The sequence below is a fragment of the Brienomyrus brachyistius genome, chromosome 5 (genome assembly GCF_023856365.1).
Source record: "Brienomyrus brachyistius isolate T26 chromosome 5, BBRACH_0.4, whole genome shotgun sequence".
NCBI lineage: Eukaryota > Metazoa > Chordata > Actinopteri > Osteoglossiformes > Mormyridae > Brienomyrus > Brienomyrus brachyistius.
In genome coordinates this window covers 24,327,434-24,564,270 of record NC_064537.1, presented here as the reverse complement: position 1 = coordinate 24,564,270, position 236,837 = coordinate 24,327,434, and the positions used below count along the sequence as shown (strand labels likewise).

At 43.0% G+C, this 236,837-nt stretch overlaps 8 protein-coding genes and 1 long non-coding RNA gene across 12 annotated transcripts; 6 read left to right on the top strand and 3 right to left on the bottom strand.

Annotated features, from left to right (window-relative positions):
* Positions 1 to 62,949: 62,949 nt before the first annotated feature.
* Positions 62,950 to 89,309, bottom strand: sbk1 (SH3 domain binding kinase 1). The gene is made up of 4 exons (XM_049015752.1): positions 88,155 to 89,309; positions 68,627 to 68,841; positions 67,618 to 67,820; positions 62,950 to 66,529 (listed from the first exon to the last, which is right to left on the bottom strand). The coding sequence occupies exons 1-4, from the start codon at positions 88,190 to 88,192 to the stop codon at positions 65,720 to 65,722; spliced, it is 1,266 nt and encodes a 421-aa protein (XP_048871709.1). The 5' UTR covers positions 88,193 to 89,309; the 3' UTR covers positions 62,950 to 65,719.
* A 21,952-nt stretch (positions 89,310 to 111,261) lies between these two features.
* Positions 111,262 to 116,755, top strand: LOC125742501 (nucleoside diphosphate kinase B-like). The gene is made up of 5 exons (XM_049014569.1): positions 111,262 to 111,729; positions 113,898 to 114,028; positions 114,224 to 114,325; positions 114,750 to 114,862; positions 115,968 to 116,755. Exons 1-5 carry the CDS (start codon positions 111,567 to 111,569, stop codon positions 116,086 to 116,088), a joined length of 630 nt encoding a protein of 209 aa, XP_048870526.1. The 5' UTR covers positions 111,262 to 111,566; the 3' UTR covers positions 116,089 to 116,755.
* A 417-nt stretch (positions 116,756 to 117,172) lies between these two features.
* On the top strand, positions 117,173 to 122,514 carry decr2 (2,4-dienoyl CoA reductase 2, peroxisomal). 2 transcript variants are annotated; one of them, XM_049014567.1, is made up of 10 exons: positions 117,173 to 117,287; positions 117,709 to 117,866; positions 118,168 to 118,236; positions 118,326 to 118,377; positions 118,845 to 118,980; positions 119,896 to 120,020; positions 120,117 to 120,210; positions 120,339 to 120,443; positions 120,894 to 121,082; positions 121,454 to 122,514. In XM_049014567.1, exons 2-10 carry the CDS (start codon positions 117,769 to 117,771, stop codon positions 121,486 to 121,488), a joined length of 903 nt encoding a protein of 300 aa, XP_048870524.1. In that variant the 5' UTR covers positions 117,173 to 117,287; positions 117,709 to 117,768; the 3' UTR covers positions 121,489 to 122,514. The 2 variants fall into 2 exon arrangements, with proteins under 2 accessions (XP_048870524.1, XP_048870525.1); XM_049014568.1 differs by having other exon boundaries at positions 120,894 to 121,131.
* A 2,287-nt stretch (positions 122,515 to 124,801) lies between these two features.
* rab11fip3 (RAB11 family interacting protein 3 (class II)) lies at positions 124,802 to 174,957 on the top strand. Of its 2 annotated transcripts, XM_049014472.1 has the most exons (14): positions 124,802 to 128,235; positions 151,620 to 151,719; positions 155,324 to 155,415; positions 157,694 to 157,866; positions 163,417 to 163,602; positions 166,070 to 166,204; positions 167,220 to 167,255; positions 167,493 to 167,586; positions 167,818 to 168,062; positions 168,596 to 168,677; positions 169,840 to 169,977; positions 170,084 to 170,239; positions 170,319 to 170,459; positions 170,926 to 174,957. In XM_049014472.1, the coding sequence occupies exons 1-14, from the start codon at positions 126,586 to 126,588 to the stop codon at positions 171,037 to 171,039; spliced, it is 3,342 nt and encodes a 1,113-aa protein (XP_048870429.1). In that variant the 5' UTR covers positions 124,802 to 126,585; the 3' UTR covers positions 171,040 to 174,957. The 2 variants fall into 2 exon arrangements, with proteins under 2 accessions (XP_048870429.1, XP_048870430.1); XM_049014473.1 differs by lacking the exon at positions 166,070 to 166,204 and having other exon boundaries at positions 124,808 to 128,235.
* A 1,697-nt stretch (positions 174,958 to 176,654) lies between these two features.
* On the top strand, positions 176,655 to 184,775 carry telo2 (TEL2, telomere maintenance 2, homolog (S. cerevisiae)). 2 transcript variants are annotated; one of them, XM_049015069.1, is made up of 21 exons: positions 176,655 to 176,819; positions 177,516 to 177,868; positions 177,963 to 178,240; positions 178,435 to 178,503; positions 178,632 to 178,779; positions 178,873 to 178,976; positions 179,386 to 179,459; positions 179,728 to 179,869; positions 180,015 to 180,151; positions 180,295 to 180,392; positions 180,490 to 180,615; positions 180,691 to 180,779; positions 180,879 to 180,970; positions 181,078 to 181,194; positions 181,670 to 181,741; positions 181,833 to 182,006; positions 182,342 to 182,433; positions 182,583 to 182,682; positions 182,779 to 182,843; positions 182,956 to 183,071; positions 184,206 to 184,775. In XM_049015069.1, exons 2-21 carry the CDS (start codon positions 177,528 to 177,530, stop codon positions 184,322 to 184,324), a joined length of 2,553 nt encoding a protein of 850 aa, XP_048871026.1. In that variant the 5' UTR covers positions 176,655 to 176,819; positions 177,516 to 177,527; the 3' UTR covers positions 184,325 to 184,775. The 2 variants fall into 2 exon arrangements, with proteins under 2 accessions (XP_048871026.1, XP_048871027.1); XM_049015070.1 differs by having other exon boundaries at positions 176,656 to 176,819; positions 178,873 to 178,975; positions 179,391 to 179,459.
* Positions 184,776 to 193,530: 8,755 nt separating this feature from the next.
* Positions 193,531 to 200,916, bottom strand: tmem204 (transmembrane protein 204). The gene is made up of 3 exons (XM_049015301.1): positions 200,021 to 200,916; positions 199,251 to 199,406; positions 193,531 to 195,234 (listed from the first exon to the last, which is right to left on the bottom strand). Exons 1-3 carry the CDS (start codon positions 200,295 to 200,297, stop codon positions 194,990 to 194,992), a joined length of 678 nt encoding a protein of 225 aa, XP_048871258.1. The 5' UTR covers positions 200,298 to 200,916; the 3' UTR covers positions 193,531 to 194,989.
* Positions 200,917 to 204,611: 3,695 nt separating this feature from the next.
* On the top strand, positions 204,612 to 206,422 carry LOC125742353 (histone-lysine N-methyltransferase SETD1B-like). Its single transcript, XM_049014271.1, has 4 exons — positions 204,612 to 205,185; positions 205,321 to 205,924; positions 206,022 to 206,180; positions 206,284 to 206,422. The coding sequence occupies exons 1-4, from the start codon at positions 204,876 to 204,878 to the stop codon at positions 206,420 to 206,422; spliced, it is 1,212 nt and encodes a 403-aa protein (XP_048870228.1). The 5' UTR covers positions 204,612 to 204,875.
* A 6,014-nt stretch (positions 206,423 to 212,436) lies between these two features.
* LOC125742754 (uncharacterized) lies at positions 212,437 to 213,626 on the bottom strand. The gene is made up of 3 exons (XR_007398198.1): positions 213,440 to 213,626; positions 212,627 to 212,691; positions 212,437 to 212,540 (listed from the first exon to the last, which is right to left on the bottom strand). It is a non-coding gene; the product is annotated as an uncharacterized LOC125742754 (long non-coding RNA).
* A 1,689-nt stretch (positions 213,627 to 215,315) lies between these two features.
* LOC125742352 (E3 ubiquitin-protein ligase TRIM56-like) lies at positions 215,316 to 218,139 on the top strand. The gene is made up of 2 exons (XM_049014270.1): positions 215,316 to 215,324; positions 215,848 to 218,139. The coding sequence occupies exons 1-2, from the start codon at positions 215,316 to 215,318 to the stop codon at positions 217,921 to 217,923; spliced, it is 2,085 nt and encodes a 694-aa protein (XP_048870227.1). The 3' UTR covers positions 217,924 to 218,139.
* The last annotated feature ends 18,698 nt before the right edge of the window (positions 218,140 to 236,837 follow it).

The window sequence follows — 236,837 nt, the reverse complement described above, 5'->3', positions numbered from 1 at the left end:
TAAAATATCCCTGTTAGTTAAGACTTCATTTAGGGGAGGGGGTGAATGCTCTATAGGGGAGATACTGTAGAGGTGCTGTATTCTTTTATAGCAGTGTTTCCTAATCCGGTTCTTGGGGACCGATAGACAGTCCACGTTTTTGCTCCCTTCCAGCTCCCTACCGGAGCAAAAACATGGACTACCTGCAGGTCCCCAAGCACTGGGTTGGAAGACACTGTTGTATTGTGATCCATAGAAAATGTATAAGAACTTGGCACTGTGTTGCTAATCCGTGGGCTTCCCCCTGTGAGAGTTACGAATAAACTCTGACAGACAGCGGGAAGCATCAGTAATGTCTGCCTTTGTCCATGAGTGCTTGGTGAAGTGATCAAGACTTATAAAGCTTCCATGAACACACACATGGCATTTCCATTGCTATTAAACAAATGCATAGATCAGTACAAATACAGTACAAGATCAGTACAACGGTTGTGGGACAACTTTCACCACCAGAGTCTTCATTTATATATAGTAAGTTTATACAAGTATAAAATAGGTTAAGAAGATGTATTGAAGATGTTCTTCTTTAGGGGGTTTGCATGTTTCTCTTTGCAGATTAGTTGTATCCAGTTTTCCTGCTTATTATGCATTGACTGGAAATCCTCACCTGAGGCCAGGATGGTCATTGTGTGAACTACGTGTGAATATGACCATCATCACCTCGCAATGTCCTCACCGTGACTCATGCAGAGCTGTACAGAAGACTTAGCGGCTAGCAGGGGAGCACCTGACATGTCCACGGGAGGTGTGGACTGAGCGGTCTGTAACTGTTCCCCGCTGTCCCCTGGAGGATGGGTGCCAATAAGCCGATATATTACCTAGAAAGTCCAGACTCTGTTTGTATTGACTTGGGCCCCATGAGCAGCAAACGTATACAGCTCTCAGGCTGCCTGCCGTCAAACAATAAACTCATCTAATTAAGAAGCCAAAACCTCCCTGGAATCCTGGCTTGGGGAAGATATTGGTCTGCCTCATATGGTGAGCTGTACCTGTGCCCTTCGATGCAGCAAAATAATTCATCCTCCATTTTTTATGAGTCAATTTATGTGTAGAACTCAATAGATGAACTTGAGGTGAGTTCTAACCTATTGGTACTTCCTGTGAAAGGCCGGCTGGCTGAAATGCAGTCGGGTGTTCGGAAATGTTCATGAAAATGCCCATGAACATCTCTTGATATTACGTCTCGATATTATTTAGTTATGTATTTTTAATTCATAGATTCAAATTCATTCACTTTAATTCATTAAGCTAAATGGCACTCCTGGAATTTGACCTTCGGACAGGATCCTGGTAATCTTTGCTACCAGCATGAAATAAGCTTATGTAGCTCTTTCTTATCAGTAAATTACTTAAATTTTAATAAGGAATCACACCTCGCCTTTTGCCTTAGCTTGAAACAAAACACACAGAATCTACCTTCAAAGTAAATGTGATCTAATGATACCTCTCTGCAGTACAGAAAGAAACAGAGAAGATGCCAACTTTGATTTAACCATTAGAGATATGAAAATATACAGTGGCTTTATTGGCTGAAAAAGCAACATGAGCAAATACTTTAGGAAAAGCGCTATAAGCTTAAAAAAGACCAGAGGGGATCACTAGACATCACCGACCTCGTGACACAAGCTCTCATAAGGATGCTGACTCTTTCAGCACTGAATGTTTCACTTTTTCTGCAGTATTTCTGCAACAATTCGTTTCAGCATTCTGGTGAAAACAGAAACATACGTGTCAGTACAATAAATACCAGGGAAAATGTTGCTATTGAGCTCCAGACACATGTTTCTGTCACCCTGTCAGAGCTGTGCTCATTGACCTTTGTTCTATAGTCATGACAAACGCTTGAAGTGCATCATCAACATTGGGGAAAAAGAAGCAATGTGATTGGATGCTGTGCAGCTGCCTTTGTGCTGTTGGATAGGAAAACCCTGCAGGCATTTCTCTGTTGATTTTGTTAAAAAATAAATTAATAAATAAAGCACAGCACATAGTGCTTGTTTTTTTCACTGAGGTCCACATATAGCTCTTAGTGCCTGGAAACATGTCTGCTTTGAGCAAGAATATTACAGTTTTTTTTTTTTAAAGGAGTGGAGAATTCGGTGGTCAATTGTGTGTACAGACGCTGTGTATATTCCTAGAAGGTCACTATTTCTCAAGTGTGAAGGGTAGAAAAAGTCCGCAGTAGCACCACCGAACACTGCAGGTGCTCTAGTGGTCCCAACAGCGTGACCCCGGGCAGAGCCGGACACGGGGAAGACGGGAAGCTGCTCTGCCTTTGATAGCAGCCTGACACAGATGCCAACGCGGGCCTGAAGCGAAGATAACCCAGCGGCTACACGGACTCGCCGAGATGTGAAGGATGCGCGTCAGGTGACAGCGCTCGCGGTAAAGCGGCAGCTGCCCCGCTCTGAGGCTCGGCCTCAGTCCCGATCCCTGCCATGTTACCCCCTTAGGTGAGGATGCTCAGGATGCAGATGGATTCTGAGAGCAGGATCCTGGAGAACGCCTTCAGCAATGTGACAGCCGTAATGCAGTCCCCTGGGGATGCTTTGAAAGTAAATCCCACCCCTCCAACACTCCCCTCCCCCAACTTATTTGAGGAGGTCAACACAGAGATGTGTGCGTAAGTCCCCCCTCCCTATTACACAATGTTTCCATAGGAAGGGCAGACGCAATGTGGTCACATGACAGTGACAAATGGGGATTCTGCAAAGAGAGAAACTGGGCTTCCTGAAACGTAAGCAGTCCCTGTGAACCGGAGTGACACTGAGTCTGCTGAACCTCATCTGCAGCTAGCAAACATTTTCTGTGTGGCTGTACATTTATGCCATCAGTCTCATGATACGCCTTGAATTTCACTATAGCCTAATAAGGATTTTTAAGTAATATTAAACACATTGGTCTTCTGTTTGAAGCACACCAACATACTGAGGTATTGTATATTTTAGTAGTACTAACCAGATATGTAGCGATTACATAAAATACAATCCTAAGATTATTGCATTTTCTGGAAACAATATGGTATTGAATTTTGATTATGATCAACATTAGTCTCAATCGATCCACCTCATTGCAAAATATGAGCACTCTGAAAGGTGCCTCACTGCATAAGTTCACTTATTGTTTTCCGTAGCTCATCTGACTGCATACATTTTCACTGACAGCATTTTTTCCAAAGCGATTTGTAGGTTAAAAGCGTACCTCAAGACCCTGTAACCTTGTATTATGATACAAAAACAGGGCTAAATTTAGGACCTTATTTGATGTTGCCTTGCACCTCAGAGGGCTGTTCTCAATGAGGGTGACTATAACAATGGCACACTGGAGATTCTCTGCGATCAGACCCCTTTCAGACATTGTCTCCATTTGGCACAACAATTGCTTATAGCACAGTTAGAATTTACTATTTGGCTGCCTCTCTTTATAAAGGCACAAAGCCACATGATGGAAACAATCGACATGTGATAAACAAGTCAAAGAGTCAGAAAGTTTTAAAACTCTGGAAGGCTATTAAAGACTCAGAAAGTGCACCATACCTACTGACATCTAATCATCTTCTAGAAAAATATTTACTTCTTCCATAGGGATTGCTGTGACCCAAATAAAACAATAATGCTTTATGGTGAGGGTTGTGGTGGCAGCATGCTGAGCAGGTCAGAGAGGACCTTCTTTTCCATGGCCACAAACTCCAGATCATTAAGGGACACAGAAATTCCCCAGCAAGCTGAGATATTCCCTCCAGCATCTTCTGAGTCTTTCCTGGGACCTCCTCTTTTGGGGGACGTGCCAGGAACAGCTCCCTTGGGTGCTGTCCAGATGCCCGAACCACCTCAGCTGCCTCCTCGTCATCTGAAGGAGCAGATGTCTCCGAACTACACGGTAACAGTTGTGCCCACATTCCAGGCTGTAAAATAAAGCAGTTTGGGTCTTGGCCTCTGAGAAGGGTGAGTGCTGTCATGTTGTCTCCACTCCAGTCTGTGATCTTCATGGACAGGATATCAAGGCACAGCTGTCACTGGTAGGGCATCTGCTACGGGGGGCAGAAGTGACATCTCTGCTATTTCCAGATGATGTAGTGCTCCTGGCCTATTTGGGTCAACAGTTCGGAGATGTTTTTTTTACCTACTTGGTACTTTTCTTAGGTTTTGCTGGGTCATAGTTTGTCTGGCCTCTTCTTCGAAACCTGTTCACCAAGGAGGCCCCACCAGGATCTCAGGCTCTAAACAATATACCTCTGTTGATCGTTAAGGCCCACATACTCCTCCCAACGCTAAAGTTATGATGGCTTAATAACACAATAAAAGCATAACTCGCTGACTAATATTGATCAATATAACGAAGTTCTGTAAAGTCAACATGACCAGCTCGGAGGCAGGCAGGGGTTAAGTACACTTACAGAGCTATAATGATGTTGAGCTTTGGGGAGAGCTATGCTGTTTGGCTGGTATGGACTGGCAGACAACTTTGATTAACCGTTCCTATGGCAACCAGGAACCTTCTGCAGCTGACCTATATATGTGGCGGGTAGATTTCTATACCAGAATGCACACAGGCAGCATCTGTTATCAAGCGCATCTCTGTATCTGGGGAGCCTGGAAACCAGATTTTTTTTATACCTTTAGGAATAGGTCCAAAATAGGGGAAAATCTATTCCAGGTATCACAGTCTTTTGTTGAAACATGCTGATAGAGTGACAGACATCTTTTTATTTGTGCATTATTCCACTCACTTAAAACAGCAGTCATTCCTGCAATCAGAAAAACTCACGCCTGCTCTATCAACAGTATATGTACTGTAAAGATTTTCGGATATGTAAAGACTTTCTAGGTTTTGAAATGAAATTCTACAAAATGTCATACTGTCCTTCAACAAGTTTTTCTTAAATCACATTACACTGGCAATTCATGACTTTTCATTAGTATATATTTCTCCATCGCAATGCCAGAGACTAATATCCTCTTAGCAGCGTTTGATTGCAGTTGTTTCTGCTAAAGGTGGCACAACCAAGCATTAAGTTTAGTGGGTCAGGTGTTGGTGAATTATTCTCCCTCAGTGAATGAAATGATCATCTAAAAGCTGTGTGTCCTTTGCATTATACTAAATTTCTTTGGAGATCAGAAACGATTATATGTTATGAATAAGCAAAATGAGTGGGAGAGACTTTGTCACGGCACTGTACTGTATATGTATCATTTTGGAAATTGTGTCCCAAATGGCTCTTTTTATAACGGAGGTGGTTGTGACTGCTGTTTGAATTCATACATTTACCGATTTTCTCAGTCACTTTGGTACATTTCTCTGATCAGCAATGACATTCTCATAACTACTTGTACAGTACATCCTCCACACCGAGGCACTTGTGCACATCATAAATGCAAAGTCTCATTCCTTTAGTCAATTTGCAAATGCGTTGGCACAGTCATGCAAGTGATTATGTACAACCATCCACTGATTCCTATATTATCAATTATTTAAGTCATGTTGGTCAAAATGTATTATACCGGTTCTCTGTTGAATAGTCTTACCCTCCAAAACATCTAGGCATTAGTTCATAGTATAAGTCATTACATGCAAAATGGTTGAACAAGTTGTCATAATCTGTCAATCCTCTATACCAGGGGTCACCAACCTTTTTGAAACTGAGAGCTACTTCACGGGTACTGAGCCATACGAAGGGCTAACCAGTTTGATACAATCTTCTTAAATAACAAATGTGTTCAGTTTAAAACACGTTTTAAATGCTTTTTTTTTTAGAAATTGTCATTTTCAAATCTGTACAAATACAAATGTGATTAAAGAAGAATAGCAACAGGATAAAATTAAATTTTAGACGCTGCTCACTGGTCCGTGGGCGACTCATGTGGTCCTTGGGGGCATCCTGGGGGCATACTGTGCCCGCGGGCACCATGTTGGTGACCCTTGCTCTATACATTTCTATTATAGTTTTTTTTTTATTTATAAATGCGTCCTGAAGTGATGAATTTCTCTCAGTTGAATCTAGACTTTACCCGACAGAAGGGAATGTTTGAAGTGTTAGATTGACCAATGATCAACCAGTTCTCTAAAATAGCTCAGAGGTGCATCTCATGAACCTTCAGCTGGCAAGCATGTAGTGACAGAGCACAACACAGTGTTACAATTTTGGCAATGGAAGAACAACAAGGAAATGAACAAGACCAACAGCCGGTAAGAAGAGGAGGAGTGAGGCTGCATGGTGGAAGGGTAGGGGAGTCAAAACAGAGGAAGAGGTAGAAGAGGCCAAGAAGAGATGCACTATGCAGAATCTTCTCACCGGTGTTACAATACATAAATTAATTATATCATAAACATCTGGTGTGAATCATGAATCTCATGGGAAATGCTAAGTAACTACTTTAACTGGACATGCCAAACTCAACTTCATAGTAGTGAAGGCCAAAACGACATTTCATGAACCATTTGCTGTATTTTCCAGTAGGTGGTGGTTTTGGTTTACTTTGGGATATACTTTGAGTCCTTTTTTGAACAGAGGACACCATCTAGTGGGGTCAGAAAATACAGCAAATGGTTCACAAAGTGCCGTTTTGGCCATCGGGAGTCGGGAGTAGTCTGCCACAGTCACCGTGCCTCCGGGCAAGCACACAGCACAAATATGGATTACAGTATGCTGAGGTGCACTAAAGGCAACATGGCTACAGACAGGGTATGGAAAGCAAAAGTAAGAAAATCAAGAAATGTTGCTGTTTTTATATAATAATTTGTCAAATATTTGACCTGTGCACTACCTGGATGCACGAAACATTTGATTCGTTTAGATTTGAAAACTGGTCTGACCGATTCATTGAAAAGACCCGGTTGAAAAGAACAATGCATTCTCGAATCGGGCATTGATACCGTTCACTTGGATACCTGTTTTTGCATGGAAGTAGTTTATCTGGCTAAGACCATATCGCGATGTAGTTTACGTAGTGCTTTTCTCTCCAACTGAAAATCGTACAAATGCAAATGGGATTCTCCATTGTATTAGACTTTGGCACTAAGATTTGAAATGTACATTAGAACAGACTTGTGGTGTGATATCACACGGTATAGCAGAACTGACTGGTTTGTACCCTGGTGTGAGATCATCCCCGACACTATAACCCTATGATATCATGGAGAGAGGGAAACCTTGTTTCATTGAGTGCATCATCATATTTTGGATGTAAGTGTATAGCCCTCCCTTCTTAGTCTACCATTACTGAGAGTCCTAGGGCACCCCCATTATTACAGTCCCTACAGGCAATTCCTCGAACTGTTCAGTAAAACCAAAGCCACTACTCTAGTTGCACACCATCCTTGATACAGTGCTATCAACCTGCTTTCCAGTACTGCATTTATCTACTGTCTATCCCTAAGTCAGAATCTGTGGACCAGTATGTAGATCAGGCTCCTTGTCAGGGATATATTCACCTGGCTATGTCTGCTGTTCCATCCAGTATTTTCGTTGTGGAGTAGAAGGACAGGGGTCTGCATTCCTGTACAGATTATCAAGCCCTGAATGAAATCACTGTCATCATGTGTTATCCACTCCTGCTGATCCCAAACACTCCAGAATAGTCTTGCATAGTGACAGTTTTCAGTAAGCTTATTAGATGCAGTGTTTATTGTCTTATCAAGATTAATTAGGCCGATGGGTTAAAGACAGCCTTCATTACTGCCAGGGGCACTGTCAATATATGGTTATGCCTTATGGGCTGGGATATATGGCTTCCGTTTTATGAGTCATTTGTGAACAAGTTCTGTTCCTCACCTATCTTGAAACAACCAGAACCTTCTAGTTTTCTTTTGCAGTGGAAGTAGATACTGCCTAAGTAGGTCTAGGAGTGATTCTTTCCCAGTGGCATGTAATGCCTACTAAATGCTTCCAAATTGCCTTTCCCCCACACAGTTTCACAAATTGAGAGAAACTATGACATCAGTAACTGGGAATTTCTATCCGTCAAGCTAAAACGAAGACGGTTCACCCATTTGTGGTCTTTACAGACTATTGAAACCTGGACTGCATCCATGAAGCTTAATAGCTCAACCCTAAGCAGGCCAGAGGAGGCATTGTTTTTTTTTTTATATAGATTTTGATTCACTGTCACATATTGTCACAATGAAAGCTGACTCTCTGTCTGAACAGTTTCAGTTGCTTAGTCCTGCTTCTATTCCTGACACCCTTCTACCCTCCCCCTGTATGGTAGCACTAGTCAAATGGGAACCAATGCATGCCATTCAAGAAGCACTCCCTACCAACCTTATCCCAGTCAGATGCATAGCCCTGGAGGTTGGCGTACACCCTGGGCAGGATGCCAGGCCATTGCAGGGCACACATCATGGGATTTAATGGGAAAATTTAATGGGAATTTAGAGTCTCCTGTTAGCTTAATAACATGTCTTTGGATTGCAGGAGGAAACACATGATGCACACTGAGTAGAGGCGGAATTCTATCCCCCACCCATGGCAAAAAAGCCACCCACTATGCCACCCATTTCTGCTTTCCCCATTTTAATTATTACTGCTTGATAATTATTATCTAAATACATACAGTAAAGCGATAAACATCATTGCTGTTTAAAAAGACTTGCCTCTATAAGGTCTAACAGTATCACTTTCAATGAAAAGACTCTGCCTTAGAAAGGTCAAGCAAGAGGTGTAAAAAGACAAGAAAGGCATTAAGTATCGCTTGGAGCCCAGTAATTTTGAGAGTACCCATAATCCTCTTTTCCCCAAAGCTATTTTCCCAAGCTGAGAAGTTAGGTAAGAAGACTGCTGATTTGAAGAGTCACCAACTCAAACACACTGAGACAGACTTGCGGAGATCTCTGTGCTAATTGTTCAGACAGTCTGTCAATCCACCCTGTACTGAGAAGTAGAAATTGGCACATTTTTTTGAGAGAAAAAAAAACTACAAGTAGTATCACAAAGACAATCTCTGGAATAACATGAGAGAAAATAGTCTAGTGCATGGAATTAAAAAAGGAACTATTTATCATAAATGCAAAGTGTTATAAATGCTGTAAACCCACCAGACATCACCCAGGTAACGCCATCCTTTCTCAGAAGTGTGATGATGGCACCATCCTTGTGAGAGACTGCCGGTTGCCATCTTTTTTATGAGCATACACTAGTAGTTAGCTTTATTGATTTTTTTTTGTTTTTAATTCCATAGCCCCGCACATAAATTCAGAAAAGCACAAGGTGTCTCCCAGACTCCCCGTTTTCAGCTTGTCTTTCAGCTGCTTTATCACAGCCTCATATTTCACATGCTTTTCATCGGCTAAGAGATCAAGAAACTTGCTAGCCTGCAAGTCTGAAGGTACAAAATATGGAGGAAAGCCTACATCGGTGTGAAAATGTCCTAAAGCTGAGGCAGAAACACACCTTTCGGCAGGATGAACATGATGGCTGCACCAATGTAGACTGAGAAAAAGTAAGCAAATCAACGAGGCTCAATCACAGCTTGGCCTCATATCCAACTGACGATCTTCAGAGAGACCCTGCCAGCTGCCAATGCTCTTCCTGCATCTTGAACAGCTTTCACTAGAAAATTAAAGCAGTAAAACCCAAATATACAAAGTCCACACCTCTGTTTGCTTTAAATGATTATTTTATAGCAGTTTTGAATAGAATAAAAATGATTTTAAGGCAGCCAGCTGGATCACAGGGCCTTGCACCTCCAGAGCTTGAGGTTGTTGTCCTTGTGTTATGCGACTCTCCTCTCAGTTCTCTGGCTTCCTTCAGGAGTCCAGTGTCACTCTTTTAGATAGCAGAGTAGCTAGATGTTCGGGGCCCCCTGACAAAATGTCACCTTGGGGCCCTCCTTCCCGCTTACACTATATAATTTTATAATTTTACATATTCAAGACTGATCCCCCTGAATCTGTCAGGGTATCCATTCCCCTTCAATGCCCCTGCTCTTAGGGGAATTGGCATCTCTGCACTGGCAATAGTGTGTGTATGAGTATAAATGTGGGTATGTCCTGCGTTGGACTGGATGATAGACGGGCAAATTGGTCATTTCAAAACCTTTTGAATACTGGGGGCCAGGATCCTAACACGGAGGCTGTGGGAGCAACGCAAGGAATTAGCTAAGGCAGGGAGCAAACTCATCTGCAAGTGCATGCACACCATTCCTACCTATGGGCATAGAATCCACCACTACGGAATAAAAATCCAGAGTGAGGAATTCCACTTCCTGCATGACCCACTACAGAGAAGCGATGTCAAAGCCAAACTGTTTACCAGATCCCATCACAAAGAACAACATCCTCAGTGAGCTGACATGCGCCGCCCTTTCCCCACACCTCCTTGCTTGAAGAGTACCCATTCCTCCCCTTTCATCTTGCGCTGTGTCGACCTTCCCATTCTCGTTTTCTGAATTCACAGCAAGAGTGGGGCTGACAGGCTGTGGCCTGCAGAATGCTGGGTAATAAATTGAGGTCCTGTCCCCACGCAGAGTCTCCTGGGAAAACTCACTGTAGCTGGCCCACTTCTGCTTGGCTCAAAATAGCCACAGCTGAATGAAAGTAGGACGTATAGACAGGGAGTTGATTACTCTGACGCTATCTTACCTATCATCAACCAGAGTGGGAACATTTGATGCATGTTTCAGAGCACATCATGATTTTTTGTGTGTTTTGGGGTTGGACAGGAATTAGGTTCTTTTCTGAGAGTGAGTTTACCTCGATTCTAGCACTATTAAAAAGCAGATCTTGCTAAAACTCTTCACCTCCCTTTTGACTAAAGCATCATCTAAACTTCCACACGACACCATGCTACTTCTGACTGTAGAATCATGCTATACAGTGGTATCTTGGTATACGTCCGCTTTGGAATAAGTCCAACTTGGTATACGACCTGTTTGGAATTGAAACATTTTGCTTGGTATATGGCCTTTGTTTTGAATATGACTTGCATGCTACAACTTGTATGGGTCAAAATGAGTCAGGACACCGTGCGATACCCCTGTTTACCTCCCAGGAGACAAATCCACGAGCGTCAGTATGCCAGTTGGTACAATTCAGCAAACAACCTGCACTATACAACTCTCATTGTATGTAACTCTCATTTTATTTATTTCATCTAATTGCTTTTGTATTTATGTATTTTAGTATTAAGCAGTGTTTAAATTATTTTATACAATCCCATAAATGTATAATATGTCAATAACAATAGGATTTTTTTCATGGGAACGGATTAATCATTTTCTCCTTATTTCTTATGGGAAAAATTTATTTAGTATACAGTACATCTTGTTTGGTATACAGTACGTCCTGTTTGGTATACGTCCAAATATCTGGAACGGATTAAGGATGTATACCGCGGTACCACTGTATTTCTTATACAGTAGTCTTTCATGTGTTCAGCTTAAAACTTGACAACGCATGTAAAATACATACTGTATTTGGATCAAGTAAACTCAAAACCTATTCTAAGGTCCACTTAATATTTTAGCATTGTGTTCGGGAATTTAAATACTGGAATTTTGATTTACGGAATGATTTCCTCACGATATAATTTTTCAGGCAAAGAATAAGAAAAAAACTACAAGCAGTGATTTTTCTGAGATTACGGTTTAAGCCAAACAATTTATATGAAAAACAACATATTTCACACATTTTTCGTCAGCACAATAACTGAATACAGTAAAGCTTCATTATATTAAAATATGAATCATTTGTCTAAAATTGCTATTCGTTACTTATTTAACCTTTCTTCCATTGTTCTAGTGATATTTGACAAAATTGTTTTGTTTTGTTTTGCTAGGCTGGAAATGCATTATAATTTCTTCCATTTATAATGATGGAAGCTGGTTTTCAATTTACCTTTTTTCAATTAATGTTTTTTTTTATTTCAAAAACATACTGTAATAGCAACATAAACCGAGAGCAGGCTGTGTTATTAATGCCCAATCATGCGCATCCTCAGCCATAGCGAGCAGCTCGAAGTGCAGCAAACACTGCAGTGAAGCTTCTCCTCCACCGGGCCCTTTAGCTGTGCTCTAGCTTGTTCACACTTCAGCAGAAAGGTCGACTCGGCCTCTTACCCGTGAGCCCTGTGCTCTCTGGGCAGACATGCCTTCCAGCGCTGGCCTGTTCCCGTGGAGAGGCTCCGATCACTATATTTGGTCACAGTCTACTTCCGCTTCATATCTCTGACAGAGAAGGCACACGAGAGGGTAGATTCTGATCTTTTTAGCGCCAGATAGACCAGTCCAGTTTATTTTACATTTTAGATGAGATTTCATTTTCCCCTTAAGGCTTTTTATTTGCATGAGTTACAATTTAGTTTTCTTAACAGTTATTTCTGTGAGCTTCAGGATGAAGTTCCAGGCTTTGAAGGATTTTGCAACGAATCCACTGTCTGAAACTGGCCTGCAGGTGGATGCCGAATTTTAAAGCTCTGATTTTGATTCCTGGTTCCAGTCATTCTTGATGATCTCTTTTGAATATGCAGGATGTTTTTCAAAAATTCTGCTCCAAGAGATTAGCTAAATAATTGTCCCAGATTGTGGGCTGACTATGTAGATGCTTCAGTTATATATATAGCAATTTGGGCGGCTGTTTTTATTAGTGTAGACGGCTCTTCTGTCACGTAACGTACCAAAGTCACCCTCTTGCAAGTTTACCCGTCACTTCACTTCCCATTGTATGCCATGTCTCGCTTTGTTTACTGTACATCATGTCTTAGTTTCTGCATTGTGTGTCATGTCCCAAACTATGTATGATATGTCAGCCCCAAGAGCACCATGCAACATCATTCAAGGCTTCAATGTGAATTATAAATGACTCAGAAAATACATCATGCTTTTTTCTCCCAACAGCCACTGACAGAAGTTCAAGGACTATGTGAATAAACTGTTGAGTATGTGTGTGTGGTTTTAATAAATGTGAGTGGGGGGATTGGGGGAGTGGGGAGACCTTGTAGCTCACGTAGCTCCTCCACATTCCTCCGTCTCCCCACAATGAAGGGTTACACCGGAGCTCCTCACCTGGAAAACCAGTCATATCTTATATCTTATCTATGACTCATTTACTGCTTCACATCTACAGAGTGGAAAACAACGGATTTTTCAAATTGAGCTCTTGCTTTGAACCTGACATCCTCTTATTCATGAGTGCCTCCTCCGACTCGAAGAAAATATGGGTTACTAATTCAGACGTGTACGAAATGATGCTTGACAATGTAGATCATCGGTTTAAACATTAGGGCACACAGCAAGTTACCAAATCCCAAGCATAATTTTTTGTTCCTTGTTAATACTAATGCCTTAAATTGGCTTATTAAACTTCATCACTAGGCTATTGCAGCATCTTGAAACAAATGTAACTATTTTGTCCATTAACAAGGTAGTCTATGTTATTAGGCAGCTTTATTTTTTGCTTTATCTAGCTTAATTGTTAATGAATGGGGCATTGTCAGAAAGTCACCCTCCCCTACAAGGTGCATTCATCATCAGTCGGCAATGAGTAATGTCATCCGGAGAGCAAATGAGGAAAGAGGTGAAAATTTCATTCACAAGTCTTTAGTGCAGCCTGAAAGTATCTATTTTTGCTGGTGGTGGTTGGGAACAGGAGACACGGGAAAAATAAATAACCATTCGAATCACACAGCAGTCTACCCATCCGTGCAGATTCCCATTACATAAATAATGAAATACCGGCTTGCTGAGAATGAATAGCTGGCCTGTTTGAGCATTTAAAACCAGAATGACTAATGTCTTTGGCAGAGAATGTACTTGCCTGGGGAAGTTTGTTAGTCCTCCTAGTCCAAGAAGATGTCGAAGGTGGACCCGGGGTGCATGCAAAGGCAGGCCACTTGTTAAGTGAAAAATGAACATATGAAAGCAGAAAAGCAGCCACTATTCTCTGCATAAAGTTGCATTACACATGCTAGTTAGATGACATTAAGGAGTAGCTCGGCCTGGCCTTCAATCAGTCAACAAACATGAAATGAGCACGATTTTAAAAATAAAGCAATGGGCTAAATTGAAAGTCTTTCATTTTACGGAGTGCTGCCTTCAAGTCGACACATCGAAGTGACAAGTGGTTCAACTAATTTGCAGCATGCCTGCACCCAGCCAATCACGTGGCCTGATTTGTCTTAGAACTGTTTTTTTTTTTCTTTTTTTCGAAACATACAAATGTCAAAGAGCAGCAGCGATGATGGAATGTCTGTGGAAGACAAAGCACCGACGCCGCAGACTTGGATAAATGAAGCAGGAGCCAAAAGAGGGGGCTTCAGCACCACAGGCATGTTTCATCACTCCTTCGTGGAGTCGTGTTCATTATAGTTCTTCAAACTAGCATGTGTCAGTCAAGGTGATAATGTCAGAAGTAGGTAAATGGCTATATTTAGCAGCAGTGGGGCAATTCTGCTAATCAGCTCTGTGTGCCCTGTAGCCTCTGATGTACCTGTGGAATGAGTCCGCAGCCGCCTCGACCCAGTCGTCAATAACGCCCGAGTTTGCCAGTGCTGAGCCCACTTTCATAAGTGACAATTAAGCATGGGCTTCTTGGCAGTTCTGGGTGTCTCTTACTGACCTCATGTCTCCTCTGCTCTCAAGCCCTGTGACAGCAGAGATAGCCTGAATTCCAGGATTTCTGCTGTCCTGGTTTCCTGTTGCTGCCCTGGAGAAAACTCTCTGCAGATCAATTTTCCACCTGCTGTGGCCAAGGGGCAAGAAGCGACTCCCGGGATCAAACCAAGGTGGAGGAACTATGATTACACCCACGTCCTTAAGTTTAACTTTTTAAGCCAATGCATATAAATTACTACACATAAAACAAAACAAGGAAGTGTTTTAAACAAACCGGCATGCCAAAAAAGTCTACAGGTATGTCATTCCACAAAAAGAAAATTTCATATGCTGTTTATTTCATATGCTGATGTAAAATAGAGACTTAATATTATATAAATAAGTAAAAACAACCAACTGTGTAATATGTATTGTCATTCCAAACTAGCTGAGCTGAAATTCTTCCTAAATGGCCCATTTCTTAGAAGCTATTGGACACTGTGATGTGGGAGCCTCTGTAGCGGACGAGATTACAGTGCACAGTGTCCTCACTACAGGAGTGCTAAGGAACACGTATCTGAGCAAATGGTGTGACTGAGCACCTTCATATTTCATATACGTAAACACTACTAAAACAAGCTGAGGCAGTTTATTGACCCAACCTGTTATGCCTCTGTATTCACACTAATGCAGACATATTATGGTAATAACTTCTCAGAAGAAGCGTTGGTGTTTATTCTGTGTGACCATACTGTGATAAACCATATTCGGGTCAACATCTCAGCATGTGACTTTAGTGGGCAATGCTTGGGAATATCTTTTATCAACTACTATTTAAAAGTACCCCAAAACAGAGATTAGGCTACTGCCCTCATAGGGCATTCCCGAGAAAATGACTCAGTTTTACATGGAAGCTGATGGATATGAGCAAGTTTTTCCAAGTCTCGGTCTCACCTTTGAATTGAGCTGATGCAAATGTATTGGTGTATTTTATAATAGTTACTATAATAATGTTTTAATGTACCAGATACAAGCAGTACAGATTTGTCTTTATAATAATACAGCTGGTACCTGTTTAAAAGGAAATTACAGCTAATGATGATGGTGGTCAGTTTGCCTTCTGTACTTTGGGCATCATCAGACTGTTTTCAGTGTATTCAAAAGGAATTGTGCTACCTAGTGTCTACCTTGAAAATACTTAGGGCCACATTTATAAAGTTTTTACTGAAACACGTTTTTTTTTTTTTCTCACACTTGAAAAAACAGACGTTTTATATTAAAATGCTCGCTGGGAATTGTGTCGGACAATCACGGATCCACATGCCACCATGCTTACATGTTTCACAGCTCGGTAAACCGTGCCGCTCTAATTCCTAGCATTATAATCACATGGGATGAATTCTTAAGCATTTAGGATGCCAGACCATCTACTTTCATCTACGTATATCTGCCTCATGGGGCCCACCGAAAATGATGCTGATCTGCATTGTCACTCCTTAAATCCTCATGGGATCTCAACAAGGTGCAATAAATGGATTCTACCCACAATTCTAAATTGACGCTTTACAAAGTAACAGCCTGAAGTACCCCAAGGAAATTATTAAACACACAGGCACATTTATACAGCCGCAGCAGCAGGTAGTGATTAAGGGTGTGAATTTGGAGTGCTGGTTCTTTGAGTCCCAGCAGAGGACCTACCATTGTGCCCTTGAGAGATTTGCACGAGTGCAACATCCATCCCTGTAAATACATAAGACTTGTAAGTAGCATTAAATAACTTCAGTTATTCTGTTAAATTTAGTTGAGATTTATGTAACAAACATGCTTCATCATCGTAAAGTTACATATGCAATACAAACACTGTTCAACTGCTTCCAAGAGACCACTTTGCAGGCTCATTTGAATAATTTCCAAGTATTCTAGAGACTGAGGTCCTTGCCAAATTCTATATACGCTGCAGCGATTAATAATGCAAAGCACTGCCGACCAATCACTGCTGCTTCAGGCAGTCAAATGCAAGTAAGAGCAGTGCTTTTTAAATATCACGTTCTTAATGATGAATTTCAACTTTGAGAGTCTTTTTCAGGTGTTTCAAATTTCGTAACTATCTTAGCATCTTTTTTGTCATACTTGAATCCAATCTTCTGTAGTTTATTGAATTAATCTTTCAATTCACGATGATGCTCTTTTTTAAAAGACTACCAACGTGAACTGTCAATGTGGAATATTTTATCTAGAATTTAACCCACAACAAAATGGCCAAATCTGTAAATGTGAGGCTTATGACTTTCACTGTGCATGAAGATCCCTTTTGAGTACTCATATGATTAAAACATGAAACTCACTGTTGAACAAGAAGAATGCAATTACCAGCTCAGATGTAATATATACACACAGACACAAGACTATATTTAAACCCTGTAGACTATATTTAAACCCTTCACTCTGTTCACGTGACTGGATTTACTGCCATGTTAAGGGCATTTCAGCTCTTCCTCTCCCCTCAATATCTCTCTTATGTCGCTTGAGTCCCAGAGTCCATCTTAATTTGGGAAGCTCGTTATCAACGCTACTAAGCAAACATGCTTGCACCCATTTCCAATGACTGATTATTTCAACAGGATCATCATGCTTAGAATAATGGACCTTTTGGGTCTACCTAATGTACCTTCAAGCTGAAATGGAGATGTACAGTGTATGTTCTATTTAACAGATTTAACTATGCCTTGAAAATATAAAGAGAAGAAAAGATGGGCTTTGCAGAAGGACATCATGTAAGAAAGTATTCTTCCATGCCTACTGAAGTGACTCAGAGTACTCTGACCTTTAAAAATAAAAAAACAAACAAACAAAAAGCTCATTTCAAACCCTATTGAGAGAGATTAAGGTCGTTTCAAAGAAATTATTACCTGTACCCATAAGTAGTCCCTCTGTCTCAAGGATGAAAGAATTTCATATCTTGCAGTCTGTCAGGGGAATTAAATGACACCTAAAACATGGGGAAGCACATACTACATTTTAAGGCAGTTGGGGTGGCAATTTTCCACATGCTGTGGAAGAATGGTATAGAGAAAACACTGAATATTTTTTTGACTTGCACTTGTGAATGAATGAATTATGTGTGAATGAATTATGTGCCCGAACGAGCTGTTATACACTTGCTTTGCGTTCGCTAACCAGACCCCTCAGGTAATAGTAACGCTGTCTCCGTTCACAAAGTAAATAGGACTTATAGCGGAGTCGACATCTGCAATGCAGCTGGACCGGATGTAATTTCAGGTCGAATTTTAAAAAGCTGCAGCACTCAGTTGGCAGCAGTTTTCACTGACATTTTAAACCCAAGACACTCATCTGTCCCCACTTGCTTTAAAAACACGCCGGGAAGAACAAAATGAACCAACCTCATGATTACTGCCCAGTGGCACTCGCTCCCATTGTGATGAAGTGCTTAATTCCTGACACCTTGGACCCTCTGCTGTTTTCCTGCTGCCACAACAGGTCAGCTGAGGATGCCATTTCCTTCACACTTCACTCCACTGGAAAACAACAATTGCTATGCTAGGCTGCTCTTCCCGCATTCCAGCTCGGTATCCAGCACGGCCATCACCTCCTGACTCACTACCAAGCTCCTTGACCTAACATTCAGTGGCTCCACCTTCAACTGGATCATGGATTTCTGCACCAGCAGACCACAGAATCAGAGAACCTTTTCCACCAAGTGGACCTTTTCCACCCTGACCCTCAACCTCAGGGCTCCTTAAGGCAATGTGCTGAACCCTTTGATGTACGCCCTCTATACCAATGACTGCATGCCTGGCCAGATACAGTCCCAGCTTCATTTTGAAGTTTGCTGACGATGACACCATCGTACCACCATCGCCTGATCAGCAACCGCCACAGTAGGAGGTGCAGCTCCTGATACAATGGTGTAAAGACAATAACCTCCCCCTGAATGTCAGCCAAACCACGGAGCTGCGGTGAAGAGGCTCAGTAACCTTATTTCCTTGCTGTCACCCTCACAGACGATCTGAAATTGACAGAACAAGCATTAACTGCTGTAACGATGGCCCAGCGACCCAGATGTCATCTGCAGCTCTCAGCATCTTCTGCATATCATCCTGTAAAGCAGCCGCACAGCCCAAGACTGCAGGCGGTGTTGGGGGTCATCCCGATTTTGCCACGTTTGATGTGTCCATGGGTCAACAAGCGAGGGGTTTGCATTTTACTTCCAGTCATTGTATCACATCAACACATTGATGCTTTTTTTTCTCATTTCCAAATGTAAGGCTTTCATCCATCCAGTCACCAGGCCTGGGACAGTGTGTCTCGGGGAAAGCTAAGCCTCTGTGCCTGTGATTGCAAGGGTGCTGGTTCAGGTTTTTGTTGTTGTTGTTATTGTTGTTTTGTTGTTGTGAATTTCATTTATCATGTATTACATTACATATATGGAGAAGAATCAAATTAAATCAACCTAATTTCAAATTCAAAGGCATTTAATACATCGACAGTTAACATTAAACCACACAATAATTCAAAGTGCATCAATAACTTTCATTCAACTCTACGTAAAACAACACAACTAAAGACACACAGAGCATGTTGTTAGATTAATTGCATACTCTGCAGCCACATTAAATATTTAATCATGCAGCCTCTGAATATGGGCACAGCTAATGAGACAAGTACACCCAACTGCAGCCTGAGGAATGGGGCAGGGCTATACATGGGGCGGGGCTTTACATGGGGCAGGGCTACACATGGTTGCAGCTGTGTATGGGGCGGGGCCAGATCAAATTAGGGAAAGGCCAATTATGGCACTTTTAAAAGTCGCCATTTTCACCCATCCATACTGAAAGTCTAAAACAAGGTTTTCAGAAGTATATGGCTCTGAGTGCGTTGTCAAAAGTTTCCATTTTTGGGGGAAGTAAACTCCAGGGTAGTGTGAACGAAAGGCAAATTTAAAAATACATTACTGCAAGATATTTCTCCTCCATCCCCTCCTACCTTACAGGTCCATTAAGACCCGGACTTCAAGACTCAGGGACAGTAATAAGAATTTTAAATACAGGTGGGTAACTCACAATATAATTCCAGTCTCCACTGTCATTTATTAATCACTGGCACTTTGACCTTAGCACCTTGTTGTTGTTGTATACTCACTGGCCACTTTATTAGGTACACCTTGCTAGTACTGTGTTGGACCCCATTTTGCATGCAGAATTCTTGAAGAGTTCTTTATTCATAATCGTATCATGCCTTGGCTACAGATTTGTCAGCTGCACCTTCATGTTGCAAATCTCCCGTTCCACCACATCCCATAGACACTCTATTGGATTGAGATCTGGTGACTGTTGAGGCTGTTTGAGTACAGTGAACTCAGTGTCATGTTCAAGAAACCACTCTAAGATTATATGAGCTTTGTGACACAGTGTGTTATCCTGCTGGAAGTAACCATTAGAAGCTGGGTACTCTGTGGTCATGAAGGGATGGTCAACAGCAATTCTCAGGTAGGCTGTGACATTTAAACAATGCTCAATTGGTACTAAGGGGTTCAAAATATACCAAGAAAACATCCCCCACACCCTTACACCACCACCACCATTCTGAATTGCTAATATAAGGCAGGATGGATTGATGCTTTCATGTTGTTTATGCAAGATTCTGATCCTATCATCTCAATGCTGCAACATAATTCAAGACTCATCTGACCAGGCAACATGTTTCCAATCTTCCATTGTCCAGTGTTGGTGAGCCCATGCCCACTGTAGCCTTAGTGTCCTGTTCTTAGCTAACACCTGGCACCAGGTGTGGTCTTCTGCTGCTGTGGTCCATCTGCTTCAAGGTTTGACATGTTGTGCACTCAGAGATGCTCTTCTGCATACCATGATTGTGGTTATTTGAGTTACTGTCGCCTTTCTATCAGCTTGAACCAGGGTGGCCATTCGTCTCTGTCCTCTGTCACCAACAAGGAATTTTCACCCAGAGAATCACTGCTCACTGGATGATTTATCTTTTTTGGCCCATTCTCTGTAAATCTTAGAGATGATTGTACATGAGAGTCCTAGTAGATCAGAAGTTTCTGAAATACTCATACCAGCCTGTCTGGCATCAGCAGCCAGGCCACGTTCAAAGTTACTTAAATCACCTTTCATCTCCATTCAGCTGTTTGATGTGAACATTATCTGAAGCTCCTAACTACTATCTGCATATTTGTATGCACTGCGGTGATGACATATTATTGGCTGATTAGATATTTGCTTTGATAGTTTCACAGGTGTACATAATAAAGTCACTTTCTGCTACTTGCTATTTATTTTCCTTTTCTTTATATGTTAACTCTGCAGAGAGGTATGCAAGTCAATATTTCATTGTACTTGAACAAATTACAATAAAGCTTTTGAATCCATGAAACCTTGTTCTGACTTGTCAGTTATTTTGTTGAACTTTTAGAGCGCAAAACAGATGCAGAGTCATTATCTTCAATTACCTCCAAAGGTATTTGTAGCACTTGGACAAATCAAGAGATCTAAAAGACAAACGTTCAGCAAATTGTCTTTGAGCAGCTCGTTAAGTCTACAGTATCTCCGACGAACAAGGTGTGCTTGACTGATTGCATTTCCTTGTGTTTCCAATTAATCTCTGGATTTTTCCTTCTCCGTCTTGCTGTCTTGCCCGGTTACTTTTTTTTCCTGTGCTCCTTGTTTTTCGAAAAATGCTTTTTTTTCTGGTTAGAAATCATAAACTAGTTACTTTCACCAGCTAAAATCAACTCTTACCAAATTATTTCTGTAGTGTTTTAGTCATCTGGCTCAGCATATCAGAAAAGACACTTGCAGGGCTGGAAAACATCACAATTTTCTTCTACTTTGCAGTATTTTAATGCATTAAATAAATACTCAAATCGCCCCCATTAATTAAGCTGCACCCTTAGCGTCTCTAAATACATGTCCTGTACCTGCTTTCCAGCCTTGCACATATCGCTGTACAAATAATCGGTCCTTCATTTTTCCTTTTTTTTATAAACATAAATTATATTCATTTAAAATAAAAATTCAGCATTTTACATTGCTCTCTTGTTGCTCTGCTTCTCACTGACCTCTGTGTCAAGAGCGATTGTATGGGTCTCCCACAGAACATTCTTCCTGGTGCCATGCATTTTCTCACTTTCCACCTCGTTACCTGAACATGAATAAGCTATTTCAGGAATGTGCCACTTTGTCAATCCCCCATACACATTGCCTGGCAAGATTCACGTCTCCAAATGAAAATATTACATCTTTCTCAATTTCCTTGGCATTCCCATCTCCTCTGCCAGCATCCTAGTCAAAAATGATGGGTCTCTCCTATTCATACTCCACAATGTGAGAAGCACCATCACCCCGTTTTAGGCGGGGAGGTGGAGAAGCCCGGTAGATCGGTAATGTGTGGTTCGCAGGATAACAGCAGGGTGTTTGACAGCTATTTCTTTTTAACCTGTTTCCTTGGATGCTCATTTTTTTCCCACAGTAAGTTTACTTGGCCTAATCGGAAATGATGCATTCTTAATTAAAGGGCAAACCTTCTTCAGAGGAAGAGCAGGTATATTTACAAATAAATCCCTTCCAACAGTTGGTCCATGTTGCCTTCCCATACTGGACTAGCTGTTGGTATGCCTGGGTAAATACTGTATTTCATAAAAATTCCCCCTTGGTAAATTTAAAAAAGACAGAATGTAATGTGTGCTGAGTGTATCCTACTGATCCGGCTTTAAATGGGTTAATCGTCACCATAGTTACCAGGCTGGTAACACTGCCAGTGCGCTCTGGTGAATCATCCACAACAGGTATTTCACTAACTCTCCCTTTTCACTTCCTTATCCTTGATTAACCCCCCACCCTCACCCCCTGCCTTATTCAGAACAATCAGCGAATCTCTGCCACAGAATCCAATGTTAAAATTAACCTGTGGCCAGTGTAGTTTAATCTTCTTCAACTATTTTACATTCTGGCAATGAGAGCTCACATATGCTCCTGCACAGAGAAATAACTGTCAGATGTCTTTCATCAGACTTAAGCTGCTTCTCTTTTTGCACTTTTTACAGGTTTCCTCCTATGCCGGTAGCTTCCGGGATGGGCTCCGGACCCCCTGCGACCCTGAATAGGATGCGCGGTCTCAGAAAATGGATGGATGGATGGACAGATTCCCTTTAAGCACTTTTTAAGAATTGAATTTCTTGGCTATGCCCATATGAATGTACATTTTTACCATGATTTCAGCAGCTCTTTCTGCTACATGTGGCACTCTGCACACAGTCTTTGCATCCTTCCAAGATCGTTATGAATACACACTTATGAGTCATTTATGGGCCACGATATACTCAACATCAACTCAACTGTAAGCATTTCGCTCAATCTATGACTGCAACGGCATTTGAATGTAGTAATTTCTCGAGAATCAAAATCAAAAATAAAATAACAGTACACATATAGCATTGTGTCTGCTAACGAATAAGCTAAATAATGAGGCTTTCTCTTTATGATAAAACTAGGTTATGAGTGAGTCTTGGTTCCGGATGGTCAGCAGAAAGATTTGGCAGGGGTTTAGAGGTAGACAAGCAAGTTTATTAGAGGTGATTATGAGAAGGTCTTCAAGGAGATGAATGGATCCATAGCACACAGGAATTATTTCAGAAGATGGATCAGGATGATCTTATTAGCATCCTTGAGATATGAAGAGTAGATGGACTGAGCAACATATACAACAAGCATTTTGGTCTGGATCTTGAATGAGCAAACCGTAAGATGATGAAGCTCGAGGTGTCTTTGAAGCCCTACTTTATACTTGCTTACTTCCTACTTTTAATACATCTAGTTACAGATGAATAGAGAGGCTTGTCCCCCGATGTCATCCCTCCTCCTTTCACAAAGTTGTTTACTGGAGTAATGAGAATCATGGTGTATGGGAACAAACAAAGGCATAAATAAAGGTGCTGTTTCAGCATCAACAAAAAAAACCCCAATGCAGTCATGTAAGGAAATGATAAAGGGCATTCTTACAGGGACCTTTCTGCTAAGGAGCTGAGCGTTATTAGACCATATGCTCTTGACTTGGCAGTCAATGTGTGTAATATATGCTCTGTGGACTGGCTTTGCATCCCCGTGCTGTTTGTATTACTTTAACTTTCCATCCATCCATCCATCCATCCAACCATCCAACCACTTATCTAGAGCAAGATCAGGGGACTGAAGCCCATCCCGAGAGGAACAGGGCACAAGGCTGGAGTACACCCTGATTGAGATGCCAACTCCATTGCAGTGCACAGGATTTATACAATATGGCCAATTAGTCTGACTGCTTGTGTATCAATAGTGGAAGGACACCAGAGTACCCAGGGGAAATTTGCGCAAATCACAGAGAAAATGCAAACTTCACACACATAGAACTAAGATGCTGTTACCTTTCAGGAGTGCTTATTTTCACCATACTTGACAGAAGTATGTGGTAATATCAACCATGGACTCCTGTTCTAGATGTCTTGGACTTAACATCATAAACAGACTTACTTGTCAAACATTTGACAATGTTTGAATTCTAGGATAGAAATGGCCTTTTGTATTGATAGTAGCTTTTGTGTATTTAGACCACACATTTTTACATATTGTGTTTTTTTATAGTCAGGCTGTCATGGCGGGGTAGCGGAAAATAAGGAGGATGCTGTAGCGGATCAGTCCAGTAAACAGATTTTAATATCTTCTTCGTATAAACGGGAAGAGGGCAAAGGGGCAGAAGCGTAAATCCAAAATCGTGGTCGAGGAAACGGGAAGCAGTTGGGCGATCAGCGTCGGGATCCAGGGGAACAGGCGGGGCTCAGAATCCGGGGACAAGCAGGTGGTCAGGCCATCTTCGTAGGCAGTGAGAGGGCTGGGCTGTAATCGATGTCAGAAGAAGCAGAACAGAGGGCAGGGGAACAGGCAGGCAGAGGCGCAGATGGGTAGGGGGATAACGAGACAGAATGCTCAAACTTCGCAAAGAATGGCTGAAGATCTGAGTGATGGCGCCAGCCAGACGTGAATAAGAAGGTTCTCTAAGACCCCAATGGGCATCTGCCGGTTCCCGGGACTAGTGTGGTGGAAGTGCTCCGGCCTTTGCTCGATTCCCTCCTAGGGAAACTCCGGGGTCAGGGAGGTCATAGGGGCTTCCCCGGGGGCGATTCATGACCCATGCATTTTTTAATGTCACCTTTTCTAAAAAAATATGACAAAACTATAAAAACTGGCAACTCAGTGATTGACGTAAAAAATGTGAACCCTTGAACTTCAAACAGTGATCTTGTTTGTCAAGCCGACGCAGATGTTCTGTGTGCATTCTCCGAGACACAACAAAGTGCAATAACAAGAACAGAAGTCAGTCAGGTCAGTCGTTAAAGGGCAGCCAGGCAAAAGATTTTACATCAGGGGACTATAAGAGTAATAAAACAAAAATTGAAGTCATGTCAGTCTGCCCTTTTTAAAGGTTTTATGATGATGGAATGTGAATATACACAACCCTATCAGCCTGAAGATAGTGATTTCCCTCCAATATTAACCTCTGAAGATACAATATATATAAAAGGAACAATGAATATCAGCTGAATAGACCCTAATCATTATTCTGAGCATTCATGCTGTCAAAACTACAATGCCCTTGCTGTGAAATTACAAATGCAAGAGTCTTTTCTCTTGTCTGTTGATCAGAATGGAATCAATGAGAGGACAGTCAAAACTGAGGTTGTACCTCTCTCTAGGGTGACCAGATAATCCATGTCAGGAAGGACACTTTGAGCTACTTCAGGTTTTACAAGCTACAGCTATTTCACATTAATATTAGTGACGCATGCGTGATTATAGGAGACCGAATCAACACTCAGCAAGGACTCAGTGCTTAAGTTAAGTCCAGGTCTGTCTAACTGAAATGGTAATTTAGAAATCTTAGCTCAAAGTATCTTTCATGTTATGCATTATCTGGTCACCCTACTCCTACTCCTGTGAAATGTGAGACTAACGCAGGCAAGGTATGCAATAGTTACATTTTTTATGATGAGAGATGAACAACAACGTGTAATATGCAGAAATTCTGCAACAGAACATAAATCAGTATTCCCCCTGCCCAGGAATAGGGTAGAGCACACCACCCCCAAAGCGTGAGCTGCCTCCCCCCTCCCCATGGACTGCAGGATTTATTGAGCGAGGTACCACGCTTGAAGGAGAGCTCCGCTCGATCGATTCTACCCACAGCCTAGTGGGCATCCGGGTGACATTAGGCATCGCTGCAGAGCCGAGAGAGGCACCGGGACCCAGCCGCTAAGTGTCCTCAGGGGATGCCAGTCTCACTTCCGTACAGAAGGCTAATGTGGAAGAGCAAACATCAAGCTCAACTTTGCACTGTAGGTCTGAAAACCAATTTCTGAAAATTGAATGCAATGAGAAGAATAGAAATTTGGAAATTTGTCTTGTATTTTATTAATGGGGCATGAGAAACTGATTATATATCCTGTAATGTCAGGCTGTGGACACAAGCTACAGATGCATCTGAAAAGGAAGGAATCTCCCAAGATGCTATTGTTTGGCTTATACTTTACAATGACTGCATATATGAAGGTCATAAAGACCTACTGCTCTTTGGGATGCCAATAAGATCATTTTTACTGGCCCCGCCAGCTTGTTTGTGGTGTGCTGCTATGCAATGCAGCTTATTTTAACTCTGATTCAGCCTGTTGCCTCCATTGCTTTAGCACAGAGCATGAGGCCGATTGCCCGTTGAAGCTGCTTAGATGTGCATCATAACAGCACAATCCATTAATGCCAGTGTCGGTCATGTGCATCTCGAGGGACATCATGCCGCTAGCAAAGATAGCAGAATTGCCTGACCTCTGGTCAGCTACTTGCAGAGAGACAGCAGACAAACAGGTGAGATACAACCAGCTAGATACACTGTTCTTTCACCCACCAGCTCCTAATTGATAATTTGTATAATTACACTGTGGAAATAGCTGTTGGAGATTGCACTGTCCCCAAAGCACTGGTTTTCTGAAATGATACAATTTAATTAACCAAGGGCTGTAGGGCAGCGTCTTTCCACCGCTCTTTAATTGCTGTTGCTTTTGTTTTTTCCGATGTGTTTGTGCATGCATTAAGTGTCTTCTTAGGTCATGAGCTATTGTTTGCTTTGCATTAAGAGACAGTCTCTTCAGCACATGAGCTGTGAGGACTAGTTCTTGGGAAAAAAAGCCTTTGCAATGTCAGGCATCCGCCTCTGTTCCGCTACCCTATTCTCCTTCTAAAGCATTTCATAATGAAGTCATGCAGAATGTTTTTGTTCTTTCATAGAGATTATTTTCATTTATCCTTTGATCAGCTTCACTGCAGTTCCAGGAATGCATTTCACCCACCTACATTGCCCTGTGAATGTCTGAGTTTTATTCAGAAATCCATGACACACACCTATATTACTCTTTGAAGGTTTGATTATTAACCAGACATAGATGATATTCACCTACATTGCTCTGTGAAAGACCGAGTATTACCCAGAAATGCATGATACTTACCTACATTGCCCTGTGAAGGATTAGAGTATTACCTAAGAATATACCACACTCACCTACATTGCCTTGTGTAGGTCAGGGGGTTACCAAGGAATGCATGACACTCAGCTACATTGCCCTGTGAAGGATTCGAGTATTAACTAAGAATGCATGACACTCACCTACATTGATCTGTGAGGGTTTATTAACCAGAAAGAAATGACACTCACGAGGATTGCATTTTGCACACATGCATTTCCTTGTGATTTTATTTAAGATTGTTTCCCTGCATTATAGCCTTTGTTACCCCCTTTAATTCTCATTTAGTACTGTGAGTTCTCATGTAGACATTCCAAAAATGTCCGGCATCCCTCAGGTACACAACAGGAATATCCAAACTCAGTTATTTTTGTGTGCGACACAAGGACGCTCCAGCTTTCTCTCCCATGTCTCCTACTGCTGTCGGTTACACCAGGAAGGACTTAAGGTGTCACGTATGTGACCGTGGCTGCAGACACGGGGCCGGTATTCTGTTGTGAATCAGCAGTCGTGTGGCCTATCTCTCACTGCACACTCTCTTCTCCTGTCTCCTGCCCTACTTTTGTAGATCACCCCGTTTCAAAGCATTATCCGAAACAGTCCGTGCATTCGTATGAAGGTTACTGTATCAGTTATGACCTTTTTTTTCTGTGTTAATTATTCATCCACTGTATTATACCAAGGAGATACAGCAAAGAACCAAAACATTATGACCCCCACCCCCATGTGAAGTAAATAACATGTCAAGGTCCGGGATATATTAGACGGTAAGCTGGTAGTCGACATGTTGAATGCAGATAAAATAGGCAGGGCTGAAGATATGAGTGACCCTGACAATGGCCAAATCATTATGGTCAGAAGCATCTGACAATAGTCAGATGTAGACCAGAGCATCTCGGAAACAAAAAGGATGGTGGGGTGATCATGGTCAGCCATGGTGAGGACCTACTGACTGCAGTCTGAGGAGGAAAAAGCCATGAACAGCCAACAGGGGACTGGACAGCCAGGACTTGTGAATGTGGGATGTGAATGAAGGCTATCCTGTCTGATACACAGCAACAGAAGGGCTACTGTGACACAAATGGTAGGTAATTTTGTTGGTAATCATGGGAGCAATGTGTCACTCAGATCTTTATCCCTGCCCAGTTTCTTCTGCATTCAACTCCAAGTCGACTACGAGTACCACATGTTAGCTTACAGTGTAATATATCCGTCACCTTGATATGCATTGCTTTTACGAGACAGTCAACGTTACTCACATCATGTGGGCCATAATGTTTTGGATCATCTATGTATATAGTATTTTGCCTTCTCCTTCTGGTGTAAAATTTTAGTGCTAAACCTCCTCGTACGTATGTTAGTGAATGGCCTTCTGCATCAATTTGTTATGACGCTATACCTCAGAATGTGGAGAATAAAGTGAAGTTCACTTCTGCAGAAGCAAAGGCCCCTGGGGAGGGTTCTGCCGACTGTGGCTTGAGGCAATACAAACGGGCCGAGCAGACTGTCAGGGCACACGGGTCGGGCCGGGTTCTGAGGGAGAAGCAGACCCTCGGCACCTTTGTAGAAGCAGCCAGGTCAGCCACTGGGGATGTCTTCCACAGCCGGTACTAACCTGCCGCGACAGACCGGTGCTCGGCAGCCCAGGAAATTGGGTCAGGCAGTGAAGCACGGGGAGAACGCTGAACAAGCAGAGGGTGTTATTGTCAAGCAGCAAAGACATTTCCTCTCCTGCAAGTAACTTGTATTTTATAGATTTTGATGCTCTGCTGTTGATATATTGCAGTTGGACAGATTAAAAAAAAATTATAATAAAAAAAAAGGTTACCTTTTTGGGGAAAACATGGTGAAATGTTAAAATCCAAACAAAACAACAAAAGAGACTAAACATTCCTTTCATAGAAATGAATTAAAATAGTTTTTGCATAAATATATTACGAATATTTAATTTCATAATATTTCTGGGGAAAAAACCTGCCAAGTGGAATATCACTGCATGGTATTGTTGCGTGACGGTGGAAAGTTTTTAAGAAAGTTTGTAAAAGGATTTGAGGTACAACTTATCGGCATCATTCATCAAGCAATGACGTTACAGATCTATCTAATTTTCTAAAGATATTTGCTTCACCTTAATGAAATGTAATGAATGTTACATGAAGATTTATATAATAATTTTACAAACATTTTGAAGAACTAATATTACATTTAGCAGACACTTTTCTCAAGAGGAATACTGTATACAAGTGAGGAGAGCCTGGAGTAGTGTTGGTGAAAGTCCTTACACAAGGGCTACGGTGACGCCACAGGATTCAAACCCAGAATCTTCTGGATATTGGCAAATATCCCGAACTTATTCAGTTATGCACATACTATATGGCTATATCAATATTATAGATTTTCAACTGGAAATACAGTTACCTGTTTACAGTGAGTATGCAAATGTGGCACAAATTATGAAAGGTCTATTTTAATAATAAAAGGAAATATCAGTAACATTTTCTATGAGTGCTATGTCTATAAGAATCTATGAACACATTCAAAACACATTATAATGCATTCATAAGACATTACAAACATGGCAATAAGAAATTAGTCTTATGGGTGTAATTCTACCAGTGCGACTTAAGACTCATTTCGTGGTGATGGGTCACATTTGAGGGCAAATGTGGCCCATTATAGCCACGTTTCTTATGCTTTATGAATGCCTTACGAAGCTCCCATCTATAATGCACTATACAGCACCCTCCACAATTATTAGCACCCCTTGTAAAGATTTGTAGAAAGGATTAGAAAAAATCCACCTTTTGCTGAAGCAGCTTCATGTCACACTGAAAAATTGAGAAAAATCCAAACTTTCATTAACATAAATTTATTCCAAGAAAAAAATCCTTCATCAAGAAGTAATTATCTTAACAAAAAATAAATAATTAACAAAACACACGTGCCACGATTATTGGCCTCCCTTTGCCAGTATAACAGCACTGAGTCTCATTTTATAAGGTTGGAGAATACAGAGCAGGGCACCTGAGTCCAATCCTCTTTACAGAATCTCTCCAGATCACCCAGGGTCCTCGGCCCTCTCTTGTGCACTCTGCTCTTCAGCTCAGCCCACAGGTTTTCAGTGGGGTTCAGGTCAGGGGACTGAGATGGCCATGGCAGAAGCTTGATCCTGCGGTCAGATAACCATTTCTATGTTGATTTGGACATGTGCTTAGGATCATTGTTCGGCTAGAAGATCCAATGAGGCCCAGTTTTTGTTTCCTGGCAGCAGCAGCCAAATTCTGAATTAAAATGCCCTGGTATTTCATGGACCCACCTTAAGCTTATTGCCAAAAAGCTCCATTTTTGTTTCTTCAGACGACTGAATTTCGTTCCAGTCAAACTTCAGGTGCTTAATTTTGTGGTTAACTGACAAAAAAAAAGCTTTTTCTGGCAAACCTTCCTAATAATCTGTTAGCATGAAGGGGGCAGTGGAGACGTGGTAACCCCAAGATATAACTTGGTCTTGTAATTCACCAACAGTCACCCTTAGAGATTTTTTTCCTCTCTTATAATCCTCCTCACTGTACATGGGGGAAAAATAAACGTGGGTCCTCTTCCAGGCAGGTCTGTAGCAGTTCCAGTTGTTGCCCACTTTTTTATTATTGCCAAAACAGTTGAAATGATCATTTTCAGGTGAGTAGCTGTTTTTTTAATACTCATTCCCTGACTTATAAGGTCAACACACTTCTCCCTCATTTGGTTTGTATGTTCTCTCATCTTTCTCATGTCGATGGATTACTAAGAGAATTTGGGATCTGTGTCTCCTCATGTCCATATCCCTGTTAACCATGTTCATTGAATAAGGCTGTTATTTGTGCACTTTTTGGCTTCAGCACTAACGCATGCTGCGAGGTTTCTGTAGAACCTGACCTGCTTGAAACTGAATCTCTTTGAGTTAGTGACAACTGCCAGATCAAAACATCTGTAGATGGTTCTGGAAATGGGACATTTTATTTTGCACCATGATTATTAAATTTTGGCCAAGTTTTTAAAACCACCGGAGATGTTTGGTTCTCATATAATGAAGCATGAATTAAGCAGCACCGGCTGGTTAATCTTCTTGGTTCGTCACATTTCACTAATCGTCCTTCATTGGTTGACTGCTTTTTTTGATCATTTGAAAATAATGAAAATTCATGTTTGGCTTTTTCCTGAAGCACGAAAGGCAAATGAGCAGTTAAGAGTAGCATGAAAGCCATCTACGGGCAGAATATTCAGACACCCTCAAATATTTTTGCGAGAAAACATGGAGGAAGACAGAGGTTAGAATTTAAATATTCTGGTATGTATTTATACATGGGCACCTGCAATTTTAGCAATCTTAATGGAATGGCTACAGTATTTAAAAATATATAATTTCTAGTGGAACAGCAATCAAGTTTGAAACATCTGTTTCTTAGTCATCCCCCATAAGTGAAAGTACTTTGTACAGATATTTAATGGCTGCCTAAGACTTTTTCACAGTGCTGTATATGTATTGACTAGTAGTTTTTCTATACACACGCTCCTCTACTTACAAACTTTCAACTTACGAACTTTCAGACATACGAACGAAGAGGACTGTAAGTCCAGATTGTGTTCCTAAATACTGTATACTGTATATACAGGGGGTAGTTCAGATCATGGATGTTGTTAGGTTCGATCACACAGGGCTGTAACCCTGAATATTTTAAGCCAAGACCCAATTTTAGCCCTGATGTCAGTCTTATTTCAAAAAGAAAGCAACTCAAGCCCCAGGTAAACTTAACTTAGCCCCTGATTTTTTTCAATAGCTAGAAACTGCCCTGGTTTACGTCCAGAAAGTAAAAATCCAGACCAAGATTTTGTTTCCAGTTAAATACTTTGTGACTGTCACTCTTCATACTCAGCTGGTTGGTTCAAACAAAATCTTGGTCTGGATTTTTACTTTCTGTACCTGAACTATCCATGTCTGCACATATACGTATGTGTACAGAGGCTACAATGGGATCTTGATTTAATTAGCGACCGATAGCTCCCAGATGAAATTTAACGCAGATAAATGTAAGGTAATCCATGGAAGGAACGGAAATATAAAGTACAGATATTTTATGGGTGTCACTGAAATAAAGGTAGCTGATTATGAGAAAGACCTTGGTGTGCATGTTGATGCTTCCATGTCCCACTCTCCCCAGTGTGCAGAAACAATTTAAAAGGTCCAATAGGATGTTGGGTTACATCTCTAGGTGTGTGGAGTTTAAGTCATGGGAGGTGATGCTACGATTATACAATACATTTCCTTGGTGAGACCCCACCTACAATATTATGTGCAGATTTGGTCACCATACCTGAAAAAGAACATTGCTGCCTTGAAAAGGATTCAACTTAGGGCTACAAGAATGATTCCTGGTCTTAGAGGAATGACTTATGAGGAGAGGTTAGCTGAGTTGAATCTGTTCAGCTTCAAGCAAAGGAGATTAAGGGGGGACATGATCCAGGTATATAAGATTCTAACAGGTCAGGATGCTGTTCAGCCAAATGGCTACGTTAATATTAGTTTAAATAGTAGAACTCATGGCCATAAGTGGAAATTAGCGAAAGAACATTTTAAATGAATTTGAGGAAGCACTTCTTTACACAGCATGTAGTTAGACTATGGAATAGTCTTCCTGCTAGTGTAGCGCAAACTAAAACCCTGGGTTCCTTTAAATCAGACCTAGATAAGATTTTAACAACTCTGTGCTATTAGTTAAGTTCTCCGCAAATGAGTTTGATGGGCCTAATGGCCTCTTCTCGTTTGTAAATTTCTTATGTTCTTATATGTAGGTATCTGCGTGACAGTGGTTAAGTACAGTATTACAATTTCATTGGTTGGTTTTTTTTTCTGTACTTCGGTATTTACTGTTTATTGGCAGTGGCCAGATGAAACGTGTTACAAAGCTAAAGGATAATGTCCTCATGAAACAGCGGATTACAAACGCATGCCATCGGAGTGACATTTAAAAATGGCCTTTTATCGTTATGTGCCTCTCAGTCTGGTTCTGTTTTCAGGACTGATTAGCATTTGTGATAAAGTGAGTTTTGTTTTTATTTCTTGGCAGAAAATGATATTATTTATCACAGAAGGCCATCAGTTTTGACATTTTTTATATAAATGCAGTGGTAATAGAAATTGCTGCGATCCTCACCAAGATAAGTGGTTGGAAGATGAATGGATGGTAATAGCAGCTGGCTAAGTAACAGAAAGAGGTCCATCAATCTTCCAGCCATTACTACTGGACAGGGTCATGGGGGCGGAAACCTGGAGCCTATCCCAAGTTTATATGGGACATATGGCAGGGGGTCACTCCAGATGGGATGCCAGTTACTCTTATATTAGATATTAAAATTAACACAGTACTCAAAATGTCATGGTTTCATGGACTAAATTGAAAAATATAAAATAATATACAATATGGTGTCATAATATGCAGCATTATAAATGCATTACCGCCGAATTTTTTAACGATACAATATGTTTGAAGGTATGATAGAGTGAGTGTTACAGTTATATAGCTCATCCCAATGTGCTTTACAGAACCAATGGGGAGCCACTTCACCCACCCCTGTGTAGCCCCCACCTGGATGAGGCGACAGCAGCCATTCTGCACCAGTACAATCACCACACAGTAGCTATGGTGGTGAAGGGGCAGGAGAGGATTCGCCAGTTAGATATAGGGGATGATTTGGAGGCCGGATTTGAAAGGGCCACGGTGGGGAGATTCAGCCAGGAGATCAGGGTACCACCCCTACTCTCTCAAAGGAGGCCCAGGGGTCTTTTATGACCTCAGAGAGGCAGGACCTCGGTTTTACATCTCATCCAGGTTTACAGCACAGTGTCCCTGTCACTGCACTGGGATACTGGGATCCACACAGACCACAAGATGGGGTAACCTGTTGGCCACAGCAACACCTCTTCCAGCAGCAACACAGCTCTCCTATTTGATGTCCCATCCAAGTACTGGCCAGGCCCAAATCAGCTTATCTTCAAATGCATTACGCTGTCTGAACTACAGGTGGTATGGCTGCTGACATTAAACTATAACACAATGCACTAAAAATAATCTTAAACAAGGGACCCGGGAATCCAGTGTATTATAGCCACCATGTTACATTTCCACCAGAACTTATAGAGCTGCCGTCTGAAGTCAGCTTTGATTGGACGTCGCTCAGCTGCCTTGGTTCTCTGCTGCACAGCTGGCGATGTATTGCTAAAGTGGCAGATTCTCACACTATTGAAGAAGCAGTTGACAACAGCCCCGACTGTGGGGAATAAAAGCTGGCAGTGGAGAGGACCTAAGCTCAGGTTCATTGGCTGCCATCGTCTTCCTCTTTTCATCCTATTTCTCTTTAGGAACAGAGGATGTTCATAAAGGAAAGACCTTTACCAAACATAGGTTACACCTGCATTTAGGATCCCACGTCCAATCACAAAATAATTCTGCTGGCCTGCATTTTTCCATTTATGCATTTTTTTTATCATTGTTTCTTCACATACACAAATGAAGTAAAAAGCATTATGTTACTTTAAACATGCATTACTTTCTTTAGTCCTGCAATCAAAGTTCTCTAACATAGATTTACATAAATTTACTGGTTGTACCTTGTCAGACAGGAAAATAGAGGGTTTCACCTTCTTAAAATTCATTGTCGTATGATTTACAATTAGGCAAAATGTGTTTGCATTTAAATTTTCCTGACCCAACCTTGTCTTAATGAAAAATGCACATTTGGCATAAATTTTGCATGCATTATTTATATATTATGTAATTTCAAGTAGCAGCTATGCAATTTAGTAACTAAATTGTTAGCTGGAACTTTTAAATTAAATCTTTTTCTAAAGAAAGTTCTTGTGTTTTATCTAGGAAGTCCCCGAAAGATTTTGATTTCACTATATTTTTCTGATGTTAGGTTCCAACAATGTTTTGTGTAGCTCTGGCTTCAGTTTTTTGCTTAAAAACAGGAAAGACAGCAAATGTTTGGCAACCACTGGAAAATTTAATTCTTAGATACTTTGTTTTTGAGTACAGAGTTTCTGAAAATATATTTGAAATATAATTATATTTTTTTCTTTTAAATGTGGAATATACCCGCAATTAAAGACCCACAAACACGTCTTTAGCTAGATTAATTTACTAATATTAAAACAGCTGTATAATTATTATAACTGTGATGATTTGAAGTGTAACAAGGATTATAATAGAAAATATTCTTGTTTTTCTAAAAAACTTAATTTTCTATTATGACACTTAACACCTAAATGAAAATTTATATTTAAGTTAAGGGTGGCATGGTGGTGCAGTGGTTAGCACTGTTGCCTCACACCTCTGGGACCCGGGTTCGAGTCTCCGCCTGGGTCACATGTGTGTAGAGTTTGCATGTTCTCCCCATGTCGTCGTGGGGTTTCCTTTGGTTTCCCCCCACAGTCCAAGTGCTGAGGCTGATTTTAGTTGCTAAATTGCCCGTAGGAGTGCATGTGTGAGTGAATGGTGTGTGAGTGTGCCCTGCGATGGGCTGGCCCCCCATCCTGGGTTGTTCCCTGCCTCGTGCCCATTGCTTCTGGGATAGGCTCCGGACCCCCCGCGACCCAGTAGGATAAGCGGTTTGGAAAATGGATGGATGGATATTTAAGTTAAGTTAAATTTAAGTTCATGATTCAAATTTAAAACTAGAAAATAAATGACTTAATTTATGAAAAATACGTCACAAGACGCAGAACACACCTGTCAGCATTAAAGAGAGAGAGAGATAATACAGAGGCATCATATTAGCTCTGATACTGCTGGGATGAACACACACATTCACACTCAAAAGTCCCATATGTTTGTATTTTATTTATAGACACTGAGTGGAGCTGCCGTTAAAAATAACTGCTGCTTGAGCTGAGAATGAGGTGCCAAGGATGAGTGGACCAGATGGCTGTTTCTCCATAAGCCTCGCTTTCATCACAGAAAGCAGTATTCCAGGAAGAGAGAGGGAATGAGAGAGAAAGAGAGGGAGAGAGAGAGAGAGAGAGAGCGCCATCCAGTTTTCTTCATCCGTATCGCTTTCCCCCAAGATACTCTGGTCTTTCTCCTACCCCAGAGCAAGGCGGATGGTGTCATTTTTAAATGGGGGGGTTGTGTTTCAGCCTACATTATAGCAAATCTCAAGAGTCATTACATAATTCCAGAGGAGTGCCAAAAAAACACGACATCATTCTCCCCTTAAAGATTTCAGCATCATTGCAACTGTAAGTCGAGCAGCTAAATCTTAAAACAATGACCTGGACCTAGTACAAAAAATGTCCTTACAGCCTTTATACAAGCAAATGAGCAATTAAAATGTTTTCCAAATTAAGGAATGGAAGAGAATCCTCAGGTTGGGACTGCGAATAGAACAGAGCTATAGACGGATAGGAGAGGGATATGAGATGTGGTTTGAGGGGCTAGTAAAACAGAAAAAAGCTGCTTTTGCATGACTCAGATGAAATAACCCTAGAAATAACGTGAGTGCTGCACCGCATTAGCAGGCTGAACTGAATGTGTACAGTCCTCTGGTAAGCTGACTTTCAGACTGATACCTGCAAACTGGCAGTTGTTTTGGTTTGTATGACCTGGTTAAAACCTGGCTGTCAGACACCATAGTGTCAGAATGCAGGCCTAGAGGCAGTCACGCACTGCACCGAAGGGGAGGCTTGCTCCTTCCCCGCTTCCTGTGGACAGATGCATGTTCAGGCTGCAGACACATTTCGCAGGAACTGACACACATTTCCGAGGCACGCTCCCACTCGTGCCCCCCATCATTCATCCCTTCTGGATGAGCTCATTGGCTCCCTCTCCACCTCTAGCCCTTCTCTCCTACGCGCTCCCCTTCTGCCAAACAGTTGGGGACAGACCAAGGACACTCCCACATCGCCCAGGCTCGGAGTGACGTGGCGCCGTGGACACGGTGACGCCAGTGTAAATGAACGAAGGAGACCCCGGCTTGTAAGCACTCCCTCCTTCCTGTGCTGCCTGCTCTACCATCCCTGCCCGGCTGAAGGGGGGACGACTTTGTTACAATGCACCTGTGCTCCCCCAAAGATTAAAAAGGGCGGTATAAAGGCTCTTCAGGGTGTCGAGGTCGGCGTTTGATGCACATAGAAAGAAACAGAAAAGCAAACGACTAATGAGCCCTCTCCCGGGAATGGTGTAAAGATAGCTGGAACAACTTGACACAGACAGATGGCTGTACTTTTAATAAATCCAGATCCCACTCTCACCCTTAGCTGCCTTCGGATCCTGTTATCTATATGGGGTCATTTTGCATTCTTATATTTGAAAACATTTCATTGTCTACGCTGTTAGTATCAATGATGACTGTATATGGGTTTTGTGAGATTGTAATAGACTTTATAATTATTAAATATGAAGCATTACATATTAAAATAATATATTTCTTATTAAAATACATCATACCGTTTGTCTACACAATATATTTATTTTTATTTGTTCGATCCCCATAGGAAGTCTGAATGTGTAACTCAATCGGTCCTTTTGTCCGCCAAAGTTCTCTGCGGGCTCAGACTGGGCTCAGAACGGTCTCCATGGCCACCTGAGTCACTGGCAGATCATGTTTTTTAAACGACCAGCTTCAACAGTGATTTAAGACAGGGAGTAAGACGCCCGCAGTACCAGCAGTGAGATTAATGGGCGGGGGCCTGTCGGCACAGAGACGCAGTGGCACAATCGCTTCGGATCTCTGTCCCCAGCCTCTACTGCTCATCCACTCTCTGTGCTCCTTTTTCCGGCTGTCTTAACTGACTTGTTGGGAAACCTTTCTGATCTGTGATTTCCTGTTTCTCCTGGGTATACCCAACAGGAGGAAGCGTGCCCTGACTCAGGCGCTGGCATCCGTCTCCATCCCAGCTCCACCACCAGACTGCCGCTCATCTACCGTACTTTGATCTGCTCTCCTGCGGGTACATTCATGTGTCGGGGAAAAAAAAACGGGAAGAATTAAAAGAACTCTTACAAAAAATGCGAGTAGAACGGAGAACTTCAACTTTCAGTTTCAACTGATTAAAAAAAGGAAAAAATGAATGATGTTGTTAAAAGAAAGAACGGGCAGAGCTGGGGCAGTAATTCATCGCTGTGCTGTAGTTTGAATTATATTCTATTGTTGTATTTTATCTTTGAACTGCTTATCCTGGCCAGGGATGTAGGGGAGTTGGAGCCTATCCCAGGCAGCATAGGGTGCAAGGCTGGGGCACACCCTTGATGGGATGCAGAGCCTGTCATAATGCATGAGCACACAGAGACATTTAAAGACACCAGTTAGCTTAATTGCATGTCTTGGGACTGCAGAGTACCCAGATGATAGCTGGTAACATTGGGAGAACATGCAAACACCTGAGCTGAGATGGGATTCGAGCCTAAACCCCATGAGGCACTGGTGCCACCCTGGAGTCACAGCACCACCCTGTTACGTTTTATTTATTGGATCAGTTCTCTTACCTGGAGGGAAAACAAATGTAAAACCATTAGGGAATATCACATCGCATGCAGGTATCTCTACTGGGTGGTGAAGAGTGGTATTGAAATGATGCTGCATACCCATAGCAAAGTGTGAGCCCTAATTATCTGCTTTGTGCTCAGCATCTTCCCCTGCATGGCGAGTGAACCACAGAGCAGCACAGAGCTCCACACAGGCAATGATTGGCATAATTCCTGTTAGTGATATGTTTCTGTCCATATCTATTAATAAAATATTTTCAGCACGAGGGCTCTGATCCCACGTGGTGCTTTGAATCGCATTCATTATTGCTGCCATTTTTGTTTACATCCGCGGCCATTTGTAGCTTAATGGCACAGTAGTTGCTAGTTTATGCAATTTACATCCGGAAAAATTGCTATCTGTATGAATAAATGCCATCTTGTGGATTAACATTCTGGCACATGCCTCTGGCTCTTGTTTACTGCATGTGAATTATTTCAGTCCCCTCAATTGGTTCGTAAAGCATAGCTTTGCTGCTTGAGAAAGGTTTCTGCCTGAAGTCAGGTGTAGGGCAGAGTAACAGAAAGCCATTTGCTGTTCCTGGCTGTTCCTTGGTATGTCCTTCACTTCTTCCTGGCAAAATTATATAGTATAACGAGAGGTTTTTCCCCCACAACTTATTATCCTTTTGTCCAGCAGGTTGTCAACATCTTGTGAATATTCATTATGATTAATACTATTTAGCACCACCCTCAGTCCTAATGTATTTTTTACTACGAAGTAAAATTTCTATTCCGGAAAAAAAGTATTATTTAAAAAAAGTGACATTTTTTTTTACAGTAGCAAAGAGAACAATATGTTTCTGCCTGAATAACCTGGTATAAGGAAAAGTGGAACACAGAAACATAATTAGCAATGTCACTATACTTTCAGGGGATTAAAAGAACTATTGCAGTGAGATACCAAATATTAGTCAGTGCAAAACACATTCATCCATCATTCATCCATCCGTCCATCCATCCATCCTTCTATCCGTCCATCCATCCATCTTTTGACCGTATATTTTGGAAGGGTTGTGTGAGGACCTGGAACCTATCCCTGACAACCAAGGGCATAAAGCAGGGATACAGTAAGCATTCTAAATCAAAAATTTATGTATAACGTGGAATAATACGCCTCTCTCCCCTAATGTATCTCATGATCCCAGAAGATGGTCAATAACTATCGATCCAGTCTCTATTTTCTCCCCTCCTCATGGTCATGGTGGCTCACTTTCCATGCCCATACTCAGGAGAGGTCATGAAATTTATAATAATAATGCTGATGCACTGCAGATCCACATCAACCCTCGGTAATTATTTTAGTGTTCACTGGTCATTTATTTAAATCACTGCTTAATTCTATGGACAATGGCCTAGTGATGATGACTGTGCTGCCCTCATTTCCACCTTTATTAAGCTATTGCACCAATACAAAACTTACTTCGGCTTTTTTCTTACATGGAATGCAAAAACAAACTTCTTTCTACAAGCTGAAAATAAATTGAGTCTTATTCCTAGCCAAATACCTCAAAAAATATGAGTAACATCCCAAAACAAGAAGCACTCTGTAAAGTCTGAAAACAGCTACAGAATAAATAATCCAGCTGTTGTTAAGACACAGAGGAGGTTTTTAAAAACAACCTTTTGTACTTTCTACTGACCAGCTTTGTTTTGAGAACAAACTCCTGGGCACTGTTGTTTTAAGAAAATCATATTGCCATGTCCACCTGACCCTCCGGTCTCGTCCCTGGCGTGACCCTAAGAAGCCACGCCTGTCACTCATTTGCCTGATTCTCGTTCCTAACCCTCGTGTTAATCACTTCCAGCTGCTTCTCATTATCTCCCTCGTTTGTTCCATATGTACGTCCTTCCCAGCCCTGTGTTCCCCAATCTAGTCATTGACGTCGAACCTTCTTGTTGCCTGTGCTCTTCCTTTTTCCACTCCTCCCTTTTTTTATCCCTTGTGATCCTGTCAATTTCAAGTCTGTTTTTTTGAGTTCAATTAACCCCCTTTGGTTTCACTGCCACGCCTGTCCTCAAGTCCTTCATCCCACAAGTTATGACAAATATTAGGCGAAAACTGGATTATGTTGCTCAGATTTATATATACAATATTTATTAATATCCAAAATTTTAGGCCTTAGCTTGATTTGTTCCTTAATGAATGAATTTAGTGCTGGTGCATGATGAATCTACCCTTTATGTCACATCCACCTGCTGGGTTTTCAGTGATAAGGATAGCCTCTGTTTCTGACATAAGCCTTGTTAAAGGTCACATGATTATGACTCTCTTTTTTATGTCCCAAATATTGTATGACCTTTTGTTTTATGAATGAATAAAAAAACAGATAAAAAAATATTTGTTTAAATCCAAGGAGTATACGATTAGTTGGTATTGAGGAATCGGGAATCAGCAGTACTTAAATCCATCCCCTATCAATCAAAGCTTATGCCATTAAGATTGCTGTGATCCCGGGATGATGCAACGCAGGCTCCAGCTCAGATGATGGGAACTCACACTTGCACAATGGGCAGCCTTTACAGTCATGGACCCATCTGCAGTGTCTCAGGAGCATGTTCTACATGCAGAGCCTCGAACTGAGACTGTGTAGGTGCGAAGCTGCAGTACTACGCACTGCATAAAAATGAGCAGAACAGAGGAGAATTCCTTTATTTTCTTTGTACAGGTAGCAACTGCAACAAAATTTCCATCTTCACATATCCCATCATGCTCTCCTATGGGACTCACACAGAGAGAAACTTAGAATCAGAGCACAGGGTTACAGTTATAAACATTCAAATATTACTGTAGTATTTTCTCATACTTGATGAGCAATGTGCTGGATGATACAATAATTCATTTTTCGTGTGTTAATCTTACAAATGTTAAGGCCTTAATTGCCTCTTCCTTTTGTATGAATTCTGAGCTCCCTTCTCCCACTCCGACTAGACTATCCTTTGCAGGAATGAATAGCTTTATGTTGTAATAATTAAGAGGCATTGTGACTGAAACAGTTCATGCCACCTACCTGCAAAGTTTTAAAATAGGGCTCATTAAGAGAAAAAAAAACTTAAAATAGTCTGAGAGCTTAAAAAAGTAATTGATTATCATGTTAAGGTCTTAGACAATCAGAAGTCACAGTACAACCCAGCTGCCCTTGCTGAAGGAAGCTGTGGAAATGTACTGCAGAGAATAACATAAGGACATTGCAGTGACCAGTACAGATCCTTGACCTGAAATGTAGATTTGGAATGAATTGGAACGCAGAATTAGGCCAAAGCTAAGCGAAGGCAGTCCTTTTCAGTAGTGGAGATAGGGCAGCAGTTTACCATCAGCTTTATAACACAAACAACCGATTATTCATGATGCATTTAATCAGTCATTAGGGTCAAGGGCAGACAGAAGGCCGGTAATGGATACCGGGCAATCAAGCACTCAGCCGAGGGCTATTTCATTAAGTAGTGACACATTATAATATGGAGCTGTGATTGTGAATATTTCTAAAACGCTAAAAGGATAACACAAAAGTTATAGGCTTTGTTTCTGAGTTTTACTTTGTAATCTATATTTTAATAAATGTAAGGAGAAAAATCATGTAATGAATTATTTATTGTCCTTCAGACATAAAAAAAGCAGTCAGAGACTGACGTAGCATACAGCTAACCCACTTTAGCACCATGATGCTAATGCGCTTCTTTAAACCTTGGGTTTGTCACCCATCTGTGTAATTTGCCGGCCTCGGGGAGTCTTATTTCCTCAGGGAGTGACTGTTGTGTTTATTTTACACTAGATGGGATGAGCAAGGACATCAGGTTTACTGTATATTCTGTAAATCTGCTGTGTCTTGCTTGCTGTAAACTGTCCAATGTTTGAGCAGGCAGCCCTAGACCACATGCAATGGCATGGAATGTGCTGGAACAGTAGAGCTCCTGCATAACAGAGTTTATGTATTTAGATTGCTACCCTGTATTAAATGGGAGCTAAAGATAATCCCCTTCTGAGTGTCTGTTCTCAGTAACCAGTCTCTCTCCAACAAAGTACACCTAATACGCTTGCAAATATTTGAGGTCTAGTGCCAATTTGGCAGACTTTGTTGTAGTACGTAACGTGAAAAAATACGGATATCTACCCAACGAACCATTCAGGATAGATTCAGCTCTTGGAGAAGTAAAATTCTGGACCTTTTTAGCTGGCTTTCAGGTGCCTGTTTTCATTTCATTTCCAGGTGTCTTTGAAGTCTCAGCCAGCTGTATAATGGCGTGAGTCATTTGGCTGCACAAGTTGCGTCTGAATAACCAAAATAACCCAGCCAGTGAGGCTGATACGTCAGGAGCCAAACTGACACGCACACAGGAAGCTACCGGGAGATTCCAAAGCACATTAACAACATTAATATGGTGGAACCGGCAATGTCTGCTATGAGGAAAATGGCTCTCATTAAAATTTCCTTCTGTTTTACTTCTTTTTACCCTTCTCTAAGTTGTCTTTTGTCTGAACTAAGAGAAAGATATATTGTAGACATTTCATCCCAAGTGGATGATACTGGAAAAGTTCATTCTGAATGTTCTGAACCTTACAGAACCATCATGAATTTTTTTAAAGAAATGTAGTTTTAAAACAAGCAAATTGAGCTTGCATCTTATCATCCTAGTATTGCAGCCAGAATGTGGGAAATGATCTCATTGTCTCATTGAGTCAGCCAACAGTTAAATGCTCACACAGCTAGGATGATATATCCGATTATCATATTAAAACAGTGCCCAATTAAGGGTTCATTCAAGGGTTGTTTTTTGGAACCTTGAACCTTTGGAACTGGAACCTTGAACCTGAAGTTGTGGTTTAATACAATGAAACAGGATACAGTGATCCCCGCCTATCGTGGAGGATGCGTTTCAGACCCATCAGCGTTAGGTGAAAATCTGCGATATAGAAAGACCATATAAATAAACATTTTTTTTAATGGTTTAAGCCTTAAAATGCCGCTCCCACATGCTTTAAACACATGCAAACATTGTGATGCCTGACCTGTCCGCTCCTCATGTGTGCCACGCGCCAGGTCGTGACAAACATATTAAAACACACTTTGTAAACACTTATTATATGTGGCTAAGGATATGAGTAACAGAATAATAATAATATTGATAATAATAATAATATGTAATGTACAGTTAGGTCCATATATATTTGGAAACTTACGCAAGTTTTACTATCTTACCTTTTTACTAATATATATTCCAATTGAAGTTATACAATGGGTGTGGATATAAAGTGCAGATTCTCAGACTGTCATTTCAGGGTATCCACATTCTGTATTGCCCCGATCGTCCAGCCCTCATGTGTGCCACGCCCCCCCGATCGACCATGTGTGCTTCCCCGATTGTGCCCAGCTGTTTTCCATTAGTCTTATGTCATGTCCTGTATTTAGTTCGTGTTCAAGTCTGTTTCCCCAGTCCGGTCATTGATGTTGTGAGAGTCTGTATGTGCTTCGTGTTTTATTCATCTATGAACCTCTTTTATTTACCTTGGTCCTGTTCCCCATGCCTGCTTCCCCGCTCCGCACCTCATTCGACATGACACATTCAAAGTGGATGAAGGGTTTAGGACGTTCAGCTCGTTAACATGTGCCACCCTCTTTTTAAAGGGAGCCAAAAGTAATTGGACAATTCACTTAAAAGCTATTTCATGGACAGGTGTGGCCAATTCCTTCATTCTTTCATTATCAATTAAGCGGACAGAAGACCTGGAGTTGATTTGAGGTGTTTTGTTTGCATTTGGAAGATTGAGATGTGAACATACAACATGCGGTCAAAGGAACTCAGTATGCAGGTGAAACAGGCCATCCTTAGGCTGTGAAAACAGAAAAAAAACAATTTGAGAAATTGCCACAACATCAGGAGTGGCAAAATCCACAGTTTGGTACATCCTGAGAAAGAAAGCTTTGGTGAACTCAGCAATGCAAAAAGGCCTGGACGTCCACGGACGGCAACAGTGGTGGATGATCGTGGAATCATTTCCATGGTGAAGAGAACCCCCTTCGTAACAGCCAACCAAGTGAACAACACTATGCAGGAGGTCGGCGTATCAATATCCAGGTCTACCATAAAGAGAAGACTGCATGAAAGCAAATACAGAGGGTTCACTGCAAGATGCAAGCCACTCATAAGCCTTAAGAATAGAAAGGCTAGATTGGACTTTGCAAAAAAAAATCTAAGAAAGTCAGCACAGTTCTGGAACAGGATTCTTTTGACAGATGAAACCAAGATCAACCTGTATCAGAATGATGTAAAAAAAAAAAAAGTATGGAGAAGGGCTGGAACAGCTTATGATCCAAAGAACACCGCATCACCTGTAACACATGGTGGGGGCAGTGTGACGGCCTGGGCGTGCATGGCTGCCAGTAGCAGTCGGTCTTCTGAGTTAATCAGAGTCATCATGTCTGCTCAAATCCAGCCAAATGCGGCCAAATTGATTGGGTGGTGTTTCATAATACAGATGGACAATGACCCAAAACACACAGCAAAAGAACCCCTGTACTTTATTCCACTTCTTTGCTTTTATATTCTCGAATGGCCAAGTCAGTCACCTGATGTCAACCCCACTGAGCATGTATGTCACTTGCTAAAGACTAAACTACAAACAGAAAGACCCTCAAACAAAAAGCAACTGAAAGCTGCTGCAGTAAAGGCCTGGCAGAGCATTAAAAAGGAGGAAACCCAGCGTCTGGTCATGTCCATGAGTTCAAGACTTCAGGCAGTCATTGCCTGCAAAGGGTTTTCAACTAAGTATTAGAATTGAACATTTTATTTGCAGTTATACGAATTTGTCCAGTTACTTATGAGCCCCTGAAAGAAGCGGATTGTGTAGAAAAATTACTTTAGTTCCCCACATTTTTATACAATGTTTTTGTTCTACCCACTGAATTAAAGCTGAAAGTTTGCACTTCAACTGCATCTGACTTTTTCCTTTTAAAATGTATTGTGGTGATGTACAGAGCTTAAAAATTTAAGAACATTGACTATGTCCAAATATTTATTGTCCTGACTGTATACACACATCTCTCTCTCTCTCTGTATACATAATGGAATATATAAAATTAAAAACATATATGACTCTTATATTCTTTTCATCCTTCTTGATGTAGCATACTGTCAATTCATTCAAGCCATAATGACGAGCGATGTCCACGTAACGCTTTCCTTCCCAAAGCATATCCAGGAGTTCTACTTCCTTCTGAATTGTCAAGGTCTTCCTCTGGTACTTAGGCTCACTACTACCAGAAGGCTTAATAGATGCAGGACGCTTGGGAGCCATCGTAGGGCTTAAAACAAAATTAAAATAACCCGACAACAAGCAAAGTACGTGATACGATATGGAGAGAACTGTGATGCATCTGGGAAAAATCCGCGATATAGGGGGGGGCGCGATAGCTGAACCGCGACATAGCTGGGGATCACTGTACTTTCATTTCAGAATTCATTGCAAAAGACTAATCTTGAGTCATTTCAGATCTGAATGCCCATATTATATTTGATGCCACATTCAGTTGGGAAACAAACCTTTTTATACTGTTGCTATGACAACGATTTTGCACAAAGTTTGTGTACGTGTGATTATAATTCATTCCGAAATTAAGATTGTCATACTTTTCCCATAGCTATGGATGTCTGAGGGGTCAGCCTACAAGATTTTATCGATATTGGAATTTTACTCTTTTTGAAACTTCACTCATTATTTTGTAATGATACATGTAATATGATTCGATATTCCACCTACTCAACATACGTATATGCTTGGATAATATTAAATCATATCAAATATTTAAAGGAAGAAATCTTTGGAGCTGAGGGACTGTTTGCTTCAAAGCAATATCTGTGGTGCTCCCTTTTGTAAATAACATTCTCAGTCAGATAGTGACGTGCCCAGTTCACTATTTTCAACCCAGGCTGAGTTCATGGTGCTATGATGAACTGTAAGAAAATATGCACACCTAAAGTTAAAATGTTTAAACAATGACCAGTGACATGTTGCTTGAGATGCCACCAGCCATGTACCCTGTTTCCTGGGATAGGCTACAAGTTCATCAGACCCTGCACTTGATAAACATTAATGACTAATTAATTTTTCAATGGATGAATAATGATTGCTATTAAACCACCAACTGTACCACAGGTTAACTTTCAGAAAGATGGCACATTTATTTTCAATGGCTGTACAGATATAAACTGAATACTTTACGTGATTTCTCATGAAGTTCTTTGCTTATGGGATATATAATGTTGGAAAGGTATTGAGTAATCATTTTTGAGAATATTATTTTTAACGAGACTTCCTCTGGAACTTGATATTTTATTTGCCATCTTCTTGAACACCAAAAAATCATGGGAACCAGTAGATAATAATAATCGACACTTTATTAATCCCTGTAGGTATATCGTCTTTTTTTACGCCTCCCTCAACTTGCTCTTTGTGGAGTAAAAACCCGTAGCAGCACCCAGGGAGCTTGCGGTTAAGGGCCTTGCTCAAGAGGCTGGGTTTGAATCGGCGACCTTGTGATTACAGGCACAGCCCACTGCACCACACACTATCCCAGATCTGGAGGAGCAGAGTAGCAGAGGAGGGTGCGATACAAGAATGTTGCTTTAAAGTAAATGCAAACAAAAGAAGTCATGCGTCACACTGTCTCACTCACCATCTAAATGATAATGACAATGGAAGAACTCCAGCATTATGGAAGGGTGTCGTTTATACTGTGAGCTTTTAAACGTCAGTCACAGCGGTGGGCCGCGGGGGGGCACACATGAAATGGTTTTGTAAATGAAGGCCATTCATTGGATTTGCCGCCTTAAATGCCAGCCTTGTGACCCTCTTCCCCCTATGAAAGGAGCCACTGCAGAGGCACAGCTGGGTTCGACAGTACAGAGTCGTGTCAATACCATTTACCATTAGATTTGTTAGAACAGTGAGTCAGCCGTGTCTGTAGCTGCGTGGTGCTATACACACAACTCGGGAATACATGTGTGATGCTTTAATAGCTTTTATTCTTTGCAATAGCTTAACTTTTAATCATTCACAAACAGTTTAATTACTTTTAAGGGTATTACTTTCTATGAATATCATGTCTATAAGTATCTATGAATCTATTCATAACACATTACAATGCATTCATTAAGTCACTTTGCACTATGAAGGTATCTATGGTACATTATAGATGAGAGTTTCATTGGAGCTTCCGAAGTACTATAACTAACTCTATAATGCCTTATGACTGTCAACAAAAGATGCCGTAATGCTTTACTGACTATTCCACCGGCCATTATAAAGGAAAATAAACGTGTCTGTATTGCATTAACTTGAAGTCCTAAGGACAAGCGGGTATGGAAAATGGATGGATGGATGGATGGATAAACATCTGTACTAAATGGATCCATTTATTCCAGTTCCTGTTATTTATAGCCAATAACAAACAAACAAATAGACAAATAGAAATTTACCAAACCTGTGGTACAATATGGATTTCATATCTGTTTCAACCTTTCTTGATAAAACAAATAGACACTGAAACACTATTACTTTATTTTTTTGCAGAAGGAAATGCTTTACACTGTTGTGCAATGTGTGTCTTTAGTTTTCTTCTTCTGTAGCAGAATTCCTGCCTTAAGCAGTGCACATTTGGGATCAGTTTTGTTGTTACAGCTTGTGTGGTCACAATATGTATTTTCTCTTTTGGTCCCATTCCATTTTCAGTAACTCACCAGTTATGAGTGCAGTAGACTACATAGTTTGTGTCTGATTTCATTTTAATTTTAGTTTTCATGTAGTCCAGTTTCATTGAATTTGGGGCGCTGCAAAAGTCTGTAACACCCTTGCTGGGCTGGCCAACATTTTATTTTTATGTTTTTCAGCTGCATAAACCAGATTGATGGTAATTTTGTGATTCCCATTGTGATTGGTGCTTTGTTTTTTTTTCTTATTTCTGTGCATTGAATTTAAATAACATGTCTGTATTGATGTGTGACTTGTGATTTATGATTAGTGTTGGTTTCTTTGGGACACGCACCATAGTGTGCTTGGTTTGTGTCACATCCCTCCTTCCAGCCCCCCTGTGTGCCACGCTCACCCTGTTACCCTCGTGTGTATTCCCAATGTACCAGCTGCATAGATTCTGATGTCATGTCCTGTATTGAATTTCGCGTTCAGCCTGTCTTGTTAGATCTGTCATTAACGTTTGTCCTGTGCTGCTCCCTGCTTTTGTGATCCTCATCTCCTGAACCTGCTTCCCCGCTTCCTTCTCGTGCACCGAACATAACAGAATGACAGATCTCCACAAGAAGTTACCCCCCCTGGCCGAGGACGCTACCTCAGCCTGCTAGATGTGATTCTTTACTGGCTGGCCCAACCTGAAGTCCGGGAGGATCCTGTGGCCTGGGCGATGGCCTGCCAAAGCCGGGACATCTTGGAAGAGATGTCCCTGGAAGATGACGCACTTCGTGCAGAGGATGTGCACCACAATTTCCGGCAGCTGCGGGGGAGACTGACTGAGCAGAGGACCCAGCTGTTCCCGCTCGACAGTGAGCGGTTTTCAGATCCGCCGCTGAACATCCCCAGAATCTCCCAGCCTCCACCGACAGCCATAACCCGAAGAAAGAAGAAGAGGAGGGGTAAGACATAAGAAGACGTACAGGTGATCTTCTTGGGAGCGGTCTCCCTCTCTGCTACTCTCCCCATCAGGTGTCGGGAGGAATGGCTCCCAATCCTGGATCCGGCGGTGTTCAAGCCGACGGCAGATGTTCCCGCACGGCACCCGGAAGGGCTTGTTCCAGCACTGGGACTGTTCCGGACAGTACTTCACCCATCAAGGACTGTACTGGAGTGTGGTGGAAGATCCAGCAGTGCAGGACTCCCCAGTAGCTGCCCAGCTCGCCAAACAGCTTCAGCATGAATTTGCCGCCTTCACTCGCACGTCTCCATGGGGTGATTTGGAGAGGTTGGCAGACGATCTGAGGAGACTGCTCCGGTTGAGGAAGGAACAGGCTCCCTCAACCGAACCGGCAACTGATGCACCACCTCCCCATGGTTTCAGTGCCAGCGGCTGACATGCTGCGCTGCGAACCTCCGGAGGAATCTACCCTGTCCATTCCCATTCAGCCCACAGCAGTTCCTGCTCTGCCCAATGTCACCGCTGCTGCAACCTAGCAGCCAGCTGTCGCATTGCTGCCAGCAACTCACCTAACTCTTAAAAGCGTCAGGTCAGTAGGGTATGCCATTTTCCCCAGATCCCCAAAGTCCTTAAAGGGGTAATGACCGTTGCCAAGGTGCAGACCCCAACTATGACGGAGGCTGATGGAGCGCCACCTGCGGTTCCGTCACTGGCAGTTGTTGCCCCGCCTCCGCCGCCTGTCCCTGCTCCACCCTTCCCTGAGGCGCCTGCTCCGCCCGTCCCTGAGGCGCCTGCTCCACCTGTCCCTGCGCCGCTCGTCCCTGAGGCACCTGCTCTGCCTGTCCCTACGGCTCCGCCCAAAGTCTTGGCGCCGTCGCCTCCACCTGCTGCTCCGCCCGAGATCCCGGCGCTGCTGCCTGTTGCTCTGCCTGAGACCTCGGCACTGCCGCCTGCTGCGCCTCCCAAGGTCCTGGCTGCACATCCTGCTGCTCCAGCCACTCCTGACGATCCACCCTCCGGCTCTGCCCGCGCCTGACACTCCGCCCGCAGTTCCTCTGCCTCCGCCTCCTGCTCCGCCCACTCCTAATAGGCCGGCTACACATCCAGGACCCTCGGCTCCAGATCCAGCCCCTGTTCCCGAGGAGGTCCCAGACTGTCTGACCATCGCTCCTCCTCCTGTGATGGAAGGAGAGGAGGAGCTCAAGTGGGACCCCTCGGGGACCTCCCTAATGGCCCCAATGGACCCTTCTGTTGAGTCACCCTGACCGTCACTCCAGCATGGTCGATCCCGGCCAGGTCCCCACCTGTCGGTGTCCTGGAAGGGGAGAGAACACCTGTGCAGGGGTCGAGTCCCACCTGCCCTGTCCCCTGGCTCACCCTTGGTCTCCTTGGCTGTAGTTCCGGGGGTGCCAGCAGGTCCTCCGGCTTCTGCTTGGCGGTCACCTGCGGGTCCCCCTTTGGGGACTTATTGGCCGCCTTGGCCCCACCTCCGACGCCTCGTTGGTCACCTGCGGGTTCCCCCGGTTCGACTCATCAGTCGCCTGTGGGTCCCCCCTCTATGGCTTGTTGGTGGACGGCGCCTTTGCCTGCTGTGGCTGCGCCGTCACTTGCTACGGCTTCGACTCCTACCCTTGCCTTCGCCAGGGTCCCCTCTGACTTCCTCCTTGCCTCCCCTGGGGCCCCCTCCGGCTTCCTCCTCGCCTCCTCGGTCTGTCCCTCCGGCTTCCTCAGCACTCCCTCCGAGGTCCCCTCCTGCTCTGGCCTCGCGGTCGCCTGCTGCCCCTTCGGCTGCCGCCTTCCGCCTGGTGGGGTCCTTCAGGCTCCCCTTCGTCCGCTGGCCTTTGTTCTTCCACCCCCTTCCTTCGTCCCTTCTATGTCTGCTCCTCGTCCCTCGGTGTCTCATTCCCAGTCCCTTTGTCCCTCCTGTTGTTGTTCTCCTGGTGTCTCCTTTCCTGGTCTGCCTGTCTGAGTTCCCTGTGCTCTGTCAGGTTTTGTCGTGGTTTCTGCCCTTGTGCCTTGTGTTTCGGTCTTGCGCCCTGTGCGACCAGGGACGGATTACGGACCGGGCCAGCGGGGCCGCTGCCCAGGGGCCCTTGGGGTGCAGGGGGCCCGTGGGGCCCCTAGCCCAAAACAATTTGCAACACTTATCAACAATGTATTTTCGTTTGTCTATTTTAGAGGGCCTACATTCTTTGATCTTCTGCCTACAAGGGCCCCTATAGGGAGGGCGTTTGGCTGCCAACGGCCCTTGAATTGTGGTGGTTGTGGTGGTGGTGGTGGTGGTGGTGGGGGGGGGGCCCAGGGGCCCACACAACCCATAGTCCGTCCCTGTGTGCAACGGTCATGGTTTTGTCTTGTTTTCCAGGTTCGTCTTGCTCCTAGTCCTGTCCTGTCCGTCGCTCCCCTTGAGGCGCACCTGGGGTGCGTGCCTTTAGGGGGCGGGTTCTGTCACATTCCTCCATCCAGCCCTCACATGTGCCACACCCACCTCATTACCCTCGTGTGTATTCCCAATGTACCAGCTGTACTGCATGCTTTCTGATGTCATGTTCTGTATTTAAGTCCGCGTTCAGTCTGTCTTGTTAGATCTGTTAACGTTTGTCCTGTGCTGCTCCCCACTTTTATCAATAAACCCTATTTTGTGATCCTTGTCTCCTGAACCTGCTTCCCCGTTTAATGCTCATGCACCGAACACGACAATTTCTTGCTTTATTCTTGTTATATTCATTTTTTGTACATTGCACTGTCGCTATGATATTCAAAGGTTGTAGCAAGGAAATCTGAGCCCCTCTTGCCAACCAGCAAGGGGGCTCCCTCCAGTCCAGGACCCCAGGAATGGGAATGTGGTACCATGTGACAAACAAATACTAAGACATTCACATTCCACTTAAAATAAATAATGCAATACTGAATAAAAATTATTTTCTCTTATAAAGGATGCATGTAATGTATGGTTCCCATTGCTTTGCCATACCTTGACACTAAATCGACACTCAAAAAATACTTCAATGTATTCAAATCTCGATTTCAGAATAAACATTAACTTTTAATAGGATCAATAAAATATCTAAACATATTGCAAAATGAGTGGGTTTTCTCAACAAGCGATACAAGATAATCAATAGTTAAAATTTGTGTTCATGTTTGTGCTACACGCCTTTTTTTTTAATTACGACTGCAATCATTGTATTTCCTCCTCATTACCGTTGATGTGTTTTGGGATAATTAAGGACAGTGGTGGCAATTACGAGGAGCCATGCTGCATCATTAGGGACGCCTGTATTTAACATACACAGAGCAGAGACACAACCAGCAGGATGAGAAGAACAGTCCACCAGGGAACTCATGAAAGAAAAGAAAGCATCTTTATGAGGTTTGCATCCATTGTAAAACAGGTCTGCACCTGGCAAATTACTTTGAAGCAAGGATTCTGGCACCTGGTTAAACCACAGGTTAACTTAGTGGGTGAAGTCGAACACTGATGTTGTGGGGTGATTATGGAGGTTGTTGTTTGGTCTTTGTTTGGGAACAATAATGAAGATATGCCAAGAAAGGTAGCTGAACAAAAAATACATTTATAGTCTATACAAATGTGAGCATACATTTCAGAAGCAGATTGGCAGAGGCTAGTCATAGCTACACAGTTATATTTTAAGTTTACTTGGAGATTCACACTTTGGGCCTGAACTTCAAGGCAAACTACGTCGACAGGTGGGCAGATGGAGGCAGCGCCCCCTGGAGGCGTGTGTAGTAAGCCACATTATAGCACCCACAAAGCTATGCGCCTGTGACCATTAGTCAGCTGTCATTGTCCCTCATTATGCTCCCTACCTGATCCAACGCAGCAGCCGCACTCCGATGCCAACTCACGGCTCATGCCAGGCACTTCACAGCTTTCCGCAAAAAACATATTTACCAACGTCAGCCGGTCGCTTTGGAGCAAAACACAACCTGCTTGGCACGTAGGGTGATGAGGAAGACACATTGCCTCAGAGGCCAGTTGGGTTCCGTCCTCACACTATGTGCGGGAAAATCTCTATTTCACCGGTAATTAATGCAGCTGAAAAAAAGGTGTTGGACTCCTTTCTGCTGCCATCCCTGTACGGACATGCACACACTCAATCGGGGACAATCAGCAGGCGTCCTGGGTGAGACACTTCGAAGCTAGCGTGGTTTTAGGGGGGGTTCGGGGCAACTGAGCTACCCTCAGTGTGTTGCCATGGTAATGGCAGCAGGTGGTAACACAGTGGCCGAAATCCACGAGCGAATTCCAGCAAAGGGCAGACAGATTCAATAGCAGGGCTGTGACATCACAGTACAGTGTTGCCGTAGGCACCCAACAGAGTCCCACAGAGATCTGTTTGGATACACAAGTCTCCTCCACGACTCACAGAAGCAGTCATTCTACATCTACCCATCTTGGCCTCCACGTCCTGGCAAAGTCCTGTGTCCTCTGTGACCCAAGAGCAGGATCTTGTGAGGCCTGCATTCGAACCCGCAGCCGAGAAGGAAGCGCTAATGTGGCGTTGATAAAGAAGCACTTTTAAATGTTAAAGGCAAAAGGACCACTTTGCTGTTTTTCACACATCATTACCAGCAATAACTATCTGATAATATGCCGAGTTAAGTAACATGAATATTACTGACGTTGCACTGCCTCTGTCAAGTGATGATGCACCGAACGCATTACATTTTAATGGCAACGTTCGTCAGTCTGAACAAGGGCATCGGCAAAGTGAATAAAATGTGAATTCAGTGAATAAGGGTTCAGCTTATGCACACACACTGTCAAACCAACTGTTTTTTTTCCAAGTATACAGTCATCCAAGATAAAAAATTAAACAAAGAGGGAAGACTTCAGAAGCTGGAAGCGGCTGTTAGAGAAAGGTGGTACAACAGGCAAGAAAGACCAAAGAGAAACACCAACAAGCTAGTTAAATAAACCAAGTAAAGGACTGAAGTGCCGTGCTTATTTTATGCCATCTGAAACCCAGAGTCATAACTGCAGCAGATTCATGGAGCGAGCCAGCCTGGTGGCATTATGAAGGAGCATCTTTGCAGATAGCAGGTTTTGCTTGTCTCAGGGGTCTCCTGGAAAGCTCCGCATTTCATTTTCTACACTCGCGAAGATTAACCATGACGTGCACCTTTCGAGTTGTGTATCGGTGGCACTGAACTTATTACAAATCAAAGCAGGGTGTTAAGCTTGTCATGCGGATTTCCGATGTTAAATCCGTTGGCTGAATTTTATCATGTGGTCACATGAATGAATATAAAGATCCATAATGAATATTATGATAGCAAAATATGTATTGCAGATTCTCGCTGACATTTGTAAGAATGAGTGTTCTACTTGTCCTAACCTAAACTGGATTCTGGGCACTTGTCCTTGAATTATTTAAGGATTAGAGTATGTAGAGTATTTTCCTGCATGGTCTGTCTATGTCCCCTCAGGATTTTGTGCACTGGCAATATATCCCCCTCATTTACCCTTGTTTGAGTCTGAAGAGGTTTTGTATTACCATTCTGTCCTTTTCTAGAGACCTTTTGAAACTAGGAATCATTCTTACTGCTCTATGCCAAGCTATAATATATAAAAGCCATTATAGAGTGAGGTGACCGCGGTAGGTGTCGCGCATTATTTCCAGCGAGGCTTGTTACTGCGTTTAGTATCTAAGCATCTCGTCTGCTTCTTTGATGGTGTTGCTGTAATTAAGACACAGCAAATGTGACAGAAAACGCTCTAGTTTTTCACAAAGGAGTCTGCTGTTATCTCTGAGTCCTCCATTATGGAAATTACAAAAGTGTCTGGCTTTGCCTTTTCCCCTGGGTGTTTAAAGTCAACCTAGCAGCTAGGTTTTCAGAAAGACCCACAGGTTAGGCTGAGCTTAATGCGGCCATGATACTCAATACGACATAAATGGCATTCGGGTAACTAAGAACTCTCAAGTTCTAACTTAAATACCGATGCTAGTAAAGGGCCTTCTATTCAGTGTAAAGGAATGGAGACAGGGCACATTTAGCCGGAGATACAACATGATGACGCATTAGCAGTGTGACTGTCAGATGAGAGGAGTGATGAGAAAGCTCCGGAAAAATCTGCAGGGAAATACCAACGCCATCCATAACTTGATGAAGAATTCAATGACGTCTCGATTCAGCGATGCCTCATGAATGAAGAACGGGAGCAGCTTTCTGTGGGGGGGAGCAGTCAGTCACTCTCTGTGGAGGAGAACAGGGCTGTGCCTCACTGGAAGCGTGCTGCCATGTGACAGCAGCAGATGATGCAGTGTAACATTCAGCATTGTAGCGTTTATAGTTCTTATGGCTGGGTGACAAATCACTGAATTGCCAGCCGTGGTATCGAGACCCCCTTCCTGGCTCGGTGCCCCTCCCCCAAGCCTCCAGAAAGTGGTGTCATTTTTCCCGCCTCATTCTCGTGCGGTGAGGAGGTAACAAGCACGGCTCACTATCCCCAATCTCTCACACCAAAAAATAAGGGGGGAGGGGGGGCATTTTCATAAGCAGAGTGTCCTGCAAGCCGCAAGATTGTTTCTGGTAGCCTAATTATCCTACACCTGCTCTTGGAGTGCCACAGCCCATTTAACACCGAGCAATTAACACCCTTTAAAAAACACTTAGAGTGTTTGCAAGTCTCCAAAGCCGTAAAGAAGTATTTATGGAGGCTACTTTTTAGCTAACAGGTCTGAGGAAGAAATATGAAAACCTTGATGAGATTAAAGCGGGGAAAGAAACTGACCTTTAAGCAGATGGCATGATGAATCATGGGTAGGGCGGGGGTCTTCTTCCCCAAGGTTTTGGGTACAAGTCTTCTTTGCAAAGTTTGCCTTTACCCTTCAGCTTAAATGGGTTGCTCTCCATATTCCCAATGATGAGTTACTGTTAGGGTATGAGCTCCTCTAAAGCACATACATCGCACATTCTGCATCTTCTGGGACTGGCTATCAACCACAGCCTCAGCTACTAAACCAATCACTGAGCATGGATATATGAGGGTCAAACTTCCTAAATGCTAGAACATGTTAAACAGAAACAATTGTTACAAAGATCTTTTTGTTGCATACGTAATGAAACTGACCACTATCTAACAGCAAAGTTTAAGATTATACAGTTAGACTGGCTGTGGAAATCGTGTAGGAGGAGACAACGGAAGAAGTTGACATCATTCTCCTGCCAAAGTGACGGCTGAAGTCATCAGCAGTGGGCCTTGTGCTCACTTGACTGAATGTGCCGGGAAATTGACCGCCGTAGTCTTGGTGAGTATGGAAAAACCAATCAATCAGCCATCCAAGGACCTTTCACTTTGGCTTTGTGTGATGGTCATGCTTCCTGAGTAGGCGAGAGCTTCTGTGATAATAGAAAATGGCTTTTCCACTGTATAATGTTGAGTTAAATGAAAGTACATGAAAAATGTAGCAAAAGGTGGGAGATTATTTTGATTCTCTGGCTTGTAGTTAAAATTCCCATACCAATATTTCAGAGAACAGTGTGTTAATAATGTCAACACAAAGGCCAGCCACTACCAGTGCTGAATAGAGTTGCCACTTTCAATCAGAAGAAATAAGGAATATCCCCCTCCCTGCCAAGTCTACGACAGTCAGCGAAAATATATGACAAGTCATGCTATAGTGGTTAGAAACCAGATACAGCATCTGTTTTTTCAATACAAGGCCAGTGTCTTATTTAGTTGCAGTCCATCATGAGGCACACATTCAAACCACAGCTGGCTGTGGGTATCACACTGCCCTGAAGGAGGCATCAGTGCCATGCACCCAGACATTGTAACACCCTTAGCACTGACAGTAGGACATCAAGAGTTAAAATCATATTTGCCATTAGTATCTGCCCCAGTTAATCAAAATTTGGCTGCAGGTAGACCTCTGACATTAGCAATACATTTTTCACGACCTTTAAAATGTCCCATTACATTGTTTGTTTAAACTTTAAACTTATTACAAAGAAACATTCAATGAAAACCTGTTAATACAATTATATACAAAATCTAGGGCATCTTTCACTGTCAACAGATAAAAGTTAATTGCACCGAGTCCTTGAAAACGCCATTTGGAAGGACCACGTAGCGGAAAGGACAACTTTTCCATCACCCAATTAGCATATAGAATAACCCGTGCAAATGTTAATATGTGGGGGTGATGGCATTAACTAAGGTAACATGTGTCTAAACTCCAAAGGGCCGACTGAACATTTATAATTAAACTACAACAAAAGTACACAACCCAAAAGAACTGCCTGCAGGAATGAGAACTCCAGTCTGATGACTATTATCCAGAGAGTGTCATGGGGTGACAGTGCTTAGCATAATTTTTATGTGTTCCTGGTGTTTTTGTGGGATTTCCTCTGGTTTCTCCAGTTTCTCCCCACAAAAACCGCTAAAGTGAACTGGAACTGGCAAACTATCGATGTGAATGGGGAGGGAACCCCAGCCTGGGCTAATTGCTGACTTGTGCCTGCTGTTTCCAGGTTAGGCTCCAGACCCCTGCAACGTTACATCAGAACAACGGGAATGGAAAATGGATGGATGGATGGATGGATGGATGATCAGATAAATATTGGCAATAAAATTTACACCTGCAGCCAATCAGTATTACTGTGGTTGTGGTGATGGCATTCTGGGTTCAGACTGCTTTCAATTTAATACAATTTTTATACGGCGCCTTTCACAACATGCACCTCAAGGCGCTTTACATGGGTGTGTTGTGATACATTCCTGCATCATTTATATAAGTCAGGAAATGGGAAAGACAAAGAAATGAAAAGTCATCAATAAGTCAGTTATCCATGCTGGCCTATGTGGGGTGGCCAGTTAAAGACACAGTTAAAGAGACAGTTGTTACAGTTTGTAAGTCACACCCATGACGTTACCTTTCCAAAGAACTGAACCAGCACCCCACCTCAGAAGATGCCCACCCAGGGCACCATCCGGGCTTGTGTGAAGTATGGCAGAGAGTGGTCAGAACCTGCATAGACATACAGTATTCATGGGCAAGCCCAGTAGATAAAAATAGCATGTACAGCTGCACTAGCAGCCATGGTTACGATGTGTTATGTGTTAAGTTGTGGGTAAGCTAAACTGAAGTAATAGGTCTTCAGTTGAGATGGTATCCTGAACGTGAGCTGGTAAACTGGTCCACAATCTTGGGGCCCCCGTAGCAGAAGCTTTTACTGCCAATTGTTACTTTATTTATATGTGGAATCCTGCATTGTAATGACGAGGATGATTATGACACTTTTATTGATCCCCATGGGAAAATTCCTCTTTATGCCATCTCACTGCCAGGTGAGAACAAGCTTGGCAGCAGTAGGCAGCCACCTATTACAGCACCCAGGGACCAGCAACCTTCCAATCCCAGGCGCCGAGGCGGAGCCCACTGAGCCTCACACAGCCCCTGTAAGTGGAGAGGACAATGTGGCTTGTAAACTTGAAGTAGTTCTGTTAGGTAGGCAGGTGCTAACCATTAAGTGTCTTACATGTCAGTAGGAGAACTTTGAAGTTAGGCCAGCATCCAGGGACGGATTATGGATTGTGTGGCCCCTGGGCAAAACGTTCGCGAGGGCCCCCCCCCCCCCCCCACCACCACCACCACCACCACCAGCACCACCACCACAACCACCACAATTCAAGGGCCCTTGGCAGCCAAACACCCTCCCTATAGGGTCAGGGGCCCTTGTAGGCAGAGGATCAAAGAATGTAGGCCCTCTAAAATAGACAAACGAAAATACATTGTTGATAAGCATTGCAAATTGTTTTGGGCTAGGGGCCCCATGGGCCCCCTGCACCCCAAGGGCCCCTGGGCAGCGGCCCCGCTGACCTGGTCCGTAATCCATCCCTGCCAGCATCTAACCGCAAGCAAGTGTAGGGAACTAAAACAATTATGTGTTCAAACTTCCTATTGTTGGTGACAATTCAAGCTGCTACATTTTGAATATGCTGCAAGGTGTTTTATGTGCGGTTTGTGTTCCCGGATAACAGTGAATTACAGAAGTATAACCTACTGTATACAATGGCATGTATCAATTTCTCAAGAATAGTAAGGGAATGTCATAGTTTGGCAATGTTACTGCACCCACATGCGATTTGAATGAGAGGTTTGTATCTAAGTTGACACCTAAATTATGTGCTGTGCTGTTGAGGGAAAAGTTCAGCCCTTTGGAGTGGAGTGTGGAGATAATAAAATTCCCATCTTCAGACCTGCCTCCAAAAAACAGAACCTTGGCTTTCTGAGCGTTCAGTGACAAAAAGTTTTCACTCATCTAGGTCTTAAAGTCCTTAAAGCAATTAGCTAAAGTGACAATAGATCAAGTGTCATTAGGTGTAACCGAAATGTATATCTGAGTGTCGTCGACATAGGAGTGATAATTAACATGATGTTTTCTCTTTATGTTACCAAAAAGCAGCATACTGTATAGACAGAGAGCAATTTAAGCCTAAGAACTAATCTCTGTAGCATTCCATAATTTACCAATGAAATTGATGATGGAGTGCAGTTATTGGACACTTGAGTACATTGATGCTGATTAGTCAAATAGGATGTAAATCATTCAGTACCATTCCACACAACCTGACATTTAGCATTAACACAGCTGCATTGTCAGCATCAGTCACCATCATTCTGTCATTTACAGCTTTAGTTCACACAGATTTAGTGCTGCGTCGCTGATGGAAGCTTGACTTTATACTGTGTGTTTCCAAGTATAAGTGAAGTTGGACAGCAACTATCTTCTCCAGAACTTTTGACAAAAATGGTACGTTAGAGATAAGTCTGCAATTGTTGAGCTCCTGTGGATCCAAACTTGGCTTCTTCACTAGTGGCCTGATTACGTTGCTTTTAGCTGGTCAAGAACATCACCTGTTAACAGGAACACATTCATTATGGCAGTTATAGGTCTTGCCAGAACTCCCAGGGATTCCTACAGAAGTGGGAATTGAGTCCAGTGGACAAACGGTTGGTTTGATTTTAATTATAATAGTTTACAGCTCTTGTTCATTAATTAATTCAAAAATATTAAGGGTATGTGCATGTTGTGTTCGCAACAGAGTTATTTGTGAGCTATTTGAACGTTTCAAGTATAATGCTTGTAATTTTATTGTTAAAGAAGTACTTAAAATGTTCATTACCAATATTACTGTTAGATGAGCTATTGTTTTAAAAAGGTAATGAGGGTTATTTCTATTGCCATCAATAAGGTTAGAATAATAGGCTGAACGTGCCCTGCAAGGGGTTTGCTTGTATTGCAGCAGGATGGCAGATGATGCCGACTTCAACACCTCTAACCTCATAGATATTCATTTGCGCCTAGTTTCTCTAGGATTGGTCCTGCTAGCTCTTGTTGGACCTTTTTGTAGTTCTCTGGTTCATTGAAATTCTTTGCATAGCTCCTGCTCTGAGACTACTTACACTTGTTACTAATTACCCATTGTAAGTTCAGCCTAGCTGCACTTACACCTAAGTGAGCTCCTTGACAGCTGTTAGTCTTTGATGTATTTTATGCCTCATTTGTACTTTGCTTTGGACAAAGGCATCTGCTAAATGTAGATGTCGCTGTCTAGCTTAGCGACCTTGATAGAGTTTGCTGGACAGCTGGCCTGTGGATCCACAGCCTCGTTCCCAGTTACTCACGTGCAGCAAAGTTGCTACAGTAACAACCTTGGAACCAATCAACTGTATGGTTCCTGCTATGTAAGTGGCTAACGGCTAAGGTTTTGGCAAACATGCCCCAGCTCAGCACTTGGCTCTAGCTTGGTTTGATTTGTGAAGTTTGCATGTTCGCCCCTGCGATGGGCTGGCCCTCCATCCTGGGTTGTTCCCCGCCTCATGCTCGTAGCTTCTGGGATAGGCTCTGGACCCCCCGCGACCTAGAAGGATCAGCAGTTTGGAAAATGGGTGGATGGATGGCATGTTCTTCCCATCTCACATAGGATTCCTTCTGCAGGCCCAAGACATGCAATTATTCTAATAGGTTTCTCTAAATTACCCCAAATGTGTGTATGCTGCTGCGATGGACTGGAATCCCTTGGAAAATACCCCTGCCTTGTGACCTGTGCTACCTGGGATAGGCTCCATGTCCCTTTGACCCCGTCCAGGACAAAGGCTTAGAAGATGGTAGGATAGATGGAAAAAAGTGTGGCAGTATTTAGTGACCCGCTCTTCAGGAAGAATGCATTAATTACTGCCTCTTAATCACTTATCCATTTGATCTGAGCACACTGAGCAAAATCAAATGAAATCTGACAGTGTGGACTGCACCAGCTGCATGCATCACTGCAGATTTCACTGCATGAAAGATCAGAAGCAAACAACACTAGGCCAAGGCAACTCATTTATAACAGCATAGAATTATGCATGCACCTACAATGACTATTAAATGCTAGTCTTGATGAGCCTAGATCACCTTGTGAAAAACTACTGAAATGCAGCTTGATGCTCTTGACATACAAATATCCAGGCTCTACTTACATTGCCTGCTGTTCTCCACCAGAAAGAAATTAGATCTGTAAGTAAAGAGCTACTAAAATTGAAATAGCGCCCTTCTTGATGAGTAATCTTACTGAAAAATTGGAATGGACAAAGGGATATCTTCTATAACTGCTTTCAGCCAAAATGTATGAGGGTTACAGTAACTTATGAAACCATTACATATAGAAATATCTTTAAAAAACCCCCCACCAGTCCAACACCATTTAACAGGGGTACTTTTTGGTCCCAGTTTCTGTGAGCTTTATTCTCTTGGCTGTAGATCACTTCCTACAAGCTGTTAATTCCCCAGATTTATTTAGCAAAGAACAAAATATTCCTGCCAAAGCAAACATCTAAGTCAAACATAAAGTAAACACTGTTCTTATAAAATACCTGATATTGAACTATAATAACTGATGTATTAATTATAATATGAATGTACTAGCTAACAGCAGCTGTAGATCACGCCATCACGCTAAATCCTGTATTTAGCTACAAGTAACTGCAGTAGTTTCAGCATTGGAAAAAAAAACACTTTAATGTAACAGAATTTGCTGGAAAGGGCCCTGTTCCTGTGTTTTTTAACATATTAACTGAACTGGATCCTGCGCTTTATACCGCATTTTTTGTGTATAACGTACTGGATGGAAACAAATGCATGTAGACAGCCAGCAGTCAAGGGCAGAGAGAGACCTCACGCAAGGTTTGAGCCTCATATTGTCATTGGCAGCAACAATACATGGTGAAACATCTGTTTAGCTGCTTGGAGGGCCACCTGTCATATACAGTCAACCTTAACATGTTGGCAAACACTACTGTTACTTCGGTGGCAGACTTTAAAATGCTGTCGAAATGCAAATACACATGTACAACTAGGAAGCAACTGTCAGTGAAGGCAGCAACGTTAGAGATTCTGCAGACAGCTGCTTCTGAAGGAGAAATCTGATTAATAATGGATATCCTGGGAACATCCAAAGATGGGATCGGTGAATCCAAAGCGTACTTTCACACAGAAAGTTTGCAAGATATAACTGCAGGGGCCTCTTGATCTAAAACAGAGAGTGAATTCTCGTAACACGATATTATAAAAAGTTTGGGGGAGGCAAAACTCACTTTTTAAATATCAGCTTTAATTCTGGTCTTTTTCGATTGACACATAGAGTAAGGAAAAATGACACTTATATTCAAGTACAGTACACAAATTTGAATTCTTAGGCTAAGAGACTTAGAGATTTTTTTGTAATATGTGCGGATGGGCAGAGTAAATGTCCATTATATACATCATAGATATTCATACAAAGGGAGAAAAACAAGCTGAGCTGGTACAAGTAGGACAACTGAGGTAAACAGTAGCATAGTTCAACTACTTCTGTCATCTACATTATTGCACTATTTGAAAACATAAAGCCCTAAGGCAGAAATAGTCACTATTCCTAAAATCCTGCGTGAACGTGATTGGACAAGAGCAGCTGACCTACAATACTGTGTTTGTGTCGATGGGGCAAAATAAAACTACGGAAGCCATGCAGAGTGAAAATGTGGCAGGACGCGATGAAACGGATGAAAACAAACCCTTTTTGTCTCTTAAAGACCTAAGAAGAGATGCTAAAAACATACTCGCAAGTTTCAATAGTCTACGTTTACTGGAACACGTCACATTTCAGTGTGTGCCATTTTCTGTGTAAACTTCACATCCTGCTCTTGTGGTTTGGCGTTACGCTATATGTTTTTATGCTACAATGTGAGGCTGAAATCAGTGATCTGCAGACTGCAGGGTGAAGTAGTGGCTGAGATACTCAGATTGAAGCCTGGAGTGATTTTGCTGAGGACTCTCCAAGATGTAGTTGCAGGTATCATCTGGTCTGGCTGATGAATGGTTGATTACTCATAGAGTGAAATGTGTGATGAGAGCCGCTACGACATGAGCCAGTGCGCTTCACAGCCCTAAAGCTCGTATGAGACAGCTAATGGCACAAAATCGACATACAATAAATCCAATTGCTTCTTGTCCAATCACAACCTTGCATTAAGGTTCCTGTCTACTAGAAAAAAATGTTTTCAGTTCTGTCCTATTTTTTGCTACATACAGTACAGTTTTCTAAACAGCAGCCCCTTAGCCTTAGACCCCCCACCCCATTTCAAGCTACCCACGTGTTCTACTTCTAAATAGATTCCGGCAGAGAATTCATGGGACGAGGTGCTCTAGATCATCTTTCCGGTGCATGCTGGGAAGGTTCTACTACCGAGTGGGTGAAATTCCAAAAAATTTCCAATTGAAAGCTGGCCAGTGAGCAGTCAGTTAAATTCTAAATGTCAGATATGACTTACGAAGAATTTCTACCTGTATATTCTAAGTATGAAACTGTAGCTATACTACCGAATATGCTACTGGGGATTGATATGATGCAGCCGACCACAGAGATACCCTCAAACGTAAATGGAAAAGATGGAAAATGTTATAAGTAGATGTACGAGATGAAAACATTCACAATGACAGAATCTTTAAAAAAAAAAAAAAAAAACATTTGATCAATAGACGGGTGGACAATTTAGCACAAAGTGTCGCAAATAATCAGCGCCGAAGGCAGCTGATGCTGCTCGCTTGGAGCACATGGCAGCTTGATGTGCTTTTGTTATTTCGGGAAGCGGTGAGCAGGCAGTGGACTGATGATGTAAAACAATGGCAACTCTATGCAACATCGGTCCCTACTCTAATAGATTGTGCTTCACCGTTCATGTCGAAGTCTTCAATTACTAAAAGGGAGTCCGTTCCTCACACCTCATTCACGCTCTCTCGCGCAAACACACGCGTGAACACGCACGCACACACAAAAAAACGACCTGTTTTTTAACAGAAGAGAAGCAGCAGAGGGAAGCTGTTTCCAGTGTAATGTTTACAAGACTGACACATACTTTCTATATTGGAAGATGTGAACCTTCAGCACCACTTCTACGGCAATGGGGCTCGCGTACCAAGGCTACTCGCTGAACGAGGGGCGTCTGAGAGCCCATTTCCTTTCTCGGAGAGTAATTAAATGAAGGTAGAACTTCAAAAGGCTACGTAGAAAAACTCTAGAACAGGAAGTCTGCCCCTGAGTGCAGTCCTGAGATTACTTTTACATTATCACACAGTCTTTTTCCTCAGCCCTGCTCCTTGGGCATACATAAGACACGGTTTGAAAACGCACTTAAGAAAAAAGGAGCCATTTCGAGTGTGCTACTTCAGGGTTCCAGCCTCGCGTCTCCTCGGAACGTTTCGGCTTCGACTGCATTTTCTTGTACAAAAGTCCCTCTCGGCAGTTGGTTAATCCGCAGTCTGCGGATGTCGGGAGCTCGATTCGGGTCGACGTGCCCCTGGGATCACTGGCCCTCGCAGATCCTGACAAACAACAGTAGGCAGATCCGGGCCTCTTCAGGGAACACGGAGGAAAACTCTCTAACGAAGTCTAGACATGAGTTCTTTAAAGGTTCCCTTTGATCAGCACTTTGCAGGAAATCAGCAGGCGTGGTCGATCCCGGGCAAAGGAGGAGGAGAGGGTCACAATAAAGCGGGGTAAGGAATGGCATGCCGCCAACCCCGAGCTCGCTGTTGTGCAAACGGTATCGTGAGATATTATACTCTGCCTGTCATACTTCAGACGCAAAGCCCTTTTAAAACCAAATGAGTCCGATACCAGCTTCGCGTAACCTTGGGAAGTTGTGCACGATAAATACTTTTTTTTCCATCTTGTCCTTGAAGGGAAAGGTTTAAAACTGAATGTAAAAAACTGATCTCTCCGGCGTAAGTGATAGAGAGGCCAGCCGTTGGGATGACTACGGGTTTCCGGGGCGGGGGGTGTTGGGGCTTATAGGGCTGGAGGTTAGAACGTGTGGCCTGGTATGTCCATCACACGCAGATCTCGATTGCCGTGGCCATCACCATCTGGCCTTTTCCCTTTTCTTGCCTCCCAGGGGACTGGTGCAACCCGGAGTCGGATCGGGCGGAGCTGGGATCTGACGGGACACTGCGTTTAAGAGGCGCCGGTCGTAGGCAGGCAGTGGAGGGCGGCGTGGAGGTCTCGGGGTGCCGGAGGCCGGGCCGAGGGCCCGTGGAACCGCTGGGGCCAGCTGGCACAGTACGTTCAGCCCTCTTGCCCCGGCAGGAAGTGCGCCTCCGGAGGGCGCTCATCAGCTCATACTTGATGAAGTGGAACACGTCCTTGACGGAGCAGCGCTTCTCGGGCTCGACGGCGAGCAGCCGCTGGAACATGCGCAGCGCGTCGTCCGTAAAGCGCCGCCACTGCGACGGGAAGACACCCGGGCGGCAGGGGCCGCGCTGCCAGCGCAGGAACTCGTCGTAGAAGGCGTCGGACGGAAGAGCCGCCTCCCAGGGGAAGTTGCCGGTCAGCATGCAGAAGATGAGCACCCCGAAGGCCCAGATGTCCAGGCTGCAGTCCACCAGAAAGCCCTCGGTACGGCTGGCCTGGCACACCTCAGGAGCCGTGTAGGGGATGGTGCCGCTGATGCGCTTCACCCGGCAGCCGACGCGCCGCGTCATGCCAAAGTCGGCCAGCTTGACGCGCCGGCACTCGCGGTCGAAGAGGAGCACGTTCTCGGGTTTGACGTCGCGGTGCACCAGGCTCTTGCTGTGCATGAAGTCCAGGGCGAGACCCAGCTGCTGGATGCAGCGCTTCACCATCTCCTCGGGAAGGCCCACCTGAAGCACAGAGGGGCAATTTTTCAGTCACATGACATTCAGCGCAGCCTCATTTTGACAGTGACAGGGTAGCCATTTGCGGATTGGTGAAGCGGCTTCTTTCACCCTGCCCGTAGCGAGCGGCTGTGAATGTGCGTGTGTGTCCGCACTGCCACGGACCGGCCTCCCGTCTCGGCTGATCCCCTGTCGTGGGTCTTAAGCTGCTTTGGATGGACTCCAAACTCACAAATACACAGTACTGCACAAAAGTCTTCAAAGAAAATGTTTCAAGCTATTTATCTATGTAGTAAGTATATATTTGCTGAGGGAAAGACACGATTTAACATGAGAATATATGCACATGAACGGCACCGCTACAAAAAAATAGCAAGAATTTCTTCTGTTCTCCGAAACGTTCCTAAGGAAATTCAATTCCCAAACCTCTCCTCAGGGGCACCCCAGCCATTCCATGTATTCGTTACCTTTCACCATATTTAACTCAATCAGTTAAATAACTTGATGAGGTACTGATTAGATAAACATGGTATGTTAGTGGTAAAATACCAGGTCACTTTAGGAGAGGTTTTTAAATGGCTAAGCTAACACCCTTTGGCAGATATGAAATCATAGTTTTACAACAAAAAGATCATTCAAGCATAGTTTTCTTTTGCACAGCACTGCATATTGTTACACATAATTTGATGACCATGTCCAAGTATTGAAAATAATAAAACCAAAGAGTCTAAGTAGGCTATTATACTGTTATATTACTGCTCCATCATTGTCTTGACTTTACAAGGATGGATGGATGGATTTCCCATTATTACTGGCATGGATCAATAATTGATATACAGAGAATCCCCACCCCTAACGATATTAAGTGAATTGATTAAGTTATAATAACCACACATTTGGCGGAGCTGGCTGAGCTCTACGGGAAATGGCCGCACGTCACAATGACCCCAATTACAAAGCTATCTAATAAACAGACTTTCATTCCAAGATAAAGTCCAGATCTGTGAATGCCTGTTAAGCTAAGGTATGAAACGGCCCTTCTACAGAGATACCATGGTCTAGGTGTCAGCAGATAAGCTCTCACCGACAGATACCTGCGGGGGAATGATGTCGAAGAGGTCCCCGGCGGGCGCGTACTCCTGGCCGAAGACGTAGCTGTCCTCTGTCTCAAAGAGCACGTCAAGCACGTTGATGATGAACGGGCTACAGCTGAGGTTGTTTGTGATGGTGTACTCGCGCAGGAAGCTCTTCAGCTTCGTCTTGTTCTTGTTGACAAATTTCAGCGCCAGTTTTGTTCCTGAAAAACCACACACACATACACACCCAACAGCAAGGTTAATGCTGAAAAACGCAGTCTCGAAATATTACCCCAAAGGCTCTTTTGACCACACTTAGCATATGTAAATTTAAAAAGTCATAGATGTGTCAAGTTCCGTATTAAACGGTATTTAAACGTTTAACCTATGCGCTGTCCTCGAAGCACCTCAGAAACATACCTATTAACAGAGCTGGATTTTCGGCTGAAACAATTTGGTTTGAGTGCCTTGCTCAAGGGCAGAATCAGAGGGACCGTATCCTTAAGCGCTGCACCCCCTACTGGTCAGTAGACACCCTGCCTCGGTTTTCTTGAGGAATAAAAAACTAGCATTCTTGCAGACTTCCCACCCATCTGATTCTAGGAACCGGGATGGGGGGAGGCTGGAATATGCTCCCCTGTCAGCTGCTCCTTGGGTTGTCTGTGGCTTATTTGCAGCAGCTAATGAAGTAGGCAGCTGTTCATAAGCGGTGCTGGCATGGTGCGCCTCACGCACTAACGCAGCGTGACAGCAGTTCGGCTCCCGTCAGCCATGCTCATCATTCTTTCCCCGCACACGCCATAGCGGCCTCCATCCTGTCGCTATCCATTCCGCTAAGGATTCAGCGCACAGGTGACGAGTTATCACACACTATGTGCGCCACCCTGCCCGTCCTCTTAAATCAATGGAGAACACATTACAGTATATATATACACTGACCATAATTCAGTATAATGAGGCTTCCCCATTTTTATGGAACAGGAAAGGCAGAAGAGCCATTGCCTGTTCCCCACGAGGCCACACCTACCCTGTGTGCGGTGAGCCACCAGGTCCACCTTGCCGTACGTGCCCTTTCCCAGCTCGCGGATGTGCTCGTAGTGCTTGTGGATGTCGGCGCTGGACAGCGAGTTGATGGCTAGGGCTTGCATGTCCTCCACAGGTACCCCACAGCAGCCCATCTTCCCAATGGGTGAGCCCCCCGCACAGCCACCTCCTTCGGCCGGGTACAGGGTCACCTTGGCACTGCGGAAAAGAAAAAAGACGACCATTTGCCCCCAAACCTCTGGCAGCCATCTTGCTCATACTCAACACGCTAAGAATATTATAGTACAAACCCCCGTAAGTGATTTTACAAAAATTTTACATGATGGCAAAATAAATACAATCGAGCTTTTTAAAAATTGACAAAACAAGAAACAAACATCTGAAAGCAACCATATCTACAGTACGATTTAAAGCTATCAATATCAGTTGTATACAGAACACCTCTTCATGTTAAAAATAAAATGTAAATGACCTGGTTTCTCATGTTTAAAAATATCACAGTCCTCTCCAGCACGAGGCGGATATACACATGGCAGACTTTAGCAGCATACATGTCACCGCTCTGCCTCTCCTACGAGGCTTCATGCAGAGCAACATGACGCGTTCAACATAAAAATCACTGTCGCTACGCAGCAGGTAAAAGTGGGAGTATCACCTCCGAAGAAACACGCCACCCAATTTCCTTTCACAAACGCGCTTAAACGGTGTTTGAGCAGAATAAAGGACGAACAGACATGATAATCGCTCTGAGGATGGGAGGGCTGCAGTGATGCGGCGCCTATGGTGATGTCCTGCTTAGGTTTCTGGCGAGCTCAAGGGTTCCGACTGCGTTCTGCTAGGGGAGATGTGCGGTGTTGCGGCCCATCCTGTCACCTCACGCAGGTTTGGAGGCTCCGTGTGTGGAGTTTGCAAATCTGCCCACATCACAGCAGGATTGCCGACTCTCACGCATCTGGGGTGACACTCACGCTTTCAGATTGTCAAGCTCGCATAAGAAATCTTAGGGCAAAAATATATTATTCCATTATAAACCTAAAATTAGCTACAGAAGAAGCGCAGAAGGAGGTTTCAAACCATACAGACTATTTGCAAGGTAATAACACACACAGATACATGCAAGTAAATGTGCATGCGTGTGTGTCTTGAATTGAAAATGTCAGTTCAGCCAGCTGACCAAAGCTGACAGCCTTGTCACGGGGTGCTCTGGTTTTTTCCAAAGACTTACAGTTAGGACAACTGGTACTTATGAACTGCCCGTAGTGCGAGAGTAAATGCACTCCGAGACGGACTGGGATCCAGTCCAGTGTGAACCCCCCCGTGACTCCGAGCAGGATAAGCGGTTGGGTGATGAATGGATTGTCTTCTGCTTGAAGGCAATAGCTGGAAAGAGCAGATCAGTAGATAGTTATACTATTATACATACACTGTTATGAAGACCAGATGCCGGGGATTGCAGATGCAAATGCAGTTAGCATACAGTAGTAAAAAGCACAGTTGCCCTTTTAAGAGGGTAAATGCATAAATAAACCAAAAATTCATGTTTGCACAAGAAATGTGACTGAACAAGACCCCTCATTCATGTATTTTTAATGACTGCCTACTCTGTATGGAGCTCAAGGCATGAAGGGAGTGTGCGGTTCGATTTACCCCTGAAACCTTGAGGTTGTTTTGATATTAATGACTGCATTTCCAATGGATTTTGGATGCTGAAAGGCGTGTCTTACACCCCCATCGGAGGAGATAAATAAACAGCATTCTAAGGTCACAGGAAGCTCTGAAAGCCGCGCAAAAGAACCAGCCCGGTCTTTCGCTCTGAGGGGCCCATTGCCAAGAGTCTCCCATTGACTGGCTTGCCTAATAGACTATTAGCCAGTTTCACTATTGTCTGTGCGTCTGTGAATTGAACATAGTTTTCCTCATTCGTTCATTCAGAACCAACAGTGTTTCAGGTAAAGCCTGAACATCCCTAATCTGAAGTACCCATCCACCTTATTTTAGAACATTGAAGGGGTGGTTTAAACATGTCAAACTGCCACTGAAGATACCTCTATTCCTGGACAGTCAGGTACTTCTATTTATATGTAGCGAGTGAAATATAACCAATGAAATTGGTCACCTTCTTTGGGCAATCTGACATTGGTGTGGCTTTTCAACAGCAATCCTGTTGCCATGAAAACAGCCATAATTTGTGTCGCTGTCAGAGCCTCAGAGGATGCTGGGTTTCCGAAGCTGGGCTCTTGTCAGAAACCAGGCCTTCAATATGAGCCCGAGCATGTCGGCCTAATTTGGGAACTGCACCGATAAACAGAAAGGCTCCCGCATCAGGTCCCCACAATACAATAAAAACCTGTTTTTTTTTGTTTACATTTTTCAGTTCCAAAAGGGGAGATTCGATTTCATAAAAATATGTGACTAGAGCCAAAAAAGATTTGTATTTTGTTTAGTTACTTATGGTTAAGCTTGTTATAGATGGGATTAGGGATTTTCCAAGGAAATGAATAGACAGTCCCCACAAACATATGAGTACAGGTCTGTGTGTGTGTGTGTGTGTGTGTGTGTGTGTGTGTGTGTATGTGTGTGTCCCTTGCTCCAAGCCTTGTTGCTTTCCATGATCATTCACTGTGTATGTGTATTTATGGAAATGGATGAATTTAATATATTTTTGCATATAGTTTCATGATAAAAGCCAACCAAAGATTGCGTTAATATGTCTGCTCTGTCAACGTCATGCCTTTAGTACTTGTTCGACATCGTTACCCATTTGTGTGTTCGCACACTACCACAGTCCTATTCACTGGCAATCGAGTTTAATCTCCTGTGGCCCTGCAGGAGATCTTCAAAGCCCTGTACACGCTTACTAAATCACCACCATCACCCCAGATACCTGATGATTCCTGGTGATCCACACCATGGTGTTCAAAGAAGCAAGCGAAAGGGTCTTTAAACTGGCTTCAATCAGTACTTCTGACTTATGGAACACTCTCCCACAATCCCCTTCTGCTGTGATTACCCTGAATCCCAGGGTACAGGAGCAGAATGGCACTGAGAACCCGACTAATTCACTACAACCTGTATGGCTTGATTTGAGCAGTGGGGGGGGGGAAGGGGTGCTAATTCTTTTGAATAAATTCTGCACACTCCTCACTGTGAACATGGCATCATCTCGTTACAGGAGCCAGTCAGCATACATTCAACCAAACGGCAGGTGACCTTTTTAAAACCGATGTTGAGAGGTGGGGGGGCAGGGTGAGGGATACCAGAAGAAGATATTACGGATGATATGAAGTCTAATAAAACTTCCATTCAATAAAATTCAAGTGATCAATACACATCTAACATAAAGACAGTGTATATGCTCAAACAGAAACAGGAAGAAATTTGTTTTTTTAAAAGTGGTCACCGTCTCAGTCACTGGGCTTAGAGAAGGCAGGTTTTACTGTGACAATGAAGGATAAAACTCTAAGCAGTTCTAAGCAATATCTAGACTGCATTTATCCTTGTCAAAAACGTAGCAGTACATATATAAAAAAAATGCACAGCAATTTATTTATTTGTTTGTTTCATTTTGCACTACCTAATGATAAAATTAAATGCAGTGAAACATAGAGGTTTTTTTAAATTATTTAACACAGAGATCCAGTCTTATATCCTAATTTTTACCATTCACAAGTAGTCAGATTATTATTTTTTTGCGACGCGGACAGAAAATACTACTCTTGTGCGTTCAGATATTACACACATTTTGACACTTTCTATGAAATTGTATTGGGTAAAACTGCAGGTATATAGACACCGACTCTCCACCTGTGAATAGCTGAGAATCTTACATGACTGACGGACAGCATGCTGTGAAGCAGATGTGTTTTGCAGGCTACAGCAGTCGGCGCTTGTCAGGCATCCCAGTATCAATGTGAAGGGACCAATGGTCTGCTTCGCACTCTTGAGCCATACCAGAAATAACCATACTTCTGGTTCTCTGTGTCTTTCCTAAGAATCGTGACAGAATATGCGTGTTTTGCCTCTGCGTAACACCAGCAATTATCTGAACAGACAGCGCCTTCCTTTGGACCAGTATCACATGGTATTTAATTGACCTTTATGCTATAATTTAATTTCCTTTATTTACTGATGCTAATTGTATTTCTCCATTCACAAACAGATGTATTCAGATCATGATGTAAATGATGGGTTATTTTGAAGTGCAGAATATTTGGGAAGGTATTTCTGGGATCTTTCTGTCACCACCTTATCTGTAATGTGAAAAAAAGTGTAATTCCATTTTTGAATGCTATTTTGACATCATTGCTTGCCTTCTTTCCTACATTCAGAAGACCAGCATACTTGTGAAAAAAATCACCTTCCTTACTGATCTGAAATCTTTAGATGCATATTAGACACATTTACCATCAATCCTCGTACGAAAATGGATAACGTTTTTCATGAAACTAGTACACATACAAAAAGACAAGTAATTACTCCTTTCAGTATAAAAAAAACAAGAGATTTCCATGAAAAAGTGACCTTCGAGCATAAGCTTTGCTTTAAAAATGCATCAATATTCACAAACGGTTCTTGCTTCAGATGAAAAGAAGACTAATTACAGAAGGTTCGATCGTTACAATCATGAGGAAATCGGAAAAAAATGCAGCGAAACCATGTACAGTATGAAATATACGAGCAAATTTACACCCAACCAGGCCTTCAATTGAAAGAAGTTACATATAGGGAACGAACCCTGACAGGTGGAAGACAAATGTTGTTCCTTGGACCAATTTTTTCTCTGAACAGAGCAGCAGGTGCATGTACTCAGGCGTCTGAGTCCACATGTAAGAATCAGGGGGGAAAGACAGGTGCATTCTCAAGAGAGTAATAATCAGATTTCGCTTTCTGACTCATTCCACGCTAATGGATTAATGGAGTAGCTTCTTTATGCCCCAGACTGGAGTCGCCATTATGATCTCTTTCTCATTTTGGGGTATCATTACTCCCAAGGACAGAGCTGTCGGCTAAGCAGCTGTGCATTGTAACGTATTTCAACTCACAGCCTTCTCTGTGCAGGGAAGCGCGCCAAACCAATTGCGGATGATCGAGCTTCTGTAAAGCTATGGTCACCAGTGATGTTTTCTTGGCCTTGTGTATCAACGACTTGCACTCTCTTATTTTAAACTTAAAATCGCGAGAGATTAGACTTCCTTTAACGTGGCTGGCATTCGTCTATGAACTTGGAACTTTTGGTTGACTTCGCTAATTTTGTTGATTGCCAACTGCAATCCAACACAACGCAACGCTTCAAATGTATAAATCATCCACAACAAACTTACACAAAATGGAGGATGGCTTGCAGTAAAAAAAGTCAAAAGATATGATATTTTCTTGGCCTTGTATATCAGCAATATGTACTCTCTTATTTTAAACTTAAAATTTCGAGAGATTGGATTTGTCTATGAACTTGAAAAAGTTTGGTTGACTTCACTAATTTTTTCGATTGCTAACTGCAATCCAACACAATGCAACGCTTCAAAGGTATCAATCATCCAAAACAAACTTACACAAAATTCAAGGATGGCTTGCAATAATAAAAAACAAAGACAAAAGAAATCTTCTCTTTCACATTTGAAAGCCATCCATTTCCATCTGGAATATCGTTTTGGTTTTCAATCACACTTGTATATGGTTGAAAACACAAAATGCTTTTTGTGCTCACAGAACAACAGCACATTACATTAAACACCTATTAAATTCAATGATTTTTATTTCACCTTTAGAGATACTGCTTATTTACATACAAATAAAATTTGTTTCACTTCCTTAGTTTGCTTCCTGTCTCATCGGGGGTATATTCCAAAAAGGACATAAATATTACAAAATACGAAGCAGAAAGTACGTCGATTTTAAATGCTGTTTTGCCAAAGGCATCCCAGGTGTTTTCCACGAAAGACTTCACACTCTGAGAAGCTGATTAACATCTACATATTTATTACCCGGAAATTATTCTGAAGGTGCCTTGGGAAGGGCAGATTAGAAATAATTTCACAGTGTGGTACCCTTTGCTGCATCATGTCTCCTCTGGGCCATTCAGTCTGAAACCTGTTTAATTTCTCCCGCTTGTTTGCTACTTTGCTATTGATTAAAATTTTCTCCCACGTGTCTGTAACAGTCATGCTAATTCCATGGGAGGAGTACGGGAATTCTCAGGATGTGAATATAGGCAGTTGTTCTTCCACTGACCTTAGCCTACGGTTCATGCCTGTGGTATGACCTTGGACTATAAACAAGGACAGAGATACCTGATAAGCCTTCTTGGCTACAGCCACTGAACATGGGGCAAGGCTGCAACTCGGCAGCATGCTTAGCCAGAAAACAGATGGAATCCTGGGATTAGAAAGGCAATCAAAATTCACATCAAGGACACAGAGGTGTTATGAAGTATTAGGAAGAAACTTGCATGCATCTGACAACGTGTGAGCATGCAGCAAAGCAAACTTCACCTAGACCTGGTATTTTTCCAAACAGTTAATGTATACATGCAGTCTTCTGCTATCCTTAGTCCAAGAGTTAAACTGTCCTCTTGGATTCAATAGGAGTAATAAAAATAAAATCTGGAGAAATCTCAGACACATCACTCAGAAATGAATGAAACGTAATCTCTAACTTCAGTCTATCCTTTTCCCCATCCATAACCCCAGCCTACAGTTCCTCATTGTCATAGCCGGTCTTCAAAGACCCTAGAGATGACCTGTCCTCTTTCCAAAATTTCTGTCTCTTCCCCTGTAAAAAAAAAGAACTCACTAATTAGGAGTCGGCCATTTTGTTGGGTTGCTAAGCTACTTATTGTATACTAAGAGGGCAAATAGAAAGTGCAAAGGACTGAAAGGACTGAAACTCAAAAAGAACCCACAAAGAGGTACATTTTATCCAGTCTATTTTTTACAGTAATTGGAATGGAACAGTCCCACAAAAGAGATCAATAAAACAAAGTGCAGTAGCATACGACAAGTACTCAACCTGAAAAGTACATAACCATCTGGTTTCAATGATTTAATAGAACCACAACTAAAAAGCCTCCTCACTGTGTGAAGAATATTGGTCCTTTAGACAAGTGTCCTTTCAAGATGATGTAAAACGATGCAGTAAAGTAAAAAAAAAAAAAAAATCCCCATAAAAGAGAACTGTAATACTTGGAATGGGGGTAGGCGCTATTGGAGCTGCACTGAAGGAGGTACCAAAAGGTCACCCAAAGGGCTCTGCCATGTCAGACTACTAGTCCACTGACTAACTCGCAATTATAATAGAAGGTGTTTCTCAATATGCATACTTGACCTCACTTGTGTTCTCGTGGAGCCATTTTATGTCACTTTCCAAAGACCAGTTCCAATACTAAGAACAGAATTATGGAGGATGGTAAAAGTCCCTGGATTCCATTCTTGCCCTGGCCCACATACCATGGATACAAAGATTGCATCCTCGCCAATGGAGACCAGTCCAATGATCCATTGTGTCCCAAGTTCATTTCTGGAAGGCTTGTTAGAAAGACCACTCTTGCCGAGACCATGAGTACGATCTTTGCATGCTTGATATGAGCAGCACTTGGAAACATAGCTACCTATTCCTTAGGATCAAGTACAGAGTCCCAGCTGTACTGAACACGTTATAATACTGTAGAACTGGGCTGTAACAGAAGTCATCTGGGAAGTTTGCAGGGAAGTTGATTAATCACCAGTCCTGTACCCAAAGGTAACCCAGTTAACAAAACACAACTGGCCACAAGTGGACTAATTGTTCAGAACTTTATAAGGTCAGCTGAATGGGTTGAAAGATCTGCTGGAGGAGGCCTTGGAGAAAACTGGGAGGTACGGGGTTCATGTCGACTGCATTTAAGCTTGATGTGCTTGTAGCAAAGGGCCTCTTCCTCGTTTTTTGTTCCAAGGCTGAGTAACTACATCCTTCGGTTTGGCTTAACCCTGCTACCTTGTACTTTGATCTCAGCGCCATAACTTTCTTCACGAGTCATGAAATCACACATTGTGTTCAAAAACTCTGTGTTGTTTTTCTGCAAGTCAAATTTCATCCCCTGGCCCCAAAGTTGGCATGTTTTTCCCCATAATTTCAAATTCCTGTAATTTATTCATGGGATGAGTATGCAGGAAAGAAAATATTCTCAAGACTGCATCTTTCACTCGAGCGCTTTAAAATTGAATTGTGTTAAATCCATTATTGTTTCACTTTATTTGGTCTAATAAAAATATTTTAAGCACCCTGTCAAAGCACAAATCCCTACACATATTCTCCTGGCTACTCACAATCTAAAAATCAATGGTCCCAGACACATGTCCCATAGTCTATTGCAACTGCTAGACTACCCTTCTTTCCAATCTTACAAGTATTGATCAGTGGTAGACCAACCCAAAGCTCGAGACTGCATCAGCCGGTTCCTTTAGGGTTCAGGCTGTGCCACGAGCACTTTGCAACTCGGAATTCTGCATTGATCTGTAAGTGGATTAGGTCAACCAAAACTGGGTCTTCATAGACTGGTTAGTTTTCTTCTACTGTTTTTTAGGCAGCAAGAACGACACGACTCCACACGGCAGTAGCTCACAGGTACTGCGTTAAAAAATTCAGTGCAAGTATAGGAAGCAGTCAGTTTGTTGCTTGTGTACCATTATTTTAGTTCCCAGATCAAGGCTTAATTTTTCATTTAAAAAAATAGTAGTTTCCCCATGCTTTTGTCATTCCACGATTGTCAAACCAGAATGAACTGCGAAATTGCAGACTTCCTGAATATCTGCAACCATGAACAGCAGAGGCTGACTTCAAAGGCATCACTGTTGATGCAGCAGAGTCATCACAATTGGTAAGAGTACCTTTGAAGGGTGCTTTGCCGGGAGAATTTTTAAAAGATCCTAATTGGCAAAGTGAGTTTCAGTAAATGTAAAGGAGACATGGGGGTGGGAGGGTGGGGGGACTGATAATCTGATTTGCATTTTGCTCTGTTTGGATAGACGCTTATACCCAGAGGGATCTGTAATCCTAATAATTGATAAAAGATATTCTTTCTGCAGAATTTTCATTCAAATTACAATATGCTACAATATGCTATAATATGCTTTCTGGTCAAGGGAACAAGGAACAGAGAACAAGCTAATTATTTTTTAACAAAGCTAATACACATAATGCATCTAGCTGGCGTTTGTGAAATCATCGTGTTGACATTGCGCATAGTTGTTTGCACCTTACATAATTCGAATGCTGCGCAGTAAATTAGCACCGTATCAAGTAATCAACCATTGCAAATACACTTATTTGTTGCCAGGATTTCAACCTTCTAATGAAACAAGTCAGAGAAATAGAAGAAATATCTTTAATTAGAGTACATCAGCAATAGAGTATATGATCTGTTTTCATAACACCCAGGAAGATGCTGCAGAATTTCTTTGTACAAGATAATGGGAGGGCATGGATGTCACATGCAGGGATGAGGTCACGGAACCAGTGTCTTATTCATCACAAGCTGACTTCTAATCAGAATAATGCTGCTGTTTCTGCCTTGCAGCCCAACAGATACTATGCTGTGGAGAAAATTTAATTAGCGTGAAAACTGAACGGATAAACAAGTTTTGGGTACTGAATGTGTGCTACAAATAAATAAAAACCAATAGCAATGTATTGAGTAATATCAGCAATATTCTGACCGCGGATGATGGCACAGACCAGGCAAAATGAACAAAGACAGCACGCGGCCAGGCCATTAGTTTAGAAAAAGTTTGGCTCTTTGAGACTAATTGCCATCGCAGAGACTCATATCGTGACAATCTTTACCCTTCACCCATAGCCTCTTCAACTGCCCCCTCTTCTCTCCCAGCAAATGAAAGGTTGCCATCGTGGTAATTATGAGTATGAACATCCTGGCAACATTTCACACACACTCGATTCACATTTCCAGAAATGATAGGCATCTCTGAGTACCACCTGTCTACACACCCCCCAATTAGCTAGACCCCTACTGGACTCCTTTAACTGCTCTGATGGTTTTTTTTTGGTTTGTTTGTAATAATGGCTCTCATGCATTTACTTTCTCTAGTCAACATCGGGCTTTGACCCTTTGAACAGAGACAAGAGGAGTCATGTTTGTCACATACTGTCAAAAACATTATTTAACAATAGTCAGTCTTTTTCCTTATGATGTTAATTCTTCACTGGCTTTTCAGTATGAAATGTGAGCTGCCGTCTGAGAGGCAACATTACCCGTCGCATATTCTACACATATACAAAAGAATGATTTGCGTTTATGTGTGTTGAGGATTGGGGAAGCTGACTGTTAAGGTTTGTCTTCATCGGGGTAAAGCCCAGACCCAAGTAGTTACGAATCCTATGCCTATATCATCCATGGCGTTTTTGCTCCTACATGTTTCCACTTTTAGAGTCACTGGCTGAAGCCCCTGGAGGGTGATAGACCATTAGCCTATTGGTGACCCCTATATGTTGTACATGTATGAAAGACCTTAAAACGGATCATTGTCCAGTGTCTCTTTATTCATCACAGCTTTCCAAAAAAATTTCTGTAACCTTCTGACATATAAAAAAATTCTTATCATGTGAGTCAGCTTGTTGTGTTCATTGTTAAAGTTTTTTAAAGTGCAAGACAGATATAATAATAAGAATACAATAATAATCATAACAGCAGTAGCTATAATGTCATTACAATTGGCTTTTGAATGTAACCATAAATCACTGTAAATCATGTTAATATTAACAACTTAAATTAAAAAAAAATTTAGGGCACTGCACCATTATGAAATTATGTCCCACTTTCACGTGGAAAAATAAGATAAGATCAGGTGGAACTTCACTGATTCTCCCCCCCCGGTAGGATTTCTTTGTTGCCCACCAGCATTAAAAATGAATATCTTTTAACAAAAAGCCCCCCAAAATAAAGGCATGAATAATAAATAAACAGAAAGTGTATAGTAGAGTACAGGTTGTAAAAGTGTGTTTTGTAACCACAGAGGGTATGTAATTTAGTGTAGGTCAAACAGTACAGAGATGAGTGAGTTAAAGAGGGTTGGGTTGGTTTGCTCTGAGCTGGGTGGGGTTAGGGATATGGAGGCTGGAAATATCGAACAAACAAATAGCTGTAGGCGAAAAGGAGCACCTGATGTGCTCAGTCGTGCATCTCGGGGAGATGAGCCTGCGGCTGAATGCGTACCAGCTCTCTTTTGAGAGGGTGGGGACCTCATTACCGCGATTGGAGCACAATTTGGACACCGTTCTTCCCTCCACCACCTCATCAAAGAAACCCAGACTCCGCTGTATGACACAGCTAGCTTTCCTCTGAAGTCTTACCAGCCTCCTTCGCTTTGCAGTGACCCCCCCCAGCAAACAGCAGAACATGACAGTGGCCACAATTTGACTCGTAACGCCTGTGTAGCAGTTTGCTGCAGATGCTCAAAGACTTCAGGCTCCTCTGAAACATCACGCCGCACTTTCTTCTCGCCTCCCTCCATGCTGCCCTGTCAGTCTGACCTGGCATTGAAGTAGATACCAAAGTAATTACAGCACTGTACCATTTCCACACACTCTCCTTGGATGGTGACAGGGATCACTGGCTCCTCATCCCACCCGAAGTCAGCACCAGCTCTTTCAACTTTCCGACACAGAACTGCAGGTCATTTTTCTTACATCCCCCAACCGTACTTTCGCATCCCTCTTCTTATTTTCACTTCTTACAATCGCAGGACCATGAGTGAAGTTTGTAAGACGGCATGAGCCAGTGATGTACCTGAAATCTGCAGCGTAAAGAATAAACGGGGATGGTGACAGTGTTGTCCCTGGGCCCGTCCCTGTGTTGTGGATGGATTGTCGCTGTGGTAATGGGTGATGTAGACAACCACAAGCTGCATCTCTCTCAGCTTCTCCCCAAACAGGGAAAGCTGGATGTTGATATTCACACTGAAGATGTCAGAGAAGATAAACCTCATGACGCTGCTTGACCTGCCCAAGTACAAGTAGACTAGCATCTCCCACATCCATGCATGTGCTGTATGCTAATTCTAATCCGTTTCGGAAAGCCTTTCAGTAATGCTCTGGAATCTTGGAAGACCACCTTCCCGAACATCTTCATCAGGGATGTCAATAGTACTGGTCTCTTCTTGGGAACTGGACCAATACATAAGGTTTTCTGGAAGGGACTTTTCATAGTCATAGGGTTGTGAAACATAATCATTTGAGAAAATCAAATTTCAAAAACACATAATCAATATAGCAACACAAAACTGTCCAACTACAGTAACCGTAATACCCATGTTAGGATGTTCTCAGGCTCTAATTTCTGTGCATGCATTAAGCCAGATGGATGTCAGTCTGCTGTCATATCCGGTGACCCTCGCAAGCAGACGGCATTTGTTGTGTTAATGTGAGTCTCCCATCCGAGGTGGGAATATACACCCTAAATTTCCGGGAAGGCGGTCAAGTCCCAAGACAGAGAGTTATGGGTATGGCCCTGGTCAGCACTATTACTTCATGTCCTATCTGTTGAAAGTGAAAGCACTCAACTGTGAACAAGTACATGTCAGCAAAGCGCTCGGAAACAAACGGCATGCTAATATGGTTGAGAGTTATGAGCAATCTTCCTTCCCCAGTCCCATCATACAATGGCGTGCTCAACGCTGCCTAACATCAATTTAACAAAGCATCTCTTACAATGCCCCTAGCTATGGATATGGGCCAGAGAATAAGACAATGGACCCGCACTCAAAAATATACATACGATGGCTGTAAAAAGGCAGTCTAATATGCTTCCACAGTCCAGTTTTAAATCCGTGAGTGTTTACCGAATGGATGCACTTTCTGAGCGCCATTTCATGTAGGCAGATGTGCACTGCGTTGAGACGCAAATCCAGGCCCAGAGGTAATAGGTTAAGGCCAGCGTAAAATTCTGGTGGGCAAAAAAGATAATGGACAGCCGCTGACCTGTACCACGCTGCTTCAGGATGTATCCTTGGTTTGCTGCAGTGTTGACATGCTGGGAAGCTAATTAACAGACCGTAATTTATTTTAACAGTGACCGATTAACCAAAAAAACCTCTTTAAAAATATGGTTTCTCTCATCACACTCACACACATCAGCAGGGTAGGCTTCTCGTCACTCCCCTGGATGCTTGGAAAAACAAAACGTCGTGTTAAACTGCCTCGTGACACCGATACGCACTTTCAAGGAAAAGGCTTCCAGGAAAGTCAATTAAGTAATGAAGTAACGGGAACAGGGCCTGAACCTATAAACATTCCTGTCAAGACACTGTGAGCCCCATCGAGCACTCAGGCTCTGCCACCCAAAGGGGGCGCTAATGAGCCTAGCACAACAAATCTCTGCTCTGGGGATGCCAAAGCTAGGAGGCATTTGAGGGCGTGCGGCAGGCAGCCAGCAGCATGGGAGGCTGGGAGAAAGATCAGGAAAGACCTCAATGCACCGGGGGATTCTTTTGGGCCGAAAGCAGTGCAGTGCCGGGCACCACTGGGACTCAGCCGGATGTGCAGCTGAACGCACCTGGCCATGCAGTCAGGAACACGGAACCTTAATTTGATTTCTACGAACAGTGCAGCCCATCAATGCCCCCAAAGCCTAGAACTAATCACATTGTCTTCTTCTCCTTCAGTTATTGAAGAGACCTGCTTATTAAAAGGCCTTACAGATATGGTTCGAGTTTAATAATTGATAGGTCCCTCTGTTATCATGTCTGATTTGTCATACAGCTCGCATGAGACGAAGCTGCCGATTCACTGGCCGACCGGATTTTATGCATTCTGATCCAGCCGCAGACCGCACAGCCTTGTGGGATAGAAGAGCTGGCTTGCAATCTATTTCAAATATTCAAAAAACACATAATTACACTCAACTCGAGAGCCAGCTAAATCTCCAAGCCAAGCACAGACCTATTGATGAGTAATTACAATGCAACGAAGATTTCAACTTTAAACCTATTAAACTGCAATGCAATTTCATAGCAATCTGTGAAAAGACCATATTAACATGCAGATGATTAAACCTTCCTCTGCCTATTGTCTTTTGTCTTCGTTTGTTCATTTGTACTTGTCTGGCCTAACGACTCAAGCCTGCGTTCACATGCTTCATAATGAAGAAAATTTCACCAGATTAACGATTTAAATTTCTGGTTGGGTGGCAGACACACAAACCGGATAAGGACTGTCAGCGTCCGCAAGGTAGCAGAAATAAAAACAGTAACATTTTGCTTTCGCATTAACTCAACGGACAACAGCTGAGGGAGCACAATGTCGCTGCTTGTTTTTCCGGGCGTTTCTGCAGGTGCCTGCTGTAATTTAATCTGTAAATTTGATCAAAATTCCCAAACAAGCGTTTCATTCAGGGGTTGCTTGTTGGCTTGGACCATTTTTGAGGGGTGTAAATAAAATGACTTTATCATACATAGCACGATCGCAGCGCACCCAAGCACACCACTGCTCAACGCATCACCTATACTGTAATATATCAGTCCAAAGACAAAGAACTCAAGACATCAATAAGCTGCACTGATTCCACTACCACCAGTAGATCCAACCATTTTTAAATCGCTTATTCCAGTCAGGCAGCACCGGGCAGGAGCAGGGCTGGCATACCGGATATTTTCCTGCTAGGGTGTATCAGCCAGCAAAATTTATTGTTTTCATTGTGAGGACCCCCACCATGCAGCAAAATTTACCATAAGAGGACCCCAAAGTCCAGGACCGATTTTCAATCCCAGTCCAGCCCTGGACATAAGTACAGCATGAATGCAGGCACAGACACACCCACATACCTTAAAGCAGGGGTGAACCATTTTATCCAGAAAGGGCCGCTGTGTGTGCGGGTTTTCACTACAACTCCCTAATTAGAGGACCGATTGGCTGAAGAGTCCTCACACCTGGGTTTGAACAGCTGACCTAAAGGTTATACCTGCATGCACACTGACCCTTTGCGGATAGGATAGGACACCCCTGCCTTGGACTAACTGCTGGTTTTTAGACTGCAGGATGGCTGCCCACTGATCCATTGTGCTGCCTAATTCATAAGTATATCTCACTACTAATTACTATGCCTATTACAGGGATTCACAATCACATTATCAAACACTTTTGTCATCGTATCCAGGGTATTACCATGTTCTATGTCCTACCTGGGAAATTCTCCAGGCCAGACCTTGTGATTCTGTACTGGATAACAGTTAGAAGATGGATGGAACACTAACGCACTGCAATGTATAATAGCATTGCAAAAGGATTGCAGCTATTTGTCTGGTGGTTTGGATCTTTGAAGACTAGGTACAGCCCCCAGGAGGTACTTTTGAGGAAAATCTGGCACACAGTCCAACTGACTTCAGCACCCCAGTACTACAGCTGTTTTGCCATATGCCCAAAAGCATGCAGACACCCAATTGCAAATATCTCATTCTGAAACCAAGGGTATTAATATGAAGTTGGTCAATCAATTGTTGCCATAATAGCCTTTATTGTTCTGGTAAAGTTTTTCATTAGATATGACCGAGGAACATTGATGCTGGGATTCATGGCCATTCAGGCTGGGTATTGATGTTGTATACTGGGCGATCAGGTCCCTTTCTGTGAGCTTCTGTGACATTTCACATCTGAATTTGCTCCGAGACATTTTTGACCTTCACAGTCATTTCACTTGCAGTTGACTAGGGCAGCTCTAGCAAGGCAGAAATGCGGCAAACTGACTTTTTGCAACGATGGCATCTTATGATGGTGCCAAGTAGAAAGTTACTAACCTCTATTGTACAACAGCCACCCATTCTACTGAGAGAGATTGCATGGCTACGTGCTTAATAATACACCTGTGTCAGCAATGGGTGGCTAAAATTGCCCACCGTGGCCCTATCACATCTGGCCTCCTAACCATCCCATATCTAATTGGTGAATTTCCTCCTGCCCGTTCACCACGCTACTGTGTGGTTAGCATACTGCTGCGGAATGGCTGCCGTTGCCTCATCCAGGTGGGGGCTACACAGGGGTGGAGGAAGTGGCTCCCCTTTGGTTCTGTAAAGCACTTTGGGTGTCTTGAAAAGCATTATATAAATGCAACATTCATTCATGTATTCATTAATTAATTAAATGTATTCATTCATTCATTGCTCTAATTAATAGGCGTGTCTACACGGCCATATAGTGTATATGAATAAAATATCTATAAAAATATTTTTCAAAAGAAATATTGCATATATTCAGGTATGCACTCTATTATTAATATTTCAATATTAATATTATAATATAGAGATGGCACTAATCCAATTCCCACTATTGGATTCGGGCTGATATGGGCAAAAAATGCTGGATCGGATATTGGGATGGGGGTGGGGGGTGAGGGGCAGGGGAGTAAGAAACCAATTTGATTTTCCATCAGGGGCATAACTAGCCTGAAAAACTGCAAAAATGCTTGTAGCCTTAATGCGACATACCATAAACAGAAGCGAGGGTCACGTGACGGTTAGCGGTTCGGCACACGTACATCATACATCATACATGAACAGCTAACATGGCGGCATGTGTGGAAATACTGTACTTTTCACGGAAGGAAGAAAAATGCAAAACTACAGGGTGCAATGTATGTAAGGCTAGTGCTGATGTCTGAACACAGTAAAATTTGTACAGACTACATGTCTGTACAATTGGTTAATTGCTACTTAAAAGTTTTTTTTCTCTGTTATACCTCTGTTTTGTGCTTTTTCACTAGGAATGGTTACTTGGGGTAAACTGTGACATTTTTATCATTGATTTCTTTATTATATTTTACATGGTAACAAATTGCACAATTTCTGTTCTGTTCTGTGAACATCATTACTGAATAAAACAAAGAATCAGATGTGTGTGAATCATATTGGCCACGCGTTTCTTCCTGTAACAATCTAGCATGACTTTTTTTGCTGCAACACTAAATGGAGACAGTTTGTCATGTTAATTTGAAATGAAATTTACTAATATCTAATCTAATACATAATAGTTGATAAAGGGGAAAAATGCTACACTGGTATCGTTATCGATAGACACTCAGCATTTTAATATCAGTTTTGGGATCGGACCAGAACAAATGATATTCTGCCATCTCTACTTAATATTAATATTATTGTTGTTGTTATAAGCATAAGATGAACTGGCATTCTGTTCAGAATGAACCCCTGCCCTGTACCCTGTGCTTCATGGGATAAGCACCAGACTAACTGTCACCTTGACCTCAATAAGTAATAAAGAAATGAAAGACGACTGAGTATATAATCATATCTTAGTTGCTGCTTTTATAGAAATGAACAAGGATAATAGAAAAAAACAGTTTCGAAAAAACAACAAACTGTTTTCTAGAATGTCTGCCTGGGCTGTAAATCCACACCCCTCAAGCAGTGAAGAATCCAACACTGGAATGTGCCTAGAGACACTGCAACAGAGACAGTGACTGACAGGGATTCAGACTTAGTCCCTACTGACTGCTTGCCCTATTCACAGAATGGGTTTCCTGAATTATATCACTGAGGGCGGATTCATAAAAATACACAGTAACTGTGGGGGAAAAATATCCAGAGTTTTACAGATAAACAAATATTACACTGCGGATGTCTGGAAGCACCAGTACAGGACATGAGCACAGTGCCCGTGTGAATTTGACCTATCAGTCGGATCCACCTGAGAATCAATCTAAGCCTTATTCTGAATATAAGAATCTGTGACATTTCAGCCAAAAATCACCCTCCCCCCCCCCCCCCCACACACACCCTTTATTAAAAAAGAAAAATGTGTTTGGATTCACCAGAACTTAATTCTCTGGCATAATTGAATGTTCGCATTATTACTATATATTACTATTTTATAAACAAGCAAGAAACAAATTAATGGAAAGGTGAGCTTCTTTGTTGATGTCTCCTGCTTGATCCTCTTTCCAGGAATGTGTCTCCAGCAGATCATGGACTGTATCCAGACATCTGACATGCAGCCGGCATTCCAGGGATTGGATGAGGCAAGTGCGCTGATCCTGTTCGACACATTCAGCTACATTCCAAGCCCAGCCTCTGGCAACTGGAGCAGCAGTGGGCAACCTTTGTTATCTATCCTTAACAGGCATTCATGAAGCACGTAAGTATTTCCATGTATACAAATGTGCCTTTTTTCCATCTACAGTCTTGCTTAAAAGGGTCAGATTTATTTATTTTTCTCATATGGATTTTTTCAGTTTGTTTGTTTATAAAAATGTACCATGCAAAATACATTCTGCATGTCAAATGAAAGCTATCGAAATCTGTAAGCTACATGTGTTTTCATTATTGATACTACCCCAATACTGAGCCAACACATATTCATAAAAACAACCCACAATCTTGTAAAGCATTTATGTTTAGAAATGACTGATTTTTTTTAAAAAGCCACCCTACATTGAAATCATCCACAATTTAGAATACATCTGCGTGGGGTTCGATACGAGGCCCCCTAGTGGCGATATATTTACAGGAAAAACTTTACCCTAGCTGATTTTTAGCAAAATGGGAGGGTCCATGACGATTTGCAAATCTTAAAATAAACATAGTTTTAATACGTCCATGACATATTACAGGGTCTGGGTTAACAAGCGGCTTATATTTTGTAAATACACAGAGGTAATCCAAAAGTAAACTGGATAAGTTATTATAAACTTAACAGTAATTTAACAGTGAAAACTGGTAATATGTATATGTAGTACCAAGGACCAAGTACTTAGGCCTGTGTTTGTTAAACTGTTAACATTGCATTAGGTACAGTGCTACAAAGTGAACACATTAAAAGGAGTTGAAAGGAAGTGATTTGAAACGCTCGTAACCTTCATAAGGGATCTTGCCTCATTACTTGTATAACGAATACGAAAACTATTGTTTTGAAGTTCACCTTTCTCCAGTCTCCAAACCCCTGATAACCAAGCCTTTTAAAACACCATTGAAATCACCGAAATAAAAATATGCGAAGCGCAGGGAACACCGGGCTACTTTTATGTGGGTTAATTACAAAGCTCTTGCACTCCGTATAAAATAATGATATAGGATGCATACAAAGCACATTAATGGGACAATCAAAAAACAAAATGTGGGCATTGTGTTAACATGCAAATGTCTCAGAATTTTGAGAAAGCGTCTCTAGTGGGAAAGTGGTTCCGAACAGCCGACAACATGCACGTTGCGGACCAAAGCAAAATTGCATAGTATAGGGTAGGTTTAAGGGCCACTGAGTTGTAATTTAATAAATGAGGCTTCGGTGAATTATGGACAGCTAAGGTAGAGAGAATTAAATATTTCATTAGAAATGAATACATATCAAGCAATGATATTAAAACGTAATAAAGTGTCTAAATAGAATGGTTTTTCATACATGATCTGGATCTGTCATATGTGTAATTGGTTGGCAAACAGTGATAAAGCGAAGGAAAAAATATGAATTGGCCCATAAGGCGATTTAACACGAATGAATGGAATAGCAAGTGAAGATGCGCTCACCTGCTGGCGACCTGCTTTTCTCCTCCATGTTCCTGCATCCACCCGACGCTCTTGGTGCACCTTTCACTGACCTGGTGGTCCAGTCAGGCAGGTGACAATGCAACGCCTATTATCTATACGGAATCTAGATATACAGCTACTCAATTACTATATATTCTGTATCAGTAATCCAAAAAAAAAAATATTTTAAGCCTAAATAAAAAAAAATGTATATATTTAGACACGTGGGGTTTATGATAATTGATGCATGTGTCGAATTTCTCGTCTATGTGACGGCGATTCTTCCATAAAAAAAATATATATATATATATATAAATTGTTGCAATATCGTACGTTGTTGTGCCGCTTAAAAGACTCCAGTGGAAGTGATGAGCGTTTAACTGGATTGTGCTTCCCAAATTATAAGCGTCTCCTCGGTGTGCAGTACACTTGATGGGGACCCTTTGTACTTCTGCTCGATTAGGTTCAGTTTGCGGATGGTCTCCGGAGTTCCTCGCTGTCACTTCCAGCAGGTGACTTAGACGTCCATGGAAGGGTCCTTGGAGTTCTTTATTTCTTCATCTCCATAGATTAAAACTTGTGTTGTGCAAAATCAAAATGGTCCGAGGAAGTAATTGCTTAGCAGAATTAAACTGGATTGGTGTCGCAATCTCGCGGCTTTGTCAGTTTATTTGAATATACGACCATGCCGTTCACATCCGTTTATGCTTTTTCCGTAACCCGCAGTTCAGTACTTCACTTGCTAGTTCAAATCCGTGCATTTGCAGCGCAAAAAATATAAAATGAATGGAAAAAATACAACTGCAAACCATAAGAAACGACTGGGGTGAAAAATTATGCCAGTGATATTTAGGAATTTTGTGTCTTGTTATTCATTTTCAACGGGAAAAACTATTAAAATAATGTTCTTTTGGTCAGGTGCATTGTTTCTCCGGTTTGCAGAATAGCAATCCCCTTCGTGCGTCCCTACCAGCCTTCCCAGGGTTACTAATTCCAGTATTCACCGCTGATTCGCATTTCATTCACTACAGCATTTCATTTCCATCCCTTCTCATTGTCTCATCGCCTCCACCTCCCGGTGATGAAGCGTACACGTGCACTGGGTCCTAGCGCCTGAAGCTGGAGTGGCATTTAAAACTGGGGTGCGATGCTCGTCTAGACGTGATGCTGCGACCACACAGAATAATCTCGATGACGACCGTCACCCAGCAGAGTGGCTTTGTAGCTGTAGAAAAACCGTTCTTCATCATAAAGCGCTAATGAGCTACTGTTTTGCTCTTGAATGAGCCCATTCACCCATCCTCCTACTCGCTATCTGTACCCAGTTATATACTGCAGTCTGTGCTCCAGCCAGTCCATTGCATGGCAAACACATACTCTCACAATCACACACTTTCGATGATTATTCACCAAACCTTGTGTTTGATGGAAATGCACAGGAGATCCTGGTACAGCATGCATCCCTCTTAAATACAAACAGTACATTATATAACCTGGAGCAATAAGGCAGTATCAGATCATTAAAAAAAAAAACAAAACAAGCTGTGTCACTGATCATGCGATGCGGTAACCGAGAGCTGTTGATGATCAGAGAGTACGGTTGTCTTAGGTGATGTGGAAGACCTTGAGGCATTCCCTCAGGTAATGTGCTCACAATCACATCTACAGGAGTAAACCTGGAAAGCACAGCGGGATCGGGGTTTAGGTGAATAACGCGGCAGTTAGTTTTCTTCAATAAATTATTGTCATCTCGTCAATAAAGTTTGCAAGTAGAGAGTTGAATAATTCTGTTTTTAATGATCCATGTCTCCAGCCTTTCTGTGCTGGAAAGGAGAGACAGTTGCTGAGAACATTCCCTTAATGTCTCCTATGCACTGACCTGTCAAGATTCATGCCAGAGGTCAAGAGCTCTTCATCTTCAGCAGCTGAGTTTTGAGCTCAACCAGTCCGCAGGCACCACTATCATTATGGAAAATGTCAAGGACCTTCTCCCACATCTTTTCCTACTTGCCGTTCCCTCCGTAGAAATATTCCTACCTGTTTATTCAAATGTTGTGGGTTTCATAGAACGACATTTGCAGTGAGTGTCACTCTCAAATCATCAAGACTCCGTATTACCTTCAGTCGTGATGGGAAAAGAACAGACTGAAATGTGGCCATACACACTCCTGCTCATTTGCTTAAGGGTGATAATCATTGAAAAATGTGCGACAGCAGAAAAGGATGATTATTACAAACACTGGGCTGACTGATACACATCGAACACTGGGCTGATTGCTCTGTTCCGCTTTGTTCAGGGATATATAAAGCATTCTGGCAATTCTGGGCACAGGAAGTAGCATTTAAGACCCCTTATGTAATCCACATTTGCTGTAGGGAACAGGGGCCTAAGTTTGATGTTTAAAAAGATTGGTTTGATGAACTGTCTTGTGTAAAAGCTGTCATATTACATGAGGAAAGAAACAACATAGAACTATTATAGAATAATTAATCCAATACCGAACCAGGGGTGTCTTCTCTCAAAACAATATTCAATTCCTTATTAACCTGAAGAAAAATGTTACCATGGACATTTCCTTCTTGAAAGTCTAATACAATAATATTTATTTTACTCTAATATATTTTATATTTTAGTTCACCTCACAAACCTGCACTAGGTATGTGTTTGGAATATGGAGGAATATTTCTAGACAGAGCTTTGAAGCGTAGATAGTTTAATTGTGATCCTAATTTGCATATATTCGCCACTGCATTACATAAATCTGCTTATTCAACACGGGGTCACGGATCGCCTGAAGCTGGTCCCAGGAAGCACAGAGCACAAGGTAGAGGGCACCTTGGACAGGATGCCATTTCATCAACGGCAACATACTGACACACCGTGGGCAAATTAGATACGTCAAAATCACATTATTCTGGACCAGGGGTACATGTCAGAGTACATTTACAGTACTAACTGGGGTAGGAATCGTTCCATAACCCTGTAAGTACGATACAGTGATGAGGCACCACACCACCGAATGGATGGCATAAAAATTGGAATTCTGGTCATTTCTGTTGGACTCAAATATGCCATTACACTACAGATGCTCTGTATGTGAAAACAGATGTCACGTTTGGCTAACAGTTATAAACAACTAAGCCATCAGATGGCAAACAGAGAGCTAAACGGAATTTTGTCAACACGCAGCATACTGCATGTGAATCACCCAGTGAGGGCGCTCTATTGGACATCAACCAAAATTAGATCACAGTAAATGACCCCGAAGTCCCATTAAATAGTATACAGAGTCCTGTAAAATAGGTTTGCTCGCTTTTGAGCGGCTTTATGGGTAAAATCCGAGGTTAGAAGTATGTCTAGTTTCTATAACGAATATTTATTGCATCTCACATGGCTGTTTCCTGCACTCCTGCAGCAGAGAAGAGAGAAGTATTATTGCTTTTGGAATTGATACAGACATGACATTCATTTCCTGTGCAGAGTCTTTCGTTTACCACAGCGAGGAACACCAAGGATGGAGGCAAAAACATAGCGTGATCACTGCTGCCGCAAAGCAATTGGATTCGCTGCGTATAGCGCACATATGCACGTACAACGTCTACAATACCCAACTGTGGCTGATCTGGAGCCCAGAAACGCGATCGTACAGCAGGCAGCTGCAGAGAGCAGCCTACCCACCTTTCTGAATCATTAAAAACCGCAAACAAGCCGTCTGAACATGAATGTAGGGCATAGTCACTTCACTACAATGGACGTCTCAGGTGTCGGGGGGGGGGGGGGTGTTTGTGAAGATAACGTCAGAACTGAGACCTGTGGAGAGAGGGATTACATGAGACTGAGAATCGCCACAAATGGCCATATTTCCGATTTGGATTCGCGACAAACGGAGCAGCAACCAGCACCAGTCTTGACGGGCACCATAAGGGAGTCATTCTATCCAATATCCTCTCTTTTCAGGGGTAGTAAAAAAACATAATGTCTGTGGAAAAAAAACCTAAAATTATTTACTTGACTAAATTTTAAGAAATTATTCGAATAAAGCCATAACTTATGAACAGAGGGCGTTAATGTGTGTCTCCAGGTATGCGCTGTTGCTTCAGCGCGTTAAATTAATTCCCTCTCCGTCTTACAGTTACCCAGATTCAGGTGTGATAATGGCACCGACGGGACTGATCATTCAACACGGGAGGACAATACATAGTTAGGATTCCCAACGATTTTTCCTTGTATCTCCCATAAAACACAACCTAATTTTCAATATCATCCTTTGCTTCTCAGGAAATGTCTAAGCTCCGGCACATGACACATATATTTAATCATCACCATATGTGCAATTAAATCGCGTTTAATGCATCTGTGGAATGTTAATGATAGTTACACTTCTAGTTAACGGTGTACTCAGCACAACAAAATTATTATTAAGAGCCACATTTTTGTGTTTGCGGAGTAGTTATCTATGTGGCCTGATGGCTAGACTTGACCAGTCATACATATGACGTGTCACCGCTGTATGATGTGTCTTTCGTCAGTATTTTAGCCTCTGTCTGAGTATTTTATGGGGGACGCTTGGCAAACATCTCTCAAATAAAGCAGATTCACTTCAGGAATGGCTGATAAAGATGCTTGCCCAACTAAATGTCACAACAGTGCCCTCTGCTGTGCAAACACTGTATAGCACCCTGATATTGCGCGGGGACAGCAGTAACCCGACAACAGAGTTATTTATTTAGTGCATGTATAAAGATTTACCAGTAATGATATGTAAAGAAAAGGAGCAGCCAATGAGTCATGGTAAAGCCGCTGATTCACTGACCTGCACAGCTTGGTTGATGTCGTGTCTCGGGTGGCTGAACAGAAGAGGCAAAGCGAGGCCATTCCTGATCTGTAACGCAATACTTCCAGACAGCCAAATGCAGAATCTTGCTGTTTGCGGCAAAACACACAAAACGAAAACATAGTTTGTCAAGATTCAGCAGATTAATGAAAACAGGGAGGGTGGGAGTAAGGAAGGTGCTGGAAGAGCTACACCTGCAGTTGTTCCACCAAAAACTCTTAACAATAGTTTCATTGTACTTTGATATCACTTTCCGTGGATTTCTTTTGAAATTGTTGCTTCCCGGGAAATTGTTATCAGCAAAAGAAAGTGTAATCTCAGCAAAGGCGGTGACAATGATGAATGTTTGCGGATAGTAAAATGTGCAGAACATTGCATAAAAAAGAATATAGTGGTACAGTAAGCTATTTTTAAAAAGCTGATCATTCAATATACTAAGTCAGGTACTTAGGCCAATGTGTAGGCCTTTATGTGTTTGAGTTTGCTGTTTTTATTTAGACTAGTACTATATAACAATATTATTAATAATAACTACAGCATTTGCTATATGTTTGCTGTATGATCACTTGTTTAAATGGATCTCAAGAACAGAAATTATCCTCAATGGACGCTGACTGCTTTAATTCGGCAGTAAGGCGTTGGCACGTCCGAAGGCTGTTTCCCATACGAGGAACTTCAGCAAAGCTTCTTTTCATCCGGAAGGTGACACCCTCATTATCGTTAAATGCAGAGAGGTCTCTCCCGGAGCCTCAGAGCTGCTGCCGGTGTAAATTAAAAGCGCTCCTTTGGGTTTCCAAGACAAAGGGCTCTTACACAAGCGGACGCTGTTCAGTATTCTAGTCTTCCCTACATCCGTCTTTCGCTTCTTTTGTATTTATGTAAAACTCAAGCCATTTCTGATTTTCCCAAGAGTGATAGGGACTCCTTCTTTTGAATGCTGTCAACAATGAGCCGAATTAAGCGTCCCTGACATTGATTTTATTGTGTTTGTTACATTCTGTTCTCAGCTCGCAACACTGATTCATATCCATTTCGCAAAGGAAAAAGTCATTTCGGTATCTGAATTTCTATATATGAAACAGAGTTTTATCATTTTTGGTAAATATTCTAGTAGAATGCCTTCCTTGTCTCCCATCTATCCATAAAAGTGTCCTCCTTCCATTCACTTATTCCTGTCTTGTCAGGGTCTTGGGGAGCTTGGAGCTTAACCCAAGCAACACTGGGGCACAAGGGACATTCTTGTATTAGATGCCAACTGCTATCAGATATACATAAAAATTATAATTTACAGATGCTGCAAATTTGACGGCTTGCTCTGCCCCTCCACTTTCCAGCTGCGTATCCAGGTCGAAAATGTTTTTATGCTATATTTACTCTAATTCACGATATGATAAGCAGAGCCACAACAAGCTGCAAAACATAATGTTTACATTTCTTAATGAATATTTTTATGACTTTTATCATTTACGTTTCATAATATTGCTTGCAGCACGATACACTTTGTTAAGAATTTAGTGCCTAGAAATCTAGAATTCAGCATCTATTGTGTTTCAGTTCAGTGTGCTTTTGGTCTGTCCTTAAGATCGTTGTTCCATTATCCTTTGAAGACCATAAGAATATTTATGTTGAGTCCTCAAGACCTTTATGGGGCATTTAAGCCATCTGTGTCTGCAAACAACACAGACAGCACAGTGACTCAGAGACAATAAATCAGGCAGGAGCCACGGGAGACGCTGAGAATGAAACTCGGAGGAGGTCACATTAAAGCACGACGGTAAATGTAGACATTTCTGTCCATCCATTTCCATAAAGACTTATTCAGTACTGGGTGGTGCTGAGTCTGGAACTACTTCCTGTACTGACACTAATTTAATTTAAGAGACACAGATTTTCCTGACCATGTGTTTCTTTGAACTGCAGGCGGAAAGTACAAAAAAATAAGGGGAATGTGTAACAGGAACTGAACGCACAATCCCGCAGCTGTGAATCACCAGTGCTAACCGAATCTAGCTTAATAATATTTCTTTTTTATGGCAATTGCTGGTAATTATGTGAAGTACTATTATTATCCATCTTGCAGTCAGTAACTGCTGTACAGCAGGGCTCCCCAATATGCAGCCCGCAAAAGTCAAATGTTTGACCTGCCATCCGCTTGCTTGGCAAATTTAACCGTCAGCCCCCTGCTTGGCAAATTTTATCTGAAAATAAAACTTAAACCGGTAAAACACACCGATAATGGGGGCAGTGGCCTTTGACTTTGTGTTGCCCATGGAGAAAAATAATTGTGTAACCCTGCTGTATAGGATTGCAGAATACCTGGCGTCTATCCCAGGGGGCACCGGGGCAACACCCTGGACATGACCTTGGTCTACCACAGGGCACAGGCACACCAGTATGGAGGCCCAGAGTGGCCACTTGTTCCCTTCTCAGGCACTGCCAAGTGTATGTAAGTCAAACACTTTTGCTTAATCTAGTCATTCTACAATCAGATGTGTACTTCGGTGCAATAGTGGAATAATCCGATCTTGTTCAATAAAAATGTAGTCATCGGTCCTTACTAAAGATTAATATAGAAATAAACAAACAGTATTGTATGGCATTATGGAAACACTGATATAAAATTGTGCTGTGCTAAATGTGATGACTGATTTCAATTTATTAAATTCAAAGACAGTCACTGAGTGCATTCTTAAAATGTACAGTATTTTGAAACATTAAAAAGCAAGTCCAAGTCTGAAAATATTCACATTTATTTGCACATTAATTTAGTTATAATCTTAAACTGAAAGCAGGGTATTCTCTCTGCCTGCTTACTGGACTCAGGATACCCAAGTCTGAAAGTATAACATCACTATTTTGGTATTTAAGACTAAAGACGGTTCAATCAGATACTTCACAAAGCAGTCAGCATAATTATACTCATCATAATGTTATAGTAAGAGAAGAAACGATTTAATGAATGACATTGAGTAAAATATATCAAAGAGAGCTTATTCTTTAAGAGACCATATGTGTTACAGTTTTTTGTATCATTCTTCTTTAATTTCAGGGGCTGAAAAGTTGTAAATATCCTTTGAAATACTACTTACCAATGGAAGGCTGATTCATGCATGTATCTCCATTAATTGCCAAGGATACGTACACGAAGCTATTAGAATGACAGAGAGTAGGTCTTGTGAAGAGGAACGTCTTGTGAGCATAGCGTTCTGAACAAGCTTCACAGATTCCCTCTGTGCCTGAGCTCAGTGCCATTATTTCCAGAATCGTCCTGTAGCTCAGCATGCTTCCGGCCTCGAAGAGAGACTTTATTCGATTTCTACTCGTTGCTGGGAACATTGGATTGGGTATGACCCCATATGATCGAGTGTGTGCAATTTAGTACTGCCAATCAGTCAAATAAAAACAGTGCTAAAAAGATTGGGTCGCCCATTAATGCACACTTAGTACTCTGATGTGTATTGATCTTGGATTCTTTTAGCACTGTTTATGGTCGATATGGGGATAGTTTAAGGGAACCAGACATATGATGTCTTCTAACAAGAAACCATCAGAGTAGCCAAGAAACAGAGGGCAGCTGAGCTTGATAGAGGGTCATCCAGTACAGACAAAGCTTGCTGTAAATAGCTTTGCTATATTTACACCTAGACTCGCCAAGCAAAACAAGAACATCCAGTAAGTTCTCTGGTATTTTGCCACTCTTCTGTATTACAACATGCCTGCATTTTCCCCGTTTTCTGAGCGATAGAAAATAAAGAAGAATTCAGAAATGTTTATTACATCATCCATCCATCTATCCCTTTTCTACTTGACCTTTGCAGGGCTGCCTATCCCAGAACCTACGGACACAATGCAGGGAATAACTCAGGGTAGGACATCAACTCATCACAGATGCTCAAAGACACAGTAGACCCTGCTGGGAACGGAGCAGAAACAGAGGAGCAGGAGTCTAGGTAGTCGGGGAAACGAGGGTTTTATTGAGGAAACAGCAAAGCATACTGGGAAGAACAGGCAGCAACATCAATGACAGGACTGGGAGAAGACGAACAGGGAAGCACTTAAATACACCAGACTACATTGAACAAGACTAGACACAGCTGGTAACATGGGGATTCCACACAAGGTAGCGAGAGGGGTGTGGCACACGGGAGGATCGGAAGAGCAGGGCATGACACTGGGGACGGCACCTGAACCACTGACCATTCAGTCACAGGCAAAGAGGCTTAACCCATCAAACCACACACCACCCCCTTACTGGAAATTAGTTTGTCAAAAAACATTTAACCCCATTGAATGACTTCAATTAATAAGACAAACATATCGGCTTTTTCACTACAATTATCTAACGCAACTCAAAGCACATGCCATTATTTAGAGTGTCATTATTATGCACAAATAAAATCCGTAAATATGAAGTATTTTTGTTTGTAGTCAAACTTTTGACCTGAAGTTTTAGCAGAAAAGAAGAAAAATACAAGAAGTGATTAAGTCAGCTTGTGCATAAGGATCCATTGACAGTCAGTCCCCCAGTTGCACCTTCTAATACAAAAGAAACTGGTTACCAGTCACCTCTGCCTGCGTCAAGTGCCCTCCTCACCGGCCCTTTGTTTTTTAACCCCTCTGCTAAGTGACCGATTGCATCTCCGACTGATCGGGCCAGCATCTGCTTCTCCCTGAAAGCTCTGCTTGGCAGCCTTCCTGGGAGCTGTCCTAGTCTCAGGTGCTGACGCTTCTCCTCGTGTTTGCCAGTCCAGCCCTGAACTGGTTCACAGTATTTAATTGTACCTTAACTGAACGAAAGCATTGCTAAAAGAAATCTGCGGTTGAGATTCAGAATTACATTGAATTCATTCTACAGAAAGGCTGTTAAATGTATGATTCCTTTTGGAACGCTGTGAGATTTGAGCGATCCTCTGAGAGGGATAGTAATGACTTATAAACAAACATTTTAACCTCTTTAAAATTTTTGACCTCCATTGTGGACATAAGTCCACGACAGCCTTGTTGATGGCGATGCATTTTGGAGCAGTTCCAGAATCATATTGAAATGTATGACACTGACTCTCAGAGCACAAACAATAACAGCTCTGCTAGGCAGATTGAATTCCAGGCACACTAAACTACACAACTACATGAGATAAACAATGGATGGTAGCATTACGGCTATATTATGAATTATTTGACATGTATAGCAAATGTGTGTTTTTTGTATACCGCCTACCTTAGAAACATGAGTAAATACGAACATTGAGCAGGGAGACAGTTGCATTGTGAAGAGCAAGTGAAGAATGAGTCTTGTGGCAAAAATAAATAAGTGAAAGTGTTATAAATCCTCTGTGAATATGCGTTACAAGCCGTCAGATCTCATGAACGGGAAAGTCTAATTCACATACCGAAAAAAGGTCAGGTGCTCATTGGTGTCACTCCTGAAAATTACAACAAGGCAGTAATGATTCCATAGAATGGTATCACTATATTTTCACAACCGTGTTGTAAATATAGACAGAGCCCATCTCTGCCTCCTTATGGCCAAATCACACATTGCCAGAGTGCATCGCCTCGCCTCCTTATGTCCATAGCACCCCTTGCCTCCTGTAGTTTCGCCTCCTTCAAAGTTAACCTTTTTCCTTTGTCCCAAAATTCGGCAAAAGATTCAAAGTGAACAGTCAGTTTTACACAAAAAAAACTCTTCATCAGCTTTAATGTTAATTTTCATTAGTAGCTCTGACCAGACATTCATTTCTTGATTGGATGAGATATTTCTACATGACGCCTTAATTTCTGTCCCGTGACTTATTTCATTTATGGTATCCCTCTTCTAGATGAAACAATGTGTGAGTAAGTTTATATGTTAATGCATTTTCACTGGGACATTATGAATGAATATGCAAGAATATTACTTGTAGTGATGACATCTTGATGCATTTTTAAGTTTCATTTCCATGTTTCATCAGTTCATTAGTTTTGTATTGCTATAAAGTGGTTACACAACATACCAAAAAATGAACATACTAGATGGTTAAGATTGTGATCCTAAGTAATAAACCCCCCCCCCCCCCATTCCGTACCTGGCAGGACTCCCCCTCCTCTCTGACTCCGAGCTAACCCCTGATTTCATCCATCTTCTAACATGCTGTCCAGTACTGGCTTGCTAGAAGGCCTGAAGCCTTCTATCCACTAAGGGGAACACCCAAGATGAGATGCTGTGCACACAGGCCTGAGGATGGCGATTCTGTCTGGACTGTGACAGGAATCTAGTGTACCTGGAGAAAATCCACAGAACATGGAAAGAGCTGGCAAACTCGGAAAGCCCAGGTCTTTATGTAGGCAACAGCTCTACCCACTGAGCCACTTCATCACTCTGTATTACAGTATTTAATTTATTTGTGTGTGGAGGCTGAAATATCTGGGCTGTGCATTGTCTGACTTTTTAATTAAAACAGGGGAGTTGCATGCAAGTGGTCACAGCTTGCAGCTTAAGGATAAATTAATCCAAAGCCATATATTACCAGCACAGTATGGGGTCCCATTGATGCTGCTAATTAAATTGGCTAATTTAAGACCTATCAGCTTAGGAAGTTGCTGACAATACACTGAGGTACATCCTCTTAAGTGTTGGAAAAATTGCTGTAAAGACAATTTTAACAGTTCTGGCAAGAGATGGAATTCTTCTAGTTGCAGAGTGCTAATGTTCATGCATATTTATTACACTGATCTAGAAGACATTTTATCCAATAAGGGTTAAAGGCCTTGCTCAAGAGTTCAATGATTTGAATTTGAACTGTCAACCTTCCTATTACAGGCAGACTGTTCGAACCTGCAAAGCCACGCACCACCCATTCTGCGCTTACATTGTTTCAGATAATGCAATTTTTTATGACAGGAGATATGGCAAAAAAAGCTGGATGAAAGCAGAGGGAAGGATGCTAAATATTTTGAGGGAGTTCATAGTTTACATGTTGTACTGCGAGCCCATTTCCTGTATTTTAAGGAAACTAATTATTTTTTGTCTTCTTGGACAAAAGCATGCTGTTATTAAACTGTTGCCAACTATGTGCAATGTGACTAGAGATTTAAAACAGTTCTGAAAGAATTCTGTGATGTGCTTATCTGTATCACCTCAGATCACCCCCTACAGCTGTGTGGGGAGATAGTACTGTGACTGCCTTTGTTCCAAGACACTACAATTAAGCAACTGAATCCTTGGAAAATACACAAGTGGTGATTTCATACTGATTTTTCTATTAGCAATGGAAAAGAGAGCAGGCAATTGTTTCAAAAGAAATGTCTGCGTTCCCTTTGTTTGATAATGAAGAAATGTTGTCATGTTGATGGGGGCATTGAACTGGATTACTATCCCTGCACTGAAATTTACTGTAGTTCTGAGATATATTTATTTCAAAACAGTGCAACTCAAAATTAGTTAATTTAATGTGCCATTGTTTTAAGTTGAAAAACATTCTTAGAAAAAAATGAAACATGCTGTTTACATTCAGCATTCAGCAGGGATACTTAAATAAATCACTGGGACGCGCATCAGTGGCATTTTGTTTGCATATAAAAGGGTGCAATCAGGCCCACTCTTACTGCCTTATAGCAGTCATTACCTATGCATTGAATCCACAAGCAGAACTAGAGCTTCACCTCTTCTAGGCATCTTCTGGGTGAAATTTCTATAGTGTTATTCTAGGATGACATTTTCTAAATGCATTAAAAATGGTAAATGCGAGGAGGTAAAGCTAATGATAAAACTGGGCAGAAACATGTACCTCTGAGTCTTTATTTACTGTACAAGTGTCTTATTTCCTGAGAAAAAATGAGAAGTAGAAACACTTATACAGTACATACCTGATTATGACATAAAATCAGTGATATTTCAGCAGTTTCATTTACAGTTTTGTGCTATTTGTCATGCACAATTTTTAACACATTTAGGAGAATTTTCAGGAATTCTGGACATGGGGTAGGAGACCATAGGTGATATCAGCTTTGAATTCCTGTTATAGCTATTGTGATGTCTGTCACAAAGGTGGAAAATAGCTACATATATTTTTATCTTTCATCATGTAGAGATTCATTAATTCATTACTATATTTGAAAATGGAACAGAAATTCTGGAATGCTTTTTTGTAATTAATAGGAATCCTTTCAATAATTCTTTAACCATTCCTACATGGAGTGCTTCCTACACTGCACCCGAGTTGTAATTTAGTTTACATTTTTAATTACTTGCTATGTGTGAATGTACCATTTGGACTGCTGCAAAAATGTAATCGTAGTATGTACAATGACAATAAAGGAATCTAATCTAAATCTAATCTAATCTTTAGATCCACGTAATATACAGTATGTTCTCCATACAATATATTACAAAGAGACTATACTTTGCTGGGAGAATAATGAATTAACTAAGGAATACAGAGTATACAGAATCATTTAAGTGTTCTCATGGTTATGGCTACCTTCAACTTCTCACCAAACTCTGCCTATGTTTTTGTTTACTTTTTTACTTGAATGAGCAGAGGGTGGAACAGTGACATGGTGGGTAGCACCCTTTGGTCTGGGGATGTGAATACTGACACTGCTCTCTGCATGTGGCCTCTGCAGTCCAAAGACATGCAGTTAGGCTAATTGGCTTCCCTAAGTTGTTCATTGTGTGAGGGTGTCCTTCTGGGTTCCCCCATGTGACCCTATCCGGAATATATGATTGGATGATAGATCAGTGTGCATTCCCTGTGTATAATAATATAAATAACCTTCAAAGTGTAATGCTCTACGTTTTGATGAAAGCAACCCACAACAATACACTCCCTATTTTTATTCTGTAATTTTATTCTATATCTCAGCTCTTAATTAGGGCACTTTCAATAATTTATTCTTAATTTATTCATTAGATATGTCTGCATGAAAGTGTTAACAGTTTATGTACAGAGATATGATGCAAATGTTTATGTGAATTAGGCGACTGCAAGCAGTTTAGTAATTTTATAGCAATCAACCTGGCACATAAATTGGCATAATTAGCTAAGTATTTATTCAAATAAAACAAGTCCCCCCCTTGTATGGGTTTCCTCTGGTTTTCCATGTTGTTTATTTGGATTGGTGTCTCTAAATTGCCCTTGGTGTATAATGTGTGATGGAACTGGCACAGCAGGCCCTTCATCACTCACAGTGGCTTTGTACGGGATAAGCAGCGAAGGGAAATAAAACCATTTAGAATTCTATATAAATTATACAGCATACAACAATGTCATGACTAATTTGTCATTAAGGACAGGACTAATTTGTCATTAAGGACTCAAGGACAGGTTTCAGGAAAACACAGGGGGCTTTATTGAACAAAACAGGAACAGGAAAACAAATTGGACCTCAAAGGGTCAAAATGGGTAGACTGGTACCAGTAAGGGCACAGGCAACCAAAGAACTGACATCAATGACAATGGGAAAGACACCTGAGGAGAATCAGGAGGGATCCAAAGGACCAGCAGCGACCCCTGCTGGTCATATCGGGGGATAAACAGGACAGACAGTGACACAATTCTAAACTTTGATGCCGTGTATTAGCAGAAAAAAATCCACTATGAAACACCTAAGGTATCACCTCTTCTATAGTCTATAGCAATTAAAACGTCTTGGACACGAGAATCCCAGTCAAGAACATGATCTTAAAGTGATCTCGTACTGATTTCATAGATTATCTCATACTATTAGACTTCTGCGATATCACTGTGAGATCATTTTAAAATCACACATTGACCACATGTCAATCTCATCATTTTATCTTGTACTCTGAGATCATCATGACATCTATGCGATTTCATGTTCGTTATCTGTAGATAAAAGAAATACATAAATTATATTGACCACATGTATAGGTGCATATATCATTCATTAAACATTCCCCAAGTATGTTTCAGCTTTAAACAACAAGCAAACATGTGTTATATCCCACTTGCACAAGTACAGGTACATTGGAATGTTTCTCTATGCCAACCCCATCTTGCTCTCCATAGCTTGTGGGTCAGCTAACGTGCAGTGCCCCTGTATCTGGGGGTTAAGGGTCTTTGCACAAGGGCCCACGGACATGTGACTGTTCTGTTGAGACTCAAACAGCTGATCTTTCGATCACAGACACAGGGACTTAGCCCACTGAGCAACTCACCACCCAAGCATATCAAACACGCAAATGTTACAAGTTGAAACAGATAATTATCCACAGGCATATAATCTACTTACCTTAAGCTGCATTTACCCACAACTTTAATTCTAGGACCCAGGACCCATCCTTGAATACATCACACAAATGCAGCTGTTTTTGGTTGGTCTGGTGGGGGAACCTCTTTTTGAGTATTATGGGTTAAAATACCAGAGGATATCTTTATCTATAGGACTTCCAAATCACTAACTCCGCCTCGGGGTACAGTATGATGTCATAGATATCAAACCGTAACATCAGACAGGTAATATCATGATGTGATATCACTGTGAGGTCATTACAAGATTAGGATTTGGTCTTATATACGTTCGATTCTCAACCCATGGGTCAAGTTCTGAAAAGATCACGAGACAGAGTTGGAAATGTAAGCATTTTAAAACCAGCAAGATTCTATGCTGATCCACGATCAGATTTCCCAGCCCCAATCCTAGAATTAACCTATGTAAACAGGTCTAGGGTCTGTAAATGCTTAGCGTAAAACTAATGAACACTCAACCAATCAAAGAAGCCAAGCCACAGATGCTAAATTTAAAATTCATTGGCACATCCAATCAGATTTGTGCGATAGGAATTGATTGGCGTAAACTGCAGAGTGCATTGTGCGCTTGATCATAATGTTAATTTAAACCTGTACTTTACATAGAGTTGCAACTGAGCTGGCATGGTACACATTTGGGCCGCAGTGCAAAAAGGTTGACAACCATTATGCCAGATATTTATGACATCATGGTGATATCTAATATATATCATTCTCTGCCTGAGTATGGGGGTAAAGTTCTATTTGTGCTAAGAACATTTTTCTACCATTCTGTAACTTTTAAAACAGAATGTTTGCATTTACTTGTGACCTTGACTAGGATAACTGGCTGGAAGATGGGTGGAAGGATTTACAAAAAAATGGATCAGAAATTATTCAGTTTGAAGTATTTCCATTGTGTGTCACATTCTTAAGCAGAGGAACTAATTTAAGGACCTAGCAACCTTTGTTCTAGCAGTTCCTTCAATTGACCTTCATCTACTTTGGGTTAATGTTTCATTTCTGTCATTGCAGGTACTTGAGAAGATGCAGGGAGTCGCATGCAGTGAAATGGTAGCCCCCTTCAGATTTTATTCCAGATGACACCACCAGCATCACAGAAGAGCTTCAAGTCATACAAATGGCTCCACCTAGAGGACTGAATGTTAAATTACAAAACACTAAACCTCCATTTGCTTTTAGAAATATTTTCCACAAAGTGCAGCTATTCGGCATTGTTGTGTTTTTGGTTTTCACAGTACTTGATTTTGTTGTTATTTTCTTGTTGTCGTATCACTGTTTTGCTGTTTTTGTGTTACGCAGTGCTGTGTAACTATTATTGTTTGCTATTCTTCAGATCTGAAGAAGTTACAGTTTTTCTTGATTGCGTTGACCTGCTTAAAGTAACTGGGATCCACTCAGTTTTCATCATCACTATCTCAGCAGAGCAGAAGACACCTCTTGCAAATGTGTTAACCCTTCCTCATTGGATTGACACATTTCCCCACGTTTTGCAAAACAGTTAACCAGGAGTCATTCAAGCAGTCCAAACTCCATTGTTTTAGCCTTGGTAACCAAACAGAAATCACCTGTTCCTAACTATTAGAAACTACCTAGATCAGTATGAAATCACTGAAGCACCTGTTTGACACTCCTTCGCACAAATCTTCAATCAGCAATCCGTCTGCAGGCCTTCAAAGGTGCCACATCTGTTGTTCTTTACCAGCATGGATGGAGGAGGTCTAAGGCAGATGAGAGTGAGAGTAAGAGGTAGAGGGGTCCGAGGGAGAGGAGTCCGTGTGCGAGATGGAGGTGTAGTTGGAAGGGCTCAAGTTTCAGAAGAAATCGGGGCAACTGTTATTAATCACGTTATCAGTCATGGCCTTTCACTAAGAGAGGCTGGACAAAGAGTACAACCTGTTCTAAACAGAAACATCCATTGCATCCATTGTCAGAATTCTTTACAGAATCCAAAGGCTGCTGTTCTCTGGCAGTAGAAGGGAATTTTTTAGTGCTGAGCAGGAGGCAGCCGTTGTGAACATGGCTGTGGCAAACAATGCTGTAAGGCTGTATGAAATCAGAACAGCGGTGCTCGCAGATCAGGGCATATTTAGGAGCATCAACAACCTGAGCCTGACCACCACTGACCGCGTCCTAAGAAGCAACCATATGGCCATAAAGCAGCTCTACAGAGTCCATTTCAAAGGAACTCTGATGTTGTGAAGGAGGCTAAATGCCAATAAGTGGAGGTAAGGAAACATTACTATACTGTAATGCCTTGTCATATCATGCAGTTAGAGTCAACTGGAGTCACTTTTCATTGTAATTTTGCCTTTTTTTACTTAGAGAATAATGGAGCTTGAAGCTGAGGGGGCACATCATGTCTTCATTTATGTTGATGAAGCTGCTTCAATCTCTGTAAAGTGAGGAGACGTGGAAGGAACCTCATTGGGTACAGGGCCACTTGCACAGTTCCAGCACAGAGGGGCGCCAACATAACCATGTGTGCTGCCATCTCCAATGATGGTGTCCTAAGCCATATCCCCACTATTGGCCCATACTACACCGAATGCTTCATAACATTCCTGAATGCACTTCATGAGAGGCCGATCCCACCTGAGGGGAGAGGGCTGTTGAAGCCTGGCATGCTACTCGTCGTCATTATCTGGGATAATGTGGCGTTCCACCACTCTCGCCTAGTCAATGAGTGGTTTGCAGTACACCCTCGTATGATGATGCAGTTCCTCCCAGCATATTCCTCATTTTTGAATTCCATAGAGGAGCTCTTCAGTGCTTGGAGGCGGAAGGTGTATGATCACCATCCCTATGAGCAGATGCCCTTGCTGAATGCAATGACTGCTGCTGCCCAAGAAATAGGTGCAGAGGAATGTCAAGGTTGGATAAGACATGCAAGAAGGTTTTTCCCTTGGTGCATTGCAAGAGAGGATATTGAATGTGATGTGGATGAAGCCATGTGACCCCATCATCAAGACAGAAGAGACTGAGTATCAATAGTGGCTATTTCTTATACTGTAATAGATTTTTATACTTTACTGTAATAAATTTTATTTTCTTAATTTCTTATACTCTGATAGATGTATTTTTTGTAATATTTACAGTACAGAAAAATTGCGGAATGTTCCAGAAACATGTTTGTAATCCAAAGCACTCGAATATCAAAGTGAATTTTCCCATTATAAATAATGAAAACTCAGATGATTTGTTCCACAACCCAAAAATATTCATACAAAAATGATTAATACAAAATATAAAGTAAAAATACATAAAACAAACTAACCTGCACTTTACCTTTGAAAAGAATCGTGGATGATGTGAGGGAGAGAGGAGAAGGGGAGGGTTATTTTGCAGGACGACTTTCACTATATCTAAGGGAATCACTGCTATCTGTTGGCTCACTGGAATCTTTTTCTTTTTGGGCGACTTTAATAAGGAACCTATCCAATGACAGCTGCTTTTGTCTCCTTTTCGATTTCACGGAAATGTGGACATTGCATTGTCGTTAAACAGATTCATTGCTCGCACTGCTACACCCTTATTCAGGTGGTGCTTTTCTACTAAATTTTGACTATATGAGTGAGGGACCCCAACTGATACCGAGCATGGGAGACGATTACTCACAATCCTGCAGCGAGAGAGAGAGAGGAGAATCATTGGCTCAGTCGTGATCACGTGACGCTCGGCAGATAAAGCGCATACGTAATACTCGTATTGCAAGACCTCGCTCGTTTATCAAGTTCAAATTTATTAAAAATCTTTGCTCGTCTTGCAAAACACTCGCAAACTAAGTGACTCGCAATCCAAGGTTTCACTGTATTTCAGTTTTCAGCCACAGTTTGAAAAAAAGAATGTCATGGAATCAATAAAATTTGCATCAAAGCATTTCGGATTCTGGATCCAGTTCTTTGCAAGGAGCCAAATTTGACACCGCCTATGTAGAAAGATAACAAATGGCACTGACATGAAAGCTATGTAATAGGCTACAATGACAAGAAATGGTGCACTGATTCACACTGAGTGCTGTATTTAGTATTTTGTTGTCCATTGTGTAATGATTGATTGGAAGAGCTCATACACTTGTTTGCAAGTGGTGTTGTTTGAAGGCAAAATTTGCTTTTGTTTCATATTTTAAATGTTTTGGCACGGTTAGAGCCTTTTGCAAACAAAATGTGTCACTTTGACCATGAGTCCACTGTTTAGGCCTGTGTGTTTACTGTTTTGAAAATGTGGAGCTTGAGTTGACTGCTGCATGAAAGCAATCAAGAAAACCTGTAAATGTGCAGGCAAGTGTTTTGTCTTGCCACTGAACTTTACATACTGTAATGTAGAACTTTGTAATGTTTTTGAAATGAATAAGTATCTGTTTGCTAAAGAAAAATGATTGGTCAGTGAAAATGTGAAAGTGGGAACCTACTATCATTCAGAATTATGGAGCACAGTATCATACACTGACACTTTGACAATAAGCATTTTCTAAGCATTTTCACTCTCACAGTTAGAATGTTGCTAATTGTACTATTCATTTTGGTGGCACTGACTAATTCATGGGTGGAATTGTTTGCTTTTGAGACATCAGCTAATTGTTTAGGATAAGTTAGTCTTTTGTAGTTAAACCGTAGTGTTATGCTATATGCATTGAGTGTTCTGAGCAATGCTGTTATACTACAGCTGTGAGAATGTGAAGTATATTTCACAAAATGTGCCAAAGCAAATGAGAAAAACTGCAATTTATCCATGCGTCTAATTTAGGAAAAGACAAATATTTATTTTAATTTGTGAACAGGAAATCAACACATTTGGGTAGCAGAGGCTTTCCTTTATTATCTGTTCATAGCTAACAGGCTGTTGGCTGCTCATACTGTCACCCACAGCAGGACACTACCTCTCTTTGGCCTGGGGAACAGAGAGTGGAACCATTGCTATACCCTTTTAAATGCTAATTAGTGCTTTTATGGCATCTGTGAGGGGTGTACTATAAACACACCTGTTTAGTCAGATGGTCACATGCTCCCCTGAAGTTCTGGAAGCTAATCGCCCATAGCTGGTAGCATTCACCGATCATTCAATTAACGATGTAGCGATATTATCATTTTGTGACCAGGCAAACTGAGGATGTGGAGTGTTTTTTTGTCACATTGTGCTCTACGATCCATCCTAGAACAGAATCCATTAACAGTCTGGCTAGTTACATGAAGCAGTTACCAATGAGGTGCTTGTGTGCAAAAGTACTTTACTCAGTCCTATGGGTCATCTGGTCATCGGGAAGTTTGGGACACTTCCCGGTGGGCTGATCTAATGGGGACCAATCAGCTGAAAAATTTGAGGCTTCTTGACAGCAAATTCTCAGGTTGCTTTTTGTTGCTAGTCCGCCCATGCTTTGGGGAAATTGGATAGTTTACAAATACCCCATTTTGCTCACCATGAGAGACATAAAAACACATGTATATAGGTGAGAGCACATTTTTTGGGGGGTCAAAGAGGGTCAGCCAGCACAAGCACCCCATGGAGCATCTGGGGTTAAAGGTTTTGCTCAAGGGACCAATGTTGTTATGACTGTTCTGCTGACTAATTCCAGACCTTGCAGACATAGGCAGAGATCTCTAATCTGCCGAGCTTCACGACACCCCAAGAACAAACTCCTACTTCCTTTTACCAAACAGGAAGTGCATCATTAGACTGATGCATTTTGCACACAAATCCTGACATACATAAACACTGCTGCATAAACTGTACAGAATCTTATAGCTCGTACATTTATCAGTGATATCATGACCTTGAGATGGATCGACCGAGAGTGGAATGGGGAGAGCTGGCGTTGTAGTGATGTAAGAGTGATCTGGTTCACCAGTGTTGTTTTTTATCGTACAACCAAGGGTAAAGTCCAGAGAGGTTTGGGCACTTCCACGAATATCAGGACAATCCAACATTTTTTCCACCTTTTAATAAACTTGTATTAGCATTTTATTAAAAAAAGAAAATATATTTTATTATAATTTTTTTGTGTCTTGGAGGTTGGAGGGAAATCAATTTCTACTATATATCTGTATATATGTATAAAATATTTCTGTATATTTTCATGTGCTCTGCTGAACATTTTATGAACTGAAAAGGTTGTTTCACTTGTTATGGGATACAGAAAGTGTATAGAATCAACCAGAAGTGATTCATAAAGGATTATCTGGCAGAATTGTTTATAGACAGGCTCGCCTAGAGAACCCAGGGACTGTTAAGCCTAGCTCATTGTAGACATGCAGGTCTAGAAAAACAGGTTTTGTCTGTTTGTGATTTGTGTTTACTGACCATAATCTCATACATCGCAGGGTAATTTTTCAACACACTATTGACATTTTTATTTAATAAGGCCAATTTCCTGGCTGGATCACAGAAGTAAGCATATGTCAGAGCTTCGTAATGATGTCCCTGGGGCAGTCCTTCCTACAATCTGAGATTCACATATTCAAACACAAATTTCTGCTGTCTGGAGTCCCTGAACAGGACAAAGCAAGTGCATCACGGCATGTGTGACGTCTTCTCAGCACCCTGGGTGACCCTGATGCCATGATAATCTCAGACGTGATATCGGCTAGAATGTGTATATATGTCAAGTTATTTGCAAGTCAATATATGGAATCTTTCAAAACCATGTATAAATAAAATTATTCTCTCCTAATCCTTACTCTTTCCTTCATTTCCTTAAAACTGCTTATCCAGTACAGCATTAATGCAAACCTGGAACCAACGGATGCACAAGGCAAGGCAAACCCTATGAAATGAGGTCACGATGCTACCACATTTGAAAAACAACAACTGAATTATAGTATGCTCTCAATGAGCTGTTCCCCACCGACATGACGTTGTCTCTCAGCTGCAGGGTCTGTCTTACTTACAGATGAAAGAGAAGGAAACTATGAGGCAATCAGAAATCACAAATGAAACTGACCACTGCTAATGTGTCTAGGAAGCTACCTAGGATTCTGAACTTCCTTGAATTTCAAATTGATGTGAGCAATTAAATGATTATTTCGTTACATAATTCAGATGATATTTATCAAAAATTGAGTATTTGGTAGATTTTGGGGTAGGTTTTGTAAAATCTAGCCTAAAATGAATGCAAAGTATAAGTCTCTTCTAAAAAGTTCTTCCAATGCATTTTAATTCATTCTTATGTTGTAGTTGAACACTTTTATCCAAATTGAGGGAGCTAATGAAATAACGATTTAACTGAGCTCCTTTTTATCAAAGCAAAACAGTGCTGGATAGTAACCATATTCAGTCAAATGGTAACAGGGCTTGTCAAAGCTGGTTCTCTGATTTAAACATCAAAACAAGAGGATTCCTTAAATATTTTTGTTAGCTTCCATAATCGGGGTAAGTAGTCAAGTACGCAAGTACATCACTCATACAATGTCAATGACTTTGAATTACATTTTATTTGTTAATATATAAGTGTATATAATAGAGATAGAGAACCTGGAGGCAAAACATTGGCATTTCCATCAATTCCTGTGCAATATGTTCTGAAAATAATCAATAAAAGGATCACAACAAGACCTTTATATAATAGAATCTGGCCTTAACTTTAGGATGTGTTCAACCTTTGTCCTAAACACAAACCTGGACACTTGTCATATTGGCCTTGGCAGAGGTAAATAACCTCTTGTTTACCCAGTGCAAACTGAAATTAGGGGACAGTTTAGGTATTTTGGATAATCCATACTAAGAGTGAAAGAACCTAAATTTTCTTAAAGGAGAATTTAACCCCTTAAGCATTGATCTAAAACTCATAACCATGCAAGCAACGTTTGTATTGGTTCTTTTAAGAACAGAATTGGAATGAATTAAGAAAATTCTTATTTTAAAGGAAATATCTGAGTATATCTTGGCATATTTTGAAGGAAACCGATGGACCAATCAACGTAAAGGAAGCAATGTTCAAGCGGAGGCCACACCCACGGCTGTAAGGAGGCCGCCGAGACACGTTGCTCACACATGGGTGGCCCAACCCTATACGTGGTGCGCGAAACGCATGCGCAAACGTCGCGGCTTTTCTTCGCATTTGTCAGATGATGTTGACCCGGGTATTCTAGGGTTAATTACCCACCTCAAAATGTACTCTATTGATGGGAGGCGGGGCTGCAAACGACAAAAAAGCCTTAAACAGTCGATAAAGTTGGCGCTATCGGTGCATTTTAAGGAGTACTATTCGTTTTTGTTCGCCGGACATTAACCTGCAGTTCGGCGACTGAATTCACTTTTACCGGCTTGGGCGAAAAAACAGCCTCGCATCTGTTAGGGTCCTTTTTCCTGCTCTCATTGAATCACATCTTACGATGGTGCTCTTCCAGCGCTGTTTCACTAGGACGTTTAGTCTCGGGCAGCGGAAACTGAGCGGTTCGCCCCAACAGGAGAAAGTGGTGAACATGCCAGCATGGGCTTCCATCAGACCACATTATCAGAGCTGCTTGGTCGGTGCTAGGAGCTACAGCACCGAAGGTTTGTGCCCGATCGCCAAATCCTCCAGTATTTTATATTACCGATCTGCTTATGCATAGACCGGTGTGGTGTGCTTCAATAACCCGTATTGGTTAAACTCGTAGATCAGGAATTACTGCCTGGATAAACGTGCGTTATAGATTTGCATATGAATTACTTAGAACCTATTATGATGTTGCACATTTAAAAAGCGTGGAAATGTATTGTTTTTAATAAATGTGCATATACAATATATTTTACAATTATTGCAAAATATTTTACTTTTATGACGATATTTACTGAATTAATAAGCGATTTACCGTTTATATTCGACTTGAAAATTTTCGCCAAGACGACAAAAGAATATTAAAACTGTATAATTCCGAAATAATGAACACTAAAACAATGGACTCCCTTTCTGAGTGAACCCGATTGATTTTTACTATTTCTGGGTTGATCCCATCCCTAAGCTTAGTCAGACCCCAAATTCCTTTCAAGATTTTCCAGTTTCTATTGCCCTTATTAACGTGGGCTGATGAGACTCTACATGTTCGCCGACGGGTTGACTTACTTTTACAATGTTTAAGTAAAACAGTTATTTCTATGGCTGAAAATCACGTGGGAATCATAATTGTGCTAGTACCTTAAACTATATTTGTAGAGGATCCTACATATCAGATAACAGATGATTTAAAGGAACCTAAATGTCATGAACACCTAATTTGCCTTGACTGCAAACTATCATTTTATAAATTGAATTCTGCTTTTGAATGTTATCAGCATCCTCAATTACATCCCACAGTCTTTGGAAAGGGTCATTTCCTTCTGCTCCATCAGCAAATCTCAATGCCCATAGTTGAACAAATTAAAGGTTCATTATCAGAAAAAGTGATACAGTCCATTGAAATTAATGTGATTAAACATTGGCTAATTTCATCAGGACTGGGGGTGTTTTATGTGTGGACGTAGTGCTGTAACAAGCATGTTAAGTCAAAAGGTTTTTGAGGTTATATGAGGTGGCAGTGACATGTGACCAGTAACTTGGTTTGTGGACATGTGACCATGTGACTGTGTGATTGTTTCTCCATAGCTGAGCTTATGTACCTAATAAAAGTCGAGGGCTGTTACCCCATCCCCTCAAATAAGAATCTCAGGTCACCTTCATTTAAAGAATCCCTGAAAACGGAACATTCCCGTGTAACAGTAGGTATAAGAGTTTGCCTAGAATATCACCATATCTCCACTCCACAACTTCACTCCTACTTAGATTCACTTTACACGCTTCCGTCGCACATGCTGGCAAAGCTGAAATTAGTTTACACAGATGAATTGGGCATAATCAAAAGTCTGTGTTTTCTAGATACCTAACTTGCAAATCGGCATTTCATTCATGAAATACTTTAAGACTTATTCCAAGCACAAGCACAAGGGCGTTAGAGCTTTAGGAGAACTAAGGGGTAATAACCTTGCTTGAAGCAAATCAGCCTTATTTCTTGAAACTGATCAAATTTAGATGAGCGTTGGGTTTATTTTATTATTTATTTTCAACTGAATTCTAAGCCTGGTAGCCAAATCACCTGCTTATTAATTCAAGTATAGCCCATACATTAACAGAAACTATTAATAATTAGTTTTAGGGTTACTTGAATGTAAGTAAACCCAAGATCCACCTTCACACAGCATTTTCCCGTACATCCTGTTTTTGGGTGTCATTTTTATTCATATATTGTAGGGATGTATGATATTGGAATTTTTTTTTTAGATAATTATTGTGGTATTTATAATTTTATTATTGATAATTTATCCAAAATAAAGGGTGACCAAATTGAACTTTGTTAAATTTCTCACAAATGCACCTCACTGTCTATGATTGAGTCCATCAGAAAGGATGAACGTTTTTACGATTGCCTTAGAGAGTGCTTACAGAGCTCGATCTAAAGCAGCAGCAATAAACACTTGACTGATTATTTATTTGCTTGTCCAAGCTATGCGACAAATTTTAAGAGCATAACATGCGATGTCGATATTAACATTGCACATTGTGCTGGCAGATTGTACTTTAAATATTGGCAAATTCTTATCACAAGGTAACATTTGTTGCTGCTTCTTTTAAAAATGCGTTGACAATTTAGCTAACTCCAAAAACGCAGGTGATTGTTTGTTTTCTCATGTACATACACATGCCTTAGGTGCTGGAGGGTTGAGTGAACGCACTCTGATCGCCGTCAAGCCCGATGGTGTACAGCGACGTCTCGTGGGTCAGATCATCCAGCGTTTTGAGAAGAGGGGCTTCAAGCTCGTGGGCCTAAAGATGTTAAAGGTTGGCAAACATGATAAAATTCAATACGCAAATGGTTTTCCTGGCGTTGTATAGTGATCTAACTAATGGATGGCTGCTGGTGGTCATCAAGCTTTGGTTGTGATGCTTTGCAGTGGGGTAATTGTTTTTTTGTAGATTATTTTTATAGCTGGTTAATGTTTATTCACCGTGATCATCCCCGTTATTGTTCATCAGGCTCCGGAAGAGTTGCTGTCTCAACATTATCATGACCTCAGCAAGAAGCCCTTTTATCCTTCCCTGCTGCAGTACATGGGCTCTGGTCCCCTGGTTGTCATGGTGAGTGCTCTATCTGCATTGAGAATTCATTTATGAGGAAAGGCCAGTTAGCTGTTATAGGGAAATTAAGTTAGGCATGAGATATGTGGAGCTGAAGATGTGCGACCTTTAAGAAAATATTATGCTGAAAGGCCTTGATGACGATAAGTGACAGATGAGGAAGTTCACTGAGCTACTGATTTTTTTGATTGGTTAATTGGTTGCTATTAAATTTTGTCTTAAGATCAAAAGTAAACAAAAAGGAATTATCCCAGTGGATTACCCTTAAAAGTCTTAAAGAATTTACCTTTCTACTTCAAAGGACACCTCCATTGTTGCAATGCAAATGAGAGTCATGCAGCCGAATTGACTAGGCTAATAACATCTTATTATTCTGCTTTGCATATTCTAAGCTAACTGTTGTCCCGCTTTTGATGCCTTTCAGGTATGGGAGGGGTACAATGTTGTCTCCACGTCCCGGAAAATGGTGGGGGACACCAACTCAGCCGAGGCCCCTCCAGGCACTATTCGTGGTGACTTTAGCATTCACATTAGCAGGTAATCTAAATACAATAACCGTATAGCACTGATGGAACATATCTGGCAAACACATTCAACTCATTATAATAGATTGCCTGTTATTAATTTCCTCTTTGAATTGGCATTTCAGCAATTTTTCTGAATGTTCAAGAGCCCTGATCATGAGAAATTATAATTAAGGAATAATTTTTAGGTATTAACCCGTTTCTGGCTGAAGTGTGAAACTGGGACACAACATACTGACTCATTTTACTAAAGCATTCAGTTGCTCTTGAAATGAAATGTACTAAATAGAATGACAAAACCCCTTTCAATATCCGAGGCTGCTGCATTTTCTCTTATTAAGGCTGGTCAAAAAAGCCAAAACGGCAAAAGCCCATAATAGCCACACTCCTGCTGCTGCCCACTGCCTCAGGAGCACAGAATACATTGCTGAGATGAGTACTTGAAGTTTTGATGTCACACATACCCATGATATTTCCTATTTGACCATGCCTTAGGGGTGGCCAATATGACAAAAATATTGTATCATGATTTTCTTTCAGACAGGATCAATATCCACGATCTTATCGTGATTCTTTTCCATGTTGGATTTTAAGACTGTTTTGCAAGTTACTCAACAGTACAACCAAACCAATTCCTGTAGCCCTATAGGGTAACACAGCCTAAAACAGAAAATGTTGTAGATGTCAAATTCTTCTTACGGACCAACTCCTCCATGTCATTCACGCCACTACGTTGCCAAATAAGGAATATATTGCACGTTACGGGATGCACGTTACGACGAAAGTAAGAGAGGAAGACATCCAAGACTCTGCCTACTGTTTGGTATTGCCGGTTTATTGGTGTCTCGAAATGGATTTTGCTGACACAGCAACTTCAGATGCATGTATGAGTCATAGAACTGCAGCTGATAGTATCGTGCTACTCTGCACATTCTAACGATCTCGCCGTAAAGGCGATTATAATTGTTCACAATCTAATACTGTCAAACTTCACACCCCTACCATGTCTCCAAATTGAAAAATTGAAAAAATTGCTGTTTGATTTTGCCCTGCCCCTATTTGTCATCCCCACCGATAACTATTGCGTTTGTACCATGCGTTCTTTCTCTCTTGCCCAGGAATGTGGTCCATGCCAGTGATTCCGTGGATGGGGCTCAGCGGGAGATCCAGTTGTGGTTTAACTGTAAAGAGCTGACACACTGGGACTGCCATGACCAAAGCAGCACTTTCCACTTGTGAGAGAGGATTGGGAGGGAACCCAGTGCCCCTACTGTGCCTGTTTTACCATATCGACACCGTTACTACCTCTATGTACGTGTGTGAGCGGCAAAACGTGTGCAAGCAGTACCCAAGCTCTGCCTGCACCCCAGGTCCATCACACCATACCAGAATCACGCCGGCAGCGGCCCGGTCTGCTCATGCGCTTCAACGACGTGGCTGAGGGGTACCCATGACGTGTCATTTTCCTTCGCTTTTAATTTTTTTTAATGAATCAGTGTTGTGGTATTAAAATCACATGAAATTTGAGAAGATTGGTTTAGAATTTTAAATGATTATATGAGGGCTGGTAATGTCAAGATTAAAAAAAAAAAAAAACTCCTGAATACATTAACTGAAAATTACACAAAGTAAACTCTAAACATTTGTTTTGGCAAACATATTGCGAAGGTCAGCTTGACTTTGAGGTTTTTGTATAAAGCCTTTTGTCCCAAACCAAACAGAACTTGGTGAAAACCCCTCAGAAAAAGGATTTTATTGACTTAACGTACATAATCAAATTAGCTTTCCAGCCTACAGTGGAATATTATCATCAACTGGAAAAATTGCTCAACGATTGTCAATATTTCTCAGATCACATTGGTCAAGACAGTATTTTAGTTCAAATAAATTTTGCTGTTGAAATTCACACATATTTGTTGGTGTATTTCTTTCACTGAGATTTCTTAGCTTACTAATTTGTAAATGGAATCTGTCCATATGAAATATGAACCTTTGTACACTGTACCTTCATTGTAATGTTGATTACAGACGATCTCGGTGTGGAGTGACTGGCCTTGAAGTATATAAATCAAAGTTCTAAAGAAAACCATACTTTAAGTAATTGTAGATGTGTTCAGATTCATACAATATCAAGAAGTACTGTTTTGACTGGGCTATAACCAGGGCGAGCTCTAGCTACATGCTGAGAATTCAATTGCCTATGGCCCCGAAACTACCTGCGTTGCAGAAGAAGTGAAATGATCATTTTCATGACATGGGAGCCTCCCAAGTTAGGTAAGGCCTAGGCTAGGGCGCGTGAAAACGTACACACAGCAACAGCACCGACTATGCACAACGAGAGGAACTACGTACGCAGTTGTAGTCCAGAAGTACAGGAGAACTACAAATCCCAAAATCCGCAATGTTTAAAGATCAAAGTTTTCGGTGAAAGCTGGAAGGTAATACATGCACGTTTGACTTCTTTAAGTTATGTGTAGCGTAAATGCATTTCACATGAAAAGTGCACGACAAATTTCTTTAAGATGCTGCATATAATTAATGGCGTTTACGTTTGTCTGCACGTCAAATAGTGGAGAAACGATTGTCTATCAGTGTTAACCTAATGTGCCACTATGTGCTTATGGAATTCTGTTTTGTAGAAATGTTTTGGTGATCGTCATTTACGAATCCACACCACTATGCAAAAATCCGCGTTGGATAATGCCTGCAAGCTTCCAGTGTTGTTAATTGTTTTCTTGTCTTTGTTTAGTACTCACTTATGTTCGTGCCAGCTACCCACGAAACACATGGAGCTGTTTTTTACTTCGTTTGTTTCTGATCAGTAACATTTCCGCAATCTGTTTTTTTTTTTTTTATAAGTTTGGAGACAACCGTTCCTAAGTTCAGAAAAGAAACGTTGTGTTCGTGCACACTGTAATAATGGCAGAAGTAGCCGAACATCCAGACGTACCCGAAGATGTGGATACGGACGACTGCATGACATCCTACTCGTACATTTACAGCCACGATTTGCTCAAGTGAGTCCTTTGCATGCATGTTTTGTTTCTCTTCATTATTAGACGTCATAAAACCAATGTCGTCTTCAGGCAGCTGTACATATGACACTTGCTGTCCTTTCTCTGATACTTTCGGGCTTTCCGATGCCACAGTTATTGTTGTGTTGATTGATACCATTCGTCTTCCTATTTTACCTTAAAAAATTTCTAAGCATTATGGTTTTCTTAAATGCACGTATTATGTTAAGCATGTAAACAGCTTTAAAATACTGGAAAGTGGTCTGTGTCCTCAGTGTGACATGTATTTATTTATGATTCATAGGGACAAGGTGGCCTTTATAACTGGTGGCGGATCTGGGATCGGATTCCGGACAGCAGAAGTACTAATGCGGTAAAACGCCTCCTTAAGTGGGAGTGAACAAAACTGAGATTCTCTTTTGTAATGACGGAGATACAGCGTGATTTTGTGGTCTCTTTCAGGCATGGGTGTGACACAGCCATAGGCAGCAGGAATACGGAAAGGCTTTCTGTGGTAATTTTTATATTATACCGAGGTGGAAATTTTAAGACCAGAAAGTACAAATCCAGACCAGGATTTTGTTTCAACCAGCCAGTAGAGTACCGTGACTCTTTATGCTCAACTGATTGGTTGAAGCTAAACCACGATCTGGATCTATGCTTTCTGGTCCTGAAATTTCCACGTCAGACAGTGGGTCAGAATATTCATTATAAGATATATTAGGGGCATTATTAGGCGTATTTTATGGGGGCTTTTTAGCCCCCACAAATAAATGTGCATTAATTATTTTAAGTCATGAATAGCTTTTTATATTATATATCTTTGCCATCGCCCCCTATCCATTCATCTCTCACCACACCCCTTGGGATATACTCTACACATATTTGAATGATGCCATTTGCACCCAGGTCTTTGCAGCCTGCCAGTTGTTTTGCCTCACTGAGGCCTTTCAGCAGCTTGATTAACGTGTTGGTCCTCAGGCCTCCAAGAAACTCATGGCCACCACCGGGCGGCTCTGCCTTCCTCTGGTCATGGATGTGCGGCAGCCCGAGACCATCGATGCAGCTGTAGAGGAAACACTGAAGAAGTTTGGGAGAATCGACATCCTTATTAACAGTGTGTTTGCTTGCCGCCTTAACAAATACACAGATATACATTCTGTGGCGTTTTCTCGTCTCAGTTCCTCCTTTTAATCATGATAGCATTCCTGGTTTTGACTGTGTTTCCTGTGTTTGTCTCTAAGCTTTTAAGAGGATATTGTGTTTAGGTGTTAGTGTTGACTCTAAGACTTAATGACTGTCACATACAAATACAAAGGCCTTGTGCTGTATAGCTGCATGTTTAGCTCTAATATTAGTTAGAATTCATTACATTATCCTCTTGGGCATTAGTACTATGTGTTTACTCTTTTAATTATACATTTGACTCTCCATCAGTAGTGTTGTTTGCATTAGTTTCTGTCATGTGGGATGTTTACTTAATAGATTGTTTTGTCTGTTATTGGTTAGAAAGAAAAATAAAATCCCAGGGGCCAAATGACTGGCGAATGAGCTGTTGTGGTTCTGGCTGTTTATCCAGCTGTATGCACTCGTGCTAATGGTTGTTCAGAGGAATGCGCTTCACAGAATCCCTGTTCATTTGTGCATAAACTATTTTCTCTCACTAACATGTTGGAGGGGGAATCTGTTGTCCTAACAGCAGAACTGTTAAATCTGTCATCTCTTTGCATTGTTTTTACTTTAGTATTTTATTATTAATATATCTGTACTTGTCCTTTACTTTAATTGCCTTTATTTTAATTTCCAGATCTCCCAGTTTAGTCTTGAAATTCAAGATTTTCTAGTTTTTAGTTATTGATGTTTTCGTTTACGTTTAGCATTCAAAATTTCATTTACCTTATGATATTTTTTTGCCCCTATTGCTCTCTTGTGACACTGAATGATTAAGTCTTCATGTTTTTTCCCGGCTGCATCAGTGTGAACGTGTGATTCAAAGTGAGCTTATATTTCTTGCGTTTTTTTTTTGTGCTAGATGCTGCTGGTAACTTTCTCTGCCCAGCCACATCTCTGTCCTTCAATGCATTTAAAACCGTCATGGAAATTGACACCATCGGGACATTTAACACGAGCAAGGTGGTCTACGAGAAGTGGATGAAGGTACAGTGAACTTACGATGCCTTCATCTGGTTTTATTTTGGTTATTGTGTCAATAAGCTGTATAGTTCGACATGCTTGGTATTTTCTTCTGCTTAGGACCACGGAGGCTCCATCGTGAACATCTCCGCCACCCTTGGCTACAAAGGCCAGGTGCTCCAGGTGCATGCTGGGTCGGCCAAGGCTGCCAATGGTGAGAAATACATTACATGATGCAGCTCAGCATGGATGTCTTTGGCACTCTGCGTTTTGGTTTGCTGGAAGGTCCATCGTTCCCCCAGCCTTCTGTTCACCTTACGCCTTTCCTTTGCTGCGGTACAGATGCCATGACCCGACATCTGGCTGTGGAATGGGGCCCAAACAATGTGCGGGTCAACAGTCTGGCACCTGGACCCATTTCAGGAACAGAGGGATATCGCAGATTGGGTATGTTGATGTAACTAACGGCACTGAAAATATCTATCGCTTTTCCGATTGTCTGTTATGAATTTTCATCCAGTTCGTCGCTTTATTTTTAGATGGATAATTTTTGATGCATTCAGCAGAACGGCCTACGTGTGATTCTGTCGCCTTGCTCTTGGGGAAATGATGATTTACCTCTCTCCTACCTCTGTATCTTAATATCATATTTGGAAAACACTTTGGTCTAAAGGGAGACATGAGTGAGAATCGGAGAGCAGTGTCAGCCAGTGTTGCTGGAGCATTTGGGATTAAGGGTCTTGCTCAGAGGCCCAATGGTGAAATCACTCTGCCAGGTGTGGGATTTGAACCAACAACCTTCTGACGAGAGGCACACATTCTTACTCCATACAGCAACACACCACCTCTCTACCCACTCCCCACATCATGAATTATTTCTCTTGCTTAAATCTCCAGGAGGTTTTAGGGCACAGAGCAGCGGTGCGTTCGAGACCATCCCCCTACAGCGAGCTGGGAATAAGACTGAGATGGCTCATGGTGTCCTGTTCCTGGCCAGTCGGGCTTCATCTTACGTGACGGGCGCCTGTCTCGTTGCCGACGGTGGAAGCTGGCTCACTTCTGCAAACAATCTGCCTGTCCTCCTGGGTATAGCCTCTTCCCAATCTGCTAAACTCTAAGTCCACTAACATCCCAGGTGTGTGGGAATGGAGAGGAAAGAAGCAAAGAGGAAGTGGGAGAGGATGAGGGGGGATACAATGCAATGACAGTGAGGAGTCAATGAAGAAAATTTCTATTAATTGATGAGTGTAAGATCAAATATGCCATTGGGTGGAATGTACCATTTTTTTTTGTGTAACAAAATCAATATAAGATAAAATCGATTATTGCATTTGATTGCATACTAGATAATTATTTCATCCTATTTCGCTTTATGTTATGGCCAAGTTAGAATGCCATTTTATGTTCTTAACATAAAAACATCGACTTACTTTATTTTTTTCCTTGCATTTTTCCAGATCTTTGGGCATCTGTTCCGAAAAGAGAAAAATAGGACATTTAAGGTGGAATCATGCACAAATCTTGTACAATCATATATTTGTTACTAGAAATCAATAATTGATCAGTCATAGAGGCACTGGTGTCCGAGAAGAACGTTCCTGTCAAATGCAGTTCGACTCTCATGATGGTAGCTTTTGTTTCACTGAACTTAGCGCCCTGATTGTTTAAAATGCATCATTAAAACTGAGGTCCATATGCTAGTAAAAGAGCCTTTACTTTGCATGGAGTACTGTTTTCAAATACTATTGTGTGTATTATTTGAAGATCGTAACTAATGAAACACTGTAATAACTGCATATACATAAGTAATTGGGTCTGTCAAATAATGATCACTCTAATACAGGAGTAAAATTGTCTTATGCAATGTCAGAGTATGTAATGGTTAAGGTTTTAAACCTTCCAATGTCAATGAAGCTAACCCTGGTACTTAATTTCCAACTGGATAAATGCCATGGAAATGTATCAATTAAATCTAGTAGTATTAGCTGCTTAAAATAAAAACTAAAAGTGTACAAGTTGGTAGGATCCATCCATCCATCCATCCATCTATCCATCCACCCATCCAAAACAGTACCTGTGAGTATGTAACTTGACAAGTTTGACGTATAATTGTATTTTGAGTATTTAATTAAAGTATTATTAGTCCCTGGAAATAATGTTTTTTCTTCATCATATATGAAGCTAGCACCAAATACACTAATCAAATGACATGTTTTATTAATGTTACTGCATATATCAGACAGTCAAATGTTATTTGGAATAGTACAGTTTCATAGATAGGGCAATTGTTTTTCCCAAGAGACTTTAAATAAAGCATATTTGCCAAAAAGTCAGATTTTTTATTCCTTTGGTCTCTCTAAGGATAATGGTAGAGTGCTGTGGAATATGTCTAAATGTCCGGTTTAGGAAGCATGTACTGTGTTTCTTAATCATAACGTATAACGATAGACTTACTACATATAAACAGACTACACTGTATATGGGGGGTGGGCAAAAGAATAAAGCTGTTGACATACAGAAAAAAGGTCTCGTTCTTTGAAGAGTGAAGTACTTCATTCCGTGCTCTGGAACTTCCTGTAATGGCTGCTGGATGATCTTGATGCTGGAACACGGTGAAGGAACAGCATTCATACTGTATGGTGCACCTGATCTTGTAAGATGGTCTTGCATTCCTTGGCTTTTATGATTAGAAATCATGTGTTAATGGTGTGCTTTCCACATGGATATGCACTCATTGCCCACTTTTTTAGATAAACTGCTCATTGAACAAATATCTAATTAGCCAGTTATATGTCAGCATGATTCTTGGTGCCCGGCAGGCTGGTATGAGAATTTCAGAAACTCCTGCTCTACTGATATTATCATGCACAACCATCTGTGGAGTTTACAGAGAATGGGCCAAAAAAAGGCAGGTCTTTCAGCAAAAATGCGTTGTTGATGAGGTCAGAGGAGAATGGCCAGACTGGCTCAAGCAGATAGTAACGCGACAGAAACTCAAATAACCACTCATTACGATCATGGTACGCGGAAGAGCATCTCTGAATGCACAACAGGTTGAAGCTTGAAGCAGATGGGCTACAACAGGAAGACCACTCATGTCAGATTAGAATAGGAGAATGAGGCTACAGTGGGCACTGGCTTACCAAATCTGGACAACGGAAAAATGTTGCCTGGTCAAATGAGTCTCTGTTTCTGCTGCAACATTCAGATCGCAGGGTCAAAATCTGAGATAACATGAAAACATGGATGAATCCTGCCTTATTCGAACAATTCAGGCTGGTGGTGATGTAATGGTGGAGGAGATATTTTCATAGCTCACTTTGGGCCCCTTAGTACCAACCGAGCATCGTTTACATGCCACAGCCTACCTGAGTATTGTTGCTGACCATGTCCATCCCTTTATGACCACAGTGAACCCAGCTTCTAATGGTTACTTCCAGCAGGATAACACACTGTGTCACGAAGCTCATATCATCTCAGACTGGTTCTTCAACATGACACTGTACTCAAACAGCCTCAGCAGCCACCTGATCGCAATCCAGTTGAGTGTCTATGGGATGTGGTGTAATGGGAAATTTGTAACATGAAGGTGCAGCTGACAAATCTACAGTAACTGTGTGATGCCGTCACGTTTACATGGACCAAAGTCTCTGAGGAACATTTCAAGCACATTGTTGGAGCTGTGCCACAAAAAATTAAGGCCATTCTGAAGGTAAATAGGGGTCCACCTTGGTACTAGCCAGGTGTACCTAATAAAGTGGCCAGTGTGAGTATGTAATCCCATATCACTGGGAGAACATGCAAACTCCACACACAATGGAGATGGGATAATTGCTTTATAAATCTGCATGGCTTATTTGAATTTTATACCTTCTGGATTTCTGGGACATATTCCATTACACTGATTTTTTTTTCTGGATCTTTCAAACATTTCAGATTTTTTTCAATTCCATTGGATTCCCCCCCCCCCCCCCCCCCCCAAAAAAAATTTTTAAGTTGCATATGTTCCATTTAACTCAGGTTCGGAGATTAATGCTAACGCGAGGCTTTGGTATAGTTATCAGTCAGCATTTTCTTGATTTATTTTTTTCTAGGTGTCAGATCATTATCTACCATAATATTCTTCCCTAAATAGCTTGGTAATTTCTGGATTTGTAGTAGGTTTTATGGCCTAACCATACATCAAAGGAGGCATTAGGATGTTTCCAATGATTCTTATACATACGATTAGTTCTTCTGAGTGACATTTTATCAAATGCTCTTTTTACGACTTAGGTAATGGAACAGTTCTCCTGCATGTGATTTATGAGCTTTTTTGACTTCCTATAAATATGCATATTTCTTCTTCAATTTATATTATTTTAAGAAAAAAATAAGAAACAAAAATATATCAGTATAAGATTTAGTTTTTTTTCAGACGTCTGGTTTAATCTTTCAGTAGGAAAGCCTGGGTTGGCCCGAATCTGAGTCTTTTAAAGATTATATCCATGTTTAGCCATAAGAGGGCGCCAGAGCATACAATAACCGTTGGGTCTCTTAGACATTGTTGTATTTTAAACCATGATGCAACAACTTACCACTGTGCTTCATATACTTTACTATTCGGATACGTTAACTTAGTATTTGCTTAATATGTAGTTTATATACATCAACATATACATAAGTTCATTGATCTTTACAAACGTGAAAATGTTTTAAAGCTGAACCATTTATTTCTTGCCTATGCAGACACATCGTGGCGCGCAGAACCCCAGCCAGCGATTGTCGGGCGGCCGCGGCTTTTGAGATTTTGTGTCGGCGGACTGCGGCGCTCCGTCTGCGCGTGCGCGCGGCGAAACTCCTGACGTCAGTGCTGTATGCGGCTGGCGGCGATGGCAGATCCGCTGCTGATGCGAGGAGTAGAGGAGCACGGTCGGCCCGTTCAGCCGACGCTGGGTGGAATATAAACGAGAACGGCTATTTTTTCCAATCGGAGGGCCACGACAAAACGATCATCGTCAATGGCGAGGAATACGGGACACGTATATTAATCTCACGGCTGGGAAATAAGGACATTCGTACGGGCTAAATGGATAAAGCAGAGCGAGCTAGTTAACACAGGTGGATTATTCGTCTTCAATCGGGCGGCGTTTCTTCAGTGGCCGATAATCTGAAATCTTATTAAAATATACAATGGTATGACGGGGGATTGGAATTGCGATTTTTTTGTCGTATTTTAAAATCCTGATCAGCGAAGGGATGGTGAAGGCCAGTGATGAAGAGGAGCGAATCGGCTAGCTGGAGCCTTGCTTTCGGGACGAAGGATGCTGGCAGCTGTGAAACGGCATATAACGTCCGTTGGCCGATGACTCTTATGTTTTCTAACCCGTTTCGCATCACCCGGCCAGTTGGTATTTGTAACCGCGTTCTGAGGATAACGTACAAGGTGTTTTACATGGAAATATCTCGGAGTAAGGACATGTCACGGTTTTAATTAGCTGGCTAAATCGGGAAAATGTGCCAGTGGGTACGAACATGAAGCGAGGAGCTGGAGCTACCGCTGTAAAATACAATAAATGTGTCTTATAAAAACTGTAACCGTCCTGGACACTTACAACTAATTTATTGCTTCATGTTATTTATTTCTCTGTGGCTTATTAGCTTGGTTAGTAGGTAGGCTCCCGGCCACCCAGGTATCACTAGGGCTTCGTTTACTGCTCCACGCCGTTTATTTCCGAAAACCCCGGGGTTCAGCCGCCACCGAGCCGGCGTGTTACCACAGCCGAGCACCCAAACTCTTTAATGCTGACATAGCTGTAGCCGTGCGGGATACCAAGCGTGGTGACCGGGCGCCGTTGGTACGCGGCACCTCCAATGTCAAAACGGGGACATGGCGTTGTTTTTGTCGTAGTATTTCACTGGAGAAAGAACGAATGGCGAAATCACACCATCCCGTCCCAGTAACGCTGGTTTTCATTTAGTCGACATCAAAGTGGTGGGAAAAGGAGAGGAAGTGCTCATTTACGGCTTATTTTGGGCAGCGCAATGCTAATGGTTATGCTAGCGGTCAGCGTGTGGTAATATGTTGCTTAGCAACTTTGGGTCCGAAGAGCCCTTCGCGGAAATGTACATAATCGTATTTAGCCGTGTTTTTGCCTCATTAAACAAACACTTCCATTAGCCCTCCGTTATTTTTCCAAGGCGACATATTCCACGTCTCATACGCATCACCTTAGTAATTAGATCTGACAGGGAACGAGTAACCGAAACAACGACGAATCTCCGTATGAGGTGTATGCGCAGAAATTGTAGTTGCTTTTTAACTTCATGTATTGGGAATTAACTGCGTAATGGCAATGTTTATGGCAGACAGGGTTAAGCAGATGTTATAATTTAATCGCAAGGATGTGTTTGAATCGTTTCTGGGATAAGTTGGCATCTAATAAACGCGTGAGGCCTCCTTTTCGGTTGAAAGGGACTCTGATTAATTCAATTTCACAGTATTGACTACAGAATTAGCTTAAGCGACGTTTAGACTTCTTTCTTTTAAATAAAGGGGACTGTAAGACTGCCTTAGGATAAAAATTAATCATTCAAAAATTATAAATAAATGGAACAAGTCCTTCTGTCCAGCCCTGGTGGGCATTCAGAGTGGGAACTGGAGCAGAAGCCAACCCTGGGATTTCTCCTCCTGGATCCAGATAAAGAGTCTCTGTCCAACAGAAGCAACAAGAGCCCAGATTCAGGCCTGGATTTCCGGGAGTCTGAGAAAGACCTGGTCTCATTTAGTCTGGATGAAATTCTTCAAGATAATGCCTTAAAGCTCAATGACCTTTTTCAGAACTCCAGGTATTCCAGTGTGGACCAGTTACTGTCCTGGGAGAAAGGACCAGAATGCCCTGTACTTCAGTGGGACAACCATTCCTCCCAGTCTCCAAATTGTCCCCATAAGGAACCTGCAGAGGTAATGAACTTTCCCATTGCTGCTGTTGAACGAAATTTTGATGATGCTTCACCTGTCCATGTCTTCTCTAGCACCCTTGAGTGCCGTCAAGAGGATATTTTGGTTCAGGAGCTAGATCTTGACCAGAATGCACAGAATATTCATAGCACTCCTGATGAACTTATTGATTTCAGGGATATTCCTTCACAATCACCGGTTTTCTCAAAGACATTGGATTGTAAATGGGAAGATTTAAGTTTTTTGGACGCTTCGCTGTATCCTGAAAATGAATCCCCCACTTCTTGTTCCCCCCCTCCCAATGAGGTACATGTGGGTGACAAAGAGGATCTGTCCGTCTTATCACAATATGAGGAGAGCGTTCTTACTCTCGCGTCACAAGGTGAGGAGAGAGTGTCATGTGAAACCGGGGACAAAGGTTTACCCTTTGAATTGCGGATGGATCCGCTCACACCAAGTAACGCTATCCAGGTGGGTTCACCTGAGAGCCGCGTGAGCAGCCCTTCTCACGTCACCAGTCCGAGCGACTGTCACAAACCGTCGGGACTTTGCAAGTCCTCCACGCTTTTACACAATGAGGAAGGCATTGACGTCTATCTTGAAGCTTATGAGCAACAAACCTGTGAAAATGTAATTTCAGACTTGGAAAAAGCAGTTAATGAGCAGGACATCTCGGTGGATGCAGTTGCTGTTTGTTTGTCGGGGGAGCATGGAGCTGAGGTAGATCCCTCCTTTTTGCTTTGTTCCCTGTCAACAGGACCACAGGTTACCAGCCTCTCTCACAATGGAGATGTTTCGCACACAGGTGACCCACTTAGCCAGGGCCAGGATCAGGATGTTTCAAGGGATTTAATGGCAGAAGAGGTTGCTGTTGGTTTAATGGTACAGCAAGTGAACAAAGAGTCGATTCTGGACTTGAGTTCAACTGTTGGCTCGATGCATGATATAAAAAGCAACGAGGACTCAAAAGTACCTGAGGGGCCAGTAGAAGAAATACTTTCTGACCGGGACATTTCGAAGGATGCTGTTTTTCAAAGACAAGGCTCTCCTGACGATCTAGCCCAGGAGACATATGGCTCGGCCCCGGTGTCTGTGCGGACTAGTGAAAAGACAATTGAGAGGTTATCTCTTCCTGAAGTAGGGACATCTACATGTCTACCTGTGAGGGGTGGCATGTTGCCAAGCGAAGAAGACATGTTACCTCTGAAGGCAGTATTCAATGCTCTGGACCAGGACGGTGATGGTTTTGTGCGCATTGAGGAGTTTGTGCAGTTTGCTACAGTGTATGGTGCGGAGCAGGTAAGAAACAAGTGAATGTCGGCCGAAATGTCAAACTGAAATTGTAATGACATGTTTTTCATCTTTGACTGCTTAGGTTCATAAGTATTAATTAATGTGTCCTGAAACTTCCATGCCAAACAGAATAGTTTCTATTATCTAAACAAGTCTCTATCTATGTCAACAGTGGCAGACAGGTGGAACCCCCTATTCTCTATTTAAAATGACATTGTTCTAGAACAAGTTAATTCAGGCATGTTATAAATGTCACTTAACAGCTGTCGGTGAATCATTTAGACAGACATTTATAGCACAAATTTTTTACTGAAATTATTCATGTATTTACTGAATCTGTAGCATTACTAAGGAGCCTGAAAGTTAGAGCAGTGTCCTTGATGTTTTCATAAGATCTGTTAACGCCGGCCACTTCAGAGCAGTACTTCAACTGAAGCTTTAAATCGGCATCACGGCCCTTCACTTTCAGTTTCATTGTGTTCCTTCAATTCTCATACACATTGTTACCAATTTAAATGACTGCATGTATACATTTTTCACTCGCGTGTGAGAGCGTCCTAGTGATTTGCAGCTGTCAGGTGTCCTTGTGTGTATGTGGATGTGCTGTAGTTTCTCCACAATCCACGACACACACATCTCAAAATCCTCCCACAGTCAATGATACTTCCTGCTAATTTAATTGCCCTGTGATGGACTGACCTTGCCTCCATGACTGACTCTTAATGGCCAAAGCATCTGATAAATAGTTAAATTTAAACTTGCAGTTATATTGGTTATTTACTTGATTTCATTACTTTAACCATCAGTCGACATTCTTTAATATATATTAATGGTAAATTGTGATCTAAAAAAAACAGTATTTTAAATGTATATTGTTAATTGTTCGGGATTCTTCATATTCATTCTTGTAGTAGAAGTTTAGTGTGCCTGTTCCATACCATTTTGAGCTAAAGAAGAGGGAGAACTCTGTGATGTGTTATCCAAGATCGTTCATTGATTCCTGTTGTTTTGGGAGCCATTTTGTATTTCGCCTGAAAATTTAATGTCCGATTAGTTTCTCTCAGTCATGCAATTGCTATTTTGGCTTTTGCTCAAGGTGTTCAGTCTTTCTTTGTGGTGTTCATTCTGTTTCTCTGACCCCCCCACGTTTTTGTTTTTGATGCAACACAGTGACTGTTTGTAGATGAAACTACTGAACCTGTTGGACTTTGGCCTTGAAGGACATTGCAATATGTAGTCATCTGTAAATGGGGCCTATAGGAAATTGTAGATGTATATCTTATTATACGGCAGTTCTTACATTATTCCATTTTTTTGTTGCTTTCTACTACTCAAAAAGACATGTACACAATGTCAGGTATCCTTCAAATGGTGATGTATTACTATTAATACTTTAAGTTCAATTATTGCTCATATACATGACAATATCAATTTCCAACCTGCTGTGTCTTTACGTTGAGGTCTATAACAATTTTGATTTTTTGATCAAAAGCACTCGTCTATTATGATATGATGTTTTTGCCATATTGCCCATCAGTATGGTGGGGTGGTCAATATGGCAAAAATATATCACACTATTCGTTGAGTTCTCCCCAAATGAGCTTGATGGGCCGAATGGCCTCCTCTCGTTTGTAAATTTATGTTCTTATGTAATTTTTTTTCAGGCTGCATCACGATTCTTTTTCATATTAACTTGCAAAAACTAATATGAAAACTAATTAAGAGTACAACCAAACTACTTCCCCAATTAAAAATAGTAAAAAAAAAATATAGTCCTATAAGGTAATAAAACCTAATGAAAAACATACTCGCGCTGACATCCAACAGGCAAACCCAGTCAAATTTTGCAAATAACTGTTTGTGATATGTCAATTTTGGAAAATCCAATCAAGTTCCATATTATCAATGTTGAATTATTTTTAGGGGCCGACTCCTCCACGTCATTCATGCTGCTAAGTTGACAAATAGGGAATGTGTTGCCTGTAGCACCTTGCATTCCAGGATGAGAGTGCGAAAGGGACAGAGTAAGAAATCCAAGGCACTACTTACTGTTTGCTATTACCGATCTATTGATGTGTCACAACAAATTTGGCTGGCAAAACAACTTCAGATGCATATATAGAACTGCATTATAGTATGATATTAGCAATTTCTCTGTTAAAAGCAAACCATGATGACATTTAAATCATTCATAATAATAAATAATAATAATTGATACTTTTATTGATCCCTGTGAGGAAATTCTCTGTTGGTGAGAGCAAGCTGGCCATGAAGGACAGCCACCCATAACAGCACCTAAGGAGCTGTGGGTTAAGGGCTTTGCCCAAGAACTGGTGGCCTTCCGATCACAGGCTCAGAGGCTTAGCCCATTGATCCACCCGCTGCCCCCCATGATCTACTATCGTCATACTGCACACCCCTACTGCAGTACAGTTCTGTCAAGTTACTTTGGAAGAAGAATCTATTAAACAGCTGAACAGTAATAATACTGCCTGTTCCATCTACCCTGTCTATGCTTAGCGTCTTTTTCTGAAACACTCTAAAAATATGACAAATTCACTTATTTCACTGTCACAAGGAATTGGTAATATGTCTAATAAATATAAGAAGGCTGTTTTTTGGGGGAAATTTGGATGTTAGTCTTACATAAGTAATTTTATTAATTATATTGTGATATTCTAATTAAATTGTGTTGTGCAGCCGTCAAATCTGTTTCATCTCCATACTGTTACAAGCTTTCATTTATCTAAGATCTCAAACATATGTTGTTTTTAATGGTAATTGCAAAGTAGCTGTATTTGTTTGGCTGTTAATCATTATTAAGTTCCTATCTGGATTAAAACCTAATCGTTTTGCTGTGATTTTTAAGGAGTTTGTATTTGGAACTTCCCACATGGTAGGTCGTGTAACTCAGAAAATGAAATGTAGAATTTCAGCACTTCAAGTAGCTCCCAGAAGGAGCTACAAAGGGAACCTTTTAAAAGATGGGAGTGTCATTTGGAGATGGGGCATATTCACCACTTTAATAATGATTTAGAACAAAATGTAAACAACATGTTTAGATTTTATTTTTAGTTCTCAATTTCCAGCAAGTAGAAGAACAGGATCCTTTGGTAATGGAATTTTTTATTATTGTTGTGCTTTTCCCCTCCATTCTAATGGTAATGGAATGAATGATTAATGTGTGGGGGTGACATTGTGGGTGTTTTTGGTGCAAGCTGTCTTACTCAGGTTTTCTGTCTGAACTGCTACTGTAAGACCTTCTGTGGTCTCTGTCAATATGTTGCGTTCAGAAAACTTCAGACCACGAACCTCGTATTTATAAGAAGCATTGTGCAGGAGGTCACTTTGCTTTCTCTTTGTGTGACGTTAACCTACATGGTTGAGGTTTGGATTCCTCTCACTGCTGCTCATTTAAAATAGAAATGTGGGCTACTGTTTTGCCCACCGACCAACCCCCCCCCCCCCCCCAAGCGTGCTCTACTTTCTTGTGCTGTGCATGTTATTTGCAGTGGTCAGAGCTAACAAGCACTGAGCAAGGAGCTCCACCCTGTAGAAGAAGAGCCTTAAGAGATGAGGCGTGCTCCACGTTTGGGGCTGTGCCGTCGTGGAATTTCCTCAGCTTCCTTTCGATTCCGGCATTGTTCTCCCTCCCGCTTTGAATATTCCTTTCCCTCGTGCCGAGCAGATTGCACTGTATTGTGTGAGCAGGGATCAGGTGTCACTCTGCTGGCTTAAAGGGATGACTTTCATACACAGAACAACATAAAACAGGCTTATCGTATATATATAAGTTGTTTGTTATTCTTAGTAGAAATCAGGGATGCTTTTTTTTTCTTTAAATTCAGGTGGCTTCATTTTTCTTTGTTGATGTTAATGCTGCACTTGTCTGCAGAACAGCAAATATGCTGATTTGTGAAGTGGAAGCATAAGGCAAACTGACTTAAATGCCTCAATGATGTGTTAACCTCTAAAATACAGCCTGAATGACAGCATTTATATTTCATGGTAGTTTCATTGTGCTGCTGTTTTTGTCCTGCCGCTTGGTTCCACTTTGCACTCTTGATTTTCATTTGCCCTCATAGATTTTTTGTGTGGGATTTGAGGGATGCAGTAGGTAGGAAGTCTGAGGGCCAGCAGGATATGTTGTGAGCGAGAGATCAATCCTAGACATTTATGTAGGTCACAAGGATGTTCAGCCGTAAACAGCTGTGGATGTTAAAGGGATATATGGAACAGATCAGCTTGCACTAAATATGCTAGCAGGCATGTTTAAATGGGGAGAATTTGAAGCCATGAAGTGGAATTTCTTTTGTTGAACCATTTGATTTTGACTAAGATGGCTTGGCTGGCACAAATGATACTGAGCATGTGATTTATTCTTTAATCAGCATGGCTTTTAATAGACTAGAACTACTTTATTTAAATGAGAAGGATTGCATTTACTGGAATAGGGTGGAATCGGGCTGGGAATCAGCCTAATCAACATAATTTGATTTTGATTCACAAGTGCCCAATCTGTTATGATTCAGCTTTGATTGGATTCAGTGTAGACGTTTCATTTATGTGCGATCTAATCACGTTTCTTATAACTACTACAAGACACAGCCCTGTAATATTGACATTGCAGCACAGAACAACTTAATTGTTACGATTTGTAGCAATTAAATAATGAACTACTTAGCATCACAAAGCTTTCAGGAAATACACCCCTGAAAATTTACCTAATATCTAATGAGAGAGATACATTTTGTCGAGTTGTTATGTGTGGTATTAGCATTAGCATTACCATTACATGGTGAGCCTAAGATAAACAATATAAACAATATAAAATAAATGAATGATAAAAATGAAATTTGTACTTGTACTTACCCCTGAAATACAGAAACATTCCATCCAAACATTTCCCTCTGCAATTCTTGTACCTAGCCAGAAATAAAGAAATTTCCCTATTTATAGTCGCTTTCATTTGCTTTGGTGTTCAGTACAGATAATTAACGATAATTTTCAAAACTGATAGCGGCCAGCTCTCAACCATTTTGTTTTCAGTGTATATGGGTCACACTATCTTTTCTCTATCATTTGCTTTTATTTAGTTTTATTAATTTTGCTTTCATATAATGTTATTCACTGTACTCAGTGCACTGAGTATGATTCTTGGATGACTAAAGCCCAATTTGACTTAATTTGCTTGCGTTCTCATGCCCTGAGTACTTCATTACCATGACTGACGATGCTACCCAAGACAGCAGTTCAAGGCAATTATGTAAAACTTTTGCCACAATCCTATAGGAGAAGAAAATGGCACCATCTGTACAACAATACAAATAAAAATCTGCAAAAATATGTTCAAAGTCCGGGGGAAAAGGAATAAGTTAACATGATTTTTAACAGGATTTTGTGAATCGATATTGAATTGTCAAAATCAGTATTGTGATTCGTAATTTTTTCCCTCCACCCCTACCGTGGAACACTGCAAAAATGGGTAGCTGTTACCCCTATGGTATATAAATGAGTTTCTTATACAATCGTTAAAGGAACTTCTTTTATCGGTTACTTCCCTCCGTCTGCCTTATTACTTCATATACTAATAAACACCTAATGTCTTGAGTTGTACTGCCCCCTCCCATCTACACTGTTTGCAACAAAACACAAGCTGCGGTGAACCAAACATGAGGCAGTGTGTGATCAGGAATCTCTTTTTACAACTGTTAAGACTGCACTGAATTTCAGTGTAGTGTGCAAAAAGGCATTTTATCACCTTTGCTGTGACTCTTACCATGAGCAATTTTGCACCTGTCCATTGCTGCTGCATCCTTTTGCTTACACCTTCATGGTTTTATGATGTGGTGGGCATGCTGATGTTATGGGTTTATGATCAACACAGAGTGATTTAAGGTTCCTGCATCCAGTTGAACAGCAGGCTATGGTTTGGGGGTGGTAGCAATTAAGCTGGGGGAGGGAGAGGTACATGGGGGCACTCATCTGAATTCCACAGAGATTACGGAGATGCAGCTTGCCCCCCTAATGAGTCAGGTGATGTAACTAATCCTACTCCTTACCCTCCCTACTGCAACCCACTGTCACTGTGTGCTAGAAGTGGGGCTGGTTCGGAAGGATTAACTCCAGAATGTGTTTTCCTGAGTCAGAGACACTTGTCCTCTCCTGGTTGTCTGGCTTTTTTTTCTGCCACCATCACAGGAAGGACACATCCACTTGAAACGGTTGCTCACAGTGTGTTATTCCACACAACAGAAGCTTCCATGTCAAGTTCAAAACTGCTTGTATTGTACTTTAGCAGTGTTGTAGTACTTGAGTCCAATCTTTTCACTTGCTAGGTTTTGTCCCGGAATTTAAAGCATTTCTCCTGGGTCTTGAATCTCTTGGACTAGAACATCTATGATTCGGACTTTGATACCTGTTGTTAAGATATTTTTAAAAAAATCCATCTAGTGTTCATTTTCACTATTTACTTTATATTGATTTATTTTTTTTTTTTTTAATTTTTGAAAAGACGTTCACATAGTGCAACACTACCTTGGAAATACCTTCAGAACAGACAAAATGTTATTTGGCTTGGCTGTTTTAACCACAATTTTGGATTTTCTCAAATGCAAGTACACTCTCTTACAGAGACAGCTCTGAACCGCACAGCCAATGGATAGGCCTATTGTTAGAACGGACGTTAGTGTGGTCACCATTTAGGTCTCACATGGTTAGTTCTCCCCAGATGCTCTTGTGAGTTACGCAGGTATGATGTTAATTGTGTTGTTTTTGCTATTTAAATGAGTCCTTTGGTTTGCCTTATTACATTTTCAGCTTTGCATGTATTAGGTTCTGCTAGTAGAAAAAACAAGACATATTTAGAAATGCTGCAAATCATTTCTATTACTTTGTTTTTCACATTTGATGATTTAACATATTACTGAGCTTATAAAATTGAAGGGGGGAAATAACTGCTGTTCTGAACAGAGTTGCCACTTGTCCCGCTGTGTCCCTTTTTGAACTAATACGGGATGCAGTTTGTTCTGTATTTTCTGAACGTGCGATCGGTACCCCTCCCCCTGCTCTTAAAGTTTTATCTGCTCCCCTTTTCCCCTAGCAAACTATCATCCCCCACTCCTCTATTGTAAAGAAACTGTGTGTATAAGCTTAAGAACCATAGGACCCGAAATACAGTATGTGCTAGTTATGTTGTTTTACGTTTCAAATAAACAGCCAGTATAAGTGGTGAAAACTGGAACTCTTACATAAAGCTTTTTACACAACTCTCACCCTGATGAGTGGCTCGTGAAAATTTAGCAGGTTAGCAATCGTTTAGTGTTGGGTATTTGTGATAAAGTACTAATGTTTGCTTTTAAAGGATTGTCATGCTTAAATTTTATCTTTAATTATTAGCTGGGGTAATGATGATAATGAATAAAGCCTTGTCCACATGTACAGAGGTATTCTAAAAAACCTAGCCTTTTTCTGTGTTTTGGCCTTTTACCCACTTGCAAACAGCATTTTAAGTTACTGAAACCTGAGCTTTTGTAAAACTCCATCCAGGGGGAAGATTTTCAGAAACTCAGTTTTCAGTCTCAAAGTGTTAACAGGGAAAACTGAGTTTTAGGCTTGTAACGTCAGAGTGTGCGCCGTTTGCTGTTACCATTGCCTGTTTTTAGCCTAGCAGAACTGGTAATAAGGCTGGCCAACGTGGCTTTACAGTTAGTTATATCATCGCCAGTTGATATTTGGCGTGCTCTTGCCTGCGCATTTTAGCATTTTTATGTGGATGGATTTTTTTAATAACAGGAGCGTACATGTGGACAAGGCCTAAATATAGTTAAACTATGGCCTCAAAATGGACTTTAATTTTTCTGGTCTCAGTCTCAAACCCACAAAGTCTTGGTCTTTAATCTGACTTCATATAGTTCATCTTATCCCCATCACTACTTTTTAATATGCTATTGTTGCAGTTCTTTGAAGTCACGTGATAATCATATTCTAGTCATAACCAAATGAAGCTGAGTAGTAGGGTCTCTTAGAATCCAAACCAGATATTTACCTATTTCAATGAATTCATAATATGGCAACCTGACTAAGTTGGCTAAGTTGTAGATAGACAAAAGCAGGGAGGATAATTAAGCAGGACTGCGGCTGGATCAGTTTTATATTTGTTTTGTATAACCTGTCATTCAAAAAATTGCATGGATGACATTCTTGAAATTCAAATCCACTGAAACTGTTTTCATAGTGAGTTTGTAAATTTGTGCTTAATATTATTCAAACTGCCTTCATGTAATTCTTATGAAATCATCAATTCTGCTGAAAACAGAAATGCTTGTAAAGAATACATATTATTATTATTATTATTATTATTATTATTATTATTATTATTATTATTAGTGAACCACAGAAATTGACTTAAAGGACCCAAGTAGTATGCACCAACTTGAAAAAAAATTCTTGTCTAGCGTAAGAAAAATCTAAACATATTGTAGTTTTTCAGACTCCATGAATATTTCCTGGAACTTCATGGTGTATTGATTTGAATACTTCTGAGGTTAGGTTCTTCCAGATTTGTAATGTGCTCATTGTGTAGCTCTTGTTCTACTGCTAACTTGTTCTAGCAGCACTTGTACTTAAGTTGACTCATTGACAGCATTATGCTTGTGATGTGGGCCTGTTAACTACCTTTTTTGTATGTTGCTTTGGACAGAAACATCTACTGAGTAAATAAATGCAGATAGTTATCCATTTCATAGTAGACCTGATTGGCTGGTTTTATAATATAAGTTGCAAACGGTTTTCTCTCACCAGTTAAGCAATCTGTGCTCTGTTGCATCCAGAGGCCAGTTATTCCCTCAAGAAATATTGTATATGCGCTGGCTGAAAGTGCTTGGCTGAGTTTCTTAGGTGAACTTTATTGAGAAGTACTGCCTATATTATTTGACAATTCTATTTCTTCAAAGAAATATTGAAATTGCTGATCTAATTAACTTTCAAGGTAATTTTTTTTTATTCATCCCCTCAGTTTTAACTGAAAAAATTGAAAGAATGTGTTGGATAAACAAAACCCTTTGCCAGCAAATAAGGATGAGCAGGCCAACGTTTGCTGACTGACTGTGCAGAAGTGTCTTTGAATATGTACTTAACAATCAGTTTGTCATATGCAGAATATTACTGCTTTATCATGATGGAATCGTTGCAGATTTCTGTAGAAAAATAAACGTGGAAAGCTCTTTTGCATTTGCTGCATTCATTTAGAGATGCCAGAAGTGTTTGTGGATTAACTTGGATAACCACTGTCTTTTTTGGCAGGTTAGCTGACTGTCGTTTTAATGTATGCACCATTCTTGTCAAACCACTGGCTCCAGTGAATATGATCAGTTTAATTGGAAGTGATTTAGCAAAACCTAAATAAAATTGGTGTACTGAGCATGAAATTATATAATTACACAAGAATATGCCTGAAATTACACTTCCATGCTTCAGTTGCACATCACCTGGCCTTTTGGCCTTCAGCTATGCAGCAAAATAAATCTGCTTAAATGTGGCACATTCAGGCAGGTATATTTTAAAAGTTTGCTAAGCAGCTCATGTCACAGCACACTTATGGTAATCGTTGTTTTCTTCCATTGCTGATGAAATATGAGAAAGAGGGCAGTAGTGGGTGTCCAAAATCATAATATGCATGTTGAAATTTAACATGCACAAACAAGAAGTAGATAGTTGGAATTCAGCAAACTTCAAATGTCAACTTAGTGTAGGAGCTAACAACTCAGGGAAAGAGATCAGTCAAACCTTACTGAAGAGGACACTGGGATGCTCCACTAGACTGGATGTAGAATAGTCGGTACAGTTCAGATGCCACCAATTACAGTAGGTGTTGCATAGTGCTGTGTTCAGCTGGTGTAAAGGCAATGGGTTCTCCAACTGGAGAAACGTTCTGTAGTCAGTGCTGGAGTGGAACCAACCTAAAAAATTGAGGTCCGAACCAAATTTTTATTAAGCTGGACTCATTAAGAGGCCATTTGTAACTCTACCTGGTATAGTACGGGGGCGATCTTCATCCTATGTCACAGCTTTTAGAATGTTGTCTCACTCTACAAATCATTTCTTGTGGTTAACTCAGTATAAGGGTGCAGCAATTCTCCAAATCCACAGTTCGTTTCAGACCTTAGTTCTTGAGCCACAGTTTGGTTCATACTGAGTTGGAAAACATAGGAAAACACTTCTGGGATTTATTCATGACCAACAACTTGGAACACTAAAAAGGGTTATTATCCATCTTGAACTAATGAAGCTAGCCTAATTTTTTACCGCAACTGTGATCACTCGATCACGATTAGACCAAAATAATCATGTGACATACACTTGGAAGACAGCATAAGTATAATATTTACAGTAAATACCACTTTTCATAAATTCCTGTAAATCACAAAATTATTTTATATGTATTTAATTGTGAAATGTGAAACATTTTGTAATGCAATGAGAGCTCAGCAACATGCAGTGGGTAAGAGTCGCGAGGAAGGAGATATCAAGGTTCTGTCTTCCGAAACCAAAACTTGAGATTGTGAAAGTTTGTTTCATGATTATGTTCTCAATTTCAGAACAGTTATGCCATTACCTGACTACCTCATTTATCTCGGAAGTTGACAGGAGCAATTTTACATAATGATCGGTTTGATGAATTTTGCTGAACTGAGAGATATATTTTAAATTCTTTAATAAATCTTGAACCGTCACTCAAAAGCTACCAAATTCAGTTTAATAGCTTTTTGAAATCAGTAAGCATGCAGGTCATATTGCTGTTGACTAGTTTCAGCCTTTCAGGATACAAATAGACTTTGACACTGCATCATTACTGTTTGATTTAGAGGGGAAAAATGGTGCAGCACAGTCACTTCAAGTGAAATAAATTAGCAAATTAACACACTGTAATCTAATCAAAACCTTCCAGCTGCAAAAGGGAAAGTCGTCTGCTCCGCCAGATCTAAATGGAATTGATCGTTCCTGAGATATTCTGGAGCGATGCTGACACAGCATTTTTCCACATCCTCCATCAGCTAGGCGTCAGTCGATTGACTTACTCGTAGAAGGATGGAATCTCAGGTCTGCTGCAGGATTCCAGATGCTGCTAATCTCTGTGGCTCGCCTCATGTGGGCTGCCTCTTGAGCTTCCTCAGAATCTGCTGAGAAATTGACAAATTGTATTGATGGTAAAAATGTGTTTGCAGTAATGTCATGTCATGTAAATGCATTAAAGAAAGATTTTAGAATAATCCAGACAGGTCATATCTGACTCCTTTAATGGCCAGGTGCCAGTCAACATAGTTGCTGGTATATTACCAAGGTTCTCTTTGAATGTAGCTGCATTAAAGTCTAAATATAATGTTAATTAGGTATCAGTGTACCTTTCACTGACTAATAAGATAGTAGCCAGAATCTTTCAGAATTGAGGGAGAAATTGTTTCTGAGCGGAAGATCAGGATCAAGCAGATTTTTCTTTAAATGAGAGGTTTGCTTATCCTGCAAGGCCGTTCCCCCCAAGAAAAGTGTAGTCACTGATCTGGGATCCTTGTATGGTTTGCTAGAGTACTGTAATAAAGAATGTCACATATGGCTAAACAGCGGACCATCCGAGTGCTCTATTTTAATAACTCCCAGTGCAGTCCCAGGCAGGCAGGCCTAGCCTTGTTTTACAACATCCTGCTGGTACCCTGCCTTGTGTTTGGCCTTGTGTTCTCCCATCTAGCAATGACACACTGAGGAAGATGTGAGGCAGCTCTAGGCAACATTCAGTGTAACTGTTTTAAACATTTGACAAGGCCTTGGCTTTCCTGTCCTACTCTGTGTCCTGTTTTATAGTACATCTGTCTTGCTGTTTTTCAGTCCCTGGGAATGGTTCCACCCATCATACAGGAGCCAAATGTTTGGCACTGTTATAATAAAGCAACAGAACACAAACCCTGTTCTTATAGCTTGTTACAAGTTAGCAGTTATTTTAAGAAGAATATTATCATTATTTTATTTTTAATTTAATTTATAAATTCAAAATACACAGACTGTGTAGAGCTGTGCGATATGACCAAAAGTCATCTTTTATCCTGATAACAAGGAGTGAGGTTACAAATGTAATGCAATCCACAAATAGAAGGGAAGTGATCCACAAATACGCAAGACCCTTTTCACATGTAGAAATTGCTCTGTATTTTTGTGGACAACGTAATTAAAAATACATATTTGTGGATAGTGATGTATTTGTGGGTTTTTTTCTACAGATCAGCTGCAGTATAAAGAGCCCCTAAGAGGTCTGGGTGGGAAAATATTTTTTTAGATACTTTTGCGTTCCCTCGCAATACTTTTCCATTACTAATAATAACTGTACTTTGTCCTTTTAAAGTACAAAGGATAATATAAATATACTAATAAGTATAAACTAACTGGACATGTCTGTAAGGTTGAAGGTGCGTTTTAACTATTAAACTCTGGGGGATAATGCACACTATGTAGCTTTCGTAAATGTGTTTTTAAATGCATTTATTAATAATTGCGCTACGTCCATTCACCGTCAGTGATAGTAAACAAGACAGCTGGGCCATTGAAGGTGAAGAGCACACACAAATGCTGAAATGTTAATTCAAATTTGGCCGTAAAGAAATCTGGAAAACTAAGGGATTTTACTTGCTTTTGTTGTTGCAGCCAGAAAACTGAATATAAAGCTAACTTTAAGCGGTGTCAGTTAAGATTTAAACCTGAAACCACTTTCGGGCAAACCTCCATGGTATTCTCACTTGATGATGTATGGGGGAATATGCAGATCTATCCTGTAAAGTGGATTCGAGTTTAAACCTGAACATCTAAATCGCAGTTTATATGGGGACATTTCACATTCGATGACCCAGCCGTTTTACGTAAAGTTGTGTCCATTCACCACAACTGAATGTACACAGTGCAGTTATTAATAAATATGTATGAAACACACAATATTAAAGTTACATAGTGTACATTGTCCCCCATAGTTTAATGCTTAAAGCACACTTTACAGAACATGTCTGTATTATTTAGGTTCTTCAATGCAGTCATGTTGCAGCAAATAGCAAGTGGGCAAGTGTAGTGGAATTGCAAAAATTTTGCAAGTGAACACAAAACTATTAAAAAATATTAGAACAAATTTCCTACCCAGACCTCTTAGGGTTTCCGTAGCGTTACAAACTGGGCAAAAATCCACAAATGGATTGGAGGGAAGTCACAAAGGTAATTTGATCCAGAAGTAGACAGGAAGTGATCCATAAATGTGCAATGTGTACAAATCGCTCTGTATTTTTGTTGATGTGGTTTTACACAACTCATAAAAAATGCATATTTGCATATCTATTTAATATCTGTGGATCACAGTACATATTTTTGGATTGTCTTCTGTGGGTTACAAATAATAAAATCCAATAAAAACTTCCGTACAAGTGCCACATCCCATGTGGTGGCATGTTACCTCGCAAAACTGTCATCCAAATGATTATACACTGTTCACGGCAACATTTTATTTTGTGACACCCCAAAATAAACGATAGAGCATAATATGAAATGTTAGACATTTTTATTTCGTCATCCGATATATATTGTCATATCGCAATGCCCTAATACTGTCGTATATTTCCTGCCAAAGTTTACTCTGTACTCTGTGCATCACTGGTTTGCTGTTCAATATGGAAATGATACAAACTCAAAAAAATAACCCATTACTGCTATACAGTATTCATCTTAAGATTTTTTCAGCATTGACAATACCGAGAAATCAAAGTTACAAAACGGAATGACTGTATTATGTACTTTGTTTTTGCATAGTTTACTTTGGGTTTCAAAAATAAGGGGGAAATAGAAGATTAAAGAATGGATATAAGCAATGGTTTGAATTCTTGTCATTTTAATTTGCATAAAAATTTCAATATACATTGACTATAAGCATAAGTTTGCTGCAATTGTCTGTCATCAATGAGCTTTATATTGCATAAACTGCTTTCTTGGCAGCTTGCCTTGGCCATTACCTTCATCCACATATGACTAACGGTAACGGCCCTGCTCTGTAGCTGTTGGATGGGAATCGAATTCCTCCTAGATATCCTTGCAGATCTTGTATCTCTGTAGCTGTCATTAAATTCCGGAAGCTGTGGTGAATGGGGGATGAGTACAGTAGATAGTCTGTCATGTACTGTAAGGTGATGCATTATGGCATTATTGTATTCGCTGGACTGGAGTGTCATACCCTGGAAAAATTCTCCGGCCGTGGGATATATATATATATATATATATCTGCTAGTTCTTGTTAGTGATGTTTAACAGTTTAAATCTTAAGTGCCTTATTGGGGCCAAGAAATGTATTTATGAAGGATCTGCGGTTATATTGGAGCAGACAGGGTACTGAAAGCTTTCTGGAAGTTTTCACAAGTTGTGTCCTCTGAGCCAGTGGTACTCATGACTTATGTGGATCAAAAAACATGTGGTGTGAAGGTTTAACAGCAGTTTGTCACCCAGCAAAGTGCACAGGGAGAACTGACATTTATCATTCATGTCTTTAGCATTAATGTCTACTGTCTTTGAAATTTGCATGGTTTCCTTTAAACTTCTGAACTTTCCGTCTCCAACACCTCAATGCAAATATTCCCAATAATGAACCTTTCTTTCAATAGCGAGATCTGAAGTGAAGGGAAAACACAATCATCATGTATCTGTAATTGGGGATCTGATTTTGGGAGTTTTCACCACAGAAATTGGGCTACCCCTTAGGAAAAACATTAACTCACAAGCAACATTCACTGTATGTTTTGCTGTCATTTGGAAGAAAGTTCCTGGACAAAGAGTATGCATAATTAAAGCGTCTGTTTTACTGCAGTGCAGAACATGTATTTAAATTCTGTTGTAGCGGTGAAACTGAATGCAGTATGACTAGACTTACATAGGCAACTAAAAATAATATTGTTTACAACAGGGACAGTAGATGTCTCATAGTCTCAAATAACTTTTTTTTTATGGCGGTGCATTGTTTTATACAGCTCTGTGAATGTTTTATAGGTATTCTAGGTACATTTCTATTTAAAATGTTGTTCTTTTCTGAAAATAAAGATTTTCATAATGGCCGATAACAACCTGAAGGGCCCAAACTGATAAATTTTGGGCCCTGTCATGGGTCAACGATGCTGTCATTGAGCTCCACTTGTATCTGTGTGTTGTGGTTTGCACCGTTTCCCTTAAACAGAGCCGTGCTTCCTGCGAGCTGGGGGTCAGGCTTATGCATCAGTAATCCCTTCAGGAATGCCTCTTGACTAATTCCTACCCTTTAGTGTGAGGCTTTGTGAACCCGAAATACCACAGCACTCTCCCATGGGACAGCAAGCGCTGCACTGTAATTGTCTCTGCGGTTTCATGTTGTCTTTGCCTTTCACAATCAATGGGTCTCTTAAGGTCCTCGGAGGGGCTGCGGCACTAGTGTTTAACCTAAAATAGGATCTTTTGAACGGGCTCCCAAAGACAGCCATCTAGTGCCTTAAATGTTTTGCTGTAGCGTGGCTCCACTTCGCATAGTCAGCAGCGCTGCCTTCCGTCCTCCACCCATCTGCTCAATTTGTCCTGAACATTTTTTATACTGTTAGCTACTTGTGTCATTATGTAACCAACAGCAGTACCATTGGTAATTTCCATATGATTCCCAAACATATACATTTCTTGTGCTTTGTTGAAGATGAGTGAAAATAAGAACCGGCAGCCTTGGATGTGAGGATAGCAGGGCTGAGAGTTTAGGTTCCAGATGTTGTGTTCCCCCCCTTGAAGGACCTTATAGTCTACACAGCTGGCTCTCAGAAGGAATCCCGGCTCGTGGAGCCGCTGTCCAGCTTCCAGAAGGTGCTGCCACTTTCAGCCGCTGTTGGTCTAGTTGCGGTTTGCAGGGCAATGCTGTGCCCCATCGGCCCGTGCCGCTGCAGGGCCCCTTCAAACAGAAGTTCCTTGTGCTGCCTCCTGCTCTTAAAGGGCCCGCACAATAACACGCTGTTAGGAGGCAGTCACGCATGCAGGGGGGAGTTGGGGGAAGCAGGAGCAGCAGTGAGAGGCTGGGTGCCAGGCTTAGAGTAGAGTGGCACTGTTTTGGCAGAGGTCTTCTGCTTTGATTGTGGCATGATGTCTGGTATTACTTCTGCTGCAGAACCGTGGCAGGCAGGATTTTACCATAAATTTGATCTTTTATGAACAGTAATATGCACAATTCTTACTTTGGCCATTGAGCTTTGGCCTTGGACGTGTAATGTTGCATGACTGATGATCAGTTGGCAGTGTTTATGCCTGGGCTCATCCACCCAGTGACCGCTACTAATATCTTTAATTTTACTGCTACAGTGTCTTGGCCCAATCCTAAGCAGCAGACAATGGTGATAAGTCTTTACACAGAGTGCAGGAGTAACAATTTCCTGTGGTGAATTGTCTGTGGTGAAAGTCATCAGTGGAAAAATATTGTTTGTTTTGACAGACAACTAAATCCCAATATTGCTGTACTGTTTAAAAAAGAAAATCACCTGAAGCATGGTGTCATTGCTGTGAGTTGGCGAGCGTGTGACACTCTCTGCCTGTGCTCAGTGGCCTCCTTCCAGGTAGAAAGTATTTGCTGTTTAGCCCCCTGTCAATGTGAGAACTGTATGAAATAGGATCCAGCGCCAAATGGTACTTTTATTGGGAACCGGTTCTGCCTTTTCAGGCTTTATGGGATTTCGCATAAGGGCAGGATAATCACAACTACTAGAAAGTCAATAAGAAAAATAAAGGTGTTTCTTCAGCAGGGGTGGGAACAAGAACTGGACTGCACTCTGCTGCTAAGGGCCTCGGGCTGGTGTCGGTTACCCAAGGGCACCTGGGCAAAACTGGGGCAAACCACCAGTACCTATAGGGAAAACTTAACAGCCAACGAGAAGCACAGACACTGGACTCTGGCCACACCCCCAGCCTCTTTTAACCTGCCTCCTGCCGACAGTCGCCTTCGTTTGGTCTCCACCACTATTTATAGGTTGTAGGTTTCTCTAGGCCTTCAAGCCCCAGCGCCATGGCGAGGTCTTCAGCTAACAAGCAGCGCCTGGTCTCTCATGAATGCATGGAGGTGAAATTAATGAATAAAATGGCGCCACGGTAATAAAGCCTTGCAAGACAGCCCCCATGCAGACGCCATTGATTAATAAGTTTCCGGCTTCCTCACCCCTGATGGCTTTGTTTTTCTCAGCAGTGACAGGATGTCGTTAAGACTGCTGTTGAACTGCCATCAACCTAAACTCCCAGAATACAAAATCACATTTTGAGAAGTGGTTTTTAAATCTGATTTTCAAATGTAGAATGGCAGTTAGGTTTTTTTTGTGTTTTCACAGGTATGATGATTAAAAAATAGTATAGATATTTACTTTAAAAACCCATTTGAAGTAATGAAAAGCTGATCCAGTGAATCAAAGACCTTCAGGCAGGATTTTTCTGTGTCACAAACACTCCAGCGTCGTTTCTATATAAACAGACACTGAACATGGCAACAGTCTTATGTTTGACTAATTCCTCTTTAATCAATGTGTATTTTTTTTTATCTTATTATTATAAATGCACCAATTGCAATTTTCTTAGCCGATTCCAATTTTTTTTTGCAAGTATGACCGGCCTTTTTGCCAGTTCCAGTTTTTTTTCCCTAAGAACTATAATTGACAGCGTATACAAACAAAAAATGAGCTTTTCTTCAGTGCTACATTTTTATTTTCATAATAAAAGAAATTGAAAACTTGAAATAGGTACAAATAGCATTTAACTGATAATGAGTTTCTGTGCAAGTCCATAGGTTACAAACCTCCAAATAAAAATTAAGTGTACTGTACTCTTCCAAATAATAATAGGTGCAGGGTAACAATATTGATACCAACATCTCGTGTTATGCACATATGATTCTTACATTGCAAGTAAGCGAAATTAAGATCAGCTTTTTCATACCTTCATACTGTACGGACATTGTAGCCCAGGGGGTTACAGTTTCACTAAAACATTTGTACTCTGTCATAGGAAAAAAACCTTAGCTAGTTTTGCCATTTTAATGAGTATTCCTTTTCAAGATTATCTAGTACATGTTTAATAATCAGTTTAAAGTTTATCTAGTACATGTTTAATAATCAGTTTAAAGTTTACCTCCAATGTTTCACCATGTGTTCGTAGTGGTTCCCCTATGGTTTACTTTGACTTTACATTTACTACAAATTGCAATCTTTACTTACAGTGAATAACTTACACGCTAACAACATGTTAGCATGTACCTGCAATTGTCATATGCACAGTGGCGCGCATGTGTGGTGCATGCGTAAAACAGACCAGTTTGGTATCGGAAATACATGAGACTGATTGGCCTGTCCCCAGTATGGGCCGAGCACACTGACAATTGGCCAATTCCGGTCCCTGGCCAATCGAACAGTGTATCTCTACTTTCATTTCATTTACCTTGGGAGTTGGAGCTTGGAATGATATCACGCCCAAATAATCTGCGTTCCAGTACAGCAAGTCAAAAAGCTGTAATAGCAATACCACAGACATGTTTCACAAAGCAGGATTTCTTGCTTAGCCAGATAACTTCTTGGATTTAAGGTACCTCAGTATAAATGGCTTTACTTTAGTCACTTACATTTAGCCCGAACTACCTTAAATCCAACAAGTTATCCGGCTAAGCAAGAAGTCCTGCTTTTTGAAACAGGCCCCAGTTCTAGCCAGGTTCATTGTTAGGTATTGCCATCAATTTGTATTGTTAACAACACATTAAGCAGTATTTGGTGCATACAGTCACCATAGCAACAAGTCCACAGTGGTTAGACGGTATTGTGTGTATCTATTGAGACATAAATACATAAGTCCTAATAAACAGTATATAACAGGGGTGGGCAATCTGCGAAGGGTCAGTGTGTATGCAGGCGTAACCTTTAGGTCAGCTGTTCAAACCCAAGTGTGAGGAGTCTTCAGCCAATCAGTCCTCTAATTAGCAATCTAATTAGGCAGTTGCAGTAAAAAAACCCATATAACCAACAGAGCTTTCTGGATAAGATTGGCCACCCCTGGTATATAACTATAGCTTACATGTCTGTTAGTGAAAGATACAGCCACCTTGAATTCTCAGGTTGGGGTTGTAGAGATTTCTCCAACTTCAGGAAGCGTTCCAGTAGAAATTTGTAATTAAGAGCTTGGAAATTCTGACTTCCAACTTCAAATGAAATGCAACATTACTATCAAACCTCTGCCTCTTTTGGACTGAGATTGCGGCAAAGGATATTTGTGATAATAAGAAGTCAGAGGTACATGTGGCCTTGTGTTGGTTAGTATCTTCCCGTGACCCACCTGTTACATACCCCCATAGCTGGAGGTTTGTGTTAAAAGCAACACTGACTGGAAGGTCGCTTTCGTCTTCTCGGAAGCTTGTGGTCAGTTTTACGTATAGTCTTCAGAGCGAGATTATCATGGGTTCACACCCCCCCCCCCCCCCACCACCACCTGAGGTGTGATGAAAATAAACCTGTTTCCTGTAACATTAAAGTCTGCTGGTGATGAGCTACGGCAGTCAACCTGCATACTTTCAAAGCAATCCCTGTGAAATGTCCGTTTCCAAACACAAGATAAGCAGAATACATTCTGGTAGATAACGATCCTAATTTTTAATAGCTGTAATGTTATTTTCACAGCAAGGCATCGTTTAAATTAAATTGCAATGCTTTTGAAATGTGCCTTGCTGTACATGCTATTTCAGTTTGATTATCCTAACTCTAAAGACACTGAATTAACAGAGGAATAGCTAACTGGCACTTAAATCACAGTGTGTCCTTTTTAATCATTTACTAAGATGGCCTGTTACATGACCTGCTCAGGTTTCCCCTTGGAAATTCAGTTTTTGTCGCTCTCTAAACTGTTGTTGACTGAGGGAGGAAGGTGTGTAGAGAAGGTGAGGGGGTGAGGCTTAGGGCCAAAGGATGGTATTGTTCCCCTGTCACTTCCTTTTGATCAGAGTGTGTGACACTTGCAATGCACTTGTGTGATGCACTATAATCCGTACGACCTGTAGGCTATGTAATTTTTCACAGGGGTTATGATGAAAATACCAGATTTGCAAATGGAGCTCCCTTGTCAGAGAAATCCTGTAAGTAGTGTTTCTCTGCACTCGATTGCAGCATTTCATAAGACTGACTTGTCCCCCTAATGTTTTTCCGCTTGAGGTGCAGTGCAGTATCTTTTTGATGTAGCTCATCAGTTTGTGAAAGCCTGCAGCAGTAATGTTTCTCATGGGCAGCCTGTTTGTTGGATTCACTTTGATGTATTAATCGTGAGGCCTGAACACTGAATGACTCTGCGTTGCACTGCAAGGATCATCTTGCACTCGGCAGCTGCTGCTTCTGCCCGTTATTGATCTTGGTGATTTCAGCACTGGTTCACTGCATCTGGTGTTCTTTAGGATGATCACCGTTTGCATCAGACACACTAAATCATATCATCTTTGAATAGTTGTATGAAGTCAGCACACTTGGGAACGAACACATTAATCCCTCCATAACTAAAGTGATGACAGGCAGTCCCAGGGTAAAGAACATCTGACTTGTGTACAACTCATATTGTGTACAACAAATACAATGGTTCGAATTAACGAACACGCGCACTACTTTGTGACACTTGTGAAAATATCATGCAGCTTCAGCAATTCATTGGCTCAAGGTACAATACAGTACTGTGTAACCTTTATTATTACTGTAATATTTATTATTATGTACTGAATTATAGTTCCGACTTGCCTACAAATTCGAATTCTGGAACGGATCTTGCTTGTTACCTGGGCACTGTCTGTACCTTTGTTTTAACGGGTCATTCACCATGAGATCCCTTGGCCTCAGATTGATTTAAGGTTCACCCTTTCACCACAGGGTATGTTAATCTGTCTGATATGGGTTGTGTGGGTCTAGTGGCCTCTAGATAAACAAGATTTTTTCTCCACTGTAAAGCATCTCCTACCCACAGTCTTACTTGTGTTGAGCTTTCAAAGGTGGCATCAGGATCAGCAGCCAGACGTGAACTGCTTACTTTTTGTAAGTGTTGTTATAAGTATATTTGTAGTCAGAATACCCAGAAATATCGAGTATGTCGTCATTCCCAGCTCAGAGTTGTTTTGTTGAGTGGCCTGTCATACTTTATTGAATCATCAATTTTATACTTATCACTTTTTAGATACTTCAGCTTCAATTAAAAATCACTTTGAAACGTATGCAGTTTTAATGGTCAGTTCCTTGTGCATACTGATTTTAATGATGCCACATGTTTCATTGCCGCTGTGTCATTTTAAATACATACATGTGCAGGATTTATAGTACGTATTCTGGTGTTTTAGCTTTAATAACTGGAAAATACTGCATCTCATTGGTGAAGTTTATCTGTACCTGTGTTGGATATGTTACGCTATATTAATTAACCAGATAATCTACAGTAAATAGAATGTACATGCATCGCTGTTTGCCTCGTGTTCCAGTAGAGGTGTGTGTGTGTGTGTGTGTGTGTGTGTGTGTGTGTGTACTTTTTTTAAATATATGTTCATTTGACTGTTTTGTGGGACCTTGATTTATGATGGGACTCCAGAAAGGCAGATTAATTAGTTATTATCCCTGAGGCTTCTGTTATTAAAAGCAGTGTAGCAGTCAAAGAAGCTCCTAACTTGAAATTATAGAAGACACTGCAGAACAAAAACATGCAATATGAATTAATGAACAGTTTTTTTTTCTCGCTACTTCATTGATATTCATTAGCTGTTTAAGTCTCCAGTTGTAGAGAGAAAAAAAAATTAATGTAGGATGACAGTTTGAGTCTACATCCTCTTCCCACCTTTTGGATGAACAACTTGCATTATGATTATAGCAGAGTCAGTTGTGTTTAATAGGGTAGGTAACATTAGTCTCCAATCTTCAGTAAAGGACCCCCTAGAGGGATAAATCTCTTCTTGAAAGCTGTTTAGGAATATTAGCTGCTTATCATAAGACTGGAGCTCATTTTCACTAAGCAGATTATTTACAATAGATTGCTAGATAGCAGTTATTTTTTGTAAACAGTGTATGATTCATAACATTAAAGCCTATTCCATTGTTTGGTGTAACAATTTGTTTTATTTTATAACCCTTTGTCTCTCGAAGTAATCTTCTGCTTTCAACAACAAAGCTTCTCCTCGCTTAGCCTCAGTAGCTCAATGACCATTTCCCAAGATACCTGTGTACTCGTTGCTAGGCTACTACTCCTATGGTTACTGAGAAACCGAGTAGTTGATTGTATTTTGTATCGTATGAGTGCCACTTGATATTTGATAGTGAGCCACGAAATGAGTATGGAAGGTAATCCTGTGGAATTAGAGAGTATACTTCAAGCGGGAATGATGAAGCAGGAAAACTTTCAGATCCCATAATAATAAATGGTTCTTTTAAAGTCTTGTTGACCTTCCTTGATATTTACACCTCAGTGAATCTTGAAGTCTGGAAGTAATGCAGAAGGAAGATACAAAGGAAAAAAGAGTTCAGCATTGCCTTTTTGTTTGTTAGGATAGCGATGAACAAGAATACATTTCATTAGTCATTTTAAGGACAACAGTAAGTGTAACAGTCCAAGGGCTTTTTAATAGTGCTGCTGGAAAACAAAGTGCAAGATGCCACTGGGAGCGTCTCTTTATAATGTCCCCACTCCTGCTGGGGATAGTGGTATTGTGAGGGAGGGGTTCCAGGGTCACCTGAATAGAGTATATAAATCACTCGGGGTGGAATTCCTCCCAGTATGACCCTTGTGTTTCCATGACAACCATAAGAGGGCAGAGCAGTTTTGGCACAGTCTGGACCCAAGGCATTGTGCCATTCGTGTGCATTTTGAAAACCTTGTGCCCACGTTGCATATAAAGAACTGAATCATAGCTTCAGAATATAGCGGCACTTTAAGTTTAAGCGCTTATAATTTGATGCACCACCACACTGATCTGCCAAGTAGCATTAAGAAAACTAGACCTGTATTGTTGAACTGACATCATAAAATGTTTTTCCCCTTTTTTGATCTCAGTACTTTTATGTTATTTACATTTAATATATTTCTTCTGGAAAAGGAACTAAATATGAATGAATGAATCATAAGCTTGTACAACAATTTGCCTCTTGCATCTCACCTATGCAATCAAACATCTTTTACTTGTACTGCCTTATGCTGCAGGGCTGAAGCTCTGATGTTCAGTCATTATTGTTTGTGATTGAAAGATTGCAGATTGTAGTCTTATCAGTCTTTATTCCAGCCTTTTCATATTTTTGTGTAGTTTTTTGTGAAAACTGGAATTAAAATGGCTGAACCTTTTCTTACAGGTAAAAGACCTTACACGATTCCTGGACCCCAGTGGTTTGGGCGTTATCAGCTTTGAGGATTTCTACCGAGGGATCTCAGCCATCAGCAATGGAGGGGAATGTAAGTTTTCTGTAGTGTGTCCTTTTATTTGCATTGCAGCACTGTTCAATGCCTCATGTTCAGAAGTTATTTTGCAAAGGACCGAGATTGCTGACAAATTGGTCTGGAATTGGTTTGGAATATGTTTTTCTTTTTTTGCTAATCACTACAGAGCAAATATGTTGTTGCACTTTAGTCATCATTTGGTCTCCAAGCAGAGTTTTATGAGTGGTATGAACATGCGTGGATGATGAAGTTGTTTGTAATATAGGTTCAGACTCAATACACAATGCCTGTGTTCCATGTTTAACCCTCTGGGGTCCATTGGTAGGGGGCACACTTTCACTGACTGGGGCATGGTCACACATTTCAAAACTTAATTTTGGCAAATAAATTATTTCTTATGTATTTGTTTTGGCATAAAACTCATCTTAATGTACTTTTTAAATATGTCAGATTTATGTGAAGTTTGTAATTTGACATCAAAGTATAGACATTGCAAAATGCAGTTTGGAACACTTGTATGCGAATGCGATTTGAATACGCGGTAATGGGGCTGTTTAGAATGCAAATAGCGATCTTCACGTGAGGGCAGTACTATGGTAGCTGGTTAATCATATATTTGGGCTGTGGGGCAAGTTTACTGTGGCTCTTTTGGGTGTTAAACACACAGTTTCATTTCTGCATTACAAGCTGCTGTTTTCGTCCTTGGCACAAAACTGGCCATTTGGACCGAGATTACAGTAAAACGTAATGAGCCGTCATGGAAACTGTACATTAGCAGTTATGATCCAAGTGCCAACCTTGATTGTTTAATTGCTGCAGGCTAGTATCAGACTTCATGCGCTAATTTGGCAGTGGGCTCACCCTTTAGCCTCATCTGTATTTCACCTACAGTCTGAAGTGAGGCCCACACTCCCATTGGACCCTTCTGTGTGTCCTGGGTTACAGTTTCAGCTGAATTAGTAATGCACCGGTTAGTATGAGTCACAGTCTCAGGACCATCAGTACCCCACAGTTCCTTCTCAGAGGGAAGGATGCTTGGGTTTCCCTGAATAATGCACCGACTCACTATGCCAGCCTACAGTTTGTTATAAAACGGTGCAAAGGGTTTGTCTGCTTGAGGGGAAACCCTTGTCTCTGAGCTGAGACATCCTTTCTGAAACATTGGCTATAATATTGCACATCCCTATGGTCAAATGTGTAAGGCACCCAGTAGCATTAAACACCATTAGGTTCTCATGAGACTTCTTAGGTCGTTTTATGTCCAAATCCATTTCACTACAGTGTCTGTCCTTACAGAAACGCAACGGGATTTTTGCCTTAGTCTTTCTTGATTTGAATATATTACTCAATTTGTAACCTCTGCTGACTCATCTTGACACATTGACTCCCTGCGGAGTCATCTCAGAGGGAACCATGTTTTCATTTTACTCTGCTGTAGCCTGAAAGGGGCAAAGAGGTGTGGGAGGGTGGAGACACCTGGGTAATGAACCCCTCTCCCCCAGGCCTCCAGAAACACTCGGGTACATTTTTCAGGCCTCGTCTCTTTGATAGCCAACCTTTTGTCTTTATGGCTTTGGCCTCATTGAAGACTTCAGTGCTCTGTTGACTTGGATCTCTCCTGGCTTTATTCGCAAGCAGATTGTATGCATCCAGAATTCCTGGCTACCATGGGCTCCTTCATAAAATCCTGGTCTGTTCTCTCACTGCTGACTGTTTGGTCAGACTGGATAAGTGCACGTTTTCCGCCCACTCAGAGCTTAGCTGCTGCCCCCCGAATGGAATGAGGATTCTGTGAACACAAGGTGCATGTGCCAAGATCTTCTGCGCGCAGTTATGATGACAAATTTCGTCTGATTTGTCTATGGTGTTTGATCTGGAGGTGGGCAGTGTTGTTTGCGTTGAATATTTTTCTAGAAGGTTCTTCTCCTTCCACTGGTGTGAAGATGTCAGAATGCTACTGTACCATCCAAGGATCTTCACAGTCCAGTGCCAAAATTCCGGTGTGTCAGTTCAGCAGTGCCGGGTGTGCTCCACTACTCTGCTTGGAAAGTTGGGAGAACATCTCATGGAAACCTAACATAAATGCTGTTTTCCTTCCGTTACTTGTTTTGACTGAATCGGCCTTCTGAAGTTGTTTTCCTTTCCTTCGGCTGCCTCAGAATGCAGAGAGATTTTTTTGTTTGTTTTTAGGTAGCCCTTAGCTTTGGGTGTTTTGAGTAACAGACAAGCACCTTGTGAATGGTGAGCTTTAATGTTAGGAGTTTCACATCCTTTTCTCTCAGTCACAGTACTTGCCCTGCACTGTCACGTGCAAACAAAAAATTAACTTTGACATAATGTTAGAAGTTCACTTCATACATAATGGCACAATATGGGGCTCAATGCTGTTAAAATACCACACTTGTCAGAGGTCTCATGAGAAATATTCTTTTTTCTGATGAATGAGCCCGCCCGTGGCACTCCTGCATTTCATAATCGGTATCACTATTTCATTTTTTACGTAAGCAGTATTCATATAGCTGGACAGTGTTTTCCTGGGATGATGAAATGGTTGCATAATAAACCTCTGGGGCAGTGGATGTTAATAATATCACCTTGTAACCAGCTGGTGATACTAGTGCTGTCACAATACCAAAATTATGACCTTGATACCGAAACCACTTCAAGTATCACGATACCAGTACTGCAGCGATACCAACGTATAGAAAACCGTTAGTATTCATGGTAAATCTTGCACTTATGTCAGTGAGACATATCAACATGCAGGAGTATTTGGGCTACTTGGGTAAAGGGGGGGTGCCCTGCGATGGGCTGGCCCCCCATCCTGGGTTGTTACCTGCCTCGTGCCCATAGGTTCCGGGTTAGGCTCCAGACTCTCCGCGACCCAGAGGGATAAGTGGTTTGGAAAATGGATGGATGGATGGATGGATGGATGGGTTGAAGTGGATCAATTTGGTTGCTTCTCGTGCAGCACATTTAGCTTAATTATGCTATGTTTTAAACAGTTAAATAACACAATAACCTGTAGGTACAGATGGTAGTTTGATGTTAAAGTAGACTGACGTAGTTGGATTTGCTTGGGAATATAGTGTTACCGATGTCTGTAATAGTGTAATTGGTACTGGCACTAAGGAAATGTAATACTGCATTTTTGAAAGCTGTTCGGTATCACAATACCTTTCCAGTACCAACATCCCATGGAGCACTAGGTGACACTGTCTCCCCGTTACTACCCTGAATCTTTTACCGGAAAAAAAATGCTGGTGGGTATGCTCATGGTGGCCAATGATGGGCTCTAAGCTCCAGTAGTTTGTTCACGGTGCCCACTGATGCAGAGACCACATCGGCACGCTGCAGGAATCCTTACCAGAACAGGTGGCTGTGATATTACACAACATGCTGCTTGAAGAACTTCCATTTTGAGAAAGACTAGACTTGTCTCAGAATGAATATGAAGCAGTTTAGTTGTTTAGCTCGTGTGTGTGTGCGCGTGTGTGCGTGCGTGCGTGCGTGCGTGCGTGCGTGCGTGCGTGCGCGCGTGCGCGCGCTCGGTCTGTCTCGGGCTCCGCCTATCTCATGCGCCGTCTGACTGTCACGTCTGTCTCTGCGCCCTCCTCAGGTTCGGAGGCCCCGCTGTACACTGTGGCCTTCAGCCATGAAGAGGAGGGCAGGGGATGCTGCGAGGAGTATGACGACGGCACCGCCTTCGAGGTGAGCGACTGCGGGAGCAGCACAGGGCCGAGGCCTCGCCTTCAGCTCTCTGTCACTGTGCACCTCACTTGGGAACATTACCTAAATAGCACAAGGTTCCTTAGCAAGTTTTTGCTAAGACACAAGACTATAACAGTCAATTCGATGTTGCGCTTTTGTTTGCCGTACTGATTCTTGTTTTTGCTAACAGCTATCAGTGTTTAACATGTATTTTCTGACGTTCCTTCTCGCATCAAGCTTCATGTCCCATGACGAAGGTTAAATTTTTGGGCGGGGGACTTGCTCTTTAGAGGAGCGTAAGAATGTTTCAGATTTTAACTTTCTTTAGTGCTCTTTAACGCTGCTCAGCTCCGGTCTTTCACAGCTGTCAGCCACGCTGTCAGTCACACTGCCCACAAAATTGTGCCACTGTGTGGTTATCTGACTGCTGATGAATGCTACAGCACTCTCTACTGGTCGGGCCTTTAATGGCATTAAGCACAGGGCTGGAATATAATAATGGTGAAATGATGTCCAAGTGGCTGGTGACACAGTCTGTGATGCCGTGCTGGATTTGGGTTCCGTGAACATCAGCTTGTAAAAATGATGCTAAGCACAGGATAGTATAGTATAGTGCAGTGTAGTACAGTTATGCTTTTTTCATCCCTATGGGTAAGTTGTGTTTTTCACCCATCCCTTTCTAGGAGACACACAGACATGTGTATAAGTACTGTAAGAACAAGTTTGGGGGTCAGCCAGGTCCAGCACCCCTAGAGCACCTGGGGTTAAGGGCCTTGCTCAGGGGCCCAACTTCCTGAGCCATACACCCCCCCATATAAAACCATATATACGTGTTATGTACATTATATGTATGTATATTGTTAAAGGAAGTGAGCCATCAGTGTGTAAGGGAGCCACAGATGGCCCCGTAACTTCTTTGCTTTATTTCTTAGTGAAATAGGCTGGACTTAGGTATATAGGTGATCATAACGTCCTTTTATGTAATATGGGTCCTTTTTGTTGGGGGTAACGATATAATCCCTGTTGATAAGGGGCCCTCTTGTAAGGGGCTTGGTGCTGTACATGCGCATGGATTTTACATTAGTACAGTTTATTTCACTTGACAGACGGGAATAGGCGTTAAGGAGCTGCCTGGCTCAGCCGGCTTGCCCCACCTGTGCATAGCTGCCCCCTCCTCTATAAATCCACCTCAATGACTCTGTTATGCTGCTCTGTTTGCTTTACAAACACTCTGAGGGAGGTAGCTGGGTGGAGGACCTGTTGAAAATGCTCTCCCCTAACCTCTGATCCCCAGCCGTATCCACCCGGCACTCCCCTTTAGGGTCTCTGCATGGCCGCCTTCTCAGGTACAGAACTGCCATTGTTGGCTTTGAATACTGCTTCATTCATCCCCACGAACCAACTCCCTCCCCTCCCTCCCCCCAGCTCACAATGCAGCAGCTCCAAGAAGTAAATATCCCGCAGCTCCATGTTTGTTTTGCAGTCCACGCCTTTCCCAGAGCGCCCTCTGTCTGTTTGCCCCAGTGAGACCAGGACGTGACGTGCCCAGTCCAAACAGCAGCTCCTTGTGTCGAACGTCAGTCGCTCGCTCCCTCGTCCCCTTTAGCTGTTTCACGGTTCTGTGATAGCCCAGTGAGTGTGGTAACGAGGCGTCCTGTCACTGACCCCCACATAATGGAGCGGTGCCGGGTGCTTCCATCAGGTAGGGGCTCTGTCAGCCCACAGCTGCTCGTTTGGAGCGCAGGATTTCCACGTGCTTTACCCAGAAAGGGGACAGAAGTGGCTTCCTCTCCTTCAGCATAGCTGTAGAGTATTGCTATAGTTGCTGACTAAGCTGCCCATCGCACTGTTATTTAATTACTTTCCCATCCACAGCTTTGATGTCAATGTTATTCTGTGTTCCCCAGGCAGAGCGGAGTGTCCGTGCGCGCTATCAGTGTGAATCACCAGGGTAAACCAGCCTCTAATCACTGCTGAAATGTGCACATTTAGCATAAGAGGCGGAACAAATAAACCCATTTCCTTAAGGGCAGTGTAATGGCGTGTTTTTTTACACAAGGTCGCATAGCTGTAAAATCCGTCCGGCGGACAGCTGGGCTGAGCTTTTTGTAATGAGCACAGCCTCCAATCAGCGGGGCAGTTGTCTGAAGAAGGCAGGGTCGTGGGAGAGTAATGTAGTGTTTCATCAGCATGCTTAATCCTGCTGTGTGTTTATTATTATTTGTGATTTTTTATTATTATTAATTTCACCCCACCCCACCCCCCGTGCCTCGCGTAGCAGAATGAGGTGACAGACAGCGCCTACCTGGGCTCGGAGAGCACATACAGCGAGTGCGAGACCTTCACAGATGAGGACACTGGCACGCTGGTGCACCCCGAGTTGCACGAGGAGGTGGAGACGGACAGCGCCATAGACACTGCACTGCACGACCCCGAGGATGCTGGGAACAGGTTGGTGCCCCACCCTAGCCTAGTGGTCACTGGGAATCCTGACTTTTTTTATTTCCCACTTTCTCTGAACTTTATGGAAAAAAATCACACTTCTGTGTCTTTGTTTAAGCCTTTATGTAAATACACTGAGATTTTGTCTTTTCATCTCAGTCTAGTAATATTTTTTTCTGGGTAATTCAAATAAATGTGTTTTGTACACTAATCATTTTTTTATTTTTATTTACTACTTTATCCTTATAACTGTGTATTAGGCTGCAGGTGCTGTGTCATTACAAATCGAATCTCCTTGAACCTGTGCTTCTATTCTTATTATTGGCCTGACACTTCCTTCATTTTTAGGACAGATAAATTCAGGTTATTAAAGTCCTACTGCAGCTGGTCTTCAAATCCTTCTTTTCTTGAATTGTTTTGTATGGTTTGGTTATTTATTTGATGACTGCCTCCCTTGTCCCAATGCCTCCGCCGTGGTGATGTATCATCCCACAGAGCTGTGTTTACAGCGAATGGCAGCAGCAAACCCACGGGAGGAACCTCATGAAATGCCATAATTTTATATATGGGATCCCTTTGGCTCACTGTGTGTCAGAGTGGCTCAGCTTAATCATTGACGCATTGAACTATCAGTGGAAATTGAAGGGTTAATTGTTCCAGTGCAGGGGAACTGGAGTGCACGAGTACTTTGACTGCATATGGTGGAGGTATTCCTTAGGTAAGCATGTGCCGGCTGTCCCCTGAGGACCCTATCAGCTGAGACTCTACGCCTGCCTTTTATGAGACTTCAGATAAGATTGTGCAAAGAGAAGGTAACGACCTTCTAAAGTCCCACTGTTAATTGTGTAGGATCTTGTATTGGTGTCTGAAGTGTTTTTGACACGTGGAATTTAAAGCCCAGCTGCCAATCTTTCCATAATTCTTACTCGCTGATGATTAACATTAATGTTTTTTCTGGGAAAGAACAGCTGCAGACCACGCGCTCGTCTCCTTGAACACTTTGCTTTGTGCTGGGGTTTTTTGTGGTGTGCAGTTGGCTTTGCATTGTGGAAATGCTGCTCAGCAAATGTTTGTTCATTGGTGGTTCAGTTTTGTCATGTAATATTGGAGGATGGATGGGTTTTACTTTTGTACAATATATGTGCTTAAACAGGAATGCTGAAAATATTAAAAAAGAGATCTTGACGGTTTATATCTGATCACCAGTGTTTGTGTTTGGATATTATTTTCTTTTTTTGTCATGACATGTCACTGTTTGTCAGTTTGTTGCTATAACGAGTTTATGCCGTTGAACACCTGTAAGTATTGTATGTACTCATTTTTGGCCTCATCCCCAGGGCTGTGGGGTGAATCCTGTCTGGTGGTTTGTGGGTGGTTACCTGGCTATAGATGTGTGTTTGAATGAACTGGCATCTCATCCAGGGTGTACGTTAGTTCATTCCATGTGTTTTCTGGGATAGGGTCCAGTTGTTGCTGCTTTGATTAAACAGCTATGGAAAGTGGACGGAGATGAGATGTGTCTAAAGTGAAGTCTCTGTCTCACTGAAGTGCTTATAACATTTAACAACTGATGGAACTGAAAGAGCAGGATTGCAAGGCTGTCATCTGCCTGTCCTTTATGGCACAAGATTAACAGGCACTAAGCAGTCTCCTGCCAGGTGCCTTTTGTAAAGAGTCCCAGACACATAGGAGGAAATGAATTTTCAACACCTGATTGGGACCTTTGAAGTTTTTTCTTGGGTGATGGATGTTTTCAGGGTCCATGGGCTAGTGGTGTCTCATTCCTGTCCAATCGCTGCGCTCTCTGTAAATGCCATGACCAGGGGAGGATGGGAAATCGAGGAGGGTGACAAGCTTATCAGCTGACAGTGTAGTCAGTGGGCCGGGCACAGTGACGGATTAGCTCTGACCACTGGAGATGTTTTTATTTCCTGCCTGCTCAGGCGGCCTTGAATTGCAGGAAGTGTGGAGTTAGCACTTTTTCCTGGCTTATTTACAGCATGCCGGTCGAATCCCAGCCAGCCCCCCACGCTTCGCTTTCTCCCTCTTCCTCTCCTCTGACTGAAGTCAGCAGGACTCATCTCACCACACTTAGCAAGATCATGACAGGTCATCCCCTCCCCCAATACTCAGCTCTTGTGGGACTTAAAGAAACAAAATGCTAACATTTAACTTTCCTCCGTCATGTTGATATGCTTCATCTGTCACTACGTACGTCACAGGAGCAAAAATATCTCGCAGGGCCCTTGTGGCTTAAAGAAACCTGGAAAGTTGAAAGAATCAACTACACTCCTAATTGGAAGGGAAGGGAGGTGGTCGAACAGGAGGTGTAATTCCTCAGTCCATTCCCAGTCATGTATGGTGACATGTTCCCCATAGTCAGCCTTTCGTATTAACTGGATAGTAACAGATTAGATTCAAGCAGTGCCTGTATATTAAATTAGTTTTTTTTTTCACCTTGGTTCTACAGTTCATCCCTCCTTTTTTGGACTATGGGGTTGCAGTGTATGTTTCCTTGTTCCTGGAATTATAAGCAGGATTACATCTCCCCGCCCATATCATGGTCGCTTCCCAGATCAGGCCCCAGCAGCTCCTGTTTATTTCCCCACCTAAATGCAAATCTGATTAACCCCCTCTGCTTGGCCTGATTTGCATGGACTCCCAGGTAGGACAGATCCGTATGTAGTTGCCGTTATGTGGTAGACTGCCTTGGGAGTCAGACATTTGCCTTGGAGGGGGACTGGTCATTTGGGAAGTAGTGGAGAATGCGTTCATCCTCCTCATCTGCTCTCCATGCCACAGACATGGCCATCGATGCTGGTCCGATTTTGGGGTGAGTGTCTATATGATGTCAGATGGGAAAAGGCAATGCAGCCGCCAGCCACTGCACTACCCGTCAGTCAATGCCGCTCCATAACCTCACTTTCGGCTGCTTTCAGGCACCTCTTTAGTCAGCCGCCTCCCTCTTTTGGTGAGCTACATTGCAGAAATGTGAGTGTTGTGTCAGGTATTTGGGATTTACAGCATTTAATAAGAGCTCTGATAACAGGAGGGAGAGAGGAGAGAGGAGTTTCAATGACTACCATACGTACGAGTCGTCTGCTACAGTATCTGCTGGGTTTGGGATTATTAATAGATTCTCGTGCAACACAAGTTTTTGCTTAATTTCTTTTAAATCAAGAATATACTTGTTTTGTAAGGTCATCAGTTTATTTAAAAAGTCATGTGAATCACAAGTTCTGTTCAGGGTAAAACTGGCTGAATAGAAAAGTATATGCATTTGTTTAGAGTGCTCCTGTTCATACGGGTTGTCCTTGTCACAGCAGCAGAGCTGGACGTTTACTGCCTGAGTTCAGGTTAGTTTTGTCTTAAAACTACAGAACATTGGCTTCCCTCCTGGGATTTGAACATGCAACCCTATTGGTGAGCAGAACAATTCATTACATTAATATGAAGATAAGAAGGATGTTTTTGTTAAGGAAAATTGTGTGATGCAAGTATAGGTGAAGAAAAGTAAAGGTTTGATTTTTGCACTCCTCTCTGTATATATTTTTGAGATTCTGTTTTTTGGAATTCATTGTGTTTATCTGTGGGTTTGGAATCTCCATCCATTATCTACCACTTATCCGGGGTCGGGTCGTGGGGGGGCAGTCTAAGCAGTGATACCCAGACCTCTCTCTTATCAGCCACCTCCTTCAGCCCCTCCAGGGGAATACCATGGCGTTCCTAGGCCAGCCGAGAGAGAGAGAATCTCTACAGCGTGTCCTGGGTCTGCCCCAGGGCCTCCTCCTAGCTGGACATCCCTGAAACGCCTCCCCAGGGAGGTGTCCAGGAGGCATCCTAGATAGATTCCCGAACTACCTCAACGGGCTCCTTTCGATGCAGAGGAGCAGTGCCTCTAGTTTGCCCCCCTCCCGAATGTTCGAGCTTCTCCCCCCATCTCTAAAGTTAAGCCAAAACACCCTGCAGAGGAAACTCATTTTTTTGCTTGTATCCACAATCTCATTCTTTTGGTCGCTACCCAGAGCTCATGACCATAGGTAAGGGTAGGAATGTTGATCAACTGGTAAATCAATAGCTTTGCCTTCTGGCTCAGCCCTCGCTTTACCACAATAGAGTAGTGCAGCATCCGCATTACAAGTAAATTGGAATTAATCTTTCAGTTTATTTATCGACAGAGTACAAAAAGGGTGAAATCATCCAAATTTCCAGAGAGAATTAATTCTTTATATGTAATTCCTCTCTTTCCTGTTTTGTTTTTTGCCCTTGTGTGGCTAGGAGATCATACCGTTTGCCTGATGCGTCAGTAAGCTCCATGATCGCAAAATGAGGGGAAAGGATAAATGAAATTCTCAGTTCATTAAGTCTACTTTGGAAACTTATTGTATTTCACACACAAAGAGGTTTAATCGTAATTAGATGGGTTCATCTAATTAAGAATAGTTCTAGAACTCATTATGAGCAACAATGGGAGTAAATTTGTGGGTTCTGACATCACTGTGGCCAGTCATTTTGGTTTCTTTGGCCAAACCGTGCTCTGTATTTAGTTTCCTCTGCTGGTTAATTCATGCAACATAATCAGGAGCTAATGACAAATCTTCATGGTAATGTTATTGCAGTATGCACTATTGACCTAGCATGCTGAGAATGAGATGTACATGCCAGTATGCTAAATGGTGTAACATTTACCAGGGTGACATCTTTTAACCCTTTTTAAATGACAAAGGGTTGATGGCTATCTGCAGTGCCATTTTTAGTTTTCGATGATTTATCTCTGGCAATGAATATCATCCAGAAGTGAGACTCTGGGTCTTCTGCAGATACGTCTTGAGGAACATGCGTAGAAAATAGCAAACTGGGGGAAAAAACTGAAGTAAATTGTTCCCTGATCAAGAGAGGTTTCCTTGAACCTTTGAAAAAGTATTCCATGCCCTGGGAATGGTTACAGAATTATAAAGACTTTTGCTGGGTGTCTCAAGTTTGCCAAAGATCATCTTGGGGGGGAAAAAATGCATTTCTGCAAAAAAAATTCATATAGGGTAGCATTACGAGTATAACAGTTTGTTCTCAGCCCCCAGGCAACTTCCTGAGGGCATCCCCATGCAGAAAGTCTGAGGGAAAATATCAGGGCATCTTTTTGTGGGAAGAAGCTTAAAATAAACTGGATGACTCTGCATAACAATGGTGCTTAAAGGCTACAAACATAAAACGGAATTGCTAAAGCATTATAAATTTAACATTGATTTGTTGCCCTAAGACATATGAAGTCTTGACCTGAAGCAAGCAGTTGATATTAGATACTTCAAAAATATCAAAGAACTGAAGCACTGTTGTAAAGATCAGCATGTACTTAGTGTATTTCCAACAGCTTGTGAATGTTGTATCTGTGTCTTTAGTGTGTATTGTTTGTTGTTATTCTGTTGGGAGTTAGACCAATCACATTTTATGTCTGAATAATTCTAATAGCTTCATAAGTAAAACCTGGTTAGATGTGTACATGTGACTTGGCCTTGTTAGAGAGATGAGCATCACTTGTGTATTCAACTCTGTCTTCTTCAGCCTCTCCCTGTGCTCAGAGCTGAACAACCACTCCCTGGTAACAGTGATTAGCGGGGAGGAAGAACACTTTGAGGACTTCGGGGAAAGCAACGACTCCGAGCTTCTCCTGGAAGCCCCCGATGGAATGGAGGGAGAATGTACCCCAGGAAGCCAGGGTCGCAACTCCACCCTGCTCCTCTCACCCAGGTACTCTCCAGGGTTTAGGCACTGAAGTACAGGGGCAGTGCAGAGCAGTCCATTTCATTCATTCTATGAATGTCTAGCTGTACTGACATGACGTGCAATTCGTGTCAGTGGATATTTTCAGTATCGTAAGGAGTAATAATGTAATAATCCTAGAAAAAGGCATTAATTACTGATTTTACCCCTTCTATGAATCATTGTAGTAAACTTTGTTTGTGAACTTGGTAAACTATTGGATTATTCCAGCTGAAAAGATGTGCATAGGTGGAGCCCCTGACCAATTGAGACTTGTTTTGAAAGCTCTGTATATTCAGATGACCTTATAAGCGTTACCCCTGTGGAGGAAGCACAAGTCGGTGTCAGGTCCTCGGTTGTTTCGCCTTATTGCTGGTCTGGTCTTTTCCTGCTGCTTCATTAAGCAGCTGATAATATGAATATTGGAGACTTTAGACTCTCTCAGGCAGATGTTATCTTTCCCCCCACGGTTCCTCTTTACACACTTTGTTATGAGGTGCACCATGGGAGCAGCAGCAATGGTTCTCAAAGGAGTGTTAACTAAGCGGGTGGCTAATTGCATCAAAGGTGCTGTGATAATGTGTGTAGCACAGTTACTCCTGCCTTGCCGAATGGCTCACCAGCGCTGTCACAGAGATTAATGAGGGAGCCTCCCCCGGCCTCATTCCCCGGATAGGTCTGTGTCCCACAGTTTGCTGACTGCCCGTCTGACACCATGCCCCTTGTCGCTTCACTCCTGCATCCCCCCCACAGGGGCTGAACTCACTGTCACAGTCCTTTTGCACTCTAATCACTCTCTGCTTTCCCTTAATTTTCCTCCTTTACCCTGCATGTTAAAAATTAAAATCCATGATTTGCCAACTGGGTTAATACTTAATTCTCAACACAATATTATCAGGTATCTCCTGAAGACCTCCAGCCAGGATTCTCGTCAGCCTGTGGCCTTTATTCCCCTAAGCAGTTAAGCTTCTCCCTCTGCCACCGGATTCTTGGCCAATGGGAAGTTTGCGCAGTCCTTTCTGACCTCTCTGGTAGGCCGTGTAGGTTGTTCTTTAACCACTTTTTCAAGCCATGGATGTGGAAAAATCCTCTGGGCTCTACTTAACACATATTGAAAGGAAAAGAAACTCTAAGAGTGCTTGTCCCTGGTATCCCTGCATGGATCATGCTTTGCCAGTCCTGTAATGGATGCAAAGGTGCGGTGTGCAGGATGGATTCACCAGTACCGTGCCTGATTTGAAGGGTTCGATCCTTCCAGCGGGCTCTCAGCTTGGGGCACGGATGAGTCGTAACGTCTTCTCCTTGGGAGGCAGCATTACTGCTAAAGCTCTCACTGCATGGAGCATAATGGCTCCGTCTGTTCAAGAAAAAGAAAGTTAATGCAGCAAAGAGGTTCCATTATCTGCTTTGCCATCCAGGCATATGTTCGAGGCTAATGTGCCAATTCAATTTCACCAGTTTAGTCGTGTTCTTTGTACTTAACTGGTGTCTTTGCAGTGTACCAAAGAGCAAACAAGCCCTGCGGTAGTGGCAGTAAGGTGTCCAGTGAGCAAAAAGCCATCCAAGAAAATGATAGCACTTTGGAGCAAGCCCCACCTGAAAGGCTGGAGGCAGACCCAGAGCACCGGAACGCCATCACTGCAGACCCACCTCTCCGCAGTGCAGACACTGCAGTGCCCATTGTAGGGATCATGTCAATGAAGGACATTCGCTCTTTTGGCACTTGGCACCGTCAGCTATGGGAGGCATGTGGGTTCCCTGAAAAGCCTCTTGAAGTTCCTTTGTGTGTTTCTGGCATGATAACGCACAGGACTGTTGGGGTGACTCCTGTAATGAGATTTACCCTCAGAAGTTCTGCTTATTAAAAATCAATGACTGGAAGCCCAGTGCTGCAGTGTACCATGGTAGGGGCTGACTGACAGCAAGAGCCAATTCAGGGTAACACGCAGAATGACCAACTGCTCCAAAACTGCAGGGGTGTGTGTTGTTGTTTTTTTTTTTTATCAGTCCACTTAGTCATTCCACAGTTTTCATTGTGAGCGATGCCAAATGAATTAGTATGACTTTTTATACGCAAGTCCAATCCCACACTCATGCAGCAGGTTTGCAACCCACACTCTTACAGCAGCAGAGTCCCTGACTACCGACAGCACTTACATAATCAGGCTGCGTGTTATTTTAGATTTCCTTCCCAGGTAATCTGAGTTCATAGTGACCTGTGTTTTTGTAAATCTGATAAATGTCGTGGAATCTGCTTCAGTCTGTTCTTTTGTATTCTCCAATCCCCCCCGCCCCCCCCCCCCCCCCCCCCCAAGCCTTGGCACCCCGTACACTTGCTTCCAGGAAACTGTGCGCCTTCATGAAAGCGAGAATCCATCATCAACCACACTAAGCCTCTCTTGTATCTCTCTCCTTCACTCCCTGCCCTCCTCCCCTTGTCTCTTGGTCTCCTCAGCGCCGATCCTTTCCCTTCCAGCTTTCAGAGCTTCCTCAGGGAGGAGGTTCTTGATTTTTACTGTAGCCAGTGTCACAAACAGATTAGTCGCCTGGAGGACCTCTCCACCCGGCTGAATTATCTTGAAATGAATAGGTAACGCACGCTTTTACACCCCCCTTACTTCGTCCGCTGTGCTGTCGTGTGTGCATCCGTCTTTTCGCTGAGCTTCTCGAACCCAAGACCGTGCCATCTGCCATCCATCAAAAGTTGTTTGTAGGAGTGTTATCACATAAATGGCATGCTGTACTGCTTTGCTGCTAGTGTTAATTGGTGAGTAATTATATGCATATTAGGCCGTCTTCTGTTCAGTGAGTCACAGCAAGCTGCTGACTTGCTGATTTGTAGATTGAGCGTTCCACAACTCTGGCATGCGGTTCCATCTTGTGTTCGTGTTCATGTCCGAGTGGAGCACGTTTCCCTGCAGCGATTTAAAAATAAAACAAAACTCATGGCGCTTAGTCTTCAGAGATTGTTGTGAGGTTATTTCCGAGGAGCTGCGTCGAAGCTGTCCAATAGAAGAAGAGCTTGAATGTTAGCACTTTCTTTTCTGCCCTTGAAAGGAAGTTCCCTTATTTGATATGTCGATATGGCTCAGACTCCATTACCCTCTCAGCTTTTTCTCAATATCACAGCTCATTAGCGTTAGTATAAATGCTAAGAGGTTGTCCCCTGTCGTTATTTCTGTCTGGTGGGAGTAAAAGTGAGGAATAATGTGCATGCTCAGTGATATTTCAGGTAGGATGGAGGATAGGTCTTTAGAGAGGAGGCCTGCCTTTAATGTGGGTGGCCTGTGACTGGATGCCACCCACTTTAAAGGGCACTGGCTGATCGCAGGTCCCTGCATGTGGTGCTGTTGTGCTCACAGTGTGCCTTACCATCTTTCGGGGTGTGTGCATGTGTGCCCTCCGTTTGCTCCCTGTGGTCCAGCCCCTTCCCTTGACCCAGCCACCCCCTTGCTGTTTTTGGTGGAGTAGAGTGGAGGGGTGGAGCGACACAGAAGGGGTCCTGGGACACTTTCTGTTTCCTCTCTCCTCCACTTTTCCTGACTGAAGCATCCTGTTTTTTTATTTTTCTTCTTGTTTCTCATTCTCTCCCTCCACCAACGCAGCACCAGCAAGAGGCTCTCCAGCAAGAAAGTAGCCAGGTAGGTATTTCACCATCACTCTCTGCATCTTCCACAAATTACACTTGAAAGGATGTAGACATACAGGCGTCGTCCGAGAGGCAGCAGAAAGTGAGAGCTGTAGATCTGAGCGGGAGGCTGCGGGGAGGTGGAGCACAGGCAGTCCCGTACGCTTTTCCGTTGAAGCTGGCAGTGGTAGTCATTAACAAGTGACGTGAAAAGCGTGATTGGGAGTGTTGCTTCCCTGCCCACCCACAGACACCTCCTCCAGAGCAGCACCCTGGCGGCCGGCAGCATGGACGACCTGTCCCGGGACATCCCAGAGATGGCCGACACGGACATCGCTGACAAGGTACAGCCCACCGAGTCTCCGCCCCCTGCCTCATCTTAAGCCTGTAATGCCTTTGTTGGAAACACCAATGGATTTCACTGTCTGAGTGCTGCTGACCATGTGCTTATTAACGAAAGTTTCCAGTTGGTCGATGGTATGGCTGCTATCTTTTGTTTACATGTCTGTGTTGCATTTACTCGATCCTGTGAGTGACGAGGGGTTGTGTAACGGATTCTGACTTCCTCCCTGTAGGTGTTGTTCCTAGAGAGGCGGGTCTCGGAGCTGGAGAAGGACTCCACCGCCAACATTGAGGTACACACACGCCTGCGGCAGGACAACCTGCAGCTGGTGCACAGGGCCAATGCCCTGGAGGAGCAGCTGAAGGACCAGGAGGCACGGGCGGAGGAGTCACTGCAGCTGGAGATGCGCCGGCAGAAGGAGGCCATATGCAAGCTGGAACGGGAGCGAGGCATGGAGCTGGAGAATCTGCAGGCCAGGTCCGTGTTTCCGTGTGATGGTCCAGTCAGGCTGCTGCCAGCCCCTGCTGGCTCTGAGGCCTCTTAGAACCTTTATGCTCTGTGAGAAGATACTGCCATCCAGTGGATTATCTCAGAACTGGGGAAGATGGTGGCGCAGGAGGTAGTGCTATTGTTCGGCAAGGTTGGCATCTTGCGTGGCAGCCTCCACCACCAGTGTGTGAATGGGTGAATGTGAGGCATGAAATGTAAAGCGCTTTGAGTACTCGTAAGAGTAGAAAAGCGCTATATAAATGCAGTCCATTTACCATTTATAACTGACCATTCCTTGTCAGACTGATTGCATTTATGCCTGAAAGCCATCTGTATCTACTATGAATGCAGTAACAATGCACTTCAGAATGCATATCTCTCATGTTCGTGTGACATTACTTCACTTAGACAAGGCGTGTTTAAGGAGCTGATTGGCTGCAGTGATTATGAAGCAGCTATCACCTTGTATGTGTGAGAGAGGGAGGGACTGTTTTCATGCTGGTGTCTCTGTGCCCCTCCAGGCTGCAGCAGCTAGATGAGGAGAACAGTGAGCTGCGATCGTGCGTTCCCTGCCTCCGCGCCAACATCGAGCGGCTGGAGGAGGTGAGGCCTGCCGGGTGCTCTCCTGTGCATCCGCCATACCAGGGCTGGGGGGCACCTATTTCTCTAGTGTTCCCAAAACTCAGGCAGTCGTTTCACGGGGGAAGTGTTTTCGGTGACAAAGATACTTTAATTCCTGTCTCTCCTCATATGGGTCGCAGTGTAAAAGCTCTGCTTGTGGTCATGCGACTGTTCTGCAGGAGAAGGGCCTTCTGTCACATGCTTCTACATGTACAGTGAGATACAGAAAACATGTGCGTAAATCAGTACCTGTGTAATTGAGTCCAAACAGGCAGTTCTGCAGAGCCCTCGGGGCTGCACTGGATCCTACGTAGAGTAGGCGGTAATGGTGTAATGATGATATGAGCAGAAGAAATAGGAAACTAACTTCTCTGCTGATGGTTATTGAAGGTCACGACAAGGTCGCTACTGTTAACCACGGTTAACCTGTTAATGTCTGCTCTTGGCAGCCCTTCAGAAAGCTCTTCATTTGTAATGTATTTCGTCTCTAGTGGTCAATGGCAGTACATTTTATATGATGGTTTTCTTACTGGGGAAAATGTAGAGATTCATGGAATTGATTATGTGAAGAAGGAACTGTATGTACCATCAGTTCACCTGCCAAGGATTTGAGTCGTGTTGCGCAGTGGACACCCCCAGGTCGCGAGTAGCGATGGCTGCCTTTTACCATACTTCCTCATCTTTTCTGTATTATCAGATTGTAAGGATTATTAAAGTCAGTAGTAAGGTGGCTGGGATATAGACAAGGTTCCCTGTGCTGTATATCTCGTTTAAATACAATTTGATATGCAAGATTTTTCACACCGCAAAACATCAGAAGGTTCCAAGGCAGAAGAGCAACTAATGACAAAACGTGAGAACAGTGCCCCCTACTGGCTGTTGGTTGATTTACAGGAGTCAGTATTCAGCTCGTTTAGATCTCTGGTACAAAGGCAAAGGTTTTTTTAAGGTTGCTGAGGTATCCCAGTAAATCTTTTCTAAAGGTCTTTGTTGCCCTTATTATCCATTGCTACTTTGCTGTGTATTAAACCGGAATAAATTAATATGAGAGTTTTTTTAAATTCCAGCGAGCCGGGTAATAAGTTTAATTTGAAGGGCACGCCAACCTCATTCCCATCTCACCCCCGGCTCACCCCACCCCCAGGAGAAGAGAAAGCTGCTGGATGAGGTGGAGAACGTGGCATACAGGCTGAGCGAGGAGATGGAGTCGCGGAGGAAAATGTCAGACAAGCTGTCGCACGAATGTCATAAGCACCAGAAAGAGAAGGAGTGCACACAGGAGGTGAGGTGTCACCCCGCCACCCTCGCTGCACGTGACGGACGGCGGGCGTCTTCATGTCTGTGTGTCAGACGCCAGTGTGAGGAGTCGCACCATCTGTCGCACACAGCTGATCGAGGACCTGCGCAAGCAGCTGGAGCACCTGCAGCTGTACAAGCTGGAGGTGGAAGCCAGGACGGGCCGATCGCCCAGCGCCGGGCTGCAGGAGTACCAGAGCCGCACCAGGGAGGCCGAGCTGGAGCAGGAGATCCGCAGGCTCAAGCAGGTAAGCGGCTCGCCGGCCCCTTGCACTCGCTCCTGCGAGGCCAAAACTCAACTGACACCACCCCGCCCCCCCCCTACAGGAAAACCGTAGCCTGAAGGAGCAAAATGACGAGCTCAACGGGCAGATCATCAACCTCAGTATCCAGGGGGCCAAGAACCTCTTCTCTGCCTCCTTCTCTGAGTCGCTGGCTGCAGAGATAAACTCCGTGTCCAGGGATGAGGTGAGGGCAAACAAAGATGAGTCAGTTGTTAGCCATCCCACTCGTCCATCCTCCAATCACATTCCTGATATGAGGTCACAGGAAGCCAAGGCAGCACAGGGCACAAGCCCGGAGTCCCTGGGCAGGAAGCAAGCAAGTAAACAATGTGGGAATATAGTGTGTGCAGTTGGCGTGTCTGCACACCGGCACTTGGAGAGAACATACAAACCCCACACATGCAGTAGGGGGCGCCATTGGACCCTCCAACTACCCAATGATCTGCCATGCTGCCCTTAAAATATGATATTAATAAATTGCTTCATCAATTAGCAGTGAATACATAGTTACATTTAAAATGCTAACAGATTGTGTACCATATAATTATGGATATTATACTATGTACATTTCATGTGTCCTGCTTTGTCTATCAGCCTCAAATCCTTTTTTAGTTTATGGAATCTGTTAATTTCTGTTTTCCAATCTCAAGTTAATGGAGGCTATTCAGAAGCAAGAAGAGATCAACTATAGGCTGCAGGATTACATCGACCGCATCATCGTCGCCATCATGGAGTCTAACCCATCCATCCTGGAAGTGAAGTAACAGCCATCCTACCCTCAACCCGCCACAGTCCCCTTAGTCTGACAGGGCTGTCCGTGTCCCACTGGGCCTCCATCCTGCACAGAAAGGGAAAATACTGTTGACACATTGTCAACACATTCACCAAGTGAAGTATGACTGCTGGTGTGGGACACACTTCTGAACTTGGTGGTAATGAGGGAATCGGTTGTACCACGTGTGTGTGTGTGTGTGTGTGTGTGTGTGTGTGTGTGTGTGTGTGTGTGTGTGTGTCCGTCCGTCCGTCCAGTGCGTGCTGGTTCCTGTGACGTCCCTGCAGCAGGGTTGGAGGGACCGGGGCTTGCTTCCTCTCTGCCATACATACGCCTCTGGGTGCAGTTTGCTTCACACCTTCTTCACGGTTAGGAAGAGAAGCCGTGAATTTCACCTGCCTGCACTTTGCCTTTGGAGACAGTGCAGCGTTTCAGCCAGTCATTCCAGGTGTCACTTTTTAACTAGATAATTGGACTAAAACTGAGTAATTCCCTAACAGTTTATAGAGTTGCTTGTTTGCTCTTTAGTCATTAGTCCTCCTTAAGGCACTTTGCTCCACATAGACACGCCTTCTGCCTTGATGGGCCTGCAGTTTATTAACTAACGTGTCTCCTTAACTCTTCTATGACTGTACAGACATTCTAGGCAAAATCTGATTGCAGGTTGCAGATTAAAGAGGCTGAATCACACCTTGTCAAACACACTAAAAGGAATCTGATCATTAAAAAGCATGATGCACTAGCTGGATGAAAGAAGCAGCTGTCCGAGCGAAGCGGACCTGGTCAGGTGGAACGCATGACCTGAAGGAGCTGGCTTTCCTTTTACAGTAGGCTTTAAGTGCGGATTTTTGTTACGTTTTAATTCAGTTCATTGTGTGTCTTCAGCATTTGATTTTGTTTCAGTTTTGTTTTGACAAGTTTGTCAACCCAAGTGAGGGGCAGTTCCCTTCCCCCTGCCCTGAGGGTGATGTGCTGTGATGCCACTTGGCATCCTGGGTACTGCGTGTGTGTGTGTGTGTGTGTGTGTGTGTGTCTTTGTTTCTGTGTGTGCGCACGCATGCGTGTTGGCGGCTTTGGGAAAGCTGGCTTTTGACCCCATGGCTGTCGTCTTGCGGCGGAGCGAGTCGAAGAGACTAGCCGTCGAAAGAGGCATATGGCTGTCTCTCCTCTCACTTAGCAAGGACACACACAGCAGTGCTGGCCACTAGATGGCGCAGTTGTACTGAGTTCACTTTTGCATTCGCCAGATTCAGTCGTACAGTTGGAAACATGGAAGATTTTTAGTCATTCAGGAAAAAGTCATGTTGGGGGAAAAAATGCCTGTCGTCCTCCTAGTTCGATCGCGCACAGACTCTGATTTCTGCTAAATGCAGTAGCTGGTGATTTACAGGTACTACAATAGCATCACCTGTTGCAGTGCTGCAGCTTCTTAATATGGCACACAGGACTGCCTGTGGTGCATTATGTCGTCGCCACTCAGACTGGCCTCGGAGCCCTTGGAGGTGTATCTGTCTGGGAGCTGACGCGTCTCTTTCTGTGTGATGTACATGGACTTTCAAGGAACTGCCTGGGGCTTCCAGCTCTGCCGAATTTAGTGTGCGGCTGGAGCTGATCAGTCTGTTCCTTACTGCTACTCTAACAGAAAATGTTTTTTCATATAAGCAGTGGTAAATTCTGTATGGTTCTACTTAAGGTCCCTCTTTCTCCTTTGTTCTGGGATGTAATTAATATGAATTTAAAGCGCTTGGTGCACTGTTCTGTTGTTTTCTTACTCAGTATGGGTGTTAAATTATTTAACAACATACACTAGATCAATACAAGGGACCTCGTTAAACCAGTTGGCAGCTGGGATCTGTCAGCTCTCCTTTCTTATGACCCAGGTCTTAGAAATGCAAGGGATGGGGCCGATTCTGCTAACGCATGGCTGTCCTAAAGCAATAATCATAATGTTGAAGGAAACCTAGGGGAAGTCCTGACCGTCAAGCTGGAAATCGGGGTGGCGAGCGTGAGAAGGTGGAATGCCCGCCGGCGTGGAACAGCCAGACGCCATGGGCGGGCACTTCCTTTCTCGCCAACTCTGCCCCCATTGGGTCACCGCTAGTCAATCAACGCTTTCCTGGACAGGGAAGCTCAGAGATGTTGCCAGTGATGGACACGCCATGACTGAGGAAATGAGGACTGTATATTTGGATGTATTATAGTATTTTGGACATGGCTGCACTGTTGAGGGATTGACCTATCTTAGCTGGAGGGCGCAGCCTCACTCCTGCACCTAAACACTCGCTATGTAATCTTCAGAGCTACATGACATGGCCTTGGATGTAAATGACTGTACATGTAAACTCCTCTTTTTCTAACTTGTAGACTTGTTGGTATTTTTATAGTAAGAAAAATGAGAATGATCCTTTGAATTAGCCCTCTTCACATAGGGTGTCACCTTGAATCCCCTCCCCTCCCCCCCCCCTCCCCCCAATTATTTCTCACGTAAATCTGTAGATATATGGGTATTCAGCTTTTCCGTTTCTCTCCATGGCTGGACACCAGCACTGTTGTTCATGAATACCTTAGCATACTCAGCGTGAAGGGGAATTAAACTTGTCTAATTAGTTGGAAATGCATGGTGTAGACGTATTTTTCCATCCAGTGTCACTCTCTGAGAATCCAGTGGGTTAGCAATTGTGCACTGACGTCACAACTGTAATTAGCTCAGCTAGTGCTTTTAAGACTTTTCTGTCTGTTCTGATTTGTTTTATATTTGTAACTGCTCACTGTTGGGCCTAGTGAAAGGTAGCCTGCAGACATTATTTTATGACTTAAAATTATAATTTAAAGAAGTCTGTGATCTGTTGTCTTCGTTTAATAGGAGGCAATAGGCTAGTTGTACTGTGCCATTAATGAGAAAAAATCTATTCACATTATGATAGCTGCGCCGCCAGCATTTTCATACTGCACTCTGCCACTGGCAGTAGTGCATCATTAAAGTTATTTATTAAACCTAATGGAACAACCTGTGATGCATAATACAGTTAAAAATAACACTGCATTATATGCCTGTAAAAGTCTTTTCTTGCAATATCATCCTCAACTCATTAAATGAGATTATGCACTTGAAAATGCTTTCTGTAAATCACTTATTACTGTTTTGAAAATTGCCAAACATGATTATAATTTGTCAGCCAATTTCATGTATTCTCAGATAATCTGGCATAGTTTACACTGTCACAGGCTAAACAGTGAGCAGATGAATTGTAGAAACACACTTATAAACTGAAGTATTTTGTTCTCTGTATTTTGGTATTTTTGCAACATATGTTCACTCTTATAAAGTGGTATGCACAAAACTGACCGATGAGGGGAGACACTTGGTATAGATAGTAGTCCCTCTGATCTGTCATCACTTTTTTTGAGGTCCCTTACTAATCCTCCTGCCTAAGGTTTTGGATTTTTGGTCCAATAGTGTGCATACAGCCATTTCTGAGATACAGCCTCTTATTGGTCTAAATATGGTAGGACAACCAATGTGTAGGCTTGTCAGTTAACTGTAATGAAGTTTAAATGTGAATATGAATCCTTATTTTTTGTAAGACTTTTGCTCTAACTCTAGCTTCCAAATGTCCAAAGAAAGTTGATTCTAAGGCGCGGGATATCACTATCGGGTGCTGCACTAACGGCTCAAGTTAAAGACAAGAAAAAAATAAGAATAAAAAAAAAAACGGATGATTGTAATGTCAACTGAAGTTTATTCTGATTGTGGAGGATACTGTATTGATTAAAAGATCAGTATTGTGTACTGCTGTATGTTACCATTTCTTTTGAAAAAATTCGAAAGATGTAATCATTATTGTTTGGAGAATTATAGACTTTCCAAATCACTGTAAAAAAGAAAAAAAATATTCAGAAAGATTGAAAATGGCTCCTTAGTCGTTACTGTGGGTGTGTGTGTGGGGGGGTGTGTGTGTGTTGTGCCTTCACCTTGTGGTGAGTACAGTTATTACTACATAATAGGCTGCTGGAGCCAATCCCAGGATAGGGCACAAGGTAGGAGTACATTCTGGATGAGGTGCCAGTTCATTGCAGGGAACACACACTAGATGCAATTTAGATGCTGATTCTTGAAGTGTCTTGCTGTTTGACAATATTTTACCCAATGGAAAAACACTTGAGTATTGTATCCATCCATTTTCTGTAACCCCTCATCCTATTGAAGGTTGCAGGGGCTCCAAAGCCTATAGGTGACAGGCACAAAACAACCCAGGATGGGGCACCAACGCAATTAAGCGCAGCATGTTTTTGGACTTGGGGGGAGACACTGGAGCACCTAGAAAAAAACTCATGCCAACAAAGGGAGAGCTCGCAAAGTCCACACACGCAACCATAGCAGACATTCAGAGGTGTGAGGCAACAGTGCTAAGCAGTGTGTTACCATGCTGGATATCATATATAATGTTTTTATGCCTTGAACAACAATTTAGTTATGAAATGTGAGCATTGCTGATTTCTAACAACCAATATTTAAATTTCAAACATTAAGTAGTATATTTCCCAGTGAAGAATGTCATCGAATGAAGACTTGTAAAAATGTAACTTGATTGGTTGATTTAAAACAGGGTTCTGCAAAATTACTTAGTGAGAGCTGCTGCTTCAAATGGAGGAGGGCGGAGCAGCTGAAAAAACTGTGACTTTGGGGGTAATGATGGTAAATTATCCCAGTTACTGCTACAAGGGTTAGACAATGAAACACTAGCCAAAATGTTTGAGGTTAAATAAAATACTGTTAATAAAATACTGCAATCCACACGACTTCATGGGACACACATCAGAGTTCAAAAGATGACAAATTGGTGGTGTGTGTTTCACCGGTGCATCTGTGACCAGGACAGCAAGTCCTTGTGGTACATCAAGAGTCACGGTTTCCTGTAGTAGCTCATGTCTGTGTTGAAGACCATTGATTTAAAGCATTAAAAAAAACAATATTGTAAGTCAACTTTACTTCAGAATATTTATCTCATCTTTATTGATATTAGGCATATGTAGTGGATGCTTCATATATCCCCCAAATCTTTCACCTCATTTGGGCAATGCACTCCCTAGGTCCAGCTGGCATCCTGAGAGATCATAAACTCAGACTCGGATGCCTACTCAACTAGGGACTAATATACAGATCAGCATCAAAATGCTGAAATGATTGGTAAATTCCAGCTTTTTGTTTTGGGGCAGACGCAACTGTGGGACCAGCAGGAAACAATACTCTGATGTCAACCATGGAAGTCTGGTATTCTACTGGTGGGATTGACAGAGGAATCGCTACTGCTTTGGTAGAATCATGTGATATATCTGAACCACAAGAATGATGCTGTGCAGACACATGTAAGAGGTCTAAAAGTACGGACCCACGCAAGGTTTGATTCATTATTTTAAAACGTCATCCGCTGATGTGTGCCAGATATCTCGGTAAGTTTCACTACTTTTCCCGAATAAGGAAATACGCAACTGAGTCCAATTCTGAAAAAAAACGCGGCGAGGGAAAGTCCACCCACAGAAATACCAATTACATGAATTTCCCCCATGCTTTCGTTTTTTATATATCTGAACAGAGATCTCGTTGGGCTTGCGAGTACAGACGGAACGTTTGTTTGTAGGAACCATTCACACAGAATTGCGACGTGCTACACGGATTTATTTAGTAAGCCCACTCAGAGGTGCATGGATGGTTTGTTCTTCAATGTATTTCAGCAAGAGCTGATGCATGTTTTCGGCCTTTAGCTGTTATTGGTGAGCGGAACCTATAATTTACATATATATGCTTAAACCGAGATAACGAAGCTGGCTGCCAAGCCATCAAATGTTTCTCCTAAACGAAAGTGTTGTTCAGTTATGTGATGCGTGCATGATAAATATCACCAAAAGGTTTAGTCAGATAACCGTTTTGGATTTTCCGACAAAAGTTACGCAGGTCACTGGCTTGTCTGAGCCGATTTTTTTCGGAGCCAGATACTCTGACATCAAAATTGTATCATAGTCGCTATTTGCTTTACTTGAATAGATTGTCAGATCGGCCGGAAAGTGATCATTCACCACCACCAGCCGATGCATGTGTGTTCGAGTGTGCTTTTTTTAATCGACTGGCTTGCTCGCTACCGTCTTAAACCACACGTATCACGATACCATAGGCGGTTCTAACCCCTATTTAGGGGATCAGCCCCCTATATATAGTCCCATTGAAGAATAGTTTTTCTAAATCCATTGAGCGATTTCCCCTGATTTTCGTATACATGTCTTACCCCAGCTCAGCAAATTCTCGGCAAATTTTATCATGGAGGGTGTCCTCCTCAAAAATTTCCCACTTAAGTACGATCAAGCATCAAGGCTTTTGTGCTTGTTGAGATACAAGTTACATCATTCCTTAACATTTAACAGTTAACATTATTCCGAAAACCTCAGTGAAGAATTGTGCCTCTATGTCCTCAGGACTGCATGTAGATGGAGGGACCAGACGCAGAGGCAGAAGTGCGACTTGAGTTGAACCGGCATGTCAGAACTCTTTGTACATCAGGGGATGCTGTGGAAATGATAGAGACCCTTAAGTTACTGACCCGTTACCTGTGTGATGGGCCAAACACCGAGGTCTCCGAAACACTTATGAAAGAGTTCAACCGGGTGCATTATACCAGGATTTTAAAGTTCCTCGCCAGTAACCTCCAAGCTGATTGGCTGCAGCGGCTCAATGCCTCTCAACACCGTGAACTCTGGGATAGGTTTTTCCTATGTGGTCCACCAGACCAATCAATGCTGGTACTCATGGACTGCATTGGTACTCTCAGGTATGTATTATTTTAAGAATAATTAGGAGTATTTGGCATGGATGTTTGTTTCCCGCAAAATCGCCCTTAAAACTCCTGTCCGTTTGACATTTAGTCAAAGTTCGGGTCAGGACAAGGTGGTGGACGTCCTTGAGCAGTACCTTCAGACTGGCCGTCTGACAGATCTGCTGTGGAGTCGGTGCAAAGGGTCTAACTCCTCAGACTCCCCACAGCTCAGAGAGATACTTCTGGGACGCCTGGTGTCTTTACCGGATATCACTGCCAACCACTTACATCCACACAACAGACCTCTCTTCCTGCCAGACTACTACTACCCCCTTCTGGCCAGGGAAATGAATTGCGCCCTGGAAAAGACCTGCAGGGCTCTGAGAGGTAGGACAGCCAGGATCTCAGGGTACCTTCTACTTATCGTTATCGATAAATACGCATGCCTGTCTTTGCATAATGATCCATTTGTCGTGGTGACGAAACTGTCTTTAAATATATTTCTTATGTGAATAATACATGATGTATGTCTAGCCTCATTTTTTTCTGCAGTGTGTCTTGTGGTCTTCATGTCCCTACAGGTGGACAGGATTGTTCCCTGAGTTTTGTAGCAGAGCTGTTGGGGAAAGCTTGCATACAGGGACATAGCAGTAAGTGTAGATTTATAGCTATTAATTATTTATTATAGACATAGTGCACTGCTTATGTCATATTCCCTGCTTGCTTGTGTGCGTTCGTGCGTGTGTGTGTGTGTGTGTGTGTGTTGCACCTCTGACAGAGCTGGTGTTTCGGGAGCTGGCACCGCGCCTCTGTGCCAACACTCGCTCCGACATGGTGTGGCAGCGTGTGTGCTGGCGGCTCATGGAGAATGTTCCGGAGCGCTGGATGGAGAGCGTGGTCGTGGGGCTTGTGCAGGCCGTGGACGGGTGAGTGGAGAGACCACCGGAGATGGTACGGATGGATACGGAGCCCATGGAGCCGGTAACGACAGCCTACCCTCTCTCCGTCTCTCCCCTCAGACCAGATGCCCTGTCCAGGATCATGGGGAATCTGGTGGTGAAGAATAAGAAGGTCCAGTTTGTGGTCACACACAAACTGCTGCTCTTACAGTACAAGTACGAGGTGAGGTGCTGGACTGAAGGTCGCTGATTCGTGCATTTGAAGTGTTTTAGTGATGCTGTCTGAAACCAACATTCATACAGGTATGTAGAAATTGTCTAGTCTTCATGTCCTATCTTTTCTCTCCTATGAAACGCACACGTACAAGTGCGAGCGAAGCTTGGGAGTGAAAATCAGCTATTTATCCTATTTATCTGCCGCCCTCGGAACAGTTTTTGAACCTAAGTATCTTGCTCAAAAGGTTAGCGGCTATTTATTTGTCAGCCAGGGGATTTGAACCAGCAACCCACTGGACTTTGGCACCCTCATAACCTACACAGCCATACAGCGCCCCACAGAGGCAACCTGTAGGTGTCTCTTGTGAGATAAATGATAGTGTTTGTAATTCCTGTTTGGTATTTTTTTCTCATTGGCCAAGAGCCGCGTCCTGAGGACCCTCCTGGGATACCTGGCACGGGACAGGGAGCGCCGGCCGCTCCTCTCTCAGGTCGGTTATAAGCAGGCAAACCAGCTGCTATCTCATGTCGCGTCCCTTGAGTGCTGCAGCCCATGAGTGCGTGACTCTTGTTCACTTTGCGCGTTATGCATGCTCAGGTTCTGTAGCCCATGAATACATGATGCTCTCTGACTGCGTGTGTGCTGCATACTCAGTCGCTGCAGCCTATGAGTGTGTGATGCTCTTTGAATGCACTGGTGCCACGCTGCATCCTGTGAGTGCATGACATTCTCTGATTGCACATGTGCCCCATGCACAGGTGCTGCGGGCGCTGTGCCAGGCCTGGTCCAGCAGCAGTGCAGTCAAACACACCCCCCTTGAGCAGCAACTCTACGTGAGCCGCTGTCTGCTGTTATGCGTAGGTCTGCTGGATGACCGCGAGCTGGAGGAGCTGCGGGCAGGTGGGTGGCCATGCAGGCTGGCGTGTAGCAGTAGGTTTAACCAGGTTTAAGACCCAGCAGGGTGTTTTCGAGGGGGCCGCATATGTTATTTACCCATTCCCTAAATTCCTGTATGGGGTCCAAGTCTCTCTCATTGCCTATTTAGATTTGCGGCAATGCATGCTGGGAGGGATCCAGTGCCGCCTGGACAGCGCCGTGGTGCAGATACGGCGGATCGGCATGGTGGTCGGCGAGTGCCTGAGCTCCCGGCTGGATGCCGGCGGGACCCAACTGAAATTCGAGGTAAGGGCCGATCTGACGTCCCGCAGGAAAATCCGATACGGTCATTCATTTGTCTGCTTTTTTTTTTATTACGAATGTGTTACTGACTGGCAGCGCAGCGCTGATATCATGTCAAAAGGCAGGCTGACATTTCTCGTTCCCAGTATGACGATGATGAGGAGATTAGGGAGCTGCTCTCCATGATGGACCCCCATGTGCCCGAGGAGGCCGTACCCTCGGAGGAGGTCGTCCCTGCTGACAGGTGACGTCTGGGAATAAGTCTGCAATTCGCTCTGTCATTCAGTCTTTATCGCAGCTGTCCCTTTTAAGCACAGCACTGTCTTGTTTTCTGCCCGCAGACCAGGGAACCAGTGCGCAGAGCAGAAGGAGAGTGCCGGGTCACGCGGGCGGCCAGGCTCACCGCTGAGCTCGTCGCCAGAGCATGATCCGGAGGGTGACGGGGGGTCAGGCTCAGAACTGGACAGGTGAGAAGACAGGAAGTGGCGTCTGAGCGGGGACTCGGTCCCTGCCTGCTAATGTGAGCTCTCTGTCTGTGACAGCGATGATGAGCTCGCCCCCTACGACATGTCTGCCGATCAGGAGATGCCCACTGCCGCTCCCCCCCGGTACCTGCGGGATTGTTTGGAGGGTAAGAGCAGGTGTCCCCATCACCTCCCATGGTCTCCCCCCCTCCCCAGGTGGATGGCTTTTTTGTAACTGGCTCCTCCCTGCTGTCTGCCCCCCCCAGCCCTCATGTCCTCTAAGGACGCCGCCCGTGTGGAGCTCAGCCTGCGGGCCGCAGAGGGTCTGGTGCGGCGGAACATCTCGGCGGCCAGGGAGGTGACTCACGTGCTCCGGCCCCCTGACCCTTATCCCTCACCTCACCAGCCTGACCCCCCCCCACGTCCCCTCCCCAGCTGTCTCTTCTCATGCCTGTCTGTCCGCAGGTTGGTGTAGAGCTCAGCAAAGTGCTTCTGCACCTGGAGGATTCGTACTGCATCCCCGACTTCCTTGCACTACGGCGGGGGGCCATGGTGGCCCTTGTGGTCACCGACACCGTCCCTGTACGTCACTGAGTACACTCATCTGTCCATCCATCCAAATATCCAACCCTAACCGCCTCTAGCACAAGGTGCAGCGCAGGGCAGGGGGCACCCTGGTTGGGATGCCGGTCCATGGCAGGGCTCACACAGTCACACTCTGTGGCCAATTTAGAGATTCCTGGCCGCTTGTGTTTGAACGCTGGGCTGGAGCTGGAGTCCTTGGAGAAAACAGGGAAGGTCGGGAGGCTCCACCCTCAGCCCAGGAGGCGTGAAGTAATGGAGACGGCCATCCGGAATATGCATTTCATATTTGCCTGCAGTGGTACAAGATTTATCCCTGAGCTCTGTAACATACCTCTGGGGAAAATGTATCTTCTTTAAAATGTATTTGAAATGAATGTTAAGCGCAACATAGGCAGACAAGTATTATCAAAATGGAGAAGTCTTTTCTAAGATCCTGCCTGCTAACCGTTTAACTGTTTAAACGTCCAACCAGGTAGTTGAGTTCCTCACCACCGAGTTCTACGCTGTGAATTACAGTCTGCGGCAGCGCCTGGATGTCCTGGAGGTGAGAGGGCGGATTGTCTCCCCCAAGTAGCTTCTCACATTCAGCAGACTTGTTATTAAGAGAACCCCACCCCCCCTCTCATTTATACCAGGTGCTCGCCCTGTCAGCCCAGGAGCTATCCCAGCCAATCATAGAGCAGGGCCGGCCTCCCCGGGGGGCTCAGCCCATCAGTGTGGTGAAACCCCTCGACCAGAATGCCCCGCCTCTGCACTGGAGGCAGGTGGTGGAACAGCGCATTCAGAGCAAGACCCGGCGCTTTGCTAAAGTAAGGCTCCGCCCTCCTCTGCTACAATTGGCCAGCTGGTTCCTCACATGACCTAATGATCATTGATGTTAAATGAGGATAATTTCAACTTTCTGTTAAGTCCCATAATACATGCATCAGAATTTAGCCGTGAGTCAAAATATGGAAATTAAACACGGCGTTGATGAAAAGTTTCACATCGTAGTCTTTGTTTTTTTTGGCAAGATTGTTGCAATGAAACGCTATTAAGATGCAGCGTTCAGGTGTTTGCGCTCAAGATTTGCGAGCTGTGAAGCAGCCTTTGTGTTGCCAGAGCAGGACACCGTCTCCATGGGCTGTGATCTCATTCCACGCAGGGTGCTGCCTCTGCTACCGGCACGGCTGCTCCCAGCCGCTATGCTCCTCTTGCTGGCTGCTTCTTCTTCCCGTTGCTGTGTAACTATGACAGGTACATAAGGGGTGGAGCCTGGGGTCCCATGGCGTGGTGACCACGGCGTGAGGGGCTCGTATCTAAGGACAGTTTGAAACACAATTTTGTCCCATAGTTACCGAATGATGTCATGGTGTCTATGTCTCCACCCTGCCCCTGTCTCTCAGGCCGCAGGTGACCTTTGACCTCATGGGGAGTGACCACCTGGTGCTGGGGAGGCTGGTGCACACGCTGGGCCTGCTGACGCACCTGGCGGTAAACGCGCCGGTACGTAGCACAGCCCCGCCCTCCTTCCGGGAGGGGCGGGGCCCCGTACCATGCGTCATTGGGGATCTCCGCTTACTCGGGCGTGCTGTCACACAGGTGGCCACTCAGATGGGCAAGGCTCTACTGGACTTTGTGTGGAATGTCCGTTACCATAGCGACCAGTGAGTGAGACGCCGCTTTGCAGACGAAAACTCAGGCAAACACCCACACAGACCACGAGCCCTAATCTTCCACGTCCCTGTGCTGTGTGTGACACTCGGCTTCTGCCGTCAGGGTGGTCCGGCAGGGCGTCCTCTTCGCAGTCTGTGCCGTTTTCCTCACCATGCCTGCCCAGCACCTGCTGCCGGAGCTCAGCGATCTGCTGCCGGAGACGAGGGCCTGGCTGGCAGGTAGGAGGGCGCCGCCCGGCTGCCTCTTCCCCCCAGTGCCTCATACTCACAATATCTGCAGCCACGAGCCCTAATCTTCCATGTCCCTGTGCTGTGTGTGACACTCGACCGCCATTAAAACCCACTTCTGATTTTCAGTTGTGTGTTTGAAACCACTGTCATCGGTAAATGCATCATCATTCTCATTGGTGCCTTTTGTTTTGTTCCTCTCTCTATATAAGAACATATACAGCTCTGGAAAAAATATAATTATATGCATTTTAAAAACCTGGTTTAATCCTGGTTCAGCTGGCAGGCAGAAGCCTACGCTGAGCAGCAGGTTACTTCCAGGCTCAAAATTTCTAAGACAGCAGGACACAAGAATAAGGTGAAGCAGGAGACACTGGGAATGACCAAGAACCAGCCAGGTAGAGGGAGGAAGGAACTTTCTAATTAATGCCAGAGACGACTGTCAACTTATTTCACAGTTTCTGATGAATCGTAGGATGACATCAAGTGACCTTCAGAAGGAAAGGGAAACATTAAGTGCAGGTGTGAAGTGCACTGTTAGGACAGTGTGTATCAGGCTCCTAGGAATGAAGTCCCATAAAGCAAGGAAGCGGCCTTCATCAATGAGAAGCAGGGAAGAGCCAGGCTGCAGTTTGCAAAAAATATATATATTATTTGAGTGAAACAAAAATTGTGCTGCGGACTCTGACTTTTTTCAAGAGCTGTGTAACTGAAGAAGTGGCATCTTTGGTGAGGGGGAGTCGTGAGAATCGGGCTGCAGGCAGATCTCTCGCTGGGCCAGCCCCCGGACTGGTGACCCACTGCTGCAGGGAGTTCCTGGCAGGCAGAAACTGCGTCAGTTGGGGATGTCCTGCCCTCAACACGGGTCAGGCGGGGGGGGCGGGGGGGAGATTGCAGCTGTGACACGGCATTTCTGGGAAGTAAAGTGGGGATTTAAGGACATCCTGTACAGTGAGACCTTGTTCGCTGCCAGCTTATCTTCCCCTCCATTTCCATAGAAAATGCAAATCTGTGAGATGGTGCCCCTTCCATACAAATTCAGTTTTAGAATCTAGTCATGATGTCATGTTGGTAATAGTGTGTGTGATTGGTAATGAGGTAGATAACTGTGATCGGTGGTTTCAGACATGGTGGAGGGAGACCCAGACACAGACTGCCGCAGCCTGGCTGCCCAGGCCCTGGCCCTGCTGGAGAGGAGCCTCAGGGTGTCCCTGGAGGTCCCGGCCGAGGCCCCCCAGGCCTGAAGCGAAAGGACGCCGCGGGGGTCCTGCTTTCAACGCGGCTCCCACCCGCCTCTTCAAACGGGGACAGAACAAAGAGAGCGGAAGACGGAGGACAGAAATAGAGCAGGAATTTGGTGGGGAGGGGGGACGTTTTTCTCAGCATCTTCTCAGAAATCTGTCTCCTTCACAGGTGTGAGGAAGCTGTGTGATCCCCCCCCCACCATGAGCCGACGTCACCCTCCCTTAGGAATCGCACAGCTGTAATGCTGATTTTATGCTCAGAAAATATAGCGGCAGTGAAACTGAAAGTAATATTTAGACATGAGATCACACACGGCTCTAAAGCAACTCGCTTGTTTCATTGCTTTGTTGTTATTTATTGAGCGTCCACTCAGCTGTAACTATGCTGATTACAGGTATTGTACTTTACTTTTGAATAAAAAGTTCTTCTCAGGACTGTAATAAAGCTAAAGCATGTTTGTTCTGTTAAACTCTTAAGACCAAGTTGGTCCTGGTACCAGATGGTTGGGTGGTGCTGTCGCTGCACACCTCCACAGTAGGGGTTTGAATCCCATCTCTGCTGTGTGTGTGTGTGTGTGTGTGTGTGTTATCTATATTACATTGTGCTAGCCAAATGTCCCCACAATGTCATATAATGGTGAAAATAACAGTTTTTTCAGTCTCCACAAGGGGAAACTCAATTTTATAAAAATCTGTGACTCCAATGAAAAAACTAAAAACGCCGAAAGTCTTGTATTTTGTTTGGTTGTTTATTGTTAAAGTCAGGGCTGGGTGGGGGTTACGGTCGTCATTGTTGGGATTAGGGTCCCCATAAAGATATGAATACGTGGACTGTGTATATCTGTGTGTATGTGTGTGTGTGTGTGTGTGTTCTGCCTGTTAGTGTATGGGTTTCCTGCAGGTGGTCCAGTCTCTTCCCCCAGTTCAGAGACATGAAGATAGGTTGTACATAACCGACGTGTGTACCCGTGTTTGGTTGAAAGCCCATCCAGAGTGTCTCCTGACTTAAGCCTGACTGAAGCGGTTGGAAGATGATGGACAGCATTTTGGATATATATATATTTTTTAAATCACCTAAATTTTCTTGTGGTAGTTCTATGGGAAATTGGTGTTATACAGGTTTTAAAATGAAGTAAGATATACCTTCTAATGACCCAGCGGCTGGTGCCGTACAGCATTGGGAGCACACAGCTTTGAAAATAATTGAAACCACTCAATATTTTTAAAAAAATATGCATTTTTAAATCCTAGTTTAATCCTGGTTCTGCTGGCAGAAGGCTGCACTGAGCAGCAGGCTGCTTCCAGGCTCGAAGGTTCTAAGACAGCAGGACACAAAAACAAGCTGAAGCAGGAGATACTGGGAACAACCAAAAATCAGCCAGAGAGGGCAAAAGCAACTTTATAATGCCAGAGATGATCGTTAACTTATCAGGCAGGGCCTCATAAATCGGAAGATGACCTCAAGTGACCTTCAGACAGAATAGGAAACATTAAGTGGTGTGAAGCACTGCTAGGCCAGTTCATAACAGGCTCCTAGAAGCAGGACTGAAGACCCATAAAGCAAAGAAGAAGCCCTTCATCAATGAGAAGCAGGGAAGGGCCAGGCTGCAGTTTCCAAATTAATGTATATTTTACAGAGACACACACCCATGAATTAAGAAATGAGTGAAACTGAAAATTTTGCTGTGATCTCATTTTTTTCCCAGAGCTGCATGTGTGTAATAGTGATACTCAGCCTTGGGCTAACACCAGCTGGAGCTCCTAACAGACTTTGGAGGCTGATTCTGCATCTCACTCTTTCCATTTTAAGTGCTTTCCACTGAGAGGAGCAGCATCTGTGAAAAGGAATGAGGTTTGGAGAAACTGTAAATCCCTGAGGTAAACAGTGAGGGAGCCTGCTGAGGAAGATGGCTGTTTTTACACGTAATGTGCTCTTCCTGGGTTGTGTACATTTTTTAATTTAATTGGCATTTTTAAATTTGTAATTCACTGGGAGCATGCTTGTTAGGCAGTATAGCTACACTCACCGGCCACTTTATTAGGCACACCTGTCCAACTGCTCGTTGACGCAAATTACTGATCAGCCGATCACATGGTGGCAACTCAATGCATTTAGGCATGTTGACATGGTCAAGACGAACCGCTGCAGTTCAAACCGAGCTTCAGAATGGGGAAGAAAGGTGATTTAAATTACTTTGAACGTGGCATGGTTGTTGGTGCCGGACGGGCTGGTCTGAGTATTGCAGAAACTGCTGATCTTCTGGGATTGTCATGCACAACCATCTTTAGGGTTTACAGAGAATGGTCCGAAAAAGGGAAAACATCCAGTGAGCGGCAGTCCTGTGGGCGAAAATGCCTTGTTGATGCCAGAGGTCAGAGGAGAATGGCCGGAGTGGTTCGAGCTGATAGAAAGGCAACAGTAACTCAAATAACCACTCGTTAAAACCAAGGTATGCAGAAGAGCATCTCCGAACGCACAACATGTCAAACCTTGAGGCAGATGGGCTACAGCAGCAGAAGACCACACCGGGTGCCACTCCTGTCAGCAAAGAACAGGAAACTGAGGCTACAATTCGCACAGGCTCACCGAAATTGGACAATAGAAGATTGGAAAAATGTTGCCTGGTCTGATGAGTCTCGATTTCTGCTGCGACATTCGGATGGTAGGGTCAGAATTTGGTGTCAACAACATGAAAGCATGGATCCATCTTGCCTTGTATCAACGGTTCAGGCTGCTGGTGGTGGTGTAATGGTGTGGGGGACATAATTCTTCTTGGCACACTTTGGGCCCCTTTGTACTAATTGATCATCGTTGCAATGCCACAGCCTACCTGAGTATTGTTGCTGCCCATGTCTATCCCTTTATGACCACAGTGTACCCATCTTCTGATGGCTACTTCCAGCAGGATAATGCACCATGTCATAAAGCTCAAATCATCTCAGACTGGTTTCTTGAACATGACAATGAGTTCACTGTACTCAAATGGCCTCCACAGTCACCAGATCTCAATCCAATAGAGCACCTTTGGGATGTGGTGGAACGGGAGATTCGCATCATGGATGTGCAGCCAGCAAATCTGCAGCAACTGCGTGATGCTATCATGTCAATATGGACCAATATCTCTGAGGAATGTTTCCAGTACCTTGTTGAATCTATGCCACAAAGGATTAAGGCAGTTCTGAAGGTAAAAGAGGGTCCAACCCGGTACTAGCAAGGTGTACCTAATAAAGTGGCCGGTGAGTGTATATCTAACACTTTCAGGGAATGTGACCTCTGCGTTGCATGTGTGGAGGTTGCATATTCTCCCCATGTTTTGTGGGTTTGCTCTGGTTTCTGTACACAGTCTAAATCAGTGTGTCCCAACCTGATCCTCCAGGACCACCACACAGTCCATGTTTTTGCTCCCTCCCAGCCACCTGCCAGACAGCCCATGTTTTTGCTCCCTCCCAGCTCCCAAAAATGTGGACTGTCCTGGGTCTTCAAGGATCGGGTTTGGAAACACTGGTATAAATCACATGGTCAGGTTGACTTGTCTCTAATTTGCTCATAATGTATGGCTGTGTATGTGCCCTGCAATGGACTGCCATCCTGTTAACCTTGACTGGAATAAGCAGCAAGACGGTGGCTGAAATTCACGTTTACTTCATAAAAATAAAACTTTTCTGAACTGCCCTGCTCCTAGTCAGCAGGGTTTTTGAGAAATTTTGTCTTAGCCAGCAGGGGGCAGCAGTGCTACTGACACCCAGCATCCCAAATATTCACCAGTTCGTAGGTTAGAAGTTTTTTCTAGAAAATCAGTTATAAAAAAAACGTCTGCCAGGCTGTCGACCACTGCAATGTGATGCAGTCCACAGTGTCTTTGGCTACAGAAGTTGACCTTATGCATTTATGAAGCATCTGTTTCGGAACATAACTTTGAATAAAAGTTTGGTATCTTGCAGTTCTCTGAGTCCCAGAACTGTCAGCACAGCCCATTCCACAGATTTGGCAGGAAGTGACTTCCACTGCTGACTTACACTCTGTGCATCCTTCACAGCCTTTTTCTATCTTTGGGTTTATTTTCACTGGGTCTGCTTCCTCTGTTTCCTACCCCTGTACAGTATCTTATCCACAGATGTTTCTGAGGATTTGTCACTATTTCAGTTCTGGTTATAAAACCACATATTTCACTCCATTGTCTTGATTTTAACCCTATGCTGTTGTATATAGTCACATAAAATTCCTCTCCTCTTTTTGGGCCAGCAAACCCTGTTTTTTTTTCATGATTATTCTTTGTTTCTCTCCTTGTATTTCACTAAATTCTGTAATATTCTCAGCATCTCTCCCTCATCGCTTCCTGTAATTCGCTTCAGCTGCTGCACTGCAGGAACTGCTTATACGTAACCTTATCTGCAAGTCCATCAGCCCCCCCCCCCCCCCCACAGGAATTTTAATGTGATGGAACATATGCAGCTTTGTCACCGTGACACTGGGATAGTGACCAGCTACGATGAACAAGCCCCCAGTGGGTCGCACAGCAATTTTAAGAGACTGGAGATCTTTCCAACTGCAGGCCACTGTTCAGCTGCGACTTAAAGTTATTATAGTATCAATGAGTGTACTTCCTATTTCTCTGAGGAATGAGGTCGAGTGCACCTCCCTGTATACGTGATGGACATGTCTTCCTTAGCAGTTTCAATGACTCCGCTGGCTTAGGGTAGGACATGCAGGGTGGCACGTGCCCCCTTAGAACACTCAACTCACTATTGCGCTTTTCGATACATCTAGGGGGCCATTAAACTCTTGTTGCTGAAGTGGGTATTTCAAAGTAGAAGGAAATACCTCCTCTTAGAATAATTCTTGTGTGGCCTTGACTCCCTTCACACAGTCTCTATGGGCCTGCGACATTGTTAACGCAGCCGGGACGCCGACCTGGGCAATGTTACTCCTCGCATTCTCCGCGTTTCTGTTTCACAAAGGAAAAGTCAGAAAACCAAAAGGGCGAATGCTTTCAGAAGGTTTCCCATTGAACCTACAAGAGAAAAGCGTTTCAGTAATATGGGGCCATCGACCTGAAAGGAAATTCTCTATCGAAATGCATTGTAAATTAATCTGTTGCCCTGGATGAGTGATTACCTGGGCAACACTGTTCCACACATTTAACAAAATGAAATGTTTCATCTATAAGAACAAGATTAATGTACTCACAACATTTTTAAACAAAAATTACAAATTTGATAATATAAAATTTATATAAAATCAATCACTATCAGCATGTTCAGGAGAACGAGGGGAACTAACACCTATTTCTGAGAGAGATGATTTGCTTCTGGTAAACGGTTCACTGCCGGCTTCTGCTCCTCTGGGAGTCAGAGTGGCAGGCAGGGCTCTGCTTTCCAGTATCGCAGCTGGTGATTAAATCCCACTGTTAGGGCTCCTAACTTTATGCTGCTCACTCATTTCAGTTTTGTTTCTCTGAGAATATATAATTTCTTTTGTTTGTATGGGAATATTATACTGGGTGCAGGAGATGCAGGTCTAAAAAGCAACACACACCAGTAGCTGCCCTCAGGTCAGGTCAGTCAGCCCTTAATGCATCTATTAATATGGATAACAATGCAGACAGTTACCTCCTACATGGGCTTCTTTTGCTACCGCAGCCATTGTGCAGTGGACCTTGTTTATGGAGGTCTTGAGGCTTTTGATGATTATCATTGTATTTTGTCAGCATAGGGGGTTGAGGCCCCCTGAAATATAATTATTTTAAAGCAGTGTTACTCTTCCTAGTCTTTGGAGACCCCCCCCCCCCCAGACGGTTGCAGACCCTTCAACTTGCTCATCCTTCAGTATTCAGTACCAGTCAAATGTTTGGACACACCTACCCATAGAAAGGTTTCTTCACGTTATAGAATAGTTATTGAGACATCAAAACTACAAAATTGCAGGGGGGGGCAGCAGCTCTGCAGGTTGAAGCTCAGAAATGGTAAATGGACTGCATTTATATAGCGCTTTTCTACTCCTATGAGTACTCAAAGCGCTTTACATTTCATGCCTCACACTCCCCCATTCATACATATATTCACACACCGGTGGCGGAGGCGATCATCCATGCAAGGCGCTAACCTGCACACCGGGAGCAATTTGGGGTTCAGTGTCTTGCTCAAGGACACTTTGATGGGGTCAGAAGGAACCAGGACTTGAACCTGCAACCCTCCAATTCCCAAACGATAGCACTACCTCCTGCACCACCATCTTCCACAGGTTGCCTGTTCAAATCCCTGAGTTAGCAGAGTGATCCCAGCATTGGGCCCTTAACCCCATTTGCTCCAGTGACTGGTTGACCCTACTGTCTCCACTATGCCAGTTTCATAAGGTGGCCTCCTGGGATGCTTTTCCAGCTGAAACTGAAGGAGTTTCATAATCATCTGGATTTTTGCATTAAAATCTGTTATTGATTTGAGCCGTTCCACTGTTGGTTTACTCCTATGGAGCATTGTCATGTTCTATAACAAACTTCATTTAAGTTTAGCTCATAAGAAGATGCTGACATTCTTCTGTAGAATTTCTCGATACAGCTTAGAATTTCCTCCAGACCTGTTAGGAGAAAGCGCCGTAGCTTTCACTCCTACAATCTAGTTATGTTGGAGAAAGCGCCGTAGCTTTCACTCCTACAATCTCCTGTGTGAGGAAGCGCCGCAGCTTACCACTCACACACTTCCACTTCCAGGACCCAGGAATAATCGAGACAGCACACGTCTTTCTGTTTTACTTGCGCAAGGGTGCCCACTTCAGGTGCAACAGACAGTATCTGCGCCTCTGTTGAGTGTCACACCGGACAGTCCCTTGGCTTCTTTATTTATAGGGTAGGGGAGGGGTTACATGGGTCTTGTCTTTAAACTAGTCAATGCTGTGTGAGGCCTCCGTGGAACAGGGTTAATACAGAACATTACATTTCTCAAGGTGGGCCCCCTGCTATGTTGACAGAATCTGTTTCCTTTCTCAAGGTCTCTTATTCCTGCGTCACAATCTGGTAGGCCCCTGTGAGGACATCTTGTCTGCAACCCTTTCTGGGCCATGGGTTAGTTGTTTAAGGGTTGCACGTACACATATAGGAGGATAATAATATGATAAAATACACAGATACACTCTAACAAGACCTGAGGCAGCTAAGTAGCCATTATACTCCCATAACTACACTACGCAGGTAGGGTGAGTGCCTGTCAACCCATTAGGTGACACTGGTGAGCTTTGCCTCGGGCTTTAAATGGGCTCCAACCAGCATGAGGTGCTGGTATGCAGTGTTTTGTTTTCTCCCAATATAGGGCTGCATATATTTACCACAAAGTTATGCTTTTTCCTTATGTGTCCTGAGACCATTCTTCCAGTAATGCTGTAGATCATCAAGGGTTCTTTTTTTTTGAACACTGGTTTCCTCCATGGTAACCTCACTTATTCAGTGTTTTTCTGATGGTAGATGTCTGATCACAGAGGTTATCGAGTGCAAGATTTGCCTGCAAATCCTTAACTGTCATTCATTTGAAGTATCTGCTGCATGTCTTAATGCCAGTCTTCATGCGACGCTCACTCAGACGTGCCCAGGCAGAGTAATGAAGCTGCTGAATTCCTTCCAGCTACCTGCATGACCATGAACTGATGGAAGCCCCAGATTTCCAGAAAAAAAAAGCTTAATAACACTTTCTAGTCTTATTGGTTTCAGAAGCTATTCATGCACTTGAACAGAAGAGGTCTGAAGGGTTGCACATTTTTTTTTCCACCAGTAACCTTGAGAGTTCAAACTACTTCTTCAGCAAATATATGTTGATGTGAAATGTGTATGTTGTTTATAAATGAAGACTGACTAAATAAGATAAAGATCTGATCTAATTTTCTGAGCCATTTGTGAAGAAATCCCACTAATTCCAAAGGTTCCCAAACCTGTCCTCACCAATCTAATGAAGTAAGGAAGGAACTGCATATCCTATTTATTCAGGAGCTTGACTTGTGCCGTGAAGACAACTTTATTAAAATTTCCATGCTTGCAGCTATTTTAAACCATTTTCATCTGGAAAGACAAAAGTATTGTGCTTGCTTGCCTCAACTCCCTGTTAACTGGCTGACGCAGATCCGGTGAGAATAGACAAGCTACATCTCAGGCTGATTGTGTGGGATGGTTACCTGGGAAACCATTGGCGCATAACAAAGGGCCGAAGCGTCTTCATGCACCCAGAGGCACGGCCACAGTTTATTGTGACTGTCTGAGCTGTCAGGAAGTCGCCGTGTTTCCTCTTTTCCTCACGTACAAGACCTACACTGGGCATCCGCAGTTGACACTGGAAGCGAACTGCAGATTCCTTTAAGCAGTGGCCGTGGGGCCTGAAATTTCTATTGCGTTTTGGGACTGATCATATGAAAAAAACTGCAGTATCTAATTCCTGACTAGATTAACTTCACAAACCTGCCATATTACTTTTCATACTCAGCCACAACTGACATGTAAGAAGCTGAAAACACATCCTAAGAGAAAAGTAACTGTCATGTTGTACTCTAGTCTTCCATACATTCATTCATCTTCCATTGCTGATCAGGGTCATTAGTGAGATCTGGAGCTCATCCCAGGCAGAATAGAGCTCAGAGCTGGATGGGGGCCAGTCCATCGCACGGCATGCACCCAGAAAACACTGGGAAATTTACAGATGTCCATTTACCTAACTGCAGGCCTTTGCATTGTTGTCCACACAGGGAGAGCATGCAAAGCCCACACACACAGCAGAGAGGAAACCAAACCTTGTCCTGGAGGTGGGAGATCATCTATCCACCCATCGAATAAAATTATTTTTTGTGTGATTTGTGTATGCAGCCCTCAAACTCATTCATCTCTTTCAGAAAGAAAATAGTACATTTCTACATGTCATTGATATATTTTTAAATTGACCCCTTTGGCATAAGCTATAGCTAATGAATGCTTCTTTTGCTTTTGTCAGGTACCAAAGGTCATGCCTGTACCCAACATTGAGTACACTGAGGTCAGGTCCTCAGAATTTTTTTCTGCAACTCTAATAACCAAGATGCATTATGGGGCACACCTAGGAAGGGCTAACATGCTTGAACTCGGTATATTTAAAATCTTGGCTTCAGCTCTGCCAACACTATTGATTATCCCTTGTGTAACAGTCCCAAGAGATATTTTTTGTCATTATTTATAAGACAGAGGACAAAACAGAAGCTGTTTTTTCAAATATATAATATATATTTATTATATTTATTTCTTTTAAAAATTTAATTTCACCTTTAAACTGAACACCACATGACACAGAACTTCAGCAGCAAAAAGCAGTATGATATAATAGCAACATAATTAATATCCAATATCAAATTAAGTATATGTACCACAAGCGAGCAGATTATCAATAGAAATATATCCTTTTTAAGTAAGTACTGCTGTTTGTTGTTGCTTTAGATATTTCTTCAACCAGATTAACTCCGTTCTGATTTTCTGGGCCATCCATCCATTTTCCAAACCGCTTATCCTGCTGCGTCACAGGGGGTCCAGAGCCTATCCCGGAAGCAATGGGCACGAGGCAGGGAACAACCTAGGATGGGGGGCCAGCTCATCACAGGGCACACTCACACACCAGTCACTCACACATACACTCCTACGGGCAATTTAGCAAGTCTAATTAGCCTCAGCATGTCTTTGGACTGTGGGGGGAAACCGGAGTACCCGGAGGAAACCCCACGACAACATGGGAAGAACATGCAAACTCCACACACATGTAACCCAGGCGGAGACTCAAACCCAGGTCCCAGAGGTGTGAGGCAACAGTGCTAACCACTGCACCACCATGCCACCCATTTTCTGGGCCAGTTTATGGGAAATATTAACCACAGCGCATAGAGGCTGGCTATTTCGAAAGAGTTTATGTTGATCTGATTCTGGTACCAAAAATAACTGCTGCCGGGAAGTAGCTCATTCTTGTGTGTATGCTAATTTTAGCCTTGAAGTCAGTACTTTTTTATATACATAATAATATTAATATTCCTAATGAAATAAGTGCACATAGAGTACGTGTAAGGCGTCAAGATCCAGCTTGATCTTATCTCGACATGACAGGTTGAGGGAAGAGTTTGTCTGGTCAGCAATGATCAAAGATAATTTAAACACAGCACCATGTTCTGGGTCACCCTTTGTTGTCAGTTTCATTGTGTGGCCAAAAAAATATTGTGCAGCAGTGTACCAGACCCCTCTATGCGTATTTTCATTTAATTTAATATTTTAATGAAATCTAGCTAGCATCATTAGTCATCTTCCTAGAATATTAATCTTCGTTTTTCTTGAATACAGCACTACGTTTTGTTTATATAAAGCTCCATTTCGGCGTGCTTTCGTGGGGACAGTGTTCTGCAAGCATCCCTGGTGCAGCAGACGCATGCACTGTCCTCACAGCGCAGGTGGGTTACACTAACATCCTGCTCGGTCCATGAGCTGCTGGTTTGCCACTGCAGCTGAAACAGATGTTATGGTGCAACAGCGAAAAGCATTTCGATTGTCTTTTACGCTCACGGCTTAGAATAAGCCAAGTTTATATGTGATCTGTTTAGATAAGAGAGAATCACACTGCCGGCAGTGTCCCAGTTAGTCCATGGTGTCCGGTGAGATCCTGGAGAGGGACCGACGGGGGTCTGGCTCAGCAGGGCGACTCCACGTAATCGTTGTCGAGGCGGGGGCGGAAGGGCGCCGCCAGCGAGCGGCTGATGACGATGACGCCCGGCGTGAGGCAGTCGTCACGCCGATTGAGGATGTTCCAGATGAGCATGGCGGCGGCTAGCGTGGCCAGCAAGCAGGCTGCGATGTTCACGTAGCAGGAGTAGGAGAGCTGGGTGTATGGCCCGATGCGGTAGAACGTCACTAACCCAATGACCAGGGAGAAACCTGAAAGAGAAGAGAAAGAGACTGAATTCTTCCCTGAATTCCTCCCCAAGTTCACACACTTTCTGTGGCAGCTACAGATTATTTCCAGGGGAGCGGTATGGGGTGTGGAGGCTGACACTGTTTTCCAAGTGCAGAAAAAAACACACTATATTTACATAAATCACACACTAACGGTTATGATTTGAGAAAACTGCAGTGCCACTGGAAGACGTGAAGGATGATCCAGTTTCAGGGGCCCCCAGTGCTGCTCATCTCTCTCCCAGGTTTTCTGGGGAGGCGGGGCTTAGTATTTTTGCCATTTCCAGTAATAAATGCCGAACCAGGGCCTAAGGAAAACAACTTTTTAAGCTTTGTTTTTTTTTCTCCCGTTAAAGGCCTATGGAAAAATGGAGGTCAAGGGTCATGTGCTCTAAAGCTCCGGAGGCAGTGAAAAATTCTTTCTTTGCTGTGTAATTCTAAGGAGACAGATGTGCATGGCCTTCGAGGGTTAATTTAAACAGGCTGTGTTCGCCTTGACTGCAGGAGATCGGGGTTGTTAGGAATGGAAACAGAGTGTAGCTCGGACTTATAAATAATAAAAGTGTTTTAAATGGCATATGAGAAAAGATAATTTAAAATTAGCTTGAAGAATTACCTTCCCCTGAATTTGATAATGAACCAATCGCGAAATAAAAGCTTTCAGCAGAATAGCGCTTGCACTAAGAGCTCAACTGTGACGTTAACTGAAGAGACGACATGATTTTCGAGATACAGTATCTCTTCTGAAAACGCAATTCTGATTTAAACTGTAATAAAAAACAAAACGAATTAACGGTTAATTAACTGAGTTGTTATCGTTTTTAAGGCAGTGAGATAATACTGCAAATCCACCACTGGCAGACAGAGTGTCACTGGCAGAGTGTAGAGCAGTTGTTACGGAGGCAGTCAGTCGTCCTTTTAGGTGAAAACTCATTGGATTATAATTTCTTTTTGGACCCTGTTATCCTGCCTTGTACCCCTTGCTGTGTATGATAGCCCCCCCCCACCCCTGTACTGATCATAAAACTTTATGTTGTAAAACACCTGGCATTCTAAATATTCCGTCAATCGACAACAATGTAAGAATTCAGCCAACATTTTGAGATAATGGGAATTATGCAACAGTTAGTTCTGACCAAGAAATCTGATTGGACAAGAGGCGTTCTGTGAGTGCCAGAGTATCACTGCACTCGGACATCTCACATCAGCTGTATCACTCCGCATTACAGGTGCATCTAAAAACCGTCACATATGCCTCATTTCCACCAACACAGAGCCGGTAATTTACCAGAAATCTTCTAGTTTGTACCTTAAAATAAAAGTGGCTTCAACCCAGCCAGCTAAAATGAAACATGTCAGTTACAGCTTCCAGCGGCTATGACATTAAGTTCCTGCAGTAACAAAGTCACCCAGCCAATAATTGCACAATAACAGCTCGCAGTCCTCAGCACAGTGGAGAATAAAACAATATAAGAAATAGTAGAACCAAAAATACATACTGGACAATGCGGATATAAGTAGTTTAGGATATGAATCAGTTAGTTTCCTCAGGCAGGGTAGTGTCAGTACTACACTGGTGTTATTTAAAGAGCCTGCTTGTTTACCTTGTCGGAGTCCTTTTCTAAGAAAAATGAAAAGCTCTTCCTAAACCACGGCCGCAGCCAATGGCCAGCACACTGTGTGAAACAGCCTCTGGCACCGAGAAACCTCCAGCTTCCTTCCCCTTTTAATCTCCTTCCGTACTTCCTTCCTTCCTTCCTTCACGCCCGGTTTAAGGTGAGCGGTGGCAGTGAACGTGGTCAGGAGGGCAGCCAGTCATGCGTTGGTTTTTTTTTTTTTTTTGGGAGTGGGGGGGCTGTAAAGATTAGGGAAAGGTTCCTCAGGCCTGCAGGTGGCACTGGCTGAGGTCTCAGAATTTCGGGGTTAATTAACGAACGCTAAATTTGTTTGAATGGCCAGACGCTTCTTTCTTCACATTTGTTGGGAAGCGAGACTTTGTTTAATTTTTTTTTTTAAATGGTCATTGTTAATTTGGAGAATGTTGCTCCCTGTTGAGGGCTGATGCACAATGACCAAGGCCGCCGGCAGGCCCTGAGCCAGCCTCACTAGCAGCGTTTCCTCTCTGAAGCGCGACGGAATGTCTGCGACACCCATGGAGGTAAGGGCTGCTCTTTTATAATAGCATAGAAAAGGCCCCCGTTTTCTGTGTTTTGTGTGGAGCACGGAGGGGCACTAGCGAAAAACACCGTCAGGATCGCAGAATGCGGGGAGCTTCGTCAGTGTGGAATCGGCGTGTGACTGACGAGGTTTTTCCTCATTCGCGAAATAAAAGCAACTTGTGAATGAAACAGAGCGCCAACGCAGTGAATGTACCCAAATGGGGCCTGTTCATGTCCCACATGCTAGATGAGTGGCCTTTGAAACCTCAGACATTACAGAGCCTCTGCATTTACGGTCTTCCCTGTTAAGCTGAAAAGGGAAGTTGAATGACTTTCCATTCACGATAGGATGTGCTTACTTAGTCTGGGAAAAATAACTACAATTCGCTGGAAAAGTAATGAAAATATCAATAAAATAAATTCAGTCACTTCGGCTTAAATTCTGTTGGATATTGAAATATGGGCACATGAAGGGAAATTGTCCCCTGTGAACGTAGTGTGTTTGAGCGTGTGTCTAATTAATCACAGAATGGGTGTTTCCCATGATGAAGGCCTTTAGCCCGGCGAATGCGTGCAGAGGGAACATGTGTTTTATCTGGTATCGCGGAAGGACGCCTTTTATTCAGATACTGTTCCTGAACGTTCTGTAAACAGAGGCATAAAAGAAGCTGGTTATCTAGACAGCAGCCGGTCCCACCCCATGGTGATCTGTGAGCCGAGGGAACACTGTACCCCCCCACCGCCACCAAACTCCCTACCATGCCCCCTCCCCCACCCGCCACCCCCCCCAGCCCTATCCTCTCCGCTTTTGGTTTGCATAACAGGTAGTAACAGGCATTTCCTCGTCCTGAGCAGGGATATCCTGGCGCCCGACTGTCGCTCCCAATGCTTGGAGTAGCTCCGACCCACCAGCCTGCAATGGGGGCTAAAATTAGCCGCTTGCGACAAGGGGGGCTGAATCTCCGCGCCCCCCCTCCCAGACACAGGGCCCAGAGAGACGGCACGTCACACTTCCTCGTCACGGACATCAGCACTGGACGCCGCTGGGTGCTGAGCTACAGAGGCGGTGTTGGGGATCCGTTTGTTTGTATTCCGGGCCCACACCTCTCAAACAGGTCCTTTTTGAGCTTTCCAAGAACCTCCAGCATTGATCTCTGAGATAGGGATCAGCCGGTCCCACGAAACCCCCATCCGAGTCTTGGACTCTCTTTGTTCCACTGGTGTTCCGTGCCGATCCCTCGATGTCTCGTCAAAAGATGTTAATAGATGCGAGGAAGCTGGATTTCACCTGAGTTTGCCACATGGCGTCCCTCAACCCCATAGCTCACGCCAAGACGTATTTGGCTTCAGTAATGAAGCCCTGTCTTATCTGGGGGCTTTGGGCTGACATCAGCATGGACGCTCAGGTTTAAATAACTGTTGCATTTTCCCTGACGTTTGCTGGGGCCCAAGGCTATGGCCTAGGATTATTCTGCCCCCGTTTGTGGTCAATCGGCCCTTCAATTTCTTCTGGTTTGAAATGATAGAGTAAATGCTTTGTCAATGGATAACAGCATTCTGCTTAGAATATCTGAAACAGTGTTTCCCAACCCGGTCCTCGGGTTTACCCCCCCCCAGCTCCCTACCAGACAGCCCACATACGGACTATCTGTAGTTCCCCCAGAACCGGGGTGGGAAACACTGATCTGAAGGAATGAACGAATAACTGCATCTAATTATTTGAATTAGGGACATAATGAAAGGATGGCATACATGGGCGTTTCCCAACGATACAGGGGCATGTCCGTGGGCAGCATGTGGACCAAACGACGGCTCCAGGTGCTCGTGACGGTGACTTACTGGCCAGCTGGAATAGCGCGGCGATGGCCTCCTCCCACCACTGGGAGTCCTGGGTGATGAAGGGCAGCTCCACCAGGCCCAGAAGGAAGATGAGCTGACCGGCAGTCAGTGCCACCGTGGCCATCAGGTTGCAGGCCCGCATCATGTCGAACTGCACTGTAAGCAAAAGGCAGGCCGGCCGGTCGGTGCAGTGACAGGACACCCCCAAGCGCAAACCCCAGGAGGCATTACTGCTTCTGATGTTTTCATTAGAAAAAAATTTAATGTTTACTGGAATGTAATTGTATGAAACCTGAGATGGACCGTGCGCTCTGCTCTCATCCAGTGATGCAAAGCTGTGTTTATCAAATTTAACAAGAAAACAATTCCCCCCAGGCTGTTTCTGCTGGAAAATCCATTCCTTGGCTCAAACCTGTGAGTTCCATGCAACATAGAATGCTTGTATGAATGAACTGCGATACACCTTCTTCACATCACTATGTAGTACGGCACGGCTGCTTTACAGAAAACAAACCTATGTGGATATTAAGTAAACTGCATTTTCAGTTGGAGGAAATTCAGATTTGTCTGCTGAAATACTGTAACAGGAACCAATGGAGAGGATGGCACTGTCAATACCTGACAGCCTGCAAGTGCCTTCTTGGTATTACAGTCACATGTGACTCGGCTGAACCAATGACAGAATTAAGCAGTTTATGAAGAGCAGAGGTCAGCAGGTGAGTCATGGCTACCCAGCTAACATGCATGCACGCTCCCAACCCTTCACTCACGTTTGACGGTGGCCCGTGACTCCTTGTAGCCCGAGAACTCAGAGCCCCAGCCCAGCGTCTCACAGCTGCGATGCATAACCGGCCCGGAGCGGCCCAACGCTGCCGTGTCACGTCCCCGCTCACCCACGGGGCACATCTTCCAGAGTCCCACGCTGCGCTTGCGCCCGTCCTCCAGCGCCTGGAGTACCCAGCTGGACGTGAAGGCTGCCAGGTTGTTGAGCACCAGGGACAGCAGGGCCACCGCCACTGCTGCCGCCACCAGCCGCTGCACGGCCATGTGCCGTCTCTCACGGCTGCCTCCCGGGAGCCCCTGCTGTCTCACCCTAACCCCTCCTCCTCCGCCTCCGCCAGGACTTGCTGTCGCTCGGCACAGGCTGTGCCCACCACGTTGTGTGACAGAGGAACAGAAACAAAGTGCAGTGGATTTCAGCTAGAGAACATCCCCGTTCATTCTCTGGAGTCTCTGGCTCGTGCCTGTCAGTGCCGGCGGCTCCCTTAGCCCTCTTCCTCGCACTTCGCTGCTAGAGGCGCCTGTGGGTTTATACAGCGATCAGTCAGGTCCATTCCACTGGATCTTGCTGGCTGCTGCTGTGTCTGCCCAGCCGCCGCTGCTCCTCTTCCTCTCTCTCCCTCTCTCGCTCTGCCGGTGCCTCCGCTCTTGCCCGGGCTCTTCTCTGGGGGCTGTTTCAGCCAAACGGCAGAGGCGGAGACCCCTTTCTTCTTCCTTTTTTTTGGCTCTCGGCGGGTGGTGGAGGAGTGGATAAGGAGAAATCGGATCCCGGGATTATGGCGGGCGGACTGTGGCACGTCCAGGTCGCGGCATGTCTCTCTCGGAGCGACTTCCAGATGCAAAGGGGGTCGACGTCTGTGTCTGTGACGGCGCTGAGCTTCGGGCTGGGTGGGGGAGGGGGGCTCCTCTGTGTGTGCTTGGGGAGGGGGGGGGGGGCGTATGTGCGCACTGTGAAGAGGAGAGCGCAGGGGGTGGCAAATGTCCGCAGCCTCGGGGCGTGTACTTACTGTCGCTGCCTCCGCACGACAAACATCTCTGCCCCCCAATACCAACCAGCAACAGGATGCGTTTCCTGAGAGGAAAAGGACTGGGCGGGAGGCTGGGCTCGAAGCCCCCCCTCATCACCTCCTTTCTCTCTGGCTTCAGTCCTTTATTCCCGTCTGGCCATACACCAGTGTACGGGAACTATAGTAGCACATCAACTGCCTTCTTTCAGTTAGACGCAGGTTGTCAGTGCTGTGTGCTGTTTTTAAGGAATTTCCCTGTAGTCTAAGGGCCCCTAAAGATTCTGGGAATTTCCTGTTGCCCGGGCTTTGATAAACAGCCCACATCTGTATCTGTGAGACGAGGCGGAGCAGGGGGTGGGAGCTGTGGGACGCAAATAGGGAACAGATGGGTGCAAAGTCTCTGCTCACAGTGAGGGGCTGTCAGACAACCCCAGGTTAGAGGAATCTGCTTTGGAAGAGAAAAGCTGACTTGATTTTTCTGCTATTGCGCCACCTGCTGTCCCTTTAATGGTTTAACATTGTCTTTGTATTGCAGAGACATGAGCTTTAAGTGACTGGAAGGAATTTATATCTTGATTTGAAAAACAAGCATTTGGGCTCTTTTCAAGAAGGAACTGCTAGTAATCCTTCAGTTGGCAGTAAAATACTGTAAAATCTACAGTAAATATTTAACAATAACTTACTCTATATTGTATGTAAAATACAGTACACTACTGTAAACAAAAAGTTTTAGTAATTCACTGTAAAAATCCACAATAATTTTACAATGAAGTACTGTGATTTATTTATATGTGAAAATTCATAACTGGGTGCTTTTAATTTGAAATGATAACCCTATGACAGTCCATTACAGCTGATTTTCTTTATTATCACAGTATTATCATTATCCATTTCCCACAGTAGAAAACAACAGTAATGTCTTATTTAAAATCATATAACCTATTTTAATAAAATAATTCCAGCCCAGTCCTGTATTAATAATATACATTTTAAGAGGGAAGAAATCACATTTCATGATATAAAAAAACACAACATGACTAGACAATGTATTGATTAGTGTACTTTGTGCAAAATGCAAACATACTTCTCAAATAATGTACACTTAGTTACACTTAAAAATAAATAACCACTAATAACCAAAATTAATTCCAGTCTTACCTTGAATACCTTCACTTCAAATGTCCTTTCTAAAAAAAATGTTTTCGCAAAATAAAAACATGACTGGACAGTGCTGACAAGTGTGCGGAAGAGAGATTTGTTTATACCATAACATGAATAAAAATAGCAACAGACATAAATTATGACTACATAAAAATGACCCATAACAGCGTTTTCCTCAACTTTAAGAAAATTACTGTCACAGAACATTACCTTCTGTCTTTAGAAATGACTCATCATCTGAGGAGTAAAAGGTTTTAGTTACATTCAAAAGAATTTTTTTTATAGCATTATGTTCTTTCAGACCAATCTGTCTCGCTTTTGCTTTATATCTGAATGTTGGTCTGGTTCTCTTTTGGACTCCAGTTATGCTCCCATAATGTGGTTTGTGTGATACGCTTTTCCCATTGTCCTTTCAAAGATATTACTGTTTTTAAACATTCGGTACAATGCCAGTGTAGTGTTCCATATAACCTAGATGTCTTAACATAAAGTTCAGTTACATGATCATTATAGCTATTTATATTCTGTTAGAGCATGCTTTTCAAGGGACTGTCTACGTGTGAAAGGAATGGAAACTATCAATCTTTTTTTTTCCAATTTCGATTTTTTTTTCTTTTCCCTCAGAAAAGATATAGTTATGGTTTAAGCCTCTTTGGCTCCCGCCTAAAGAAACGTTTTTTTTCTGGCCACAGTATGTCTAACTAGGGCTGGCCGGAGTATGGCGATTTTAAAACATACCAGGATATAAAAAGAGCGCGATATCAAGTATCGTTTATGTTCCTGTTCTGGCTCCAGTGCCTGCAGTTCTTGTTCCTTAGGAGGTCCCTAATCACCTGACCACCGCTGCTCCCCCGTCATTAGAAATTAAGGAGGAATTCCTCCGGAATTACCCTGACATCTGCTCCAGCGAACCCCTCCATCCCCAACCATCACCCTGTCATGGCAGACCCTGACCAAGACCCCGTCTGTCGGTCTCTCGCCAAGGGACAGGACATTTACGCCGGGGTTGGGTTCCGTCCACCGTGCCCCCAGGCTAGCCTTCGGTCCCTCTTGTGCCCGCCCGGCAGTCGCATAGGGTTCCCCCATCTCTTGCTTGGCTGTCACCTGTGGTCCCCCTGACTCATGCTCGTCGGTCATCTGCGGTTCCCCCTGCGGTGACTCGTCGGTCACCTGCGGTTCCCCCGGGTGTAGCTACACCTTCACCTGCAGTGGCTTCAACTCTCTCCTCGCTTCCTCCAGTGTCCCCTTTGCCTTCCTCCTCATCTCCTACAGCAGTCCTTCTGCCTCCTTCTTCACCTCCCCTCAACCTCACGGTCGCTGAGGGTCCTTCTAGCTCTGATCTCGCGGTCGCTTGTGGCCCCTGCTGCTCCTGCCTTCCTCCTGCTGGGGTTCCCTTCGGCTCCCTGGTTCCTCTTTGCCCCTTAGGTTTGCCCCTTTTGGTAGTCCTCCCCTTGGTTCTGTTCCCTGTTTGTCTGGCTCCTCTGTGTTTCCACCTGGCCCCTTTCCTTCTTCAGTCGGTGTCTCCCCTGGTTTTGTGCCCCCTGGTGGATTTGTCCCTCCTGTTGATCTGTCCCCTGGTTGTGTTCCCCCAGTGTCTTTCCCTTTGGTTTCCCCTGGTCATGTGTTTCCATCTTTGGAGCCCTTGTGTGTGTCTGCGTTCCCTGTGGTTTGTCAGCTGTAGTCGTGGTTGCCGTTTTTGTGCCTGTTCTGTGTCTCAGTGCTGTTCCTGTTGCCCCGTTGATGTTTCTTGCTTTTATTTCCCTAGGTGCTGTCCCATCGTACCCTAAGTCCCCTTGAGTCCTTTGTGTTGCCCCTTCGGTCCCTATAGGTGCGCACAGAGTTCTGTCATGCCCCGATAGTGCCGATCCTCTTGTGTGGCACAACCCCCCATCTACCTCGTGATGAATCCCTGTGTTATCAATGGTTTCTTATAGTTTCATTAGTCCAGTGTATTTAAGTGTTTTCTTGTCAGTCAGTTCTGCCTTGTGCTCTGTATCCCTGACTGTTTCTTTTACCCATAATAAACCCCCTGTTCACCCAATTCCCTAGACTTCCGTGCTTGCTTCCCCACTCCGTGCCTGCATGTACCATAACAGTTCGTATGACAATTATATATTCCCCAGATGGCCCAGTTACCCCTTCCCTCCCATGTAAGCCCTCTTCCTCTCACACCCCCAACCTGTACAATCTATAGACACCCTATCACACACCACCCACTTCTCTACTAAAAGTTCAACTTTCTGTAATTTGTCTCAATATCATATTGATCGCCAGATCTACATCCATGGCTGTCCTCTCATGTAGCACAGGTACACAGCGCTGATTCAAATTTGGTGCAATTTCTCACAAATTTGATAGAGATCTGTGAAATACTTTTTGAGTTATTATTGTGATGCCCGGCCGTCCGCTCCTCATGTGTGCCACGCCCCCCTGCTTACCCACGTGTTCGTTCCTGATCGTACCCAGCTGTGTCCGTTTATTTTGATTAGTCTTTGTGCATTTAAGTCCTGGTCTGACCTGTTCCCGTTGTCTGTCATTGACGTTACCTGCCGTTTGTCCTTGCCTGCGTTTCCGTCCTGTTCCTTATCCCTATTAAACCCTCGTTTGCCCCGTTACCGCCTTCCTGCCTGGTCCTTCCTGCCCACCTGCCTCACCCGTATTCTAGTATCGTGACAGAATGACAGACCCTCAAAAGAAGAAGAGGAAGCAGAGGAAAAGCAAGACTCCAGAGGAATCGCTTTGTCTGGGTGCCTGCTCGCTTGTCAGCCAGGGGCTTCCCTCCGTAATCCAGGAGGGAGAGCTCGTCCCCTGCTCAGCCCAGGAACCGCTCAGTCTGGGAGCCAGCTCCTTGGCCAGGCTTTGGGGCTCCGGTGAGGACGAAGGAGAGGAGCCCTTCCTAATCCTAGACCCGAAGCCCTTTTTCCCAGACCATCAACCGCCCTTCGAGCGATATTCTTTCCGACCGGAGCATCTGGACAATTGGGGAGGTGTGCGAGCTACGAGAGACGCAATCCGGCGTGTGCCCCGCGTCCCGCCTTCGGCAAGAAGAACTCCTGAGGCGTGTTCCTTGCCTCCGTCGCCGGAGAAGATTCAACTAGCTAACCAATTCATCACCCTCCAAGGACTCTACTGGAGGGTGATCGAGGACCCGGCCACTCTAGTGGGTCCCAAGGCGGAACTACTCAAAGCCAAACTCCAGAGGGGCTTCGAGGAGTTCTCTCCCGCTTCGGAGCGGGTCGACCTCGAACGTCTCGGGGCGGACCTGCAGGAGCTACTCCAGCTCCGGAGGACTCCGGACCCCGCACCGGAGCAATCGCCTCTACCGGCGATTCCATCATCCCCGCAATCACCTCCGCTGCCTACGCAGCCGCATCCTCTGCCGCCTGCTGCACCCGAGCAGGCACTTCCTCCACCAGCGGACCAGGCTCCCGAACAGGCGCAGCCGCTTCCGCTGCCGGCGCAGCCGCCTTTGCTGTCAGCGCAGTTGTCGCCGCCGCCGCCTGCTGCTCCAGAGCAGGCGCTTCCCTTGCCTGTGGTCCCTAAGACTCCTGATCCGGACCTCACTCCTATCCCTCTGGCCCCAGTTCCCGAGGAGGTCCCAAGGGACTCCATCGAAGCTCCTCCCTCTACGGAGGAGGAGGAGCTTGAATGGGACCCCTCGGGGACCTTGCTGACAACCCCGTCACCTTCACCCCGACGAGCCCGACCCCGGTTGCGGGTCCTCATGTCTGTGTCCCATAAGGGGAGAGGACACAGACGTCGGGCTAGGGTCCCTCCCTCCCTGCCCCCTGGCTCGCCCTCGCTCGCCTGTGCTGGGGCTCAGGGGGCGCCTGCGGGACCTGGTCCGCCGGCTCGGCTCTCGCCTGCAGGTTCCCCTTCGCGACTTCGTCGCCTGGCCTCGCTCCCTCCGCCGGTTCCTCGGCGGTCGCCTACGGGTTCCCCGAGGGCGGCGCCTCCGTCGCTTGCGGATCTTCCCGCTCCGGTGCGGCGGAGGACGTCGCTGCCTGCGGCGGCTCCCCCCCTCTCCTTGCCTTCGCCGGGGTCCCTGCCTGCTCCCTCGCCCCCTTCCCCGGTGCTCCCTCCAGCTCCCTCCTTGGCCCCTTCCTCGGTCCCTCGTTCTGTCTCCTCGGCCCCTCCGGGGTCCCTTCCGGCTCCGACCTCCCGGCCGTCTGCGGTCCCTCCGGCCGCCTCCCGTCGCCCGCTGGGGCTCCGGAGCTGGAGTAGCTCCTGCAGGTCCCCGGCTTCTTTCCCTCCTTCCTTCGCTCCCCCTTTCTCTGTCCCTGCGTTCCCCTCTCCTCCTTCCATCTTCGTCCCGCCTGTCTCTGCTCCCCCTCGCTTTGTTCCTCCCGTCTCTGCTCCTCGTCCTGTGTTCCCTCCATTCACTCCTGGCCCTTGTGTCCCACCTGTTCCCTCTGTGTCCCCTTTCCTTCTCTGTCTGTCCGCGTTCCCCGTCCTGTGTCAGGTTCTTTTCCATTTCCTGTCTTTGTGCCTGTTTTGCCTGTCGTTTCGTCCGTCGCCTCCTCCCGGGCGTGCCCGGTGAAGCGCGCCTTTGGGGGGGGGTTCTGTGATGCCCGGCCGTCCGCTCCTCGTGTGTGCCACGCCCCCCTGCTTACCCACGTGTTCGTTCCTGATCGTACCCAGCTGTGTCCGTTTATTTTGATTAGTCCTTGTGCATTTAAGTCCTGGTCTGACCTGTTCCCGTTGTCTGTCATTGACGTTACCTGCCGTTTGTCCTTGCCTGCGTTTCCGTCCTGTTCCTTATCCCTATTAAACCCTCGTTTGCCCCATTACCGCCTTCCTGCCTGGTCCTTCCTGCCCACCTGCCTCACCCGTATTCTAGTATCGTGACAATTATGGAATACAATAACAAAGCCGAATTATGGAATACAATAACAAAACCGTGTTAAATCTTGATGGATTCTTGTCATGTTATCATTTAAGCTGAGGGACAGAATACTAAACCATTTTATTCTGTCCTTGCTAATGTGAGTGTGCAATTTTTAGCTTGACAAATATTTAACAGGCTCCTCCAATAAACATCCGGGAAGCAAATCTTGCAGTTTGAGATATTTACTAAAAGAGGCACTGTGAAACTGAACACATAATACATATATTACAGCTCAAACAATACGCAATAAATACTTTGCACTTACAAGCGATTAAATTAGCTAGTGAGTAGCAGGATGCTAATATAACATTGTAAATACCATTGGCACGCTAGTGCGATTAGCACTTCAGTGTTTATATTACCTTTTTCACACTTTAGCCAGCACAGTTGATATGGCCAAAGCAATGACAACACATACAGACAATAATCTTCTGAAATACTATTAGGACACCACTTTGGAATTTTAAATAAATACTTTATTGTATTAATATAAGTGAAAGTTTAAATGATTTTTCTCATTATCCAACGGCCACAGTTGTAGCCCACCAGGCAATCCATATGGGACAGGAGCCACTGCTCCAGGGACCAATGAGGGCATCCCTGATCTCTGACAGGGCTCAGAGAGGAGTATCTGCTGAGCTTTTTCCTTCCATCTGCGGGCCCTTCTTCAAAGCGCTCTGGCTCCTCTCTGGGGCACTGCCAGTCAAGGTCGTCCCTTTGTAGAGCCTTCTGGTTTGAGTCCTTGCCATGAATTGCAGTCAGAGACAGTTGGTGGAATTTATTGAGCATACATGCGCTTCCTGCTGCCCCAGGCCACACCCTCATGAGGTAGGCCAACAGCGGGCTCTTCCTCACCCATACCGGATCCTCTCCGGGGGGTGACCGTTCCTTCTCTTTCCTTAATCGAGCCATGACCTTTGGCATATCTGACACATGCATTGTGAGAGGAGATTTTTTTGAGTCAGCTGCACCACCATCATTTTTCCCTCCTACTTCTTCTTCTGGTGTCTCATCTTTTAGATTTTTTTTTGCAGTGTCAATTGCAATTGAAATTCTGATGTAAATTTTATTTTAGTTTTGATTTTCCTGATGCTGTTCTCCATTCTTTAAAATGTTATGGTCTTGAATTTTTAATATTAAGATATTCATAAAATGTATCTCTCAAAGGTGCTCCAGAGATACTAAGATGCTATATTAACGTGCATTATGCGTACATGTTAATATAAAAACTCGTGTCTTTTTACACGTAAAGAAGTAGTCATTCTTATTAGCATCATTTTCCTTGGTTTTCGAAACACAAGCCATTATCTCTTGACAGTTTGTATGGTAACTTGAGGGACTTCCAGCGCGCAGCCTGACCACAACTTCTGTTGTTATACGGATCATATTTTTTAAGCGAAATTGTAACATTATTAAATGCTAAATTAAATTATTTTCTTTTGAAAAATTTACTGTGACTAATCTATTAATTACCCGCGACCCAGTAGGATAAGCGGTTTGGAAAATGGATGGATGGATGGATGGATAGTCTATTAATTATTTGTTCGTTAGCTGTGGTATAAACAGGATTAACCACTTTGAGATCTGCGGTTATACAAAGACAAACAGCTCCAAGTTGGTTAGCATTGTCGCTGATTATTTCCTCATGATTGCACACCTTGTTAAGGTTTATCATGTACATCTCTCCCAGTCCAGGAATACAATAACAAGTCAGAGTTCTGGGTGTCAGGACAACTTACCGATGACACATACTGAGACGCAGATTCCTCACTGACCTTAAACCTAATAGGAGTGACTCAGTTTGTAGATGTGTTTTTATTTGCGATTTAAGTAATTCAGTATAATTGTCCTACTCATATGGTAATAACTGATTTCTACAGTATGTGTGATTTCAATTTTTAGAAGGAAAATAACTGATGAGTGTCTATTTAGTATTTCAAATGAATATGCATTAGACCACAACTGGAAAATTACTGGTTTTCATCTGACACATGCAGTTCAAGAAGATTCTAGGAAAATTTAAGCAAATAATAGTCAATACAAGATTATTATAAATTCTAATAAATATCTCAATATTTTCTTTAGTAAACCAGGTATTGCATGCAATTGCAGCTGACAACCCATTCTCAATTATAACAACATTCTGACCAAGGAGGTAAAAGAAAGGAGCACGAGTATTTGAACAAAAGTGAGGATCACGTGCCCATGACAATCAAGATGTGAAATAAAGGTATCTGGAGAAAGTGTCTTAATTGTGTTGCCTCTCCTGAAATTGCTATCCCACTGAAGACATCGTATATAGATTGTATATAGAATTTGTTCTTACTTATCTTAGTAATTGAACCAGATTTGTTGCATAGCGCGGGGGAGCATGAATGAATTTATAACTGAGTCCAATTAAATTGAACTTGCACCTGGTATAAAGGCATGGTCTGTTCAGAAATGAGTGAAGACACTTGAGAGATGTGGCCTAATATGACTTCATAAATCTATAACAATGTTGTGGATGAGCTAAATATTTAGGAAATATTTATATATTAATAAGGGATTCATTAAGGCAGACAGGTCACAATACAATTGAGACATTAATGATGGAACTGGGGATACAGACTCTGACGTGGACTTAAATACACAGGACAAGTGGAAATAACACTTGATATACAGACAGCTGATAACAATCAGGAATTCACACAAGGTTAATGAGGGGGCGTGGCACGAGAGGATCAAACGAGCAGGTCATGACAGTAAATACATATTAATACTATTCTTGTCAGGTGCAATTACATCATTGCAGTCTAACTTGTATCATTTAAGAGGAAACTGAAAAACATTGTTTAATAAATTATTTTGGTTTATTGGTCTGCTTGAGACAGTGACTCAGCTCAGGCCACATCTCCACAGTGCTATGGGTTTAATTCCCATTCCTCGCTCAGTATGTGCATATTGTGCCCTCTGTTGGTGCAGATTTCTCACCAGTCAGCTACTGAGTGTTATGGATGGACATGGTGGAAGGATGTAGGGAACGATCCTCAGTGTGCCTTAAACAAAACAAGGGACTTTATTGAAACTCAAAAATAAGAAACAAAGGGGCTATACCTAAATGTAGGGATACGCAAGAGACACATGTAAGACAACCAACAGGGGCTATACCTAAATGTAGGGATACGCAAGAGACACATCTAAGACAACCAACAGGGGCTATACCTAAATGTAGGAATACGCAAGAGACACATCTAAGACAACCAACAGGGGCTATACCTAAATGTAGGGATACGCAAGAGACACATCTAAGACAACCAACAGGGGCTATACCTAAATGTAGGGATACGCAAGAGACACATCCAAGACAACCAACAGGGGCTATACCGAAATATAGGGATACGCAAGAGACACATTTAAGACAACCAACAGGGGCTATACCGAAATGTAGGGATACGCAAGAGACACATCTAAGACAACCAACAGGGGCTATACCTAAATGTAGGGATACGCAAGAGACACATCTAAGACAACTAACAGCACCTACAAAATCTGAGGAGACTACAGCACACAACACTGACATCTACAATGGTCAACAATAGAGTAGAGCAAGGGCAAGCACACATGAACACTTATAAGGAGGGCTACATGAGGATCGGGTGCAGACCATAAAAATCAACTGAACTCCTGGACTGGGAACAAAACACAGGTGAGGTTCATCATCACTAAATACTCAGGACTCAAACACTAAGAATTGGATTGCCAGCGACACCTGCTGGCCAAGTTGGGACAACAGACAGAATAAAGCAGGGACTGTTCCTGATACTAAGGCTACGTTCACACTGCCAGCCACATTGTTCATTTCGGAACGATTTATTGTGTATTCCATTCAATGCTCATATCGGATTTGTCTATCTGGACGGTTCACATTCATAACTACAAGTGACCTGTATCTGAGTGTAATGTGAACACATTGTCTTCCGAAATGTCATGCAGGCGCACATTGATACATTTTTACACGGGGCAACTGTGTCACCAACAACAAAAAACGTCATATCTGTGGGACGACTCATGGCATTAAAAAATGGAGGCGTTAGTAGCTCACGCATGTATCGCACTTTGCTCTGGAGGACGACAAACAGTAAATTAGCTGTACATGAGCAGGTTGAAAAGGAGAAAAAAAAGTTAGGTTTTCGCAGTTATTGCTGGAACTGCTGCACCAAGAGATGTGTGGGTACGAGCCTGCCGGCGCAGCCTGATGATGTCAGCGCATGCATATAAGCAAAAAGCCACATGAATTCCGATCTGAGCATTCACATTCAGGTCGCATGGCCGCGAATCAGATACGTATCCGATTTAGTACCACATATGAAAGTGACACAAATCTGATTTGAAAAGATCAGATTTACATGCCCACACAGCCCTGAAAAGATCAGATCTGTGTCACATTAAGGCAAAAAATCCGATTTGAGTCACTTCAGCATGGCAGTGTGAACGTAGCCTAAGAGCCAAAGAAATGACTTATCAATGCAATTGATACACATTGTATGGCTTATACATTTTTTGATGTTCAATGCCAGTTCATATGATGGATTGTTATATGTCTGTATATTCTTTTTATTACTGTATCATTTACAGACAATGGTATAACTACCAAGGGGCGGCATGGTGGTGCAGTGGTTAGCACTGTTGCCTCACACCTCTGGGACCCGGGTTCGAGTCTCCGCCTGGGTCACATGTGTGTGGAGTTTGCATATTCTCCCCATGTCGTCGTGGGGTTTCCTCCGGATACTCCGGTTTCCCCCCACAGTCTGAAAACTTGCTGAGGCTAATTGGAGTTGCTAAATTGCCCATAGGTGTGCATGTGTGAGTGAATGGTGTGTGAGTGTGCCCTGCGATGGGCTGGCCCCCCATCCTGGGTTCTTCCCTGCCTTGTGCCCATTGCTTCCGGGATAGGCTCCGGACCCCCCGCGACCCAGTAGAATAAGTGGTTTGGAAAATGGATGGATGGATGATCAACTCTCGATGTTTGTCGTCAGTGATGTGGTGTACAGTGGAAAGAAGTGTCCCACAGCACCCCCTGCAGACCACCCGGTGTGATGCTCCACTCCACAAGCAACCATAAAAGATAAGCCATGGATCTCCTGCAGTCATCAGTGTAAATAACTACTGTGTAACTGTATATAACTGTAAATAGTTCTTCCAACACACATTTTATTCATATAAAATATTTTTTTCCATGTTTAATTCATTTGGTTTGTCTTATTTTTTTAGTGAGTCCTTCCAATAAGTTGAAGAGACTGTCCATTGTCTCCCTGCTCTCTTGCGTTCTCCTCCCTTCAGTCTCTCTCTGCAACCTAATGTCTTCTCTCAATAACTCAATCAGCTCTTCTTCTCAGTCTCTCTTTCTCACTCCTGGTGGTGCTGGCTGACTTTCCTCCTCCTCCTCTTGGTTACCCACTGCTGCACTTGGCCCTGGAGTGTCCTCAGGGATGGAAGCAATTAGGACAGGAGGCCTAGTGGAAGGCCTCTGTCCCAACACCTCATCCATAATGACATACCAGGGCCCAGCAGCAGCAGTGAGCTTCCCACTCTCTCCCTCTCCTGACCCGGGATACTTGCAACCCTATCAGAAGAGGAAATCAAAAATGGCAGGAGAAAATGCTGGTGGCCTCCCACTGCAGGCCCATCTTACCCAGATTTGTCCACATCACAGAGAGAAAATAAGAAGAGGGAAACATAAACATAAATTGTCTGCCTTGATATCATGGGTTCTGTACAGAATGAGGGTTAAACTGTATTCATAAGCATAAGATGTTTAAACTGACAGACCATTGTTTTTGTGCCTCCAAGCCATAGTGGCTGAATTCTTGGCCGCAGTGAAGAGGTGGTCATTCTCACCTCTCATTGTAATGAACTGAGCTGTCTGCTCCTTGGTCCCTAACTCAAATGGCACGTTAGTCTTGCTTAATACCACCAAACAAAAGCAACTTGAGTAGCATAATTAGCAGCTGAATTAGCAAAAATCAAAACTGACAATAGCTGTGTGTTCTTCCTGACGTCTGTACAGCACTTTGATAATGATATTCAATTATACATGTACTTTTAAAAAACACAGCACCCACCTTACAAGCTTCACAGTTCTTTCATGTCATGTAAGTTTACTAGTGTACTAGGCAATTTCTTTAAAAAAGATATTTCTATGCAATTGTCAAAAGCTTTACAGCTTTTAATATTTGTACCACTAGATTTACTGTATTCTGCCTCTTCTGCTGCTCCCATCATTTTTTAAAGAATCTCAAGATTAATGGTGGCGTTGGTCCACAATGAGTCTTGGGGATAGGGTGGGCTGTGAAGGATCCACCCAAACCAACCTTTCAAAAAATGGGAAACGAAGGATGCACGTGTGAGCCGCATCTGGAGGAGCCTTAGAATTCGGATAGCCTTCGTCGTGTTGCTGTGACGTAATCGGTCCACAAATGTACACACTTTAATATTTTGCTTCTTCAGTGTTGGTGTTGATCTGGTTGATCAGATTCCAGGTCATCACTCAGATAACGCGTCTGCAAAAGTTCAACCCTACAGTTCACAGAGAAAGATGCTTAGGAGACCTTTGCAAACCAGCCGCCCCTCCATCCAACCACATCTGACACAGAGTGAAGGCGGTGAAGTTAGCCTAGGCTGCCATGTGAGCTTCAACAGGCACTGCTGGAGAGTTTGCATGTTCCACGAAATAGTCCAAAAACATGTGAAACTTGCATTTCTAACTTACCCATAGTGTGTCAGCCCTGTGACAGACTAGAATATTGTTGATGTCCCTCCGCCTCACTATTAGCTTTCTAAGTAAAGACAAGCTTCTTTATGCTTGTCTTTTTGTGTAGGACATACTCATCTCTAGAACTAAATTAACAGAAATGCTTTCATTACAGTTTTAAATGGATGGTTTGAGAATTACTTTGTGTCTGAGTAAGAACTGCATTCCAGATGTTTTTCTTACATTAATTTTATAGCATAATTTATTGTTTCTTACTGTTGATAAGATATTGATAATATTCAAGACCTTTTTTGAAGTGTATTTTTCTATTTCCACTCTTTCTGTAAGCCACGTCTGAAAAGGCTGCCTGAAATGGAGAATGGCAATCAATTATATTTTCTTCAAACTGACAGTTTTTGCTATGATAGTGAAACTGGGGGGGGGAGAAGTGGGGATTACTGCAGGTGGCTGCCAACTGTCAAACAACAATTGCCTCCATGGTAAGGCAAATCTGCGACTCTTTCCCATTTCAGCTGAAGCTTCCAAAGCAGAGGGGGTATTTGGGGGGGGGGGGGGGGTTATTTGAGTTTCTGACAAATTTGCAGACAAACAAATAATTTCGACGTTTAAAAAGTCATGCGAGAGACTATTAGTTTGCAATAAAAATACTAACATGAAGATTTCAGGAAGACCATGTATTTTAGTGGGAGGTTTAATATTTTTTTCAGTTGACAGTAAGTATATTTGAAGTAAACTTAATTAATGAAAATATGTATAATCTGAAAACCTTTCAATATTGGAAAGCCTTGGTGGGCGGTGCAGCTTTTCGGTTACGCCTATTCCGAGGAAACTGAAACTTTAGACAAATTCCTTGCAGAGGCTCAGGCGGATCGCATGCAAATGATTAGGAAGTAAGAATCTTCGCTGAAGAATACAATTTAATTTCCACTAAAGGTAATTATTTAAACTGCAGTACTTTGCTACATTAAACGACTTAATAGGAAAATCTACATACGATCTACCCTCGTGGATGCATGTGTGGGTTGTCGATATGGCGAGATAAGTGGACAGGCTTGTAAAACAAACTTTATTTCGACCGCTTTCACAAATGCTAAAAAACAGGAAGCGGTGGGGAAGTAAGCAAAGAAATATCATGATCGTTGAATTTATAGTGCAAAAAAACATTAAAACAACAATAAAGTGGGTTGCCTTTTTAAGTTATGGATTAATTTTTCTATCTATACTCTTTTTGTAAGCCTTGTCTGAAAAGGCTGCCTGAAATGGAGAACGGCATCTAATCCACGAACTACAGGTATCTCCTTCTGTAGGAGCCTATTCGATTCGGAAGATGAAATCTAACCAGCTGCAATCGAAGATACAAATACCATTATTTTCAAAGGGGAGAAATTATTCACCGAACGTAGTGAGATTATCGGTTTGTGGATTACGTGTAGGCACCGGGGGGCAAGGCCGTCGGCAGTATATTTGAAATACCGATGTCGAAAGTGTTAGCCCATCCTAGGTGTGTCCTGTAAGGGATCGTGGTTATTCGAACTGCAGAAAAAATACCAAGGACTTGATCTCTGTATCCGCAATTGTAGGTACGGACATGCCGGGATGATTCTGAATATTGTCCGGCTTCAAGTTTTTTTTTTTTTTTACCGGTGCACAGCTACCTTACGTTTAGCGTAACAAAATAATAAAACTAGCCCTGACCTTTGGAACTACTAGGGAGCTGTTCTTGCTCCGTGGCAAACTGTAAGTCAGTCATGTGAATTTCGTATTACCACGACGTGACTGACACGCCTATTCACGCGAATATTCACAGATGCTATACGAACTTTGAAATGTGAACAGTTTTTCAACTGACCGAGTGTTTACGTTAATAGCTCCGATGAACTGTTCTGACATACTGTGGGCTGTGAATGATGCAAAATACAAAACCTAACCAAATGTTTGTGACTAGTAACAACGTGCCCTTAGATAAATTGCATGGTAAAGCAACACTAAGCAATTTTTTTTTCCTAGGATACCAACGATATGGCTTCCCAGCTCTCAGATAAAATACAAGAACATTTTCTGGAGTGTAAGATCTGTTTTGAGGTGTACAGGACACCGCGCACCCTGGTCTGTCTTCACTCTTTCTGTGAGCCATGTCTGGAGAAGCTGCTCGATAAGGCGACTGGCACGGTGACTTGCCCCGACTGCCGGACGGTCAGTGACCTTAAGGGCAGTGTCAGTAACGCCAAGGCCAGTTTTTTCATCAACAGTCTCCTGGACCTTTTACATTCCAAAACAGCCAAAGAGACCTTCTGTTCGGTGTGTCTGGCTTTGGGGAAGAACAATGTGGCAGCGTCGTCCCGCTGTTTGGACTGTGCTGATTTCCTGTGCCTGGCCTGCGCCGAGGTGCACTGTCTCTCCAAACTAACTCTGGATCATAGGGTGGTGAGCCTCACCGATTACTCTGCAGGCCTCCATGATGAGGAGGCCAGGCTTAAGCAGGAGCACCACTGCCAGAGCCATCGGGAACCACTGAGGTTCTTCTGCAATACCTGCTGCAGCTCCATCTGCAGGGACTGCCGCATGCTGGGGCACTTCTCACATGAAGTGCAATCACTGGACCAGGCGGCCTTAGCCCGGAGACCCCATTTGGAGCAGCTCATTAGCAGCCTGGACAGTAACATAGCGAGTCTTAGCCAAAAAGAGCAGGAGGTGGATTCTGCAATTCAGCGGCTGGAGGAGGACAAGGAGATGATTGAAGACCAGCTGTCTGGATATGTGTCTGAAATAATAGAGCAGCTTTTTGCACAGAAGAGTGCAGTATCTGAACAATTAAGCATCTTTGTTGAGCAGCAAAAACAGAAATGCTTGTCCATCAAAGAAGATGTCCATCATCTGGTCAGCTCAGCACATAATACAAAAGAATTCTCCACACAGGTCTTGCAGAAGGGGAAAGACTACGAGGTCTTGGATCTGGAAGGGGCCATTCAGGGTCAAATTGAGAGACTCCAAAAAATCAACATTCCTGAAATAGAGACTCAAACACCAAAACTGACAATCAGTGGAGGATCTGAAAGTTTTTGCATCCAAACTGAGATATTCAAATTGAGATTTGATTCAGCCTGCAATTCTTTGGAAAATTCAACAGCAGGTACCACCAACACTAGCTCAGAGATGAAGTTATCTGCTGAAATGACTGTTGAAAAAAGCCCTGAGAACCCTACTGTTCCTCAAACAGCTGAACAAAATGAGCCAACATCCTTTACCCTTGTACCACACCAAGCTTATGGTCAGAATCTCCCAACCTATTTTTCTGCGATACGGTCTTTTGATGTAAGCGATGATTCCTATTCAAATGAAGAGAACATAACTGGAATAGCTTTGCTCCCAAGCCGAGACATTGTCATCGCCGATAATGCCAACAACATAATAAAGCGAGTGATCAGAACTGGAAAAATCAGGGAAACAATCAGTACAGACTACAGAGGCTGGAATGACCTTGACCCCTTCAGCATTGTGATTTGTGATAACACCATATTCTTCACTTCGGGATCTAGACTTTTTAAAATCCCACCTAGTGAAGACGATGACTTCATCCAGGTTTGCAATTTACGCGGCTCCCATGACAAGTATTGCATTGCTGCCTATGAAGATGAATATATAGCAGTGAGCGAAGGGATGAGCTGTTGTCTGTCCCTTTACACCACTGAAGGCATTTTAGTTGGTAGAGTATCACCAACTTTCTACGAGGGAAAGTTCACCTTCTTTACAGTGAACAGCAGGGAAGAGTTCATCGTCTCTGATACGAAAAACAAGAGGGTCCTCATTATCAGTCGTGAAGGAATCATCATGCACACCTGCAGTGATGTGGACGGCTCCCTGTTTAATCCTACAAGTGTCTGTGTTGACAAGTTTGACAATATTTACGTTCTCAGTGGCAAAAGGATCATCCTGCTGTCACCTTTAGGATCCTTTGAGCGTGAGGTTCTGAACTTCACGTCTTACACGCCAAAGCTATTGGCCGCTGACAAACACGGACATCTGATCATCGTCAGCAGGAAAGGGGCCGTCAGGCTTTATAGAGTATTCTATGGAAAAAATTAAAAAAGCAACTAATTCATTCAACTGATTTTTTTCTCTCAACTTTCATCCTCTGATGTCATTGAGCTTGTATTACAGATTGATGAAGAAAAGAACTTGTGCTCTTGGACAGTTGTGAGACAATTTTTCGTTATAGTCTCTACATATATATCTCAATTTTGGTATGTTAATATTTTTCAAACAGTATTACTGTATTATAATTAAACATTTAAAAAGTTAGGTGTTAGTAAATCACTCATTGGAAAATGTACAAAATGCTGATTATATTCATTATAGTAGTTTATTTTTGGAAAAAGCAGCCTTTGTAAAACATTGTGCCATCCACAGCCAAATCATTTTAAATCCCGTGCATCAAGTAAGCTTGCTAACATGGGTTAATCAGGAACTATTAGCTAGTATAGACTTGCCTTGATTGATATATACAAGAATGTGGAGATTAATAATGTAATGATCACACAGGCATTTGAATCTGCAGAAGTGTGTTATGGAGACAGCATTTGAAATACCTGTATTTTTTTCATTTGTCAAGGGCATAGGAGAGAATTCCTGGCCACAACTGAATAATGGCAAAGGTCTGTTTACTGGGGGGTGGGGAAATGAAACCAGATTAAATATTGGTGGGTACATGAACCCTCTCCTCCCAAGGCACTACACTCCTGGGCTGTGTGTACATTCATGCAAACCAGGCTCAGACGTATTAACAAACACAATTCTCTCGCTCTATTGGTTCACCTTGACGGCAAGATGAAATCCACCCATTTTGCTCAATTTACCAGAACATGTCTCATCTGCTAGACTCCTTTTTAAGATATGTATATAGGTATTGATTATATTGTCATTGAATCACTGTAAATACATGATTAACGTAACAATTACTTATACATTTGCACTATTGCATAATATATTACGTATGGCCTACTGCGACTGCTTTATAACTACAACTCTGTGCACCAGTTGGGGCAGCTTCAAATCTCTTCTGCAGGTGGTTCCCCCCCCCCCCCCCCCCCCCCACCTCCGCTGCCCATCTCTCCAATGTCTGATCTCTCTTCAGCTTTTGCGGAACCAACCGCAGGCAGTTATGAACCGAAGTCACACAGTATTCAAAACAGTCTCTTCTTGCCTGAGGCCTAAGACATAACATATCCACTATGACTCCCCTCCCGGCCTACCAATGTCCAATTTTAGTTCCACACTGTGCTATCTGAGACTTCACACTAATGAAATGAATGTGTGTTGATGCTGTTTTAAATGTAACGCCACAACACAGGAAGCCAAACTGTAAGTTCTTAATAAAATTATTGTGTAAATAAGTTACGTGTAAGTTACATGTTTTCTTTTAATTAAATGTATGTAAATGTATATACGCTAAAGTAGTGCACGGTGTCCTTTCAGTCTAAAAACACACAATTCGGTTGATCTCGAATTTGCCTGTAGCGTAAGATGGTTTTCCCTGTGATGAACCGGTGCCCTGTACTTTCTGGCAAAGGCTCCAGGCTTGTCACTACATTGTACTGGACAAGCAGTTATGGAAATCATTTTAAAAATTTAATATTCACTTTCAGTATTCAGTATCTAAAGGCACAACCGTCCTTCAGAAAATATCCGCTTCATGAAGAGACTTGTGGTACGATTGGCCAAAATGTCTTTTGCAGAACAAATGCATTATTTGCACCGGATCCTCATTTCAATCAGATATTCAGCTCACCCTTAATTAAAAAGTTGTCTGCATGCCCCACAGCTACCTTGACTGCCTGTCTGAGCAGGATGTTGGAGGGGGTGGGACCGGCCAGGACGTGACATCCTCCTCAAGTCCTGTCAACATTGCCTGGGCTGGGTGATAAGGCAGCTGTTGGCCGGCATCTGTTGCCTATTGAGGTTGTGGGGGAATAGAGAAAGTGAAAACCTCTGAACAAAGCAACTGGGTCATACTGACAGCAATGGGCAGGCGAAACATCCAGACCGGGCTGCAGTGCATGAGTCCTGGATCCGGTACAGATTCAGCTTTGGTATGCGGTCGTCACAGCTGGAGCTTCAGGTGACAACATTCTGTCTGATCACTCCCTGGTGCTGCGGAGTGTGTCCTTATAAATGCACACTGCACTCCTGGGCGGCCGTAACAGCTGCAGTAATTATGAGCCTCGCACAACTTCCAGGGATCACCCGCACTGGTCCTGGGAGGGGGTGTGGCAATCTCCCTGCTGACTAGAGTGACTTGCCTCTGGGACTCCTTGGCTGTCATCATGGCAACATTTTTTACTGTGGAATAAAAACAGGACAAGTCAGTACAAATTATATAAATGTAACCTATAGAAGTTTGTACAAACAGATGTGAACCACTAACCTGTCTATATACACATCAAGATAAAAGCCACAATTAAACTATCAAACTTTTCTAATAATGGGTAACAAGAAATAGTCACCATTCTAAAATAGAAGCTTACATAATATGGATATACTGCAGATACTCAATTTAATAGTGGAGTCATTTAAAAATATCCATCCATCCATTTTCCAAATCACTTATCCTACTGGGCACGAGGCAGGGAACAACCCAGGATGGGGGGCCAGCCCACCACAGGGTACACTCACACACCATTCAGTCACACATGCACACCTATGGGCAATTTAGTAACACCAATTAACCTCAGCATGTTTTTGGACTGTGGGGGGAAACCGGAGTACCCGGAGGAAACCCCACGACGACATGGGGAGAACATGCAAACTCCACCCACATGTGACCCAGGCGGAGACTCGAACCCGGGTCCCAGAGGTGTGAGGAAACAGTGTTAACCACTGCACCACCATGCCGCCCCCATTTATAAATATATTGTAAATAAACTTCAAAATAATATAGATTATATTATATCATCAATAATATTCATTTTATTTGACTCGGTACTTAAACTTATGAGACTAATAAAAGGAACACAGGATACATGCTGTTTCAATTTTTCATTTTGTACAACTGGATGTACAAGCGAAAAATTTGTATTTTCAAGCATAAATGTAGATCTAAACATAAATCTTTGTGCATTGTGCATTACAGAATCCCTTTTTCAACCTGCTTGCAAAACTTATATATTTTTAAAATATTTCATATCTGGATTGTTTTTCAGGGCTGTCCTCCAGTTACTATAATGACAAGGGAAGTACAACATACCAGACATTTCCCCAGAAATGATGATGCTGATCATAATCATGGTTAATGGTTAATGGTTAGTCTTAGCTGCCATCATTGAACATCCTGGACATCAGTGTGACTTTCTTCTTCTTCTAATAATAATAATAATAATAATAATAATAATGAGTTTATTCATCTTGGTGGGGAAATTCTCTTATCGCCTACCCCATCTTGCTCTCCATGACACAGACACATAAGTGAGAGCAAGCTTAGCAGCAAAGGGCAGCCACCTATAGCGAGGCCCACGGAGCTAGGGGTTAAGGGCCTTGCTAAAGGGCCCCCAGACGTGACTATCCTGCCCACGCCGGGGTGACGACCTTCCGATCACAGGCACAGAGGGTTAGACCCCTGAGTCAGATGCCGCCTCCTGATGAGAACTGCATTGGTTTTGCCGATATCTACTGGTGCCACGTCATTCTGTCTAAATCTACATCCTGCAAAACTTCAAGGAGGTCAACAGGACCTCAAAAGTTCCTCATCCTCAGTTCCTGGAGCACACACGGTCCCAGGTCTGTCACATCATTGAAAATGACGAGTGCAGTGCCCAGCTGGAGGATGTGGTGTTCGACGCCATCCTCGGCAGGATCAATCACGCACCCAGCAGCTGGAAAGCTCACTTTTCTCCATTATTGTCCATCCATCCATCCATCCATTTTCCAAACCGTTTATCCTACTGGGTCACGGGGGGTCTATCCCGGAAGCAATGGGCACGAGGCAGGGAACAACCCAGGACGGGGGGCCAGCCCATCGCAGGGCACACTCAAACACCATTCACTCACACATGCATACCTATGGGCAATTTAGCAACTCCAATTAGCCTCAGCATGTCTTTGGACTGTGGGGGGAAACCGGAGTACCTGGAGGAAACCCCACGACGACATGGGGAGAACATGCAAACTCCACATACATGTGACCCAGGCGGAGACTCGAATCCGGGTCCTAGAGGTGTGAGGCAACAGTGCTAACCACTGCACCACCATGCCGCCCCCCATTATTGTCCAAGGTAACTATAATTATACAATGTTCTCATTGACCTGTGAACATGACAATTGATGCTAATTCAATGTTCAACTCTCCTAGTACTTATTACTGTCACTACATCAGGGGTGCGCAATCTTACCCTGAAAGGGCCACTGTGTGTGCGGGTTTTCTCTGCAACTCCATAATTAGAGGACTGATTGGCTGAAGAGTCCTCACACCTGGGTTTGAACAGCTGACATAAAGGTTATCCCAAAAACCTGCATACACCGGCCCTTTGCAGGTAGGACTGCCCAGCGCTCCGCTAGAGACTAAACCTCCACATCCAGCTTCCATGAGTTTACAATCCAGTCTTCCAAGTATTGCAACTCAGAGTTCAGTCAAACAGATTAATGAAAAAAGTAACACATTCAAATATCCTACATTTAACACAAGTTAATTTACATGTGAGACTTTAAAAGTAAATGGGGTACCTCCCATTTGCCACGTTTAAATGACAGTAACTCATTAATAAAAAGAAAACTTGTTTAAAATTGTCTGTTAATAATTTGCAGTGTTACAACCTAATTAATAAGCAGGTTATAAGCCATTCATAAACTCTTTATATGGGTAGCCGTATTGTAAATGGTTTCTGCTAGAGCATTATAAAACGTTAAGGAAACTATATTAAAGGACACAACAGCAAGTCATATTCTTTCACAGATCAACTCAAGAGTACCAGTCTTGGAGTACCACCTCACGCCCGAAAAAATTGACAGCTCGTGTACATGTTCAGTCAGAAAAAGACAATATACAGTGTATTTTGGACCGATGACTCATTGTCATAAATGTGTACCAGAAAATAAAAAGTGAACCATTCTTAGGAGCTCAATTACTGTGGCTCTGGCTGGAAAATATTTAATGAATTAAATTCTGACTGTAAGCATGACCTTGAGGAAAAAAAGAGTTTTATGACAGCATGCATCTGAAAACACCCATTTACAGTATATCAATATAAAGTCTGGCAGTATTTTTTTGCCAGCAGGGGGTGCCATGTGAATCAAAATCAAACTGTGAGGTTAGAGCAGATTCTCAGCCCTAAACAATACCCATATGTTCCTCAAATAAAACGATTCCCATTTATACCGTGTAGGATCACACATGCACATATCACAAAGCTTAAATTCCAGGTGGCCTGAGACAAGGCCTACCCTGGTACGAGAAGGCACACATCGGTCCAGGCCTCAAAAGGGGGGTTCGTGACCCCACACACACAGATAACAAGGGAGGCCAGCACTCCAACTTTTATTGCTCAAAGTTTTAATGACCTACAGATAGCAGAGTGGATCCCCAGGGACAGGGGCCCCTCGACTTGGCACACAACCCCATCCCCCGACATCCTTGCCTTACATACCACTCTCCCAGCACCCCACAGAAAGTTTCTTTTAAGTTTGGTTTTCGTATACCCTGTATAGTACGTTGCTTATGATCGTCAGTCTCAATATGCAAATCATGTTTGTGTGTGTGTCCTTAGACAGTCTTAGTTTTGTGTGCCACCCTTATAACCATGTTCACAGAGTATCAATTATTTTACCCCTCACACTTAAACACTTATATAAATTTGAATAAATAAATAGGTATAACTACCACTGCATATATGTTATACCAGAATAATCTTGGAAATTGAATAGTCTAACCAGGGATCTTAGTGTGCCCTAACTTTCGAAGATTCTTTTTCTTTGTCTGACAAACCTTCCCCCCCCCTTTTCTTTGCCACATTCCTCGGCAACCCTTATCTGATCTTTGTATCCTACCATGCTTATCTAAGGGTAAGATGCGCTATTGACATAAGAATATAAGAACATAAGAACTATACAAACGAGAGGAGGCCATTCGGCCCATCAAGCTCGCTTGGGGAGAACTTAACTAATAGCTCAGAGTTGTTAAAATCTTATCTAACTCTGATTTAAAGGAACCCAAGGATTCAGCTTGCACTACGTTATCAGGAAGACTATTCCATACTCTGACTACGTGCTGTGTAAAGAAGTGCTTCCTTAAATCCAGTTTGAAATGTTCTCCCGCTAATTTCCACCTATGGCCACAAGTTCGTGTATTTGAACTAATGCTGAAGTAACTATTTGGTTGAACAGCATCCAACCCTGTTAGAATCTTATATACCTGGATCATGTCCCCCCTCAGTCTCCTTTGCTTGAGACTGAACAGATTTAGCTCAAGTAACCGGTCCTCATATGACATTCCTCTAAGACCAGGAATCATTTTTGTGGCCCTACGCTGCACCTTTTCTAAGGCCACAATGTCCTTTTTAACATATGGTGACCAAACCTGCACACAATATTCTAGGTGTGGTCTCACCAAGGAATTGCATAATCTTAGCATTACCTCCCTTAACTTATACTCCACACACCTGGAGATATACCCCAACATCCTATTGGCCTTTTTTATTGCTTCCCCACACTGGCGAGAATGGGACATGGAAGCATACACACCAAGGTCTTTTTCATGATCAGCTACCTTTATTTCAGTGAGACCCATAAAATACCTGTACTTTATATTTCTGCTCCCTAGATGGAGTACCTTACCTTTGTCTACGTTAAATTTCATCTGCCAGGTATCGGCCCAGTCACTAATTAAATCATGATCCCGCTGTAGCTGCTGAGCCGCTAATTCAGTATCTGCTACACCACCCACCTTGGTGTCATCTGCAAATTTCATCAGTTTACTGTATATATTGGTATCTATATCATTTATGTAAATTAGAAACAATAGTGGTCCTAAAATCGAACCCTGCGGTACCCCACTATGGACGCAGGCCCACTGTGACATTGTGCCTCTTATAACTACTCGCTGTTTCCTATCTGTTAACCAGTTATCAATCCAGGTCGCTACGGTACCTAAAATACCTGTCGCTTTGAGTTTAAGTAGGAGCCTCTTGTGTGGGACAACATCAAAAGCCTTTTGGAAATCTAAGTAGATGACATCATAGGCCTTCTTATCATCAACTTCCTGAGTAGCTTCCTCAAAAAACTCCAACAGATTCGTTAAACAGGATCTACCTCTCCTAAATCCATGCTGGCTATCCCACAAAATGTTATTGGAGTCCAGGTAATCTATCATTTTCTCTTTGATTATAGCCTCCATAACTTTACCAGTTATACAAGAATATGTCATATAATGTCTGTATAAAGGGTAATATCTGTTGAGGTACAACCTAAACCACCTGTACCATACACTGGTGTGAGTAATGGAACATAACATAATGACATAATATAAGTAATCATTAATTAATCATTACAGATGGTATTCGGTGTGAACTGCTAGGCTGGTATGGCATGTTTGGTATCAAACCAAAGGAAAATCACTCCAGTTTCCAAATCTGGTCAGTGGTTACCACAAAAGTGGATATATCAAAAGTTACACCAGCCTAATGAAAATCATCATTACAAGAGAAATCAGTCTGGTCATAAATCCCAAAAGGACTGATACAGACCCCCCTCCGAAAGCCCGCCAAATGGATGGTCAGCCATTGGTCCAGGACTCGAATTCCTGGTCACTCCTATTCACGAACTTTACACTATAAAACCTGGCACCTCAGAACAAAGAGGAGAGCGGAGGAGAGCGGAGGAGAGGAGAAACAGGGGAGAAGAAACAAAGACCATCAGCCCAGGAGAAGAGAAGCCCACAAGAAGCCCTCCTGAAGCCTATCAGTGAAGACCCAGCTGGACAAAGAACTGAAACTCAGCCCAAGCTTCACCAGGAGAGAGAATCAGAGGGCTCCACTCCAACAACCACTGCAAACACCGCGCCTCCCTGAGTGCCATCACCCATCAGCTCATCAGTCACTGCAACCCCCCTTCCCTGCATCCAAGTAAACCAACTTCCTTTCATTTCTAATAACCTAAACTGTCCTATTCACCTGCTATATTCCTTTAGGGTCGTATTTCCACAGACTGCTTGCTGTGCAGAACAGTTTTTTTCCCTTTTTAGGTTACTCATTTTAAATCTGGTCATTGCATTTTCATGATTACATCGTTTGTGTCTATTCCGTTATTTCATGTTTATTGTTTGTTAGGTGTAATGTCTGTCTTATGTTAGTTGTAGGAATAAATGCATGTCTTTTACACAACTTCAGCCTCCGTCATTGAGTGCTCACAATAGTCCCTGCCTCTGTGCGATCTGGCTACTACGCTCTGAAACCTCAAACTCGCCTGAAATATCGCGAGACTCTCTCTCATCGGCCGTGAGGGGAGCTTCGCTACCGATTGTTTACATTACCTGGTGACGCAGCTCCCTGGACGAGCCTACTAACCCAGGTCATTGAACGATACTGGTTATTAATGAATTCCATTTAAGTCTCACATTAACAGACTCATGGGGATTCGCAATTAAGTTTGGAGGAGCCGACCATTCGGCATAACAATTGGTTAATAATCAGCATTAAATAATAATTAATTAAAAGTTAATTAATTTCAAAACAGAAGATATTAAAATTTACCTGAGCTAAAAATTCCTACAACTGCATGGATAAGAGTATTGGAACACATTAGATCCACAGGAAGTTTGACATCTCATTCTAAATCCATAGACATTAATACGGAGTTGATTCCCCCCTTTCCAGGTATAACAGCTGGTCCTCTTCTGGGAAGACTTTCCATAAGATTCTGGAGTGTGTCTGTGAGAATTTTTGTCCATTCATCCAGAAGAGGATTTGTGAGGTCAGGCACTGATGCTGGACATGGCCTGGCTCGCCATCCCAAAGTTCATCACCCAACCATGTCTATATGGACCTTGCTTTGTGGACTTGGGCACAGTCATGCTGGAACCTTGGCTTTCTTCAAACTGTTCCCACAAAGCTGGAAGTATACAATTGCCCAAAATGTCTTGCCATGCATCCACACAGATCTCGGCACGACGAACCTCCATTTCCAACATCACGATAAAAACTACGATGAAGCCACTCCAAACATAGGGTTTCGTACACACAGTGAAATCTGATTTCTAATACCAGTTTCCCAGTATTTGCTCAGATGGAGTTTCGACTTTTCTGTGGTGCTTCTAGACCTACAAGGCATCACAACTGCAATTTCAGCATAGCAAAACCAGCACATGTTTTACCATCTGAGCTCATTTACTTAATTACTACCAAATTGCCAAGGCAGTTACATGGGTACATATCTAGGGAATGTGGTAAATACAGGTACAGAACAAGGAGACATTTCATAAGACTCATTCTAACATAATACTTGTCATAATTACATTAAAACAAAAGTAATCAATTTTTGTTACTACAAAGGGAACACTCAAAGCACAAAAAATCATGTGCATGTGATTAACATACAGATTGACTGCAATGTGCACTGTTTCATCAGAAAAGGGTTTATATTTACTTATTACCTGCAATAAGAAATATTTTCAAGTCCAGCACACAAAAGCTGTTACAGTATTTTCTGGCCCTATTACCATTATAATCAACCTTGATATAATTCACATTTTCCGAATCACTGCAAAACAAAATTCATGTAACATTTCACAAAAACATATAAAAGTTCAAGAAATTTGAAGGTGAACTGTTAAATGTGTTGTAGGGCAAATTCATTAAATTAGATTTTCCCTTCATTAGTTTACTGTCTAACCGGAGATAAACTGAAATGTTTAAATGTAAAAGTTATGGCTTGTTCATGCTGTTAATGGATGGGATTATAGGTTAGATGGCAGTATAGAGAGACAATGGAAATACAACAAGATAAGCAGTCGCAGCAAATACAAAAAGATAAGCAGTCGTAGCAAATACAACAAGATAAGTAGCCGCAGCAGGGAGCTCGGGCAGTGCAGGGAGCGGAGCAGTAGCTGGAAGAGAGTTTGTCACATTCATCTCGTCTAGCCTGATTGCTAGTGCATCTAGTTATTGCTAAATCTATGACATATGCAGTGTCAGAAGTAAAGAATTGAGCAGTTAAAAACTCCAGTTTGCTTGGGGTTGAAGGAAACGGTCCAAGAGTCGTATTTGGTTCAAGGTCTCTTACTGTGTGTCAGAAAAGCATATGGGTGTGAGACGTTTCACCAGTACAGATATGGTGAACCAATACACGCTGAAACTGATCACAAGACTTTAAGAAATCTCTCCAAAAAGCTCTTCCGAGACTCCAATGGATGTTAATGAGGTTACAGCCCTGTGATCTTCAGGCAATAAGTTGCACATTGCAAATATGCTCAGTCAGGTTTATCTGCTGGAACAAAGTGAACAACTACTTGAAGATGAGTTGGTTCATCTCCTATCAGTATACTTACCATTCACTGAAGAAAAACTTAACATCATTGTTAGAGCATCAGATAGGAATTAGTCATGATGCCAAGGTGACCAACAGAAATACAAGTTCCTGCTAAAATGAATATTGGACATTCACAGAACTACTCACCTGATTAGAAAGGTTATACAAGGTTAGTTATACGTCAAAGCTTAAAAGCAGAAATGCCCGAAGTGACTTCAAATCAATATAATGATTAATTGAATGTTTTACGTCGATTACGATTAATGAATAATTATTTTGTATTTCTTGCTTGTTTTTTGCCGTCATATTTCATTGACAAGGTCTGTACTGCAAATATGCTGAATTATTAAAGTTGGAATATTTTTTTCTAATGAAAAACTGTATATATTGTTACGTCGGGACGGGGAAGCAGGCGAAACTAGCCGTGAATACGTGCATTTATTAAGGGCGAATAGGCAGACATGCAACGTTAATAACAGACCTGGGGATACGGACACAGACGCGGAATTAAATACAAAGGACATATCAAACTGACGGAAAACAGCTGCTTACAAATCGGGGTAGAACACGTGATTAAAGAGGAGGCGTGGATACATGAGGAAAATATAGCTTACTGTAGTTACGTCTTTGTAGTATTTGTTAGATACACTAACTGCCTTTTAATAGGCTAATTTCCTTTCTTTCTGAATCGATGAAATACACTTGATGTCGTCCAAATTTTTCGTCGGCGTAACATCTGGCAGGCGTCTCATAGACCTTTACTCTATGTCCAAGATCGAATTTATACAGATTTCTTTTCAGATCAAGATGAACTGTACAACCTATACCTCCACAGAAAAAGTTTAAAGGATTCCATAACAATCCCTTTTCTTCGTTGGCTTCATGTCCTGACAACGTCGGGTATTGACTAACTCATGGTCAGTCCCGGACGTTGTCCAGACGTGCAGCCAACGTCCAGAATGTACATTATACCACAACCATGACAGCTTCCCAGCTAACATTTAACGTTGGCCCAACGTTGGTAGAACGTTGGTAGAGCATCTGCACATCGGGTTTACGTCAACTCAACGTCTGCAGCGAACGTCAAATGCACGTTGTCCCAACGTGCGGTAAACCAAGTAGTGATAAGCAAATGTGTGCAATTCCCTGTGGCCAACGTAAAACCAACGTCCCACGGACATTATGGGGACCATGTGCCAACCTACTTTCAATGTCTGGGTTACGTCAACTCAGCGTCTGCAGCTAACGTAAAATGCACCTTGTGCCAACTCTCAATTGCCAATTAAAGAGTTCGTCATAGGTCAACATGCAAACTCTCAAAGGACTATTTAGAAACTTAATTATATTGCTATTATCAAGGCGTGTCTAATAAATAAACTTGATCCTGTTGAAAGTTGTCAGTTTACCGACAGACGTTCATCGCGTCTGTAACCCAGGTTACAAATATTGTAAATTATAAAATAAATAAATAGTAAATAATTAACTACGACATAAAACAAAGATTTGTAAAATAGTCTAATTTACACGTGAAAACATTTACATATAAAAAAATGTTGTGCCCCTCCCTTCTCCTCGTGCATGCGCAGTAATGTAGTGCATAGGAGAGAGAGAGACTAACGGCAACAGGCTAAAGCAGCAGCAGAGACGCGAAGTTTGAATACTTTTGTAGTTTTCAAGGTGAATTTCAGATCTTTTCTAGTTAAAACAGTGTTGCAGATTGTTGAAACGGTAGCGACATTAACCAGAGAAGTTATTCCACCCGGGAGAGTTTCCCGGGCATCGAGGGATAACGACGAAAGTTCATTAGCTCGTGTGCATGTGTGAGGAGACGCGCGTGCACGAGGACATTGGACGGCGAGGTTTGCCCAAGGATTTCGCGCTTTAAGAGGCTGAGACAACGTCACAACCGGCTTGAAGGGACATGGTTTGAACTTTATTTTTCCTACTGGAAGACTGTCTTACTGTTATTGTGTAATTACCTCTCATTGATTAAATGAATGAGGACTGAACGGAACATTGAACTGAATCATATTATAAAAACATCCTATGTGATGTACCGTTTGTCACGATCAGCCGCGGGGAGAGCGGTGATCGCTCGGGCAGGCGAGCAAGGAACAGGCAAACCGGTGGAATACGGGGCAAACTGGGGCTTTATTGAGGGCAAGGGCAGGACGGAACACTAGCATCAATGAACATCAATGACGGACAAGGGATACATGCAAGACTTGGACTTAAATAAGACAGGACTAATTAAAGTAACCGGACACAGCTGGAGATGATCAGGGAGGCACACGTGGGTAATCAGGGGGGCGTGGCACACAGGAGGAGCAGAGGAGCTGGGCATGACAGAGCCCCCCCCCCCCCCAAAGGCCCGCTGCACCTGGCGCGCCCAGGAGGAGGCAGACAGGACGAGGGAAGCGGGACCTGAAACAGAAGAAAAAAAAAACCATTAACTAGTGACAGGGAACAGGACGGACAGACAGAACTGGCACAGGGGAAGGAACCAGGACAAGACTTGACATAAGACAGGAAAGGCAGACAAACAGATTAGAAAGGGGGACACAGAGGGAACAGGCGGGACAAAAGGACCGGGAGTGAACGAAGGGAACATCGGGGAACGAGAAGCAGAAGCCGGAGGAACAGAGGGACGAGGGACAAAGAGAGGAGCAAAGACGGGAGGAGGAGCAAACAAAGGAAGGACTAGGGCAGGAGAGCAGGGAGAGAAGGAGGGGGAATACAGGGGAGCCCGAGGGAGCCCCAGCGGGCGACGGAAGGCAGCCGAAGGGGCCGCAGGTGGCCGCGAGGCCGGAGCAGGAGGGGACCTCGGAGGGGCAGAGGAGGCAGGGTGAGGGACCGACGAAGGGGCCGAGGAGGGAGCTCCAGGGAAGGGGATGAGGGAGCCGGAGGGGACCCTGGCAAGAGCAAGGAGGGGGGGGAGCCGCAGCAGGCAGCGACGTCCTCCGACGCGCTAGAGCGGGGGGAACCGCAGGCGACTGAGGAGCCGCCTCTGGGGAGCTCGCTGGTGACCGACCAGGCACCGGAGGGGGGAGCGAGGCAGGGCGACGAGGCCGCGGAGGGGGACCTGCAGGCGACAGCCGACCCGGAGGGCCAGGACCCGCAGGTGCTCTCCGAGCCCCAGCGCAGGCGAGCAAGGGCGAGCCAGGGGGCAGGGCGGGAGGGACCCCAGCCCTGCGTCTGTGTCCTCTCCCCTTACGGGACACAGACATCAGGGCCCTTGGCCGGGGTCGAGCTTGCCGGGGCGAGGGCAGAGAAGTCACCAAGATGGTCCCCGAGGGGTCCCATTCAAGCTCCTCCACCTCCAAGGAGCGGCAGCTCGGGAGCCGGGGCCGCAGGCAAAGGGAGCGCCTGCTCGAGAGCCGGGACCGCAGGCAAAGGGAGCGCCTGCTCGGGAGGTGTAGCAGGAGCCGGGGCTCTCCGGAGCTGGATCAGCTTCCGGAGATCCTCAGCCATCCTCTCCAGGTCGGTATATGGGGATTCGGGAGAGAATGAGGCGAAATCCTGCCCCAGCTGCGCGGCGAGCTGTTCCCCCTCCGGGGGGCCCTGTGGGGCCGGTTCCCCCATCACCCTCCAGTAAAGTCCCTGGAGGGTGAAGTATTTGTTGGCGAGGGCACACGTGGGTAATCAGGGGGGTGTGGCACACACGAGGAGCGGACGAGCCGGGCATGACACTGTTCATTATTGAATTCTTTTGCCATGTTGTTCCTATGGTTTGAGTTGAATAGTATATTTTCAGCTGTATTCTAAAAGAACGCTGATTTAAAAGGTTAGTACATTCAAGAAAGGCGCTATAGTACGAGTTGCAGACTCTTTCAGATTGAGAGTTACTGAAGGGAAGAAGGTAAATAGTTTAGTGAATCTAATTATCAATCCAAAAGTATACAGACCGGTCTTAGGAAAAAAAGAAACATCTAGTTGACAAAAATTTGCCGACGACCTTCACGAGGGAAAGATTTGGGATCCATTTAGCCTTTATTTGTAATAGAGTATAAACGACTCACATATTTTAATTAATTACTTACGTTCAGTGCTGCGTGTGGTTGTAGTTGCTGGATTGACTTTAATATGGAGGAGGATCTGCAGGTTTCCTGCCACACACGGGTACCTGCCCATGTACTTCCTCTCCAGTCACCTCATTGTGACGCTGAGTACTTTATTAACTCTTTCATCACTGAGCTCCACAGGCCTCCCATCCAAACTCCCAGAATTCCCTACACAGGAGCCCCTGCCCATCTTACACCACATCATGTCAATGTAAATGTCAGTATAGTGACACTGAATACTGACAGTGTCTCCTTTCATAGGCGTCACCTCCTGTTTGTCCACAAGCTGCCCTGGAGATCCTGAAGACACAAATCAGAAACAAAGGAAGCACTAACGTTTGCATAACAATAAGATATTCTCACTATAATTATGAACCAGTAACAACATGTTTATATTGTCTGTCCGTACATTTTATGCATATCTATAGCTAAGCTAAATGACATTTATAATATTACTTATCATACTTAACATTGGGGCAGCATGGTGGCGCAGTGGTTTGCCCTGCTGCCTTACAGCAAGAAGGTCCTGCGTTCAATCCCAAGTCCTTTCTGCGTGGAGTTTGCACGCTCTCCCTGTGTTTGTCTTGAGTTTTCACCAGGCGCTCTAGTTTCCTCCCACGGTCCAAAAGCATGCAAGAGGGGTTGAATGGTGAGTCTAAATTGGTCCTGTAGTTGTGTCTGAACCCTGTGGTGTGTCGGTGATTCCCCAGGGTTGGTTCCCACTTGTGCCCAGTGTTCCTGGGATAGGCTCCATTCCCCCTGCAACCCCAGTTGGAATTAAGTGGCTTCAGAAAATGGATGGATGGATACTTAACTCCCTGTAGAAGCCCATGTAAACTGATATGGTTACTTTTCCCATGCTACATTTATCATATTGGGAAAAATTTAAATGCACACACTCCCTGTGTTACCTCCGACGAGCTAAAAGGTGTGGCACAAGTCCCCTTATCCTCAGGACACTTTATAACTGTCATCAAGAGCATCCTAACCGGATGCATCGCCGGCTGGTATGATAGCCACACCACCTACCCCAGCAAAGCTCTGCAGGAAGTAGCACGGTGTGGAGAATATCATTATGAGATGAGCTTCCTGTCAGGGTCAGCTCCTGTTGTCCCAGTCTTGCATCCATAGCTTCTGGCTTTGAGCTTGAATAGGATAAGTGCTACAGACAATGGATGGATATTCCATACTTAAATGCACTTCACACATTAATGTCAAATGAGAGTATAATTTTGTTTATATGCACTATTGAGTATTAACATGGTCTATATGAGTAATTATGTAATTAATATTAAATACATTTAAAGAATATATACCATACAGTGTTGTCCTCCCATCTCCAGCGTAGGCCACACGAATCCCAGCCATAGTCTGTGCCTGTGTGTATAGACTTTGCATGTGCTGAATATGTTACATTAGAGATGGATTGGTATCAAGCTTGGTACTTCATGATTAAAGCTAAATCAATAATGTAAAACATTCCCATTTAAATATTCAATTGCTTGGAAAAAGTCCTATTTATCAATTAAACCAGCACATAAATCCATTAAATACACAGATTAAATTTAATTTGGTCTCAGCTATTACAAAACCTCATGGATAATACACTGACATTAGGTTTATTTATTTGTGTGTTTTTTCCCGTTTGCCTACTTTTTATCTCTGGGCAAAAGGATACGAATGAACTCGCATGTATGCTAAACATGACTTTATACACAAACACAGAATGTAGTGTCCAGTGTTCAAACTCATTGATTTCAGGCCATTTTCACCTGTTGAAATGATTGAAGACAACAAAAAAGATAATTTAAAGCATAAATGCATTTTGTAATGATCGCTGGTTAAAGCGAGGTAGCACACGGGCTGACAAGCGGGCAAGAAGCAGGAAGGCAGAAGACGGAGAAACTAGGGGTTTATTATGGGGATCAGGTACGGGAAACATCCACTGACTAACAAATATCAATGACGGACAAGAAACTAAGGCAAGACATGGACTGAAATAGGCAAGACAACAGGGTACAGCTGGGTACAATCAGGGAAGTACACATGGATAATCCAAGGGGCGTGGCACACATGAGGATCGTACAAGCCGGGCATGACACATTTATTTTCAAATTAGATGTCAGAAAAACATTAAACGTTTGCATGTAATTGCATACTATTGTTGTCTGCAAACTTACCTTTGATTAAAAGGACTTTCACAGTCGTGTCCATTGAATTGTTCAGGCAAGATTTGGCCCTTTGAACAAGAAAATTAACACTGCACTTCTAAAGACTAAAAGGAAGCATAACTGAGAAACTAATTATGGTCTTGTGAATTCTACAGAATTCAACAGCAAACAACCATGATTAGCCATAAAGAATTAGGCTGGAGAAATGTTTAAAATTTAATATGTAGGTGATTTTACTGGTGCCGTACAGATGTAACAGAGGTGCACTAAAATAACAAAACTTTATTTTTTAGGGTAAAACATGGATGTGTGAGAAAACAAAGGGCTTGTAGGAGTGTGAAGGAATCATTCCAAATGAGTGCGACTCCTGAGAAATACGGGAGACTTGGTAGGTCTGCATCTTTAAATTCCTTCCTTAAGTCAGGGTTAGGGAGAGATGCGCCCCCCCCCCTTTGTAGCAGTGTTTGCATACTGGTGCTGGCAGGTCTGTGTGGTCACTGTTATTCAGTTTAAGGCTAAACTAACACCATATCTCACTTCTGCTGCCCTATGTATCAGCTAGAGGTGGGGAGCAGCAATTTCCATTTATGCAACTGCTCTGCACAATAGACACATGAAATGACTGACTGTCTCTCCACTAAATGCCGATTCAGTACATCCACTCCATGAAAATTTCTTAAATTGGCAAAAACAAAAAAGTTTCTGGTACTGTAATATAATACTGATATCAGCATATTGAACAACGTTACACATGACAGACTAAACTACTGCTTCTAAGCTAGGTATCCTAAACTCAGTACGTCCAAACAAAAGCAAAAACAGAAATACTGTCACGGGCCAGGGCAGGGCCAGGGCAGATTGAGAACGACAGCGTGGCATGGAGCAAGCAGAAACAGAGAGTGGACAACTCACTCAGGGATTCAAAGGGAGAAAGGGGAAAAACACTAGGGACACTAATAAAAGAAAAGCAGACCATGAGGGGTCAAAAACAAAAGAAGGAATAACAGTAATCAAATAAGAAATCGGTCGGTCGGGCAACAGCAAGCTTAACTAAACATGGACAATTAACATTCAACAAACCAACAGGGAAATGAACAAAGGTAGGACCTTAAATACTAAGACTAACAAGACTGACACAGGGCAGGTGAGACTAGTTAACATGGGTAGGGAAAGCAGGCAACAGATGAATTATACTGTATAATAATTCAATTAAGAGGCAAGGAAAGACAGTGACTCCTGCTGGCCAAAAAGGGAAGGGATATGAAAGAGACAAAATAGTTGCTGACCCTGACAGATACATTATATGACCAGGGGCGCTGCTAAGGATTTTGGGCCCCATGAAAAGAATCTTCACAGGGCCCCCAACACATTTATTGGGGGCTTCTCTGAGCCCCCTCTCAGTCATGGGCCCCGAGAATCGTCATCGTTTACCCCCCCTTTACAGCGCCCCTGTATATGACCAATAGTATGTGGACACCCCTGTTGATTACAGAAATTCACTAATTAAGTCTCTCCTCTTGGTGACACTGGTATGTAATTAAACACATAGCTGTACCATCCCCAGGAATTAACACTGGCAACATAATGGGTTGTCATGCAGAAAAAGTTAGTGGCTTTCAACTTAGCAGAAGCCTACGATTCCATCTTTACCACAAGTCAGTTCTCTAAATGTGTGTATCCGGTGATGGAGAGATTCCCCTTATGTTGCAGAATTGGTGAGAAATAAATGGATGTAGGGAAGAAAGCATATCTATAATTGAAATTATTTTAGAGATGCTGAGAAGGATGTTCAGCTTCGGCCACTGGCTCTCATGGTTGGCAGCGGGGTCTAAGTCTGTGAAGATTCTCAGTCATCCAGGTGAAATTGTCTGGTGGTTGCGTCGTGGCATCTGGACTCCTCTCTGAAAGGCAGAAACGTTTCACTGCTCATCCAAGCAGCTTCTTCTATCTGAGGGAGGTTGTAAGTGTCCACATATTTATCCTCCTGGGTAGTTTCACTTTGTCTACCCCAAAGACCGGATACCAAAACAGAAGAAAAGCAACGTAATGTATGCCGTTCAATGCAGCGAAGTGTGGACTTTACAATAGAGAGACCAAACAACCGCTACATAGGAGGATGGTCCAGCACAGAAGGAGCAACACCTCAGGGCCGGAATCAGCTGTGTACCTCCATTTGAAAGATAAAGAACATTCCTTTGAGGACATGAACCTCCAGATACTGGATAGGGAAGACAGGTGGTTTGAGAGAGGGGTGAGGGAA

Coding starts and splice junctions, on each gene's coding strand:
- decr2 (XM_049014567.1), top strand. CDS start 117,769: ATGGCAGAAGTAGCCGAACATCCAGACGTACCCGAAGATGTGGATACG. Junction 117,867..118,167: donor TACAGCCACGATTTGCTCAA/GTGAGTCCTTTG, acceptor TATGATTCATAG/GGACAAGGTGGCCTTTATAA. Junction 120,444..120,893: donor AGAGGGATATCGCAGATTGG/GTATGTTGATGT, acceptor TTAAATCTCCAG/GAGGTTTTAGGGCACAGAGC.
- LOC125742501 (XM_049014569.1), top strand. CDS start 111,567: ATGGTGCTCTTCCAGCGCTGTTTCACTAGGACGTTTAGTCTCGGGCAG. Junction 111,730..113,897: donor TAGGAGCTACAGCACCGAAG/GTTTGTGCCCGA, acceptor CACATGCCTTAG/GTGCTGGAGGGTTGAGTGAA. Junction 114,863..115,967: donor TTTAGCATTCACATTAGCAG/GTAATCTAAATA, acceptor TCTCTTGCCCAG/GAATGTGGTCCATGCCAGTG.
- sbk1 (XM_049015752.1), bottom strand. CDS start 88,192: ATGCAGGAACATGGAGGAGAAAAGCAGGTCGCCAGCAG. Junction 68,842..88,154: donor GAAAAGCAGGTCGCCAGCAG/GTGAGCGCATCT, acceptor TCTTTTCCGCAG/TGCCAAGGTGACCCTGTACC. Junction 66,530..67,617: donor TCGACATCATTCCCCCGCAG/GTATCTGTCGGT, acceptor TCTGTGCTTCAG/GTGGGCCTTCCCGAGGAGAT.
- telo2 (XM_049015069.1), top strand. CDS start 177,528: ATGGAGGGACCAGACGCAGAGGCAGAAGTGCGACTTGAGTTGAACCGG. Junction 179,460..179,727: donor GCCGGCCGCTCCTCTCTCAG/GTCGGTTATAAG, acceptor CCCCATGCACAG/GTGCTGCGGGCGCTGTGCCA. Junction 181,195..181,669: donor TGGTCACCGACACCGTCCCT/GTACGTCACTGA, acceptor ACGTCCAACCAG/GTAGTTGAGTTCCTCACCAC.
- LOC125742353 (XM_049014271.1), top strand. CDS start 204,876: ATGACAGACCCTCAAAAGAAGAAGAGGAAGCAGAGGAAAAGCAAGACT. Junction 205,186..205,320: donor GCATCTGGACAATTGGGGAG/GTGTGCGAGCTA, acceptor TCACCCTCCAAG/GACTCTACTGGAGGGTGATC. Junction 205,925..206,021: donor CCCCGGTTGCGGGTCCTCAT/GTCTGTGTCCCA, acceptor GCTGGGGCTCAG/GGGGCGCCTGCGGGACCTGG.
- rab11fip3 (XM_049014472.1), top strand. CDS start 126,586: ATGGAACAAGTCCTTCTGTCCAGCCCTGGTGGGCATTCAGAGTGGGAA. Junction 155,416..157,693: donor ACGACGGCACCGCCTTCGAG/GTGAGCGACTGC, acceptor TGCCTCGCGTAG/CAGAATGAGGTGACAGACAG. Junction 167,587..167,817: donor ACACGGACATCGCTGACAAG/GTACAGCCCACC, acceptor TCCTCCCTGTAG/GTGTTGTTCCTAGAGAGGCG.
- tmem204 (XM_049015301.1), bottom strand. CDS start 200,297: ATGGCCGTGCAGCGGCTGGTGGCGGCAGCAGTGGCGGTGGCCCTGCTG. Junction 199,407..200,020: donor GTCACGGGCCACCGTCAAAC/GTGAGTGAAGGG, acceptor TTTTGCTTACAG/TGCAGTTCGACATGATGCGG. Junction 195,235..199,250: donor CGCGCTATTCCAGCTGGCCA/GTAAGTCACCGT, acceptor CTTCTCTTTCAG/GTTTCTCCCTGGTCATTGGG.